General features: G+C 35.3%; 25 protein-coding genes and 1 non-coding gene across 29 annotated transcripts; 5 read left to right on the top strand and 21 right to left on the bottom strand.

Moving 5' to 3' along the window:
* Nucleotides 1-54,501: 54,501 nt before the first annotated feature.
* Nucleotides 54,502-55,653, top strand: LOC124536763. Its single transcript, XM_047113352.1, has 2 exons — nucleotides 54,502-54,895; nucleotides 54,965-55,653. Exons 1-2 carry the CDS (start codon nucleotides 54,554-54,556, stop codon nucleotides 55,364-55,366), a joined length of 744 nt encoding a protein of 247 aa, XP_046969308.1. The 5' UTR covers nucleotides 54,502-54,553; the 3' UTR covers nucleotides 55,367-55,653.
* Nucleotides 55,654-56,178: 525 nt separating this feature from the next.
* On the top strand, nucleotides 56,179-58,812 carry LOC124536825. Its single transcript, XM_047113447.1, has 2 exons — nucleotides 56,179-56,599; nucleotides 57,325-58,812. Exons 1-2 carry the CDS (start codon nucleotides 56,249-56,251, stop codon nucleotides 57,727-57,729), a joined length of 756 nt encoding a protein of 251 aa, XP_046969403.1. The 5' UTR covers nucleotides 56,179-56,248; the 3' UTR covers nucleotides 57,730-58,812.
* Nucleotides 58,813-60,853: 2,041 nt separating this feature from the next.
* On the bottom strand, nucleotides 60,854-78,687 carry LOC124536673 (macoilin-2). The gene is made up of 14 exons (XM_047113231.1): nucleotides 78,431-78,687; nucleotides 77,388-77,529; nucleotides 76,448-76,574; nucleotides 73,918-74,078; nucleotides 73,525-73,638; nucleotides 72,624-72,794; nucleotides 69,974-70,202; nucleotides 69,312-69,431; nucleotides 68,223-68,380; nucleotides 68,015-68,121; nucleotides 67,364-67,465; nucleotides 66,418-66,556; nucleotides 63,832-64,018; nucleotides 60,854-63,712 (listed from the first exon to the last, which is right to left on the bottom strand). The coding sequence occupies exons 1-14, from the start codon at nucleotides 78,505-78,507 to the stop codon at nucleotides 63,531-63,533; spliced, it is 2,016 nt and encodes a 671-aa protein (XP_046969187.1). The 5' UTR covers nucleotides 78,508-78,687; the 3' UTR covers nucleotides 60,854-63,530.
* A 1,281-nt stretch (nucleotides 78,688-79,968) lies between these two features.
* Nucleotides 79,969-86,280, top strand: LOC124537063 (recQ-mediated genome instability protein 1-like). Its single transcript, XM_047113776.1, has 7 exons — nucleotides 79,969-80,167; nucleotides 80,817-81,004; nucleotides 81,157-81,253; nucleotides 81,885-81,997; nucleotides 83,230-83,370; nucleotides 84,080-84,858; nucleotides 85,341-86,280. Exons 1-7 carry the CDS (start codon nucleotides 80,085-80,087, stop codon nucleotides 85,488-85,490), a joined length of 1,551 nt encoding a protein of 516 aa, XP_046969732.1. The 5' UTR covers nucleotides 79,969-80,084; the 3' UTR covers nucleotides 85,491-86,280.
* A 569-nt stretch (nucleotides 86,281-86,849) lies between these two features.
* Nucleotides 86,850-96,879, bottom strand: LOC124536672 (ubiquitin carboxyl-terminal hydrolase 16). Of its 2 annotated transcripts, none has more exons than XM_047113229.1 (7): nucleotides 96,722-96,879; nucleotides 95,673-96,547; nucleotides 93,148-93,271; nucleotides 91,862-92,012; nucleotides 91,040-91,187; nucleotides 90,617-90,712; nucleotides 86,850-90,258 (listed from the first exon to the last, which is right to left on the bottom strand). In XM_047113229.1, the coding sequence occupies exons 2-7, from the start codon at nucleotides 96,517-96,519 to the stop codon at nucleotides 88,736-88,738; spliced, it is 2,889 nt and encodes a 962-aa protein (XP_046969185.1). In that variant the 5' UTR covers nucleotides 96,520-96,547; nucleotides 96,722-96,879; the 3' UTR covers nucleotides 86,850-88,735. The 2 variants fall into 2 exon arrangements, with proteins under 2 accessions (XP_046969185.1, XP_046969186.1); XM_047113230.1 differs by having other exon boundaries at nucleotides 96,753-96,857.
* A 113-nt stretch (nucleotides 96,880-96,992) lies between these two features.
* LOC124536692 (Golgi-specific brefeldin A-resistance guanine nucleotide exchange factor 1) lies at nucleotides 96,993-251,134 on the top strand. Its single transcript, XM_047113253.1, has 30 exons — nucleotides 96,993-97,551; nucleotides 99,202-99,320; nucleotides 99,707-99,815; nucleotides 100,865-101,032; nucleotides 102,595-102,697; nucleotides 103,150-103,391; nucleotides 104,618-104,780; nucleotides 105,378-105,546; nucleotides 106,049-106,663; nucleotides 106,736-106,886; nucleotides 107,272-107,465; nucleotides 108,401-108,609; nucleotides 109,344-109,512; nucleotides 109,877-110,105; nucleotides 110,173-110,321; nucleotides 110,539-110,665; nucleotides 111,005-111,129; nucleotides 111,722-111,849; nucleotides 112,273-112,495; nucleotides 112,905-113,031; nucleotides 227,826-227,932; nucleotides 232,128-232,332; nucleotides 234,034-234,146; nucleotides 235,357-235,438; nucleotides 243,677-243,762; nucleotides 244,904-245,074; nucleotides 245,899-246,066; nucleotides 247,484-247,583; nucleotides 249,693-250,000; nucleotides 250,459-251,134. The coding sequence occupies exons 1-30, from the start codon at nucleotides 97,251-97,253 to the stop codon at nucleotides 250,930-250,932; spliced, it is 5,634 nt and encodes a 1,877-aa protein (XP_046969209.1). The 5' UTR covers nucleotides 96,993-97,250; the 3' UTR covers nucleotides 250,933-251,134.
* Nucleotides 101,489-101,619, top strand: LOC124537133. The gene has a single exon (XR_006966914.1). It is a non-coding gene; the product is annotated as a U11 spliceosomal RNA (small nuclear RNA).
* LOC124536680 (collagenase-like) lies at nucleotides 121,930-129,327 on the bottom strand. 2 transcript variants are annotated; one of them, XM_047113238.1, is made up of 5 exons: nucleotides 129,108-129,327; nucleotides 128,764-129,031; nucleotides 128,592-128,681; nucleotides 128,308-128,504; nucleotides 121,930-122,077 (listed from the first exon to the last, which is right to left on the bottom strand). In XM_047113238.1, exons 1-5 carry the CDS (start codon nucleotides 129,297-129,299, stop codon nucleotides 121,973-121,975), a joined length of 852 nt encoding a protein of 283 aa, XP_046969194.1. In that variant the 5' UTR covers nucleotides 129,300-129,327; the 3' UTR covers nucleotides 121,930-121,972. The 2 variants fall into 2 exon arrangements, with proteins under 2 accessions (XP_046969194.1, XP_046969193.1); XM_047113237.1 differs by lacking the exon at nucleotides 121,930-122,077 and adding an exon at nucleotides 128,019-128,166.
* On the bottom strand, nucleotides 134,229-135,691 carry LOC124536685 (collagenase-like). Its single transcript, XM_047113245.1, has 5 exons — nucleotides 135,479-135,691; nucleotides 135,127-135,394; nucleotides 134,939-135,028; nucleotides 134,656-134,852; nucleotides 134,229-134,388 (listed from the first exon to the last, which is right to left on the bottom strand). The coding sequence occupies exons 1-5, from the start codon at nucleotides 135,668-135,670 to the stop codon at nucleotides 134,284-134,286; spliced, it is 852 nt and encodes a 283-aa protein (XP_046969201.1). The 5' UTR covers nucleotides 135,671-135,691; the 3' UTR covers nucleotides 134,229-134,283.
* Nucleotides 138,292-139,759, bottom strand: LOC124536686 (collagenase-like). Its single transcript, XM_047113246.1, has 5 exons — nucleotides 139,549-139,759; nucleotides 139,189-139,456; nucleotides 139,001-139,090; nucleotides 138,718-138,914; nucleotides 138,292-138,439 (listed from the first exon to the last, which is right to left on the bottom strand). The coding sequence occupies exons 1-5, from the start codon at nucleotides 139,738-139,740 to the stop codon at nucleotides 138,335-138,337; spliced, it is 852 nt and encodes a 283-aa protein (XP_046969202.1). The 5' UTR covers nucleotides 139,741-139,759; the 3' UTR covers nucleotides 138,292-138,334.
* LOC124536688 (collagenase-like) lies at nucleotides 143,027-144,476 on the bottom strand. Its single transcript, XM_047113249.1, has 5 exons — nucleotides 144,261-144,476; nucleotides 143,901-144,168; nucleotides 143,713-143,802; nucleotides 143,430-143,626; nucleotides 143,027-143,177 (listed from the first exon to the last, which is right to left on the bottom strand). Exons 1-5 carry the CDS (start codon nucleotides 144,450-144,452, stop codon nucleotides 143,073-143,075), a joined length of 852 nt encoding a protein of 283 aa, XP_046969205.1. The 5' UTR covers nucleotides 144,453-144,476; the 3' UTR covers nucleotides 143,027-143,072.
* On the bottom strand, nucleotides 149,253-150,545 carry LOC124536689 (collagenase-like). The gene is made up of 5 exons (XM_047113250.1): nucleotides 150,331-150,545; nucleotides 149,982-150,249; nucleotides 149,802-149,891; nucleotides 149,528-149,724; nucleotides 149,253-149,402 (listed from the first exon to the last, which is right to left on the bottom strand). Exons 1-5 carry the CDS (start codon nucleotides 150,520-150,522, stop codon nucleotides 149,298-149,300), a joined length of 852 nt encoding a protein of 283 aa, XP_046969206.1. The 5' UTR covers nucleotides 150,523-150,545; the 3' UTR covers nucleotides 149,253-149,297.
* Nucleotides 155,106-156,363, bottom strand: LOC124536684 (collagenase-like). Its single transcript, XM_047113244.1, has 5 exons — nucleotides 156,139-156,363; nucleotides 155,787-156,054; nucleotides 155,607-155,696; nucleotides 155,333-155,529; nucleotides 155,106-155,211 (listed from the first exon to the last, which is right to left on the bottom strand). Exons 1-5 carry the CDS (start codon nucleotides 156,328-156,330, stop codon nucleotides 155,107-155,109), a joined length of 852 nt encoding a protein of 283 aa, XP_046969200.1. The 5' UTR covers nucleotides 156,331-156,363; the 3' UTR covers nucleotide 155,106.
* On the bottom strand, nucleotides 159,311-160,606 carry LOC124536682 (collagenase-like). The gene is made up of 5 exons (XM_047113242.1): nucleotides 160,392-160,606; nucleotides 160,042-160,309; nucleotides 159,862-159,951; nucleotides 159,588-159,784; nucleotides 159,311-159,464 (listed from the first exon to the last, which is right to left on the bottom strand). The coding sequence occupies exons 1-5, from the start codon at nucleotides 160,581-160,583 to the stop codon at nucleotides 159,360-159,362; spliced, it is 852 nt and encodes a 283-aa protein (XP_046969198.1). The 5' UTR covers nucleotides 160,584-160,606; the 3' UTR covers nucleotides 159,311-159,359.
* LOC124536683 (collagenase-like) lies at nucleotides 164,746-166,040 on the bottom strand. Its single transcript, XM_047113243.1, has 5 exons — nucleotides 165,824-166,040; nucleotides 165,472-165,739; nucleotides 165,292-165,381; nucleotides 165,018-165,214; nucleotides 164,746-164,895 (listed from the first exon to the last, which is right to left on the bottom strand). The coding sequence occupies exons 1-5, from the start codon at nucleotides 166,013-166,015 to the stop codon at nucleotides 164,791-164,793; spliced, it is 852 nt and encodes a 283-aa protein (XP_046969199.1). The 5' UTR covers nucleotides 166,016-166,040; the 3' UTR covers nucleotides 164,746-164,790.
* On the bottom strand, nucleotides 171,322-172,596 carry LOC124536693 (collagenase-like). The gene is made up of 5 exons (XM_047113254.1): nucleotides 172,400-172,596; nucleotides 172,048-172,315; nucleotides 171,868-171,957; nucleotides 171,594-171,790; nucleotides 171,322-171,471 (listed from the first exon to the last, which is right to left on the bottom strand). Exons 1-5 carry the CDS (start codon nucleotides 172,589-172,591, stop codon nucleotides 171,367-171,369), a joined length of 852 nt encoding a protein of 283 aa, XP_046969210.1. The 5' UTR covers nucleotides 172,592-172,596; the 3' UTR covers nucleotides 171,322-171,366.
* Nucleotides 176,225-177,518, bottom strand: LOC124536687 (collagenase-like). The gene is made up of 5 exons (XM_047113248.1): nucleotides 177,303-177,518; nucleotides 176,951-177,218; nucleotides 176,771-176,860; nucleotides 176,497-176,693; nucleotides 176,225-176,374 (listed from the first exon to the last, which is right to left on the bottom strand). Exons 1-5 carry the CDS (start codon nucleotides 177,492-177,494, stop codon nucleotides 176,270-176,272), a joined length of 852 nt encoding a protein of 283 aa, XP_046969204.1. The 5' UTR covers nucleotides 177,495-177,518; the 3' UTR covers nucleotides 176,225-176,269.
* LOC124536679 (collagenase-like) lies at nucleotides 182,575-183,974 on the bottom strand. Its single transcript, XM_047113236.1, has 5 exons — nucleotides 183,758-183,974; nucleotides 183,405-183,672; nucleotides 183,196-183,285; nucleotides 182,914-183,110; nucleotides 182,575-182,786 (listed from the first exon to the last, which is right to left on the bottom strand). The coding sequence occupies exons 1-5, from the start codon at nucleotides 183,947-183,949 to the stop codon at nucleotides 182,682-182,684; spliced, it is 852 nt and encodes a 283-aa protein (XP_046969192.1). The 5' UTR covers nucleotides 183,950-183,974; the 3' UTR covers nucleotides 182,575-182,681.
* LOC124536676 (collagenase-like) lies at nucleotides 188,086-189,559 on the bottom strand. Its single transcript, XM_047113234.1, has 5 exons — nucleotides 189,353-189,559; nucleotides 188,996-189,263; nucleotides 188,710-188,799; nucleotides 188,428-188,624; nucleotides 188,086-188,307 (listed from the first exon to the last, which is right to left on the bottom strand). Exons 1-5 carry the CDS (start codon nucleotides 189,542-189,544, stop codon nucleotides 188,203-188,205), a joined length of 852 nt encoding a protein of 283 aa, XP_046969190.1. The 5' UTR covers nucleotides 189,545-189,559; the 3' UTR covers nucleotides 188,086-188,202.
* LOC124536677 (collagenase-like) lies at nucleotides 200,958-202,310 on the bottom strand. Its single transcript, XM_047113235.1, has 5 exons — nucleotides 202,107-202,310; nucleotides 201,750-202,017; nucleotides 201,584-201,673; nucleotides 201,302-201,498; nucleotides 200,958-201,174 (listed from the first exon to the last, which is right to left on the bottom strand). Exons 1-5 carry the CDS (start codon nucleotides 202,296-202,298, stop codon nucleotides 201,070-201,072), a joined length of 852 nt encoding a protein of 283 aa, XP_046969191.1. The 5' UTR covers nucleotides 202,299-202,310; the 3' UTR covers nucleotides 200,958-201,069.
* LOC124536681 (collagenase-like) lies at nucleotides 201,233-213,215 on the bottom strand. 2 transcript variants are annotated; one of them, XM_047113241.1, is made up of 5 exons: nucleotides 213,009-213,215; nucleotides 212,657-212,924; nucleotides 212,486-212,575; nucleotides 212,159-212,400; nucleotides 201,233-201,256 (listed from the first exon to the last, which is right to left on the bottom strand). In XM_047113241.1, exons 1-4 carry the CDS (start codon nucleotides 213,198-213,200, stop codon nucleotides 212,180-212,182), a joined length of 771 nt encoding a protein of 256 aa, XP_046969197.1. In that variant the 5' UTR covers nucleotides 213,201-213,215; the 3' UTR covers nucleotides 201,233-201,256; nucleotides 212,159-212,179. The 2 variants fall into 2 exon arrangements, with proteins under 2 accessions (XP_046969197.1, XP_046969196.1); XM_047113240.1 differs by lacking the exon at nucleotides 201,233-201,256 and adding an exon at nucleotides 211,954-212,082 and having other exon boundaries at nucleotides 212,204-212,400.
* On the bottom strand, nucleotides 205,692-207,072 carry LOC124536675 (collagenase-like). Its single transcript, XM_047113233.1, has 5 exons — nucleotides 206,856-207,072; nucleotides 206,506-206,773; nucleotides 206,298-206,387; nucleotides 206,016-206,212; nucleotides 205,692-205,888 (listed from the first exon to the last, which is right to left on the bottom strand). Exons 1-5 carry the CDS (start codon nucleotides 207,045-207,047, stop codon nucleotides 205,784-205,786), a joined length of 852 nt encoding a protein of 283 aa, XP_046969189.1. The 5' UTR covers nucleotides 207,048-207,072; the 3' UTR covers nucleotides 205,692-205,783.
* LOC124536691 (collagenase-like) lies at nucleotides 216,712-218,106 on the bottom strand. Its single transcript, XM_047113252.1, has 5 exons — nucleotides 217,909-218,106; nucleotides 217,385-217,652; nucleotides 217,206-217,295; nucleotides 216,936-217,132; nucleotides 216,712-216,846 (listed from the first exon to the last, which is right to left on the bottom strand). Exons 1-5 carry the CDS (start codon nucleotides 218,098-218,100, stop codon nucleotides 216,742-216,744), a joined length of 852 nt encoding a protein of 283 aa, XP_046969208.1. The 5' UTR covers nucleotides 218,101-218,106; the 3' UTR covers nucleotides 216,712-216,741.
* On the bottom strand, nucleotides 220,162-221,984 carry LOC124536690 (collagenase-like). Its single transcript, XM_047113251.1, has 5 exons — nucleotides 221,771-221,984; nucleotides 221,169-221,436; nucleotides 220,781-220,870; nucleotides 220,373-220,566; nucleotides 220,162-220,297 (listed from the first exon to the last, which is right to left on the bottom strand). The coding sequence occupies exons 1-5, from the start codon at nucleotides 221,960-221,962 to the stop codon at nucleotides 220,193-220,195; spliced, it is 849 nt and encodes a 282-aa protein (XP_046969207.1). The 5' UTR covers nucleotides 221,963-221,984; the 3' UTR covers nucleotides 220,162-220,192.
* LOC124536674 (collagenase-like) lies at nucleotides 223,272-224,553 on the bottom strand. Its single transcript, XM_047113232.1, has 5 exons — nucleotides 224,343-224,553; nucleotides 223,996-224,263; nucleotides 223,832-223,921; nucleotides 223,498-223,694; nucleotides 223,272-223,426 (listed from the first exon to the last, which is right to left on the bottom strand). The coding sequence occupies exons 1-5, from the start codon at nucleotides 224,532-224,534 to the stop codon at nucleotides 223,322-223,324; spliced, it is 852 nt and encodes a 283-aa protein (XP_046969188.1). The 5' UTR covers nucleotides 224,535-224,553; the 3' UTR covers nucleotides 223,272-223,321.
* A 5,936-nt stretch (nucleotides 251,135-257,070) lies between the features above and the next one.
* LOC124536974 (frizzled-10-like) lies at nucleotides 257,071-287,406 on the bottom strand. Its single transcript, XM_047113664.1, has 2 exons — nucleotides 287,057-287,406; nucleotides 257,071-258,614 (listed from the first exon to the last, which is right to left on the bottom strand). The coding sequence occupies exons 1-2, from the start codon at nucleotides 287,234-287,236 to the stop codon at nucleotides 257,244-257,246; spliced, it is 1,551 nt and encodes a 516-aa protein (XP_046969620.1). The 5' UTR covers nucleotides 287,237-287,406; the 3' UTR covers nucleotides 257,071-257,243.
* Nucleotides 287,407-288,358: the final 952 nt, after the last annotated feature.

Raw genomic sequence — 288,358 nt, 5'->3', positions numbered from 1 at the left:
TTACTGAGGAGGACTGAAATAAAATGTTTTGAATACGCAATTATTTTTATTACTTTTTAGTGCATATTAATTTGTTTTGAAACAGTGTTTTGCTCGGTTTTTCTTTAGTTAAAATTTTTATATATCCAATATTTTGTCAAGTTGGTCACTTATTCATCCATGATGCGTCCATTATACGTGGACATAGTATATAAAGCGAATCGTATGACTTAACGGCTAACGACATAACGACTTCAGCCTTCATGCCCACCAAAAATCAAAAGAAACTTTAAAGTAGGCTTTGACAAGCACTTTTGAATCGTCATTTATAATTAAGTGAAGCTACCACCGGTCCGAAAGTAGATTCCACCGAGGAGAACCGTCAAGAAACTCAGCAGATACTCTTTTTCAACATTTAAAAAATACAAAGTCATATATGTTAATACAATTATTTAAATTAATATGAATATCATCACCGCTCTGTAAAGGTGGCACGTCTAACAATGGTCACTTTTCTAATCTTTTATCTCTTTCTTACATAGTTTTGAACCCTATAAATGTATCATTATATCATAACCCTATCATTGCATTATTAGAACGAATAAAATAAATTGGTAGTATTTAATTTGACCATCAATAAGAAAGTGTAATGCTTTTACATTAAATAAAGTAATTTGAGTTTGAGTTTGAGATTGCTAAATAAATATATTAATGGAATAACATAGTTCAGTAATAGAACTGTAAATTCAAAATTAGTTATTTCAAATTAATATTTATTTTATCTTAAATTCATCCAAAAAGTTTTGATTAATTATTAATCCTGTCTATCAAAACTTCACCAGTCGTTTCTGTCAGCACACCCTGTATACAAAATAACGTTAAAACACGAAAGCGGGGAAAGCTAATAATAACCGTCAAACGAACAGTTTGAAGTCTAGCTCCGCTTTGAGACTTTACTTGATTTTGGGAATAATTGAGAGATGAGATCCGACGAGTATGAACCCGCACCAAAATATACTGGAAGAGAGAAGCTCATTCCCTAATTATTTGTTTTAACTTGATAAAGTACCGCGCCTGCTTCGCACGGTTGCTGATACTAAATATACAGAATTTGTTTTTAAGACATCACATTATAAACTTCTAAAATTGTCAGTGTTTCTTTTCTATATAGTCTATGTATAACATATAAAAACCGTCCTTGCGAATCACTCTATCTATAAAACCGCATCAAAATCCGCTGTGTATTTAATGTATTTTAAAGATCTATACATAAGAACAGACAGCGATAAGCGACTTTATTTTATACTATGTAATGATGTCAAGCTCATCACATATTCCACCACGAAACAGCAAAACTCATTGTTGATTTCCCGTTTGAAGGGTCACTGAGGCAGGAAGTCCGTTTTCGGACGTAAAGTTATCTGTATCAGAAAAACAAACCAATGACCAATTCCTACGCTTGAACTCATTTCAATCGTATCAGATTTATCCTCCGGTCTGATTTTATAAAAGAAATACTCCAAATACACTAACACGCATCCACCTAGTAGTTAGAACGCGTGGATCTTAAATTATGATTGCGAGTTCAAACCCAGTCGAATACCGCTGAATTTTCATGTGTTTAATTAGTACTTATTTTTCAGCTCGTGCTCAACGGTGAAGAAAAACATTGGGAGGAAACCAGCATGTGACTAATTTTAACGAAATTCGACCACAACAGCCTAGAGGAATAAGCTCCAAACCTTATCCTTAAAGGAAAAGGAGGCTTTAAGCCTGTAGTGGGAAATTGACGGATGTTTCTGTACTGTAACAGCCGTCAATTGCAGGGAATGTAACATAACGTAATTGCCTAGTTGATCTTGAGCATCAGCACTGTACCGGAAATCTGTCAAGACAATACTATCATATTCTACGAAACCATTTCGTATTTGTATGTTATGAGCAAATGTATTCACTAGCTACGAACTAAACGTCTCAGCTCAAATGTTTGCACATGAACGATGCATAGTACGACACAACTTGGATGTAGCATCGGCATAATTCGTAAAACCGATCACATCCTTCTTAAGCACGTTATCCCAAATTATCAATATTCATTTCTTACGTGAATATGACCTTTATACAAACGTAATAAGTTGTAATATCATATGATCTAATATATTCGTCAATTTGACACGTCGATTTACACGCACTTTCTTTCTCGGGTTGTATTGACAATCTATAGCGACGAATAGCGTCGAATGGCGAGATAAGGAGCTATTTCTATTGGTCTTAAATGTCGGCAGTAAACGGTTTTATTGATTTTGCCGAAGCTACATCTAAGTTGTGTCGTACTATACTATACTTGCTTGTCACTTCCTATAGTACTAATATCTTTGGGTGTAATTTCGAGTGTATTAACTGACTCAAGCAGTGCTATTGTGTACGTTGCATTCGGTGAGTCATACTCAGGTATATTCATTCAATGATGATGAATGATGTATGCCGCACTACGTTAAGTTACCGATATTTTTTTGATAAACTGTTTGTGGTCTGTTTGTTGAATGACTCTTGTGCGTACAAGATGTCTTAGTGTGAGTAAAGATAGAAAAAAATGCAATTACTATAAAACTTTTGGTTAAATATATTTTAAGATATCTTTGCTTACATTGTCTATATTTATTCATAATAACGACACACTCTAAAGCTATTTTGAACTAAAACATCATTAAATCAATTTCTGATATGACGTCGGTCGGAGTTCGCCCTACATTATACTTACCGAGTCGCGGTCTCCACTCTACGACTCGTCTGACCATCGGTCCTACGACAGGTATGGCCAGTTCACTGCCACTTCAGCTTGCTGATTCTCCGAGCTATGTCCGTTACTTTGTTACGTTCATTTGTCCACGATATATTAAAAAGTCATTTTGAAAACTTTAATACACTATCCAGTAAGTCCTAATCCTTCGCTCGACCTTTTCCCGCAGAACTTTTCTAATAATAACGCCTCGGGTGCAAGCTTCGCCCGCGATTATTATCATAGTTCAAAACGGTTAATCTTAGCTTTAACGAAACTCGCTACAGTCTGTTTAGTTACAACGGACGCGGGTTAAACGATAAGTCAATTTTTAATAACAATTTTGATTTATGTTAGTTGGTACATATTGTAAGTGTAACTTTGGGTTATGTTTAAAGATTTTACATTTCATGAAGCATTTAAAAAAAAAAAAAACAACTATAAATGAAGCATATTATTCAATACAAGATTATATAGATGATAAAAAAAGCTTAGCGGTATGCTTCTTGACGAAGACTGCCTGAAGCCAGTATTGGCGAAATCGAGAAGGGTCGTTATTTCCCCCAAATTGTTCACTAATGCAATGGAGGATATGTTTAAGACGCTGAACTGGAAAGGACGTGGCATCAACATCAATGGCGAATATACATATCTCACTTGAGATTCGCAGACGACATCGTCATCGTGGCAGAAACGCTGCAGGACCTACAACAAATGCTGAACGAGCTTATTATGCATATAATTTTGTTTAACTAACATTATCTATCTCAAATGTTGGAAAAGAGTAACTACTGATTTCTGCCAACCTCTATACTATAATTATAATAATATTATAAACGTAAAAGTAACTCTATCTGTCTGTCTGTCTGTTTTTCACGACCAAACCGCTGAGCCGAATTTCATGAAATTTGGTATGAAGCAAACTTGAGCTTCGAGAAAGGACATAGGTTACTTATTTTGACGGACACACGACAACCAACACCCTAAAACGTCCGATGCCGCAGGTGACTACTTTTCATATATTTCTGTAAACTGATGCAAAACTGCTTGGGTCTACTTGAATAAAGTATGTTTTGATTTTGACTTGGAATGCCTGTTGAATTTATGAATTGAGTTATGATACGTCATACGGTGACGATATAGAAAAAAATAATAAAAATGACTTTTATATCCAAGATTTTATTTTTAGATAAGCATACATAAAAATACTAAACGATCAGAAAATAATATGGAATGGACATTTGCAATTCGTTTTCAAGTCTTATATTTTCTAAATGGAATTTTAAAATGGAAAATCGATATCAAATTTAAGTTGATTTCAAAAGACATTTTCTACGCTATCCCATTCGATGAAGTGCCATAAAAACTGTTCTAACCGATCGCTTTTATATTGAAAGCCGAGATAGCGGAGTTCATAGCACACGTGGATCTTAAGCAAAGGTCGTATACGCCAAGTCGGATAAGCCCCTCGTCAACTTACATCTTTTTAAGTTTTCCATTTATAATAAGACTAGCTAACCCGGCAGATATGAAGTATTAAAATTGACGTTGATTTAAATAAAAAGCCGCAGATCTAGATCTCCGTTTGATAAAAAACTGTCATATTTTTCTGTCGAAATTTTTGAAATGTCCAATTGAAATGTGCAATTTTAAAAATCCGGGTGGGTACCCGGATTTTTAATTGGATGTGATTCTAGTCGTTTAGGATTTACAGTCCTATCAGATTATAAGCCTGAAGGAATAGAAAGTGTACCTGTCTTTGCGTAATGACTTGTGAACTATAAATTTCCGGAGTAGTAGTGGCTATCCCCCCATGAAATTAGCCAGCGTAGCTAAAATCGGAGACATCATATTATCAACTTATTTTTTAATATTTTATAAAATTGTGAATGTACGTGTGTGTTTAATGTACGATAAATATATAAGTCAAGCTAGATCTTTTTTCTGGCTTTATATGCGCTAAAGAATCCCTTTCTTTTTGCATTCACATATTTCTTAAAGTTATGACAGCATTCATAATGAAATGCATTCGTTTCATCTGACGAATGCTCATCGATTTGGGTTGCAAATTTTGTCTTCTCATGAAAAAAGAATCCAGCTTTAAAGTTCATAATAATAATAAAATATTGATGAAATTTGGAAATAGGATAATAATTTGAGACGATTTTCTCCTACAAATTACAAAATTCAACTATTTATTATCTTCTATAGAATAAGATGATCAATCTCGTTGTTAGTAGTATATATAATAAGAGCATACTTTTGTGATGTACACTGACTTCAAACTCTGTTTTTTTTTTGTATCCTAGAGCTGGATTACGCTTGTATCTTTCTTTCTAACAGTTGGCATTTAAAAGAATTTTAAATTCTAATCCAAGAATTAAGAACAACTAAATCTCCTTAGACAAATTACATAGAGAAAAGCAACCTTGTTCAAAATTAATAAATATTAATCTTGAATTAAAAAAAAAGAAAATTAGATAATATAAATTATAATAAATAAGAAAACTGTGACTTCCTTACAAAATTAAATGTATCAATTATCTATAAATTTTATATTAGAAATTTATGCAGTTAACATTCTTGTTGAATTTTGGATAAATATGGTTTAACCCTGTAACATGACGGTTTCTTTGCACTCAAATAGACCCTGTTCTTGTAATTAAATGCACTATTCGTCAAAGTAAAAGACCGCCAGACTTTATTTATTACATATTTACAGACGAATTTATTAAAAGCTCCGCTAAATAAAGAACGATAAAATACACAGAAACGCAGTACACTTGTTGATTTTAAGAAAACACTTCAAACCTTTTCATTGTTATCACTTTAAACAATTTCCACCAACGGTAACAAGCCGTTTCCCACATTTGTTGAGAGGTTTACATTATATCGTATCGTCACATCACGTCGTCTCGTGTCTCTCTCTCTCTCTCTCTCTCTCTCTTCCTCTATGGATCTCTCTCTATAAATGTCAAACTGATTCTGATATTATTGAACCTCTTTGCCAAAACGCGATAAATGATACAAATAATTGTAGCTGAATTTCATCCAAAAAGTGTAGGGTTTCTATATGATGTTTTCTAATCCAGCTTAAGATTACCAGTCATTACTTTTTATTCACGTAATTTTGTGTATTGATTGTCTCGACTTTATCGTCCTATCAAAATATTAGTGTATGTACTCCAAAACTAACGGATGGGCCTCATAAACTGAACTACTGAACTGAATATATAATTCCAACTATCGGCCTTCATTATCAGAATAAACTTCTGACACCAAAAAGGCTATACAAGATTTCGGAACCATATAAAAACTGCCATACAACTTCTTAGCAGTTAAGGAAAATGTCTGGCAAGACAGACAAAAACCTAATCATTGGATCAGAATCTATGACCATAGGTGGTGAACGTCAAACTGTAGGTCCGTCTCGATGTGAACCAGCTCCTAAGGTGATATTTTCACCATGAAGAAAAAATGAACGAAGTTTTAACGAGTTTCCCTTTGTACTAAGAGCAATTAGTTATTCTTTTCAACGCAATTAATGTTTTACGTTAGACAAAGTTGCACTTGAAGGGGCTCTTGTTTCCCAAGTTTAATTTTTCTCCTTTATAAATAACGCCCTAATAAAACACCAGGCTTTTCGGAAGTATATTTAATAATGTTTCATCGCGTTAATTAGATAATGTTTTTAATTATTTTGTTTTATTTTAAACCCTTCAGTTACGATGGTAAGGGTAGAATTCCAAAGTTGATTGGAAAGCCAATGTTTACCGTTATCATAAGGCGGAAATTCTTTTTTTACTTAAGTATGTGTAAAGCAGCGATGATGGAAATGGTTAATCACTGCTCATAGACATGGCGCCTAATTAAATTTTTAATATCACTTACACCAACAACAACAAAAACAACAGCTTGTAAATTTCCCACTGCTGGGCTAAGGCGTCTTCTCTCTTTGAGGAGAAGGTTTGGAGCATATTCCACCACGCTGTTCCAATGCGAATTGGTGGAATAAACATGGCAGAATTTCTATGAAATTGAGCATGCAGGTTTCTATACGATGTTCTCCTTCACCGCCTAGCACGAAATGAATTATAAAGACCAATTAAGCACATGAATATTCAGTGGGTTTGAACCCCCAATCATCGGTTAAGATGTACTTACACGTTCTAACCACTGAATCATCTTGGCTCTTTATCATGTAACTAATACGAAAACGTAATAAAAAAAAATGATTTTTAAAGATCCAACTTTCATTTGACGAAAGTATTGATTCTATAGGAAACAAATATTTTCCTCTAAACTCAAACACAAACTCAAATTCCTTTATTAAATATGAAGTATTAGGTACACTTATTTATTGATAGTCAAATTAAACACTACCTGCTCTCTAAATCCTAAGAGAGGTTATCGTGATAAAAAAAATATCACGATGTACACAGAAATTAAAACAAAACTTATACTTACAAATTCAAATGCAAACAATTTAAACTGTAGTACCGGGAAAACATATTTAACACCGGAATATTTATATGAAATTGCCAAAAGCATGATAATATCACCAATACGCAAATAATAAAATTTTACACGAAATTTCACAAATCCCTCGAAACTCAAGGAAAAAACGACACGAAATTGTTCGAAAAAAAATATACAAAAGTACGCAAAGCTATATTTATTGCCATTATAACCGGGGCCGTGAGCATTTATTGCGTTCCTCATGTCAACGGTACACCCCTTTATCCTTTTAAATGTCAAATACACACTCGTATTGAAAGGTTTTGGTAATATGTATTTAACAATATAAATTTAATATTTTATCATTAAACAAAATATTTATAATGTCCTATTTTTTATGTTATAGGGGGCAAAAGAGCAGGAGGTTTGCCTGATGGAAAGTGATCACCACCGCCCTTGTGTAGTTCTTACCGATTTCTGTATTTGGGACACAGTAGCCGAATACTTGGTGGTACTGTATGTGATATATAATGTAAATAATATCATATATGTGAATACTATCTGTATTTCTCCAAAAAAATAAAGTTCATAGTTTTGTCTCCAATCTGAAGGACGAATAAGCCAGTATAACAACAGTCAAAGAGGTCATAACATCTCAGTATCAAGATCGGCTTCTTGACAGAGTAAGCGTTGGGTAATATTTATTACAGTTCCAACGACCATAGGCAGCAGTTACAACCTATCTTTAGATGACCCTTTGCCAGTTTGCCTACTTATTGGCAACAAATTAAAAAGCCCGAAAAGGGGCATTTTTATCTCGCTGAAAAAAGGTGTTACGCCCGACATAAAATGGCGTTGTTTGTGTCACTAATGATCGGGCAGGGCATTATGGAATCGCTAATTCTGCATATGTGTGTGTGAGTAAAAAGATTTCACTCTCTTCTATTTTGGTTTAAGCGCAGTCAACTTCAAAAAACTGACTGCTACTGAGAACAACTTAGATGATAACCCCAATAACTTTCACCGGACTCACTTGCAGTTTTGTTTTATAAAATGAAGACTTATGGACGAGTAAATATTATAATCTCTTACGTCACTAATGAGCCACAAACCTTGGGGAGTCTTATCACACTGGCTGCATTCAAACCGGAACACAAAAATACGTAGCATTACTGTTTGGCGAAAGACTGGCCAGTGAATGGTAACTACCCAAACAGGCTTGCATGAAGTCCTCTCCAAGTAAAAGTTTGAACATAGAACCTCAATACATAAGGCTGTGTAAGTAAGTGAAAAATATCTTGGGTTCTGAAAAGACTCTTAATTAAAAAAAAAAAACGCTAAGAAATCAACACGAAAGAATTATTTAATTTCTCAAGAAAGACGACAATTTGAACTTTCTTTAAACAGAAGTTGAATAGATATTTCTTGTAGAATTATTGTGACGTCTTTAATCTTGTGCATTGTTATTAAAACTGTTTCGTATTTCGTTTATAACAAAGGTTTTCTTCGTGGATCGTTTGACCAAAGATATCCTTATTGTAACCGAGAGAAACGTACCAGTTTTTTTTTTTTTTTTATTGTTTTAACTTCACTGATCACAAACCATTGCACGGAAGAAAAGATTTCTTTTTCAAGCAAATTTTCAGGATGACGGCAAGTATTTTAAAATGCGTTTATAAAAACTAATATATAAGCATATATTATTTACTCGTATGTAAATAGGATTAACTATCGAAAAAAAATATTTCATGCAGAATTTGTGAGTGAGCCAGTGTAACTACAGGCACAAGGGACATAACATCATAGTTCCCAAGGTTGGTAGCACATTTAGCAGTAATATGTACTGTATACTTCTATATTAATATTATAAAATTAAAAGTAACTGTCTATCTTTTTGTCTGTCGCCAGCTTTTTTACGGCCAAACTGTCAAACCGTATTTGATGAAATTTGGTATGTAACAAACTCGAACTCTAAGAGAGGACATAGGGCTTTTTTGCTTAACGCAACAACTACAGTCTGTAAATTCCCACTGCTGGGCTAAAGACCTCCTCTCCCTTTGATGAGAGCGTTTGGAACATATTCCATCACGCTGTTCCTATGCGGGTTGGTGGAATACACATGTGATAGAATTTCTATGAATTCCTCACGATGTTCTCCTTCACCGCCGAGCACGAAATGAATTATAAAGACCAATAAAGCACATGAATGTTCAGAGGTGCTTGTCTGGGTTTGAACCCGCAATCATCGGTTAAGATGCACGCGTTCTAACCACTGGGCCATCTCGACTCTTCCAAACACAAGACAACCAACCACTAAATCGCAAACGAAGCCGCGGACGACAACTAATAATACCAGACCAGTGAACTATTTTACCTGATTTTCAACCGACTTTAAAAATGAGGAGGTTATCAATTCGACTGTATTTCTTATTTCTTATATTTGTTACCTCGTAAATTTTTACTGGGTGGACCGATTTGGCAATTTTTTTTGTTTGAAAGCTAGTGCTTCCTGTGTGGTCCTTTTAATAGTGGTAATTTTGATAGATAAATCGTAGGGTTTTCTTGGCTGACACCGGCTCCAAATATAAAAATAATTATAACTACGTTATATAATCGTTCATCGACTTTTAAGAAGTCTAATATTTTTCATTTCATTTTCAACCGACTTCCAAAAGGAGGAGGTTATCAATTCGTCTGTATTTTTTTATTTATTTATTTATTTTTTTTATGTTTGTTACCTCATAACTTTTCACTGGGTGGACCGATTTTGATATTTTTTTTTGTTTGAAAGGTAGTGCTTCCCGTGGGGTCCCATTTTTTTATTTCTTTTTTCCGATGATGGTATCCATGTGAAAACGACATAAGTCTTAAATTTGCGTTATGTATATGCGCGACAAATAGGTGAATAACTGAAAATCACGTTAACCAATTTTGATAATTCTTTTTTTATTATAAAATATATACTTCAAGGGTAATTTGGTGACAGTTTGGTAAGGTTCTGAGCACAGGATCCATGACAAAGTGACGGAACGGAAGGGAACAGAACAATTCTGAGGAGCACGTTAGCGATACTCGGTCGAATCTTTTATTTATAGGTCATTTGGATATTTGAGTCACCTTCCGTAATGTGGTTATGTTTATGTAATTATCATAGTCGAATACTATAATCAACTAGCTACCCACCCCGGCTTCGCACGGGTGCAATACTGATACTAAATATACTACAGAATTTGTTTATATACGACATCACATCGCAAACTTCTAAAATTATCAGTGTTTCTTTACTATATTGTTCATGTATTATATACACAAACCTTCCCCTTGAATCACACTATCTTTTAAAAAAAACCGCATCAAAATCCGTTGCGTAGATTTAAAGATATAGGGACAGAGAAAGCGACTTTGTTTTATATTATGTAGTGATGGAACTCCTATACGGCTCGCAGTTAGGGTGCGATATGGGGCAGAATTTCTTACTATCTTTAATCAAATTTTGTGTATGTGATGTGATGTCATATGATGTACGAAATATAGTTGGTCTTTTTCAAAGTTTTTTTGCTGAGTTCGATTACAGCTCTTTCGAGGGATCCTTGTAGTTTACGCCGCGTGACGTATTAAATCCGCATTTTCGAAAGTCTATTTTTGCTTTATTCGCAAGTTTCCTTTGAAATTGTCCTCGAAGTAGTTTCTGACTGATATAAACGGAACGCTTAATCTATCCATATTAAAAAAAATTAGTTAGTCAACATCAGCTTCACTTAAAATCAAAAATAAATAAAAATTTTAACAAAAAGAAAAACCGACTTCAAACAAAACACTATATTAAAAGAAATGAATATGCACGAAAAAGTAATAAAAATAATTGCGTATTCAACATATTTTTTAGAGTCTTCCTAAGTTAAATGAAATGAAAACTATTAGACTACTTAAAAATCGATTAACGATTATATCATGTAGTTATAATTATTGTTATATTTGGAGTCGGTGTCAGCCAATAAAACCCTACAGTATATCTATCAAAAAACAATACGAGAATACCTTAACAAATATGTTTTTTACAAATTACCTTTAACACAATAATATACTGGATCAATCAAGGGGCTCGTATCGCTTCTTTCTTTTGATTGTTGGGGCAAGGGCACCGTGGCTGACACCGGCTCCAAATATACCAATAACTATAACTACATGATATAATCGTTAATCGACTTTTATGTAGTCTAATATTTTTCATTTCATTTAACTTAGGAAGACTCTAAAAAATATGTTGAATACGCAATTATTTTTATTACTTTTTCGTGCATATTCATTTGTTTTAAAATAGTGTTTTGTTTGAAGTCGGTTTTTCTTTTTGTTAAAATATTATTTATACTTAGAAGGACTCTAAAGAATATGTTGAATACGCAATTATTTTTATTACTTTTTAGTGCATATTCATTTGTTTTAAAATAGTGTTTTGTTTGAAGTCGGTTTTTCTTTTTGTTAAAATTTTTATCAATCAATTCCTCAAGTTTATAGACAACATTTTTTTTATTTTACTATTTTTGTATAACGTTTCAAGTCATAAAACGTTTCATAATAACTAAATCTCAGATTATACTGTTATCAAAGCAATCTGTAATGATATCATGACTCAAGGTCTAATTAATGATGACAGGTATTTTTATATTAAATTTGTAGGATATCATTTCATTATCCCGCTACATTGACGCCATTTTATTTTCTCTTGTGTTGCAAGACGTATTATATAAAAAAAATATTATATTGTTCTAAAATTTACAAGCTTACCATTATTAACACTGTTATTAAAAGCTAAATTTGCTTACTAATATAAATATAAAGTTAAATTTGCTATATAATAATCGTCATCGTCATTTCTGTAAGAAAGTTTATTTTCTTATTATTTTCTCTCAGATTTCTGTGATATGTGTTATATACGTGTTGCTATAGTTAGCGCTCGTATTTATTGCTATTCGGATTGCTATGGAAAACCTTCTTAGCAATAAACTAACAAGCAATTGAACATGTTTTTCTATTATCCACAAACATCTCAATTTCGATCACGTGGGGTAATCTCAAATCTGAGCTACTTTACCGTACTATTTGCTTAATTAATTTACTGCATGTTCTATTATAATATAACAGTCGACCCTCCTGATGTTTATTAAATTTTATTAATTATTATACCTCTATGCCCGAGATTTCGTACTCGTAAGAATTTAGGAAAAAAGTTATTGTTGTAGCCTAAGTTACTCCTTATTACACCATCTATCTGACAGAGAAAGTCACGTCAAAATCGGTCCAGCCATTCTAGAGAATATTCGAAACAAACAGACAGAGGAAACCGATAAAGAAAAATTTAAATTACATAAAAAGCGGTTATTTGTGTATTACACACAGACACTCAAATTTTATTATGCTCGTATGTATTGAAGATTCGATTATTTGATTTTAACACAAGAACGAAAATAAAAGACAGAGCTTACACATCCGCTGGGATCCAATTAAAGTCTACTTAAACCGCAGTGACAGAGAGATCGGATATTTAACTTGACACAGCAAACACGAATATACGCTATATAATTGTAACATATTGTTATACATTTCCTCCCTTTGAAATTGCTTGATATGTTTTAAAAGTCGCATTTTTCAATCGTCAATATTTCAACCTTACCATCGCTTCGAAAACCAGCCTCGCAATAAAAAACACATGAAAACTAAATAAATTTAACCCTGCTGGGCTAAGGTCTTTCGGCAGAAGGTTAGGAACTTATTCCACCACGCTGTTCCAATGAGGGTTAGTGGAATACACATGTGGTAGAATTTCAATGAAATTAGATATATGCAGGTTTCCTCGCGATGTCACATGTACATTTACCATAAATATCAATCAGACTGATATAGAAAATAATGTTAATAATAAATAAATCAATATCAATCCAATTAATGCGTGTAGCTCATCAAAAAATTAGACGTTTCGAAAATAATTAAAGCGTTTTAAACAATTTATTTGCGAATTATTCTAACGCCGCCCGCCGCTCTGACGCTGGACCTTCATCTGCATATAAATTATGGATTTAAATAAAACTTCTACTGAAATAAAGGAGGGATAAAAAGTGGATTAAGGTAATGCGAACACTTTGACAATATTAAGAGATAATCTTATAACGCTCAAATTATAATAAACTCGCATAAAAAATATTTAATTGTAACAATGCTTGGTAAACATATTATGTCGGAGTTGTTTAATAAAAACTTGTATAGAAGTGTACACTTAGAATGACTGGATATTACATAAATAAAATTTTAACAAAAAGAAAAACCGACTTCAAACAAAACACTATTTTAAAACAAATGAATATGCACGAAAAAGTAATAAAAATAATTGCGTATTCAACATATTTTTTAGAGTCTTCCTAAGTTAAATGAAATGAAAAATATTAGACTACTTAAAAGTCGATTAACGATTATATCATGTAGTTATAGTTATTGGTATATTTGGAGCCGGTGTCAGCCACGGTGCCCTTGCCCCAACAATCAAAAGAAAGAAGCGATACGAGCCCCTTGATTGATCCAGTATATTATTGTGTAAAAGGTAATTTGTAAAAAACATATTTGTTAAAGTATTCTCGTATTGTTTTTTGATAGATATACTGTAGGGTTTTATTGGCTGACACCGACTCCAAATATAACAATAATTATAACTACATGATATAATCGTTAATCGACTTTTAAGTAGTCTAATATTTTTCATTTCATTTAACTTAGGAAGACTCTAAAAAATATGTTGAATACGCAATTATTTTTATTACTTTTTCGTGCATATTCATTTGTTTTAAAATAGTGTTTTGTTTGAAGTCGGTTTTTCTTTTTGTTAAAATTTTATTTATTTTTTGATTTTAAGTGAAGCTGATGTTGACTAACTAATTTTTTTTAATATGGATAGATTAAACGTTCCGTTTATATGAGTCAGAAACTACTTCGAGGACAATTTCATAGGAAACTTGCGAATAAAGCAAAAATAGACTTTCGAAAATGCGGATTTAATACGTCACGCGGCGTAAACTACAAGGATCCCTCGAAAGAGCTGTAATCGAACTCAGCAAAAAAAACTTTGAAAAAGACCAAATATATTTCGTACATCATATGACATCACATCACATACACAAAATTTGATTAAAGGTAGTAAGAAATTCTGCCCCATATCGCACCCTAACTGCGAGCCGTATAGGAGTTCCATCACTACACAGTATAAAACAAAGTCGCTTTCTCTGTCCCTATATCTTTAAATCTACGCAAAGGATTTTGATGCGGTTTTTTTTAAAAGATAGTGTGATTCAAGGGGAAGGTTTGTGTATATAAAACATGAACAATATAGTAAAGAAACACTGATAATTTTAGAAGTTTGCGATGTGATGTCGTATATAAACAAATTCTGTAGTATATTTAGTATCAGTATTGCACCCGTGCGAAGCCGGGGTGGGTAGCTAGTTGATTATAATATTCGACTATTATAATTACATAAACATAACCACATTACGGAAGGTGACTCAAATATCCAAATAACCTATAAATAAAAGATTCGACCGAGTATCGCTAACGTGCTCCTCAGAATTGTTCCGTTCCCTTCCGTTCCGTTACTTTGTCATGGATCCTGTGCTGAGAACCTTACCAAACTTTCACCAAATTACCCTTGAAGTATATATTTTATAATAAAAAAAGAATTATCAAAATTGGTTAACGTGATTTTCAGTTATTCACCTATTTGTCGCGCATATACATAATGCAAATTTAAGACTTATGTCGTTTTCACATGGATACCATAATCGGAAAAAAAAATAAAAAAAATGGGACCCCACGGGAAGCACTACCTTTCAAACAAAAAAAAAATTATCAAAATCGGTCCACCCAGTGAAAAGTTATGAGGTAACAAACATAAAAAAAAAAAAAAAAAAAAAAAAAAAAAAAAAAAATACAGACGAATTGATAACCTCCTCCTTTTGGAAGTCGGTTGAAAATGGTTCCGCTTGTCTCATCATTAATACTGAACTAAAATGAATATAAAAGGTACAGATTAAATAAGTATATTCTTTTGCATACTTTTGTAGTAATTTTGATTTTAAGCTTTTTTCTTGTATTTTGTTTATTTTCTGTGTGCAATAAATCTGTTTATTACTATTATTATTCTTTATTTAAATCTATTAACAAATACAATGTCACTAACTGAACACACCCGCCCTCCATTTTGTCTGTATCCTTCTCGGGGATCCAAACTATCTTCATGTCAAATTTTATCTAAATAGGTTCAGCATTTTAAGCATGACAATCTAACAGAGAGAGTTCCTGTCACATTTATGATTGTAGTATAGATTTGTAATGTCTTTGCTGTCTTTCTTATTAGTCTTGTCTTGTCTTGACTAGCGATTCGCCCTCACTTCGCACAGGCAATTTATCAATCAAGAGAACTATCCGATCGTCTATTTCAATCGATATGCATTATATAAATATGACTTATACAGTACACAAGACTAATGTAACTACCAGTGAAAACAAATTTTAAATTGGTTCATCAGTTTCGGAGATAAACTACATGCAAACAAACAAATACCTCTAAACAATACTACTAATTCTATCTCACGCACACTAAGACATTTTGTAAGCACGATCTCTAATAGTATTTCACACTGATACGTGAATTCGTGCGCTTTCGTGATTGAACAGATTTATTTCAACCACAAGAGGACAAAAGTCAAATAGATAACGCTGAAATTGACGCGATATCATTGGTCGAGCTTGAATAATCTATGTATGATATTCTTTATGGATTTGCTAAATGGCGTTTTGAACAACGAACGTGCTGACAAAACTTTGCAAGTGAAATTATAGTGGACGTAAATATTGATGCTAAAAAGTATTTTATTTGGTGTTAGGGCTTTGTGCAAGCCCAAGGTAGGTACCACTCACTAACTAATATTGTAACGAACAACAGTACTTAATATTGTTATGTTCCGGTTTAAAGGGTGCGTGAGACAGTGTAATTACAGACACAAGGGCCATAAAATTTTGGTTCCCAAGGTTGGTCGCGCATTGGTGATGTAAGGAGTTGTTAATATTTCTTATACCATTATTGTCCATGAGGGCTGATCACTTACCATCTGGTGGCCCATAAGCTCGTTCATCAACCTATATCATAAAATATATGTACGTATACATAATTATATAAAGATATATTAATCAAGAATGTCTGTCAGTAATGGACAATTTACATGAGTTGTTTACAAATCACATGGAATGCGTCAATATTAGGTTTATTTATGTTCATTCCTTATTCGATTGGATTAAACTATAGGTATCTATATGTAAAAATAAATATTCGATTCGTCATGTTACAGGTTTCAGCTGAATGCAAAAGTGCCAACGTTTGAAACACCGTTTTCGAATGTAAATTCAGCCGAAAAAAAGCCGACGAAAATTCACTATTTTCTCTTTTTCCTAAATGGAATAAAACGTCAAATATATGCAATATGTTCTGTATGCAAAACCTTAAAAACTAATCAAACCAATTCACCGTCTATTTTAGTATTATAAATGTGAAAGTAGCTCAGTTGGTCGATGTTTCACAACCAAACCGCTGAACCAAATTTTATGAAATTTAGTATCAAGCAAACATGACCTCCATGAAAGGACTTAGGCTACTTTTTTGCCTAACACGAGACAACCAACATCCTAAAACGCAAGTGAAGCCACGGGCGATTTTTATTCTTTATATTACCAATATTATATTATAAATAGTAGTTATTAAGTATATTACAATGGGGTGGGAATTTAAGCAAGGCCGTGGTACCTAGGAACATTGGAGCATCGTACATTGTTACGACAAGCAATAATTCGTATTGTTGTATTCCTGTTCGAAGGATGAGTGAGCCAGTGTAACTACAGGCACAAAAAATATAATCACAGTTTCCAAGGTTAATAGCCTATTGGAGATACAAGGTGTGGTTACAATTTACTAAATGCCAATGGGCAGTGATGACCACTTAGCATCAGCATCACATTTGACGTATCGAAGCGAGTTCGCGGGCTGATGGCCGATGCAGCAAAAAAGTTCTTGAGTGGAAAACACGTACCGACAGGCGTAAGGCGTCCCCCTGCGAGATGGACGGACGATCTGGTCAAGTCTACGTGGTATCACCGGTCAAGGTGAAAGTCATTGGGAGAAGCCTATGTTCAGTAGTGAACGTCTTAAGGTTGATATGATGATGATGATGTTGTAATCATAGATATACGTACCTTACCTTCTATAGCATCCCTTCTACGTACAATGTTTCATTCGAACATTTTCATTACATCTGTAACAAAATTACATTGAAACCTACATTTTAATTAATTATCGTAGTGTGTGCTCTCCTTAAGTGTGGAGCGTCCTTAATCTCTTTAGCGAATTAATTATCTCACACGATTTAGTTTTTAAGTTTTGTGATAAATTTTCTTTAACGACTTTTCAAAGACTGGTATTTTCAATTACTTTTATTTTATATTATCAACTTTGAAATTAATAAGGATATTCAGATCTTTTATCAATTGAATAAAAAATCTCTTACAGTTGGTTTACTAAGTACGTAAAATTTTAATTAGCAATAAACATTAGTTCCCTAGAAATGACAATAAAATTACTTTCTTTGTTGCTTTATTTTGCGTAAAATAAGTCGTATCATATTAAAAACAAAACGAGGTAAAAAAAAAGAGAGAATGACGCAGGTACTTAGCGGACACGGGTGCTTCGGTAAGTACCTGCACGGGATAGCGCGGCGGGAGGAGTCACCCTCCTGCCACGAGTGTGGTGTGCAGTGGACACGGCGTACCACACCCTGTACGAGTGTGCTGCGTGGGGGCCCCAGAGGCACACCCTTACGGCGAGTATGGGCGGAGACCTCTCGCTGTCGAGCGTTATCAACGCCATGCTCGGTAGCGAGATGTGCTGGTCGGAGATGCGCTCTTTCTGCGAAAGTGTCATGTCGCAGAAGGAAGCAGCGGAGCGGGAGCGGGAAAAGAATGCCGCCGCTGACTCGCTCCGCAGAAGACGACCGGGGAGAAGGAAAAGGCGCTACGCGCACCTTCTCCCTCCGCCTCAATAGGCGCCGTAGGGACCAGGGGGGGTCCCAGTACCCTGGGAATCTCCCCTAGCTGTTGGAGGCCCGTATAGACGGGCCGACCGTCAGGGCGTCACGGTAGCATGCGTAAGCGATCCCGTGGCGTCCGCCGTAAGACGGAGAGGGTACAGCTGGTTTTTTAGTGGGTAAACCCGGTGTGCTTGGGCGTACTCGGCGTTCAGGGCTCCGGGGAGTCCCACACACCCTCCCACTTTCCATCACGTGGGGAAGCGCGTAAAGCGTTTTTCCAGCGAGAAAAAAAAAAAAAATTTATACTATGTAATGATAGGCAGTAAATTATTATAACTAATTTACCGTCAGATGGTCATTTATCAATTATTCCTCTAACATTCTCCATTTATCACTATCTAAATCTGCTTGTCCATTCTTTCCCATAAATAAAGCCACTGAAATCCAATTTTATCGCCACAGCTTGTCCCTCCCCCCGCCCTTCTAACGTAACGCTAAAATATTGTCTTATTGCCCTTCGGTCCCGAATTTATTCGGCCAGCGACAACGACAAGCTAGTTTTATTGTTTTTGTAACAGACGGATGCCAATTAAATTGCTCCCAAAAAATTTGTAAAGAAAAAGAAGTTAATTCTTAAGTGTAAAAAAATAATACGATTAAATTATTTGGATATAAAAATAACGTTGGAAAATTAAGATATCAATGCGAGTTAAACAGAATGGTTAATATTTCTTACACTTTAGAGTATGCCTATATGATGGTATACTTACCATCAGGTGGCATTTGCCTGTCCGCCCACTATTATGATATTAACGAAAGAATCAATCATCAAAACAACTGTCTTTTGTCTCACACGAGCCCTAAAGTGAACTATAATTTTGGTATTATCATTTAATTTTACCTGTATTTATTCGTTTAACACAAGCGAGGCTGTTGACGACCATTAGTAATATTATATTTTGTCTCTTTTTGTTAACCTTTCCATGCCCTGAAAATCATGTGAAATTGAATTAGAAATGTCATATGTACGATTCACGCTTATTGTTTAGCTATTGGGCCGAGTATTTGAACGAAAACTTGTTGAAATAGAACCCTGTGATAATTTTAACTGAAGTTGAAGCGATCCCTAGAATAATAGGTCCATTTCTATGTCATCATCTGATGCCATCTTTAAGTATAATAATTGAAATAAAAAATATTTTAGCACTACAACTTCGATAAAAACACTTATGAAGGCATGAAATGTAATTTTAACAAAAGTTTGACCACGTATTGAGTATATGGGTGAATTTTCAAAAAATATTTATAAACATAAATAGCGATTTTAAATTCCTGACATTTTTCAACGAATTTCCATATAACCTCCCATTTATCCCCAATGGGGATGAATTTTGCAAAATTCCTTTCTTAACGCTCACCTGGTTAATAAGGAATTCCTGGACAAAAAATAATTCTTATTAAAGCCCCTGGTTTTGGCTGAGCATTAAATGCCAGTCCGTAATTTTAAATTATTTAATTATTTAGTGATACTTCACAATTCTTCAATTGGCTAAAGTGTTAAATAGATATACTTATATTTTTTTCTAAATCTGTACTAATATCGTTATTATTTCATAATGTAAGTTTTTACTACACCACGATATTGCCGTCTTTCATACACATTATCCTTCTAACCCAAAGGTTGTCTGGTAGAAATGGCTTATAAGCCATAAGACCACCTTTTGCTTGGCCAATTTTGCTTTAAAGAAAATATATTTTGTATCTTTATTTATTACCTATATATTGGTGTACAATAAAGAGTTAAATAAATAAATAATATTTTTTTAAATTCGTATTAACTTTGTCTATATGTCTGTTGCTGATTCACACCACCACTGAACCCACCACTGAACAGAATTTGCATCAGCTTGTACTACAAGGAAAGGCAGGTGCTTTTAAGCAGACGACATCTACGACTAGGATTTTATAAATGAGAGTAAAATATAGTCAATGAATTCAAGCTATAACAAATTTGACGGAAACTTTCGAACAAGTAAACTCACAAATTGGTAATTAAAACTTCGCAAAAGACAATTAGGCTTGTCTTAAAAATGATACGAAAAAACCTAATCTATAACTCGATTTAGTAAATACGGCGTGACGTTGAAAAATCCATGCTAAACATTCACGCAACACCGAGCTATGAAAAGTTTAAACTAACTTTATTTTATAACAAAACAAAACTCGACGACGGTTTAAGTAGTTGTTTTCAAATTTACAACCTTTGAAACCCGCCTGACGTTTCTACTTAGAAGCAAATACGTTTTCCGTAAGCAACTCGAACGTAGAAGTTAATTAGAAAAAAAGCGTAAACAACTTAACATACGTGGCACGATTACACATATCGAGGAACTCAGCTTGCGTAAACGACTCATTTAAAATATTCTTTCATTAAAATTATAGATGCAAATTCAATACGTAACAGCTGATCCATTTTTTTTAACTTTTAAACGGTGGTTGGCTTTTTGTTTCGCTGTGTTATGCCTAACAGCCTATGTCCTTCATTCAAGTTTGCTTTATACCAAATTTCAAAAGTAAAGTAAAGTAAAGTAACATCCTGTACATTTCCCACTGCTGAGATAAGGCCTCCTCTTCCAGTAAGAAAAGGGTTTGGAATATATTGCACCACGCTGTTCCAATGCGGGTTGGTGGAATATACATGTGGCAGAATTTCTATGAAATTTGTCACATGCAGGTTTCCTCACGATGTTTTCCTTCACCGCTGAGCACGAGATGAATTATAAACACAAATTAAGTATATGAATCAGCGGTGCTTGCTGGATTTGAACTCGAAATCATCGGTTAAATGTACGGACTCAGGTAAATGTTAATTATTCTACAAATATTAGTTCAAAAACAATCGCACACTTTCTTGTACCACCATACATATGGTTACTTGTGAACATAACTCAGTACTCGAAATGCAAACGAACGGTTTACAAATATCTAGAACAAAGTTGGTCGTTTCATTAAGAGTTATACCGTCTGTTAACCTTAGTTTAAGTTGGTTGTGATTATTGAATCCGATACAAAAGTTTATAGTATAATTAATTTGTTATTGTGATACAAAATCAAAGGTACTGGCTTGGATTCGTATCTATGATCTTCGGTTGTTGTTTCAATTTAAAATATGCAGACAGACTGTCGAATTTACCACCGATTGACAACTAGTCAACACCGCTTATAGACGTGGTATAATAAACAATACATTTTTTCCAAGCAGTAAAAATCTTCAGTTAGGTACCTTGCGATACGAAATTGATCTATGGGCAATCTAAGCATTAAAAACAAAGTGATAGCTGTTCTTAACACTGATCGGAGAGGCTGTATTACGTATCGACATATCACATCCGCAGTCACTATTATGAGGTATAGTACGACACAACTTAGATGTCGCATCGGCAAAATTCGTAAAACCGATCACATCCGAATTAAGTACGCTATCCCAAATTATCAATATTTATATCTCACGCGAATATGATCTTTGCACAAACGTAATAATAATATATCATATGACCTAATATATTCATCAATTTGACGCGTCGATTTTCATGCATTTGCTTTCTCTGACGCGTGAATCTATAGCGACGAATAGCGTCGAATGGCGCGATAGGGAGCTATTTCTATTAGTTGTGTAAATCGGCAAGTAATCGGTTTTATTTTTATTCCATTGCATTTTCCGATGCTACATGTAATTTGGGTCTTACTATACTCCACTCGTGGCCCGACGGAACTCTCCTCAGAGGAAGAGGGTGACATCGCCTAGTAAACATGGCTTATATCAATACACCACAACACCAAAAACATTTTTTTTTTTTTTATGGTATAGGTTGGGGACGAGCATATGGGCCACCTGATGGTAAGTGGTGACCATCGCCCATAGACATTAACGCTGTAAGAATTATTAACTATTCCTTACATCGTCAATGTGCCACCAACCTTGGGAACTAAGATGTTATGTCCCTTGTGCCTGTAGTTACACTGGCTCATTCACCCTTCAGACCGGAACACAACAATACTGAGTGCTGTTGTTTGGCGGTAGAATAACTGATGAGTGGGTGGTACCTACCCAGACGGGCTTGCACAAAGCCCTACCACCAAGTAAGATTTAGATAAATTTAAAATACAACTTTCCTATTTTTAAAAGTATTATATTAGTTTAATAATACTTAACGAAAACGGTGGAATTGATCTTACTTACAAACTAAAGTTCAAGCGAAACTCTGAATGCTGACGGAAACGCGAAAGCAATTAAGCCCGAATGATAAAATAAGTAAGCCAGGATACGTTGATACACTATTATTATACCTGTTTCCTTTATTTTATTTCATGGATCAGGTAAATGGATGAAAAACTGGTCACCATCATCCATGTATATGGATAAACCATATAAACTTGTATAATATCCATTGTATAATGGCGTTGTAAGAAATATTAACCATTCCTTACATCACCAATGCGCCACTAACCTAGGAAACTAAGATTATATTCACCTATTGTGCCTGCAGTTACACCGGCTCACTCATCTTTCAAAGCAGAACACAACCATACCGTTTATTACAGTATTATTACAGTTATTAATTACGGGATATTTACCATGTTTAAGAACAGGGTTAATATCCCGAAATTAATAACTGATATAATAAAAATAACCATGTTAATTTAAAATCTTAAATACCAAGTATTGCTTGTCGTTAAAATTTACGATGAAAGACGAGACAATGACGATACTTGCATAACTCATTCATACCACATTGTAATATACATCCTAACTTATTTTATTGATTATATACAGGTCTTAAAAGGCTTGCACTTAGTTGTCATGGTTTTGCATTGCAATTAGAAAAAAGAGAAAATACTCTTCGTCGGCTTTTTAACAACAATAAATAATACTAATGTTTGACGGTAGAATATCTGAGTGATAACCTACCCGAGCTTGCAAAGCCCTAGCACCAAGTAAAGTTGGTGTTATAATATATCAATATATCATAACCACTTTCGTACATTTGACGACCATGTCTGCGGTGAGTTTTGAGTTTATTAATACACAACAGCTCTACTGAACTCTGATATAAATAGCTGTTGAGATTATTTTACACGGAAACTGCATTATCCAGACTGGACGAAAGCCTTGGATCATTAAACAGTTATTGTTTTATGAGACACCAAAACAAATATATTTAACAAACAGCTAGTAAACTTGTATGCTTGGATAAGCATTTAAGGATTAAATGATGTTTTTTTATATGTAAAAAAAAATTAAACCTACGATTTTAAAGTCGCGAGATTTATAAAACTTTAGGTATAGTCCACAAATTGTCATACCATTTTAGCCCTTCAAGGTATGAATCAGAAAACAGAAGCCTATATTTCCCGAGACACAAACTACATAACAAAATTCGTCTAAATCGGTTCATCAGTTTAAGCGTGAATATATAGCAGGTATACTACTTTTGTATTTATAATATTTCCGAAAAACTTTAGGTGAGTTTTAAAACTGGCTATCGGTAGTAAATGTTAAAACTCCCTGGGAAATTCGATGAAACGTAACTTTCGCTATATGTAAAATTCTCCAAGATCAATAGACTCAGCAGATTCTACCTATTCCCTGTAGCAAGAAGTTCCAAGAGCATATAACACTTGTGTGAGGGTCTAAGAGTTCTCTTGGGGTTATTTATATGATACAAAATCACTACTATAGATAATATATATTTATTGCGTAGATACTATATGTGTATGTATGTATTTTCTTTTATTGTTTAAATTATTTGGAATTTCATGGGAACTAACCCGCATTTGAACAGCGTGGTGGAATACGTTCCAAACCTTCTCCTCAAAGGAAAAGGAGGCCTTAGCCCAGCAGTGGGAAAGTTACAGGTTGTTGTTGTTTATTGTTTAAATTAAATTTAAATCAATTATATATCCCCTTCATGGTCGTCTGTTTGACCTAAAGGTTGACTGGCAGAGAATGCCTTCAGGCATTAAGTCCGCTTTTTGTCCCCAATAACTATATGGTCGTCAATAAAGTATTTAAATAAATAAATAAAATGTCTATGTGTTAGTGGCACTATAGTAGAACACAACACTATTGAAGCTATACGAATTTTGATTTTCTTTGAGAAGGTGTCGAAATGATACCAGCACACCATACCAGAAGCATTTACTTATCTACTATTAGTGACCGCCCCGGCTTCGCACGGGTGCAATAATATGCAATCACAGTAAAAACTTCTTAATTTGTCGGGTGTTTCTTAACGAAATTGTCCATGTATTATATATAAAAACCTTCTCGAATCATTCTATCTATTAAAAAAACCGCATCACAATCCGTTGTGTAATTTTAAAGTTTTAAGCATACATAGGGATATAGGGAAAGGAAAGGCGACTTTGTTTTGTACTAATGATGATTTAATTATTATTGCGTTGCACTACAAAATAACTACAATAAACGAATTAACTTCATCTCTCTGTGTGTAACAAGCTAAGCTTGACACTTGTCTAACGCCAAACTTTACATGTGTTGGTCACTTACTGTGGACTACAACTCTTTTCCAACGCGTTGTCAATTTTGAAAAATCTAAGCATATAAATAATTTAATATTAGATAAATATTAGATAAACATATAAAATGTTACAATAGTGTAGACCCAGCTTCAGATAAACAGGAACATCAAATAATTAACAATATTTAATATGGTTTACAATATTTATTTTTACAGTTTTCTTTACAATCATCCATTATCTTCCATATTTAAAGGCAGATTAACAATACCCATGTCAAATGTAATAATATTCTATTTCTACTTTTATTTATAAAAATGTCAAACCAAAAAGTATTCATTACATTCATATAATTCTGTGACTGAATATAGCTCAACAGCTAGAAGTTATATAACATTTAACGATTATTTATAAAGATTATATTTAAAATACTTGATAGGCTTACAATAGGTACATATCTACTTAGTTGGAGTAAAATATTAATCATAAATTTTTACTAATTAGTCACATATAAACACTAACTATGATGATTATTGAATACCTCTATATTAAATATTGTTAGTAGTGAACATATAATAATTTCTTAATTAAGTTATATAACTAAAATAATTGTAAAATACATCAAGTAAATTTCATAAAACAAAATAGACCTCGAATGAATAAATGTAACAAAAATCACTCTGAAATATTAAAAAAATTCAAAATAATTCACCGCATCATGTAAAACCTTCATTAAAAAAACCTTCTCCGTTAACTTAAATACAACGCTGTATAACATATAATTTGAATAAATCTAAATGCATGATAAGAACCGACTATAATTCACTTTAAAATGGGTCATAATTTGTAAGAAATAAGCGCTAAAGTAACTTAAATGTGCACGTTATTTAGTGCGTATGACCGCAATATGCATTATGAATATTTGAATAACCCACACAATGCTTCGTGCTGTTTCCCATGCAAATAGCCTCACGCTGTCTGATGGCGTCTGGTCGTACACAAATGGAAATGCAATTTAAATATAAATATAGAATATTGTTCCTTAGGGAAAATATTTTAAGTGTTAGTGTTTAGAAAAAAAAAATGTTACCATAAACATGTGTCAGCAAAACGTGCGAAAATAATAATTATCTGTGTGAACTGTGTTGCCAACATTCACTCTTTTATATTCTTAACTAGAGATTCACTCCGGATTCGCACGGGTGCAATGCTGATACGAAATATACTACATAGTTTTGTTTACTTACGACATCACATCAGAAACTTCTAATATTATCAACGTTTCTTCACTATATTGACCATGTATTATACACAAAAACCTTCCTTCCAAATCACTCTATCTATTCAAAAAACCGCATCAACATCCGTTGCGTAATTTTAAAGATATAAGCATACATATGGACGCAGGTATCAGCGACATTGTTTTATACTGTGTAATGATAATGATTCTAAATAAAGTGAGTAATTATATTTGGGCATGTTATTTCATGTATTTTCCGATATGTTAATTTTAATTTTTCATATACTTTGTAGCATTAAAAAATTATAAATATCGTGACAGTACATTTTACACTCAACACAACACACAGTACACAACCTTACAGACCTCCCAAAAACACACTACCTAACGTCGAACTTTCATATAAACTTTCATTCTCAACTTCACCCTCCTTGATGATGAAGGTGAAGAACAGTTCCCACAAACAGTAGAAGCCTAAAAAATTGTATCCAAGTTTCATTCATGTCAAATAGGACATCCTTAGGTGACAAAATTTTAAAAGTCCCTCCTTTAGTTCCCTAAGGAACTTTAAGAATTTCTACTACAAAATTCGCCTTGAGATATCCACCGGCTTAGATAGTGCGTTGTTAGTTATAATAGTCATCATAATAATTACAATAAAGTAATAAATAATTCAAATATTATTCTATTCAGGTTCTATATAAATTTATCGCTCAATCAATGAAACATTCACTAAATCGCAGTCATAACTTTTGATAGCGTTCAGTCCGTAAACATAAATTTTAATACACTAAAATGACCGCAAATTTTCAATATTCTGTATTTTAATTACTTGATAACAGTTATTAGTTTGAGTTGCGTTGTGTATTTATCTCTATATTTGCTTTTTAAATAGAGTACAAACATATGTAACTACTATGTACGAGATGGCCCAGTGGTTAGAACGAGTACATCTTAACCAATGATTGCAAGTTTAAATCCAGGCAAGCATCACTAATTTTTTCATGATTCAATTTGAGTTTATAATTCATCTCGTGCTCGGAGTAAGGGAAAACATCGTGAGGAAACCTACATGTGTCTAATTTCAACGAAATTCTGCCACATGTAAATTCACCATCCATCATTGGAGCAGCGTAGTGGAATATGCTCCTAACCTCCTCCTCAAGAGACTTCTCTTCTCTTGAGGAAATACGTAAATATAAGATTTGTTTATTATTTTTCCTATATAGGAATGGATATCCATTGGAATAGGCTATATTAGATCTAAGATTAATCTGACGATATTTACAGAAACGTGATACAGTTTCCCAATTAGTCCTCACGTTATAAATCATTATAATCGTCATTAATACCTTCCGTATCAATTACCCCTGTGTCGGATAGGTCGTTAATATGGTATTTCGATAATGATGTGACGTAAGCTGCCCATTGGCGCGTTATGCCAGAGTCTAACCTAGCAAATCCTACGTATACAGGTTCCAATTCGATTGACGAATTCACGCCTGAGTTTTGACAAAATTGAAACCAGTAACATGATAGAGTTTGCCACTTCTCGTTTCCTTGGTGGTAGGGCGTTGTGCAAGCCCGTCTGAGTACCACCCACTTATCAGTTATTCTACCGCCAAACAACAGTACTCAGTAATGTTGTGTTCCGGTTTGAAGGGTGAGTGAGCCAGTGTAACTACAGGCACAAGGGACATAACATCTTAGTTCTCGAGGTTGGTGGCGCATTGACGATGTAAGGAATAGTCAATATTTCTTACAGCGTCATTGTCTATAGGTGATGGTGACCACTTACCATCAGGTGGCCCATATGATCGTCCGCCAACCTATTCCATAAAAAAAAAAACTTCTCTTGTCATGGCGAGGTCGTCTGAGGCCATTCTTGCTGTCACCTATTTCGGGATCGACAAACAAGAAATTACTGTCCTCTACTTCACGCCGACTATCCTTCTCGATTCTAAGGCCTGATTATCGGAACTGTCTAAAGCCAGATGAATAGACCTTCACGACTCACTCTGCCATCGACTTCTGAAACATAGTGATCTCGCAATTCCGGTCAGTTCTATTATTTCATTAATATTAGGCATTAACTCATTTACCAATAGCGTATTGTCACAAACCTGATTGGTCTAAAACAAAGCGATAATTGTAAATAAATGATAATAATGATTGCGACGAAACATTTTTATAGGTTTTAAATATGTTTTAATGAGAAACAAAACGTAACATTAAAAATAAGTAAGTCATTCGTTTCTATAAAGACAAAGGGAATATGCTTAAGATATTGTTTCGGTAAAAAAAATATACAAAAGCCTCAAAGTCTTTTATCCTAAATCAACGCTCAGAGACCCGTAGCTTACTTCTAACAGTGAACTAGAATTTTCCATCTAGCTTAATGGGTGCTTCTATATAAATATTTATAGTCTCCAAGCAACTGTAAAGGTATAATAAAATCGTTCGCACCGCACTAAATTGAACAAGAATTACCGATTCCGGGAAAGGATGACACACACTCTCGTCGAGCACTTGGTAGTACATGACAATACCCAAAAAGTAAACTATATTTCTACTAATCTGAAGCAAAAATAATAACAATTTAAACCACCTAAAACTAATTTATTTAAAAACAATCTTGATGTTTAACAATAATTTAATTTATAATCCAGTTTAGAGCCATCACAAACAGTGGCGCAGCTATCGTAGGTCCAGGTGGTGCAGTGCACCAGGGCTCCAGAGTTCAGGGGGCCCTCTAAACTAAACCTTAAACTTCTGAAGCTAGAAAATCACGACTCTGCGCTCCAGATTTCTTATTTGGTATCTATAATAAATGAAAATTAAATTAAATTAAATAATTTTATGATCACAGTGTCCCCTACGCCAGGTAAGTAATTTTATAAGGTATAAAATTGATTTGAATTGATTAGTAATTCGAGAGTGTAGTACTATCTGTAATATAAAGACGAGCTAATCTTTTGTTAGTTACAAGCGCACCCACTTTTGTGTTGCCCTGTGAGGGTTTAATTACTAAAGCCTTGAATTTACTCTGTGTATAAAAAATAAATAAATAAAAAACATTAAAAGATAAGACCCAAAAATATTAAACTAAAACAATTTTATATTAAAAATACAAATAATATAAAAATAATATCATTATTTTACGAACACCCTATACGCACTCAACAAGAAAAAAATATACACCTACCGACATGGAGTTATTTCAATAAAAATGTTTTGTAATATTACCTGCATGTTACTAATGTTATCATTATATTTTCTCTGTATAATTTAGTTTAGTTTTTATACTTTTTTTTAATCAATTTTTACTTTTGTAATGATTAGAGTCGATGACACAGGGTGCACGGGAAAACTTCTCGAGTTTATGTTTGCACCCTTTAAACGAAAATATTATTGTATATATGTTAACAAATATATAAATAAAAAATAAAAAAAAATTCTATTCTTACTCTGTGAAAAAGTTATAATTCTATTCATATTATCGAGTGACCATTATTAATATTTATTTGTGTTGTTATATTTTAGGCTTTGCATATCGAATTAGTACTATAAGCCTAAAAAGTAGATAACACAATGCTATAAAGAAAAATTTCATAAAAATTGTTCCTTTTATCTTCATACTATTTCAAAACCGGCGGCTTAGTAGGTAATATAATGTAAAATTTAATAATATAGATATTTATTTTATTTTATATGCTTTCTTTTTGTCCTCATTCGTATCATTTAAGCACGAGCTTCATTCATCCATATGAATGCAGGCCAATAATAATGTATATTGAAAAGTCGCGCCTTGGTGGAAGAATAAATCTATATGTTCAAATACAATCGTCTTGTAGAAACGTTATGTCATTGTGTACGTACACAATGACATCCAAAAACGGAGAGTTTAATCCATTCCTGACATCCAATCCAACATATAGCTATATGTATATGTATAAGTATCGTAGTCAATGTCATGAAAGATTACCGAGCAGCAACATGGCAAATAGGTCGAAGATCGTCTACAAGCAGCGATGAGAGGGTTGGTATACGGACAAGCTGTAAGTGCAAGCACAGTAAGCACCGCTTACATAAAACACGTAGAATGATAAGGAAACTTAATTTGGTCGCTCGACCAGTCCGATTTCTTTCATTTATAAGGTAGGTCATCCTTAAGCGGTAAAGCATGTAAGCTAGGTGGCAGGTCTTAACGTAACTTGGTGGTAGGGCTTTGTGCTAGCCCGTCTGGGAAGGTACCACCCACTCATCAGTTATTCTTCCGCCAAATAACAGTACTCAGTATTGCTGTGTTCCGGTTTGAAGGGTGAGTGAGCCAGTGTAACTACAGGCAAAAGGGATATAACATCTTAGTTCCCAAGGTTGGTGGCACATTGACGATGTAAAGAATAGTTAATATTTATCGCAGCGTCATTGTCAATGTGATATGTAGATCACTAAGCATCAGGTGGCCCATATGCTCGTCCGCCAACCTATACCATGAAAAAATCATCCTATGAACTATACCGAAAAAACATACACTAACCTGTTTAACAGTAAGCACGTGCACAAACAGAAAAGCAGCCCATTTACACGTGTGTGCACGTGATCGCTTCCGTTAAATATCGCGTGTGAACGCAGCTTTACAAAAGTCACTGCCAATTTGCACTTTAACACGTCATCAGAACGAAATTGGAATTTTCACTCGTAAAATATTATCAGAGAGTTTATCTATTACAGTTAACAATAGGGGCGTAGCACAGCCGTAAGGTTCTTTCAACACAAATTAAAAGTTCCACCCTTACCCTGTAACGACAAATCATTTACATTCTTTCCCTCTTCGTATTTCTTGGAAATACGGTACTTTCAAAGTATTTTCTTCCGTAATTTCCAATTCATTTCTATATTCAAAATACAATTAATTTATGGACTTTTTATAAGTATAATATTTATAAAAATTTCGTGTCATGATGTATGTTAGCGATGAACCCCGAAACTACTGAACGGATTTTGATAAAATTTTGAACCAAGCACAAGTATGTACGCAAAGTCTGGTAAAGGGGAGAGAGGGGCTTGTTGTAACAGTTTTCATTAAAACTAATATATCTTGAAAACTATTGATTATATTTCTACTAAATAAAGATTAATGGATACTGTAACTCTTCCTCTACCAAATCAAGTAAAAATAATACTATAACTATTGGTCATTAATTTACAATCAATTATTTTCTAGAAGAAGTGCGTTGTTACAACTTACCTCGTGCTTGGGGCAAGTTGTAACGTCCACCGGGGCAAGTAGTAACGGAAAAGAAACGATAATAATACCTCTTATCATTAATTCTTTGTTTATTTTTAACAAAATTGAAATCTTTCTAAAGTAGGTTTGGTATAATTCTTATCAAAAATCAACTCAAATACACTTTTTTAGTAATCAACACTTAATAATTAAGTAATTAACAGTTTTATTTTGTTAAATACTACATATAATTATCACAGTAAGTAATTAAATTATTTATATCTAAGGCATGCTTCGTAAATATCCCTTCCTAATAGCTATCTATCTAACAATAATAATAAAATATTACTTATGTAAGAATCAACATTTGGTGGGTTTAATTATAATTATATTCAGTCTTCATCTGAGCTACAATTAATACATATAAAAGATATAATGTCTCCTGTAACACATCCTACATGTGCCCACATCTTACAATTGATACACTCTATCCAATCTTCTTTATGTGTATCTGTGTAAACTTCACCACAGACCAGACAATACCACTCTTCTGATTCAGATTCTGAATATAAAATCTTTTTTTTCGCTCTGTCCACTCCGGTTTTATTATTTGTCGATTTACCTTTGGCTTTTCCCTTCCCCTTCCCCTTTCCTTTCCCTTTTCTTTTAATTTTGTCATCTTTATTCTGTGTTTTCCTCATATTCCTTTTGTAAAGCTTCCTTTTCAGGAGTGTCCGTCAATACAGTTGTAACATGTTACAACAAGCCCCGGGTTTTGTTACAGCTAACCCTATGGTATGATTTTTAATATTTAACAATTTTAACAATTTAGCAATTATAAAAACTGTTGCACATTATCAGGGATAGATAAATTTGAATGGAAGTAAGATATAGAAGATTTGAAATAATTCGATATTAAAAACGCAAACCGAAATTTTACAATAGTACTATTTTATATTACATGGCCGAAATGAAGTGCGTATACACTTCCGCTCACTGCGCCGGCCGGTGGGACATCGGCTATGGCTATATGATGCAGCGCGGATTATAGGTTAAATCGAGTCAAAGAAATGCGTTAATAGCGTTAAAGATCCTAGTGAAAAAAGCCTATTACTACTTACCCCTGCTACAACAAGCCCCACGCTCCCCTACTCACTATTTCAAACTCTCAAAATCCAATGGAACAGCATATCCGATACAAATAGAGTTCTGATGCAGGGCCAACGACATTATGTGCTTAACGAGGCACAGGAATGAAACGCTTCCATTTCCAGACTTCGGGCCACAGAATTTTTTTTCGATAGAAATGCTTGACCTGCGGTTTCAAATCAGGACTTGACAGGAAGCCATACAAGTTAGCCAACATTCAAATAAGACCTATGGTCATTTAATTAAAGATAAAATATAGTTTTAATCTGCTTCAAGTTTATGTAAAATATTTCAAAAAATGTGACATTTAGCATGAATAACTAAAAATAACTTACAGTGTCTCCCTAAATTCGTTTTAACTAGTTTTTTCTGACGAGAATTTAAATTCGCTTTCTGGCTAAAATGCAATTTGTATGTATATAAGCCTGAAGTAATTCCATCTCCATTGTAAATAAAATGGCTTATGAAATAGAGAAGACCAATCTTAAAACATACTAATTGTTTTGAAGATTTTGTACATTTCTTCTTCTGACTGTTTCCAATTATGTCAGGACTGTTTTTAAATGCTTTTATTTAAATTGCAATGTATGTTTGCTCGAGAGGAATCTTGCTAATCAAATTTATTAAATAAATACACACTTCAATTAAATAATTTTAGGTACATAAACAAATCTCGTGACAAGCTTTTATGATCATATATGTAAATTGTGCAATGAGGTTGTAAGTTGTTAGTTTTTATTTTCTTCCTTTTTAGAGCATTTAAATATATTTTTTTTATGAATCTGGTCTTACGGTACGTTTTTGGCCACTTTATACACGATCGGATAATCTGTACTGTGAATCGCCATTTTTTATGTAATCTAGAATCGGATTTTCCGAGAAGTGTTCGGAACTTGTACTTCACAACTGCACTTTTAACTCCACAGTAGCACAAGTGAGACGACCACCACGAACCACTAGCAACCACGTTACGAATTAATCTTAGTATCAACAAATTAAAAAAAAAAAAACTTTTTTTATATTTGTTAGTCAATATCTTGAGACACGTAATAAAATAACACCATACGAAATCCACTAACACAAAATTCATTTATAACATAGGTAAAATCAAACAGAACTCAAGTATACGGGTCAGACATACTTACGATCATAAAGGGGGTCTTCTACAAATTCATGTTATATAAGACATTTTAACATGGACAACAGTTGAGAATCGAAAAGGGCAATGCGTCTAGCATTCTTGCTACATTTCACGATCATGCCTTGCAAGTACAATGCTTTTGTACAATAAGCGAAAAATATTTCTTCATATTACTTGTCCGGGCACCACTTAGATTTCCTATGCTTAATTTGCCTTTTACTTCTGGCGCAGTGGATATATAATATATGAGAAATCTTGCATGCAAAAATATGCCAATTGTATACATCAGTCTACACTGAAACAGAATTAGGGAATAAAATTCAAATCTTCTCTTTTAACAGCACATTTACAGTCTGTAACTTTACAGCTATATATTGGATGTCTATGTTGATTACTTTGTACATAAAACGAAAAACACTGCAGGGAATTATAACCTTTATTATCACAGCCGTAAAGATGTATAACCAGTCTGTGCATACACACATATTTCCTCATTATTTGTATCCGACGTAGCGTAAATCTAGTTGGAGTGGATTGTTACTGTGCGTTATTTTCCGGGGTTTCAGTGAACGTGTTTGTAAAGGCTGTACGCATTCAGCTTCTTTGTTGAAATCCTTTATATTTATTTTTAAAGTATGAACATTATCCGAACATTAATTTTTAATTCAAAGGAAATTGTATCCCATACGAGGACTAATTAGTATGGGATAATAATTAACTTTGTTGGTTTCTAGGCAGTTTTAATTGTGCTTTATTGATATACTCTGTAATTAAAATGGTGGAAAGAGTAATTACTGTTATATTACTGTTTTTGCCGGTTCTTATAGGTATAATCGACTTTCCGAACATGTGGTAGCTTTACACTGGATGAAAAATTATAACAAGACAATGAAATGCATTAAATAATTATATTAATATCAATTGATTTGAATATTCAATATTGGGTAGACGAATTAAAAATGAACACTGTTTCAGGAATAAATAACAAAATCGAAAATACCATGACTATAGACACCTATTACATACCTAAAGGCAACCATGAGCGTTTAAGTTATTTTAGTTATTTATTTTTATATTGTTTTGGAATTTCGTTTTTGTAATTATAATCCATATTAAGATGATAAATGCGAACTCTGTCTTTCTGTGTCCCTTTCACGCCAACACTTAAAAAACCGGCGAAAGAAACTCAGCGTGATCAATTTTTTTTTTATAATATCAATTTACAATATACAATAATAAACTACATATACGCGAGCAATGTCGCCGGCAACATCTAGTTTTAAATTAGAAAAACACCAAATTCGGTTCGAGCTTGACTATATTAAGCGACGGTATTTATCGTAATAAAAATATTGATATTCAATACAATGTATCAAACTTCATCACAACTTAATATTTACAATCGAAATTCTCAGCGTAAACCAGTCATAACAAACAACTAATTTAATAATGAAATATTTAATAAACTTAATTATAACAATAAGCTAAAATATCTAAACAAAACTTACTGAATTTCGCCGATTAATTCCGTACTGCGCACCATTTCCCAACTTCGATTTCCCAACTAGATTCCAGTTCAATTTAAACAATAAGTGCGGTAAATTTTAAATCTATCGATACTTAATCTGGTATAGACGGAAACTAAAAACATCAAAACAACTGCTGAACAGCAAAGAAAACTTGGAACAAGAAAAGTCGGTGAGGATACCAATTGCAAGTTAGAGATGTTCTCTTGAATTCGTTTATATCTTAAGATAAACAGAATTCGGCTATTTATATAAACGTCCTTATATAATTATTTCACAGAATTGGTGGTAGGGCTTTGTGCAAACCCGTCTGGGTAGGTACCACCCACTCATCAGGTGAAGAAGAAGGGTGAGTGAGCCAGTGTAACTACAGGCACAAGGGACAACATCTTAGTTCCCAAGGTTGGTGGCACATTGACGATGTAAGTAAAGTTAATATTTAGTTATTTAGTTTATATTTCTTACAGCGTCATTGTCTATGGGTGACTACTTAACATCAGGTGGCCCATATGCTCATCCGCCAATCTATACCATAAAAAACAGACTGTTTGAAATTAAGATAAGACTAATACCATTTTTTAAACCTCATAGAATTAGAAGATTGATTTAGGTCTTACTTTGATATATCTTAGATAGCGGAAAAAGTTACTGGCCGGATACAGAGCGGCGCTATAGTTGTATTAAAAGAAATGTCAGTTAAATAAAACAAACCTAACACAGGTTTCGAAATTCATAAAAAAGTTTAGTTTGAAAAATAATAACAAGTTACAAGTCATTAAAGAACTAAAGGGAAGTCTTGAGCTCTTAAGGACAAACTTGCCCTTTATCAATCACTGCTAATCTCCATGGATCGTAACGTTATGTTATATAGTCTGTACCTTTTCGTAATAAATATGCTACATAACTCAAAAACATAAATAAACAAAGAGGCTTATAAATAAATTTCAGAGGTAAGGAGGAATTGTAATCTATCAAAGAAATTACAAAATCTTATCGTTTCTCTGACAACAAATCCGATTTGCCTCAACGACATCTGTCTCTGCGTCCGTTTTAGAAGACTTGTTTATGGCACGTCAATAAATAACAGGGGTTGGGCTTGCATAAAAAGTTTCCGACGTGATCTTAGGGCGGAATGATAAAGTGTTTGTATCTTACAATCCTATTTTTTGTGATTTCATAACTGTTTTTTGAATACTGCTAATTTGGAACTTTGACCGCACAGATTACAATGATGGAGTTACAATTTGACCCTACCCATCAAGTACAAGGTTTGGTATTTTTTGTCTGCTCGCTTTACGTGAAATACCTATTGAGGATAGAATTGCTACGTCACAGTGCCGTGCAAAAGAGATCTCGTAACTCCTGCTGAAGAGATGGAAAGGGTATCGCTGGTTTTTAGAGGATACTCCGGTTTACTAGGGCACACTTCACGTGGAGGAAGCGAGAGGAAAAAAGAAAGAAAATAAAGGACCGTCTTACTAAGGTCCATTGAATAATGACACTAAATACCTTATTTTGATGGAATCTTTGAAACTTGTCGTCTTTTTATACTTACTATATGTACTACACATACTTATGTCTGGTTCAAAGTCATACGGGTAAAATCCATACAAAATTACTTCTTCGATTTCCACCCATTTAAATCATTTCTTAGGGAGCGTTTACGTCACGAAGTAAATCAAAAATTTGTAATTATTATACTGTAACATTTATTTATTGATTGTGAGTGACAATGAGAGACAGAATAAACGACAAAGAAACTCCACGGGACCTTATGATAGGACTTTCGACACAATTTTGAAACGTCTTCAATTTTTTTTTTATTTGATAGGAGACAAACGAGCAGGAGGCTCACCTGATGGAAAGTGACTACCACCGCCCACGGACATCTGGAGCACCAGGGGGCTAGCGGGTGCGTTGCCCGCCTTCGAGGAAGGAGTACGTTCTTTTCTTGAAGGTTCATATCGTATCGGTTCGGAAAAACCGCCGGCGAGAGCTGGTCCTACAAAGTGGTTATGCGAGGCAGAAAATGTCTAAGAAATCGCGCTGATGTGACATCAAGGTGGTGCGAAACTATGCTAAATTTCAAGTTAATCGGACCATTATTTTCAGCCTTATCATCATCACTCAGTGGTAACAAACAAGAATGCATACGTAATTACATACAAAGATATTCTTAATTTAAATATACAATATTTGTATATTGTATAATGTTCAAAACGCACGTACAAAAAAAAATTCCAAGCATATTCCAAACTAAAATTGTTTAATAAAACCAAACAGACAGAAAATATCAAAATAATTAATGCAATGTCATTCATATCCGCTTTAAATGTAAATCACAGTCACCTGATCCGTTAAAGGAAAACAACCAAACAATTTTGTGATCTCCACTTTCATTTCATCTTTTACCACTTGCTTGATAAAATGATCAATCTTAAATATATCAGTTACATTAAAAGCAAATTAAAAGTGTTAATTGATTTTAATATTAAAAATGGACTGTTTGTTTCACTTTATTATTCACAAAAGGTAAACATCATTTAGCTTTAATAATTAAATGTAAAATTATATCTAATTAATAGGTAAATGTTTAATACAATTTTAATGAATCAATAATTTATTATGGATTTGTGTCGAGTTTTGAAATGAAAATGGAGCGATTATTTACGAATATTAGTATATAGTGCAGTGTATAAGTTGCAAAGCGTTCAAGTATATAGTATATAAATATCTTACAATTATATATAACTATTGTTTTTTTTTAATTTGTAACATGAAGGCTGAATAGCAAGGGACCACGAAACTATAAAGACGTAAAAAAGTAAAAATTACAGTCGCATATGCAAGACAGTAATTGGTCGGTATTGTGAATAGAAATAAAACAGAGTCAAGGGAAAAACATTTAATGGTCAGTGTTAAATAAAAGGGATACAAGGAATGTTTATTGATCTTTTTAGTGCCCATCTAGAATATCTGTACCACGAAGATTTGCCATCGTTCCAATTTCAAATAAATCTATTCAAACTTTTTTCGTATAATCTCACATAAATATATATATAATAGTGTGTTCTATTATTAAAAAAATCACAAGCCATAGTCTGTGAAAACGCAGGTTTTTATAATTAATACTGTAACTAGGAATCATAACATCTGTTAAACATGATATTTTGATTAGGTCGATTAAATAAATTGACAACAAATTTTATACCAATAAAAAAAATTTTAACAAAAAGAAAAACTGACTTCAAACAAAACACTATTTTAAAACAAATAAAAATGCACTAAAAATATAGCAATAATTATAACTACATTATATAATCGTAAATCGACTTTTAAGTAGTCTAATATTTTTCATTTCATTTTACCTAGGAGGACTTTATATGAATCAGAAACTACTTTGGGGACAATTTCAAAAAAACCTTTCGAATAAAGCAAAAATATACTTTCGAAAATGCGGCTTTAATGCGTCATGCGGCATAAACTACATACAAGGTACAATTCTCGAAAGAGTTGTAATCGACCTCATTAAACAAACTTTGCAAAAGAACTAATATATGTCGTACATCATATGGCATCACATCATATAATATACAAAATTTTAGTAAAGACAGTAAGAAATTCTGCCCCATATCGCACCCTAACTGTCAGACGTATAGGAGTTCCATCACTACATAGTATAAAACAAAGTCGCTTTCTCTGTCCCTATATCTTTAAATCTACGCAACGGATTTTGATGCGGTTTTTTTAATAGATAGTGTGATTCCAAGGGAAGGTTTGTATAAATAATACATGAACAATATAGTAAAGAAACACTGATCATTTTAGAAGTTTGCAATGTAATGTCGTAAATAAACAAATTCTGTAGTATATTTAGTATCAGTATTGCACCCGTGCGAAGCCAGGGTGGGTAGCTAGTTGATTATAATATTCGACTATGATAATTACATAAATATAACCACATTACGGAAGGTGACTCAAATATCCAAATAACCTATACCTATAAATAAAAGATTCGACCGAGTATCGCTAACGTGCGCCTCAGAATTATTCCGTTCCCTTCCGTTCCGTTACTTTGCCGTGGATCCTATGCTCAGAACCTTACCAAACTATCACCAAACTACCCTTGAAGTATTATAATTAAAAAAGAAGTCGGTTGAAAAGTAACGTAACAACCTGTACATTTTCCACTGCTGTGATAAGGCCTCCTCTTCCATTAAGGAGAGGGTTTGAAACATATTCCACCACGCTCTTCCAATGCGGGTAGGTGGAATGCACATGTGGCATAATTTCGATGTAATTAGACACATGCAGGTTTCCTCACGATGTTTTCCTTAACCGCCGAGCAATCTTCGGTTAAGATGCACGCGTTCTAACCACTGGGGCATCTCGGCCTCCACCAAAGAATCCCTGGATTTATTATTGTGATATTAATCATCCATTGACTATGTAAATAGATGGACATAAAATCTCGTGCTTTACAGGTATTACGTGCTACTGCTGTTGTCTTCAAGGGCAGTAAGTTACCAATGGCTTCCAGATAATAAACAATTCGATTGTGTCGTTGGAATAACCGTTAACGATATCCACACCGGAATTGGAATTTTCATATCAACTAGAACTATAATCACATCAGCAAACCCCCTCAACGACTATCTGAACGACACGGAAGCCATCATAATACACACAGTAGACCACAGTTTTGATGTATCAAGAAAACGGAAAGTGGAAAGTGTATTCGGTAACCAGTCTTTCAGGAAAACCGCCTGGGTTGCCGTTGGGTATGACGACACAACTCACACATCCATCCATGATATCGCCCTCATAAATTTAATCGAAGATGATAAAATTGATTATAATCCAATTAAAAATAATCAATTTAATGGTGGCAATCAGAGAAAACCTTTATTCGTAAATCTTCCTCACTCAGATGACTACTTCTTAACGGAACATCAATGGGTACTCGTTGGGTTTGGATACGTTGACATGGATCATGTTCAACAAAATTATATCCTCGAAGCCACTTATTTCGACTCAGTTCTTGCCAATTGCGATGAATGGTTCCCCCGTGAGTGGGGCCGTTTTATTTGCTTCGTGGATGATCAAGACTTGGCCGGTGTGGCATCAGGCGCTCCGTTGTTTCATACCGGTGACCCGACAATGGTCCTCGGTATTGGTTGTTTCGGACTTAAGAAAGATAATGAAAAAATCTTGGTGTTCACGAATTTAGTGCCTTATGTTAATAAATTGTACGGGTACATAGAGGAAGATGTATAGAGGAAGAATGATCAATCTTGATATTTGTAATCACGAATAGTACGATACAACTTAGATGTAGTCTTAAATTTTCGCGATTATTACACATTGAAATAAAACTAGTTGTAGCGTGGTCACGGGTCAGTCTACCCGTGACCACGAACGCTGTAAAGTACTCGAAACGTCGGGATGATAAAAATAATTAATATACGCGATTCAAATCCGTTATAACTAGTTTTATTTCAACTTAGATGTAGCATCGACAAAATTCGTAAAACCGATCACATCCGAATTAAGTACGCTATCCCAATGTATCAATATTTATTACTTATGTGAATATGATCTTTACAGAAACTTAATAACTTGTAATATCAACATATATCAACATATAACACGTCGATTTACATGCACTTGCTTTCTCGGGTTGAACTGACGCGAGAATCCATAGCGGCACAAGTAGCGTCGAATGGCGCGATACGGAGCTATTTCCATTGGTTGTGTAAATTAACAGTAATCGGTTTTATTGAATTTGCCGATGCTACATCTAAATTGTGTCCTACCATAATATGCAAATAAATTTTAAAACAAATGCATGTATTTAAGTACATACGTTATAAATAATGATTTTTTGAAGTTTAAAATTTGAAATGTGCATATACGTAACTATATATTTGACTCAATTTCGCAACTAACTTCTTGTTATTGTCATTTTTTAACATAACGTAGTATACCGTTACACTGTACAATATTTCATTCTAGACTCGCTAAAAGAATTATACTTTCATAAATTATAGAAAAAATCCATCGAATGCTCGATGGTAAAGATGAAATTCTTTAATTAAAAAATCAATAGTTTTTACTGGCTTTATACGGTGCTATATCCAACAAATCGATTTAAAATTTATAAGCATTACACTTATTGATTATCAAACTACCTACTAACTACTTAACTACCACCGGTTAGGATTAAAACACTATGAGAACAACAGACTAAAGAAACAAAGTTACCGTCGTATAGTTTAAAAATTCACTTAAATAAATTAAATCTAGCATGATTGTCTACTAATTATTCCTAAGACTAGACTAGCTAGTTTATCAACAAAACAAAATTTAAATATAACCGCTTTCAATCCACAGCTCAAAGAGATTCCATTGACGCCACCTCATTTGAAATTCATGAGAACAAATTTTATTTGTATACCCTGAGATAGTACGGTTCGCGCTTGAATAAAGTCAACATTGTGGTTGTGTAAATATATTACACTGTCACCCCTCGACAGAAAACCACCTCGTGTGTTATGACTCGTGTTCTTTACAAAAGAGATATATTTAATTAACATCGCTTAGAAGAATGTAATGAGGTTTCATTAAATTCGCGCTTGCGAATGACATGTCAACTTTTTTTTTTTTTTGGTTTTGAAATTTGCAACAGATTCTCGTCTTTTAGATATAGTCGTTTTAGTTGAATTGTTTTATTAATAATATTGTTCGCGTAATAAAACTTGTTATCTTAATAATTAATTTCAATAAATGTGTTATTAAAGTTGACCAAAATTTGAGTTAATTGTATCTAATAATGTTTTGTCGTCTAGAACAGTCTTTATTATTATTTATTTTTTTTAGATATAAACATAATAATACAAAAATGATTGTGTTTTTGTATTCCTATAACGTACATACAATTGAATTTAAACTTCATACCTAACATCATAAACGTACAACAGACTGCAAATGAATCGTTTGCTTTCGAAAAAAAAAGTTGCAACACATTCGTGTAAATTAGCCAGTATCGAATTTAGATAAAACTATATTTAACCTATGTTCTAATATTGATATTATTTATAGATTTACATGTTTAGTGACACATTGAAAGAATATTTTATATAATTATTGTATTTTAAATTAGAATAAGATAAGTTTCTATTGAGTCGAGATGGCCCAGTGGTTAGAACGCGTGCATCTTAACCGATGATTGCGGGTTCAAACCCAGGCAAGCACCGCTGATTAATGTGCTTAATTTGTCTTTATAATTCATCTCGTGCTCAGCGGTGAAGGAAAACATCGTGAGGAAACCTGCATGTGACAAATTTCATAGAAATTCTGCCACATATGTATTCCACCAACCCGCATGTTCCAAACCTTCTCCTCAAAGGGAGAGGAGGCCTTTAGCCCAGCAGTGGGAATTTACAGGCTGTTGTTGTTGTTGTTCGCGAACAGCTGTAACTTGACGACTCAATGCTTTGCACTCTAAATTTAACAGAAGTTTCACTTTAAAACGTGTTAGCTTTACATTGTGAGCTTAGAAACATTTCATATTTTATAATATACTAGCTTTTGCCCGCGACTTCGTCCGCGTGGAATAGTGACTTCCGGCAAATTTTTTGGTTCTTCCCACATAGTTCCCGTTCCCGCAGAATTTTCAGGATAAAACCTATGGTTTTTTTTCGAGTTTCAAACTATATATCTGTATAATTTTTAAATTAAATATAATTATTTTAAAGAACTTCTGCATATACTACATTTTTTGTTTTATTATCTTGTGGCAGAAGAACATATTGATTTTCGCCACAACCCGATCTTGATAACGCGACATATAACTGGCCGTGCGAAAAACAGTCTTGGCGTAAATCGATCCCCACGTGTTTGAATGTTTGCCCCTGTGATTTATTTATTGTGACTGCGAAAGATAATTTAAGCGGAAATTGTATTCTTTTAAAATTGAAGGGTAAGTCGTTGGGTATCATTGGGATGCGGGGTATGAGGACCGTTTGACCAACTGCTGGACCAGTCAAAACTATTGCAACGATGACGTTATTGCGCAGAAATTTTACTTGAAGTCGGGTCCCGTTGCATAAATTTGGTGGTTTGAGATTTCTTAGTAAAATTATTGGGGCACCTATTTTTAACTTAAGAGAATGTGGGGGAAGGCCGCTTGGGTTCAAGGAATTGAGGAACTCCTGTGGGTAATGAACTACATCTTCTTGATCCATCACGGTATCAATGGATGTGTAGGTTACAATATCTCCCGGGAGTTTACTCAAAATGATATCATTTATTTCGTCAACGCTACTATTTCTTGCCGCCAATATTGCTCTTTGACACATCCATTGATGGTCCTTGTTTTCTATTTGGCTGATGTCAGGGTATACCTTAGTTACTAATTCCTCGATGTTACCCACTTTTACTCCTAAATCGCAATCAATTTCAATTTTATTATTAGAATGAGGTATATTCCCGTCTCCTACAGAAAGTAATTTTGAAGGGAAAGTTATACTACCTCCCCCCAAATGTGCTCTCATATTTGTTGATAATTTTAAAATATTTACAAATTTCCATAATGGAGAACTTTTAAGGCAAGCCTTCACAATGTCTGCTCTAGTTCCTCTTACTATTACCGGTAAAGTTTGGCGAAAGTCCCCAGCAAACATAACAGTAATCCCACCCATGATTTTATCACAGCTTCTAAGATCTCTAAGAGTTCTGTCTAGAGCTTCTACGTGAGCTCTATGTATCATGGTACATTCGTCCCAGATTATTAGACTGACGTCTTGTAAAATTTTCCCCAAGGGGCCATTTTTGCGTATAGAGCACACGCTATCTTTCTCTAAAGACACAGTCAGGGGCAGTTTAAAAGTGGAATGAGCTGTGCGTCCACCTGCTAATAAGGTTGCAGCAATACCTGACGACGCTACTGCCAAGGCTAGCTTTCCCAGAGACCTTACTTTTGCTAATATAAGATTAGTGATAAACGTCTTGCCGGTCCCACCGGGAGCATCCAAAAAGAAAATTCTTCCTTCATTAAAACGTACACTGTTCATGACACAATTATACGTTGTCACCTGGTCATTAATTAATCTTGGTTCATTTTGTGCGATATACTCATTCAATTCATTTATGTTATATGGTTTTCGCAACGCTATTTCTAATGGGTCCAGAAGCGAGTTATTTCTTTTTGCTGCAGGAAGCCCAAAGTCGGATAGGGATTTATCTGAAAACTCATGAATTTGATCTTCAATTATGATTAGTCCATCATTGTATATATCATCATTATATGCTAATGTCATATCCTGATTCTCATTACGCATTCTGTTTAATATATCTTCACATAAAGCATCACGAAATTTATTCCATAACTCTAAGGGATCAGAGGGTTGGCAAAATATAAGGATAGTGGTAAATAATTCTCTTAATTTTGTAGCTGGCTCGGATATGATAGCATCGGACATGGTATTTTGCCAATGTTCATCTCCCTCCAGTAAACCTAATTCCTTGCAAGCGCCTTGGTACGTTTGGAAAATAACACCATTCACGGTTCTTAGATGTTGAAATGACATTGGACCGCGAACATATTGCAATAACATTCTTAAATAAAAACATTCAGTTTGAGTTGGATGAATGTTATAAACACGGCCTAAAGTTGTGTCTTTTTTTACACCGGGATATCCCTCAACATCTTGCCCGCGTCTTCTTCTAGAAAATGAATTTCTTTGCCAAACGTAATACTGGGGAACTTCGTGATATAAAAGGGTTTTTGCGAAATCGTCGCTTTTGCAGAGATCAAAGAACGCTGTAAGTGTCGTTGATGAAGGATTGTTCACACGATCTTGGAGATTTTCATTATTATAAAAATATACTCTTTGTCCATTTTCCAAATGAACGGCTAAATGAACTACTGCCGGTAAACGTTCATGAATAGAGAATTGGAAAATTCTCCAAAACGCCTCAGAGGAACTTATATAGCGACCATTTAGATATTTTTCTACTTCATCGTTATTACTTTGTAACGAAAATGTGGCTTGATCAGAACCTTTATGAATATACTTACAGATGTATTTAATAGCTTTGACCGATTGACAAAACTCTACGTTAATGTGTGCATTGAAAATTCGTGATAGCAGTGGATTATAGGGAACCACCCAACGATTATCCACGCTCATTTCTGTACCTTTTACACGAATTATAGCTGTGTTTCCACCATTATCTGGAGACCTGCGTCTGTAGGTTGGATAACCGTCATCCCCCGTTTGTGTTTCCGAAATAAAATGCCTAGGGAACTTTTTAGAACAAACGTTTTCTTTCATACATGGTGATGAAGGATTATGAAATCCGCAAGGACCATGTATCATATTTTTTATAACAATATTATGAAGAATCGGATCTTGTTGTATGTCAGGTATTTCAGCCGATATTATTGCATCTATAGAATCTGGTTGAACTTTGTTAGCCAGCCACAATAAAATGTGGGCGTGAGGTAAACCTCTTTTTTGCCATTCTACACTGTAAACAAAGGCTTTCGATGGGCCAAAAATATTTTTCTTCGTTAATAGGTCTATCATTTTCTTGAGTTTTAAATGAAATACCCTAGAAATTAAATCATGTCTATCATAAGAATGTTGATTGGGCAATAACTCACTTTTTATTTCTGGCCATTCGGGGTTACATGTAAATGTAATGAAGAGGTCAGGTCTTCCAAATTTCCTGACATATGTCATGGCATCTTGACTTTTTTCATTCATGAATCTGGGGGATCCTGTAAATGACGACGGCAATATAACGTGCTGGCCAATATTAGAAGCGTTTATATGTCCATCATTTACGACGGCATCTCTTAAATGAATGTACTCTTCTGCTCTCAATTTTTTTTGATTTCTTTTGATGAAGTCTAGCCTCTCAGAGATCATTTTTGCCGCCATATCAACACAATATTGGTTGAATAATCCTTTGAAATAATGTATACTGTTAAAGTCATTTAGTCTCACCATGAATCTAAATGCATAAAACTGCATACATGAAACAGTTTTAGATGTAGCCGTAGTATTCTGCTGTGGAATATTAATACAGTATCCGTCGTTTCCAAAGGGAAACAGTAAGGGATATTGAAGCGGGTCATAAGATCTATGAATTTCAGAAACTCGTTGAAGTCGACCATCTCTCGCAGTCAATACAATATCACGAGGACCTTTGTCTTCATCTATCATAAGAACAGCTACTTCATCTACTACTGGCGCATTATACCGACCTCTATGCTCATTATTAGGTTTTACATCAGCATGAATGATAAGTTTTAAATCATTCGGTGGTCTATTTTCTAGATTGTACTTAAAACTTTGAATATACGTATTATGATCATGAAGATATGATTGGAGAACATCGATAAGATCGATTTGCAAGCTTGGGTTTAAATTTGAGCGCAAGGATACCTGATCTGCATGGGAAACAAAATATATTTGCAGGAATTCGGGTTGTGCCCCTACAGCTGGAAGTAAGTCACCGATTAAATGATAAACTTGCCCTTGGACTTTAAAAGTGGGCATAAAGTTTCCCTCACGAATTTCTTTGGCACCAAATGAAGTCATCTGAAATAATGTATTATATTGTCTTGAGTGGTTTAAGAAATGCTTAGATAAAGGATGTGAGCCTGATATCAGTTCCTTTAAAACGGATGTTGGTTCCGGAATTATAGGTATATTTACTTTACCACCACTACAACACAGTCCAGGAGTTTCAGCTGCCCATTTTTTTGCTTGGCATAAGTTGCATATTTTATCCATTCTACCAATATCAATATCATTTAGCTCAGAATAGTCAACGGTACAATCATAAGCAAAAGCAGCATTTAATAAATTATGTTGTCTGCGAGTTCTATTCCTAGTTGATCGGGCATTTTGCTGTGCTAATCGTTGGGATCGTTCAGTGCTTGATTCCCGATCACGGTTAGCCAAAGTTCGGGAATTCTGTGAGGCCAAACGTTGAGAACGTTCAGCACTGGATTCCCGATTGCGGTTAGCCAATGTTCGGGCATTCTGTGTGGCCAAACGTTGAGAACGTTCAGCACTCGATTCCCGATCGCGGTTAGCCATAGTTCGGGCATTCTGTGAGGCCAAACGTTGAGAACGTTCAGCACTCGATTCCCGATCGCGGTTAGCCATAGTTCGGGCATTCTGTGAAGCCAAACGTTGAGAACGATCAGCACTCGATTCCCTTGCACGGTTTTGTTCAGTAATTGCTCGTTGTGTAGCCAACCTGTGCATATTTTCATCCTCAGTTTCATTGCTGCGCAAAACTCGCAGCCGCTTTGCAGTAGCAGTCTGCCGAGAAAGCTGAGTTCTTTTTCTCGGCATAATAGTGATGAAGAAAAAACGTAGAAAATGAAAACTTAACTAAAGCGTATCACGTAATAAAAAAAAGAAACGTAAGATTAAGAAGATTAATAATTAGGAACCTAATTACTTTTATTTTAAACGAATATGTCAAAATAACAACCGTAAAACGAAAATAAGGTAAACTAACTTTATGCTTAAACTTAACCCTAATCTAATGAGAATAAATAGGTAGACCACACCTATTTACAGGTTTTATCTAAAGCAAAAAAAAAAAATTGAAACTAAATACGTTAAACTAAACCCTAATCTAATAAGAATAATTAAGTAGGCGACACCTATTTAGGTACCTACAGGTATTATGTACCACAAAAAAAATTAGAAACTAAATACTATTTTTAAATAATCTACCTACATGAAAACAAAAAAGTGTTATTATTGTGTAACTAAATACTATCCTAAAACAAATAAAGTACCTACTATATAGAAAACAACTACAAAATGAAACTGTGTTTAAAAAGTAATATTAGGATGATAATTATATCGCATAAACAAATTAGCGCTGCATTCAACCGTTCAGTAGGGAGCCGACCGCGCGAGTGAGCCGCGCGGCATGGTATCTCGTTGAGCTACACCCCTCCCGGCTTGCCCGCAAGCACCGCCTCTCTCCCGCCGCGCCGGCAAGCGCAGAGAGCGAGTTGGTTTTGTTTCGGAGTTATTTATGATTGTAATTTTTAAAGTTTTTTGTTAAAATTAAGTTATATCAAAGACAATTTTATTCACAATGAAGTACTCTTAACCAACAACATATTTATTTGAATATAAAGATTAATATTATTATGTTGATACAACTTAAACAAATTATTTCGACCAAATTAGGTACCATAAAAACGGTTTTTGTGAGTTAATCTTAAAAGATAGACATATAATGTCGCGGACTGTTTTTTAGATCATTAAAAGAGCTATTATTCTTTAATACATATTTTTTGTGTATCTTGAACCGTTTTCACGGCGCACGCAACGGAAGGCTTCAAAGATGAAATAATTTCTCCAGTTTTTTACACATTTACCACTATATCTTTGCTCCTATTGGTCGTAGCGTGATGTTATATAGCCTATAGCCTTCCTCGATAACTGGACTATCCAACACAAAAAGAATTATTCAATTCGAACCAGTAGTTTCGGAGATTAGCGCGTTCAAACAAACAAACAAACAAACAAACTCTTCAGCTTTATAATATTAGTATAGATGTTATTTTCTATTTGTACCATCTAGTAGTTTAATTTAAATAAATATGATCTCTAAAGTCACTGATTACTAGCGAGCCGCCCCGCCTTCGCACAGTTGCAATGCTGATACTAATAAATATACCTACTACAGAATTTGTTTATTTACGACATCACATTAGAAACTTCTAAAATTGTTATCGTTTCTTTACTATATTTTCCATGTATTATATTATACAAAAACCGTCCTCTCGAAGCACTCTGTCTATTAAAATAAACCGCATCAAAATATTTTGCGTAATTTTAAAGATCTAAGCATACATAGGGACAGACAGCGGTAAGCGACTTTGATTCATTCTGTGTAAAGATGACGAAATTAGCTATATTTGAAATTGAATTACATTTTTAGTTATTTTAAATTGAATAAGTGATATCCACATCTACCCAAAGCGCTCACGATATAATCAAATAGTGCTCGTAAAATTTTGACTCGTGGATTTAATGGAATCGGCTCAACCGTTATGTTTGCGATAGTTAGCGCACGTGTAAACAGACCGCGTTTGAATCAACAAATACTTAACATGAACCGAACACTCAAGAAGGGTTGTAATATTATGTTTCCCGTTGAAGGATAAGTTATCTTTATTATTAGTGCAAGTTGGTAAATACATATGTGGCTGAATTTCATTCAAATTAACATATATATTTCCTTTAAATGTTTTTCTTCACCACCGAAAAGAAGATAAATAATAGAAATAAATATTGGACACATATAATACTCTGATCCAATTATAAGTAGCTAAAGCACTTACATCCAGTTCCAAAACAACTTAGAGAACAATTTTGATGGAGATGAATTATAAATTCAAAATAAAGTTAACATATACGTTTCCTTACAATGTTTTTCTTCACTGCCGAAAAGAAGATAAATTAATATTAGACACATACAATACTCTGAACCAATTAGATGTAGCTAAAGCACTTCTACCCAGTTCCAAGACAACATAGAAAACTTTTTTGATGGAGATGAATTATAAATATAAATTAAGTACAAATTGATTTGAGCCTGCAATCTTCGGTTAAGATGCATTCGTAATTTTGGGTCATCTTGGATCTCTATCAATAGTCACAAATGTATAAATAGATATTACATTAAGGAAATATTTGTAGTCGTCAGATGATCCCAAAACATTTTCCGAAAGACCTGTACTCAGTAGTGGGGCTTTATGCAAGCCCGTTTGGGTAGGTAGAACATACTCATAAGATATTCTACCATCATAACTTTAATTTCCCAAGGGTGGCGGCGTATTGTCAATATTTATATTGCGCTAAAAACTATTAACAGTCTGATAGCACTATCAGAAAATAAGAAGATATTACATTACTTATTACAAAGGTAGGCTCGATAGGCTTGAATACGTTTTCATTCATATCTCAAAATTCACGTGTTCAAAATTCGAGAAATAGTAAAATAAAAAAATCCGACTATTTTTTTACAATTTTTTCCTTTTATTACACACTATACCATTCTTCGAAGTTGAGGTTTTCGACGAACACGGTAAAACTTCGTCGACCACAGAACTCATCTATACTTTTCCGATATTAAGCCGAAAAAGTACTTCGAAACATATTTTACGAATTATATTTTGTTATGTGATTAAGTAAAGGTGGGGGTGGAGTCGCGATCTACCTTCGTTCTTATATTCCCTTTACTATTGTTAGCTCGTCGACTCAGCCTCCTCCAACTAATGCTGCTGAACACTTACTCATCGAAATAACTCTTTCTCTCACCAAAATTCTTTTCGGCGTATTTTATATTCCCTCTCTACATATTGATTATTTTTCTGCATTCGAAAGTTTATTAATTAATTTGTCTCCCTTATATAGTCATACCATAATTATGGGTGACTTTAATACATGTCTCCTTAAAGGTGACAACCGATGCAGAAAGCTAAACTCTGTAATTGAAGCATGCAACCTACACATTTTGCCTCTCTCGGCCACTCATAACCCCCCTAACTGTGTCCCTTCACTTCTTGATCTTATTATAGTGTCATCTCCAGATTTTGTCCTCACGCACGGCCAATTTGAGGCTGATGCTTTTTCGAATCATGATCTGATTTTTGTTTCATACAAAGTTCGTCCTCCTAAAGCAAAATCGAGAATACTTCTGCGGCGTAGTTTTGGTGGAATGGATAAAGAACGTCTTACTGAGGATGCTCGCAAAATTAATTGGTCAGCTGTAGTCGATGCCAGCTCAGTCGACTTAAAAGTTGACATACTTTGGAAATTCCTCGAATCGTTTGGAATTGGCAAATCATCTCATAATTCTCTTCACCGTAACATTGACATAGAGTCTCTTAATAAGCATTTTTCTTCATCTGACGTTATTGACAACGCAGAAAAAGAGCGGACGTTAAATATTCTTTCTTGTTTGCCAACCTTTGACTATCCACCGTTTAATTTCATTCCTTTCACCGAATGTGATGTTAAGAAGAGCATAGTGTCCATCTCTTCTAATGCCGTGGGCGACGACGGCGTTAGCCGTAATATGATTGTACCTATCCTTGAAACTATTGCTCCTGTTATTACTCATATCCTTAATGAATCCATCACTTCCTCAAAGTTTCCCGATGCCTGGAAAGTAGCCCGTATTATTCCACTCCCCAAAAAGGCTAATTCTATGAACTACACTGATTTTCGTCCTATCTCCATCCTTCCATTCCTTTCCAAAGTTTTAGAAAAACTAGTGCTCCAGCAATTAATAACATTCCTAAATAGGCACAGCCTTCTTAATCCACTCCAATCTGGCTTTCGCTCCGGTCATAGTACGGTCACAGCGCTCGTGAAAATTACCGACGACATTAGATTGGGCATGGATAATAAACAACTTACAGTGCTGACATTGTTAGATTTTAGCAATGCTTTCGGTACTGTCAACTTTGACATCTTATTGAGTTTGCTGCGTTCTCTTAACATATCTCCATCGCTGTTTGGCTGGTTTCAGAGTTATCTTAGAGGCAGAAGGCAACGTGTTCAGGTAGACGAGACATTTTCGTCTTGGTGTGAAGTACGTGCTGGAGTGCCTCAGGGTGGCGTGTTGTCTCCTATTCTCTTTACTATTTTCATTAATTCTATTACTCAAAAGATTTCTTCTCTCTACCACATGTATGCAGATGATCTCCAGCTTTATACCCAGTCAACCTTGGATAACTTGCCCAGCGCTATCGCTGCCATTAATGATGACCTGGTTACAATCAGTGATTGGAGCAAGTGTTATGGTTTAAAGATCAATCCATCAAAATCACAGGCCATTATTATTGGCAGTGCTGCTATGATTTCAAGAGTTGACTGGAGAAACATTCCTACGATTATATTAGACAATTGTACTATACCATATAGTTCTACGGTAAAAAATCTCGGTATACATCTAGATTCTACACTTTCATGGTCACATCAGTTAAATGTAGTCAGCAGGAAAATGTTTTCGGCGATGGGCTCTCTACGACGTCTCCGTTCCTTTCTTCCTATTTCCACCAAGACTATGTTAGCACATTCTCTACTTCTATCTATTCTCGATTATGCAGACGCAAGCTATCTAGATTTAAATGAGGACCAATTAAATAAACTTGAGCGTCTTCAAAATCTAGCTATACGGTTCATATTTGGCTTACGCAAATATGACCATGTCTCTGAATTTCGTACTCAGCTCAAGTGGTTACCTATTCGTTTTCGCCGGAATCTACATATTGTTTGTCTTCTGTACTGTGTGTTATTCAATCCTCACTCACCTATTTATTTGAAAGAAAAATTTAAATTTTTAAATTCTCGCAATGTTATTGACGGACACAACATGAACTTACGTTCATCTGAAAATTTACTTTTAAATCCACCTGTGCAGAAAACAATTTTTTCCAAAAAATCTTTTACGGCTGAGGCTACTCGATTGTGGAATGCCCTCCCGCTTAATATCAAATCTGCAACCTCTTTAACATTATTTAAAACTAAAGTTATTAATTATTACCTCACACTCTCGCACTGAATGGCGACTAGATACCATTTGTTATTTGTATATATCTTTATATTTATATGTTTTTATGTATGACTCTATGTATATATGTATGTATAAATGTATTTATGTACCTAGCTATATGTATGTAGTAGTTTATTTATGTATTATATTATTTGTATCTATGCATGTAGTCTATTTTACACCACCTACCATTTCTCTGTTGGCTACTACTCCATATCACCTCGGTTGTCTGGAAGAAATCGCTTTAAAGCGATAAGACCGCCGGTTGTACCATCTATTTTTTTTTTTATGTGTTCTTACTTATCTGTTTAATTTGTGGTGTACAATAAAGTGTTTAAATAAATAAAATAAATAAATAAATAAGTGAAGAATCGAAGTATTACTCAATAAATAATTTCCTGCTTATAATAATGAATTACACATAATAACTGTATGGTTTCGTAAAATTATAAAATGAATTAATTTGTCTTGGTTCAAATATATTTATTACAAAAAACATGTTTAAACCTAAATCAATACGCTGGGAACTGAACGTTCCAACCTGAAATTTTTTTTTTTTTACTCACTAGAATGATCATTCTATAAAAATGAAAAAATTTACACTTCGTGTCAATAACAAAATATATTATATTTAATTTTAAAATTTTAGGAGTACAATTATGACGTTTACATCAGATATCAAATTAATATATAGGTATATTTGAAAACTTTCTAGCTTCTAACTTTAAAAAGGTATCGAAGATTCAAATGCAAATCTCATCATCATCATTCTCCTGCCCTTATCCTAATTTTATTTGGGATCGGCACAGCATGTCTTCTCCTTCCATACTTCTCTGTCAAACGTCATCTCACAAGTAACATTCCTTCTAGTATCGTATATTCATATCGTTCATATCGTCTTTCACACAATCCATCCATCGTTTCCTTGGTCGTCCTCTACCTCTATATTCATCCACATCCATGCTCAAGGCCTTCCTCACAATGTGTTCCTCGTTCTTCCGCATTACATGCCCATACCATGATAGCCGCCTTCCACATAACTTCTCGGCTATCGGTGTCACTTTCAAACTTCTTCTTATGTACTCATTCCTTATTCTATCCATTCGCGGAACACCACACATTCCTCTCAGCATTCTCATCTCCCCAACATGCAATTGTCTTTCAGTCATCCCTTTTGTAACCCAACACTCTGATCCATACAGAACAGCAGGTCTGATCATGGTCTTATAAATCTTCCCCTTAAGTTTAAGGGGAATACGGGGGTCACAAATTGTTCCCGTAACCTGCCGCCATTTCATCCATCCTGTGTTAATCCTGTGCTTTTTTTAATTCAAATGCAAATCTATTAGATATAAATTGTAAATATTATTAAGGTAATGTATTATGACATATATCTTATGGTCCAAAACTATTTCGATGAATATAACGGACAACATTGCACTAAATTCAATATTGCACATTAAATCCTTACTAACTCATGTAGCAATTATTATGAAGTAAACAATAGATTGTCATTCTCTCACTCCGTTAATGCTAATTAAAAAAAAACTAAAATAATTAAACCATCGTATCTCATATATCACTGCTGATTTATAATATTTTGAGGAACGGTATATAAGTAAATAAGTAGTAATACTCTCTACAAGCGGGCAGCCCTAAACCAAAAGACCTTAGTTGTCAGTTGATACTGTCAGTCTGCTGTCATACGTCACTGTAGGATATTAGTGTTAAACAATAAATAACTTTTTCATTTTTAAATAAATAATTAGTAAACAAACATGCGATGGAGTGAAGCGATTACGCTTGAATTTGTAAAAATGTATTTAAAACATGATTGCTTGTGGAACCCTAGTCATCCGGGATACAAATTAAAATATCAGAGAGATAAAGCATACGCGGATATATGCTCTGAATTTAAAGATTCCACTATGAAATCTCTGACCATCCCTGAAGTTAAGATGAAAATAAAGAACTTGAGAACGACATACGTCCAACAAGTACACAAAATATTGCAGAAATCGAGCCCCGATTCCATTTACGAACCTTCCTTAATCTGGTTTCAAGAAATGGATCGATGTTTGAAACACATCCCAACAAACCGCCATTTAGCCTCATATACAGTCAGTAGCTTCTATATTACTGTAAAATAATCTTAGTGTCAAATCTTACATTAATTTATTTTTTTTCAGACCCAAGATGCCCCTGATGTTGATACTTCCTGCCAAATATGGGTCGGCCAAGAATTACAAAATAATAACAATGATGAAAATCCTGATCCCCTCATCTCAAATTCAGAGGATGATTATGAATCACCGAAGACTGAAGATTCATTAAGTCCAATTAAAAAAGAGAAGCCATTGTCACCGCTTATGAATAAAAAAAATAAAAAGAAGAAGTTAAAACACCGAAACCATATTGATTATAACAAGGATTCTAATTTTGAAACTACAAAAGAAGATGAATTTGACATTTACGGTAAATACATAGCTTCTCAATTGAGGAAAATGGATTTACAAAAAGCTATTAGACTTCAATTGGAAATACAAAGCCTAGTAAGCGAAGCCAGGATATCAGATATAACAAGTGATTAGTCTTCTCATATATTACCTATTTAGTATTAAAAATAACAAAACTTGTCTGTTTATAATAAGTGATTTGTAGTTACCTTACATACATACATATTAATAAGTAAATTAATATTAAAATAAGTTTTTAATCATGTGACACAGAATTAATGCATTTCAATTATTTTGATAAACATTCTACTAGGATTCTAATAATTACAGCATTAAGAAATTCTATTAAATATATTTAGTGTATGGTTTTAATGTATTGAAAGTTTTTCTAATCCTAACACAATATTTGTACATACATATATTATATAAATTTATTAGAAATAATTTAATGTAAAATAAAATATTATTTAACTTAATCTACAGAAATGAATAGTGTTCTTATTTATTTACGTTAATTAATAAAAAGAAAGAACAATTCAATTTACAACAGTAATTTAGGAGGAAAAACTATGAAATCTTAATATCATTTATGTTTTGTCACCATTGCTCACCAGAGTTAGTTTGTTTTAATTAATTAATGAGTCATAAAAATATAAAATCATATTAGAATAACATTCCAATTACATTTCTATTAGAATTATTGGTTTCTAGCGCCAGTACGTAAAATATTTTGAAATAATTTAGTAGTCAATTAAATAATCATTTTCAGTTATACATTTTTTTAATAATATTCCAATATTTATTTCCAATAATTTTAGTTAGAACTTAAAATAACGTACAACTATTACTATAGTAGTATTATTTGAGTCTTTTTAATGAATTACTAAAAAAAACAGAATTTAATAATGTGAGTAAAATTATCCAAACGCTTTGACAGATTTGTCAAAGTAGCTTTATTGTTTTGAAATTTAATACAATAATCGATCGAAAATAATTCGAAAACAAACACATATAATAATGAGGTGGAGTGAAAACGAAACTTATGAATTTGTAAAGCTGTATTTTAGTCACGAATATCTTTGGAACAATGAACACGAACACTACAAACTAAATAAACGTCGTTTAAAAGCTTACAGAAATATTGTATCTGAATTTAATTCGTTAACCGGCATATCATTGACTGTAAGTGAAATAAGAGGGAAAATAAAAAACTTGCGGTCGACTTACACTCAAGAGCTAAATAAAATTAAATTCCGTTCTGGACCTCACTATACATACGAACCGACGATTAAATGGTTTTCTTATTGGCATAAACGTTTTCATCCATTGCGGGTGCCAAAAGCGACAGATTCAAGTTCCACATTTGAGGTAGGTACTAGTAGGCTATGTTAATTTTTTTTACGCTACAGGTTGGCGGACGAGCAAAGGAGAATTGCGCTGTAAGAAATATTCAGAATCAGATTTAAAGGTGTGGAGGCCCCGGGGCCACAAACACCCTAATAATTATATTATTATGAATTAATTAGTTTTTTTTTATTTCAATCAGTAAGCTATGAATTGTTTCGTATTTGTATCGGTAACTTTTAAAATATTAAATAGTAACATTATTATAATTTGACTATATCTCAGTATTTGTTAACTTGCTGAGGCCCCCTCTCATGTGGAGGCCCCAGGGCAGTTGCCCCGGTTGCCCTCCCCTAAATACGACCCTGGAAATATTAACTATTCCTTACATCGCTTAAGCGCCACCAACCTTGCCAACTAAGGTATAAAGTCCCTTGTGCCTGTAGATCCACTGTCTCACTCACCCTTCAAACCAAAACACCACAATACTGAGTACTGTTGTTTGGCAGTATCTGATGAGTGGGTGATAACTACCCAGATGTGCCTACACAAAGCTCTACCAACCAGTATGTAAATTAGATAGTGACTCTCCTTTATAACTACATATTTCATGTATTTCAATATTGTAATGTATCAATCTAAATACATGCAGATTGAAGCTGCAATTAATGTTTAAGGCATCAAAAGTCCAAAGATACAAGAAATTTAATATCTTTGTATCAAGACTAATAAGTATAATTCATTTTCAGGATCCTGGCGACACAGATAATGAAAGTCAGAAGATGTGGATTGCAGATGAAACTGAGAACTTAAGTGTTGATCTACACCCATTTGTTTCAGACAACAATAACGACTTTACTCTATTTTTAAAATCTGAACCCGAAGACAATCATCATAATCAAATCAATATTGATACACATAGGCCGTACAAAGTTAAGAAAAGAAAAAAAAATAAACTGCACAGTCTCTGTGCTGATGTTTCAGATGAATTGAGGTTTAGTTTAGATTCTAATATGGATTCAGGGAAGGAGGATGAGTTTGAAATATATGGTAAATATATAGCATCACAATTAAGGAGCATGGATTTGACAAAAGCCTTAAGACTTCAGCTAGAAATACAAAGTTTAATTGGTAAAGCAAGGTTGTCAGATTAATGTAATTTATAGTTTATTATTATCTGTATCTAAGTACATTTTCACACATAAGATACACATGTAAAAGGTTTTTTTAAAACAGTTCCATTGCTAGTCATTTTTAAATGTAACTGAGTAAGAGATTGATGTATAATTTTTTTTATGTTACTGGTGACAAATGAGCACATAGCTCACTTGATGACAAATGGTAGTCATTTCACCATCCTTGAAAATCGGCAAAACTGAGGAAATTGCAGATGCAATTCTAGCATTTATTGCTGAAACACATAATATAATATATTATTGCATATATAATATGTTGCGTGTAATTTTAAATTGGACTGTATAATGTGAACAAAACTATGATAACATAGTATCCATATTAAATCAATATGTTAAACTAATTACATTCAGAATAATTAATAAAAAGACAATAATTTAAACAAAAAGCTATACAGAAGGACCATTTATATTGTATGTGTCAAAATTACATAGATTTGATCTATTGAGAAAAAAAAAGTTAAATATCTTTGTAATATACCTTTTAACTACAAATGGTCACATATAAAATACAACATAGAAAACTAAAGAACTTTTTCTACATCGACTCGGCCGGGAATCGAACCCGGGACTTCGGAGTGGCGTATCCATGAAAACCGGTGTACACACCACTCGACCACGGATATAGTCGTTAATATTGACGAAAATAATTATATTGACGACCTCTGTTGTTTTCTTGGATGTTTGTCGTACCGCCGTTTCTTTTGATATTGTCTCATATTTTTATATATATTTAATTTCTGATCTTATACCTTTATAGACCGGGAGATGATAATGACAAAATATTTGGTCATTTGTACCAGTATGGCGGTTCTTCAGGGGTCTAATTACGTAAAGGCAAAAAGGAAAATGATGGTCATAGCGCTCGCACCGGCGGCCCAATAGCGTGGGCTTTAATCGAACGCGTCGGAAAAATAACGAGTGCCGAACGATTTATTCCACATAAATGCTTGTATTTTAAGATAGTCGAAAAATAAGAAGTAGCCGGTAGCGTAATGCCATTCTTCTCGAATGTGGCTTACAGCCCGCCATACCGACGCGAATACATTAATTTTAATAAAACAATTGAACCATTTTTACAGGCTAATTTTTGGATAGCTAATTATCGTCGAATAACCATTCACGAAAATCACAATGCCATACTTTTCCGAGAGTTCCCAATGGCCGCCATACCACTGCAAAGGAGTAATTTTTTTTTGGCCAAACGATTTGTACCACCCTGAAACGTAATAAGACCCCTGAAGACCCGTCATACTGGTACAAATGACCAAATATTTTGTCATTATCATCTCCCGGTCTATTAGCAATCCAAACACATTATCTTAACTAAAGTATTTGAATATGCTATATTTAGTTTTATACTAATATTTTATCTTTATGCCTTTAAACATAATAAACTTTTATATAATAATATACAAGACTGTACTATTATAGTGATTCTGATAGCTATAGTTAAGCTTTAAAACTAATTTGACACACCTAAAGTACATCTTACCTTTGTTCGCTGGTTATGTCGCGCTGCATACCTTCGGGTTGCAGTCGAATGGGTCGGCACACGAGGACACCTAAGTTGCCGCGTTTCGATTGACACACCTAAAGTATATCTTACCCTTGTTCACTGGTTATGCCATGCGGCATACCTTCGGGTTACAGTAGAAAGAGTCAGCACGCCCGTCGAACTAAGTTACCCCATTTCTAGCAGTATGGGAGAGGCCCGGAAGCCAAATTAGCCGCCTCGCAACCTCAAGTTTGATAGTTGAGTTTGAACAGGGATGCCCAGACTACCTTCCGAATCCTAGAGGGGACAATTTTCAAGCGGAACAAATATCATACGGTCAACCCCTTCCACTCTCATTGTCGCTTTTCTCTCCTAATCAGTGCTCTCGTCGCCTCAGCAGCCTGGAACCGTTCAGGCTGCGAGAAGACTGCGATGATCTCCCGCGAAATTAATTCCGAAACCGAGCATATCCAACTGGCTACAGATTTCGTGCAGCAGATCACATCCACAGAGATCATATTTCTAGGCGATTTTAATGTCATCCACGCCGAATGGCATCACGCACAATCATGCGGATGTCTTTACTTTTGACTTCGCTTTAGCATACGATTTAGACTTCATTGATCTATTATGTGGAGGATATATATCTTCCCTGTTGGACCTAAAGCTGACTTTTCATCGGACGGTTATCAGGTGACCGTCGATCCTCTAGGATGGTCAAATCCTGAAAAAAATCTTCAAGCTCACCCTCGCAATCAAATTCGGGGGAATTACCTTAACGATTTAATCCGTGTAAATTATACCTATTAACTAACCTTTAGATTTATCTCACATATTATGTACCTAGTATGTGTTAGTCATGAGTTAGAAGCGTTTATACTTTTAAATTAAAATACATGTTACTAACTGCGACATTGCGTACACTCAGTAAGCCTTCAAGATATTTCATAACATCGTTTTTTTATATCTTATTTATTGTTAATATTTAGTTTTTAATAAAAGTAAAAAATAATAAAATTATTAACAATGGTTGTGTTCATTGAGTAAAGCTTTATCCTCTCCCTAACGTAAAATCCGGCAAAACAATCCAAAATTAAGATTTTTAAATAAAATAAATTAACAATTACAGATTTAATTTTTTATATATCCTTAAAACAAGTGAAATTATCTTAAAAGAATAAAATATAATCTAGTCTCAGGCGTTTCTCCAAACTGGAGACTCAAAAAACACCACTCAGTTAATAAATACTGAGTAGACGTAAAGTGATTACCACCGACCATGGCCGGCTGCAACACCGGGGATTTGCAGACAAGACACACTCTTGACACTCTTTCTCGAAATAATTAATTTATTTATAGCTATCGTCATTCCGTACGATGTAAGCGTCATCGATACTTCAATCCAAAACTTTTAACGCATTTAAAAGTTCTGAAGTGGGAAAAACGAAGATGTTATGTCCCTTGTGCCTTACACTCCCTAACACTTTAAGTCGGAATATCTAAAGAGTGGTATTGTCTACCAAGGCGGGCAAAAAATTAGGAAAAATGTATATAAATAAATAAGTTTGGGTATAAAAACAAAACACAGCATGTCTGATTTTTTTATTGCTGTTACAGCATCCGTTTATAATACAAACAAACATCGCTTACGTTTCACTAGTGAAAATTCAGATCCTGCTTGTACCGATTGCTTGCTCCATGTTACCGTATCCAAGTCAAATAGTTCATCAATTTATATACGGTGCCTGTACTGCTCTCACAAACTTTGTGGTCGGGTAAATCACATCAAAATGTAGTTTAAGTACATGAGGTTCAACAGATTCGGCGTTTTGTTATTTAAAAAAAAAAAATACCGAAATTCTGACTCCGAGGGCAGTGCGCATCTATGATAAAAAAAAACTAAACTTAAAAAAAATACTTAGGGTATAAATAACGTTAAAGCCGGTGTACACATTTGTATCACTTATGGCACACAGACACGCCACGGTGTAGGCCGGCTTAATTAAGACTAGAGTAGTGTCACAATCTCGAAAAATACACTTACAGACCGATATATCCAATGTGCGCTGATTCCCTTACTTTAATTGTTCTAAAAACAACAGTTCCGTTAACAAAAGCGTCAGATAACAAGACATAAAAACTGACGAAAATACGTCGACGCCTCAAACGCAAGAATAGATGTTATTCAAAACATTTTACAAACACACTTTTTCTTAAAATTATTCCAATCACATAGCGTTTTACAACAACAAAAAAATATTATTAAAAATTAAACTTATTTTGTTAATAGGCAACACTGAAACGTCGCATCCATTCTTGAATTTTTACGCTTATTAATAAACTTAGGCAGATTAATATTTCGCTTGACAGTTACTGTATTAAAGTAAAAAAAAAACATTGTACTATATAAATGCAATATTTTATAAAATTGGAAGCAAGGGATTACTGAATAAAGGAAGCATTTGTTTTAACGTTAAACTAACCAAGAATTAAAGCTTCAAGTGACGTATCAACATTAAAAAACATATATTATTTTTATAACAAAATAGTTTGGTTAATTTTTAATGATGGCAATTATCATTTGTTATATGTTGATACGAGATTTGACGCAACGGCAAAAAATATTAAATTCTGGCATCAAAACCACTTACAATAATTTCTCATAAGTATTATTTAAAATTTGGGCAGATAGATGAGCTGGTAATAATACTATAAAATACAGGTTTCAACTAAAATGATTACGGATTCTTGTCGTTAATTTTTTTAGAATGAAAATAAAAGTGTCACTGAAAACGAGTTATTCAGCCACAATCTGAGTCAATATGAGCGTGTGTACATTAATGTTAACCTGACTGGTTTGTTGTAAAACTGTTAATTGAAAATCAATGTACTTTTAAAATATCAATAATATAATTAAAACAAATGCAATGCAGATAAATAATGGGATTCAAAATGACGTAGCCTCTATTCACCTCTCTTTCGCACACTGTTTCCATCTTTACTCACACCCGGCGTTGTAGGAGTGTACTGTTACTAGTGACAATTACAAATTTTACAAGAATCCGTAAATTATTCAACTTTCTTGTCCGTTCTCTTATTCTTTTATTAAATACGTGCAACTTTAGTTGAAAATAACCTTATATTTTACCAATCGGTGGTATATTATTTGACAGTTGACGTTTATATGAAATGTTTTGTTTTTTTTTTTTTGCACAGACGAAGCAGACTCAAGTTGCACGCATTCCGTTTAGAACATTGTACTGCCTTTTAGAATTCACTCAAAATCTTAACAAACAATCATGTCATGGTTTTTACAACAGTCAAGTTGCGTGTCCGCCATTTTTTTTTTAATAATTTTATATTCAACAAGAAAAATCAGCGTAGCATCCCTAAATTTTCCTATGTGACTAAGCTCGATTGTTTCATAATTTAAAGAGATAATATAACACAAATACAAAAATAGATTTTATATTATTATAATATTAGACAGATTCATTTCCTCTTAATTCCAAGTTATCCGGTCTTGTGTCACGACACTAATCAAACAAATCTTTACTTTTATTACATAGCAACACTGAATAAAGATAATTTAGGGTTGCAATATAAAGAAGTTATATTTAAAACCGGGATGCTACGCACAACACGACAATTGGACTAAAACGTCAATATACTAAATTTATACAAGGAGAAGACAACCAAATCTCATTTTGTACAATATATCACATAAATTCAAAACAACGCCGTCTGCAGCAACATGCGTGGAAGTACTGCCCTTGATTGATAAAATTATTGCAACATTAATCGAATTACAATCTTAATGAAAAAATTGTGATGAACACTTTGACTAAAAATAAGTCTAATCGTAAACTTAGTTAATACTCAGTATCCTTTTAAAAACGATCTCTTTGTCATTTGATAATAGTAACAAATATCGAAGTCAATGGCGAGCGCTATTATTATGCGTTTATTGTACTCAACGTTGAAACGAATATTATTTGAATAATTTTACCAACCTTAGCCACATCGAGGTACAGAAGATAATCCAAATATTTCAATGATGAAAAAATAAACGCTCTGATTTCACTTAGACGGTTACAAAACTAACACTCGTATCGTATCCGACGGCCATAATGATATTTGTATGGACAGTTTCATTTAAGTAACAAACGAGGATTACTCAACGCCGAGTTCGATTAAAAAACGAAAAAAAAAAAATATATTGAGATCAACAACGGCCATACAAAGATCGGTACGGTCGGAAAGCTCAGGCGTCGGAGCACAGCTGCTTGGGCGTGTACACGGACGCGTTGGGGTCGAGCGGCGAGCCGTCGGACAGCCGCAGCTTTGACACGCTGCCGCTCACCGGCGTCACGAACTCCGTCGGCATCACAGCCAGCATTTGAGCTTTCAGTTCCTCTATCTCCTTCTCCTGTCGAGATATTAGACCTGAAACGAGACGAGTGACGCTCAGGTGGGTCCATCGATAGGTCAAGGAGCCAGGGGGGGGGCACGAGTGACACTCAGGTAGGTCAAGGAGCCAGGGGGGGGGGGGGTTGTGCACGCACCCTCCTGTATGTGCATGTGTCGCTTGGCGTCGCCCAGCGCGGACAGCAGGTCGAGCTTGACGCGCGTCTCGGCGGACAGCGAGCGCTCGAGGTGCGCGGCGCGCTCCTGCAGCGCTGCGCACGCGCCCGCCAGCCGCGCGCCGCCGCCGCTCTCCTCGCGCGACGCGCGCGACTCCAGCGTGCGCACCTGCAACAACACCCCCCCTTAATCAGTGGCGTAGCTATCGTAGGGCCAGGTGGTGCAGTGCACCAGGGCCCCTGAGTTCAGGGGGCCCTCTTAACTAAACCTTAAGCTTCTGAAGCTAGAAGAACACAACCCTGTGCATAAGATTTCTTATTTGGTATCTATAATTTTAAAGGGCAAATTAGTTAAAGAGGGATGGAAAGAGGGGGTGAGGGCCAGATTATTTTTCTATGCACCGGGGCCCTTCCTCACCTAGCTACGCTACTGCCCTTAATCCAGACTCACTCGCTCAGTGTGGTGCTACATAGGTAGTCATAGGTTGTAGATGATAAAAAAGCGTGGAATTAATACCTGTTGACTTCCAGGCAGGATATATTAATTTAATAATTGTATTAACTTAAAAATTAACTAACATGACTGTATTTTTTTAAATGTTGAAAAAGAGTAACTACTGAGTTTCTTGCCGGTTCTTCTCGGTAGAATCTACTTTCCGTACCGGTGGTAGCTTCACTTAATTGTTAAATGACGATTCAAAAGTGCTTGTAAAAGCCCACTTGAATAAAGTGTACTTTGAAAAAAAGTCCTTTACGATGCACCGTCGACTACCGAAGCCGAGATGTCATGTCTCTTTTGCTTGCAATCACACTATCGTAGCGGCACGCTATGATGGCCGTTTTGACATTTGCCCGCTCATGAAATTTCGTATTTAATAAATAATTATATCAAAGGAGCAAATTGTTGTTCTTTATTGTCAATAGTGACGTGTTAGTCATAAAATTTATCGAATGCGATTTTTAAACTATAGTCCATTCCAATGACAAAAGGAGACATTCAAAACATACCGTATTTTTCAATATCACAAGTGTTTTGTTGATAATTCCACTATAAGATTAACTACAAACAGTTCTTGATTAATATATCTTCATTTGTAATACAACAATATTTCACTTAACTACATAGATCCACTTTAATTTCACTTCCAAAGTAACGAAAACAGTTTTGTCGACATTCAAGACGCCATTTCTCGATGACGAACATTAAAAATAGAGGCCTCAACTAGGCATGTTCGCTAAACGAATGTAGACGAATGAATTTATACAGATAAAAAATATATTATTTTAGTTTTAAAATTCATTATAGATATATTTTTTTAAATATATTTATTTAATTGGTTGTAATGTATAATATGAATTATTTATTAGAAACGTAAAAAGTTACCTAACGATAGATAAAAAAGTTATTTTTATACAGTAAGGTTTTTACATAAAAATAATATTTTTGCCAAAAATGTTAAAAGAATTATTTTACTTAAAAATAATCTCTTATCTCGAAATGTAGATCAGTTTTGTGCATAGCAATTTTATAGTTTTGAAAATAATACAATGTTAAGACATTCGTCTCTCATCTTTCGTATCATGTGCACGGATGCATATTCGGAATTCTCTGAAGTTTTTTATTACGACCTGACTTTGTTTAAACGGAAAATTACTTTTAAAATCAAAAAAAATATATCGTTCTTTAGCATTAATTACCCATTCATTCAATTATTTTGACCTCACTAGTCGAACGCAAATGACATATCAATTCAAGGTCAAAGTTGTTTATTTACCTTTTCTCCTCTTCCCAATGGAATAGACTATACAACAGATATTAGGGTACCGCGAAGATAGCTGTTTTTGCGTAAACGTGTACGTCACACTCTTACACTCGACCTCGTAGTCGGTGTTATATTTGTGTTGATAGTAAATATTTTATCTATTTTAATTCCAATTTTTTATTTAAATTGATTTCGTTCGAATATATTACTTAAACTTATATTTTTTTATTAAACCTTTTTAATCAGATACTACTTGCAACAAAAAACTTGAATTAAATTACTTGCAAAAACAAAGATTTTAATATATTATATCGATAATAAATTTACATTTCACATCACTTTTTTAATGTGTCAAAACGGCCATCGTATCTTGCCGCTAGTATAACTAATTCAATATATAATGTATTGTATTAAACAATCTAAAATTATCAATCTTTTTGGTAATTTTAATCTAATTTACTTGGTGGTAGGGCTTTGTGCGAGCCCGTCTGGGTAGGTACCACCCACTCATCAGTTATTCTACCGCCAAATAACAGTACTCAGTATTGTTGTGTTCCGGTTTGAAGGGTGAGTGAGCCAGTGTAACATGTAACATCTTAGTTCCCAAGGTTAGTGGCGCAGTGACGATGTAAGGAATAGTTAATATTTCTCACAGCGTCATTGTCTATGGGTGATGGTGACCACTTACCATCAGGTGGCCCATATGCTCGTCCGCCAACCTATACCATAAAAAAAAAATCGAATGTATTGTACTATGAGTACGATAAGTTAGGTTTGATAGAGAGGTAGGGGTAATGGTGGGCACCTGGTCCGTGGCGCAGGCCAGGTCGCGCTGCAGCTGCGCGGCGCGCTCGCGCGTCTTCTGAAGCTCGCGCCGCAGAGCGCCCGTCTCCGCATCCTGCGCGGCGCGGCGCGAACGGCACCAATCGCTCTCGCACTCCGCGCTGCACACACACACACCGTGGGCACGCGCACACACGTAAGGCATCGGCGTGGATTTCATTTAGTTGCACACACACACACACACCGTGGGGACGCGGACGCACGGAAGGCATCGGCATGAATTTCATTTAGTGAACAAAGACTTTGTCTTATTAGATATCAATTACATGTAATACATAGAGCTGAGATGGCCCCGTGGTTAGAACGCGTGCATCTTAACCGATGATTGCGGGTTCAAACCCAGGCAAGCACCACTATATATGTGCTTAATTGTGTGTATAATTCATCTCGTGCTCGGCGGTAAAGGAAAACATCGTTAGGAAACCTGCACGTGTCTAATTTCATCGAAATTCTGCCACATGTGCATTCCACCAAACCGCATTGGAACAGCGTGGTGGAATACGTTCCAAACCCTCTCCTTAATGGAAGAGGAGGCCTTATCTCAGCAATGGGAAATTTACAGGCTGTTACTTTACTTTACTTTACTACTTTACATGTAATTATAAAATTAAACTGCAAAGGAGACATTACAGTGCGGACAGTGACGTCCCCTACTTTCTAACTGTCACAGCAGCGGAGTAACCAGATAGTATTCTGATACAACACTGGCGGATTTTAAAAAGCGAACGTCACGGCCTCTCCGGGAGGCGCGCGCGACTGCGATGGTTACAAAGGGGGGTTGTCCGCTTGTAGCGGAGTAACCAGATAGTATTCTGATGCAGCACTGGTGGATTTTAAAAAGCGAACGTCACGCCCCCTCTACGGGAGTCGCACGCGACTGCGGTGATAACAAAGGGGGGGTGTCGTACGTGGCGGGGCGCGGCGTGTGTCGCGCGCGCAGCAGCTGATGCTCGGCCGCGGCGCGCGCACGACGCTCCTCGCTCAGGCGCCGCTCCAGCGCCGAGCGCTCGCTGCACACAACACGAGATACAGACGGGCGTACGGGCAGTGGCGTAGCTAGGTGAGGAAGGGCCTCGGTGCATAGACAAAGAATCGGGCCCTCGCCCCCTCCTTTCCCATCCCTCTTTAATTAATAATTATCATTTAAAATTATAGACACCAAATAAGAATTATTGTGCGCAGGGTCGTGATTTTCTAGCTACAGAAACTAAAGGTTTAGTTTAAAGGGCCCCCTGAACTCTGGGGCCCTGGTGCACTGCACCTCCTGGCCCTACGATAGCTACGCCACTGAATAAATTAAATATAAATATATAAATAAACAAAATTTAAATTATAAAAATAAAAATATCAGTTAATAATTAATTAAATGTGAACTTGACTTTGTAATTTGAAAAGATTTGATTGGTCAAAGGGGGCGGAGTCAGGCCGGTAAACAATGACAACTCACTGCATTCTTAACGCGAACAGACTATAGTGACTGATTGATGAGTACAATACCGACAACATGAAAGGGTGCGGCAATAAGGGTCATGAGCAATGTGTAAGATGTCGTGGCGCACCTGTGCTGCAGCAGCGCCCGGCGCCGCAGGTCGGCCTCTGCAGCGCGAGCCGACGCCAGCTCTGCGCGTGCGCGGCGCAACTCATCGGCCAGGTCGCGGCACGAACGCTGCGACAGAAGTGTCAGTCGGTCAGTGACCCCCGGGCACGGCAGGCGACCTACACGTCTGCCTCCCCCCGCCCCGCTTACAGTGGACGAAAGCTACTCACCGATTCCTTCTCCCTCAGTTCGCGCTCCCTGTCCCGCTCCCTCTCTTCTCTCCTCTCTTTCTCTTTCTCTCTCTCTTTATGACTATTACTATCTTTATTACTCTTTACATATTCTTTTGTACTTTCTACTTCTTTTTCTTTAACTAATATTTCTTTTGCTGAAATTATAAAAGTTAAATAAATATTGTTTTTCTTTTATGACTGCTGGAAGGCAGACGAGTAGATGTGTCGCCTGGGGTGGTAATGATAGTGTACCTCTGCGCGAGGACATAACATCAGGGGCTTTAGACATGGAATATAATTATATCGATAGACTATTTGACACTACTAATCCTTCCTAATAAATTATAATTAAGCTACAAATATAAACTAATAAATATTCATAATGATTATGTTTTATTTGTGCGTCAATTTGGTGATAACCAAAGAACGCACCCGTATAAGACTATGACCAAAGCGGAAATGTCTGTTGATAGTGTGCACAGGCCTTAATAATGATGCAATGGCAACCCTTGCATATTGAAAACGAATATGATGTACATCGATATAATTTAATAAATTTTATATTGCAATTAGTCATTCGTCTAAAACGCCAATAAATAGACGCAATATAAAACTCATTTTTATTTATACTTTAAATTACACGGTTGTAAGAATTCTCTTTGAAATCCAACTTTTTAATTTTAATCCTATCGAAGTAGACTATCAATAGCTAATGTAATACTCGGTATAATTAACCATGGCAGAGTGGTTATAATTATATATCAATGTATGACATACAACATAATATAAAAACAATTGACCACTATCCATATACGAAGAGATTGGAATCAGTACAATTTACTTTATGAATATCAAAAATATAACTTGATATTGTTGCAAATCCACTATTTTTATATGAATATTTAGATATATTATTAATATAGCCACAGATTATTTAAGATTTCCAATCGTAATGCGTCAATTTAATTTTAAAGTTAATTATTATATCTTTACTTTTGCTTGGAATAGATTACAGATCACTATGAATTTATTGTGAAGACTAAATTACGATTTACTTCTAATAAATATTTATGAAATTCCACTCACTTTCTGTACTCTTATGACTATCACTGCTATCCTTATCCTTTTCTCTATTCTTATGTCTCTTCTTCTCTTCTCTTACTGTACTAGCCTCTTTCTTTTCTAATTTCGTGGATTTACCACTACCTGGAATTCAATTATAAATATGAAACGACTGCTAGTTATTATATATTATAGTAGTAGTTTGGACAAAAATTCTTAATAGGATTTTTAAAGATGGCATTGAGTATGTGACGTTTAATAATATATATATATTAAAATACAAATTTGCTTTATGGCCTGCATATAATAAAACGGATGAACCGCGACCACGAGCTAAAGACCTTTTTTTATGGTATAGGTTGGCGGACGAGCATATGGGCCACCTGATGATAAGTGGTCGCCGTTACCCATAGACAATGACGCTGTAAGAAATATTAACTATTCCTTACATCGTCAATGTTCCACCAACCTTGGGAACTAAGTTATTATGTCTCTTTTGCCTGTAGTTACACTGGCTCACTCACCCCTTCAGACCGGAACACAACAATACTGAGTACTGTTATTTGGCGGTAGAATAACTGATGAGTGGGTGGTACCTACCCAGACGGGCTTGCACAAAGCCCATCAAGTAAAATCATGCCGACATGATCATGCCGACAAGACAATATGATTTAGAAAACACCGACCTTTGCTCAGGTCGGGCCGCTCGTCATCGTCGGGGGCGCCGGGCCCGCTGGCCGAGCCGTTGCTGAGCAGATGCGTGCTTGTCTGCGTGCTCGTTTGCGCGCTCGTTTGCGCGCTCGTTTGCGCGCTCGTTTGCGCGCTCGCCGGCGTGCTCGCTTGCGTGTTCGCTTGCGCGTTGGCTGTCGCCTTGTCTCGTGTCTGCTGCGCTACATGTTTCTCTAACTTTTCTAACTGCAAGCAAAAATAATACAATAGGCTATTTGATAATGCGAAAAATAAATTGTGAATTATTGTTATCAGTGTATATTATGAGTTTAAAAATGGTTATTTACTAACGAAACTTGAAAACAATACTCAATTTATTCAAAAATCAATAAATAGAAATGCATTTTTTCAAACGTTATGATGATAACGGGCTTATGATGAAGTCACTTTGTTGTAAACCTTGCTTTTCTACTATATGTACCAGAGATTAAAATACAGCAAAGTGACGTCACCGACCCCATTGCAGCGCCTATGAAAAACTAGTACTAACGGTATCACCGGACGTGGCGAACGACTTTTATTTAACATCAGCAGATATTCGCTGGACTTCAAGCTCGCCGTCGTCCTTTCGAGACCATAGGGGATACACTTCGATATCACGAGTTACCTTCCTATCTCAGAAGGCCGTTGGGGCATACCTCCAGGATCAGGTGATCCTTTGGGAGGGGGCGATGGACGACTTGTCCGGCGTCTGAAGTTGGTTTTGACTGGCTCCTGCGGGCACCGACCTTGCCCGGGGGCAAGGTGTGTTGTCCTACGCAGACGACAATGCCCTTCTAATCCACGTTCTCGCTGAGGTCTCCTCGAGGAGCGTCTACCGCCCTCCAAGGGACGGTAGTTAAGATACATGTGAGGGATCAGGGCCTCATCCTGGATGGTAGATGGAGCTTCGGGCAACATTTTGTCCAACTCAGATTGAAGCTCATCAATGCCAACGTAGGAGGACCTTAAACACCTTGCCTGCGTGCGCTCTATGGCATGGTATTTTTTTATTTATTGTAAATCAATAAATCTAATTCAATCCATCAGCCCATTTCCGTCCACTGCTGGACATAGGCCTCTCCAATTGCACGCCACTGAGATCGTTCTTGGGCTACTCGCATCCAGCTCCTGCCAGCCGTCTTGCGTAAGTCACTCCACCGTGCCCGAGGACGTTCTACACTACGTTTGCCGAGACGCGGTCTCCACTCTAGAACACGTTCTCCCCAACGGTCGTCAGTTCTGCGACAAATATGGCCAGCCCACTGCCACTTCGGCTTATTAATCAGGTGGGCTATGTCGATGACTTTGGTTCTCTGGCGGATCGCCTCATTTCTGATGCGATCCCGCACAGAAACGCCGAGCACAGCCCTTTCCATAGCACGCTGAGCGACTTTAAACTGGTGGACCAGCCTTGCCATCAGTGTCCACGTTTCGGCTCCGTATGTCATGACGGGTAGGACGCACTGGTTGAAGACTTTCGTCTTAAGGCACTGTGGGATCGACGATGTAAAGATTCGACGTAATTTTCCAAACGCTACCCAACCTAGCTGAATTCTTCTATTCACCTCGTCCTCAAGATTGTTTCTACCTAATCGCAAAGTCTGCCCAAGGTAGACATATTTTTGAACAACTTCGAGGACGGTACCATGTATCGCAATCGGTTCCGGTAGAACATGTTCATTGAACATGACCTTGGTTTTGCTCAAGTTCATCCGTAGGCCGATACGCATAGAAGAATCAGCCAGCTCGTTCAGCATTTGTTGTAGGTTCTGCAGCGTTTCTGCCACGATGACGATGTCGTCTGCGAATCTCAAGTGAGAGATGTATTCGCCATTGATGTTGAGGCCACGTCCTTTCCAGTTCAGCGTCTTGAACATATCCTCCATTGCAATAGTAAACAATTTGGAGGAAATAACGTCCCCTTGTCTCACTCCTCGATGCAATGGTATGGGATTTGTTTGCTGATTCTGTACTTGGAAGGAAAATAAACACCCTATTTGGTTGGACTCCCTTATTGCTCGTAATAAGGCTCTTATCTTGTGGGACCGTGGGAACAGTGCTGCTGACCCGCTTTGCCGAAGAAGACCAGAAGAAGGGGTCTTCGGATGTCTTCTCCTCCCGCCATAAGTGTCCCGGGGTTAAGGGTTTGTGTACCCTGAGAACTCCCTAGGAAATGGAACCCCGCAGAGGTGAGCCTACCGTCAGGACGTGACGGTAGTATGCACAAACGATCTCGTGAGATCCTCCAAAAAGACGGAGTGGCTTTTTAGCAGGTATACAACCCGCCCCTTACCTCATTTGGAGGAAAAGTGGTATGCGTTTTTGCAGCGAAAAAAAAGGGCGGCATCATAGGTATTGCACGCGGGCGACAAAATAGCTAGCGGCGGGCCTGACCCAAGACAACATAGAAAACTTATGGTAATCTACATCGACTCGGCCGGGAATCGTACCCAGGACCTCGGAGTGGCGTACCCATGAAAAACGGTGTACACACCACTCGACCAGGAAGGTCGTCAAAAATATAAAATGGATTTTAAAAACCAGTCAAATAGCCTATTATAACAATGAATTATCTCGTAATGCTAAATTGAATAGAAACGGTAGGTCAACGGTCGCGAGTGGTACCTTAACGTGTAAGGCGTGGTCGGCCACGCACACGCCGTTGTGGTCGCGTGCGCAGCGGCGCCGCACGGAGCCGTTCATGTGTCGCGCGTCGCTCTGCGTCTGCGCCGGTTGCGCTTGCGTTTGCGTGAATTCACCGCTTTTACACTCCGTCTCTTTACTACTCTGCATATTCTGAAAAGAGAAAAATCAAATACATACCTTCTGGAGACCGCTGAAAATCAGTTTAGAAGCATCATTGATGCTTCTTCTTTTACTGAGCGAATCTCCATTTGGTATTGTTGTACTGCAGCACAATTTTTTTTTTTTCTTCCCTTTTTCTATTATAATATTAATTTTTTTTTTTGTGTAATTTTAATTTATTGTGTTTTTTATACTGTTTTTATATGTGAATAAGATTGTTATTGTGTTGTAGTGCAACTTGACCAATAAATCTTTATTATTATTATTATTATTATAAATATCATTTGGGGTTGTACCATTGATCGAGCATTTGTTGCAACATAAATCAAATAACTTCAGATTTCTGAACATCTGAGTCGGGGCAGAGTCGAGATGGCCCAGTGGTTAGAACGCGTGCATCTTAACCGATGATTACGGGTTCAAACCCAGGCAAGCACCGCTGTTTCATGTGCTTAATTTGTCTTTATAATTCATCTCGTGCTCAGCGGTAAATTAAAACATCGTGAGGAAACCTGCATGTGACAAATTTCATAGAAATTCTGCCACATGTGTATTCCACCAACCCGCATTGGAACAGCGTGGTGGAATATGTTTCAAACCTTCTCCTCAAAGGGAGAGGAGGCCTTTAGCCCAGCAGTGGGAATTTACAGGCTGTTGTTGTTGTTGTTTGTTGTTGAGTCGGGGCTGAACAAACCTGTCACTAAATAAAATAGGTGTATACCTGTTCTATAAGCGCACTCTCGGGCAAGGCGTCCCGCAGGAGCTGGAAGTAAAACTCGTTCTCGGCACGCACTTGCCGCTGTCGCCTTAATCTTAACCGCTGCCCAACATATGCCTGCGGACAGATTGAAGAAGAATTGACTCTTTGGAAAATAATGGGCTTTAATCTGCCCTTATTTAAATCTTGGAAATTAACGCCAGTAATGAGATTTAGTCTTCATGTAACATGACTGCATGGGCGAAAATGTTAGAGGACAAGGCATTTTATACTGACTTTAATATGCTTCAAACTAGTTAAGCCGTATACTTTCTGAGGCCAAAAAGACTTAATCTATCAAAGACATTAATGGACTACTATTTTATTAAAGTAGTTGAGGTAGCAGGGCCGCGGTACCTTGACACCGAAGCCCAGCGACAGCGCGGGGTAGCCGAGGCAGTGCGCGGCCAGCGGGCGCCACAGCTCGAGCGAGCCGGCCCGCGCGCGCACGGCGCCCTCCGCGTACACCACGAGGCAGCACAGCGCCACCGTCGGCAGGCAGATGCCCTTGTCGCCGACTGCCGGCAGCGAGCGCATGAGCCCTTACTTAGTCTTAGTAAAAGCTACCGCGATTCGGGTAAATAATACCCCGAGAAACAGCGGGCAAAAGAAACAAAGCGGGTGAATTTTCTTCCTACGAGTAGTTGGTTGGTAGGTGGGGGAGTATCGATCTATTTTTGTAATTGTTTATTGATAGTACTTTGCGTGATGCCGCACTGAAAGTAACTAAAACAACATTGGTTCATTTATTATTGTTTTGCAATCTGTACGCGACGTAACATACTTTCCGTCTTTAATACATATCCTTTATAAGTATGTTATAAATTATTACATCCACAGACAGGCGTTGGGGGTAGCTCATACTACTTCAGATTTCACTGTGAGCAGCGTCATGGAATTCAGTCAGCGTCAGCGTCTGTCGGTAGCGTCAGCAAAATCACGTCAATAAGGTGCGGTGGTTCTTACTTGTTTGTTTGTGAATTTTTGGTCGCCATTACTACTGCGTTAATTTACAGATTTATAATTCAATTACTTTATAATCCAAATATTATAAGATTATAATAATCAATTAGAAGTCAGGTAAAATATACAAATCTAACTTACAGAATATGTGCTAAAAAGAATTACCCTTTTGACTTTGCACAAATTACGTAATTACTTTCAAATTTATTTACAATCGTTTCTTTGCTTTACAAGATCTGTTTCGGTATTCTTTATCAAAACTCCGTCTAATTCTCATAACAAATGGACTACACTTTATAATACTGACTCATTCGAGCTTTAAATCAGAACTGCAACATATTCTGTTGCTGTAAGTCGACACAAATCTCTTCCGTCGATAGAAAATAATGTAATTAAAGTTTACTAGCATTCCACATCGATATAAAAACCGATTTCAATGTAAATAGCTTTCGATGATGCAGACTCTAATGTAAACAGACTAAACCAAAAATAAATCTATTCAGATATCGGAAATAGTTCCTACATTAGTAACGAATCTTTAATAATAGACAACACATTAAGACCACGATACTGATGAGATGTTACATTGGTTTTACAGTGGTAGGGGTTTGTGAACCTCCTAGGTACCATCTAGTTAGTTATGTACCATCCATCATATTCTACCGCCAAACAGCAGTGATCAGTATTATTGTATTCCGATTTGAAGGATTAATGAGCAAGTGTAACCACAGGAAATCCACAAGGAACATGAAAAAATTGTTCCTAAGGTAAAGCAAGGTAATATTTCTTACAGGGCCATTGTCTATGAACCATGGTGACCATTTACAATCAGGTAGATAGTCCATCTTCCTATATCGTAAAATAATTATCAAAATCCACGTCATTCTAATATAGTCATGTTGTATAGATGTTTAGTTAGCTTGACATTATAATACTCCATACGAAATGATTATCTTTATTTTATTTATTTTAACAACATCCACGGGTTCAAAGTTGTCTGTGCCTTTTTTCATTCTACTTTAATAAATTTTGACATTTTATATTTTTACTGAACATCAGCAGATCTTCGCTGTATGTAAGCTAGTCGTCTTCTTGGAAGACGTGGGCCACACTGAATGTTTTTTTTTTTTTTTTTTTTAATTTAAAATGAATGAACTTTAAGCCATCGGCGTAATGGCGAGCACTGAGACTCAACTCATACGTCAGTCAACAAATTAAACTAACTGCAATTCCACACAGTTAAGGACGTCATAGACAACTGAAGAAATCTCTTGATCACATCACTAAATTTATACATACACATTATAAAATACGGTAACTAATTAATTTAACGTCTTTATTATCTGTGTTCGTTTTTTAATGATTTTTTAATATCCTTTAAACTTATTGATAATAGAAAAAAGTTGTATTGTATCTTTTCATACAATCAAATACTCCCATCTTGACTTATGAGGCAAAATGATAGTGAAAAAAAGTTGTATTGTATCTTTTCATGTAATCAAATACTCTTGTTTTGACTTATGAGGCTAAAAATTGTGTGAGGTTTATCACTAAATGTAATTATTTTAATAGAAATTATACATAAATAAACAATAAAATATATTTATGTATTATTAAGTAGGGTTTTCTATTTAATTAAATAGATATACCAATAACGACTCTTTAAAAACAAATAATGACATTGTACTATTATATATACAAACTGGAGGTAAAGATTATTCATTCGATTGCAAAAAGAACTACTTACTAGAATCAACTTCCTCAACATTTCAAATAATCGAACAATTAAAACAAATTGCAAAATAATTAGAATAATTATTATACAGAATTTTAAATCTACTTTCCTTAATATTTAAGTGAATATTAGCATGCATTATGTGTTTTGTTTGTGTGTGTGTATATGAGCACATTATTGTATACTTACATGTGTACCACACATATTGTACCCACACATAGGTACTGGCGGCGAAGAATATGTACTGTAGTGGTATAAAGAAGAAACATATCAAATCGGACATCAAGGCTATACATATGAAAAACACAGAGAACGCCTGAAACAATAAAACTGATTAAGAATCTTAAACATATTACAAAATTAATATTATAATTCAGTTATCGATTGAATCTACTAGTTTTTTAATAGTTTATATGAAACTAAAATCAATATTTAACATTAACTTAAATAATTAAAATGAAAATAGAAACACAATGCATTTTTTATCTATATAATCTTGCGTTGAGTAATTGTCTAGTCCAGGCTGTGATCTATTAAAAAGATATTTTTAATACATTTTGATTATTACGTTTTAGATATTTTAATCTATATATCAATTATTATGAATAGGTGTCAATATAATTAGATAAACATTCAAATGGAAACTTTTCTTTTTAAATATAAAATCTTCAATATAGAAGCATTATTTAACTTTTATGTATTAGTTGACAATTAAAGTAATGCTTGTTTGAAAAAATAAATAACCCAACCTAAGAACAATTGCCGATGAACTAAGTCTTTATTTTTCTATTTCTCAGATTTTGTAAATTTGTTTGAGACACAAGTATTTTATGGTTAAATTTACACAATATTTTTTATCTGTAACATGTCTGTTCCTCTTATTTACAAGCCTTTAGATAACTTCACCTACTTATGATGAGTCAAATCATTGAACAGATTAAAACCTTTTTGGTGTTAGTTACACTAAAAGTAAATATATTAAAAAAAAAATTATTTGAGGTCACTCTAAACTCCAATACTTATCAAATATGTATGTCTTATAAATAAGTTAATGACAATATAAGATTAAAATTAAATTAGAAAACATAGTATAGTGTTATATTTCATAATATTAAAAAAATTTACTTACAACTCCGTGATATTTAAATGAATCGTAAACAGATTTCAGCATCATCCAGAACGGCCAGAGGAACTCAAATCTGAACTCGAGCATATAATCTGCCATAATTACTGTCGCCCACAGCATCACAAATTTCAGGTACAACAGAGAACTGAAAAATAAAACCATATTTATGATGATTTCTATTACATTACAAGCACTCAGATAATGGAAAGAATAAAATAAAAACTAATGATTGCATGTTATAGCTGTTGACTTAGTATAAAATGAAGAATATGATTTCCATTTCCCTTGAAAAAAATAATTATCTTTTAAATTTTAATATCTTTCTTTACAATAATGGATTATTTTTACTATAGCTTTCTTGTAATACCTGAAATAAAATCTTAGTCTGATCATCTATTTGATTGTAAATTATATATTTTCTAAGTTATTATTATTAGTTATTATCAATAAATAACCTACATTATGGTTTTTTATCAGATACTTCTATAATATGAGAACATGTATTTTTCTTAAATAAATAATTATAAATCTCATTCTATATTTTTATAAAGAAATCTATCAATAAAACTGTTTGTTTATACCTTCAGAAGCATAAGGTGAGACAATATATTGAAAATACATTTTTAACATACAATAAATACTAAATAAATTAACTTTTATTAAAAATAAACGGTTAAATATTGTACAATTACTTTGCATCAACATTTTAATTCAAAATAAATTATTGAAGCATATCATCTAAACCTTTTAAATTATTCAAAATAAGACATTAATAATAAAGTTTAAATTGCGACATAACTTGTACATGATGCATATATGCTACTTATATTATTCCATGAGCGGGAAATATTATTTTTTACTTTTAAATTCAGCCGTCAGTCGAACTACTGAAGTAGACTATCACCAGATGGTGACTTAGCCTGCACGTTCTCGTACCACCGGTATCAAAACTCGATTTTTAACAGAATTTACGACAGTTAAAGATATATTTAATCTTTAGACGTCTTAATAAGATTTTAATAAGATAAAAAAGCGCTTCCACTCACTTTGCATACATTCCTTCGCCGATTTTGTTGCGCTTTATGGGGCGCCGCTTGCCTGATTCGGCATTTCGCCTCTTCATATTTTATCCTCCACCGTGTTAGTCACAAATACAGGCTCTCCGTTCACAACACTTATTTACAACGAAACATCTATGAAAACAATGCTCCGTAGGATAGAGCTTTTTGTTGTCAATCGGCCTACGTCCAGAATTTACGAGGGAGATGGATGAATTATCGGCAAGCTCTTTTTGCGTTCACTCACAAAATAGTGATGTTGCTAGATAACAAAATTTTAAATGAAATATTGCACACATTATTTTGTTACATATAGAGTAGAGAGTATAATGTTAGCATAAATACACCGTAGCAGGTAATCATATATTATATAGAATTTTTTTATATAAAATTTCAATATGATTACTTAATTAAGTTTTTTAATTTCTATAGTTTACAAATGGTGTAATTTGGGTTCTGTATTAATAATACACAATGTTATGATCATCACACTAGTGAATAACAAACTAAAAATTGATACCCAGTTTATTTTGTACAATAGACAGGTACTATACTTTAGTGATTGTATTGTATTTCTTAGTTGGTCGAAGTTCTTACATAAAAATACTTTTATTACTAGTTGGTAATTCAAACTTTAGGCAGTAAATTTTAAATAATTATGTTTTTTCAGATCAATATGAAATTAAATGAAATGTAACACAAATAAAATGTCGAATAAATAGTTAAGAAGTGTTCCTTCAAGTCAATTCGTCACCTCAAACTGTAAAAGACCTATTGGGCCCAAAATGAAATACTGCTCTCATTTTTGCACATAAGCCGACCAGGACGAAGAGCGAAATCGCTGATGATGAAGACCTTTCTAAACTGCCCGATCCTTTATTTTAGTGCAGAGTTGAGAGTTCACTCTGAATCTTCGACGCTTTTTTTTTGAAATATTGAATTATTAATTTGGATAAAAAAAACATGCTGGTGAAATTAAAATAACTAAATATTCATAGTTATAAAACATGTCGACGACATGAATATTTTGCTTGTGTCGATCTGACGATTTTGATAATGCTTCAAACTTTTATTTTTCATCCATGTACTTAATTAACTTTGTATGCTTTTGAAGTATATTTCTAATGTTTGGTAACAAAATTGGTTGGTTATTTAAAGAGTAATTTTTTTTTCCCTCAAGATGGTTTTTTTATTTTTGAGTTTTATTAAATATTTGAATGACGAACCGAACATTTAAAAAAATATTAAACTAAAATTAACGTGGAATAACTGCAAAGCCATTAGTTAGTTAATACATGAAACCCTTAGTAGGACCACATATCACTTACTTACATTTTTATTTATTTGTGGTTTGTACATATGGCAAATCTGTTATCATACCGTCAAATGTCAAATATAGTTTATTATTATTACTTAGTAAGTTGGTATAATTATCATTTATCAGTATAGTTATAGTTAGAGTTATTTTTGTTTTGTGTAATTGTGTATGGTGCAGACCTATATATTATTCTACTTTTCGGTGCAGACTGCAGACTGGATTGTAATAAGTACAATATATGTCTACGTTTTAGGCGCGAAAACCGAAATTAAAGATAATTATTAGTGGTTATTTAAGGATAATAGTTTAAAGTTTGTTATCAGAATGTCATATAACTATATTTTAAACTCTGTACGAAGTTATATGTCCTCGAATCATATGATTGTTGACCAAGAGTGGTTATCAGAGTAAGTTATTATTTTAATTAAAAATAAACTTGAATAATTATCTAACTATAATTATATCCCTATTCGTTATCTTTAAAGTAGGTAATAGGCAATTAAACATACATGTATATGTTAAAAAAAGGAAGTGGTACAGATACTATTTTTGTCTTTTATTTATTGAGTAACTTGGAAATACTCATAATTTTTTTTACAATAATTACACATCATTTAGATTTATTCTCCCTAGTTAATTAAAAATAACATTTTTTTTTTTTTACTAATAAGCACGCTGAATTCTACATGTAACTGAACTACACTATGTAATCTGAATGTGCACATGTAACAGAAATCTTCCTGAAGGGTTGGGCGGATCAATAAGATTTTCCTGTCTGTTGAAGCGGTTCTCTGGTTATTTTATATTAGACCCAGTAGATTAGTTTACAATGGGTACAGAGAGCTAGTAAATTTATATTGGTAATAAATTTGCGAAAATAAAAATATATAGGGTTTTTATGGAGTTATGGCAGTTATGGCACCCCATAATAAATTTACATGGGACACCATCCGTTAACGATAAAAAACATTTAAAAAAATTTGGACCACTTGGGCTGCCTCCACATATTTACCTTTATATTTAAAAAACTTTATATTGCTTTAATTTCTGTTACAGATGTGTCAATCATTTAATAGAAAACAACTTCAATGAAGATGAAATAAAACTGCAAACAAAAGAACAATGGCTACTAAACAATCTAACAGATGTGTGTCCAGGATGCTTACCTCAAAATTTGAAAAGTAGGGTCAAAATAGAATTAAACGGTCAATATGTACTCCAAATAAATGCTCTAGTGGATATTGGTAAGTAGAAAATCTTTAAAATCAATTTTTAATCATTAATCTAATCATGATATTTAGACTTTAATATTTTGGTCCTGTACCAGGCCGTATGCTGTTTTTCTATCTTAAAACTAAATAAATGATACATAATATAACTACAAATAATATTGCAGGATCCTCAGCTTATCAGCAACATTTAAAATTACAAAAAGTAAATACAGAAAACATTGAGGCAACTACAAGGTTTGAAGACAAGATATCAAATCACAGGTAAATAGAAATGGTAATTATTTTTATATTTTTTAATTGCTTCATTAAATGTTGACTGCAATGGCTATCTAAAGAATTATAATTAAGAAGATTTAAACATCATTAAGTAATATATTAATATGTACTAAATAAATTGATAAGTATTGTGCACAAAGGCTGGATGAAATCAAGATTGCTCTATATTGAAATTTAAAAAGTATAAATGTGCCTCTATGTATATAAATAACAGGAATAACTTTACACTTGCAAGTACAGAATGTTTTTGATATTCTGAAAGTATTTTTATGTTGCTCATTTAAATAATAGGAAAAATAAAGATGGTAAAAGACTAAATATCAAAATATTGTTTATTTAAATTAAGACTATATGTTTAAGGCACTTTTATGTACTTTTGAATGGATAAGGATGATCCTTATCTTTCCACAAGTCAACCATTACTTCTGTTTACTCTTTTAAATTTATAAGGGCTTTAATTTAAATTAATAATTTTTGTAATTTAATGTTTGAATAAAAAAATAAAAGCTAGACTAACTTTTGTCTCACTTAAGAAAAATAATTGCTTGAAATTAATATTGCGATAAGTGATTTCCCAAACATAATTATTCTAATGACGCTGTTAATATTATTTCAGAATGATTAAATTGTATATGACAGATGGAGTGCAGGAGGTTACGGGTATAGAGTACAAGCCTATGAGGAATCTCTCTCTCGATGTGATACCAGGAAGCAAGGTGCTTATAAAAGGTGAAATAAATAAATACTCCTCAAAATGAAATAAAGGAAAAACAAAAACTAGCTTTTCTCTAGCTTAGAAATTGGTGTGAAGGTCGGCAACCTCAAATGAGTTCTCTTTTCTTGTTTTGAAACATTCGTAAACTTGGCTTGGTCCACTTGGTCTTACGCCTTTTCACGGTAGTAGGTAGGTGATAACGCGGCGTCCGCCAAAAGACAGAGAGGGTACTGCTGGTTTTTTTGAGTAAACCTGGCTTATTTTAGCGCCCAAGTACTCCAGGAGCACTCCTACTTTCCATCAGAGTGCCGTCACCCCCCCCCCCTCCTACTTTCCATCACGTGGGGGAAGCGTATTGCGTTTTTCCAGCGAGAAAAAAATGGTCTTACGCCGTCAATTGCAATGGTATGTGAGATTAGTGGAGGACAAATCCTGTTCAGTTGAGTATTTACAGGCCTCCTCTAATCAACGCATGACCTCATCGCGAACGATGTTCAAAACAATTCCTTTATAAATTAAAGCAAAACTTCGCGTTTATTCAACAGATTTAAATATAATATATCCAAACCTATGATACATTTTGTGTTGATTTAATTAAATTTTTAATACAAACATTATAAACTGACGACGTTTACTCGCACGTTATACATTAATGTTTTTTTTTATAATTGCATTTCACCGATCTCTACCCGGTCAGTTTCGCTCTCTAATATTAATTCTTTATTTAATCGTACTAATTAGTAAATGTCAATTAATAGAGATGTCTATGGCTGGAGTTCTTAAAAATAAGACCATAACATTATAAGTATGGCTATCGTCTCATAATGACTGGGACAAAAATCTGCTTACGCTATTAATATATACAACAACAACAGCCTGTAAATTCCCTCTGCTGGGCTAAAGGCCTCCTCTCCCTTTGAGGAGAAGGTTTGGAACATATTCCACCACGCTGTTCCAATGCGTGTTGGTGGAATACACATGTGGCAGAATTTCTATGAAATTTGTCACATGCAGGTTTCCTCACGATGTTTTCCTTCACCGCTGAGCACGAGATGAATTTTAAAGACAAATTAAGCACATGAATCAGCGGTGCTTGCCTGGGTTTGAACCCGCAATCATCGATTAAGATGCACGCGTTCAAAGCACTGGTCCGTCTCAGCTATTAATATATATTTTTTTCTAATTGGATAATTTTTTTCCCATAATCCGTAACAACTAATTTTAAAAATTAATGTTTCTTTTCTAGGTCCAGTGGAATGTAGGCGTGGAATGTTTTTGTTAACGGAGAATTGTATAGAACTGCTCGGCGGGGAAGTCGAGGAATTGATAGTCGCGAACTCGCAAGCCGCCATTCTATCTTCCAAATTGAGCTTACCGATTCCACAAGGTAATTATTCATTCAGCGACTTAACTAGTCTCATTGACCTGAAAATTAGGTCCCGAGAGTGAATAATTTGTTTTTGGGTTTATCAAAAAATTATTTTCAAGTCCAGTAGTTAGAAGTGTTCACCTATCCTAGAGAACCGGTTAGGAAGTTGTTTGAAATTGAGCGAATCTATGCAGTTCATAAAGACACGAATGCAAAAACCTATGTCTCTTTCTAAAGAAACTTCACCTGTTGCTATACTGTTTAAACAAAATGTTAAAAATAGTAAACAAAGAAATATATTACACGTGCGGCGAAGGTTACTCAAAGCCTTAATTTAAAACGCTATTTAGATAAAATAATTGATAAAGATCCACGTATTGTTTATATGCCTTTTATAAATCCAAACTCAGTTCGATTAGATATAAATACATTTATTTAACATAATAGGTTCAATCGGCATAATTCCAAGTTGTATAATCAATCACCCTTAATTTTCATGATAACCCCGTTAAAAACCCCGGATTCTGACCACCGACCGCTCTCTTCTGTTTTTTCTTTTTTTATTTCTCCTGTCACCTCAAAATCTGTCCAGTCATCCAATTGGTCAGCCGATCAAAGTCGGCTTAAACAGCCAACGACGACGCAACAGCGTTACCTATATATATATATCTCTAAATCAGAATAACATAATTAAAATCATCACATGCCTCTCGGTAAAGCATTTAATATTTTTTACCAATTCCAGCTCCAACGATAGATCAGACAAGAGATCGCACCATTCCATCACCGGATATCCAAATGATTCCTACAACAAATTCTCATGAACAAATAGAACCAATGACAAATTTTGTTGAAGACGAAATCGACATGGAACAATTGGCCGTAATCGAAGCGCAGTACAGCAGCGCCTTGACGAAGAGGCGTTCAGAGGATGACATGGCGAACCCAGATAAAAGAATCAAAAGGGATCCTGTCTCCAGTTCAAATAACGACGATTATCCCGACGACAACGACATGTTCTTTGAAGACGAAGAGTACCTTAAAGAATTGGAAGCTAAATTTGATGAGAAAGAAAATGAACAGTTTAATACTGACTTCAACAATAGAGGTGATAGGCCTGAGTCTAACGGCATAAACAATCCAATGACTGCATCTTCTAATAATACTGCATCTACTTCTAAAGATAGATCAGAACCAATTAGTCGATCGATCAGGCCATCATCGGAACCGTTTGTATATATAAAACAAATAAACGATTTGAGTGAGTTGGAAAGGACAGGAAAAGTTTTCAAGGTAAAAGCACAAATATTGAAGATATTATCAAAGTTGACAGTGGGTAAGGAAGGGTGGAGCTTAAGCTGTACGATTGTAGATGGTACTGCAACGATAGATGTAGACTTCTCCAGCGATGTACTATCAAAGTTAGTCGGGTTCACGCCTCAAGAAATGATACAGATGAAGAAACAAATGGCGAAGAATGCACAGATTAAGGATGCAGCGGTTTCGGTAAGAATTCTCTTTTTTCCTTAAAAATGTTATATACATAATATAATGAGACAAGTTTTGTGACGTATTTGTTATTTGTGTAGTTGATCAAAGCTAGTAGTAAATATAAATATTGGACACCATCACATACATTACTCTGATCCCAATGTAAGTAGCTAAAGCACTTGTGTCATGGAAAATCAGAAGTAACGACGGTACCACAAACACCCAGACCCAAGACAACAGAGAAAACCAATGAGTTTTCTACATCTACTCGGCCGGGAATCGAACCCGGGAGTGGAGCGGAGTGGCGTTCCTATGAAAACCGGTGTACACACTACTCTACCATGGGGGTTGTCTATGGTAGTACATGTTACCATCATTACTTCTGATTTTCCATAACACAAGTCCTTTAGCTACTTACAATGGGATCAGAGTAATGTAAGTGATGTTGTCCAATATGTATTTGATATCGAATCAATAATTATTTTTTAATGTTTTAGGCTCTACAAAAAGCTAAGGATAATCTTCAAGTACTCTATTGCATTATTGAAATAACTATATTGGAACGTCCCTTGATCACACAACTTATACCATTTGAAACTTGTCACACAGACCTTTTGATGAAGAGACTAAAAGATAGTGGATTATAATAAAATATGTTTTATTAAAATGTGTTTTGTCCATGGTGCCGAAAAGATGAAAGAAGGATGAGAAATGCTAATGCTTTAAATGTCTATGGTATAAAAATAACATTTATAAAAATGTTCATAATGTAGCCATATGTATATTTTGTAGGACTTTGCTAAAAGTTTCTTTAAAAAAAGATTGTTGCCATATCGTTTATTAAAAAGGGTTTTAATGTTTTTTGATTTGCTAACTTATATTAATTAAAGCAATTCATCAATGGAGAGTAAAGAACAATATATTGTTTATAAATGAGATAAATTGTAACTGACTTCATACAAACATTAAGGTTTGACAATGTAATAATACATGAAATTGAGTACATCTTAATAAAGAAAATATATTTACTTTCATGAAAAACTCAGACATGACAAAAATTTCTTATGCCTATATTATTTTTCCATAGCTCCCCAAGTATAAAATAAGAGGGTGATTAAGATAATGCTGTTTCCTTCTATTGAATGTCAAATCAATTAAGATAGAAAGAGAAAAATATATGAAGGTTTATTTGTAGTATTAAGCAAGCTTTTTAATAGCGTTATAACAGATCTCCTGACGCATATATTTTTGTAAATATTAACTATTAAGTAAATTTGTTTATTTTTTTATTAATAATTTATGATAGTTTTATAACTCGTTAGATTTAAGATGAATTTAATTCACACATTTGTTACTAAACATGTGTATAAGTACATATGTAATACTCAGGTTAGAAGTACTTAAATATCTTATTAAAAATATATATTTTTTTAAATCGATTTTTTATTCAATCCTTATTTATACTGAAATTAATTAAAATATATGATTCTATTGAAACCCTCACCAAAAGTGTTTGAAGATTCCAGCGACTAAGTGAAAGTGTTGCCAGTTTATAGATTTGACCTTGACATAATAAGAAGTGCCTCACGGTGCTTTGCTATAATTCTTACTTTTTTCGAATTATTTAAAAATATATTACACACTTTATGAATAATTGAATGACAAATAGTTTTTGAATATGTCAATCTAATTAAAACTTCAGGCATTTTGCTAAAATTTCCACTTGCTTACAGTGCTTGTGACTGGACTATTTGCAGAATTATTTAAATCCGACATTGCTGTTTTAAAATAGCACCACTTTTAAATCAATCATATATCGAATCCTAGTAGTAGATATATCGATCATTATTTTACATATGGAGCTCATTTATTAGAAATGAACCATATTTTACACAGTTAGTTTGTGTTACAAAACGACATAATTTTGTAACTATTACTAACATTAAAACTTTTAGAACAATATACTCTACATATTACAATGTTTGTAGTTAAATAATAAACAATAATGTGTTTTAAAACTATATTTTATTTAATACACCTGTTCATAACACAATATGTGGTTTCAATATACAAAATTATCAAATACAATAACATAATCAACTCGGGTTAACTATCGTCACAAATCAATAGACTTACATACACGACAGAACGTTCTAGGAGCTTACAGTGAAACTATCGTCGGCTTACAATCGAAAATTGAACTAATAATATGTTGCCAGTGTCACAGGCGTGAATCATACATAATCTACTTTTAATTGTAATATTGCTACTTAAAAAACTTTCTCATTTATAGGAAGAAGATTTAATATAGTGTACAACAAAAAAATAACTTATTTTTAAGTTAAAACAATTTAAATTGAAATACTAATTCTTTGATACATATTATTAATTATATTAAGAAATCTTAGATATTTCACCGTAAACTCCTCCAAACGATCAGTATTAGTCAAACACGGAGCTGCATTAACTAAATTGAGCACTCAACTAATTAGTAATTAGTATAAAACAGGAGTGGTATGTCTATATGACAATATTTTAGCTAAAGTTAACGTTGTTTACAGAGTAGCGGTTCTCACATAAAATCATTAAAAACAAAATCAAATTTCAATACAACAGTTCACGATAACAAGGAACGCTACGCATATTATGATATTCTCAAAAAATATCATAATTAATAATCGGATCGAACATAATTGCGCTAAGTGTTAAGTTGTAAGGTAACGGCCACACCATTGCAACTGAGAAATCGTAGGTCTGACTGAGCCTTAAGTGCAATTATTTTCTTGTCACGTGAGACCACATCTAAAGCGTAACGAGACATCACAAAAAATAATAAATAATATTATCAGGGCGTTTAAATATCAATGCTGTTATAGTATACTTATAGCCAAAACTAACTTTACGTTAAAATGTTGACACTTCAATGGAAGACTAGACCATTGAGACGTAGTTCTGATCGGTAAAATACAGTAAAAAAAAACATATTACGTTACCTTCGTGTGATAAATTTAAGCCTTAATAAAAATCATTCTACATATTATTCATAAATACGTTAAAATAAAGGTGCACCAACACTGACTGGTATGTTTTTTATTACGAGTATGTATATTAAGCGGCATGAATCGTGAGCACAGACTTGACCTGCGAAGTAGTACATTTTTATATCTTTCAAGGAATGAAGGAGTCGGGGGTGCCTGGTCACGTGATTGGTCCGCTTGTTTTTTATTGGACTTCTCGCTTGCCAATTGGCCGAAAGTGTACATGGGCCAATTTGTCCCCACTACTGGCCCCTGTGCTCAAAACTTGTGCCGGCAGTTATACTAACTAAAGCAATTGGAAGAGTAAAGCTTAACTACAACTTTTCAAGGATTTCTAGCACTGCGTCACTTTAAAGGAAATTATTGAAATAGTTTTTTTGTTTGTTTGTACTTATGATTTTTAAGGCATTGTTATATTAATGGCAGTTATTTAAGAGAATAATCATTAATTTTATGATTAATTCAATTTTCGTAATTTTATAGTAATTGGCCGAGTTGTAAATGGAAGTAATTCGAAGGTAGTTTTTTTAAAGTATAGTTTGTGGATCGTTTTGTGTGTAGGAGCACCTTTAGACACAAAACCTCAGAAAAACATTATGTAAACTCTGTCACTATGATTATAAATCGACGGAACCACCGATATATGTATAAACGTAAACATAATTACATCGCATTATATATTCAACGATACATGAAAGGACGCACGCACGTTTCCCGTTCACAAAACGCAAGCGTCCACCAAACGAACACAGGAACCGTATGAAACCTACGCGACGAGTCGACTACCGAGGACTCACGACCGCCACGTCCCTCCCACCGACAATAAGTTACAATCCGAGGGGCCCAGCGCGCACTCACAGGATGCGCTCGTAGAACAGTAGGTAGGCCTGCGCGCGAAGCACCTTGTCCTCCGACACCTCGGACACCATGCTGTCCGACACGTAGAACCAGCGGCCGCGCGGCGCCGGCGCTCCCGCCGGGCCCTCGCCCGACTCGTAGCCCGACAGCTCGGACTCGGAGTCGGCGGGCGGCGGCAGGAACGAGCGGCGGGGCGCGCCCGGCCGCACCTTGACGTAGGCCACGTAGTGCCCGCCGTGCATGCCGCCCGAGTGCTCCACCACGCCGTACAGCGAGTACAGCAGGCCGCGCGCGCGCCGCTCGTCCTGCGCGCAGAAGGGCGCCACGTTGAGCACGGTGGGGAAGTCCACGTGCTTGGACATCTTGCGGAACATGCAGCGCGGCCCGAGCTGGAAGCGCTTCAGGTGCAGGATGAGCACGGGCGGCGGGCTCGACACGAGAAAGCGCTTCGTCGCGTTCGTGTACACGGTCTTGCCGTCCTTGCCGTTGATGCGCTCGGTGCAGGTCTCGCAGCCGACCTTGTTGTTGCCGGTGAGCAGCTCGAGCGCCGTGAACTGCGCGAGGCACGACTGGATGCTGCACTCGTCCTCGTCGCACACGTAGCGCGGCGACAGCGGGCTCTGGCGGGAGAACGACAGGAAGTCGCGGTTGCTCCTGTCGGCGTCGGCGCCGGGCTTGGCCCGCGGCGCCATGGGCGGCGGCGCGCTGGCGTCGGGCGCGGGCGACGGCGGCGCGGGCTTGGCCTCGTCCATGTCGAGCTTCAGCTTCTCCAGCTTGCTCGTGACGTCCTGGTTCATGTCACTGTACAGGGAGTCCTCGTTTCTGGCATTGTTGAACTCCCAGCTGTTCTCGAAGAGATCCCTGCAGGCTTGCACGCTGATGCCCCGGGAGACGACCTCGTTGGAGTACTCCGGAGCGAAGGATATTCTCGAGACCGGCCTCTCGAAGTCGCTCTTGACGGGCGACAGTTTGTTGTGCTGCGGACTGGATAGATCCAGGTTGATTTCGCTCGATAACGAACTATGGCTGCCTAGCTCTTTTCCGTTCAAAGGAGAATCTACATTATCGACTGTTTCCGTGGAATTGTGTTTGGTCGCTTCGGGACTGGCGACTCCTGAATCTGGGTTAGAGAAATTTTCTAGGGATACGAGAGGTTTATATTCGAGCGCTATAGCGGTCGTGGACGTGCCGACTTCTGCGAATTCTTTATCTTTGTCGGCCGTTTCCGGGGTGTTGTCCGTCTTCTCCTTGTCCAAATCGACGGGGCTGGTTCGGATGGAGTCGGAGCTGATGACCTTCTCGGAGTTGTATCCCGACTCCATGTGGTAGGCGGCGAAGTTGGCGGCCGTGTGGGCGATGGCCTGCGTGCCCGTGGACACGGAGTGCGTCTCCGTCTGCCGCGGCAGATCTTCCAGATTGTCCTCAACGTCGGCATCGGATTGTTCAGACGACGATTTCCCTTCTTCCTTGGACCCGTTGGCTTCCGTTGGTGAAGTCTTATCTTTGGAAATTGAATTTCCTGGAATAAGAAATTGTAAGATTTTTAAAAGATATTCTTATATACAAAGATACTTATGTCCCATGATAATGGAATGTTACCAAACATTATGATATATGTACTAAACTACAACTATAGTAATTCCGAATATTAACTGCGAACTTTACTATCTACATAAAAATTGCAAAAGCATTTTTTAATCAATATTGAATAAATTTAAAAACAGAATGAAACAAAAAGATGATTCAGAATCATTTTTTTTAAATAGCTGTTATACACTTGATAAATTTATTGTTTTCTTAATAACATATAGGTTGAATAAAACGAAGGAGTTAGTTAATTAAAATGGATATACATTCAAAGTACAACATATACAAACCTTTTTTCCTAGCGGCTTTTCTAGCGACGCGTTCTTTCTTCAGCTGATATTTCGAGGGTTTATTCTCCTCTTGAGCATTGTATAAATTACTTTCGTCTGAAATTTTAGCCCTTATTACGTATGACATAAGGTACTATGGGGTTAGTTTTCATTGGGATCGTTCATTTTAGTAATTTTAGACACAAATTAACATTGCAATTAATATAAATTTAAACTGTTATAGTTTGTAAGAAAAAAGTAATAATGACAAAAAGCCCATACATAACAAATCTTTAAAAAAATAGTTACAGTTGTGATAATATATAAAATAAATTTCAGATATTAAGCCGAGGCATTTTGTACTATTCCTTTTTTAATAGTATAATAATTAATATTGACAGATATTAAACACACTGCTTTGTAAATATTCCACCAAGTACGTACCATTGGGTGTTTTCCTTCTAACCAGAGCAGGTGGCTGAGGACGTGAAGCGGCAACAGGCAGAGAGAGATCAAGGAAGTATTCCGAACGATCTGATTGGTGGAAGCACTCCTGGCACTCTAGGGTCGATACTAGGAAACCTCGGAAGACCTACAAATAGTAGAGAAAAATATTAAACACACATATGTTAGATATGATCATTTTACACAGATATATGATACGGCTTCATTTATTATGGTCAGATAGATTGTAAGTTGGGAGACGTAAATTGTAAAAAGATGGGCATGTATTTTAGTTACACAGCCGACTGATGGAATATAAAGATTCAATAGTGTTTGTGTTTAGTTTGTGTTCCTTTTTTAAGTGAGGCACCTAGTCTCTCTGGAGACATACTGACTGAATTAGTAAAATGAACATTTCGTACAATACTGATCATTTAGTGATCTATGTGAATCTACGACATAAATATAATCTATGTGACATGTAAAGAAGATTGGTAGTTGTTATTATATAAGAAATATCCATTTCTCACATCACCAATATTTAATAGGGTGAGTTATAACTACAGGCACAAGGGACATAGCATCTTAGTTTCCAAGGTTGGTGGCGCATTGACGATGTAAGGAACATTTAATATTTCTTACAGCGCCATTGTCTATGGGTGATGGTGACCGCTTACCATCAGGTGGCCCATATGCTTGTCCGTCAACCTATTCCATAAAAAATATATATATATATATATGGGTATTGTTGACCAAACAACATCAAGCGGCCCATTTGCTGATCCCTCTACCCATTACATGAAAAAAATAGTATATAAATACCTGTTCTGGTCTAAGCATGGTGTCAGAGGCCTGTTGTCCATAGAACTTAACCTTCTGTTTAATTTCTCCGTCAACTTTAGCTGGATCAACCTTAGAACTAACACCCAAACTGCTTAGTATCACAGACTGGTAGCGACGTAGGTCCTCCGACCTGCAATATAATTTATTATTATAAAGACAACTTATCATTAAAAAATAATAACTAATTTTATTTCATGATTTATGTAATTTAATTGTCGCAAAAAAGTAACTACCAATTTTCTTGCCAGTATTCCTATTTTGAATTTACATTTCAAACAGTAGGTAATTTTAAATTAAATTTGACTTTGTCTAAGCAATGATTTGGTTGTGCTTAGATGCTTGAATAAGGCTTGAATGATGTATTTTCCATTTTGAATATCATTGATATAGCTCGCGTCACGTAAAAAGAACGCTGGCTGTCAACCTGCGCACTAGACTATTTATCGGTCTATTTGGTGGTATGAGGTGCGGCGGGTCAAGCGCCGCATGCTTGCCGGTGCGCTATTGGTTCGTCAGTCGCCCTTTGCTATCCACGCCGTGTCCACGTACATTACGAAATAGTTTTACATAGGAAAGAAAGAAATAATATTTATGACGTAAATTTTTTTATGAAGAGAGAGGCTGATATTAATGCAGTTGATAATAATTTATAACAATCTGTAAAATGGTGGTCCGTTTTATAGATTGGCTACAAAATGGTTCGAATCTAAATTTTAAAAGGATCAAAAGATTCGGAATTTCTTACTGTCTTTCTAACTAGCGGCAAAAATAAAAGAACTGTATAAAAAACCAATAACAGACATTGAAATCGAAAAAGGATTATCTACCACACCTTTAATTTTGTAATTAGATTAAATATTCTATCTTTAATCAAACACGTTTTTATTTATATTTAATTATATTCTGTCCAGTAAATTTTTCGGCGTGCCTATCAATATTTAATTTGCAAACCCGCGAGCGAGGCTCCTTCAAAAATAAACAATATACCTAGTACTTTGTTGCTCGATTGTACCCATGCGCAAGCACACCCCCTCCGCTTTCTTCCAGCGTTCTTTTTACACGACGCGGTCTATATCAATGTTTTATAAAAAGTAAAATTATAAAAATCTCTAGATAGAAGATAGTAATTTATATGACCCTCAGATGTCTACATTAGAATTTGTATAAAACTATATTTAAGATTCTTTTTTTGAATTTCTATTCAAAAAATGCCATATTTAGTTATTAATCAATATGATATTATTTTAAACGTAATAATGTCGTACCTAACAGCTTCAAGCAAATGTCTTAACAGTTCGTGGGCATCATGTTGGTCACCACCGCCGAGCTGCGGTAGCTTGTTGACTAGAGCTGACAGCAGCTTCCTAGGATTATATACTCCGCCTTCTCCTGAAAAATGATATTAATATTTTTTTATTAACATATCATTCAATGTAAAACAAGCAAACACAAATACTCTCTTATATAATAAACAACTATAAATCTCTTTCTGATTGAATGTGTTATAGATTATGTTGTGCTATATTGATTATGAATAAATTATGATAAAATTAAAAAAAAGTCACTGTGTGCCATGTCTTTCAAGAAGACAACAAGTTTGAAGTCTAGCGAATATATCTGCTGATGTTTTGTAAAAATTTAAAATATAAAACACCAAAATGTATAAATGTAAAAAAGGTATTGGCAATTATGAGCATGTGGATGTTGTAAATTAAATAACAATCAAAACTACTACAAATAGCTTATGATGTCAAAGTTGTGTTTTGTTCCTCCCCTTTGCCATTGAAATAGACATTACAGACATTATGAAACACATGTAACCTTGAAAGTGTTATGCCAAAAATCTTCACATAAATGTCAACACCAAGTGGGTTTTAATTTATTAAGATAAAAGGCATAGGGAAGTAAACAGAGCAATTTTTTAGACACTAATTTACATGGATAACAATAATAAGTTTAAGATATTAACTTAATTAGTAAAACACACTTAATTTGTATTGATTAAATATTACTATCTTATATTTAATGTTTATAATAAAAAAACAATCACCTTTTTTAGCACACCTTTGTATACCGATATAGAATATCAATTATCAATAAGGTGCAAAATAAGTGTTAAATAGAGACAGCAAGCATGGATTAGTTTAGCATTTCATACTTCATTTCCCAATATAAGTATATTATATAATGAAAAATGGTTTTATTTTATAACCACAAGTGGCATAAGGCTTCACTTGAGTATTATACAAGAAACATGAATATTAATAACACATAATAATACTTCTTTTCTACTTATGCAATACAAGTTAAGTGCAAATGAATGAATGAAAGAGATATTGTTTTAAACTGTGTGAATTTTTTATTTATACAACTGTATCAATTTTTCGAAAAGTTCAAGGATTGCTGTATTTCATAATAATAATACTATTTAGGTGAATAAGCTATTAAAAATACATTATTAGATAATAATAGACCTTGAGAAATAAATAAATAATGGCTTTGAAGCTGTTTCAAATAGAAATATGGTAAATGGCATTGTTAATACTACAATATGTAGAAAGAAAATTCTTGTTGAGTTTTTTTGCGAGATTTTCTCAAATCAAGTTGCTTCTACATTAAAGATAAATAGATTGATTTAGAATTTAACTTTGGAACATTCATGTTACACTATTAAATTAAATGTAAAACTATAAGCAGTTTTGAATATGGATTTTACAGAGCAGAATAAGTAACAAATTCAGCATTAGCTGTTATTGAACAATAGGAATGTCAATTAAATTTATGAATACTACCTCCATGCTTTCTTAATATCTTCTTTTGACCAGATATTATTAATAGGCCAAATTTTATTTCATAAAATAGTACAGAACAATTATAAATATCGCATTCAATTTTACACTTATGAAACATGAGATCAAATAAATTAAGTGACAAATTACGAAACACAATTTCTTAATCTTCTAAAACATTGTTTCATGCAAACACTGAATTAACGTAAGAAATCTAATGAATTGTATTTGTGATTATAAGTAGTAGTCAGTAAAAATTAATTATAATAAGAATGTGAGTGTGAAATTGTGTAAACATCACAAAAAAGTGAAATAGGTCATTCGGCTAATTATATATTTAGGTTACATTGTAAACTAATAGGAAATATATCGGTATATGCTGTAGAAACAAAACAACCACTTCTTACATTACAATACTGTATTCTACGGAAATAATTAAAGTAATTGTTTCATTAATTTATACTACTGAATTATTTTATCAATTTAAATCTTTAAAAATTGATATATATCTCCATTATATTTTGCCAAGGCTAAATTTGTACAACAAAGCATGAATATAATGAATATTATTAGTGAGAAATGATTTCTTGAACTCAATACGAATTACATCATTTAACTAAATTTTATTTTCAATATTCATCAATATGATAATGCTAAAATATTTATATTTATTCAAAAATAACAAATATTTATAAACATGTTTTCTCTTGTAAGTTTAAATTATTATCCAATATGAATTTACTTGTATTTTTATAAACATATTTTCAAATTAGAATTTATAATCTATAATCGAAAATAAAATGGAAAATTAGTATAGAATAACAATGATTGTGTCATTGAAAATGTACTTATATTTATTATCTAAGAACAAAGACTTTAAAGGCGCATAAGTAAAGTTCAAATAAGGTCAAATAATTAAAGATTATTATATTTAGTATTTATGCTTATTTAGGTTTTTATTTTTAATTAGTTTCTTATTAGAAATTTGCATAGTAACATACCTGCTTGCAATTCAGCCAGCGTCTCAGCTAAGGTCTTTGTCAAGACTCCCCACTCAGCTAATTGTCCTGTAATCGGTGGCAGGTCAACTTCTTTGTTCTCCTCGCCACTTTGGTCAGGCTTGATGGACAATTTACCTCCAGGTAAAGTAAACTTTTCCCCAGGATTAGCCATTTCTTGCAAAACATTTAACAAATAAGGTGTCTGAACTAAACATTGAATGACAGAATTGAAAAAGCATGTGTTTCCTAAATTAGTTAGTCCCCTCACTCGGGGCAAGTTCAATGCCATCGCCTTATCTTTACCCTTATCATTCCTTGACATTGTTTCTAATGGCATTGTGAGTTCTAGGGGCTTGGGTCCTTGGTTGTCGAAGGGCAGTTCTATTGGCGGTAGTTTCGGGTTACTCGATGATTGCTTTTTTAAATATTCAACACATTCATGAAGTTTTTTCGCACTTGAAGCTGTTACTTCGTTGTTGCAATTATAGCAATATATCTCCCAAGTTGTGGTGTTAGCTGTTAATGCATGGCAGTCAGAGTGGGGCGTGTTGAAGTGATTTAGAGCATGTTTATTACGTGTACGTCCACATAGTTGGGTTCCACAGCGCAAACACATCCATAGCGAGAGATCTTCCTCAAAATTTGGGTCAACTACTTCGGTACTCGCACTTTTCTTGCATTCTGCGCATTCTTTCTCGAAACCCCCATTTTTCAGTGATTTCTTCAGGCGCGTGAGGTCTACTGCTTTAGCTACATGGTGACATGCGGACTTAACAGTTTCGTCGCACGATTCAGTCGACTCGTCTCCATTTTCGCTAGGATCGCTTTGTCTCTTTTTTTTAACCATTGTCGCGTTAATCTAGGTTAGGAGTCGCCTGCAACGTAATCAGATACACATTTAAGAATAACTGCATGAACACAAAAAGAACAAGTTGACAAGTCTATGTCGATAGCCATTGCACGCGTGACAACGCAAATTCACATACAATATTTAGAGAATTCGTACACGTTTAAAAAATATATCTAATTCTATTTGGTACTGAACTTACAATTACATGCAACGTAAATTTTTTTATGTACCTAAGACGTCACAAATTATAGAAAAATCTAAAATTCTGAAATTTTGTCAGAGTATGAACCCACGATAGTCAGACATCTTTACGATGTTGCTATTTAAAATAACATATTTTTCTTAGGTATAGAACACATTATTGTATTCAATTGTCAAAAAAGTCGATTAAAGTATGGCTAATTCATATCGATGTAGCAAAATACTAGGAATCTATTGCAAAAGCAAAATGCCAGCTGGCGGAGAGTAGGTAATACTAAATAAATGAAACGTCAACATGATATGATCGTGAATTGTGACGGAATTTGATAATCAAGTTGTGAATTCCTATTGATTTTTATTAGGAATTTTATCATATTTTAATAAAAACAACTCAATAAGATAATATCTGACAGTGGCAGTTTGTTATATGTTTTTTAAAATATGTAGTTTGGTGATGATTATACTTCAAAAAATAATTTATTAAACATTGTTGATATCGGTGATATTTACTTGCAAAACTCGCAAATATGTCTTTGCCGGGTAATGGGATTTTTGTGGTGCAAGGCGAGATGGCCATGCTGGTCACCGCCATGCGACGGAGTACCCGCTGGGGTTCGCATTCCTTCCCCAATGAGGAATATGACGTGCTTATGAGAACCTTTCAAGACTTGAAGACTATATTAAATCAAGTGGATGATTTGCGTTTACTAGACCCTTCGACGTACTTAAGTCCATTCCTAGAAGTTATTAGGAGCAAGGAGACCACCGGACCAGTAACAACTTTGGCTTTATCAGCTATACACAAATTTCTTTCTTATGGACTAATTGGTAAGATGTTTTACTGACAATATTCAAACTTTTTATAGTATTCATGAACTCACGAAACTATATCCAATTTAAATTAGCTGTTGTATAGTATAATAAAAAATTATATTTAATATATAAATACCAAAATAATGATAATAATAATTTATTATAAATTAGGTTAAAAGATTAAAAGATTTATAAGTTATCTAATTTGAAATAAATTAATTATGTCAAGTGTCTGTAATCTGAATTATTTTATCAATTAAAAAATTTACACAACTTCAAAAATAATAACAAATAATATTTTCATTACAAAACTAAATAATTTATATATATGGCTACATAATTACTATTTAAACCTGCAGCTTCACCCATGCAATGTTTATAGAACTTTGCCTGTCATTTTACGCTCTAGGGTTATTTAAAAAAGTACTTCCTATACTTTCTCGGTACTCAATACATATATCTCCATACCAAAAGTGCGTGCATCTGTTCTGTAATTTAATCGTGAAAAGTTGCAGCCGATTTAGAACATTTGACATGTTATTATAGATTTAAAAATTTATAGAAATTTGCATTAAATACTTAGAATTATTATATATATGTAACTCAATATTTGTTGCATTAATTGCATTGTATATGTTAGTTGAGTATTTGCCACTTGAAATTGTAATGCGTACCATGAATTAAATTGTTTTATATGATTTAATTGTAACACAATTAAAATATTGAACCTTGTATATAAAGTTAGAGTAATTTTAATAGATTTTCATTGTGTTTTAATTCGATGAAAAATTTTTTTTTATTACTCAACGTCACTATAATAATTTAAAAATGTAACAATTTTAAAATATATTTTTCGAGTTCAATATGAAGTATAGAAATGAGATTATTTGTAGGTAGAACAAGGTATGCACTTTTGTATTTTTTTGGTACATTTTATTGAGCTGACGCAGTTGTTATTGTTATATGTTGTTAATGTATACTATCCAATGTTGAAGTCTCACTCTGCTTATGTCAATTTTACAATATATTTATACTGTAACTCGTCCATTTTTGATCAATCATTCTTGTTAAGTGATCAAACCAGTTTTGTTATTGAAAGTCCAAAAATATTGTACAAAATTATGATTTTAAATTCAAGCCGTTATTTGGTTCAAATTTTTTTTGATGTCACAATCTATTACCAGGCGGTATTGGTCCATGTGACCATTGGACTATTGACAACTCAATAAAAATATTTATAAGGCCGGGGAAGAGTCACGGAATCTCTTGGAAATATCATCTAAGGCTTTTAATTGTGTGCTACACGAAACTTTCATCGGGAAGGGACATCAATATGGGATTAGAGAGACTGCCAATCGAATAAGCAATTGGATTAATAGTTACAGGGTTCCTCAGGGATCAATTCTTTGCCCATTTTCCTTTCTCGTTTATATAAATAACCCTAAGAAATGGTTTTTTTTTTTTAAATTTCTTAGGTAATAAAGACGAAATATAAAATCCGATTCGGTGGTAGATTTTTGACTAATTAATAATCAAATGTAACACTAATCGCCCGCATATGCATGTATATGAAAAAAAAATATAAACAAAATTTCCAATACTATAATTTGTATTTGTTTTCCTACGGATATCGACTAATAGGACGTCAAATTTGCCATATTTCAGACCCGACCCACTCGAGCGTACCGGCAACAGTCGAGGACATCGCTGATGCTGTCACCCATGCCCGTTTTGTTGGAACTGATCATTCGTCGGACGGTGTGGTGCTTTTGAAGATTTTACAAGTAATATATTTTTACATATCATCCTGTTACAAATGAGTTCATTATTTTACTTATTCAAGTGTTGCCAGTAAATTATGCCTGCCTTATTCAACAGTTGCTTGAACAAATTGTGTCAATTCTGACTAGAATTGACTCTTTCTTTTTCCTTTACCTACATTTAAAAAAATACCTATCTATCGCTCGTTGGCTCGGTAATCGAATTCGCATTAATTTTGTTTTATAACAAACAGTCAAGCAACAAAATGTGTCTTCAGACGGTATTGTAACCATTGCCTATAGATACCGAACACGTGGTAGCTTTACATTTAATTCAGTTCTGTAATATGACAATTCAAAAGTGCTTTTGCTAGCCTGTTCGAATAAAGAATATTTTGATTTTGTTTTAGGTTTTACGTACTCTAATGCTGAGCCCAGAAGGTGCCATGTTGACTGACGAAAGTGTTTGTGAGATTATGCTCAGCTGTTTCCGAACGTGTTTTGAGACGAGACTTACAGGTAAAAAAAATACAAATTTTATTAATATCCTAACAATACTCTGCATGTGTTGTAACACCTTTTAAAATCATTATTCGATCCAATTAACAGCTATGGTACCCTAATCCAAAAATAATTATATAGATTCTGCTCCATCTAGTAAAAATACATGAACGTAAGCTTGACGAAGAAATTTTAATATGTGTGTTCTAGTCAACTGCTTAAATTAGCCATTCACTGAAACGGCTAGCCACTAAAGAGCCACAGCGCTGTTAAACCAGTCAGCAACCTAAACACCAGTCGGATGTGCTGCATATTTCTCGAAACCAAAGGCCTCGGAGTTTCGAAATTGTTCATGGACATCTTTATATCCAGAAGCATTGTTTTCTATGAACGGACTATGTATTAGCTGATTGATACCATCTTTTAGTAAAACGGCTAGGCATTTCATTGAATGGCTAAATTAATGTTTTACGTAATGTATGCGCTTATGCATCTTTCGTTTCTTCATGTTTATCATCTTCAGTCGAAACTGAAATGTAATAAAACAAAGCTTTCATTTATTTACTGTTTGGCTATGATGTGTGAATAATACAATGGTTTAAGGTCCGCCTAGCGATTTGTAAAGTTGTAGCGATACTGACCCCTGGGACTATTCTAGACCTTATTCCCAGTACAAGTTTTAACCTTAATTAAATGAAGGTAAATAAGAAAATTAAGGAATTACTCCTTAAAGAGTCCTTACTAATGTTCTTTTTTTTCTCATTTTATTTCTAATTATCAGAAATTCTAAGGGTCCTTTCTACTGATTTATTTAATTATTTTTGCATGTAAAGACATACGTTCCTAAACATTCAATGATTTATATACGAATTGGGTGTGGCTTTTTTACGCCTTTTATGTCCACGTACTTGTAAAAAGAAATTTTGGCGGGTTGTCAAAATTGACATATCTGTCAGTGGTGAACTCAATCTAAGGATGTATCTATATTTTCTCTGATATCGATACGCAACATTTAATGAATGAATGAAATAGAAATAAACTAATTTGAACTTATATATTTTTTGCAGAACTTCTCCGCCGTAACGCAGAGCAGAGTCTCCGCGATATGACTCAGCTGATTTTCATGAGACTGCCGCAATTCCCGCCGGAAGACGCAGCCACGAATTACACGACCGTCGGTCTGTCCCTCAAGCGGAGGGATAAGTCCGCTAAAAAGAAAATGGCGCAAGCTAACAGTAAGAGAGTTATTGTTATTTATAGTTATGCTTTATACATACAGTAAAAGAGATATGTTTGTTTATTAAAATTACCGCTTATTATTAAATGCATATGTACGTATACAGGATTTATATACCAAAATAACATTTTTACAATTTTTGTTTCTGTTTTTTTCCGGCTAAAACGGTTGGATCGATAACAAGGAGTAACTTTGTCTACTTTTGTATTAGAATTATATGTATAATAATAATAAAGTTACACTATAATTTCCAAATACTGTCTAGTATTACGCGCAGTTGTACTAAAATCTGTTAGGTGTCATGCCAAAGTTTGAATTAAGCGGGTAAAATAAAATAAGTCTGGAAAATGAAGTTTCCGAAATCTGCTCACTAGATGGCGCTGAACGTATTTAAATCGCGCTAACGTGTTGCTCTCGTGAAATTATATATACATGGAATGACAGTTCGCGGTTTAAAAAGGGTGTTTACCGCTTTGATGGTACGTACGCCGTTGTCGGTGTGCGGGGTATGGTTATCAAGACATACCCAACACATAATTTTTGTAACCAGGAGGCTGTTGGCTACCCATAAGTACCGGCGCCTCTTCAGAGTACTTCATTATTTCTCAAATTACTTCTGTATATCATAATGTAGAAGTTACTGTCCCTTTGTAATTAGGCTTAGTTCCTTCAGAGAAGATTATGGAACTCATTCCACACTTCTAATGTGTGTTGGTAGATACACATATGACTGATTAATCTTCAGCACATACAGATTTCCTTACGATGTTTTACTTCACTTTAAAGCACGAAATAAGTGGCTTAGAAGATATCATTGTTTACAAATTATGGGTACAAAACAAAATCTGCTTTGGATAGTTTTATCCACTGTCCATAGACAGTTTTTGAAAATAATAATAGGCAATGTATTTATTTAACTATCATAGAGAAAATTTTATATAAAATGTATAACGTTTCCACATACATATTTTCATCTATGTTTCTCAATAAAATAATAATTCACATTAATCCTAAACGTCATACTTATATAAATGAATTAATAATTGAACATTATAAAAGTAAATAAGCCCTTACTAACTCCTTTAAGTAATAATAATTAAAGGAGTTACTAATATTCCAATTGAACCCTCCGTTTAAGCTTAAGTCATGTGTTAGGAGTTAGTATCGATCGAGACATCCCTTAAACTGTTTCCCTTTTTACGCTTATAATAGAAATATCTTCTTATTAAGTGCACTTTTGATTTTATTTATTAATAAATTGCGCCTGATCGAAGCCCGATCGCCTTTTATCGATATTTAAGAAAACAAGTATGTAATAAAAATGTAATGTCTATCATATATCACTCAGGTGTAATATAGCTTTTAAGTGTACTGTTTTTTAATTGGATTATTTATTATATTAAGATTGTGGAGGGGTTTTATAAACCAACCTACAAAATTTTACTTCTTAATAAAATGTTTATTATTCATTAATAATTTGTACTATACTTTTGTGTGTAACTTATAATATACATATTAAGTAAATGTGCTGTATTTGTAACGATAGTGTTTCTTTTCAAGGTACAAATTCCTTGGACAGGAAATCGTCAATAACGGAACAGACTGGCGTCGTTGACTTTGAAGCTGATTTGGACTCAAATAAGCAAATGGTTCAAGGACACAGGTAATTGCATATAGCTTATATAAATATGTAGTTATATAGTTTCACTTCTAATGCTAGTTTTACTTGCTAGTATGACTTTGTGCAAGCCTTTCTGGGTAGGTTAGGTTAGTTTGAAGGGCGATTGAGCCAGTGTAACTGCAGGCACAAGGGACAGAACATATTAGCTACCAATATTGATTTGGCATTGGTGTGATATAAGAAATGGTTAATGTATCTTACTGTGCCAATGTATATGGATAGTGGTGACCGTCAGGTGGCCTTATCTGGTGAAGCCGGGACGTTATTGTACAATTTATTATATAAGCCAGATTAAGTTAAGTTTGTCTAATATTGTTTATATGTACTTTAATATTTTCTTTTACGATAATCTTTAGACTGGTCATTTATGTTCAGTTTAAAATCTTTCTGTTATTATAATGATAACTATTTTCCTCAAATTTTATGGTTTGCAGTCAAGATAAGAATCTAATAAATGAGGCGGAAATAACAATCGAACCGGTCGATCAAGTGAAAAGTCCAACCAAGAAGCACGCGCGTCACTCGTCTATGGACCTCGCTGCGACGGAGAACTCGTCCATAACTCAGCTGCTGGAGAAGTGCGTGAGTAACTCGGAGAGCGGGGACATCGAAGCTGAGGAAGCGAAGAAGTCCGAAGAAGATGACGTCGAAGTCGTCGAAGCTGCGGAAGTTGATGGTATATTACTTCTTCTTGATTTTGAATCATCATTATCATTGTATAGTATTAAATAAAATTCCTTACCGCTGTTTGTCCCTATGTATGCTTAATTGTAAAGACTTTACATATCACTTTATTGTTACTTGGTGGTAGGGCTTTGTGCAAGTCCGTGTGGGTAGGTACCACCCACTCATCAGTTATTCTACCGCCAAACAACAGTACTCAGTATTGTTGTGTTCCGATTTGAAAGGTGAGTGAGCCAGTGTAACTACAGGCACAAGGGACATAACATCTTAGTTCCCAAGGTTGGCGGCACATTGACGATGTAAGGAATAGTTAATATTTCTTACAGCGTCATTGTCTATGGGCGATGGTGACCACTTACCATCAGGTGGCCCATATGCTCGTCCGCCAAGCTATACCATAAAAAAAAAATCAATTTTGCCATCCTCATTTAATTATTTTCAAGTATTGTTAATTGAGTCTGTTAATACATAATATAAAGCTAATAGAACTGGTTCCAACTGGATATCCTACAACACTTCTTGATTTTATCATCATTATCATCATAGTAACCTATTTGACAATGCGAAAAATAAATTGTGAATTATTGTAATCAGTGTATATTATGAGTTTAAAAATGGTTATTTACTAATGAAACTTGAAAATAATACTTAATTTATTCAAAAATCAATAAATAAAAATTCATTTTTTCAAACGTTTGTCACGTGACACAAAACGCTCCTGATTGGCCGGACTTATGATGAAGTCACTTTGTTGTAAGCCTTGCTTTTCTACTATATGTACCACAGATTAAAATACAGCAAAGTGACGTCACCGACCCCATTGCAGCGCCATATTGTGCAAGTATCGTTTTCGCGCGTTATTTAAATATGGAAGTTTTAATATGATATTTTTCAGCAAATATGTACTAGAAATAAAAAAATCTACTTTTACTGGGTTCCTTAACCTCTACTAAATAATATAAAATGGATTTTAAAAACCAGTCAAATAGCCTATTACATAGCCTAAGACAAAGCCTCGTCTTCCGCTGTATGTCCACAAACACAACAGAATACACAAATCTTAAACACACAGCCTTATCACCTTAGTAATCGAAACATAGCTAAATATATTACTATTTCGTGGTAGAATTTAGATTAGTAATTGGTACCCAGACGGGTATCAGTAAGGTTCTACCACAAAGTAAAACTAGGGGGATGAAACTGAATTCCTTATTTCAGATCCCACGCAAGCAGAAGTTCAATCCACCAAAGAAGATGCCCAAAATGACAGCAGCGAGAAGTTGGAGGAGTACGTCAACAATAGAGGCATTCGTTTCACACCGCAAGACGAGTCACTGAATTTGCAGCCGTACGGGTTGGTCTGCGTGCGGGAACTGTTCAGGTTAGTCAACGAGCTACAACAGCAGCCTGTAAATTGCCCACTGCTGGGCTAAGACTTTTCCGTTTTAGAAGGTTTGCAACATCTTCCACAACGCTGTTTCTATGGGAGTTGATGGTTTCAGATGTGGCAAAATTTCTATGAAATTAGACACATGCAGGTTTCCTCACGATGTTTTCCTTCACCGCCGAACACGAGATGAATTATAAACACCAATTGAGCACATGATTAAGTGGTGCTTTTGAATTTTCATTTAACAACTTTTTTTAAGTGAAGTTACCACCGCTTCGAAAAGCAGATTCCACCGAGAAGAACTGGCAAGAAAATCAGTAGTTACTCTTTTTCAACGTTTAAAAATGCATGTTAATTAAATACAATTATATAGGTATGTAACATATCCTGCTTGGAAGTCAACAAGTATTAATTCCATGCTTTTTTATCGTCTGTATTATCTGATCTGATAGCTAATGGACCATGTTCTTTTCTTCTGAAAATATGTTCAAAAGCATATGTTAAATAAGATGCATAAAATCCATACCATTATGGATGGGCACTTGGCGATACTTACATGTAAAATTCAACTTAAATATTTTTTTCCAGATTCCTGATATCACTGTGCAATCCACTGGATACACAGAACACATCCGCCATGGTCCACCTGGGCCTCAGTCTGGTGGCCACCGCGCTGGAAGTTGGTGCGGACCAGATCGCAAAGTACCCCTCACTACTCTACCTGGTGAAGGATCCACTTTGCAAGAACCTGTTAAGTGTGAGTTGCACATGTATTTCATAAGCACAGTCTTTATGGGGTTCAGTGTTAGAAAATCAAGTCAATTTTAACTTTGCCAACAATATTCCACCACGTTATTCCAATGCGAGTTGGATTTAGGCAAATGCAGGTTTCCTCACGACGTTTTCCTCCGAGCATGTCATGAATTATAAAGACAAATGACGCACAAAATAATTCAGTGGTGTTTGCGTGAATTTGAACCCACAATCATTGTTTAAGATTCGCGACTGAGTGAGCGAATCTCTACTGAGTTTCCTACTGGTTATTTTCGGTGAAACCAACATTCCTGATCTGTTTTATCATTCTAGTTATGACAATTTTGTATTTTGTTTTATATTTTCAAAAGTGTTTTTGACTGAAACATGTATTGACTCATTGATCTAATTATTCACACACTTGAGTTTTGATTAAACTTTTTTTTTAAATAATGTTGTTCTCTGTGTTTGTATTATATTAAATATAATTGCATTTTCATTTTCAGTTGTTAGATACGGAGAGAATATCCATATTCGCGTTAGATCTCCAGATCTGGTTTCTCCTTTTCGAAGCGCTCAGGACGCACCTCAAATACCAAATGGAGGCATTTTTCAAGAAGATCATAGACATAGTATCCGCCGATACGACGAAATCAATATACGAATTGAAGGAGATACACCACATAGCGTTGGAGAATCTGGCCCAGATGTTCAGGATACCTGGTCTCTGCACTGAGCTGTACCTCAACTTCGATTGCGACGTTTATTGCATCGACGTCTTCGAGGAACTGGCGAAGCTTTTGTCAAAGAACGTCGTCTCGTCGACCGCTTACAACATCCACACGATGTCGTTAGAAGCGTTGATGACGATCATCGAAGCCATAGAAATGGGCACCATGCAAAAAGTGGAGGAGAATGTTGAAGAGGAGAAGGAGATAGAGTATGACGTACGGGGTGGACACGTGACGCTCGAGCTAGGGGGAATGGACGACGCCTCCGTGGTCAGTGACCACGTGACCCACGACATAAGCCACTTCTTCGGCGGGAGGACGGGCAGACATAAGCCGTCGACTGATTTGCCGTCTGAAGCTGAGTTGGATAATGTTAAGAATATGAAAAAGGTACGTCGTGTTGCTTTCGAAGTGTTGAAGTGTATCAAGTGCTTAGTTATTCTAAATTATTATTTTTTCCAGTGGGTAACTCAAGGTACAGAGATGTTCAACCAGAAACCGGAGAGGGGTATAGAGTTCCTCCAAGAGCACGGTGTGCTACCCACCCCACTGGATCCGCACCAAGTCGCTTTGTTTCTCAGAGAGAACCCAGATTTGGACAAGAAAATGATTGGTGAGTAACTTTAACAACAAAGTGTTTTTTGAACTCACAATCATCCGTTAAGATACACGCGCTCTAACCACTGGACTATCTCGGTTCATGTCTCAATAATAATTCTATTGAAAGATTAGAAGCTATACATCGAAGCCAGTGTAAGTACAGGCACAAGGGAGACAACATCTTAGTTCCCAAGGTTGGTAGCACATTGACGATGCAAGGAATAGTTCATATTTCTCACAGCGTCATTGTCTATGGGTGATGGTGACCACTTACCATCAGGAGGCCCATATGCTCGTCCGCCAACCTATACCATAAAACAAAAACAACAAAAACATTAATAATAGATAACAAAATAAATTTCCATAAAATAACCACAGAGTATATATTTTGGTGTCAGGTGAATATATATGCAAGCGGTCTTCTCGCGAAGAGGAAGGCGGGCCGAGTATCCTGTCGGCGTTCGCGGACAGCTTCGACTACACCGGCCTGCGCATCGACCAGGCGCTGCGGCTCTACCTCGAGACCTTCCGCCTGCCCGGCGAGGCGCCGCTCATCTCGCTCGTCATGGAGAAGTTCGCCGAGCGCTGGCATGTGAGTAGGCTTTGGGGGGGGACGATGATTACTTATAAAAGTAAAAGTAAAGTAACAGCCCGTAAATTTCCCACTGCTGAGAAAGGCCTTCTCTTCCGTTAAGGAGAGGGTTGGGAACATATTCCACCACGCTGTTCCAATGCGGGTTGGTGGAATGCACATGTGGCAGAATTTCGATGAAATTAGACACATGCAGGTTTCCTCACGATGTTTTCCGTCACCGCCGAGCACGAGATGAATTATAAACACAAATTAAGCACATATATATAGTGGTGCTTGCCTGGGTTTGAACTCACGATCATCGGTTAAGATTCACGCGTTCTAACCACTGGGCCATCTCAGCTCTTGATTGCCCAGAAGAGCTGAGATGGCCCAGTGGTAGAGCTGATTACTTATATTTTATTTAATTTTATATTTGTCAATTTTCCTCAAGAATAGTTGGTGAATGTTCTATTGGTTGGTAAAATGCTCCTCTTCTTTTAAAGACAATTTTTGGAGCATATCTATCTTGCCAATTATCTTGGTTAATCTTATGCAGGTTTGCTCAAACTATTGTTTTTTTGTTTTTTTTCATGAGGTTGTAAGGTTGAAATAAGTATGCATATGCAACAACAACAACAACAACAACAGCCTGTAAATTCCCACTACTGGGCTAAAGGCCTCCTCTCCTTTTTGAGAAGGAGGTTTGGAACATATTCCACCACGCTGTTCCAATGCGGGTTGGTGGAATGCACATGTGGCAGAATTTCCATGAAATTTGTCACATGCAGGTTTCCTCACGATGTTTTCCTTCACCGCTGAGCACGAGACGAATTATAAACACAAATTAAGCACATGAATCAGCGGTGCTTGCCTGGGTTTGAACCCGCAATCATCGGTTTAGATGCACGCGTTCTAACCACTGGGCCATCTCGACTCAATCTTGTCTTCCACAGTCAACAAACGGTGAACCGTTCGCGAACACCGACGCGGCTTTCCGCTTGGCCTATGCCGTGATCATGCTCAACGTGGACCAGCATAACAACAATGCGAAGAAGCTGAACGTGCCCATGACAGTGGAAGACTTCGTGCGCAATCTCCGAGGCTGCAACGGGAACGGGGAATTCGATCAGGCGATGCTCGAAGCGATATTTCATTCGATAAAGTGAGTCGACCGGCGTCTCTATCGTCCCACGGCCGTTGTGTCATAGCTTTTGACCCATCCGACCTTGAACCACAGCTTCTATTCTCCGTACCCCTACAAGAACTCAATATGATTTCAATGACTGTGTCTAGACGGTGCGCGATTTTATATTTTACTTCACGATATGCAAGTAGCACTATTGCTGTCAAATTGGTAATCAATTATATTTCATATGTAATATGTTGTTTGTTGAAACAAAAAAACTTAGTTGTTGCTCTGTAAAAAAGTTATTTATTTTTTTAAAGTTTGATACAATGAATATTATATTTGCAAATACTATTTACGACTACTTATATACCTAGTACAAATTAACATTATATTATTTACTAACCTGTAAAAAAGAAACAACATTAAAAGCTATTGCTTCAATTTCAATTTTACAATCATTACATATTCCGTTACAAAAATCTTAATTTGTAACTATAATGTACAATAAACCAGAGAGCATTTTTCTACAGATTAAATTATATAATAAATACAGAGTAAAAAGTGCTGCCACCATAGATAATAATTATAGTAAGTAATGAGCAAGTGTAATTATTTAAATTTTAAATGAAGAGTAAAAGAGCTTCATTTACACATATATGTAAGTTTAAAAGCTTAGCATGCTAACTAAACCGTCCCAGCCGGGAATGAGTTGGAGCATAGCATGCATAGCGTGTAGTCGCACAATAGTGAACTCAAGTTTCGCGCAGGTCGGAGGAGATGGTGATGCCGGCGGAGCGCGTGGGCCCGCTGCGCGACGCGTACCTGTGGCGCGTGCTGCAGCGCCGCGCGCGCCGCCCCCCCGCGCGCTACCTCCGCGCGCCGCCGCGCCCGCACGCCCTACCCGCGCGCCTGCTGCCGCTCGCCTGCCCCCCCGCCGTCAGTGACGCCCGCTGTCGCACGCACATTCTATTACAATACGAGCACACTATCACTTACACACACACACGTTTTTTTTTTTATGGTATAGGTTGGCTAACGAGCATATGGGCCACCTGATGGTAAGTGGTCACCATCACCCATAGACAATGACGCTGTGAGAAATATTAACTATTCCTTACATCGTCACTGCGCCACTAACCTTGGGAACTAAGATGTTACATGTTACACTGGCTCACTCACCCTTCAAACCGGAACACAACAATACTGAGTACTGTTATTTGGCGGTAGAATAACTGATGAGTGGGTGGTACCTACCAAGACGGGCTCGCACGAAGCCCTACCACCAAGTGATCGCCCGCAGGTGACGGCGCTGTCGGCGGCGTTCGAGCGCGCGGCGCCGCCCAGCGCGGAGGAGGTGGCGGGCGGCGCGCGCGACTGCGCAGCGCTTGCGGCGCTGGAAGGGCTGGAGCGCTGCGCGGCGCTGGTGGCGCGCCTGCCCGCCGACGCGCTGTCGCTCGACACGCTGCTGCTCACGCTGTGCAAGTTCACGGGCCTGCTGGCGCCGCAGCATACATCCTACATCGCCATCGGTAGGCAGGCGCGCTGGGGTGGGCGGCGGCGTGGCGGGCGGCTCCGTAATGTGTGCGTGTCCGACAGGCGTGTCGCTGGGGCAGTCGCTGAAGGCGCAGTGCGCGCTGCGGCGCGCGTGCGCTGTGGCGGCGCGCCACGCGGACTGCGTGCGCGACGGGTGGCGCCACCTGTTGGAGATCGTCAACACGCTGTACATCGGCCGCCTGCTGCCGCAGGTACGCACACACACACACTTGTATGCTAATAGAACGCGTGGCCGTTGGTTCATATAATATAATATATGATGACTATACATTTTTAAAAATCTAATTTTATTTAAGTTAATAAAATTGCCGGTTATAATATTCTTGTCGTATCATATGTACATTTCTAGTGCACGTTAGCTTCACAATTTTTGTTTCTTAAATAATGGAATATGATGTAATGTTGTAGTGTCTGGTGGAAGCAGAAGATTACCTAGCACCCGAAGGCAAAGTGTCGTTGATACGGGAAGCGGTGAGAGGCAGCGACAGTGGGTTGCTTTCCAGCATATATTCATACATAGCGCTCGGAGAAAGCGGTTGGTTTAATATTATACATATATTTATCTTAGAGCTCAATAACATCTTTTATGAAAGAAGTAATACTTACATTTGTGTGACTTTAGCCAGTTTCAAATAAAAAAGGAATAAAGGTACACCAATCTTCAATTTGAGTGTTCCATAATATTTTCAAAATTCCAATAACAGCGACGTCAAAATAGAAGCTGGAAGTTGCTTAATTAGATGCGCATGCGCCTGAACTGACCGTTCGCAGGCGCATGCGCATCTAATTTATCTCTTTTAAGCTGAGAAATTTAAGATATATTTGACATATGATATTCTTTGACAAAGAAACCTAAATTACAATATATTTTCAGCTATCAGAGCGCCCACTCCCCACGAGAAAGTGCTGATAGACGCGGCTACCGATTGCGTCGCCAAGTGCAACTTCCCCGGCCTTCTCGTCACGGAGACGAAGTTTCTGCAGCTGGAAAGTTTGCAGGTACCAATAATATGATCATTAAATAAATAAATATGAGACAACATCACATACATTACTCTGATCCCAATTTAAGTAGCTAAAGCATTTGTGTTATGGAAAATCAGAAGTAACGAAGGTACCACAAACACCCAGACCCAAGACAACATAGAAAACTAATGATAATCTATATCGATTCGGATCAAGAATCGAACCCGGGACCTCGGAGTGGCGTACCCTTGAAAACCGTCGTCAAACATCATTACATTGGGTATAAAAAAATTCCACATCAATATGGGTTTTGCTGTTCCAAAATGACTTTACCTGAAATTAGTGATTTGTGCCGTATATGCACATAGCTATCAAAGTAAACAGTTAGTAAAGTTACATATTCTATGACTAAAATATTTCACATCTGTGTATCTCATATTCTTTGGCATATATCATGTATGAAAGTCAGAGTGTCTATCAAGTGCGTCACAGTCCGTATAATTGTACCGTCTCGTTAATAAAGTTGACCTGGAATGAATGAATGAATGAATGATGAATTAGTGACTTTCATTATCCTCGCCATCACCACCAACAACAGATTACTTTATATTTTTTCTGTATCCAGGAACTGATCAGAGCGATGGTGGCCATCGGTACTCCCCCCGACTCCGACAGCATACAACTGAACCCGCAGCTAGAAGACATTACGATTTTCTTTCTGGAGCTGCTCGGACAGACGCTCATACAAAATCGGTAAGTATTAACTACATATAAATATCTATTTTGTCATTTTGTTTCTGAGTGGACATTTTTCCAGTTAATTTAATTTTAAATTTTAATAAAATTATTTACAAATGCTAGAGCTTTAAGTAATGTTCATAAATTTTTCAAAATGTTACCATATGATGAAACTGAAAAATCGTTAAAACTTGACTTTATCTAATAACTGAATTTATTTAAAAGTAGATAATTGCAGTTACACACACGCGCGCGCGCACATGTACAAATGCGCACGCGCACACGCACACACACGCACACGCACACGCACACGCACATAACTTACTCAGTCATACATATTACACATATTCTTACACTTTCAAGAACTAGTACGGAGGGTTATATTACACGAAGTTGAGTTGCTTAGCGTTGCTTTACTTGACGTTGTTTGCGGCGCAGCGACCGCGCGGTGAGCGTGTGGGCGGAGGCGGGCGCGCACACGGCGCGCGCGGTGCGCTGGGCGGGCGCGCGGGGCGCGGGGCCGCTGGCGCGCGCGCTCACGGCGCTGCTGCGCGTGTCGGCGCGCCTCATGCGCTGCGAGGCCGCCGCGCCGCCGCTGCTGGCGCACCTCACGCTGCTCTACCGCCTGCCCTACCGCCTCTTCTACCAGCAGGCCGACGTCGTGAGTGCCCTCCTCCTTACTACTTCTAGGTACCACTGGCCCGACAGACTTTAGCCGCTAGCTATTGTTTTGTGTCATTTCCGAGGCACCTGAGCTCAAACACTGCTAAGTTCCTCACATTGAACCGCAACTGAGTATTTAGTGACTGTAATGATTATATTTTCTTTTGTATGTACCCGTATTTGAAACCGAGACTGTTATATCTACAACCAGCTCTGCCTCGTCTAGCCCCTCCCAGCCACATGATAAAAATCTAATTCGTTGACCACTCATTGTTTACTTGTTTGCACTTTAACAAATTTAAAATACCCCTATTTTTGTACTAGTATGTCGTTCCTAGACATCTTTTAATCGATTGCTGTCTGTACGAATGTCGAGTGTCGAGTGTAGCTTCGGGGCGGCTCCGCAGATCTCGTGCGGGTTATACGAGCTGGTGAAGACGTCGGCGCAGAACGTGCACAGCGCGGCGGAGTGGAGCGTGCTGCTGTCGCTGCTGGCGGCCGCCGGCGCCGGCGCCTGGCCCCGCCACACCGCCGGTGAGTCGCTTTGCTTGATATTCTAGGGGAGCGGGACTGTTTACGTTATTTGCAGAAACACATTTCAGGTGCCTCATATAAAAACGTGATTTTTAATTTTTTGGACGTGTGGAATTATGCGGCTTGAAGAAACAAGACATATTTATTCTATACATGTGACCAAAATTTTTTTCTAATCTTAATCGTAGATCATAGAACGCTTGAGAAAAATAATGGTTAAAAGAAAAATACCAAGTAAGACGGCGCGTCATTTACAGGAATTCGTTTCGTTCTGCGTATCTTATATTTTAAGCGTTTGCTACACTGATGCATTGTAGCGTAACGCTTGCTTTGTGTAAAGGTGCGTCTACACATGACTTGTTTGCTGAAACTGGTGCGCTTGCACTGTCTTATATCTAGGAAATTAATCTTATTCATATAATTGTTATAAGTAACCCCAAAATATATCTCTTTAACAAAAGCTACAACAATAATACGTCAGTGAATTCATTTACGATCTAAACAACTATTTTACATTTATATTTGTTTACTGTTCGTTCTGACTTCGCACGAGTGGAATACAAATGATATTTGAAAAAAATATGTCAAATCTGATGGTTACACCGCCTATTTGAGTCTAATCTAAATCATACAGAAACCCACTCAAATTTCATCGTTTAGGAAGTGCGCACTAACATGAAGACATACATAAAAATTATACATATATGTATGTATACATATATGTATATTTTTTACGTTAATTATATTACTATAAACGTATGTTGAAGCAATAATATGTTATATTCGTATAAATACATCGAAATATGTTTCGAGGTCGACAATAAAAAAAAGCATCTTTAATCAAGCCGTAGCATTTCTACATCGTGAATAAACATATATAGTTATTTCTAAAAGTATCAATATTACCTACATTAAAATTCTATAACCTAACACAATTATAAATTGAGTTTAACATTGTGTCATAAGTTGATTTAAGATATCTGTCTTTTTATGATATATAAATAGTAAAAATAAAAACGGCCCAAAAATTAGTCCTTGAGGGAACTGGAATTTGTCTATGTAGTTTCGACTGCTGACTTTTTAAATAATTTTTAACAATTCGATTACAAGAAAATTTATGCTGAATTTAAGATTATTAGAATGAGTTCATAATAATATTTTTATAGAACGAAGTTCTTTTATGCGGCTGAGGGAAGAGTGAAATGGAAGAAATCGTTACGTATCTAGTAAATACTTTATGACATCTCCAGGCGATCTTACCTCTCTTTTTTCTCCGACACTCTATTATAAATGCATCAATAACCCTCTCTCTGTTATATACGCTTTAATATAACATTATCTATTTTTTATGTTTAATTCATAAAGGATTTTTGATAACAATGTTAATTCTTATCATTTAATTCGTTAGTTCTTTAAATTGTTATTCAATGCATAATCAATAGCGTAGCACCTAGCGACAAGTTACCCCAATCGGGTGTCCTGTGACTTTTTCATTTAAACAATCTTAAACAATTGGTAGACACACATTACACACACAATACTTCTTATACGAAACAAGTTAAAGGAATGGTCGATATCTGTTTTTTGTGACATCAGTTGTGTATCGGATATTTGGTTTAAATGTCGCTGTTGACATCCTATTCCGGATATCGTCCTGTCTTTTTTTAACTTAACATTGTACGATATGTGAGAAAGGTTACTGTAAAGTTAAAGAGAAATTAATTAACTGTCGAAACGCTTGGCCCTTGGAGTAGTGGTGCAAAAAACTTCATCAAAAGTATAACACCTCGCCTCATTGCCTCCACTGGTGACAGGAGGGCTGGTTCGTTTTTTGCCCAGAGGATCGGAATTGCGATTCAACGGGGAAATGCTGCTAGTATTCTTGCCACCATTCCACGCGGTCAAGATTTATATAGTAACTAGTTTTAGTTCATATTTGTATATATTTAAGCATTTAATGTTATTAATTCTTATGAATAAAGAGAAATAGGTCGAATATAATAGTTATTGTACAGTCAAGGTAAGCAAAGGTTTGTCACCTTAAGATTCATTTTCCTGTGTTCAGTATGAGCGATAATCACTGATAGATATATAAGATTTTAAATCAACATGGTTATTTTTATTATTGAAGTTATTAATTTGTCTTGATTACGAATGTCTTGTTCACGAGACTGTCTCGTTCGCAGACAATGTCGAAATATCGAGCTCCACCGAACAAAAATGAAAAACATGGTAAATATCCCGAAACAAAAATAACTTCAACTGATAGACATTTTTGACAATTCAGTAAAAGATATCGTATCTAATTTAAATTTTTAATGACTAATTAGGACATTAAAAAGATTTCACGTTGATATAAAACTAGAAGTAGTCCAAAGATGTTACATTACATTGAACCAAGTTATCATACTATGTAAGTTTAATTTTATATGCAATTGTCTGTTTAGTGCTTTAGTTACAAAAGGTACTAAGGTAATTGATAAAGGAATTAATTTAAAAACTGATGAAGGTTTTCTTGCTCTGACTGTACTTTGGATGCTTTGACGTAGCAGAACGATATTCATAGTTCTTTAGATGTAGTGAAAATGCGATTACTCGTCGACATAAAATCGTTGACATCGATGTTCCGACGACGTCCGATTTTAGATTAGTTTCGACATATCGGACACATGCCTAAGAATTTCCATGCGAGCAATAGCCGCAGGTGATAGTGAGTTAATATATCTATGGCATCTTCATTCATATCTAATACAAAAATATTTATTTTAATCGTCATTGATCCAACTACTGATATTACGTTTAGTCGTTCAGTATCTTTGACTTATAAGAACACAAATATATGATTACGACGATAAAAAAATCGTCGTATGTTTCAGTTGAAAGCTGATTTCAGCTGATCAGTTGCAATTTTTCTCAAAACCGACAGCAATGAGTCTTATATAATTTCGGCGCCTTTAGCAAACAAACTCCTGAACTTTATAAGTTCGTTACAAATAGAAATTATAAATCTGGTGCAGTGTTATGTATTATATAATATTTCCTGACAAAAACTGTCTGACTTAATCTTCTGACTGATGATCTTCAAAGAATACCACACTGATGTACCGCCTGTGGATTATATTACATACATATATAATTGTATTTAACTAACATGATTTTTTTTTAAATGTTGAAAAAGAGTAACTACTGATTTTCTTGCCGGTTCTTCTCGGTAGAATCTACTTTCCGAACCGGCGGTAGCTTCACTTAATTGTAAAATGACGATTCAAAAGTGCTTGTAAAAGCCTACTTGAATAAATTTTATTTTGATTTGATTTGATTTACAATTTCCAAAAACCGAGTGAACGGGCTTTTATTAAATAAAATAAGAAGAAGATTGTAATTTCTATTATATAATTTATTGAATAATCTTTTGATTTATTTCACCTGAAACTGCTTAGCATTTCAGGTCGTAATTTTGACTCAGATTATAAAAGTAAAAGTAATGAATGAGAATACAAAATCAAAAACGAATACAAATTTCAGATAGTGCGGAATCCCCTTTTCCATTTTGTTAATAAGCTAGAAATGCTATCACTTTAATGATTAATATTTTACGTATCATTACGTAGTATAAAGTAAAGTCGCTTACCGCTGTCTGTCCCTATGTATGCTTAGATCTTTAAAATTACGCAAAGGATTTTGATGCGGTTTTTTTTAATAGATAGAGTAATTTGTGAGGAAGATTTTGTATATAACACAGATACTATAGGAAAACACACTAATTTGAGATGTTTCTAATGTGATGTAAATAAGCAAATTCTGTAGTATATTTAGTATTGCACCCGTGCGAAGCCGGGGCGGATCGCTAGGTTAAAATAAATGTATTGCTTTTGATTCTGTATTCGCTTTTGTTTTGTTGTTTGTGTTATTAAGTATGTAGGTATCGAAATTTAAATTTGGGTATTTATTTATATAATAATCAGATAATAAAAGTATTTGTTATCGAACATAGATATATCCTGTCAAGTCTTTATAAGCCGTATTTTATCAAGTTATTAATTGGCATATACAGAAAAAGAATTATATTCTATATATAAAATTGACATAAAAATAAAATTATTATTTATATACAATAAATTTCTGATCGCTACCACTTTTGACAGTAGATCTATTTTATAGAGTGTAGATTAATAGATGCGCTGTATTTCATGATTTTTTTTTATTTTTTTTTATTTGGGAAACAGTACAATAAGTCTTAATATTAACAAATACAAATTAAATCACAAGCCAATCAAGTTTCCACTCATAAATTAATATACAATATTAGAGCAATAAGAAAAAAAAGGGAATATTACACTATTACAATTTTATTTTAATTTAAAGGATAATTTATGTTATTAGTAAAATTAAACTAATCTGAGCTATTATTATAAGCTATTATTATATTATGAATGTCTAAGAAAAGTGTCTTAGATTAAATTTCACCTCGGTGCTCAAATGCGTGCTGACTGATACATATTATCTACATACATACATACATGTATAAATAAATTTCTCTTACAGCATCAATGCATAACTTTGACGACTTTCGTGGTCATATCGATTTTTATGGTACGCCACTCCAGGATTATTTCCCGGCCGAGTCGATGTAGACAAAAGTTAATTAGTTTTGTATGTTGTCTTGGGTCTGTGTGCTTGTGGTACCGTCGTTACTTCTGATTTTCCATAACACAAGTGCTTTAGCTACTGGATTTGGGATCAGAGTAATATATGTGATGTTGTCCAATTTTTATTATTATATAAGTTGCCTTAGGATCTATAGCATCTGCATCCGTAGTTTGATTGCTTCATCCTTTGCATGGAACACAATATAATATCGCTGATGAGCGGTATCTCATGAGAGGTATCTACCTAGGTCCTAGGTGGACACAAATATCTAACGTCAAGCAACATAATACCACAGAGTAAAAAACAATAAAATAATAAAGTAAATAAATTGCGTTATATGTATGTATTTGCGAGCGAAACCGGGACCGTTTTATCAGTAAACTTCTTATCTTGCCGTTATATATATTATATTATTAATTATTATTAAAAGTTATTAAATTCACTTGTCATATAGATTAAATTATCTAAAAAAAGCTTATGATTGAATATTGAGTGCTAATAATCAATTAATGCACGTTTTTGAGGTAGTTTTATTGACTTTTATCTATATGTAACGCTAGGGTATGTTCCCGATTCCATTCCAATCAAACTGACTATTCTAACTAAAATATGTTTTGAGTTAGCTTAAATCTAAATCAAGTCAATATAAACTTTATTCAAGTAGACTTTTACAAGCACTTTTGAATCGTCATTTTACAATTAAGTGAAGCTACCACCGGTTCAGAAAGTAGATTCTACTTAGAAGAACCAGCAAGAAACTCAGTAGTTACTCTTTTTCAACATTTAAAAAATACAAAGTCATGTTAGTTAAATACAATTATTTAAATTAATATATTCTGCTTGGGAAGTCAACAGGTATTAACTCCACGCTTTTTTATCGTCTATAAAATCTTGTATATATATAATATGCATTTTTTACCAATGTATTTTTACAAACGATTTGAATTTACGAAACGGTAAAGTTAAAAATGTCTGCGGAATTAATCGTAAGAGAACTGAAATAATGCGGAGGAATGAGGAACATATTGTGAGGAAGGCCTTGAACATGAATGTGGATGGATATAGAGGTAGAGGACGACCAAGGAAACGATGGATGGATTGTGTGAAAGACGATATGGTTAGAAAGAATGTTACTTGTGAGATGACGTCTGACAGAGAAGTATGGAAGGAGAAAAATTGCTGCGCCGACCCCGAATAAAATTGGGAAAAGGGCAGGAGGATGATGATGTATTCTAAACTCAATTTACAATTTTATCAACTTAACTGATCAATGCGAAAATATCATTGTCGTATCATTATGTTGCAGATTCTTCTCTTCATAAACTACATCCGTTATCTTACGGTAGATTTCCAGTATAGTATAGTACCTATAAAATTATATTATTCATCATTACATTACACTACATAGTGTAAAACCAAGTCACTTACCGCTGTCTTTCCCTGTATATGTATCTTAAAAATAACGCGATAGATTTTGATGTCGTTATTTTTAACCCCCGACGCAAAAACGACGGGGTGTTATAAGTTTGACGTGTCTGTGTGTGTGTGTGTGTGTGTGTCTGTCTGTACCACTCTAGCCGCCGAACGGATGGACCGATTTTGATTTAGTTTTTTTTGTTTGACAGTAGAAAATGTCGAGAGTGTTTTTACGTAAGTTTGATGAAAATTGTTCCAAGATGGCCGCCGCCACAAAATGACAGATTAGATATTTTTTTTAAACTCCATCAATATGGGTATCAAATGAAAGGGCTTGACTAGTAGAATACTATTAGATATGACAAATTTAAAATACAAGATGGCTGCTTCTACAAAATGGTGCTTTACATTTTTTTATTACAACTTGATCAATATGGGTATCAAATGAAAGGGCTTGACTAGTGAAATACTATTAGGTATGAAAAATTTAAAATCCAAGATGGCTGCCTCTACAAAATGGCGCTTTATGCATATATTGATATCATTTGATATCCATATCCATATCCATCCATTTAGACTTATAGCGAAACTATAAGCATAAGAGGGGTGTTATAAGTTTGACGTGTCTGTCTGTCTGTCTGTGTGTCTGTCTGTCTGTGGCATCATAGCTCCCGAACGAATGAACCGATTTCAATTTAGTTTTTTTGTATTATAGGTGTTTTACGGGCGAGTGTTCTTAGACATGTTTGATGAAAATCGGTTTAGCCGTTTAAAAGTTATGGGGGGTTAAAGTGGGGAAGAAAAACCGAATGTCTGCAAATATGCTCAATTGGGGTATCAAATGAAATGTTATGACTTGTACATCACAAAAAACATTAATTAATAATTAAATAAAATTATTAGATAAAAAAAAATAATTAAGAAACAAAAAAAATTAATTAGTAACTAAAATAAAAAAGAACAAGATTGACCTTAAAATGTAATCTTAACTTATATGTTTTAAATCAACAAGAACCAACGTATTTACAACTTAACCAGAGATATTATAGGGATTAAAAAGTATAAAATAAAAAATTAAATTAAAAATTTCAGAAACCCCCGCCACAAAAAACATAAGCTACCTTTAAAAAGTAAAAAATGATAAAAGAAAATTAATCCTAAAGTACCTATATGCATAAGTATGTATTAATATTAAAAAAAAAAAATTCGCGTTGGGGAACCGAGCGCTATTGTACAAAATAATATTAAGTGTTATATAAAAGATGAGATAGGTAAGCATGTGACACTAATTAATTAGGAGCGGTCCCCCAACGCGAAGTTTTTTTTTTTAATATTAATACATACTTATGCATATAGGTACTTTAGGATTAATTTTCTTTTATTATTTTTTACTTTTTAAAGGTAGCTTATATTTTTTGTGGCGGGGGTTTCTGAAATTTTTAATTTAATTTTTTATTAACAGGTGGAGTGATTCAAGAGGAAGGTTTTTGGTTATAATACGTAGACAATAAAGTAAAGAATCACTGATAAATATTTAGTATCAGCATTGCACTCGTGCGAAGCTGGGTCGGTTCGCTAGTATTAGACGAACCACAACACAATTAATGTAAACAAATTGAAACGGCATGAAATACGTACCTAGTTGTAATGTTTGTTTATCTTTTTTCCTACTTCCATTGAAAATTTGAAATAGGCTATAAATAGATTGTTAACTCGGTGAGACTTTGTGCAAGGCTATTACACACACAGATTTATATATTTATTTATATTCATAAATATAAATCTCATATAAAAGGTATATCGATATTCAGGATGTTCGAATACAAATGTCCGCTAGCGTCCTATCCGGTGATTTTATTTCGATTGATTCGAAATAATTTCCTTCTTTTTATACATTTTTAAAAAGCTAAGAAAACGGTCATGTTTTTAAAATAAACTGCAGGCCAAGTTTCTTAATGATTTTTTTAGTTCTTAAGGAATTTTTGAGGAAAAATAAATTCGTTTTCCGTCTTGCAATTTTAAATTTGGACCGATATTTATTGTTTAAATATTGACAAATATCCAGTGTTTAATCGTTTTTATAAAACAGAAGAAAAAAAATAGATTTTAATTGTTACTTTTTTTAGATAAATCTTTGAAGTTTTGAAAAATGCTAAAAAACGTGATTACTCAAAAATGGTTCACTTTTGGATCATGCATATGGGGGTTAAAATTTTTGCAAATAGTCACCCCTATCACCTCCTAACCGATATACGTCGAGTTACCAGTAACCCTGTATAAAGCATGTTCTATGTCATACAAGTATGTTGACAATGAAAGTGAATAGGTTTAGTAGTGTTGATTTCTAGACAGGTATGTATAATTTTAATTGTAAGTGATTGACATCAATCCTAATGAAATGGTGAGAAGGAGGAACGACTTTCATGCTAAATATTCTAGGTGGAATTTCGAGAGTGCTTGAGTCTATTTCTATGAAGAATATTTAGATCTTTATAACTCTTAAATCGTTCGCGATAATATATTTCCTTTAATTGGAAAACTATCAAACTAGTTTATATTCTGTCTCGAATAGTTTGTCAATGTTAATCAAAAAATGGTAATTCATAGCACCTAATTTAGAAGCTTAAACGAAAGTTTTGTTTTATATCGGATAATGTTTAGAATGGGTATTAAATATTTGGAGATAGAAGCTCCAATACAAGATGGATCCAATGTTCTGTGCCAGCAATTTGGCGAGTATTACTGGAGTAAATATAAAAAAAAACATGAGAATTCAAAATAGGTTTCCCAGATTCCCTTATACTATACAAATGAATGTTAGTAAAATACAAATTTAAATAAATTAAATGTTTATTGGACACTAAAATATAGATATTTAAAGACGGGCGTTGATCCAGGAGGCGAATGAGGTCACTCTGGCGAAAGCGGCGGGGAAGCCACGAGTGCATCCGGCGGCTGATCCGAAGGATGTGATACCGATCTGTAAAGCAACAGGATTTTTTAAAACATGACTACCGATGCAACACCGAATATGTTTTTTAACGAATTTGAAAGTAATGAGTTTGTATAAATATATAGCTTGAAGAAAAACATCATAAAATAATAGTATGAATTACTATAACACGTTACAATAATCATAAACATCAATTTAACAAATTGAAGTGATCAAGGAAACGTAAAAGTAATCGTATTAAAAATAGAAAAAAAGCACTGACCAGAGTACGGCTGTTGCCGCTGCCAATAGCCAGAGGACCACCAGAGTCACCACCGCAGGTGCTCTGACCGTTAGGGGTGGCGGTACACAGGGTGGAGGAGATGACGACCAGAGGACCGAAAGTGTTGGCGCACACGGCGTTGGTGATTACTTGCAAGTTAACGTGGCTCTTAGCCTGGTTGGTGCTGATACCGGCATCTGGGGAAAGGACATTTAAGAGTTACTAAATGGTTTTTTTCACAAATATAAAACATTTTGACTGATAATGATCGTTGTAACTTACTGTCAGCAGTTATTCCGAATCCGGCGGCTGTGGCCCAGGTACCGACGTAGTTGTTGTTGCCAGTGGCGATGGCGATAGGTTGGATGACGTCTGTAACATAGGGTAACACAATTAACTACTGTTATGTCTGTTTATGAAATGCGATGAATATATAACATTCCAGCTGATATGGGCTACGAAGTAATAAAGTGATCGCTTACTGGTGTAACTGATGTGGCCGGTGACTATGATGGCAACATCGTTGGCAAGACGCAGCTCGCTGTAACTGCCGTGGACCTGGACGTTGTTGGTGTTGACGCGAAGACCGCCGGAGAAGAGACGATTGGAGCCGAGGACGACGGTGAACTGACGAGCTTGGATTCCACGATGCCTCCAGCAGTGAGCGGCAGTCACCAGCCTGGTGTTGGTGAGAAGGGAAGATCCGCAGACGGACTGTCTGCCGTCAGTCAATGTGATGACCAGACCGCCCTAAAAAAATAATGCTGTCAGATAATTGAAACGGGTACACGGGTATGTTTGAGTAAGCAGCGGAGGACAAGTGGAATTACTTCTAGTAAGCGGAAAATCTGATTTAACGACAAGTAATGTAATATTGGGTACCCTTAAAATTGAATTCATTTTGCAAAAGTGTTTGTAATTTTTATGCCAAAGCCAACAAAATGCCAAATATATAATTCTTCTTGACAAAAACATAATATGTCAAATTGACTTGATCTTTATTGCTTTCTGAGTAGCAAAAATAGAGTTTAATTACGTTCAAGAAGCGATGTCTATTATAGTATGAAAATAAAATCATATGTGATTTTTATAAAACATCATTCGATTAAGACGTCTCATACCAAGTGAGGGTGTGCGCCGACAGCAGATAATTGCCCTCCAGTGATTCTGGAGCCGTCAAAGTCCTGGGCGTCCTCGGCGAGCTTGATGCGTGCAGCTTCTGGGATACCAATCTCCTCATGGTAGCTGGAGAAGATCTTCTCCTCGGCTGCGACAGCCAGGGCCAGGCTAACGACGACAAGCAGGAATTTCATGTTGGAAGCAGTACTGAGTTGTTTGGCGTTGAGAAATGGTTTATGTAGTAATAAATATCTTATCTATCCTCTGAATTCGTTTTATCAATTTGATAATTGCAATACAATTTATCATGATGAAATTATAACAGTAAGATTATTAATCCTTATGATACTTAAGTTTCGGATACCGAAGTAAATATTCAAATTTCCATTACAGGCAAGTAATAATACAACGAATAACTGTTCTTTATCAGTTCAGATTTGTTAATAATAATTTATCAGTCAGTGCGTTATTCAATGCTAGCGGTAGCTTAAGTGTAATGGTGACGCGTTGAATCGAGGCATATTCGATACGCTAAAACTTTTTTGGGTATCGTGAAGATTTTTTATCTATCATTATGCACACAGGACTTCTTAATCAATAATAATAAAAAAGATTTTTGTAATGCTTTCATTAAACTTACACTAGACTAGCGACCCGCCGGATGCGCTCGGGTGCATTCCTGATTCTACATATACTACAGAATTTGTTTATTTACGACATCAAGTTAGAAACTTTTAAAATGATCAGTGTTTCATTAATATATTGTCCATGTATTATACAAAAACCTACCACTAGAATCACTCTATCTATTAGAAAAAACCGGATCAAAATCTGTTGAGTAATTTTTAAGATCTAAGCATACATAGAGACGTACAGCATTAAGCGACTTTGTTATATACTATTTAATGATGTTTATTGAGCTTAAGTTGGCAGAGCATTATTCTCCTGAAGCGGTTCACTTATTGTATTTATTTGAGTAAATTTTCATGTGATTACGTATGAAAAAAATATCTTATTTAAAGGTTCCCGTTCGCTAGATTTTAGGACATTGTAAATAACTTTTATGTATTTTGTTCAATGGGTTAAAAGTCGAAGTGGTTATATTATTTTGGATGTATATTATATTGCTGTTATCATAGAATCATATCATATATCTTATTTCTAGAAAAAAAAATCCAAAATGGTATCGAATTTCAAAGTTATGAACAGACAAAACGGTAGTTTTTACAGTTAATGCATACAAGATTTTAAATTAACAACACAATTAAAGTTATTCTTTAGTTATTATTATATTGTTAAAGTTATTCATTTCGGGGTATTCACAATGTTTTTTCGGTGGACCTCGATATTTCGACATTATCTACGAAAGTCTTGTTCACGAGACTCGTGAATTAAGTTAATACATATGTTAACATTTAACTTTTTTGTTTCTGCAACTCAGGAAGAAAAACATAGAGATTTCATCAGATAACTATTATTTTAAATTTTACTTTCTTAATTTTGGTAAGCATATATGATGCACTCGTTAAGACCTTTGTAACAGAGATAACGCTTTATGTACAAATCCTATACGTAAAACAAATGAATATCCAAAGTACGTACTCCGTTTTTAGGGTTCCGTAGTACTACTCTTATAGTTTCGTAATGTCTGTCCGTCTGTCTGTCCTGGCTCGTTCTCCGCCGTTTCTGCACCGATTGTCATTTTTAGACCCCCCCTCTCATACAGCGAAAATTTAATTAAAAAAAAGCGACTTACCCCATCGTGTGGAGTATCGTTAAAATGTATCTTTAAATTCAACAAAAATTGCTTCGAAACCATGTGGATCAAATCCCCCAGTCTCGAGATATATTAATAAAGTAAAGTAAAGTAACAGCCTGTAAATTTCCCACTGCTGGGATAAGGCCTCCTCTTCCATTAAGGGCTTGGAACATATTCAGCCACGCTGTTCCAATGCGGGTTGGTGGAATACACATGTGGCAGAATTTTGATGTAATTAGACACATGCAGGTTTCCTCACGATGTTTTCCTTCACCGCCGAGCACGAGATGAATTATAAACACAAATTAAGAACATATATATATATATATATATATATATATATATATATATATATATATATATATATATATATATATATATATATATATATATATATATATAGTGGTGCTTGCCTGGGTTTGAACCCGCATTCATCGGCTAAGATGAATGCGGGTTCTAACCACGCGTTCTAACCACTGGGCTATCTCTGCTCAAATATAAAGTTAAAATTAGAGCGTCCCCCCCCCTAAAGTTTTGAAATACTATTACCATAATTTTGAAGAAAATATGCTGTATACCTCCAAGTAAGTACTTTCAACGAAAACTATAGCGGACTCTGTATCATACATAAATATTTTTATACAACTCGACCAAGTTATGACGAGCAGTTGTCCTAACTAAATGGTGATGTATGGAAATAACTACCTACAAACTATGAAAATAAGTAGGAATGTTACATACCTACATACAGAAGTGGGTCAGGGTAGAAATAGAGATTAATAAACCTGCTTCCTTCTTAAGCTTCTTCTTCTTCAACGATTTTTTTTTGTGTCAAATGGTCGGCCCATCTTATGCGGAACCCTTTCATGTGCGCTTCCAAAACGCTCTTGGCCGGTTTTTTGTTATTATTGTTCTTTTTATTTAGGTAGTTTTTTAATTTTAATTTGAATATTGAGTAACAAATCATTAATCTTGGGTTTAATTTAGCAGCTATCTTTATCAATATAATTAATGATTTTATTACGTGATCGATATGGGCGAATCGCGATGCAACCGCTTCGTTGCAATGAAAATCAGTACGGGATAAGACGCTGCGTTAACAGTATCCGACCCTTTTTGACCCAATAGGGTAGGGTAGACACTTTAGGTATTGAAAATAAATTATGAAATTGATAAAAAATAAAAAAATGTACATACATTTTTTTTATTTTGAATCAAATAAAATCAAAATAAACTTTATTCAAGTAGGCTTTTGAATCGTTCGGTTCGGAAAGTAGATTCTACCGAGAAGAACCGGCAAGAAACTCAGTAGTTACTCTTTTTCAACATTTAAAAAATAGAAAATCGTGTTAGTTAATTCAATTATTTAAATTAATATATCCTGCTTGGAAGTCAACAGGTATTAACTAATTAACGAATAATATGCCTAATTAGTCTTTACAAATTTAAATTAGATATGATATTTAGTCTCAAGTTTCTCAAAAAAGAATGATTAGTAACTAGTCATGTAAATATGCCACTATAAAGGAGTACAAAGTTTTCACAAATTAGTTAAAAATTAATTACCTTATTAAATTGTCTTAGTCTATTAAGTTTTGTCATGGTGACTGTTTCGTCACTCTTGTTAAGCCCGTTGCGCGCATGTTACGACGTGACAATTGGGTTACATTTGTGTCCGCCGACCGGTGAACAAGCCCGTGACGAAACTGTCAGCGCCGTTACATTTTTTCATAGCAATGCGCGCACTAGCGACAAATTTGTCACTCTCCTGGTCTTTCGCTATTTGCATTTTGACTGCCGACTTTGGCACGCGCAAAATGGCGTCACCGTCTATTCAAAACGTAAACATTCGTGAAGAGAATATTGATACTGATTTTCTAATAGAAAAAGTGGAAAAGAGACTCTTTATGATAAAAAATTGAAAGAATATTCAGATATTCACGTGAAAATTAAAGCGTGGGAAGAAATTAGTACCCAGTATTCTCTTTCTCACGAGTTCACAGAGAATGACCGTCTCTTCGAAATCCATAGTGGCAAATGACACTTCGATTTCGAAAATGTTTTACTTTCACTGTCTCTATAAATGAGCGCACTCCATTTTGGAAACGTGACGTGACAATTACAAACACTTTAAAGTCACCGTGACAAAAATCACCAGTGCGCGCTAGTTCTTAGTCATGACAACCTATCGGGGAATTAATGAAATAATTAATTAATATTTAAAATATGAAATTTATATTTTGTTTCATTTTTTAATAAAAGTGAATTTAAACTTTTCAAAACTTTGCTATTTAAGGGTTTAATGTGTCAATCGGTCAAAATCGTTTTAGATAGTTATGTTACACTGTTGAATTAATGTAAAGTTTTTACCGGTTTGATAAGTAAATTCTACCGAGAAGAACCGCCAATAAACTCAATAGTTACTCTTTTCCACCATTAAATAAGAGAATGTCATTAAAGTTCATTTATGACATAATTCCACTCATTTTAATCTTAAAAAAATTTACGGTCCTAATGTCGTGTCTATAGTGATTGCTTAAACTGAAAATGTTAGATATTCCTAAAGAAACACGAGCACTGACTGCACTCAATTTTGTGCCCACGTTTCCAGGATGTTCTGTATCTTTCCTTTCCTTCGGTATAAAATAAATGAAGTTTTCGCATATTCTCTTATATACTGACATATTAAAAAGCATTTGCGCAACGGGGAAGTAACGCTACACAGATGACCTTGAATCCTATTGTTTTATTTCGTTTTTTGGTTAGATTACCCATGTGTACATATCTCATGTATAGTATACGTCTAAATGATGTAAGTAAAATACAAATTTAAATAAATCACTCATTTATTGAGAAGAAAAAAGTCGATGTTTAAAGGCGGCTGCTGATCCAGGAGTTGAATGAGGTCACTCTGGCGAAACCGGCGGGGAAGCCTCGTGTGCAGCCGGCGGCTGAGCCGAAGGAGGTGATACCGATCTGCGGAGAAAAAGAATGTGTTAATAACTTAGATTAAATCATAGTGATGAACACACAAAACTTAAAGGAATGGATTTGAGTTAGAAATCGTTTATGAAATGCCAACGACACGAATAAGAAATAATATAATAAAACACTGACCAGAGTACGGCTGTTGCCGCTGCCAATAGCGAGAGGACCACCGGAGTCACCGCCGCAGGTGCTCTGACCGTTAGTGGTGGCGACACACAGGGTGGAGGAGACAATGACACTGGATCCGAAGGTGTTGGCGCACACGGCGTTGGTGATTACTTGCAAGTTAACGTGACGTTTTGCCTGGGCAACGCTGATACCAGCACCTGAGGAATGGACATTTAAGAGTTAGTTATATGAGAGAGTTGTAGTTTTATTCTCTAATGTAATACATTGAGGTAATTACAACTTACTGTCACTGGTTCTACCGAAACCGGCGGCTGTAGCCCAGGTACCGGCGTAGCTGTTACTGCCACTGGCGAGGTTGATGCGTTGAATGTTGTCTGAAGGCAAAGAGTTGCACATTTAGATGACTAAATATGAATATGAAGATTTGGAATGAAGAGGTAACAAAGATTTGCTTACTGGTGAAAGAAACGTGGCCAATCACAATAATGGCAACATCGTTGTTGAGGGTTGCCTGGTTGTAGCTGCCGTGAACTTGGACGTTGTTGGTGTTTATGCGAACACCGCCGGAGAAGAGACGGGTAGAGCCGAGGACGACGGTGAAAATACGAGCTTGGGTTGAACCGTGCCTCCAGCAATGGGCGGCGGTCACTAGCCTGGTGTTGGAGAGGAGAGAAGATCCGCAAACTGACTGTCTATTGTCAGTCAAAGTGATGACCAGACCACCCTAAAATATAGACGTTTATGTTTATATTATATGAAAATAATAATAATAATGAATTGGTAATTGAGATACCACTTACCAAGTGAGGGTGGGCGCCGAGAGATGACGCCTGTCCTCCAGTGATCCTGGAGCCGTCGAAGTCCTGAGCCTCCTCGGCGAGCTTGATGCGTGCAGCTTCAGGGATACCGATCTCCTCATGGTAGTTGGAGAAGATCTTCTCCTCGGCTGCGACAGCCAGGGCCAGGCCAACGACGACAAGCAGGAATTTCATTTTGGAAGTAGTACTGAATTGTTCAGCGAAGACAGATACCTTATATACTAATCAATATCTTATCAATTCTCTGCATTCTTTTTATCAATTCGTTAATTGCAGAACAGTTCATCGTTATTCAATTTTAATAGTGATTATTAATCCTTACGATACTTCGGATGCCGAAATATTGCCCAGATTTGAATATTAAGGAAGTAATAATTAATTTCGCAAAATAACTGTATTGTATATGGTTAGATTTGTTATTAAACATTAGTGAATGTGTTATTTATTTAATAAGGCAAGCGTAATGGTAATATGCGTTAAATCTCTTCCGAGTTTAAACTTTGCCTTTTTCACTTTAGGACAGTGTCAAGAATTTTTACGTTAAATACTTTTAAAAAAGCTTAAGTCTTGAGATACGGTTACTTAAATAAACAGTAAATCTGTACGGTAGCGTAATTCACCTCGCGGTGCATTTACTATATTTATACGATTTAGTTTTCAAGTTATTACTCTTCACTACCAAATATTCGATGAAATTATTCACAGTTCCATCAAATAAAATTTCATAAAAATATTTTAGTGAAATGCTATATTGATTCGATTGTTAAATTTAATTTTCCTCGTGTTGTTCGATGTAAAAAAATATTACGACAGCATATGAATCTCAAAATATGTTTTTAACTGTTTTTACTAAATCTAGAAGAAGCGAATATGCGATGAACGGTTTAATCTACGGACGAATTAAATGAGTGGTTCTGTGACGAATATTTTTTTTTTAAATGTATAATATTTTATCAAAAAGGTTCTATATTTATTTTATTGAGTCTCGTTTAGTTATATTTTTAAAATCATTATTAATACACGTTTCTTTCAAAAATTCTATTTTTGTGAATGTGATACAACTGTTCAGAGGTTCAGAGTCCATTACAATGGAAACACACTGAAAGAAACCACATTTTTGTAATTCAATCATTTTTACGCTTGCCTCGGTATAGATCGAATAGAATTATGTAATAAATAGGCAGACTGGCCAAATGACCTACCTGGTAGTAAGTGATCCGCACCGTCCATAGATATAGGCTCTATAAAAAATATTAACCATTCCATACATAACATCATACGCCAATTAATTTGGAAGCTGAAATTTTATGTTTTTTGTGCATACAGTCAGTAATTATAGGTACTAATTATTACTCTTTGGGGGTGGAATGGTGGCTGATAAGTAAGTAACGACTGGGAGGGGTTGCACAAAGCACCCTTTACTATAAACTATTGGAAATATTCCAAATTTATGCATGAATTTTAGTAAAAAAAATCTTATTTTAATCTAGGTTAGGTTACATTTCGTAAATTCGAATTATTTATGTAACGCAAACTAACTTATAAACGTACTCAATTATAAAATTTTAACAATGAATTAAACATAAAATATCTTATAATCAATATATAAAGAGATAATATAAATTAAAAAGTACGATCAGATACACCGTCAATATATTCAATATGAGAGTCTATAACAACATGCACACAATTGACTATTTTAATTATTAAATTTTAGTGTTATCTATAACTGATAAATACACATAATACACTTTAATTTTTTATTATATGTATAGATAGATGTCTGTCAGTTCCACCACTCTGCCGTCACATCACGTATCTCCTTATAATGACTTTATATCACAAAAGCTGCCTACTACATAATTCATAAGTTGTAGTAAAATCTGCGAATTCAATAAAAACTTTTTGCTCAAATTCAAACACGCACGAAGTGGTGGGCAGAGCTAGATTATATATCAAATACTAGCGATCAGTAGCCCTAGGCTTCGTATGGATGCAATACTGATACTAAATATTCTACAGAATTTGTTTATTTGTAACATCACATCAAAAACTATCAGTGTTTCTTTACCATACTGTTCCTCTCAAATCACTCTATCTATTTAAAAAGCAGCATCAAAATCAATTGCGTAATTTTAAACATTTAAGCATACGTAGGGACAGACAGCAGTAAGGGACTGTTTCATGCTATGCAATGATAATCATTAAAAAGACGATTAACTAAATAAAGACAATCATGATGATATGCCAATATCTTCAAAAGATTAAATAATCAAATCGTTGTCTATTTAATAGTAGAGCTTGATTAATGACAGTCGTATATTACAAATAATATATATGATTTTTAATAAAATATTGTTATGTGCTTTAAATGATAATGTAAAAAAAAAGTTTACCTTATATTTGACAGTTATTGCCGTTAGATGGAAATATACTTTGTTACAATATTTATCAAATGTTGAAATTGCTAATTTCAAAAACATTTACTTGGTCGTAGGGTTTTGTGCAAGCCCTTCTGGGTAGGTACCACATACACATCAGTTATTCTACCGCCAAATAACAGTACTCAGTATTGTTGTGTTCCGGTTTGAAGGGAGAGTGAGCCAGTGTAACTACAGGCACAAGGGACGTAACATCTTAGTTCCCAAGGTTGGTGGCACATTGACGATGTAAGGAATAGTTAATATTTCTTACAGCGTCATTGTCTATGGGTGATGGTGACCACTTACCATCAGGTGGCCCATATGCTCGTCCGCCAATCTATACTCTGGGACCTCCATATACATTCCATCAGGTCAGATGGAAGACAAACGCCTATTCCATTACAAACATATATAATACTCTGTTAAATCTTAATAAGAAACACTCAAAAACAATTTCGCTTACAGTGGATTTTCATTAGTATTCCTGGTGTATAAATTATGCGTAGTCTTTTATAATTAGTTAAACTATTTGATTTAAAATTTATATCGAAAAATATTGTTCTATTATCAACATTATATCATTACACGCACGTAACAATTTAAATTAGCTAATTACGCGATTTAAATCATGCGGATGTCGTTCTTGAATAATGACCGATAAAAACACGCCCTAGTAACAGACTAACTAGTAACAACAACAACTATAACAATAACAACAACAACAACAATAATAATAACAAAAACAACAACAACAACAGCCTGTAATTTGTCTATTGCTGGTTTAAATCCTCCTCTCCTTTTGAGAAGGTTCGGAACATATTTCACCACGCTGTTCCAATGCGGGTTTGTGGAATACACATATGGCAGAATATCTATGAATTTAGACACATGTAAGTTTCCTTACGACGTCTTCCTTCACCGCCGAGCACGAGTTGAATTATAAACAAATTAAGCACATGAATATTCAGTGGTGCTTGCCTGGGCTTAAACCCGCAATCATCGGTTAAGATGCACGCGTTGTAAACACTGGCCAACTCGGCACAAAAAAAATACAATGCTATCTATAAAATACATAAGCATAAAGATTTGGAGTACAGGTTTTTGTTTGTGTGATGCAAGCGACATGTCACAAGAAAACAAATGAACCCATACTCGGCGAGTTTAGTAATAGCTATTGAAGAGTTCCTGTGTAACGTAAAGTAAAGTAACAGCCTGTAAATTTCCCACTGCTGGGCTAATGGCCTCCACTCCTATTAAGGAGAGGGTTTGGAACATATTCCACCACGCTGTTCTAATGCAACCTGCACTGTTCATTAGCAATCCGTATTAAGCACAAATTTATAAAAAATTACTTTCCTTTCAGAGACTTCTTTGTGAGGATAATAGTAAGGATAGAATCCTGCACTATTCATGGTAGAATATGCTGTGTGTGCTGTGTACTCTGTTATAGAGAGTTTCTCGGATTCGCTTATTAATACTTTAATTTAGGCTATATTACAAAATGTCTTTTTTATAACTTAGCTATTGAACTGTTTCTGTTTCTAAATTTTATTTTAAATTTGTATTAAATATTTTTCATTGGTTTTTATATTTAGTTAATTTTGTGAGAATTTTAAAGAGCGACCTTTAGTACGAATTTGTTCATGTTCGACTACGAATTTCCACCAGCGTCCTTTCTGAACATTTTATTTCAATTGATTTTAAATAATTTCCTTCTTTTTATACATTTTTAAAAAATCTAAGAAAACGGTTATGTTTTTAAAATAATCTGCAGGCCAAGTTTCATAAAAAAATTTTAAGTTTTTGAGGCATTTTTGAGGACAAAAAATCAAAAAAATATTGAAATAAATTCGTTTTCCGTCTCGCATTTTTAAATTTGGACCGATAATTATTATTTAAATATTGACAAATATCCAGTGTTTAATCGTTTTTATAAAACTAAAGAAAAAAATTGATTTTAATTGAAACTTTTTTTAAATAAATATTTGATGCTGCATTTTTGACAAATTTTGAAAAAAACTAAAAAACGTGATAATTCAAAAATGGTTCACTTTTGGATTATGCATAATGGGGTTAAAATTATTGCAAATAGTACCCCTATCACCTCCTAACGGATATACGTCGAGTTACCAATAACCCTGTATACACAGTGGTGCTTGCCTGCCTCATGTTCTTGTGTACCGTCATTCGAACTATTGTACTATGATATACATATCATCTTCAGTATTTCAGAATATGTCCTGGGGTGTTATTTGTCTTCGAGGTATACTGGATTCCTTACCCTCTCTGGTATTCGACCAGTGTTCACTATCGGATCATCTCAACTATGGATCTTGATTTTTAGGTTGCCGCCCAGAGTTTCCTAGGTTGTTTGCCATTTGCGTCTTCTTCGCCAGTGTATCCAATGTGTCATATATGTAGTCGGATATTGTCGGATATTGTGCAATTGTAGATTCCTCGTCGAAATTTTGATAAAAATTTCCATTCGCAATTTAGCCTCTATACCTAATCTATTGTAAGGGTGGCGGATGCATCTCCAGTAAATTTAAGGGTCGTTTAAAATTTTTGTTTTTTTTTTTAAACTTCAAAATAGTTGCTGTGGAAATATTAAAGTTGTTGCTGTTGTTTCTGAAGATATTTTAGAAGACATTTGTGTTGTTTCCAAAATAAAACACAAAAATATTTGAAATTTTCATATTTTTAATATTTATTTGACGATATTAGTAGAGTATTGTTTAAAGTCGGGCGCGGATCCAGGCGTTGAATGAGGTCACTCTGGCGAAAGCAGCGGGGAAGCCTCGGGTGCAGCCGGCGGCGGAGCCGAAGGAGGTGATACCGATCTGTAAAGCAATAGAATGTGTTAATAGTTATAATAACCGAATGAACTTATCATGATACTCAAAGGTGTACCTTTGAGTAAAGATTTAATCTGATAATTAGGTATAGCTTTAAAACCAAAACTCCCACTTCAAATTGGTATAACCTTGATGCTATACCCCAACCAGCTTATAAACAAAAAAGTCACTCGTATAAACATTATACGATCGTACATACGTATGGAAATGACGACGATAATACGAATTATAGGCAAACAACAAAACACTGACCAAAGTGCCACTGGTGCCTCTGCCGATAGCGAGAGGACCACCGGAGTCACCGCCGCAGGTGCTCTGACCGTTGCGGGTGGCGGTACACAGGGTGGAGGAGATGACGATGCTGGATCCGAAGGTGTTGGCGCACACGGCGTTGGTGATTACTTGCAAGTTAACGTGACGCAGTGCCTGGCTGCTGCTGATACCGACATCTGAGGAATGAATGTTAAAGAGTCAGACAATCGTTTCATTTTCCAAATGTAAGCTAGTTAGACTGATGATGACCGTGGTAACTTACTGTCAGCAGTTCTACCGAATCCGGCGGCTGTGGCCCAGGTACCGACGTAGTTGTTAGTGCCACTGGCGAGGTTGATGCGTTGAATATTGGCTGAAGGCAAAGAATTATATATTTAAATAAAATGAACACGAACAATTGAATGATGAAACATAAATATGTGCAATAAGGAATAAGACAGATGTGCTTACCGGTGAAAGTAACGTGTGGCATAACAATGACGGCAACGTCGTTGTGGAGGGTTCTCTCGTTGTAGCTTGCATGCATTTGGACGTTGTTGGTGTTGACACGAACACCGCCGGAGAAGAGACGGATAGAGCCGAGGACGACGGTGAATTGACGAGCTTGGGTTCTGCCATGCCTCCAGCAGTGAGCGGCGGTCACCGCCCGGGTGTTGGAGAGGAGGGAAGAACCGCAAACTGACTGTCTGCCGTCAGTCAGAGTGATGACCAGACCACCCTAAAATATTGATGTTTCAGTTCACATTATATGGAAACAAAATATGAGGCATGAATGATATCGCTGGATTGAGATACTACTTACCAAGTGGGGGTGGGATCCGAGAGAAGCCGCTGATCCTCCTGTGATCCTGGAGCCGTCGAAGTCCTGAGCCTCCTCAGCGAACTTTATGCGTGCAGCTTCTTGGATACCAATCTCCTCATGGTAGTCGGAGAAGATCTTCTCCTCGGCTGCGACAGCCAGGGCCAGGCCAACGACGACGAGCAGGAATTTCATGTTGGAAGCAGTACTGAGTTGTGCAGCAAAGAAAGATACCTTATATAGTAATCAATATCTTATCATTCCTCTGCCTTTCATTTATCATCAATCAATCAATTAGTACTAATTTGACATTTCCTGTGGGGTTCGTCACAATTGCATTTGAATGCGGTGCGATTATTAGGTCTGATGATTCTTGTATTGTTTTGGATACTGAAATAAATTTCCGAATACCAATTAATTAGTTGTTCATTTTGCGAAAAATACTGTACCATCTGGTATGTTCAGATTTGGTAATAATGGGTACAAAGCGTAAGGCGAGCCTAATAGTCATAAGCGTTAAATTGAGATCGTACGATACTCCGAGCGAGCGGAGTTTTTGCGGAGGACAGTGTGAAGAATCTTTAAGTATATTTGAAATATATAATTTGAAATAAACATCAGTCAGCACGGTAGCGTTACAGCATTTGGTGGCATTACGGAGCATCTGTTCACCATTGTTTTTAGTTTTCAAAAATGTGTAAAATGAAGGAGCTCAGAGAAAATGATAATAGTTGTTACACGAACGTAACAAAAATCGAATTTATTTTACGGTTTGCTTAAGCACTTACTGTTTAATTGTATTACAGTTAAATATATTTAGATTAGGTTGTTTTTTTTTTTAATATAATGAAGTGTTATTTTCTTGTGTTATGATGATGCTTGAAATAATAAATAAAGGTATTGCACAGCCCGGATCTTCTCACGTATTCATATAGGATTTTAGATCGGTAATATTTGTGGCTACAAATGCTATTTATTATAAAAATAAATTATTCGTCCATTATTTTATGTTATACAATTTAGCAATTAAGGAAGTAATGTGTTATTGGTATGATGAGTCAAATATCACACTTGATACTTCTACTTCGTTTTTGCTTCATGCTCAGAGAAGGTTTTAATCAGAAATAATTGACTATACCCAAACTCATAGGAATACACATGATTCCATTCAGCTCGTCCAAGTTAATAAGTTACTACCTGTTGTTTTTTTATATGAGATTTTTTTTTTATTTATTGTACAACATTACATACATTACTCTGATCCCAATGTAAGTAGCTAAAGCTCTTGTGTTATGGAAAATCAGAAGTAACGAAGGTACCAAAAACACCCAATATAGAAAACTAATGAACTTTTTCGACATCGATTCGGCTGGGAATCAAATTCGGAGTGGCGTACCCATGAAAATCGGCGTACACACTAGATGGTCGTTGATTTATAATAAATTTCCCGGAGTTAAAGTTTTATTAACTCCGAGATATATATGCCACAATGCGTTTCGAGCTGCTTTTATTTTGACCAATGAACGTTTTAGATTCTCCTTTGAGAGTAGTCACTACATATTATGAAATAAAATCTCTACGCTCTGTCCGTCTGTCTTTATGTATGTTTAGATCTTTAAAATTACGCAATGAATTTTGATGTTGTTTTTTTAAAGTAAGATTTGTGTGTTTATAATACATGTAGAATATAGTAGAAAAACACTGATAATTATAGCGGTTTTATCTTTTATTTTTTTACGAGGAATAATGACTCGTGTACGAAGTAATTCTAAGCAATGTAGTATTTATCCTTATCCGAGTACCTTATTTTTTTTATATTTCTTCACGTAAGGCTTTGTATAAAATTATTTTTTTGCTAGACTTAATAAATTCCTTTCCATTTTTCAATACGAATTCTACAATATGAGACGTTGTACGTTTAATTACATTGTTAATATGAGCTATAAAGGTTAAGTTTCGATCTCTAACCAACTCAACATCTCTGAGAGAAGTTTCCTATAAGTTTTATGTACGTAAATTTGTTTATATGAAGTTCCAGATTATTTTCATTACATCACTGTAGCAATCTATGTATATCGTTTAGTAACAGTTTATTATCTTCAGATTTATTTACTGGTCTGATAAATTTTAAATCATCATAATACATTCAAAGGCGTAGAGTTTAAAAAAGAGTTTATACTATCATCTACAAATATATTGAAAAACAAAGGGCCTACGTTTGAGCCCTGAGGAACACCAGATTGAATCGATTTTTGTGAAATTTATAACAAGCACAAAAAGGAGCGGTTTTCTAGATATGACTGGGTCTATCTTAATAGATGTCCTGATATACCATACATAGCTAATTTATAAGATAATATGCTGCGAAAAAGCTAATCAAACGCCTTACTAAAATCAATATACACAGAATGGAATCAATAATTTTTTTGAAGGCATTTTTAATTTTTTCCCTTATAAGATGTTGTCTAAATTTCGGTAATCTGTAGTAGCAAGGTTCGGAGAGTATATTGGGTGTCGCAGACATTTTAAACTAGTGGTTATTTATTGTGCAGTGTATGCTATTGCGTTGTTGTGAAGCAGCAGTGGCGTAGAGCGATTGGCCAATCTCGGTTGCTTAGCAACTAGTTTTTCCTTCATGGTTTGCAGTTGCTGATAATATACATATATCTGCCGTAATCCTTTAGGCATGTTTTAACACCACCGAGAGCGCTGTATAAAACTCTGTGACAATGAACTAAACTTAAAGGTTGATTACTATTTTTGTCACAACAATTGTGTTGAAAATTACTTAATGTAAATAAGTGAAACCAATATATAAATAATTTAAATATTTATTTAACGACAAAAATACAGTAGTGTTTAAAGACGGGCGCGAATCCAGGCGTTGAATGAGGTCACTCTGGCGAAAGCGGCGGGGAAGCCTCGGGTGCAGCCGGCGGCGGAGCCGAAGGAGGTGATACCGATCTGTAAAGCAATAGAATGTGTTAATATTATAATAACCGAATGAACTTTGACTAATGCCCAAATGTACAGGTATAGATTTAAAACCAAAAAACCGACTTTGTCTTGGGATTACCTCGAGCATCACTCCAACCAAAAAATATTCATAAAAACCAGCTTATAAACTAAAAAAGTGTCACTCGTATAAACATCATACATCTGTATGTATATACAGACTGTCGGTTCAGATAATGGAAATGACTACGATAATACGAATTATAGGCAAACAACAGAACACTGACCAGAGTGCCACTGGTGCCTCTGCCGATAGCGAGAGGACCACCGGAGTCACCGCCGCAGGTGCTCTGACCGTTGCGGGTGGCGGTACACAGGGTGGAGGAGATGACGATGCTGGAGCCGAAGGTGTTGGCGCACACGGCGTTGGTGATTACTTGCAAGTTAACGTGACGCAGTGCCTGGCTGCTGCTGATACCGACATCTGAGGAATGAATATTAAAGAGTTAGACAATCGTGTTATTTCCCAAATGTAAGCCAGTTAGACTGATGATGATCGTTGTAACTTACTGTCAGCAGTTCTTCCGAAACCGGCGGCTGTGGCCCAGGTACCGACGTAGTTGTTAGTGCCACTGGCGAGGTTGATGCGTTGAATATTGGCTAAAGGCAAAAAGTTATATGTTTAAATAAAATGAACACGAATAATTGAATGATGAAACATAAATATGTCCAATGCGGAATAAGAAAGATGTGCTTACCGGTGAAAGTAACGTGTGGCATGACAATGACGGCAACGTCGTTGTGGAGGGTTCTCTCATTGTAGCTTGCATGCATTTGGACGTTGTTGGTGTTGACACGAACGCCGCCGGAGAAGAGACGGATAGAGCCGAGGACGACGGTGAATTGACGAGCTTGGGTTCTGCCATGCCTCCAGCAGTGAGCGGCGGTCACCGCCCGGGTGTTAGAGAGGAGGGAAGACCCGCAAACTGACTGTCTGCCGTCAGTCAGAGTGATGACCAGACCACCCTAAAATATTGATGTTTCACTTTATATTATATGAAAACCAAAAACTGTTATATGAGACGTGAAAGATATCGTTGGACTGAGATACTACTTACCAAGTGGGGGTGGGATCCGAGAGATGCCGCTGATCCTCCTGTGATCCTGGAGCCGTCGAAGTCCTGAGCCTCCTCAGCGAACTTTATGCGTGCAGCTTCTGGGATACCGATCTCCTCATGGTAGTCGGAGAAGATCTTCTCCTCGGCTGCGACAGCCAGGGCCAGGCCAACGACGACGAGCAGGAATTTCATGTTGGAAGCAGTACTGAGTTGTGCAGCAAAGAGAGATACCTTATATAGTAATCAATATCTTATCAATCCTCTGCCTTACATTTATCATCAATCAATCAATTAGTGCTAATTTGACATTTCCTTTGGGGATCGTCACAATTGCATTTGAATGCGGTGCGATTATTAGGTTTTAAGATTCTTGTATTGTTTTGGATGCTGAAATAAACTCCCGAATATCAATTATTTCAAACAAGGAATCATTTCTTTGGCGAAAAAATACTGTATCGTATATGGTCAGATTTGGTAATAATCGGTTATTACGTTGGTTCAATGACCAAAATGAATAATATTAGCCTCATGGTCATACCCGTTAAATTGAGACCGTACGAAATGTCAAAACTCGGATCGCATTTTTAGGAAAGTGTGAAGAATTTATACGTTTTTTTTAATGAGCTATAGTCGTGAGAAACGTTGCTTTCTTGATATTAAAGTACATCAGTACAGTAGCGTTATAGCATTTGGTAGCATTACGGAGTATTTGTTCATAATTGTATTCAGTTTAATATAATATTTAATTTTTAAACTGCAACATGACTCATTCAAAATTGCTTTAATTAACCTACAAATTTTGTTTTATGTTAGCCTAAATTTGTTACCAATTTAGTATTATTGATAATGCATCGTTTACACTTTCATAATTGCTTTGTTTTTTGTAAACTTTAAGAAATAAAGAAGTATTGTTAACACACAATACAATATCACAAATACCTCTAAACAAACAAACCTCTCTCAGGTTTGTTTTATATTCAGATCTGATTTTAAATCCTCATCGTAAAAAAAATCTAGCAGACTTACCATAAGGAAATTGCACTGTCGTCTTCGGACATAGTTTAACCTTTTAAATATTACGTCTTCACTCATAGTATTTGTACCCGTGATTTTAGGTCTCTGCTGTCACTCATAAGAGAGATATGGGGGTAACAGCGCCTAATGGTTTTATTGTTTTTCTCAGAAACTAGGACAGATACTTAAATGAATCTAACGCGAAAAAATATGTATCAATAATTTCTATATGTAGTATATTTTTATAGTTTTTGATAATTTTTTAGAAGTAAAAAAAATAATGTTATATTTTGCGAATAAAATAAAATACAATTATTTTACAGTCTACTGCAACATATTATAAAACCGAAAGTTTGTATTTGGTGGAACACAGTAAAAAATTCAAAGCATATGAGCTATTTATTATCATTACATAGTATTAAACAAAGCCGCTTACAGCCGTCTATCCCTATGTATGCTTAGATCTTTAAAATTACACAACCGAGTGTGATGTAGTTTTTTAATACACATATTGATACACAAGGAAGGTTTATGAGTATAATAAAAGCAGAATATAGTAAAGGAACTGATAACGATACAAGACTTTCAGATCAGATATAGAGATATTCTGCAAAATATTTTGTATCAGTATTGCACCAAATAACAGAAATGTACCTAAAATTTATCCTTGTGCAACACCCATACTTAGTACATAGCATTCTAGAAGACTATTCCAATACTGAAAATTTGCTATTATTAAAGTATGAAGCGATGATCTACATAATCAAACGCTTTGGAAAAATCATACAATACGCCAAATAACAAGATTAATACTTATTATGCGGTATATTTCATGCATATGAATCATACATATGTTCATATGAATTGTTCAATACGAAAAATTGTATAAATTTATACTAATATCTAAAAGTTGATTTCAAATGTTTTGATTCGAAATGGAAAATTATAAAAACACCTTTAGCTAGTTACTGCGATTGTCTAAGTAATAAAATAACATAAAATAAACAATCTCAGCTCGCAACTAAAATGCAATAATCCTGTGCTAGGATATTATCTAAAGAAAGTGCATGTTTCTATTTAGCCTAAAAAACTCAATATTTATGTTTTTATTTTTATCTTGACAACGTACTAAATTACGTCGTTCGCAGCTGAAGGAATAAAAAAAAACCGAAAGTACTTTAAAAGTGAATTTATTTTAATTCACAAACTTATTTTACAAATATTAATACTAATTTAATTAGACTACTTCTTGTGTTGAGGTTGTAACACAGAATGCCATCAGAACCAATTATTATAAAATAATATTAATATTTTCTTAATTCTAAGAGACACAGAAATTATAAAGAAAGATCGGTGTGGTCCGTTGTTGGGCGGCGTGATGTTGCGCAAGGGTTGCTGGTACCGGGCCGTCGTCGGTGGTCTCGGCGAACGCGATGTCCTAATGCTCCATAGGGTGGTCGCATACATAACAACTATGTCAATACCTTATTTCCCTATTATTTTTCATGTCTTCTACTTTATATTTACCTATATCTGGGGGCACGGCAGTGCCCCAGCCAAGTCTCGAGCAAAACGGGCACGGTCGTACTATCTTTTCTCGAAGCGATTCGCGGTAGTTTCGCTCCCCTATATCTTCGAAGTGGACAAAGCTAGGAGTTTAGGTTTTCGATGACTAATAGTAGGCATTAGAACAAGCTTAAGTTCGAAATTACATGCCAATTGAATCAATAGTTTAGGATTTACGATCGATCAAAGTTACACCATTTTGTCACTCACTGACTCACTGACTGATCATCAAAAATCTAAGGTACTTCTAGCAGACTTAGAAACTTCAAATTTTGCATCAAGATAAGATCGTTTGCTTTCATAAAGCTATGGCCCGTAAGGTATTCTTAATTATTGCATTGGAGCATGTAGTCGGTAATGACCATCATGATTCACATATAACAAATAATCTGATCAGAGGTCTCGTCAGTAACATTTGCACATAATTCCAGTCAGCAAGGAGCTTTTAATTTGTGCTCATTGCCAAGTCACTATAATTGTTATATAAAGAAAACTATTGGTACAATTACTAAATGTTGATTTATAACTACATAATGATTTGAATAGGACTTGCCTTCTATGAGATCTCAAAACTTTTTACGATGGAAAAACTGCAGCGAGAGGCATTTTTTTACATTTAATGTTTTTGGTGGGATTATACTAACATTTGTAGTTTAGTTAATTCGTGCTGTATTTTGTAAATCGTATCAGATGAGTAGTCGAAGAGAATATTGTAATCTCTGCAAACCAAGCTACCGGACCACGTCCGAGATCGCTGTATTAAACATACTTTGTGACAGCTGAATAAGGGTAAGGGTTTTTTATAGTTATCTTGAGATAGGTAAATGTTTTCACTGATTTTTCTGCTGTTCATAAATGGTGTTGAAAATTTACTTAATGTAACTGAGTGAAACAAATGTTTAAATAATTTAAATATTTATTTAACGACAAAAATAGAGTAGTGTTTAAAGACGGGCGCGGATCCAGGCGTTGAATGAGGTCACTCTGGCGAAAGCGGCGGGGAAGCCTCGGGTGCAACCGGCCGCGGAGCCGAAGGAGGTGATACCGATCTGTGCAGCAATAGAATTTGTTAATATTATGCTAACCTAATGAACTTTGAATAATGCCCAAATGTACAGGTATAGATTTAAAACCAAAAAACCGACTTTGTCTTGGGATTACCTCGAGCATCACTCCAACCAAAAAATATTCATAAAAAGCAGCTTATACATCATACATATGTATGTATATACAGACAGTCGGTTCAGATAATGGAAATGACTACGATAATACAGATTATAGGCAAACAACAAAACACTGACCAAAGTGCCACTGGTGCCTCTGCCGATAGCGAGAGGGCCACCGGAGTCACCGCCGCAGGTGCTCTGACCGTTGCGGGTGGCGGTACACAGGGTGGACGAGATGACGATGCTGGATCCGAAGGTGTTGGCGCACACGGCGTTGGTGATTACTTGCAAGTTAACGTGACGCAGTGCCTGGCTGCTGCTGATACCGACATCTGAGGATAGAATATTTAAGAGTTAGACAATCATGTTATTTCCTAAATGTAAGCTAGTTAGACTGATGATGATCGTGGTAACTTACTGTCAGCAGTTCTACCGAAACCGGCGGCTGTGGCCCAGGTACCGACGTAGTTGTTAGTGCCACTGGCGAGGTTGATGCGTTGAATGTTGGCTAAAGGCAAAGAGTTATATATTTAAATAAAACGAACACGAACAATTGAATGATGAAACATAAATATGTCCAATGAGGAATAAGAAAGATGTGCTTACCGGTGAAAGTAACGTGTGGCATAACTATGACGGCAACGTCGTTGTGGAGGGTTCTCTCGTTGTAGCTTGCATGCATTTGGACGTTGTTGGTGTTGACACGAACACCGCCGGAGAAGAGACGGATAGAGCCGAGGACGACGGTGAATTGACGAGCTTGGGTTCTGCCATGCCTCCAGCAGTGAGCGGCGGTCACCGCCCGGGTGTTGGAGAGGAGGGAAGACCCGCAAACTGACTGTCTGCCGTCAGTCAGAGTGATGACCAGACCACCCTAAAATATTAATGTTTCACTTTATATTATATGAAAACAAAAAACTGTTATATGAGACGTGAAAGATATCACTGGATTGAGATACTACTTACCAAGTGGGGGTGGGATCCGAGAGAAGCCGCTGATCCTCCTGTGATCCTGGAGCCGTCGAAGTCCTGAGCCTCCTCAGCGGACTTTATGCGTGCAGCTTCTTGGATACCAATCTCCTCATGGTAGTCGGAGAAGATCTTCTCCTCGGCTGCGACAGCCAGGGCCAGGCCAACGACGACAAGCAGGAATTTCATGTTGGAAGTAGTACTGAATTGTTCAGCGAAGAGAGATACCTTATATAGTAATCAATATCTTATCAATCCTCTGCCTTACATTTATCATCAATCAATCAATTAGTGCTAATTTGTAATTTCCTGCGGGGTTCGTCACAATTACATTAGAATGCGGTGCGATTATTAGGTCTGATGATTCTTGTATTGTTTTGGATACTGAAATAAATTTTCGGAGATCAATTTTAAATGAGGCTTAATTCATTTGACGAAAAATACAATATTGTATATGGTTAGATTTGGTAATAATCACTTATTGTATTAGTTCAATGAGCAAAAAGTTTAATTTTCATATCCGTTAAATCGAGACCTTTTGGATACCTTAACACTCCGAGCGAGCGGAGTTTGAGGACAGTGTGAAGAACCTTTACGTATTTTTTTTTTCAATAAGTTAAAGTCTTCGGATTTGTCGCAACTTGAAATAAAATAAAGTCAGTTCGTTATCGTTACTCTCCTAAAGCGGATTACTAAATATATTTCTTCAGGATTGTTAAGTTATTTGTGGTTACTTTATGAGTTCCGGTGAAATATACATTGAAAAATACATAATCAAAATTATTTACGACTGACAGAATTATTATTAAAAAAAAAAATTGAATGGAAATGGTAATGGTTGGTTCTTGTAATGGAATCTGAAAATGATTTTCGTGTTTTTTGTCGGTATAATAAATACAAAAACATATCGAACAGTACTCTCCGGAACGATTATATATTATTGCGTATGTCTATGTCAGGCGATGATAATATTTCACCATCTGTGTTGGACGAACTTTTATATTTTTTAGTTTATATGTTTTAGTTTTTATTATCTAAACATATAATAAAATTGGAGTGTCTGTTTATAATATTAATATAGCCCTTTTTATTCAATGCATATGTATTTATATATGATACATATACCAAAATAACATTTTTTATAATTTTTGTCGGTCTGTCTGTTTGTTCCGGCTAATCTCTGGAACGGCTGGACCGATTTTGACGGGACTTTCACTGGAAGATAACTGATATAATAGGGAGTAACTTAGGCTACAATAATATATTTTTTTGTTATATTCGAAGGCGTACAAGGTCGCGGGCACAGCTAGTTTTATTTAAGAATGTGTTAAGATATTCATTGTATTTTATCAAATTCTCGACACTCATACTATTGGTGACGTCTTCACTTTACAGAATCTGTGTTAACAATGTTGACAAGCGCAAGTAGCTCTATCTGTTCTTCATGTTTTAAACGTTAAACTGATTAAGATTAATTTTCGTATGCAGCTTGAGACCCGCGGAAACACATAGGCTATATTATATTTATTTATAAGATTATAAAATTAACATGGTTATTTTTATTATTAAAGTTACTAATTTCGGGATATTTACCTTGTTTTTTTTTTATTTTTGTTCGGTGGAGCTCGATATTTCGACATTTTTTTTTTTTTTTATGGTATATGTTGGCGGACGAGCATATGGGCCACCTGATGGTAAGTGGTCACCATCGCCCATAGACATTAACGCTGTAAGAATTATTAACTATTCCTTACATCGTCAATGTGCCACCAACCTTGGGAACTAAGATGTTATGTCCCTTGTGCCTGTAGTTACACTGGCTCACTCACCCTTCAGACCGGAACACAACAATACTGAGTACTGTTATTTAGCGGTAGAATAACTGATGAGTGGGTGGTACCTACCCAGACGGGCTTGCACAAAGCCCTACCACCAAGAAACATTGTCTACGAATGTCTTATTCACGAGAACTCGGTCTCCTGTCTACAAAAACAAACAAAAATAAAAATAAAACATGGTAAATACCCCGAAATTAATAACTTTAATATAATTATTTACTTACTCCCCATCGGGGTGAGATTGTGGCCTATAGTAAAATTTTGTATATGATTTGCGGGTTCACAGGTTCAGCTAGTATCTAGATAAATGAGAAATAACGTAATCGTACCTGCTTCTATAAAAATGGATTTATTTGCTTTAAAGGATGTAATAATGAGAAGAAAAGTATCGATGTGTCATGATATAATTAATCGAGGATATCATTAATAGAAAACATTGGAAGTCAAATCAAAATATACTTTATTCAAGTAGGCTTTTACAAGCAGTTTTGAATTGTCAATTAACATACTATATTAAGTGAAGCTACCACCGGTTTCGAATGCAGATTCGATCGAGAAGAACAGGGAAGAAACTCAGTAGTTACTCTTTATCTTTATTTAAAAATACAAAGTTATGTTAGTTAAACAATTATAAATGAATATTCGCCGCCGAGCACAAGATGTATGATATATACAAATTAAGCACATTTATATGTACATAGTGGTGCTTGCCTGGGTTTGAACCCGAACTCATCGGTTAAGATGCACGCGTTCTAACCACTGGGCCATATCTGCTCTCACTGTATGATAGAGCTATTATCAAATCGTATGGAATATGTAAATCTTATCTTTTCCTAAACAATTGCTTTTATCATACTGTTAATAAGGTATCGATCTACATATCTTAACATAAGAACGCTGATCACAATAACATGTAAATACACTGCGGCTCTTAAGTCTCATTATCTCAGAGATGATTTAATTAGTATCATAAAACCAACTTCCGAACTTTATCTGCTCAACCAGGATTTCCGTTTTAAAATTAAAAGTAAGACACAACAACAAATAAGAACAGCCTGTAAATTTTCCACTGCTAGGCTAAGGACTCCTCTCCCTATGAGGAGAAGGTTTGGACTACTCAACCACGCTGTTCCAATGCGGGTTGGTGGAATACACATGTGGCTGAATTTTTATGAAATTATACACATGTAGGTTTCCTCACAATGTTTTCCTTCACCGCCGAGAAGAGAGAGATGAATTATAAACAAAAATTAAGCACATGAATATTCAGTGGTGCTTGCCTAGATTCGAAAGCGCAATCATCGGTAAAGATGCACGTGTTGTAACCAATGGCCCATCTCTGCTCTGCTCAAAAGTAAGACACCCGTTCCCTATAGTAAATTTTAATTTGCATTTTTTTCTAAAGACAAAAAAAAAGCTATTTGTAACTGTGATTCTACCTAAAAGTAGAGTAAAATATATAGGTATTTTTACAAAAAAAGCTATTACTATTCTAAAATATAATAATAGTAAATTAAAATCATAAAATTTTAAAAAATATATTATTATAGTATTTATTTTCATATGGAGAAGAAAAAATCCCAATAATAAAGGTAAAGATACAAATAATGTATAATATAATAAGTATATCATCATCATCATCATCATCAACAACAGCCTATTTTTGTCCACTGTTGGACATAGGCCTCTCCCAGTGCACGCCACTGTGGTCTTTCTCCGGCTACTCGCATCCAGCTCCTGCCTGCCGCCTTGCGTATATCGTCACTCCACCGTGCCTGAGGACGTCCTACACTACGTTTGCCGAGACGCGGTCTCCACTCTAGAACACGTTTTCCCCAACGGTTGTCGGTTCTACGACAAATATGACCAGCCCACTGCCACTTCAGCTTACTAATCCGGTGGGCTATGTCGATGACTTTGGTTCTTTGACGGATCACCTCATTTCTGATGTGATCCCTCAAAGAAACGCCGAGCATAGCCCTTTCCATAGCACGCTGAGCGACTTTAAGTTGGTGGACCAGCCTTGTCGTGAGTGTCCACGTTTCGGCTCCGTATGTCATGACGTATATACCAGCCTGAATTCGTTCAGGTTGATATCCCCAACCAATAATTAAATTTAGTTCAAATCCCTAAAATCGATACTCAAAACTTGACTACACAGTGTGACTATCCTTAATATTATATTTGACTATTCATTCTAATTATATGACTAATAACTTTACGTGATTCCCAAATATTTTATCGATCTAAGCTCAGATTAAACAGTATAATATCAGTAGCATAGATAGTTATGCGTACTTTGTACGATTGATTTATAAATAATGTCGTCAAAACAAATGAATGAAAAATGTTTTCTTTAAATTTTATTAATCAGTATAATAATTACGTTTGAGAATAATAATTACCAAGTTATATTCTGGATTTTTGATAAATCCAACTAATGAATGAAATAAAAAAATATTGAATTCATACTATACAATTTTTTAACATATTATTATTCTGCCCTTCTAGGACCAAGTCGTACTACCTTTATTTTTGAAACTTTAAACATAAAAACATGCGTCATAAGGTATTTAGTACTTAAGTCTATTTTATTAATACCATAGAATCCACCGGATTTGGCTATACTGAATATCCTCAGGGCTTTGGAACGGCTTATATGATGATGATGACACAAATCGGAGAATTTTCGCGGCTTCAGATACGTTTACGAATATGAAATTATTTCGGATGGTCTGATTGTTTCAGGTATGGATTCTCAATTATTTAGATATTGTAAAATAAAAATAACAAGATATAAGTTTGAATTTATTTGTAGGTTATTGTCGTCTTAATGCCCTAATTCGGCAAGCCGTCAGATGGGTCTAATAAGTTTTTGCTTGCTCTTGTGAGTAAATCAAATTGTCTATTTACTTAGATGTTTTATTAGATGTTCTAAGTATCTTGTTATTGGCAAATAAATATTATTATTTTATTATTAGAAAGAGGCAAATTTAGAAAATGGCATATTTTATCCGTTTTTATGCTATATCTTTGAAGATGATTTGTGATCAAAATATTCCGGCTACGTATAATTTGATGAGTTTTGTTGATTACAACCATGATTCACTGTATCTGGAATCGAATCAATATGTAAAAATAAAACACAACATATAGTAAATGATTATGTATTGAATCAAACAACAGTCGTTGACGTTTAAAGACGTGCGTTGATCCAGGACGCGAATGAGCTCACTCTGCCGAAACCGGCGGGGAAGCCTCGGGAGCAGCCGGCCATCGAACCGAATGAGACGATACCGATCTGTGAAGGAATATAATGCTTTACTAAATGATATTTCTGAAAATAAAAACTTCCAAAAATGAATACCTATATAATAGTGCATAGAAGAACAGAAAATTAATACCAATTGAATGTTAAATACTGACCAAGGTGCGACTGTTGCCACTGCCAATGGCGAGAGGACCGCCGGAGTCACCTTGGCAGGTGCTCTGACCGACGGAGGTGGCGGTACAAAGGGTGGAGGCGATGACGACCCTGTTTCCGAAAGTATTGGCGCAAACGGCGTTGGTGATCACTTGCAAGTTAATGTGCTTCTTTACCTGGTTGGTGCTGATAGCGATATCTGAAGAATAAAACGGTATCAATAAATAATATTCCATAAAGTAAACCATTTTCACTGACAATAGAATCATGACTCACTTTCACCGATTCTTCCGTAACCGGCAGCTGTGGCCCAGGTTCCGGCGAAGTTGTTACTGCCGGTAGCGATGGCGATGGGCTGGATGTTGTCTAAAATAAAGGGTAATAAGATACAGAAAAAGTACAGGCACTTCCGTGTTTGTGTGATGTATTCGTTTATAAAGTAGCGAATATTCTTACTGTTGAAACTAATGTGGCCGGTGACAATCATGGCGATGTCGTTGTTAAGGGTATCTTCGTTGTAGTTGGCGTGCATCTGGACATTGTTGGTGTTGACACGAACGCCGCCCGAAAAGAGACGGACGGAGCCGAGGACGACAGTGAACATACGAGCTTGACTTGAGCGATGCCTCCAGCAATGAGCAGCAGTCACCAGTTTCGTGTTGGTTAGAAGGGAAGAACCGCAGACTGACTGTCTGTTATCGGTCAAATGGACAACAAGACCGCCCTAAAAGTTCATTATTTTTCATAAAAACAGTCGTGACGTAGACAAAAAGATTTATGCATGTATTATTAATAAATAACAAACCAAGTGGGGATGTGCGCCGAGTGATGATACGGAACCGCCTACGACTCTGGAGCCGTCGAAGTCCTGGGCGTCCTCAGCGAGCTTGATGCGTGCAGCTTCTTGGATTCCGATTTGTTCATGGTAGTCGTAAAATATCGGCTCCTCGGCTACGACGGCTACGGCCAGGCTAACGACGACAAGCAGGAATTTCATGTTGGAAGTAGTAATGTAATGTGTAGCGAATAGACTTAGTTTAAATACTAGCCAATATCTTATCTTCTATTTCCCGTAAGATTATCACGTACCTACTGAGGTGTCAATCACAACAAATCAAAAATATTTCGTCAATCCTCACAATTACGTTTCAATACGCTGCGACATTTGAATTTAAGACTAATCGTAGAAATTTTGATGCAAATCCTATATAAATCGATTTTGCAAAATTATTTATTTATGTTTAGTCCAAACCAAATTCACTATTACTAAGAATATGTAGAAAGTAATATTTCGTTCTATACACGGTTTACGTCGAGAATTATTTGTCGCGATCAAACGTCAGTTAATAGAGCAGTCTGAAGAACCTTTACGTCGATGTTAAGCCCGAATCGTCTTTAATATTGGGTTTTCCAATTTTTGTTAATTAATCACAAATATAAAAGATAGTTCGCTCATCAAGTGATCTGCTACTGATAACGCATTCTTCACGATAAGTCAATGTATCATCGTTAATTAATGAATGATGTTACGTTACGTTTTCATTAAAAAAAAAACTTGCTTCAGTATAGATAAAATATTATAAGTGGGAAGTGAGTTTTTAAGACCTTCGACATTAGAAGTACGTTAGAAATTGTTGTCAGTTAAAATTGTAATTGTTCGCCCAGTGACAGCTATTGAACTAAAATGTTTATTTAAAAAAAATCAAAAAAATCAAAATTATATGAATTTGTAGTTTTCGATTTTTTTTTAACCAAAAAAAGGGCAAAGACGCGATGAACCTTTTGTATTTTTGTCAATTCAATAGATTATTTTTTTTCGTGGTAAACGACGCGTCTATGTACTAAGATATCCTTACTTCGTGATAGAACTTTGTGCAGGCTTGCTCAGATAGATACCACTCACTCATCATGTTCTGCTTTAGCACAAAAAAATAAATTCAGATTTTCTTATTGATGCTTTCATTGAAATACTTACTTTATAAACCCAAATTCAATTATCACATTTAGGTTTGATATAGTTTCGTCACAATGGATAGGGTAGGATAGGATATATCCTGGGGAGGGTGTGCATTAAAGTTTATTTTTGGTATCGGACGGGAAAATTGGCAACTTGACGGTAAGTGGTGCTAGGCATTGCCTGGATCTGTGTCGTAAGAGTTTATATCTACGACACTTAATTAAATTTTTTTTTTGGAAAGAAAACGAAAAATTCCATTTATCTATTCAGTGGGGGATTCAAATGATGAAGATTTTCAGATATTGGTTTTCTTATTCTATTATAGCAATGATTTTACAGTTTTCTCCTTGAAGTTATGGTCGTAAGTTGTTTCTATCGGTTTTAACGGCATTATAGATATACCACAGAAGAATGTAACCTGTAACAATAGTCTGATTGTTAGTGGCCGGAGGTGGCCACTGTGAGAAGTATTATCCACATTTTGTCATATCACTTAATTATTAACCAAGTGACTTAACACTGTAGGTCGTTTGAAATTCGATGGGTTAATGCAGGAGTATTTCTAGTACATGTAACACACATACTTCTCTCTATACATTTAATGCTACATTATTTATATATTATACTATCGACCCGCCCCGGCTTCGCACAGGTACAATGCTGATACTAAATATGGCTTACAACGTTCACAGCTGTTTTGTCGAAAGTGTTTATTTACATCACATAAGATACCTCTAGAATGATCACTATTTCTCTACTATATTGTTAATGTATTATACACACATACATATAAACATACCTCTTGAATCAATATGTGTGTAAAAAAACCCGCATCAAAATCTGTCATTTAATTATGAAGATCAAAGCATACACAAGGACACAGCGATAAGCAGCTTTGTTTTATGCTACGTAATGATGAAGCCTACATATATTTATATTATAAGCTCATGTGTAATAAATTATTAATAGTCGTTTATTTATTTCTTTATGAACATGAGAATTGAACACTTATATACTGATAAAACTATTGTAGTCGACTGGTTGTCACCCGCGGTTTCTCTTGCGTTTTAGTGTTGTTGATAGATAAAGCGTGCCGTTTATATTAGTCACAAAATACTTCGATTTCAATTCCAAATAAACTTGCGAATAAAGCAAAAATAGACTTTCGAAAATGCGGCTTTAAATCGTCACGCGGCATAAACTACAAGGTACCATCCTCGAAAGAGCTATAATCGACCTCAGTAAAAAAACTTTGCAAATAGCTAATATATGTCGTACATAATATGAATCACTTACAAAATAATTGATTAAGGACAGTAAGACATTTCATATCGAACCCTAACCGTGAGCCGTTTAGGAGTTACATCATTACGTAGTATAAAACAAAGTCTCTTTCTCTGTCCCTATATCCCTATATCTTTAAAACTACGCAACGGTTTGATTGAGTGATTCAAGGGAAAGGTTTGTGTATAAATAAAAAAAAATGAACAATATAGTAAAGAAACACTGATAATTTTAGAAGTTTGCAATGTGATGTCAGTATCAGTGTTGCACCCGTGCGAAGCCGGGTCGTATCGCTAGTTGATTATAATATTCGACTATGACAATTACATGAACATTACCACATTACTGAAGGTGACCCATACACCCAAATACCTTACGAATAAAAGCTTCGGCCGAGTATCGCTAACGTTCTCCTCAGAATTTTTCCGTTCCCTTCCGCTCCGTTACTTTGTCATGGACTACTTTTCATGATTAACACCTGACGACCAACACTAAAACGCAAGAGAAACCGCGGGCGACAACCAGTTGCCTATAGTAGTGTTATCAGTATATAAGTAAGTGTTCAATTCTCATGTTCATAAAGAAATTACTGTATAAAAAAATGATAATATGAGAATCAAAAGTGGTTCTCTCAATAGGAAGATTTATACATGTAGATAACAGTGAACCAAAATCGAGAAATTCAACTTTTTAATAGTTTCCTTTAATCTATAAGCTATATGAAGACAATAATTGTACTCGTGTGAAGGCTCGGGGCTTGTTAGTTTTAAGTTATTTCTTAATCTAAGGCGAATAAAGAGCTGGGACGAGTAATGACTTTACAGAAAGCAGAAAGTTTCAAGTTTATATAGCATAAACAAACAAAAACAAACAACAGCCTGTAGATTATATAGCATATTAGTTTCTTATTTTAGCTCATAGCTTATGTCTTGATAATTTAAAATCGGTAAGATATTCATGAAATCATATCAAACAAAAATGTATTTAAATAAATAATAATTTTAACAAGAAATAAAAATTTTAACAAAAAGAAAATCCGACTTCAAACGAAACACTATTTTAAAACAAATAAAAATGCACTAAAAAGTAGTAAAAATAATTGCATATTTAACATATTATCTAGAGTCCTCCTAGGTAAAATGAACTGAAAAATATTAGACTACTTAAAAGTCGATTTACGATTATGTATTGTTGTTATAATTATTGCTATATTTGTAGCCGGTGTCAGCCAAGGAAACCCTATTGTATATCCATTGACTCCAAATATAAACCTCAGTAAAAAAAATTGGCAAAAGAGCTTATATATGTATGTATGTCGTACATCACATGTCATCACATCATATACACAAAATTTGATTAAAGACAGTAACTAAATCTGCCCGAAATCGCACCCTAACTGTAAGCCGTTTAGGAGTTCCATCACTACATAGTCGCTTTCTCAGTCCCTGTATATTTAAAACTACGCAACGTATTTAACTGATAATTTTAGAAGTTTGCAATATGATGTCGTACTGCACCCGTGCGAAACCGGGGCAGGTTACTAGTTGATTATAATATTCGACTATGATAATTACATGAACATAACGACGTTACGGAAGGTGACTCAAATATCCAAATAACCTATAAATAAAAGATTCGACCGAGTATCGCTAACGTGCTCCTCAGAATTGTTCCGTTCCCTTCCGTTCCGTTACTTTGTCATGGATCCTATGCTCAGAACCTTAACAAACTTTCACCAAACTACCCTTGAAGTATATATTTTATAATAAAAAAAGAATCATCAAAATTGCTTGACGTGATTTTCAGTTATTCGCCTATTTGTCGCGCATATACGTAATGCAAATTTAAGACTTATTTCGTTTTCATACGGATACCATCATCGGAAAAAAATAAAATTAAAATGGGAACCCACGGGAAGCACTACCTTTCAAACAAAAAAAAAAAACAATATCGGTCCACCCAGTGAAAAGTTATGATGCGCCTCAACAATCAAAAGAAAGAAGCGATACGAGTCCCTTGATTGACCCAGTATAATATCGTATAAAAGGTAATTTGTAAAAAACATATTTCTTAAAGTGATCTCGTATTGTTTTTTTGATAGATATACTACGGGGTATGAGTTAAAATTCAATTTTGGAAGGTTAAATCTAGGTCTTTGGCTAGTAAATAAACTTAAAACTCCCTTCTATGACTGCGTGAGATAGTATCCCTTGAAAGAAAATTACTTTGACATGTGTATAATAATGATACAATAAATTTGTAGTCGACACAAATGTAAAAAATAAAACACCTGTATACAGTAAATCATTATGTATTGAATCAAACAACAGTCGTAGACATTTAAAGACGAGCGTTGATCCAGGAGGCGAATGAGGTCACTCTGGCGAAACCGGCGGGGAAGCCTCGGGAGCAGCCGGCAATCGAGCCGAACGAGACGATACCGATCTGTGAAGGAATTTAATACGTTAAAAACAATAGTATTGGAATGAAACCATTTAAAATGAATTTACCCATATAAGAACATAAGTCAATGATGTCACTTTAAAATAATATACAAAAAACTGACCAAAGTGCGACTGTTGCCACTGCCAATAGCGAGAGGACCGCCGGAGTCACCTCCACAGGGGCTCTGAGCGCCGGTGGTGGCTGTGCACAGGGTGGAGGCGATGACGACCCTGTTTCCGAAAGTGTTGGTGCACACGGCGTTCGTGATTACTTGCATGTTCACGTGCTTCTTTACTTGGTTGATGCTGATACCGACATCTGAAGAATAAAATGGTATCACTAAATAATATTCCATTACGTAAACGATTTCCACTAATGAAAGAAACACAACTAACTGTCACCGGTAGCGCCGAAACCGGCAGCTGTGGCCCAGGTCCCGGCGTAGTTGTTACTGCCGGTAGCGATGGCGATGGGCTGGATGTTGTCTAAAATAAAGGATAACAAGATACAGTAAAAGTGCACGTACTTCCGTGTTCGTCATATGCATTTGACTTTAAAGTAGCGAATATTCTTACTGTTGAAATTAATGTGGCTGGTGACAATAATGGCGACGTCGTTGTTAAGGGTAGCTTCGTCGTAGTTGGCGTGCATCTGGACATTGTTGGTGTTGACACGAACGCCGCCCGAAAAGAGACGGACGGAGCCGAGGACGACAGTGAATTGACGACCTTGGGTATTACCGTGCTTCCAGCAGTGAGCAGCAGTCACCAGTCTCGTGTTGGTGAGGAGGGAAGAGCCGCAGACTGACTGTCTATTGTCAGTCAAAGTGATAACAAGACCGCCCTAAAAGTTTATATTTTTTTATGAAAACATAGTTATAACGTTTGACAGAAAGATTAATGCATATAGTATTCATAAATAACAAACCAAGTGGGGATGTGCGCCGAGAGATGATACGGATCCTCCTACGATCCTGGAGCCGTCGAAGTCCTGGGCGGCCTCAGCGAGCTTGATGCGTGCAGCTTCGGGGATACCGATCTCCTCATGGTAGTTGGAGAAGATCTTCTCCTCGGCTGCGACAGCCAGGGCCAGGCCAACGACGACAAGCAGGAATTTCATGTTGGAAGTAGTAATGTAATGTGTAGTGAATAGACTTAGTTTAAATACTAGCCAATATCTTATCTTTTATTTCCCCAAAACATTACCACGCCCCTAATGAGGCGTCAATTACAACAAATATCGGAAATAAAGAGGCCATCTTCACAATTACCTTAGAAAACGCAGCGACTGTTGAAGTCGTTTTAACGCAGCGGTCATGTTTCAAATTGTAAACAAGATAATTTCTAGCAACGTTTCGGAAACTCTCTAAAGCGTTTAATGGACTCGTGTGAAGAACATTCGCGTCGTCGTTAAGCTGGCATTGGCTTTAATATTGGTATTTCCGAATGTGTCATAATCACGATTAAACAGATAGTGGGGAAGTTCATCAATTGATCTGCTAACTGATTAACATGTTTTTATGATAATTCAAAGTATCTTCAAAAAATAATAATTAATTTAGAAAAATGTTAGTTACGTACTGTATTAATAATAAAAATCTTAGTTATATTATATATATTCTGTGTGACAAATTAGACCTTAAAAACGTCGCCCAGTGATATATTTTATCATAATATTTTTTAAATATTAGAGGGAAAAATATTACGTGATTTTGCGTTGTTATGTAAACTCGATTCCAACCATAAGCGGACAAAAGCCACATAAACAACATTTGACTTCGTATTTTCCAGATATGATTAGTCGAGAGGATTTTCTTAAAGTTATAGCTTTAAACGTCGACGAAAATGGTACTAATAATTTGAAAGGATAATTTAAGTAGACATAGGGACAGTAGTGGAACAGTATTGTATTATAAATGGGAATATATTAGTCGAGACCATTTAGGAGTGTCTATATAATTGCTATGTCTGTTAGTGATCAGAAGTTTTCCAATAATTGTTATTATAAATTTAAGGAAAACGTATATTTTATGCAATTGGATAGTTTATGGTTTATCGTTAGCGCATAGTCGCAGCTTTCAGTGCCTTGGACATGTCTTTTTGTTAGTTTGCTGTTTATGCTGTTTTGACAATGATTAGTGTCTTGTGATAGAACTTGAGCCTAAACCCAGGCGTTTTTTTTTCTAAAAAGTACTCTTTTAATGATAATAAGATTTGTTTATTAATTTAGTCCTAAAAAACTATTTAAATTTTGTACATGGTGAATTAAAAATATTTCCCGATATCTTATTATATATGCGTATACCATTGCCCAAAAAGTTCTCTTTACCGTAGGTATGCGAACAGAAAGTAGGACTCACAAGTTTATTCTTATTTCTTGTATTAATAGTATATGTATTAACTTTTATGGAATACTTTTGTATAGTTTTCTGTATAAACATTATATTACCGTAAATATTTTATGATGCACCTATTTCTATAAATTTTCATCGCGTAATGTTGTTCTATGGTTAATATTGTAAAAAGTTCGGATAGCTCTTTTCTACAAAATGAATAGTATTTAAATATATACTTCATAACAATATTCCTTATGAAAAAAGAGTGTAAAAATTACTAAAAGAAACTAGTCCAGCAGTACTTATGTACGTCAATTTTCTTATTATCTTTATTGCATAAATAGTACTAATTAGTTTATCTGCTAGGGCATACAAAGAGGTGCCCCACTGAAGTTTATAGTCAAGGGTTACCCCAAAAACACCATTGACTCAACAAACGCAAGCCTTTCATTAAACAAAATGACCGCAAAAGAATTTGACTTGACATTTGGCAGGGAAAACAAAATAAATTTAGTCTTTTTTGCATTAAGTACCAAATTATTTACGTCAAACCATAAGAACCCGCTAAAAAGCACTGTTTACAATGTCATGATTGTTTATTTTTCTGTCGAGTTTATTGATTACACGTATTAAAAACAGGGGAGGTCCTAAAATTGAACACTGTGGTACACTCATTTGCGCCAGAGCATCATTTGATTTTGCACCGTTAACAACAACTTTCAAAATTATTTTATTAAGGCAGGAGGAAATTAATTTTAATGCGGGGCCCTTGATTCTATAATATTTATGTTTTCCTAGGAGTATAACATGCTTAACGCAATCGAAAGCTTTTGATAAGTCACAAAAAAACTTCAATAGCATTTTGTGACTTCTCCCACGCATTATAAATGTCCTCAATAAGTGATATTCGAGTCAAGATGTAATAACAATTGATTGAAAACGATTTTATTCAAAACAAAAAAACTTAATACTGGCAAAGTAGAGTACGGTCTATAGTTGTTTGGGTAATTTTTCACACGACTTAAATCATGGTAAAACTTTTCTTAATTTTAATATATGATGATAGCTAAATAAAGTGCCAAGTCGACAATTAACATGGAACAATTGTAACTGATATATAGACCATAGATTGGTGGTTTTTTTATACATCGTACGGAGTTATATTCTCAAAAGAAAACACTTGAGTAAATCCTAGGCAAGGAATATTAGAAAAATATTCTTCGAATTGGGTGGCCACATTAAAATCATTACCCACCATATCCCTTTTTATATAACGGATATATAATGAAATATCTCAAGCAATTTTCATGTTATTTTTAGTTTTTAAGATTCTCGAACAAGTTGTTTGACAAACTTTTTTAAATAACTTGGAATATTTTTTTACTAATTGAGAAATTTAAAATTACTATTATATTTCTTATGTTCATCTAGCTCATATAATTTATTTCGACTTATATAGATACCGGTTAGTGACCCCGGCTGAGAACTTTATATCATTGTTTTGATAAAAAGATTTAAATTGAAATATTTTATTGAATTTGTTATCAAGTAATTTTAAAAGTGAATTATTTTTAAAAGTTGGAATTATTTGGGCTGAAATTCAATTTTGGAAGGTTACATCTAGGTCTTTGGCTAGTAAATCAACTTAATAACCCTCTACGACTGCGTGAGATAGTATCCTTTGAAGGAAAATTATTTTGACAAAAGTATACTAATGATGCACTTAATCAGAAGTCGATACAAAATGTAAAAATAAAACACATGTATGCATAGCAATTGATTATGTATTGAATCAAACAACAGTTGTAGACATTTATAGACGGGCGTTGATCCAGGACGCGAATGAGGTCACTCTGGCGAAACCGGCGGGGTGGCCTCGGGAGCAGCCGGCAATTGATCCGAACGAGACGATACCGATCTGTGAAGCAATGTCATGTGTTAAAAACTATTGTCATGGAATAAAAACTTCTAAAAATGAATATACGTAAGAACATAAAACTAATGTCAATTATGCCAATTAAAGTGATAACAAAACACTGACCAAAGTACGACTGTTGCCACTGCCAATGGCGAGAGGACCACCGGAGTCACCACCACAGGTGCTCTGACCGACGGAGGTGGCTGTGCACAGGGTGGAAGCGATGACGACCCTGTTTCCGAAAGTGTTGGTGCACACGGCGTTCGTGATGACTTGCAAGTTAACGTGCTTCTTTACTTGGTTGATGCTGATACCGACATCTGAAGATTAAAATGGTATCACTAAATAATATTCTCTTACGTAAACGATAACCACTAATGAAAGAAACACAACTAACTGTCACCGGTAGCGCCGAAACCGGCAGCTGTGGCCCAGGTCCCGGCGTAGTTGTTACTGCCGGTAGCGATGGCGATGCGCTGGATGTTGTCTAAAATAAAGGATAACAAGATACAGTAAAAGTGCACGTACTTCCGTGTTCGTATTATGCATTTGACTTTAAAGTAGCGAATATTCTTACTGTTGAAATTAATGTGGCTGGTGACAATAATGGCGACGTCGTTGTTAAGGGTAGCTTCGTTGTAGTTGGCGTGCATCTGTACATTGTTGGTGTTGACACGAACGCCGCCCGAAAAGAGACGGACGGAGCCGAGGACGACAGTGAATTGACGACCTTGGGCATTACCGTGCTTCCAGCAGTGAGCAGCAGTGACCAGTCTTGTGTTGGTGAGGAGGGAAGAGCCGCAGACTGACTGTCTATTGTCGGTCAAAGTGATAACAAGACCGCCCTAAAAGTTTATAATTGTTAATAAAACATAGTCGTGATGTAGACTGTAAGATAAATGCATATAATATTCATAAATAACAAACCAAGTGGGGATGTGCGCCGAGAGAAGATACGGATCCTCCTACGATCCTGGAGCCGTCGAAGTCCTGGGCGTCCTCAGCGAGCTTGATGCGTGCAGCTTCGGGGATACCGATCTCCTCATGGTAGTTGGAGAAGATCTTCTCCTCGGCTGCGACAGCCAGGGCCAGGCCAACGACGACAAGCAGGAATTTCATGTTTGAAGTAGTAATGTAATGTGTAGCGAATAGACTTAGTTTAAATACTGGCCAATATCTTATCTTTTATTTCCCCAAAACATTACCACGCCCCTAATGAGGCGTCAATTACAACAAATATCGGAAATAAAGAGGCCATCGTCACAATTACATTAGAAAACGCAGCGACTGTTGAAGTCATTTCAACGCAGCGGTCGTGTTTCAAATTGTAAAGAAGATAATTTCTAGCAACGTTTCGGAAACGTCTCTTTATAAAAACTTTTCTTGTTTCAACCAAAGTTATTCGGCATCGCGAAGGATATATAGCGAGTTATATTTCGACCTACAAATACGACACCGAATATTGTTCGTCACGCTGAAACTTTGAGTGCAGCGTTTAATGGAGTCGTGTGAAGAACATGCGCGTCGTCGTTAAGCTGGCATTGGCTTTAATATTGGTATTTCCAATGTATGTATCATAATCACGATTGAGCTCGATAGTGGGGAAGTTCATCAAGTGATCTGCTACCTGATTATAATGTTTTTACGATAATCCGAAGTATTGTCTTAAAATAATAATTAATTTAAACAAATGTTCGTTACGGAATGCATTCATAAAAAATATCTTGCTATATTATTTATATGCTGTGACAAATTGGACCCTAAATACGTTACCTAGAGATTTATATTACCATGTCATTGGTTGAGACTATTTTCTAAAAATTGTAGATTTGAACATTAACGAAAATGGTTAGTTATATGATGAGTGACAATGATATTCTAATAAACAGATATGTTATATCCATACTAAACAACAGAAAAAAAGTGTGCCGCGCCGGGGACCGTTTATTTTTACATTTCGTTAAAAGTAAAGAGGATAGCTTGATAAAAACAATAAGTAAAAGGGATAACTAGATGTTTTAATTACGCAAAACGTATTACTACGTAATTATGATGTATTATAACATATTACTACGTAATACAATTAAAGGCAAACGTCCCAATTAGGACGTTTTCTAGTCTTCACTTTTTGTGCGTTAATAACATATCTGTTTACTACAACATCATTGGTTAGTGATCATAATTTTTCCAGTAATTGTCATTAGAAATTTAAGGAAAACGTGTATTATATGCAAATGGATTCTTTTGTTATATTGCTAGCGCATAGTCGCAGCATAGTTTCCGTGCCTTTGGCTCGTCTTGTTGTTAGTTTGCTTTTATTTACAATGATTAGTGTCTTGTGATGGAACCTGACCCTTCATGCAGGCTTTTTTTTCTTCTAAAAAGTAGTCTTTTAATGCACACATATTTTACAACACTGATAATAAATGTCACGAACTTAGATCTTACACACAGAGGCTCAAATTTTACAGAACAAGATCACTTTACACTAGAAGAAACATGAAAGAAAACTTTATCTACAAGCTAATTCATGGGTTTCTTGACGCTTCCGATATCCTGCAATGCATTCAATTTTCTGTCCCTCGTTCAAACAGTTGCTCGTCCAACTGTGAAACGAATGTTCTTCGCCACTAGCCTTTATACCGTATGTGTTCAACTTACAACAGTATTCGATCTAATAACGATATTTTTACCGACCGTTCTATAGCCCCATTAAAAACTGTTTTAAAAAAATGTTTCAATAGATTAAATAACTAAACTAAAACAATAAATAAATAATTTGTATGCTACTGTCATGAATTAGAAGCAAATTGTTACTAACATTTTATACATGTCGTGTCTGCGTAACCAAAAATGTAATCATAATGTATATTTTTTGATTGTCATTTTATTTTTGTAGACATTTGAACATAAAATAAAAAAAATTAATACTAAGATTTTATTAATTTAGTCTAAATAAACATTTAAAATTTTATAAAAGGTTAATAATAAATAAGGTTTTCTTGGCTGACACCGGCTCCAACTATAACAATAAATATAACTACAATACATATGAACGTAAATCGATTTTTAAGTAGTCTAATATTTTTCATTTCATTTTACTTAGCAGGCCTCTAAAAATATGTTGAATACGCAATTATTTTTATTACTTTATAGTGCATATTTATTTGCTTTAAAATGGTGTTTTGTTTGAAGTCGGTTTTTCTTTTTGTTAAATTTTTTATTTATTTTTTATACTATGTAGTGATAACAAATAGGTACAATATACACAGATGTATCTAGAAGGGTTAAGCCAGCTTTTACAATGTAAATGCAAAATTATTATAAATTTATGACATCACAATAGAAACTTTTAAAATTATCAGTAGTACTTAACTATATTGTCTATGTATTATATACAAAAACCTTCCTCTCGAGTCACTCTATCTATTAAAAAAACGCATCGAAGTCAAATTTTTGTTGAGTGGCTAAAGATGTGTGCGTTGTCATGGTGAAAAACCACACCCCTTCTGTTGATCAATTCTGGCCGCTTACTCTCAATTTCTTGCTTCAATCTCATCAGTTGTTCGCAATACAGTTCTGAATCGATGGTCCTGCCGGGCGGTAACAGCTCATAATGAATGATGCCCTTCCAATCCCACCATACACACAGCATTACCTTGTTGCGAGTTAATCCGGGTTTTGCCACAGTCTGTGAAGCTTGACCGGCCTTTGACCACGATCTTTTTCGCACGTTCTTGTCGTATGTGATCCACTTTTCATCACCAGTTATCAGCTTCTTCAAAAATGGTTCGGTTTCATTACGTCGTAATAAAGAATCACAAATGAGTACACGGTTCATTAGGTTTCTTTCAGTGAGTTCATGAGGCACCCATATATCGAGCTTTTTTGTGTACCCAGCTTTATTCAAATGAGTCAAAACCGTTTTGTGGTCAATTGCCAGTTCTTCAGCTACATCGTAACTACTAATATGCCGATCTTGCTCCACTTTTTCAAAAATGGCATCAATTTTGTCCGTAACAGGACGACCAGAGCGAGATGCATCTTTGATATCAAGATTTCCGGCTTGAAAACGCTTAAACCAAACTTGCACTACTCTCACAGATACTGCATTAGGTCCATAAACATCACAAATTTTTTTCGCGGCTTGAGTTGCATTTTTACCTTTTTTATAGTAAAATTTTAAAATGTATCGAATTTCTTCTTTAGATTCACTCATTTTAACAACAACAAAAACAAATGAAAATCACACAAATTCCTAATTTGAATTTGGAAGTGCCTTCTTTAAAATTAAAACTTTTTAATGATACCAAAACCAGCCAGATACAAATGGTATAGCCAAAGATTTTATTACAAATAAAAATACTATATGCGAAAAGACTTTTACCCCACCCTAATATTAAACAGGGTCAATCAAGGGACTCGGTATCGCTTCTTTCTTTTAATTTTTAAGGCGCGTGCCCGTGGCTGACACCGACTCCAAATAAAGCAATAATTATAACTACATTATATAATCGTAAATTGACTTTTAAATAGTCTAATTATTTTTCATTTAATTTATTTAGGAGGATTCTAAAAAATATATTGAATACGCAATTATTTTTATTACTTTTTAGTGCATATTTATTTGTTTTAAAATAGTGTTTGGTTTGAAGTCGGTTTTTCTTTTTGTTAAAATTTTTATTTATTTTAAATTTCTCGCGTAATGATGCCCTAGACCTAATATTGTAAAGAGTTCGGACAACTCTTTTCTGCAGAATAAATACTATTTAAATATTTGTTGCTTTACCCCGTAGCAACATTCCATATGAAATAAGATTGAAAATTACTTAAATAAACTAGTCTAGCAGTACTTATCGGTTACCTCTAAAAATACCGTCAACTCAACAAACATAAGTCTTTCATTATATGAAATGACCGCAGAAGCATTTGACTTGACATTTGGCAGAGAAAACAAAATGTATTTGGCCTTTTTTGCATTTAGTACCAAATTATTTACGTCAAACCACAAGAACCCGCCACAAAGCACTGCTTACAGCGTCATGGTTGTTTATTATTCTGTCGACTTTAAAAATAAGGGATGTGTCTTTTGTTAACCCAGTACAATGTCCCAAGTCTTCATTCCAGAATAAGGTAAATCTTTTAAATATGTTACGAACAGGGGAGGTTCTAAATTTAAACACTGTGGTTTTCTGTGTTTGATTTTGCACCGTTAATAACAACTTTCTTAACTCTTTCATTAGATTGACATGAGTATATATGTAAAAATAAAACACATGTATAGAGCAATTGATTATGTATTAAATCAAAGAACAGTCGTAGACATTTAAAGACGAGCGTTGATCCAGGACGCGAACGAGGTCACTCTGGCGAAACCGGCGGGGAAGCCAAGGGAGCAGCCGGCAATCGAGCCGAACGAGACGATACCGATCTGTGAAGGAATGTTATGTGTTAAAAACTATTGTAATGGGATAAAAACTTTTAAAAATGAATATATGTAAGAACTAAAACTAATGTCAATTATGCCAATTAAAATGATACCAAAACACTGACCAAAGTGCGACTGTTGCCACTGCCAATGGCGAGAGGACCGCCGGAGTCACCTCCACAGGGGCTCTGACCGACTGAGGTGGCTGTGCACAGGGTGGAAGCGATAACGACGTTGTTTCCGAAAGTGTTGGTGCACACGGCGTTCGTGATGACTTGCAAGTTAACGTGCTTCTTTACTTGGTTGATGCTGATACCGACATCTGAAGAATAAAATGGTATCACTAAATAATATTCTCTTACGTAAACGATAACCACTAATGAAAGAAACACAACTAACTGTCACCGGTAGCGCCGAAACCGGCAGCTGTGGCCCAGGTCCCGGCGTAGTTGTTACTGCCGGTAGCGATGGCGATGGGCTGGATGTTGTCTAAAATAAAGGATAACAAGATACAGTAAAAGTGCACGTACTTCCGTGTTTGTCATATGCATTTGACTTTAAAGTAGCGAATATTCTTACTGTTGAAATTAATGTGGCTGGTGACAATAATGGCGACGTCGTTGTTAAGGGTAGCTTCGTTGTAGTTGGCGTGCATCTGTACATTGTTGGTGTTGACACGAACGCCGCCCGAAAAGAGAAGGACGGAGCCGAGGACGACAGTCAATTGCCAACCTTGGGCATTACCGTGCTTCCAGCAGTGAGCAGCGGTCACCAATCTCGTGTTGGTGAGGAGGGAAGAGCCGCAGACTGACTGTCTATTGTCGGTCAAAGTGATAACAAGACCGCCCTAAAAGTTTAAATTTTTTTATGAAAACATAGTTATAACGTTTGACAGAAAGATTAATGCATATAGTATTCATAAATAACAAACCAAATGGGGATGTGCGCCGAGAGATGATACGGATCCTCCTACGATCCTGGAGCCGTCGAAGTCCTGGGCGGCCTCAGCGAGCTTGATGCGTGCAGCTTCGGGGATACCGATCTCCTCATGGTAGTTGGAGAAGATCTTCTCCTCGGCTGCGACAGCCAGGGCCAGGCCAACGACGACAAGCAGGAATTTCATGTTGGAAGTAGTAATGTAATGTGTAGCGAATAGACTTACTTTAAATACTAGCCAATATCTTATCTTTTATTTCCCAGAAACATTATCACGTCCCTGATGAGGCGTCTATTACAACAAATATCGGAAATAAAGAGGTGATCGTCACAATTATATTAGAAAACGCAGCGACTGTTGAAGTCGAGTTTCAATGCAGCGGTCATGTTTTAAATTGTAAACAAGACAATTTATAGCATCGTTTCGGAAAAGTCTCTTTAATGAAAACTTTTCTTGTTTCAACCAAAGTTATTCGGCATCGCTAAGGATATTTAGCGAGTTATATTTCGACCTACAAATACGACACCGAATATTGTTCGTCACGCCCAAACTTTGAGTGCAGCGTTTAATGGAGTCGTGTGAAAAACATGCGCGTCGTTGTTAAGCTGGTATTGGCTTTAATATTGGTATTTCCGAAAGTGTCATAATCACGATTTAGGTCGATAGTGGGGAAGTTCATCAAGTGATCTGCTACCTGATTATAATGTTTTTACGATAATCCAAAGTATTGTCTTAAAATAATAATTAATTTATAAAAATGTTCGTTCGGAATCCATTCATAAAAAATGTCTTGCTATATTATTTATATGGTGTGACAAATTGGACCCTAAATACGTAACCTAGAGATTTATATTACCATGTCATTGGTTGAGACTATTTTCTAAAAATTGTAGATGTGATTTGTGATCATAATTTTCCCAGTAATTGTCATTAGAAAGTTAAGGAAAACGTGTATTATATGCAAATGGATTCTTTTGTTATATTGCTAGCGCATAGTCGCAGCATAGTTCCCGTGCCTTTGGCGTGTCTTATTGTTAATTTGCTGTCATTTACAATGATTAGTGTCTTGTGATGGAACCTGAGCCTATATACAGGCTTTTTTTCTTCTAAAAAGTAGTCTTTTAATACACACACACACACACATATTTTACAACATTGACAATAAATGTCACGAACTTAGATCTTACACACAAAGGCTCAAATTTTACAGAACAAGATCACTTTACACTAGAAGAAACATGAAAGACGTTAACTTTATGTACAAGCTAATTCATGGGCTTATTGACGCTTCCGATATCCTGCAATGCATACAATTTTCTGTCCCTTGTTCAAACAGTCGCTCGTCCAACTGTGAAACGAATGTTCTTCGCCACTAGCCTTTATACCGTATGTGTTCAACTTACAACAATATTCAATCTAGTAAAGTAAAGTTACAGCCTGTAAATTTCCCACTGCTGGGAAAAGGCCTCCCCTCCCATTAAAGAGAGGGTTTGGAACATATTCCACCACGCTGTTCCAATGCGGGTTGGTGGAAGCAATGCGGGTTGGTGGAATATTAGTATTCGATCGAGTTGGGGGAATAGTAAGTATTCGATCTAATTACGATATTTTTACCGACTGTTCTATAGCCTCATTAAAAACTGTTTTAAAAAAATGTTTCAATAGATTAAATAACTAAACTAAAACAATAAATAAATAATTTGTATGCTACTGTCATGAATTAGAAGCAAATTGTTACTAACATTTTATACATGTCGTGTCTGCGTAACCAAAAATGTAATCATAATGTATATTTTTTGATTGTCTTTTTATTTTTGTAGACATTTGAACATAAAATAAAAAAAAATTAATACTAAGATTTTATTAATTTAGTCTTAATAAACATTTAAAATTTTATAAAAGGTTAATAATGAATAAGGTTTTCTTGGCTGACACCAGCTCCAACTATAACAATAAATATAACTACAATACATATGAACGTAAATCGATTTTTAAGTAAAGTAAAAAGTAATAGCCTGTAAATTCCCACTGCTGGGCTAAAGGCCTCCTCTCCATTTGAGGAGAAGGTTTGGAACATATTCCACCACGCTGTTCCAATGCGGGTTGGTGGAATACACATGTGGCAGAATTTCTATGAAATTTGTCACATGCAGGTTTCCTCACGATGTTTTCCTTCACCGCTGAGCACGAGATGAATTATAAAGACAAATTAAGCACATGAATCAGCGGTGCTCGCCTGGGTTTGAACCCGCAATCATCGGTTAAGATGTGTTACTTTTTAAGTAGTCTAATATTTTTCATTTCATTTTACTTAGGAGGCCTCTAAAAATATGTTGAATACGCAATTATTTTTATTACTTTATAGTGCATATTTATTTGCTTTAAAATGGTGTTTTGTTTGAAGTCGGTTTTTCTTTTTGCTAAATTTTTTATTTATTTTTTATACTATGTAGTGATAACAAATAGGTACAATATACACAGTTTTCACTCATTAGGAAATACAAACCGCTATGTCCCTGCGTTTTAAAACTGTAATATCTTCGGAAATATTAATTTAAATTACATACCGTAAAGCGCCATATTGATCTATATTGAGTGCACAATTTATTTAAGGTATCTAATTGGATAAGGATTAATGCCATATTGCTTAAAGTGGCTTCGAAAATAAGCCATTATTTCTCGTAAAATTAAACGATAAAAATATATTTATTGTGGGTTATCTTTAAGAGATAGACGTAGACCATCACGGGCTTTTTTGTAGACATTTTTGAGGTGTACAATTCTGTAGTAAATTATTTTGATGTATCTAGAAGGGTTAAGCCAGCTTTTACAATGTAAATGCAAAATTATTATAAATTTATGACATCACAATAGAAACTTTCAAAATTATCAGTAGTACTTAACTATATTGTCTATGTATTATATACAAAAACCTTCCTCTCGAGTCACTCTATCTATTAAAAAAACGCATCGAAGTCCTTTGCGTAGTTTCAAAGATTTAAGCGCATAAAGGGACATATTGACAGAAAAAGAGACTTTTTTTTATACTATGTAAAGAAAATATATTGTAAATTGATATTAAAAAAAAAATATCCCGCTGAGTCTCTTTCGCCGGTCCTTCTCAGTTCTGAGGTGTTAAATTCGGAACCGGTGGTAGATTTTTGATTATCAATAAGAAAGTGTCGATTTACGATTGTATAATGTAGTTATAATTATTGCTAAATTTGTAGTCGGTGTCAGTCAATCCTACGGTAAATCTATCAAAAAACAATACCGGAATACTTTAAGAAATATCTTTATTACAAATAACCTTTTATACGATAATAATAGGTTGGGGAAAAAGTTTCTTCGTATTTTATATGAAAATTCAAAAAGTTTTTTTTATAGTTTATTTACATTTGACTAAAGTATGTAGGTGCCATTTTGTTCCATAACTTTTTGCCATCTTGTTGGTAGTAACATGATCCCATTGCTGTAAAAATTTTGGGGCTTCTGATCGAAAAACTGCGACAAGTGGTTTTGGCAGTCCCCTCGTGATGTTAACCTGACACTGCCTAAGGAATTCTGCAGAGACCGAAACAGATGAAAATCTGAAGGTGCAAGGTCAGGACTATACGGCGGATGCATTAATACCTCCCAGCCAAACTCTCGTAATTTTTGTTGAGTGACTAAAGATGTGTGAGGTCTAGCGTTGTCATAGTGAAAAACCACACCCCTTCTGTTGATCAATTCTGGCCGCTTTCTCTCAATTTCTTGCTTCAATCTCATCAGTTGTTCGCAATACAGTTCTGAATCGATGGTCCTGCCGGGCGGTAACAGCTCATAATGAATGATGCCCTTCCAATCCCACCATACACACAGCATTACCTTGTTGCGAGTTAATCCGGGTTTTGCCACAGTCTGTGAAGCTTGACTGGCCTTTGACCACGATCTTTTTCGCACGTTCTTGTCGTATGTGATCCACTTTTCATCACCAGTTATCAGCTTCTTCAAAAATGGTTCGGTTTCATTACGTCGTAATAAAGAATCATAAATGAGTACACGGTTCATTAGGTTTCTTTCAGTGAGTTCATGAGGCACCCATATATCGAGCTTTTTTGTGTACCCAGCTTTATTCAAATGAGTCAAAACCGTTTTGTGGTCAATTGCCAGTTCTTCAGCTACATCGTAACTACTAATATGCCGATCTTGCTCCACTTTTTCAAAAATGGCATCAATTTTGTCCGTAACAGGGCGACCAGAGCGAGATGCACCTTTGATATCAAAATTTCCGGCTTGAAAACGCTTAAACCAAACTTGCGCTACTCTCACAGATACTGCATTAGGTCCATAAACATCACAAATTTTTTTCGCGGCTTGAGTTGCATTTTTACCTTTTTTATAGTAAAATTTTAAAATGTATCGAATTTCTTCTTTAGATTCACTCATTTTAACAACAACAAAAACAAATGAAAATCACACAAATTCCTAATTTGAATTTGGAAGTGCCTTCTTTAAAATTAAAACTTTTTAATGATACCAAAACCAGCCAGATACAAATGGTATAGCCAAAGATTTTATTACAAGTTCATACATACTATATGCGAAAAGACTTTTTCCCCACCCTAATATTAAACAGGGTCAATCAAGGGACTCGGTATCGCTTCTTTCTTTTAATTTTGAAGGCGCGTGCCCGTGGCTGACACCGACTCCAAATAAAGCAACAATTATAACTACATTATATAATCGTAAATTGACTTTTAAATAGTCTAATTATTTTTCATTTAATTTATTTAGGAGGATTCTAAAAAATATATTGAATACGCAATTATTTTTATTACTTTTTAGTGCATATTTATTTGTTTTAAAATAGTGTTTGGTTTGAAGTCGGTTTTTCTTTTTGTTAAAATTTTTATTTATTTTAAATTTCTCGCGTAATGATGCCCTAGACCTAATATTGTAAAGAGTTCGGACAACTCTTTTCTGCAGAATAAATACTATTTAAATATTTGTTGCTTTACCCCGTAGCAACATTCCATATAAAATAAGATTGAAAATTACTTAAATAAACTAGTCTAGCAGTACTTATCGGTTACCTCTAAAAATACCGTCAACTCAACAAACATAAGTCTTTCATTATATGAAATGACCGCAGAAGCATTTGACTTGACATTTGGCAGAGAAAACAAAATGTATTTGGCCTTTTTTGCATTTAGTACCAAATTATTTACGTCTAACCACAAGAACCCGCCACAAAGCACTGCTTACAACGTCATGGTTGTTTATTATTCTGTCGACTTTAAAAATAAGGGATGTGTCTTTTGTTAACCCAGTACAATGTCCCAAGTCTTCATTCCAGAATAAGGTAAATCTTTTAAATTTGTTACGAACAGGGGAGGTTCTAAATTTAAACACTGTGGTTTTCTGTGTTTGATTTTGCACCGTTAATAACAACTTTCTTAACTCTTTCATTAGATTGACATTAGTAGATATGTAAAAATAAAACACATGTATAGAGCAATTGATTATGTATTAAATCAAAGAACAGTCGTAGACATTTAAAGACGAGCGTTGATCCAGGACGCGAACGAGGTCACTCTGGCGAAACCGGCGGGGAAGCCAAGGGAGCAGCCGGCAATCGAACCGAACGAGACAATACCGATCTGTGAAGGAATGTTATGTGTTAAAAACTATTGTAATGGGATAAAAACTTTTAAAAATGAATATATGTAAGAACTAAAACTAATGTCAATTATGCCAATTAAAATGATACCAAAACACTGACCAAAGTGCGACTGTTGCCACTGCCAATGGCGAGAGGACCGCCGGAGTCACCACCACAGGTACTCTGACCGACTGAGGTGGCTGTGCACAGGGTGGACGCGATAACGACGTTGTTTCCGAAAGTGTTGGTGCACACGGCGTTCGTGATCACTTGCAAGTTAACGTGCTTCTTTACTTGGTTGATGCTGATACCGACATCTGAAGAATAAAATGGTATCACTAAATAATATTCTCTTACGTAAACGATTTCCACTAATGAAAGAAACACAACTAACTGTCACCGGTAGCGCCGAAACCGGCAGCTGTGGCCCAGGTCCCGGCGAAGTTGTTACTGCCGGTAGCGATGGCGATGGGCTGGATGTTGTCTAAAATAAAGGATAACAAGATACAGTAAAAGTGCACGTACTTCCGTGTTCGTCATATGCATTCGACTTTAAAGTAGCGAATATTCTTACTGTTGAAATTAATGTGGCTGGTGACAATAATGGCGACGTCGTTGTTAAGGGTAGCTTCGTTGTAGTTGGCGTGCATCTGTACATTGTTGGTGTTGACACGAACGCCGCCCGAAAAGAGAAGGACAGAGCCGAGGACGACAGTCAATTGCCAACCTTGGGCATTACCGTGCTTCCAGCAGTGAGCAGCAGTCACCAGTCTTGTGTTGGTGAGGAGGGAAGAGCCGCAGACTGACTGTCTATTGTCGGTCAAAGTGATAACAAGACCGCCCTAAAAGTTTATAATTTTTTATGAAAACATAGTTATAACGTTTGACAGAAAGATTAATGCATATAGTATTCATAAATAACAAACCAAATGGGGATGTGCGCCGAGAGAAGATACGGATCCTCCTACGATCCTGGAGCCGTCGAAGTCCTGGGCGGCCTCAGCGAGCTTGATGCGTGCAGCTTCGGGGATACCGATCTCCTCATGGTAGTTGGAGAAGATCTTCTCCTCGGCTGCGACAGCCAGGGCCAGGCCAACGACGACAAGCAGGAATTTCATGTTGAAAGTAGTAATGTAATGTGTAGTGAATAGACTTACTTTAAATACTAGCCAATATCTTATCTTTTATTTCCCAGAAACATTATCACGTCCCTGATGAGGCGTCTATTACAACAAATATCGGAAATAAAGAGGTGATCGTCACAATTACATTAGAAAACGCAGCGACTGTTGAAGTCGAGTTTCAACGCAGCGGTCATGTTTTAAATTGTAAACAAGACAATTTCTAGCATCGTTTCGGAAAAGTCTCTTTAATGAAAACTTTTCTTGTTTCAACCAAAGTTATTCGGCATCGCTAAGGATATATAGCGAGTTATATTTCGACCTACAAATACGACACCGAATATTGTTCGTCACGCCCAAACTTTGAGTGCAGCGTTTAATGGAGTCGTGTGAAAAACAGGCGCGTCGTTGTTAAGCTGGCATTGGCTTTAATATTGGTATTTCCGAAAGTGTCATAATCACGATTTAGGTCGATAGTGGGGAAGTTCATCAAGTGATCTGCTACCTGATTATAATGTTTTTACGATAATCCAAAGTATTGTCTTAAAATAATAATTAATTTATAAAAACGTTCGTTCGGAATCCATTCATAAAAAATGTCTTGCTATATTATTTATATGGTGTGACAAATTGGACCCTAAATACGTAACCTAGAGATTTATATTACCATGTCATTGGTTGAGACTATTTTCTAAAAATTGTAGATGTGATTTGTGATCATAATTTTCCCAGTAATTGTCATTAGAAAGTTAAGGAAAACGTGTATTATATGCAAATGGATTCTTTTGTTATATTGCTAGCGCATAGTCGCAGCATAGTTCCCGTGCCTTTGGCGTGTCTTATTGTTAGTTTGCTGTCATTTACAATGATTAGTGTCTTGTGATGGAACCTGAGCCTATATACAGGCTTTTTTTCTTCTAAAAAGTAGTCTTTTAATACACACACACACATATTTTACAACACTGACAATAAATGTCACGAACTTAGATCTTACACACAAAGGCTCAAATTTTACAGAACAAGATCACTTTACACTAGAAGAAACATGAAAGACGTTAACTTTATGTACAAGCTAATTCATGGGCTTATTGACGCTTCCGATATCCTGCAATGCATACAATTTTCTGTCCCTTGTTCAAACAGTCGCTCGTCCAACTGTGAAACGAATGTTCTTCGCCACTAGCCTTTATACCGTATGTGTTCAACTTACAACAATATTCGATCTAGTAAAGTAAAGTTACAGCCTGTAAATTTCCCACTGCTGGGAAAAGGCCTCCTCTCCCATTAAAGAGAGGGTTTGGAACATATTCCACCACGCTGTTCCAATGCGGGTTGGTGGAAGCAATGCGGGTTGGTGGAATATTAGTATTCGATCGAGTTGGGGGAATAGTAAGTATTCGATCTAATTACGATATTTTTACCGACTGTTCTATAGCCTCATTAAAAACTGTTTTAAAAAAATGTTTCAATAGATTAAATAACTAAACTAAAACAATAAATAAATAATTTGTTTGCTACTGTCATGAATTAGAAGCAAATTGTTACTAACATTTTATACATGTCTTGTCTGCGTAATCAAAAATGTAATCATAATATATATTTTTTGATTGTCTTTTTATTTTTGTAGACATTTGAACATAAAATAAAAAAAATTAATACTAAGATTAGTTTATTAATTTAGTCTTAATAAACATTTAAAATTTTATAAAAGGTTAATAATAAATAAGGTTTTCCGTGCTGACACCGGCACCAACTATAACATAAAATAAAAATAATAAATAAAATATAAATATAACTACTATACATATAAACGTAAATCGATTTTTAAGTAGTCTAATATTTTAATATAACAAATGGGTACAATATACACAGTTTTCACTCATTAGGAAATACAAACCGCTATGTCCCTTCGTTTTAAAACTGTAATATCTTCGGAAATATTAATTTAAATTACATGCCGTAAAGGGCCATATTGATCTATATTGAGTGCACCATTTATTTAAGGTATCTAATTGGATAAGGATTAATGCCATATTGCTTAAAGTCGCTTCGAAAATAAGCCATTATTTCTCGTAAAATTAAACGATAAAAATATATTTATTGTGGGTTATCTCTAAGAGATAGACGTAGACAATCACGGGGTTTTCTGTAGACATTTTTGAGGTGTACAATTCTGTAGTAAATTATTTTGATATATCTAGAAGGGTTAAGCCAGCTTTTACAATGTAAACGCAAAAAAATTATAAATTTATGACATCACAATAGAAACTTTTAAAATTATCAGTATTACTTAACTATATTGTCTATGTATATTATATACAAAAACCTTTCTCTCGAGTCACTATCTATTAAAAAACCGCATCGAAGTCCTTTGCGTAGTTTTAAAGATTTAAGCGCATAAAGGGACATATTGACAAAAAAGAGACTTTGTTTTATACTATGTAAAGAAAATATATTGTAAATTGATATTAAAAAAAAAATATCTTACTGAGTCTCTTTCGCCGGTCCTTCTCAGTTCTGAGGTGTTAAATTCGGAACCGGTGGTAGATTTTTGATTATCAATAAGAAAGTGTCGATTTACGATTGTATAATGTAGTTATAATTATTGCTAAATCTGTAGTCGGTGTCAGTCAATCCTACGGTATATCTATCAAAAAACAATACCGGAATACTTTAAGAAATATGTTTTTTACAAATAACCTTTTATACGATAATATTATACAGGATCAATCAAGGGACTCGGTATCGCTTCTTTCTTTTAATTTTTAAGGCGCGTGCCCGTGGCTGACACCGACTCCAAATAAACCAATAATTATAACTACATTATATAATCGTAAATTGACTTTTAAATAGTCTAATTATTTTTCATTTCATTTTACTTAGGAGGATTCTAAAAAATATTTTGAATACGCAATTATTTTTATTACTTTTTAGTGCATATTTATTTGTTTTAAAATAGTGTTTGGTTTGAAGTCGGTTTTTCTTTTTGTGAATTTTTTTATTTATTTTAAATTTATTGCGTAATGATGCCCTAGATCTAATATTGTAAAGAGTTCGGACAACTCTTTTCTGCAGAATAAATACTATTTAAATATTTGTTGCTTTACCCCGTAACAACATTCCATATGAAATAAGATTGAAAATTACTTAAATAAACTAGTCTAGCAGTACTTATCGGTTACCTCTAAAAATACCGTCAACTCAACAAACACAAGCCTTTCATTATATGAAATGACCGCAGAAGCATTTGACTTGACATTTGGCAGAGAAAACAAAATGTATTTGGCCTTTTTTGCATTTAGTACCAAATTATTTACGTCTAACCACAAGAACCCGCCACAAAGCACTGCTTACAACGTCATAGTTGTTTATTATTCTGTCGATTTTAAAAATAAGGGATGTGTCTTTTGCAAACACAGTACAATGTCACAAGTCTTATTTCCAGAATAAGGTAAATCTTTTATATATGTTACGAACAGGGGAGGTTCTAAATTTAAACACTGTGGTTTTCTGTGTTTGATTTTGCACCGTTAACAACAACTTTCTTAACTCTTTCATTAGATTGACATGAGTATAATTATGATACACTAAATCTAATTTGAGACAATATGTAAAAATAAAACACATGTATAGAGCAATTGATTATGTATTAAATCAAAGAACAGTCGTAGACATTTAAAGACGAGCGTTGATCCAGGACGCGAACGAGGTCACTCTGGCGAAACCGGCGGGGAAGCCAAGGGAGCAGCCGGCAATCGAGCCGAACGAGACAATACCGATCTGTGAAGGAATGTTATGTGTTAAAAACTATTGTAATGGGATAAAAACTTTTAAAAATGAATATATGTAAGAACTAAAACTAATGTCAATTATGCCAATTAAAATGATACCAAAACACTGACCAAAGTGCGACTGTTGCCACTGCCAATGGCGAGAGGACCGCCGGAGTCACCTCCACAGGGGCTCTGACCGACTGAGGTGGCTGTGCACAGGGTGGAAGCGATAACGACGTTGTTTCCGAAAGTGTTGGTGCACACGGCGTTCGTGATCACTTGCAAGTTAACGTGCTTCTTTACTTGGTTGATGCTGATACCGACATCTGAAGAATAAAATGGTATCACTAAATAATAATCTCATACGTAAACGATTTCCACTAATGAAAGAAACACAACTAACTGTCACCGGTAGCGCCGAAACCGGCAGCTGTGGCCCAGGTCCCGGCGAAGTTGTTACTGCCGGTAGCGATGGCGATGGGCTGGATGTTGTCTAAAATAAAGGATAACAAGATACAGTAAAAGTGCACGTACTTCCGTGTTTGTCATATGCATTTGACTTTAAAGTAGCGAATATTCTTACTGTTGAAATTAATGTGGCTGGTGACAATAATGGCGACGTCGTTGTTAAGGGTAGCTTCGTTGTAGTTGGCGTGCATCTGGACATTGTTGGTGTTGACACGAACGCCGCCCGAAAAGAGAAGGACGGAGCCGAGGACGACAGTCAATAGCCAACCTTGGGCATTACCGTGCTTCCAGCAGTGAGCAGCAGTTACCAATCTCGTGTTGGTGAGGAGGGAAGAGCCGCAGACTGACTGTCTATTGTCGGTCAAAGTGATAATAAGACCGCCCTAAAAGTTTAAATTTTTTTATGAAAACATAGTTATAACGTTTGACAGAAAGATTAATGCATATAGTATTCATAAATAACAAACCAAGTGGGGATGTGCGCCGAGAGATGATACGGATCCTCCTACGATCCTGGAGCCGTCGAAGTCCTGGGCGGCCTCAGCGAGCTTGATGCGTGCAGCTTCGGGGATACCGATCTCCTCATGGTAGTTGGAGAAGATCTTCTCCTCGGCTGCGACAGCCAGGGCCAGGCCAACGACGACAAGCAGGAATTTCATGTTGGAAGTAGTAATGTAATGTGTAGCGAATAGACTTACTTTAAATACTAGCCAATATCTTATCTTTTATTTCCCAGAAACATTATCACGTCCCTGATGAGGCGTCTATTACAACAAATATCGGAAATAAAGAGGCGATCGTCACAATAACATTATAAAACGCAGCGACTGTTGAAGTCGAGTTTCAACGCAGCGGTCATGTTTTAAATTGTAAACAAGTCAATTTCTAGCATCGTTTCGGAAAAATCTCTTTAATGAAAACTTTTCTTGTTTCAACCAAAGTTATTCGGCATCGCTAAGGATATTTAGCGAGTTATATTTCGACCTACAAATGCGACACCGAATATTATTCGTCACGCTCAAACTTTGAGTGCAGCGTTTAATGGAGTCGTGTGAAGAACATGCGCGTCGTTGTTAAGCTGGCATTGGCTTTAATATTGGTATTTCCGAAAGTGTTATAATCACGATTAAGCACGATAGTGGGGAAGTTCATCAAGTGATCTGCGAACTGATTACAAATTTTCACAATAATTCAAAGTATTATTTGAACCTACAAACATCTTTGAAGTAGTCGTCATATTAAGCAATATTTTATTTACAAAAAAATGCTTTAGTAAATATTTGATATATTAAGTGTAAATGGATTAATGAAAGTGTCCTTAAAAATGTACAAAAGTATCGTTGCCGGATGAGAGGATCTATGTAAATTCAACGTTACATGATTTGATCATGAAATTATTACCGATGTATAATTCAGATCGATGTGAATCGATTTAGTGAGAATAATTAGAGACACATAGCGCTGATAATTTAATTTCAGAACTTAATAGGAGATGACCATATTGTGTCGACCTTTGTCCGATTCTGTGAACAGAGATTAATAATAAATTCTTGGAAAGCTGTTCCTATATATTGAGTAAGCATTTTATGAGACAAAAAACGTCTTTGTGTGCATTATTTAATCGTTGAGTTCTAATTATAACATCTTGTAATCGTGCGAAAAATATTCAGAAAACAGTAAAAGTGGTGCGTCAAATAACACAATTGACAGTTTGAACTTTGATGGATTTACGGTTGTTGGACCATGGAATCTTTCCAGTTCATGTAAGTCTAATAATTCTCTGTCTGTCTTTGTGTGTGCTTAGATCTTCAACAACGCAACGGATTATTAAGCGTGTTTTTTTTTTTAATTGAGGAAGGTAAATTTAGAATACGGGAGTAATATAATAATAGACAAACACTGATAACTTTGAACTTTTTAATGTGATGTCTGACTTTTTATTTGCATATATCGCAAACGCTGGCTGAGCCCTCCTCTATTTCCTACAAGAAACATAGCCAATGTTTCTCGTATTTACGAAGCGTATTATTTTAGGTATAACAGCATTAATCCTTACCCAATTAAGTACCTTAAATACATTGTCCATTTAATTTAGTTTAATTACGGCCCTTTGCAGCAATAAATAAATAAATATTTACGAAGATACTACCGATTTTAAATGCAGGGGCATAGCTTTTTGTATTGCTATATGACACAAATTTGTGAATTTTGTGAATGAAAACATCCTTTAGTGTAGTTATTAGTATCGACATTGCACCAGGGTTTATCGCTAATTGTAATATATCTAATAATATTATGTGAGTTTTTTTCATATTTGATCAAAGATTGGATTATATCAATAATAAATATTCCATTTTTCTTATATGCTTTTGAAACTACACTTGTTTGATGCGTTATATATAAATTATGTGTATGGATTTTGATACCTGCTGGATCATGGAATTACATGATGAAGCTATTTAATATATTTTAAGACAGACAGACAGACCGACAAAAATTGACAAAAATAATCTTTTGGTACAAGCAGGCATTTCAATTTTATTATATGCATAGATTAAGTGTCAGAAATTTAATTCGAAGTTTGAATACGCCGAAGAAGTTTAATTTCTTACATAACCGTTCATAAGAACACTTATTTTTATTTCATTTTGGCTTCTATGAATTGTTAAAAATTAAAACGAATTTTAAATTATCGATAGATAGATTTAATGTATTCATTTAAAAATAGAATATGTACAGCTTAGGGTATAAATCGGTATTGCTATTTGGATTTCTTCTAAATCAAATCAAACCAAATCTATTTTATTCAAGTAAACTTTACAATGAAGCTTTTTTGAATCGTTAATAATTAAATACTACCACCGTTTTGTAAAGCAGCTTCTAGTGAGATAAAACGGCTAAAGTATATTTGATGAGTAATAAATTATTTGCAATTCTGTTAACCAGCTTCTGGTTTTGATTAAAGATTAGAGTCGATTTCTTCAAATATAGTATAACGTGGTTAAAGTAAAAAATTAAAAACACTCGTGTGAAATATTTCAATAGGAACACTTTATTTGTGCTGTAATTTATGATGTTGCTCCGTATTTAGTATTTATTATTAAGAGGTTTTAAGTTCAATCTTGGTGATATTAGACATGATATGATACTTTAAATGAGTTGAATAAATAAGTAGAACCTGGGAAAAATCGCAAAGGTTGCCATTGAGGTATTCTACAATTTATCTAAGGCATTCGATTGTGTAGCTCATGAAATTCTTTTATGTAAGTTCGAATTTACGGTATTAAAGGGACCTACACTAAGGTAAAGGTATTAAACCTCTTGATCTCATTTCTTCATATTTAAGTCAAAGAACTCAACAATTTTTTAATGGATTCTTAGTCTTCTGAGTCTGTGCTATGTATGGTCTCTCCACAGGGGTCAATTTTAGGTCCTTTTCTATTTCTTGTATATACATACTATTGGTTTTCCCGGTTGGTTTTCCGAGAAAAAGTGATATAATCTTTTTTATTGGAAATTTTATGTGGTATAAATTTGATAACTAAATTTTTTTCAGTATTATGAACGTTCACGAAATAATCGCGATAAAATTGTTTGTCGAGACCTTGGATAACTTTTTAAGCGGCTCATGGATCAATGGATACTTTTGGGATTCTGTTTAAGGAAGGTTCATTCAAAAATCCAGCTTTCCCCTAATTTTTCCGAAGTTGTTTGTTTTGTCTTTATTCACTGGACTATTAATTAACTTTTAACACTTGCTTTACCTAGAGCCAAGATCCAGTGGTTAGAACACGCGCATTTTAACCGGTGTTTATAATTTTTCTCGTGCTCGGCGGTGAAATATCGTGTGGAAACTTGCATGCGTCTAATTTCATAGCAATTTTGCCAATTGTCTATTTCACCAACCTGCATTGAAACACTGTGGTGGAATACGTTCCAAACCAAAGCTTCTCCTCAAAGGGAGAGGAGCCCTTCGCCCAGCAGTGGGAAATTTACAGGCTGTTGTTTTTATTGTTGTTGTACTTGCTTTGACTATGCTAATTAGTAAAATGCAATGCCATACTCATTAACTTTGAATTTGTTTGTGTAAACCCAACCACTGTAGGTTGATTCGTTGGACCCAATTTTCAATGACTCGGTCCCACGGCTGCTATTTCGCGTTCAATGTTGGCCTTGAGCTCTTCCATAGTTTTATAGACTTCTATAGGCTTATTAGCGTAGACCAATGACTTGACGTAGCCCCAAAGAAAAAAATATTAAGGCGTTAAATCGCACGAACGAGGCGGCCAGTCGTCTGGTCCATTTCTTGAGATGACACGCTCATCAAACTTGTTCTTCAATAAATCGATTGTAACGTGTGCTGTGTGGCATGTGTGTCTGTGTTTCTGTTGAAACCACACGCTGTCCAAGTCCATATATTCCAATAGAAGTTAACGCTCTTAAAGTAGCGGCCACCGACTCCGAATTTCTATAGTACATTTTTATGATTTTCAGACTTTGGTCGTTTGTTTACTTCACCATTATGAAAATGTACTTAAATAAATAACAGTACTTAGTATCGTTATGTTCCGGTTTGAAGGGCAAGTGATTCAGTGTAACTACAGGCACAAGGGACATAACATCTTAGTTCCCAAGGTTTGTGGCACATTGATGATGTAAGGAATAGGTAATATATCTAATTTCTTAATGACGCTATTGTCTATGGGTGATGGTGACCACTTACTATCAGGTGGCCCATATGCTCTTCCGCCAATCTATACCATAAAAAAAATGTTATCTCTTCTGAATAAACTGACAGTCATAGTTTGATGTTAAGTTAAAAGGTGCGTTTACAATCTAAATTCAAAATTGTCAAGTCCCTATTGGAAAACTCCTTATAATATGTACTGATTACTATCATTTATAAACCTACCGTATTTTCTTACGTATTAGAGATTTATGGATAACCAGTATTCCCGATAGCCTTATTTAACATCTGGGTTAATGTAAACTGTCCCCTATTGGAGCCTCTTACGGGATGAATACTTAAAACCGCTTTAACGTCTGTCCCTAACTTTGAAATAGCCTAAAAGAACATTTTTTTTATTTCTACTAAAGATGTTCCGACTAGGTTGACTTACTAGGCAACGAGTGACGACTAGCTGACTTCTAATTGTTATATGTATACATTTCTTGATGAAATGTATTTATTTATTTGTTGATAAAGTTCCACCATCAATTGGTCACTAAACTTAAATAGCAACTGATTTGGGTGGACATTGATGATGATGAATAGCATTGACCTTCAAAAACTAATCTATATAAAATATAAAAGGATATAGGAGGAATTATATTATTAGGAGGATAAAGATACCATTTATAACGTGTTACATTTGATACATGAATCATTAACCAATTGGTAAAGAAAAACATCTGAAATAAAGTCTTTATTTTTGGCGTGGATAAATCTTATTTGTATAAAGCTATTATTGCTTTATATTTAGTATCTTGAATTTATTCATTTTAATGAAAAATAGAACTTAATTTTTAAAAATAACCGATGTACATATATTATTTTTTATTAAAATCCGTCAATATTCTTTCTATCAGAATCAAGGAGAAATTATTAACATTACCATAACTCGTTATATCGATCAGCGTGTATAGTTCACGGTGTACCGGTGTACTATACTGAAGCACTAGTAGTTACATTATGCCGGAAGGATAGAAAATGAGAAAAGGCTTGAAGAATTTTTTTTTAATATTTTTTATTTGTTATCCAATGGCACTTAAACATAATTTTCATTTCTTAGCATATGGTGGAAATAAATCCAAGTCTGGTATTTTCAATGTAAGCGGTACGCTTATTATAGACGGGCGTTGATCCAGGAGGCGAATGAGGTCACTCTGGCGAAACCAGCGGGGAAGCCTCGGGAGCACCCGGCGGCGGAGCCGAAGGAGGTGATACCGATCTGTGGAGAAAGAGAACGCGATGTGAGATGACGATTTCGGGATACGATTTCAAAAAAGTTTACGTGATTCACTTATGCGCTTGTTCTGACGTCGAGACGCATCTCAAGTAAAGAACAAAACACTGACCAGGGTGCGGCTGTTTCCGCTGCCGATGGCGAGAGGACCGCCGGAGTCACCGCCGCATGTGCTCTGACCGCCGGTGGTGGCGGTACACAGGGTGGAGGAGATGATGACGCTGTTTCCGAAAGTGTTGGCGCACACGGCGTTGGTGATTACTTGCATGTTGACGTGTCTCTTAGACTGGCTGGTACTGATACCGGCGGCTGAGGAATGGACATTTCAGAGTTACTTAATGGTTTCATTCTCAAACGTAAAACATTTGGACTGATAATGGCCGCTGTAACTTACTGTCACTGGTTCTACCGAATCCGGCGGCTGTGGCCCAGGTGCCGACGTAGTTGTTGCTGCCGGTGGCGATGGCGATGCGGTTGATGTTGTCTAGAGTGTGGGGTAACACGATTAGCTACGATACAGTTATGTGTGTTCATGCGATGTGGACATGATGAATATAATATAACAGCTGATATGGACTACGAAGTAATAAAGTGATCGCTTACTGGTGTAGCCGATGTGGCCGGTGACTATGATGGCAACATCGTTGGCAAGAGTCTGCTGGTTGTAGCTGGCGTGCACCTGGACGTTGTTGGTGTTGACGCGAAGACCGCCGGAGAAGAGCAAGACGGAGCCGAGGACGACGGTGAATTGACGAGCTTGGGTTGAGCCGTGCCTCCAGCAGTGAGCAGCGGTCACCAGCCTGGTGTTGGTGAGAAGGGAAGATCCGCAGACGGACTGTCTGTTGTCAGTCAGTGTGATGACCAGACCGCCCTAAAAGATTGCTCTTCATTAAAATACGAAACAAAAAGAGAAAGCCTTGAATATTTGCGATTCACCATATTAAGAAATTACAAACCAAGTGAGGGTGTGCGCCGAGTGAGGATTGTTGTCCACCCACGATCCTGGAGCCGTCGAAGTCCTGAGCCGCCTCAGCGAGCTTGATGCGTGCAGCTTCTGGGATACCGATCTCCTCATGGTAGTCGGAGAAGATCTTCTCCTCGGCTGCGACAGCCAGGGCCAGGCCAACGACGACAAGCAGGAATTTCATGTTGGAAGTAGTACTGAGTTGTTCAGTGAAAGAGCATAGTTTAAATACCAAACAATTTAATCTTATCTCACTAATATTGTTATCGCTCTAACAGTGATCAATTAAAGCAATTCAAATTTGAGAGGTGAGCGTCACACTGTCGCTAAAACGTTGCGATCCGTACCCGCCTACCGTGAGCGGAATGATGCCTTTTGTTGCAGGTTAGCAAGTGACCCTATATAACTTGGATTATTGTATATGAACAAAACGTTAGTTTTCGTTAGGAAAATATGTAGCTTTTATTGAGTAGGTTTGCCTTCGCGCGAAACGAGATTACAGCACCGCAGCAGAGAGCGCAGCGAAAACGTTGGACGCGTGTGAAGCACTTTTACGGCAGTGCACGAGAACGCGCCTCCGCTGTTCCGAATATTGGGATTTCCCAAAGTTATTATTGGAATATGTTTCCGCGATAATATGTCAGTGCGCTAGCAGCACCCTTCTAAGGATTTATGTCTATTAATTATTTTATGACAAAATGTAGTTTATTTAGAAATATTCGAAAAGTTGATATTACTAGTCCGAATGTTATTGATTATCTAGCTTTTTTAATAATTCTTTGTGTGGGTGAAAATTTAGTGATTGACAATTTAGTGGATTCTGTATCTTCGTCTTATAAACGTATCAACAAGCTGAAATATCAGCTGAAAAAAAAATCTGTTTTGAAGTCAAATATTCTCTGTCGACTTTATCAGAGCGCTATACTACAATTTTATTATATTATATGCTATACGTAACTAAATAAGATTAAAATCTAAGTGACCAGAAAGTTTCTATAAATGGAATGAAAATGCAATGTTAGAATTGGTGTTCCACAAGGCACGATTTTGACTTTTTATTCTTAATGTATCGTAACGATCTCCCGTAATTATTGTGAAATTTTTTATTGTATGTTGATGATACATCATAGATATTCAGGGTTTACAGAAAAGGTTTTTAGCTTAAAGTAAAAAAAAAACTTTAGGGAATAATATAAGTATTTAATTGCTTATATTACAAAATGTAACTTTTGTAATACCAAATTTAAAAATAATAGACTACATTTGAAAAAAATTTAATTCTTTTCTTGAAGTTGTTAACTCCAAAAAATTCTTGGAAGGTATTTTGGACACAAAGTTCCAGGGGTGTCTCCATTTTTCATCTCTTGTAGGTAGTTTTAGCTAAGCGTCTTAATTTTTAAGAAAATTGAACGAGAGTTCGACGTTAACACTGTCACAATCGTTTTTATCAGTTATTTTCATAGTTTTACTTAACTGCATCTTTCTTTGACGTACAACTATTATATTGATACTTTTTCTATCTTAAAATCTTTCCGTATAAATATCTAAATCTGTAGTCTTTGTGACTTAAAATATTTTCTTTTGATTTTATTTCATATATTCATAAAATTATTTGTCGCACGCACCTTCGCTCGTGTCTTAAGAGTTGGGTGATTCCAGTAAGAGTAATGTATAAAAGTAACCAAGGTCAGATCGTGGACTTCAAGATTGCTGAATACTGAATTTCATCGAATAAGGTTCATTTGTATGACCGTGGAAGATCAACAGACGGATAGACAGGCAGCTTGTATAAATAGATAATAAAGTATATTCCGTCACTTGAGCCGACACCCATAAGCTTAAACTTCCTGCGCCCGTTTTCCACATATACTTACAACAACAATAACACAACAGCATGTAAATTTCCCATTCCCGGGCTAAGGCCTCCTCTCATTTTGAGGAGAAGTTTTGCAACATATTTCAGAGCGCTGTTCCAATGCGGGTTGGTGGAGTGCACATGTGGTAGAATTTCTGTGAAACTAGGCACATGCAGGTTTCCTCACGATGTTTTCTTTCAGCGTCACTTGATGAATTTCATAAACACAAATTAAGCACATGAATACTCAGTGGTGCTTGCATGGTTTGAATGCGCTAAAATCGATTAAGATGCACGCGTTCTAACCACTGGGCCATTTCGGCTCCATATACTTAAACTAGGGCAAATCTCACACGATACGCTTAAAAATTGTACAAAGGTTTTCTCTTCAAGAATTATTATATAGATAAGAAAACTCAATTTGACTATAGAGTAGGTAATCATGTGGAAATGGTCCATTTGATGGTGACTGGTTCATCATTACTAGACCGCCAAAGTGCCACTAACCTTGAGAACTAAGTTGTAATGTCCCTTTTGTCAATAACTGTGTAGTTACTCTATACTTGGTGGTAGGGCTTTGTGCAAGCCCGTCTGGGTAGGTACCACCCACTCATCAGTTATTCTACCGTCAAATAACAGTACTCAGTATTGTTGTGTTCCGGTCTGAAGGGTGAGTGAGACAGTTTAACTACAGGCACAAGGGACATAAAATCTTAGTTCCCAAGGTTGGTGGCACATTGACGATGTAAGGAATGGTTATTATTTCTTACAGCGTCATTGTCTATGGGCGATGGTGACCACTTACCATCAGGTGGCCCATATGCTCGTCCGCCAACCTATACCATAAAAAAAAATCTTATGACGATCAGAATGATGTGACGTCTTGAATATTGATGATGGTGTTTGATCAAAGGCTTATATAACAACGACACACATTCAACAAGTCTTAAAAATCAAAACTAAAGTAACAACACAATTACATTATCTATCCGACATGGTCAGAAATGGGGCGCAGCTGCCTCTTGTAGCATTTAATCATCTTTATACGGTATAAAACAGACTCGCTTACCGCTGTCTGTCCCTATGTATGCTTGTATCTTTAAAATTACAGAACGGATTTTGATGCGGTTTTTTCCAAACGGATAGATTGATTTCTTTGGAAGGTATACACGTACAATATGGTACACTTTAATCATTTTAAACATTTCGAAATTGATCAGAAATAAACACATGCTTACGCCTACATAGCACACATTGGCTGATCCCTACGAGATAGATCAAAGTAATGTAGTACGGTATTGTACTCCTTACAAATGTCTTCAATAAAATCCACGATTGTCTACTGCCGGTGGTAGCTTCACTTAATTGTTAAATGACGATTCAAAAGTGCTTGAAAAAGCCTACTTGAATAAAGTTTATTTTGATTTTTGTTTTTGATTTATGTAGACATTCTGCAGTATATATAATACCAGTGCACGCGAGGCCGGGGCGGGTTGCTAGTTCATCATGAAAGTAAATTAAGTAACAGTCACTACTGAGTCAATCTCTCCATTTAGGTCGAAATTATTTTACAAAAAGCTGCGTGCTTGATTATACCCGATAATACCCTATAGGGTACCCTATAGGGTATATCGGGTATAAAATTTAATATTTTTATTTTGAACACGAGAATACACCAAGTTAGTGTCATCGCCAAAGTCCTTTTATCCCCAATTGGTTTTCACTTCTAGTAAAAATTATCAAATACGTTTCCCGATTTAAAAAATGCAAACTCATGATAAACAATTGATACGCTCTATTAATCAATAACAAGTAATATTAATCGATTAAGGATTACGTACATGATAAAAACAAGTGGAGTTAATATTCGTCGTTTTCCAATGAGGGATTTATTTAATTATTATAAATTATTCAATTATTATAAGCAATTTATTCAATTATTTCATTTAATAATCTATGTAACTGATCATTGGAATAGAGTTACAACTGAGTTTTTTGCAGGCTATTACCAGTAGAATCTACATTCCAAACGGGTGGTAGCTTTAAATTTAATTCAATTCTGTAATATAACGGATAAATTATTCAAAGGTGCTTAAGAGCCTAGTTGAATGAAGTATATTTTGATTGACTCTACCTTCGGAACCGTCGTACACAAACGCAACGAAATTTCATAACCATTAGAATAAAAAAGAAGCTGCTACTTCTTTGAATCATATGAAGGGTCCAAAACATGAATCACCATAAATGATGAGTTTCCGGACAAGTTAAAGACTTCAATGCTTCACCCTCGTATAGGAAAGATTCAATATATTCCTTTAACTCATCAACTATTATGCGTAAAGACTGATCTATTCGTTGTTTCTATCCCTAGAAATGATTAAATGAGTGAATTATTGCATATGTGAGGCGGCGCATGCCCCGTACTAAAGGTATATCACCCGTCACCCGTGAGTAAAATAAATTCCTTTTATTTTCAATATTTTTTATTTATTATCCAATGGCACTTAAACATAATTTTCATTTCTTAGCATATGGTGGAAATAAATCCAAGTCTGGTATTTTCAATACAAGCGGTACGCTTATTATAGACGGGCGTTGATCCAGGAGGCGAATGAGGTCACTCTGGCGAAACCGGCGGGGAAGCCTCGGGAGCAGCCGGCGGCGGAGCCGAAGGAGGTGATACCGATCTGTGGAGAAAGAGAACGCGATGTGGGATGACGATCTCGGGATACAATTTCAAAAAAGTTTACGTGATTCACTTATGCGCTTGTTCTGACGTGACTTCAAGTAAAGAACAAAACACTGACCAGGGTGCGGCTGTTTCCGCTGCCGATGGCGAGAGGACCGCCGGAGTCACCGCCGCATGTGCTCTGACCACCGGTGGTGGCGGTACACAGGGTGGAGGAGATGATGACGCTGTTTCCGAAAGTGTTGGCGCACACGGCGTTGGTGATTACTTGCATGTTGACGTGTCTCTTAGACTGGCTGGTACTGATACCGGCGGCTGAGGAATGGACATTTCAGAGTTACTTAATGGTTTCATTCTCAAAAGTAAAACATTTGGACTGATAATGGCCGTTGTAACTTACTGTCACTGGTTCTACCGAATCCGGCGGCTGTGGCCCAGGTGCCGACGTAGTTGTTGCTGCCGGTGGCGATGGCGATGCGGTTGATGTTGTCTAGAGTGTGGGGTAACACGATTAGCTACGGTACAGTTATATGTGCTCATGCGATGTGATGAATATAGTATAACAGCTGATATGGACTACGAAGTAATGCTGTAATAGCGTTAAGTCCGCCCTTTGTACATGATTGATCTGTGCAATAAAGAATAAAAAATAAAAAAAGAATAAAAGTAATAAAGTGATCGCTTACTGGTGTAGCCGATGTGGCCGGTGACTATGATGGCAACATCGTTGGCAAGAGTCTGCTGGTTGTAGCTGGCGTGCACCTGGACGTTGTTGGTGTTGACGCGAAGACCGCCGGAGAAGAGCAAGACGGAGCCGAGGACGACGGTGAATTGACGAGCTTGGGTTGAGCCGTGCCTCCAGCAGTGAGCAGCGGTCACCAGCCTGGTGTTGGTGAGAAGGGAAGATCCGCAGACGGACTGTCTGTTGTCAGTCAGTGTGATGACCAGACCGCCCTAAAAGATTACTCTTTATTAAAATACGAAACAAAAAGAGAATGAATGTCTTGAATAATTGCGATTCACTATATTAAGAAATTACAAACCAAGTGAGGGTGTGCGCCGAGAGAGGACTGTTGTCCACCCACGATCCTGGAGCCGTCGAAGTCCTGAGCCGCCTCAGCGAGCTTGATGCGTGCAGCTTCGGGGATACCGATCTCCTCATGGTAGTCGGAGAAGATCTTCTCCTCGGCTGCGACAGCCAGGGCCAAGCCAACGACGACAAGCAGGAATTTCATGTTGGAAGTAGTACTGAGTTGTTCAGTGAAAGAGCATAGTTTAAATACCAAACAATTTAATCTTATCTCACTAATATTGTTATCGCTCTAACAGTGATCAATTAAAGCAATTCAAATTTGAGAGGCGAACGTCACACTGTCGCTAAAACGTTGCGATCCGTACCCGCCTACCGTGAGCGGAATGATGCCTTTTGTTGCAGGTTAGCAAGGGTCCGTATATAACGTGGATTATTGTATATGAACAAAACGCTCGTTTCCATTAGGAAAATGTGTAGCTTTTATTGAGTAGGTTTGCCTTCGCGCGAAACGAGATTACAACACCGTAGCAGAGAGCGCAGCGAAAATGTTGGGCGCGTGTGAAGCACTTTTACGGCAGTGCACGAGAACGCGCCGCCGCTGTTCCGAATATTGGGATTTCCCAAAGTTATTATTGGAATACATTTCCGCGATAATAAGTCAGTACGCTAGCAGCACCCTTCTGAAGATTTATGTCTATTACTTATTTTATGTCTAGCTGCAGTTTATTTCGAAATATTCGAAAAGTGGATATTACTAGTACGAATGTTATTGTTTATCTAGCTGTCTTAATAATTCTTTGCGTGGGTGACAATGGAGTGATTGACAATTCAGTGGATTATGTATCGTGTATGATTTATAAAAAATGTTGCCTTTACAATGCCAAATGTAAAAATAACGGCTACATTTGAAAATAGATAATAATGATCTTAAAGCTTTTATTTCCAACAAATTCTTGGATTCAATTTTGGATACAAAGTTCCTGGTTCCATTTTTCATATCTTGTTGGTAGTCTTAGAGATTTATTTTTTTTGGAAAGTTGAACGATGGGCTGTTATTGAAACTCTCACAAACTTTTTAAGGGGTCTTTTCAATGTTTCACCTCATTGTATCTTTTTTTCGGGTACAACAGGTAAATTGAAATAATTTTCTATCTTCTTAAAAATAAAGTCGTCAAAAAAATGTTCACAGTTTTTCAGTCATTAGACAATACAAACCATAATGTCCCCGCATTTTAAATCCATAATTTTTTGGGAAATATTCATTTAAATTATATTCTCTAGAAGATCATATTGATCTGTATTGAGTGTATGTCGTATTTAGGGTATTCAATTGGACAAGGTTTAATGCTGTATTGTTTAAAATCGCTTCGAAAAGAAGCCATTATATCTCGTTAAAAGAAAAGGAATAAACATAGTTAATAATGGGTTATACCTAAGAGATAGACATATACCACAATACTGTTGTACATTATTTTGATTTGTCTCGTAGGGTTCAGCCAGCCCAATATAAACGCAAAAACTATGTATATAGACCGGGAGATGATAACACAAAATATTAGGTCATTTGTACCAGTATGGCTATACTCTTTTGCTGTGGTATGACGGCCATTGGGAACTATCGGAAAAGTATGCCAAGGTGATTTTCGTTGAACAAATGGTTGAATTGTTTTATTTAAATAAAAGAACTCGCGTTGGTATGATGTAAGTCACACCCGAGAAATATGGCATTACTCTACCGCCTACTTCCTTTTTTTTAGACTATCTGAAAATACAAGCAACAAATCGTTCGACACTCGTTATTTATCCGACGCATTAGATTAACGCCCACGCGATCGGGCCGCCTTTGCGAGCGCTATGACCATCATTTTCCTTTTTGCCTTTACGTAATTAAACCCCTGAAGAACCGCCATACTGGTAAAAATTACAATATTTTAATTACATGTACAATTTTGTGTCATCATATTCCGGTCTAATATTAACGACGTTACTTTAAAATCTCTCAAATTAACACAGTTTATCTTCTATATTGTGCATGTATTATACATAAACCTTCCACTTTAATCTATCTAGATAGTTTATCTATTAAAAACCGCATCAAATTTTGTAGTGAAATCTCTACATCTCAAATGCACCATCAACCTTGGGAACTAATTTGTTATGTCCCTTGTGTTTGTAAATCTGTAGTTACACTAGCGTACTTATGTCACCATATGAAATAGGAAAGAGGTTGAATTAAAGATATCTGATGATAATCAGAGTGATGTGCTCTCATTGAATATTAATGATAAATGATATATTAATCATATAAAACAACGAGACACTTTAAAAAAAAATCTAAAAACACACATAAAAAGTAACAACACAACTATATTTTTCAAAGAACATGTTCAAAAACTGGGTGGAGCTGCCTCTTGTAGCGTATAATCCCACCAAAAACATTAAATGTAAAAAATGCCAACTCTCTCGGTGCAGATTTTCCATCGTAAAAAGTTTTGAAACCTCATAGAAGCCAAGTCCTAAATAAAATATTTTAACAAAAAGAAAAACCGACTTCAAACAAAACACTATTTTAAAACAAATGAATATGCACTAAAAAGTAATAAAAATAATTGCGTATTCAACATATTTTTAGAGTCCTCCTAAATAAAATGAAATGAAAAATATTAGACTATTTAAAAGTCGATTTACGATTATATAATGTAGTTATAATTATTGGTGTATTTGGAGTCGGTGTGTTTATAATTATAGTGACACTCTTTTGCTTCTTCTCTGAGGCTTCGTTACTTTTAAGGTAGACAAGTCTGGGCGATACATATTTCGGAGTCGATTATATTCAGCTATTGCTGTCTCCTGAGCTTTAAACTAAAGACTAAAATTCACATTTATTAAATGGAATCCATCTAAACTAGTCACTCTTGAAAGGGTCACGTACATATGCTTGACCACAGGTAAAAACTGAAGAACCTATACCCATCATTGCATTGTTTAGGCTTAGCTCCTGACTCATGTATGATTTGTTTTTGGTGGGATTATTCTTTTCTATTCCATGTATGTATTCATCCAATTGAATACTTAAACAACGAACAAAGTTAACAGTGCAATCAAAATCCATACACCATGTTCTTGCCTAACCGCAAACATAAAATTGTTTGTTTTTTTTTTCCTTTATATGTGGCTAATGACCTATCTTGTTGCAAAATTTGAAGTTTCTAAGTCTTCTGGAAGTACCTTAGATTTTTGATGATCGGTCAGTGAGTCAATGAGTGACAAAATGGTGTAACTTTGATCGACTGTAACTCCTAAACTATTATTTCAATTGGCATGTAATTTCGAACTTAAGCTTGTTCTAATGCCTACTATTATTCACCGAAACTCCTAGTTTGTTCTCGTCGATGAAAAAGGGGGGGGGGGTTTCTGGGCGAAACAGCCGCGAATCGATTCGAGAAGACATAGTACGGCCGTGCCCGTTTTGCTTGAGACTTTGCTGGGGCACTGGCGTGCCCCCAGATCATTCAGTTTACTTGGTGGTAGGGCTTTGTGCAAGCCCGCCTGGGTAGGCAGGTACCACCCACTCATCAGATATTCTACCGCTAAATAACAGTACGCAGTATTGTTGTGTTCCGGTTTGAAGGGTGAGTGAGCCAGTGTAACTACAGGCACAAGGGACATAGCATCTTAGTTCCCAAGGTTGGTGGCGCATTGACGATGTAAGGAATAGTTCATATTTCTTACAGCGTCAGTGTCTATGGGTGATGGTGACCAGTGACCATCAGGGCGCCCATATGCTCGTCCGCCAATCTATTCCATAAAAAAATTGAACGTACGATCAATATTCGTTGGTCGATACACACGTGACAGACTTCCATAGAAATGAGACACGAGTTTAAAATAATATCCTGCACTGTTGAACACGAAATAGATTACAAACACAAATGTAAATTCTGTATTGCCAGTCTGGGTTGGACCCCCCAATCATCGTTTAAGATTTCATTCAACATACTGTTACCTTTCTGGTGGTGTGGGTATAAAGAAACAATATTAGGTTATAAGATTTTTAATGCCCAGTAACATAGTATTATAAACAACCAATTACTTAATTTACTACTTATTTATGTTACTTCTTATAATAACTATTATATAAAATTATGCCAGCTAGACTCAGCGTGGGTCACTTGGGATAAAAGGCAAGCTTGAAAATTCAATATTACTAATCTAAAATTTAAGGTTGAAAATTAGGCGCCACTGACGAATAAATTAGTTGATGTGGTTTGAAAGAATACACCGTTCGCCAGACCGGTGTAAACGAAATTTATAATATAATTGAAAGGGGGTACATCACCAAAGTTTCCAGCTACACGTGGATACCGACAACAGCTTAGGGAACAGGCCTGCCGTCCTTGGAGTTGCACCAGCCGCTATCTGGGCACACTCAACCAGGAACCTGGGTCTGTTCACTCATAATATTTCCATTCAAGAAGTCCACGTGGTGGGTAAATCCGATTAAAAAAAAAAAACCTCCTTCTGGAGGTTCAAAGTCCTGCTTACACAAATTGACGATCTCAACTCCGGAGAACCATTTCAAAGGGTCAAATTTCTTACGAGTCGGTAAACATGATATAAAGTTCTGTCAAACTTCAAAACTTCATTGTTAATATAAATTCGATATATTCAGTATATCGAATTAAAAGTTTGGATTCGGTGTGAAGCCGATAGTTCCAAAATTCCAAAAAGAACGAAATCGAAAGTTCACGTACCTTTGAAAGGTTAACGAGTGTGACCAGTATCACTACCAAAATACCCTTAATGAAAAAGGAATTATATCCATAATTAATTCAGGGAAATAATTTTGGAATAATTATTAAAATTAAGAAAAGTCAAAAATGAGGCAAAGTAAATTTATCATAACTAGACTCCGACACCTACATCGAAGAACTGACCTTTAAACTGGAAGACAGCTATTAAATTAATCTGAAACGATGTGAAATGACCTCTAATCAAATTCAGCAAACGAATTAGATGATTAAAATCTTATTTTAATAATTGTTTTAATGCACCTTTAAAATAAATGTAATTTATTTTATTAATTAAAATTTTAGAAAATGCCAAGTTGAAGCGTTATACTAGCAACACTGACATAAATTAAGTGGGAAATGGGTCAATGGCACGGAATTTAGCGAATTGACACTTTTTTGACGTTTTATATAATTATAAAAAAAAGTTAAAATTATGAAAATAATTTTTAATGTAACAATACACCCGTTCAATCAGGAGCAGCGATAGAAGCAGTTTTTAAAAACATGTTTTTTGTTTTATAAAAATGCTAGCGACCCGCCCCGGCTTCGCACGGGTGCTATTCTGATACTAAATATACTACAGAATTTGTTTATTATCGACATCATATTGTAAACTTCTAAAATTATCAGTGTTTATTTACTATATTGTTCATGTATTATATATACAAACCTTCCCCTTGAATCACACTATCTAAAAAAAACCGCATCAAAATCCGTTAAGTAATTTTAAAGATATAGGGATATAGGAAGCGACTTTGTTTTATACTATGTAGTGATATGGGACAGAATTTCTTACTGTCTTTAATCAAATTTTGTGAATGTGATGTGATGTCATATGATGTATACATATATTATCAGTATAACAAAGTTTTTTTAGTGAGGTCGATTACAGCTTTTTCGATGGTGGTAAATAAATATCGTAAACACTGATTTGTTCGTTGTTTATATCCCTAGAAATGATTAAATGAGTGAACTATTGTATATGTGAGGCGGCCCATTCCCCGTACTAAAGGTATATCACCCGTCACCCTTGAGTAAAATAAATTCCTTTTATTTTTAATATTTTTTATTTATTATCCAATGGCACTTAAACATAATTTTCATTTCTTAGCATATGGTGGAAATAAATCCAAGTCTGGTATTTTCAATACAAGCGGTACGCTTATTATAGACGGGCGTTGATCCAGGAGGCGAATGAGGTCACTCTGGCGAAACCGGCGGGGAAGCCTCGGGAGCAGCCGGCGGCGGAGCCGAAGGAGGTGATACCGATCTGTGGAGAAAAGAACGCGATGTGAGATGACGACCTCGGGATACAATTCCAAAAAAGTTCACGTGATTCACTTATGCGCTTGTTCTGACGTCGAGACGCATTTCAAGTAAAGAACAAAACACTGACCAGGGTGCGGCTGTTTCCGCTGCCGATGGCGAGAGGACCGCCGGAGTCACCGCCGCAGGTGCTCTGACCACCGGTGGTGGCGGTACACAGGGTGGAGGAGATGATGACGCTGTTTCCGAAAGTGTTGGCGCACACGGCGTTGGTGATTACTTGCATGTTGACGTGTCTCTTAGACTGGCTGGTACTGATACCGGCGGCTGAGGAATGGACATTTCAGAGTTACTTAATGGTTTCATTCTCAAATGTAAAGCATTTGGACTGATAATGGCCGTTGTAACTTACTGTCACTGGTTCTACCGAATCCGGCGGCTGTGGCCCAGGTGCCGACGTAGTTGTTGCTGCCGGTGGCGATGGCGATGCGGTTGATGTTGTCTAGAGTGTGGGGTTACACGATTAGCTACGATACAGTTATATGTGCTCATGCGATGTGATGAATATAGTATAACAGCTGATATGGACTACGAAGTAATAAAGTGATCGCTTACTGGTGTAGCCGATGTGGCCGGTGACTATGATGGCAACATCGTTGGCAAGAGTCTGCTGGTTGTAGCTGGCGTGCACCTGGACGTTGTTGGTGTTGACGCGAAGACCGCCGGAGAAGAGCAAGACGGAGCCGAGGACGACGGTGAATTGACGAGCTTGGGTTGAGCCGTGCCTCCAGCAGTGAGCAGCAGTCACCAGCCTGGTGTTGGTGAGAAGGGAAGATCCGCAGACGGACTGTCTGTTGTCAGTCAGTGTGATGACCAGACCGCCCTAAAAGATTGCTCTTCATTAAAATACGAAACAAAAAGAGACTGAATGTCTTGAATATTTGCGTTTCACCATATTAAGAAATTACAAACCAAGTGAGGGTGTGCGCCGAGAGAGGATTGTTGTCCACCCACGATCCTGGAGCCGTCGAAGTCCTGAGCCGCCTCAGCGAGCTTGATGCGTGCAGCTTCGGGGATACCGATCTCCTCATGGTAGTCGGAGAAGATCTTCTCCTCGGCTGCGACAGCCAGGGCCAGGCCAACGACGACAAGCAGGAATTTCATGTTGGAAGCAGTACTGAGTTGTTCAGTGAAAGAGCATAGTTTAAATACCAAAGAATTTAATCTTATCTCACTAATATTGTTATCGCTCTAACAGTGATCAATTAAAGCAATTCAAATTTGAGAGGCTAACGTCACACTGTCGCGAAAACGTTGCGAACCATACGTGCCTACCGTGAGCGGAATGATGCCTTTTGTTGCAGGTTAGCAAGGGTCCGTATATAACGTGGATTATTGTATATGAACAAAACGCTCGTTTTCATTAGGAAAATGTGTAGCTTTTATTCAGCAATATTGCCTTCGCGCGAAACGAGATTGCAGCACCGTAGCAGAGAGCGCAGCGAAAACATTGGGCGCGTGTGAAGCACTTTTACGGCAGTGCACGAGAACGCGCCGCCGCTGTTCCGAATATTGGGATTTCCCAAAGTTATTATTGGAATACATTTCCGCGATAATAAGTCAGTACGCTAGCAGCACCCTTCTGAAGATTTATGTCTATTACTTATTTTATGTCTAGCTGCAGTTTATTTCGAAATATTCGAAAAGGCTATTACTAGTACGAATGTTATTGTTTATCTAGCTGTCTTAATAATTCTTTGTGTGGGTGACAATGGAGTGATTGACAATTCAGTGGATTATGTATCGTGTATGATTTATAAAAAATGTTGCCTTTACAATGCCAAATGTAAAAATAACGGCTACATTTGAAAATAGATAATAATGATCTTAAAGCTTTTATTTCCAACAAATTCTTGGATTCAATTTTGGATACAAGGTTCCTGGGGAGCCCTCATTTTCCATATCTTGTTGGTAGTCTTAGAGATTTTTTTTTTGGAAAGTTGAACGATGGACTGTTGTCGAAACTCTCACAAACTTTTTATGGGCTCTTTTCATTGTTTCACCTCATTGCATTTTTTTCGGGTAGAACAGCTCAATTGAAATAATTTTCTATCTTCTTAAAAATAAAGTCGTCAAAAAAATGTTCACAGTTTTTCAGTCATTAGACAATACAAACCACAATGTCCCCGCATTTTAAATCCATAATTTTTGGGAAATATTCATTTAAATTATATTCTCTAGAAGATCATATTGATCTGTATTGAGTGTATGTCGTATTTAGGGTATTCAATTGGACAAGGATTAATGCTGTATTGTTTAAAATCGCTTCGAAAATAAGCCATTATATCTCGTTAAAAGAAAAGGAATAAACATAGTTAATCATGGGTTATATCTAAGAGATAGACATATACCACAATACTGTTGTACATTATTTTGATTTGTCTCGTAGGGTTCAGCCAGCCCAATGCCCAAACGCAAAAACTATGTATATAGACCGGGAGATGATAACACAAAATATTAGGTCATTTGTACCAGTATGGCTATACTCTTTTGCTGTGGTATGACGGCCATTGGGAACTATCGGAAAAGTATGCCAAGGTGATTTTGAACAAATGGTTGAATATTTTTATTTAAATAAAAGAACTCGCGTTGGTATGATGTAAGTCACACCCGAGAATTATGGCATTACTCTACCGCCTACTTCCTTTTTTTTAGACTATCTGAAAATACAAGCAACAAATCGTTCGACACTCGTTATTTATCCGACGCATTAGATTAACGCCCACGCGATCGGGCCGCCTTTGCGAGCGCTATGACCATCATTTTCCTTTTTGCCTTTACGTAATTAAACCCCTGAAGAACCGCCATACTGGTAAAAATTACAATATTTTAATTACATGTACAATTTTGTGTCATCATATTCCGGTCTAATATTAACGACGTTACTTTAAAATCTCTCAAATTAACACAGTTTATCTTCTATATTGTGCATGTATTATACATAAACCTTCCACTTGAATCTATCTAGATAATTTGTCTATTAAAAACCGCATCAAATGTAGTGAAATCTCTACATTTCAAATGCACCACCAACTTGCAACTTGCGTCCCTTGTGTTTGCAAATCTATAGTTACACTGGCGCACTTGTATCACGTCATTGTTTCAGCCGAAAGAATAGGAAATAGGAAAGAGGTAGAATTAAAGATATCTGATGATGACCAGAGTGATGTGCCATCATTGAATATTAATGATAAATGTCATATATAACAACGACACACATTCAAAAAAATCTAAAAGTACACATAAAAAAGTATCAACACAAGTACATTATTCAAAGAACATGTTCAAAAACTGGCTGGAGCTGCCAATTGTAGCGTATAATCCCACTAAAGACATTAAATGTAAAAAAATGCCAAGTCTAACTATGCAGACTTTCCATCGCCAAAGTTTTGAAATCTCATAGAAGCCAAGTCCTATTCAAATTATTTTGTAGTTATAAATCAACATTTAGTAATTATATCAATAGTTTTCTTTATATTATAATTATAGTGACTCTCTTTTGTTTCTTCTCTAAGGCTTCGTTACTTCTAAGGTAGACAAGTCTGGGCGATATATACTTCGGAGTCGATTATATTCAGCTATTGCTGTCTCCTTAGCTTTAATACTACGAAAATTCACATTTATTAAATGTAATCAATCTAAACTAGTCACTCTTGAAAGAGTCACGTACATACTCGTGCTTGACCACAGGTAAAAACTGAAGAACCTATATCCATCACTGCATTGTTCAGGCTCAGCCCCTGACTCTTATGTATGGTTTGTTTTGGGTAGGATTATTCTTTTCTATTCTATGTATGTATTCATCCAATTGAATACTTGAACAACGAACAAAGTTAACAGTGCAGTCAAAATCCATACACAATGTTCTTGCCTAACCGCAAACATAAAATTCTTTTCTACTGTATATAATTTTTTAATGTTTTTATATTGTTTCCAAAATGCAAGGTGCAAAATTTGTAGTTTCTAAGTGTACCTTAGATTTTTGATGATCGGTCAGTGAGTCAGTGAGAGACAAATTGGTGTAACTTTGATCGACTGTTACTCCTAAACTATTAATTCAATTGGCATGTAATTTCGAATTTTAGCTTGTTCTAATGCCTGCTATTATTCACACTCCTAGCTTTGTTCTCGTCGCAGATATAGGGGTGCGAAACAGCCGCGAATCGATTCGAGAAGAGATGGTACGGCCGTGCCCGTTTTGCTTGAGACTTGGCTGGGGCACTGCCGTGCCCCCAGGTCGTTCATTTTACTTGGTGATAGGGCTTTGTGCAAACCCTCTTGGGCAGGCAGGTATCACCCACTCATCAGATATTCTACCGTTAAACAACAGTACGCAGTATTGTTGTGTTCCGGTTTGAAGGGTGAGTGAGCCAGTGTAACTAAAAAATCAAAATCAAAATTAAAGTATACTTTATTCAAGTGGGCTTTTACAAGCACTTTTGAATCGTCATTTAACAATTAAGTGAAGCTACCACCGGTTCGGAAAGTAGATTCTACCGAGAAGAACCAGCAAGAAACTCAGGCACAAGGGCCATAGCATCTTAGTTCCCAAGGTTGGTGGCGCATTGATGATGTAAGGAATAGTTAATATGTCTTACAGCGTCATTGTCTATGGGTGATGGTGACCAGTTACCATCAGGTGGCCCATATGCTCGTCCGCCAACCTATTCCATAAAAAAATGGAGCGTACGATCAATGTACGTTGGTCGATACACACGTGGCAGACTTCCATAGAAATAAGACACGTGTTTAAAAGAATATCCTGCACTGTTGAGCACGAAATAGATTACAAACACCAATGTAAATTCTGTACGGTTAGTCTGGGTTGGACCCCCCAATCATCGTTTAAGATTTCATTCAAAATACACCCGTTCAATCAGGAGCAGCGGTAGAATCAGTTCTTAAAAGTATTAATTGTACATGTTGTTTGTTTTATGAAAATGCTAGCGACCCGCCCCGGCTTCGCACGGGTGCTATACTGATACTAAATATACTACAGAATTTGCTTGGCCCTTGGAGTAGTGGTGCAAAAAGCTTCATCAAAAGTATAACACCTCGCCTCATTGCCTCCACTGGTGACAGGAGGGCTGGTTCGTTTTTTGCCCAGAGGATCGGAATTGCGATTCAACGGGGAAATGCTGCTAGCATTCTTGCCACCATTCCACGCGGTCAAGATTTATACAGTAACTAGTTTTAGTTCATATTTGTATATGTAGTGATATGGTACAGAACTTCTTACTGACTTTAATGAAATTTTGTGAATGTGATGTGATGTCATATGATGTATACATATATTATCAGTATAACAAAGTTTTTTTAGTGAGGTCGATTACAGCTTTTTCGATGGTGGTAAATAAATATCGTAAACACTGATTTGTTCGTTGTTTATATCCCTAGAAATGATTAAATGAGTGAACTATTGTATATGTGAGGCGGCCCATTCCCCGTACTAAAGCTATATCACCCGTCACTCTTGAGTAAAATAAATTCCTTTTATTTTTAATATTTTTTATTTATTATCCAATGGCACTTAAACATAATTTTCATTTCTTAGCATATGGTGGAAATAAATCCAAGTCTGGTATTTTCAATACAAGCGGTACGCTTATTATAGACGGGCGTTGATCCAGGAGGCGAATGAGGTCACTCTGGCGAAACCGGCGGGGAAGCCTCGGGAGCAGCCGGCGGCGGAGCCGAAGGAGGTGATACCGATCTGTGGAGAAAGAGAACGCGATGTGAGATGACGATCTCAGGATACAACTTCAAAAAAGTTCACGTGATTCACTTATGCGCTTGTTCTGACGTCGAGACGCATTTCAAGTAAAGAACAAAACACTGACCAGGGTGCGGCTGTTTCCGCTGCCGATGGCGAGAGGACCGCCGGAGTCACCGCCGCATGTGCTCTGACCGCCGGTGGTGGCGGTACACAGGGTGGAGGAGATGATGACGCTGTTTCCGAAAGTGTTGGCGCACACGGCGTTGGTGATTACTTGCATGTTGACGTGTCTCTTAGACTGGCTGGTACTGATACCGGCGGCTGAGGAATGGACATTTCAGAGTTACTTAATGGTTTCATTCTCAAATGTAAAGCATTTGGACTGATAATGGCCGTTGTAACTTACTGTCACTGGTTCTACCGAATCCGGCGGCTGTGGCCCAGGTGCCGACGTAGTTGTTGCTGCCGGTGGCGATGGCGATGCGGTTGATGTTGTCTAGAGTGTGGGGTTACACGATTAGCTACGATACAGTTATACGTGCTCATGCGATGTCATGAATATAATCGCTTACTGGTGTAGCCGATGTGGCCGGTGACTATGATGGCAACATCGTTGGCAAGAGTCTGCTGGTTGTAGCTGGCGTGCACCTGGACGTTGTTGGTGTTGACGCGAAGACCGCCGGAGAAGAGCAAGACGGAGCCGAGGACGACGGTGAATTGACGAGCTTGGGTTGAGCCGTGCCTCCAGCAGTGAGCAGCAGTCACCAGCCTGGTGTTGGTGAGAAGGGAAGATCCGCAGACGGACTGTCTGTTGTCAGTCAGTGTGATGACCAGACCGCCCTAAAAGATTGCTCTTCATTAAAATACGAAACAAAAAGAGACTGAATGTCTTGAATATTTGCGATTCACCATATTAAGAAATTACAAACCAAGTGAGGGTGTGCGCCGAGGGAGGATTGTTGTCCACCCACGATCCTGGAGCCGTCGAAGTCCTGAGCCGCCTCAGCGAGCTTGATGCGTGCAGCTTCGGGGATACCGATCTCCTCATGGTAGTCGGAGAAGATCTTCTCCTCGGCTGCGACAGCCAGGGCCAGGCCAACGACGACAAGCAGGAATTTCATGTTGGAAGCAGTACTGAGTTGTTCAGTGAAAGAGCATAGTTTAAATACCAAAGAATTTAATCTTATCTCACTAATATTGTTATCGCTCTAACAGTGATCAATTAAAGCAATTCAAATTTGAGAGGCTAACGTCACACTGTCGCGAAAACGTTGCGAACCATACGTGCCTACCGTGAGCGGAATGATGCCTTTTGTTGCAGGTTAGCAAGGGTCCGTATATAACGTGGATTATTGTATATGAACAAAACGCTCGTTTTCATTAGGAAAATGTGTAGCTTTTATTCAGCAATATTGCCTTCGCGCGAAACGAGATTGCAGCACCGTAGCAGAGAGCGCAGCGAAAACATTGGGCGCGTGTGAAGCACGTTTATGGCAGTGCACGAGAACGCGCCTACGCTGTTCCGAATATTGGGATTTCCCAAAGTTATTACAGTACGCTAGCAGCACCCTTCTGAAGATTTATGTCTGTGATGATAACACAAAATATTAGGTCATTTGTACCAGTATGGCTATACTCTTTTGCTGTGGTATGACGGCCATTGGGAACTATCGGAAAAGTATGCCAAGGTGATTTTGAACAAATGGTTGAATTTTTTTATTTAAATAAAAGAACTCGCGTTGGTATGATGTAAGTCACACCCGAGAATTATGGCATTACTCTACCGCCTACTTCCTTTTTTTTAGACTATCTGAAAATACAAGCAACAAATCGTTCGACACTCGTTATTTATCCGACGCGTTCGATTAAGGCCCACGCGATTGGGCCGCCTTTGCGAGTGCTATGACCATCATTTTCCTTTCTGCCTTTACGTAATTAAACAACTGAAGAACCGCCATACTGGTAAAAATTACAATATTTTAATTACATGTACAATTTTGTGTCATCATATTCCGGTCTAATATTAACGACGTTACTTTAAAATCTCTCAAATTAACACAGTTTATCTTCTATATTGTGCATGTATTATACATAAACCTTCCACTTGAATCTATCTAGATAATTTGTCTATTAAAAACCGCATCAAATGTAGTGAAATCTCTACATTTCAAATGCACCACCAACTTGCAACTTGCGTCCCTTGTGTTTGCAAATCTATAGTTACACTGGCGCACTTGTATCACGTCATTGTTTCAGCCGAAAGAATAGGAAATAGGAAAGAGGTAGAATTAAAGATATCTGATGATGACCAGAGTGATGTGCCATCATTGAATATTAATGATAAATGTCATATATAACAACGACACACATTCAAAAAAATCTAAAAGTACACATAAAAAAGTATCAACAAGTACATTATTCAAAGAACATGTTCAAAAACTGGCTGGAGCTGCCAATTGTAGCGTATAATCCCACTAAAGACATTAAATGTAAAAAAATGCCAAGTCTAACTATGCAGTCTTTCCATCGCCAAAGTTTTGAAATCTCATAGAAGCCAAGTCCTATTCAAATTATTTTGTAGTTATAAATCAACATTTAGTAATTATATCAATAGTTTTCTTTATACTATAATTATAGTGACTCTCTTTTGTTTCTTCTCTAAGGCTTCGTTACTTCTAAGGTAGACAAGTCTGGGCGATATATACTTCGGAGTCGATTATATTCAGCTATTGCTGTCTCCTTAGCTTTAATACTACGAAAATTCACATTTATTAAATGTAATCAATCTAAACTAGTCACTCTTGAAAGAGTCACGTACATACTCGTGCTTGACCACAGGTAAAAACTGAAGAACCTATATCCATCACTGCATTGTTCAGGCTCAGCCCCTAACTCATGTATGGTTTGTTTTTGGTGAGATTATTCTTTTCTATTCCATGTATGTATTCATCCAATTGAACTTAAACAACGAACAAAGTTAACAGTGCAGTCAAAATCCATACACAATGTTCTTGCCTAACCGCAAACATAAAATTGTTTTCTACCGTCTCTTAATGTTTTTATATTTTTTCCTTTATATGTTAATGACCTGTCTTGGTGCAAAATTTGAAGTTTCTTAGTCTTCTAGAAGTATCTTAGATTTTTGATGATCGGTCAGTGAATCAGTGAGTGACAAAATGGTGTAACTTTGATCGTCTGTAACTCCTAAACTATTAATTCAATTGGTATGTAATTTCAAACTTAAGCTTGTTCTAATGCCTACTATTATTCACCAAAACTCCTAGCTTTCTTCTCGTCGAAGATATAAGGGGGGGGGGGGGGGGGGGAAACAGTCGCGAATCGATTCGAGAAGAAATGGTACGGCCGTGCCCGTTTTGCTTGAGACTTGGCTGGGGCACTGCAGTGCCTCCAGATCATTCAGTTTACTCGGTGGTAGGGCTTTGTGCGAGCCCGCCTGGGTAGACAGGTACCACCCACTCATCAGATATTCTACCCCTAAACAACAGTATGCAGTATTGTTGTGTTCCGGTTTGAAGGGTGAGTGAGCCAGTGTAAAGAACTACAGGCACGAGAGACATAGCATATTAGTTCCCAAGGTTGGTGGCGCATTGACGATGTAAGGAATAGTTAATATTTCTTACGGCGTCGTTGTCTATGGGTGATGGTGACCAGTTACCATCAGGAGGCCCATATGCTCGTCCGCCAACCTATTCCATAAAAAAATGGAACGTACGATCAATGTACGTTGGTCGATACACACGTGGCAGACTTCCATAGAAATAAGACACGTGTTTAAAAGAATATCCTGCACTGTTGAGCACGAAATAGATTACAAACACCAATGTAAATTCTGTACGGTTAGTCTGGGTTGGACCCCCCAATCATCGTTTAAGATTTCATTCAAAATACACCCGTTCAATCAGGAGCAGCGGTAGAATCAGTTCTTAAAAGTATTAATTGTACATGTTGTTTGTTTTATGAAAATGCTAGCGACCCGCCCCGGCTTCGCACGGGTGCTATACTGATACTAAATATACTACAGAATTTGTTTATTATCGACAGTACACTGTAAACTTCTAAAATTAACAGTGTTTATTTACTATATTGTGCATGTATTATATACATAAACCTTCCCCTTGAATCACACTGTCTAAAAAAACCGCATCAAAATCCGTTATGTAATTTTAAAGATATAGGGATATAGAAAGCGACTTTGTTTTCGACAGAATTTCTTACTGTATTTAATGAAATTTTGTAAATTTGATGTGATGTCATATGATGTACTACATATATTATCACTATAACAAAGGTTTTTTAGTGAGGTCGATTACAGCTTTTTCGATGGTGGTAAATAAATATCGTAAAAACTGATTTGTTCGTTGTTTACATCCCTAGAAATGATTAAATGAGTGAACTATTGTATATGTGAGGCGGCCCATGCCCCGTACTAAAGGTATATCACCCGTCACCCTTGAGTAAAATAAATTCCTTTTATTTTTAATATATTTTATTTATTATCCAATGGCACTTAAACATAATTTTCATTTCTTAGCATATGGTGGAAATAAATCCAAGTCTGGTATTTTCAATACAAGCGGTACGCTTATTATAGACGGGCGTTGATCCAGGAGGCGAATGAGGTCACTCTGGCGAAACCGGCGGGGAAGCCTCGGGAGCAGCCGGCGGCGGAGCCGAAGGAGGTGATACCGATCTGTGGAGAAAGAGAACGCGATGTGAGATGACGATCTCGGGATACGATTCCAAAAAAGTTTACGTGATACACTTATGCGCTTGTTCTGACGTCGAGACGCATTTCAAGTAAAGAACAAAACACTGACCAGGGTGCGGCTGTTTCCGCTGCCGATGGCGAGAGGACCGCCGGAGTCACCGCCGCATGTGCTCTGACCGCCGGTGGTGGCGGTACACAGGGTGGAGGAGATGATGACGCTGTTTCCGAAAGTGTTGGCGCACACGGCGTTGGTGATTACTTGCATGTTGACGTGTCTCTTAGACTGGCTGGTACTGATACCGGCGGCTGAGGAATGGACATTTCAGAGTTACTTAATGGTTTCATTCTGAAACGTAAAACATTTGGACTGATAATGGCCGTTGTAACTTACTGTCACTGGTTCTACCGAATCCGGCGGCTGTGGCCCAGGTGCCGACGTAGTTGTTGCTGCCGGTGGCGATGGCGATACGGTTGATGTTGTCTAGAGTGTGGGGTACACGATTAGCTACGGTACAGTTATGTGTGTTCATGCGATGTGGACATGATGAATATAATATTACAGCTGATATGGACTACGAAGTAATAAAGTGATCGCTTACTGGTGTAGCCGATGTGGCCGGTGACTATGATGGCAACATCGTTGGCAAGAGTCTGCTGGTTGTAGCTGGCGTGCACCTGGACATTGTTGGTGTTGACGCGAAGACCGCCGGAGAAGAGCAAGACGGAGCCGAGGACGACGGTGAATTGACGAGCTTGGGTTGAGCCGTGCCTCCAGCAGTGAGCAGCAGTCACCAGCCTGGTGTTGGTGAGAAGGGAAGATCCGCAGACGGACTGTCTGTTGTCAGTCAGTGTGATGACCAGACCGCCCTAAAAGATTACTCTTCATTAAAATACGAAACAAAAAGAGAAAGCCTTGAATTGCTATTCACCATATTAAGAAATTTCAAACCAAGTGAGGGTGTGCGCCGAGAGAGGACTGTTGTCCACCCACGATCCTGGAGCCGTCGAAGTCCTGAGCCGCCTCAGCGAGCTTGATGCGTGCAGCTTCTGGGATACCGATCTCCTCATGGTAGTCGGAGAAGATCTTCTCCTCGGCTGCGACAGCCAGGGCCAGGCCAACGACGACAAGCAGGAATTTCATGTTGGAAGTAGTACTGAGTTGTTCAGTGAAAGAGCATAGTTTAAATACCAAACAATTTAATCTTATCTCACTAATATTGTTATCGCTCTAACAGTGATCAATTAAAGCAATTCAAATTTGAGAGACGAACGTCACACTGTCGCTAAAACGTTGCGATCCGTACCCGCCTACCGTGACCAGAATGATGCCTTTTGTTGCAGGTTAGCAAGGGTCCCTATATAACGTGGATTATTGTATATGAATATATATACGCTCGTTTTCGTTAGGAAAATGTGTAGTTTTTATTGAGTAGTATTGCCTTCGCGCGAAACGAGATTACAGCACCGTAGCAGAGAGCGCAGCGAAAACATTGGGCGCGTGTGAAGCACGTTTATGGCAGTGCACGAGAACGCGCCTACGCTGTTCCGAATATTGGGATTTCCCAAAGTTATGATTGGAATATATTTCAGCGATAATAAGTCAGTGCGCTAGCAGCACCCTTCTGAGGATTTATGTCTATTAAGTATTTTATGTCTAGCTGTAGTTTATTTCGAAATATTCGAAAAGTGGATATTATATATAGTACGAATGTTATTGTTTATCTAGCTGTCTTAATATTTCTTTGTGTGGGTGACAATTGAGTGATTGACAATTTAGTGGATTATGTATCGTGTATGAATAATAAAAAATGTGGCCTTTACAATGCCAAATGTTAAAATAATGGCTACATTTGAAAATAGACAATAATGATCTTAAAGCGTTTATTTCCAACAAATTCTTGGATTTAATTTTGGATACAAAGTTCCTGGGGAGCCCCCATTTTTCATATCTTATTGGTAGTCTTAGAGATTTTTCTTTTTGGAAAGTTGAACGATGGACTGTTATCGAAAATTTTTCAAAATTTGTCAAAAATGCAACTTCAAAAATTTATTTAGAAAAAAATATTAATAAAAATCTATTGTTATCTCCTGATTTATAAAAACGAATAAACACTGGATATTTGTCAATATTTAAACAATAATTATCAGCCCAAATTTAAAAATGGAAAACGGAAAAAGATATTATTACAAAATTTTTTTCGAAAGGAGGGTTATTTTTTGAAAATTCGTATTGTAATAATTGTGTTATCTTGGATCTGGAAGGGATCTCTTCGTGAGGACAATGATAGTAGGGATAGAATCCTGCATGATGCACTGTAGAAAATGCAGTGTATACTGTGCTCTGTTGTAGAGTTTTAGTTTTTTAGAGAGGACTCGCTTATTAAAAATAATGAAAAACGCCTAAAAAACGTGATAACTCCAAAATGGTTCACTTTTGGGCTAAACATATGGGGATTAAAATTATTGCAAATAGTCACCCCTATCACCTCCTAACGGATGTACGTCGAATTACCAATAACCCTGTATAGACCTTCCACTTGAATCAAACTATCTTTTAAAAACCGCATCAAATTTCTTAGTTTTATTTTAAAGATATAATCTCTACATCTCAAATGCACCACCGACCTTGGGAACTAAGTTGTCATGTCCCTTGTGTTTGTAAATTTGTAGTGACACTGGCATACTTATATCACGTCATTGTTTGTGCCGAAAGAATAGGAAATAGGAAAGAGGTAGAATAAAAATATCTGATGATGATCAGAATCATGTGACGTTGAATATTGATGATAAATGGCATATATAACGAGACACATTCAAAAAATCTAAAAACACACATAAAAAGTAACAACACGACTGGAAGAACACTCAAAGAACATGTTCAAAAACTGGGGTGGAGCTGCCTCTTGTAGCGTATAATGATTGAGTATACAAGTAAATAAACTAACAGCCTCTACATGAACTGCTGCTGGGTCAATCTCTTCCTTTAGGGTGAAGTTTTGGCCCTAATTCCGCAAAGCTACTTCAATGTACGTAGGTCGATCCACACGTGGCAAATTTCAATAGAAATGAAAAACGTGTTTAAAAGAATATTCTGCACTGTTGAGCACGAAATAGATTATATTAACACAAATGTAAATTCTGTATTGTTAGTCTGGGCTGGAAATCATGTTTAAGATTTCCCGTACAGGGACATTGAGAGTAATTTAGTTTTTTGTTTTATAAAAATATTAATTAATGATGAAATTAGTTATTTTTCCTTTCATAATATAAGGACGCATATGTATATTATATTGATGATTAAGATTTTTACATTATGTATGCAAGAAAGGATTGATAAAATGTCGGTACACTCTAGTACACTTTATTGGAATTGGAAACGTTCAATCACCTCCAAAAAAAGTCGACGAAATTATTTTACAACTAGCTATTTTGTAATTAATTACTGACCAACAATGTACAAATAATAATGAAACAAATAAAAATAAAAAGAACATGCGAGATCTATCTTCTTAAAAAAAAAAAATAATATTCGTCATCTATTTCATCTTCTTCAATTATGTTCTCGATAGGCCAGACCAGATTGGTCATAACACCCATAAACTTATACGATGTCATATAGGTACGATGAAATTTTTAATTAAATTTCTATAGTCTGTAAAAGTTTGCATCAAACCAACATGTCTTCTTTTACTCGGTTCTTCGAATACAGATGTTACATTTACAACCTTGTCAATACTTGCGAAAGTACGTCAAAGCATTCTGAGCATATTCGTGCATATGTCTTGGACTTCCACTGTACGAAGATCTTTGTCTAATATCAGTAGCTACTTGATCATTCGATATTTTATCTCGTAAATAAATGTACTCTTCGGCTCAGAGTTTTGATTGGTTGTATCGAATATAGTTTAATCGTTCGTTCTCGACCATAGCGTGAACAATGAATTGTTAAAACAGTTCACGACACTTCAGAATATGGTTAGATTGATTATCTCGAATCATTATACGGTACGCAAAAAATCCATACAACTAACTCTTCGATGTCATAGTGCCTGTCGTGAGAATATTTTGTTACAGTCCGAGATGATATCCATTTTCTGCTCGCATAAACATCATTGGATAATGGTAATAATTGTCATACGATTGATGTGTTTCAGCGACATCTTGATTGTTTTTGTATCACTTAGTCATAACAATACCCCGTTTTGTAATTTCTGTACCGACAACTACAGCTGTGACTTCAGGAGCTACGGCAACATTAAAACGCCTTTCATGCTCTGCATTCAATGGCGTTCTATCTGCATTGATAATGACTTTAAATAATTTGTTGTTTTTCCATCTAAGGCAGTTTTAAAATCTTTAACTAAACATTTATTTTCATAAAGCATAATCCTAAATTTAGCGATATTTTCTCGATTAGTTGTGGTACTGACCATGCATCGAAGATCAATCTTTTTCTACTTTGTCCATGGAATAAGTATCCAGAAACTGGAGATTTTATTTAGTATGATCGAGAGTGTTATAAACGCAGGAATAGACAAATATAATCAGAAAGCTACGAACTACTAAGCTATTGGGAGTGTCACGTCGTATTGTAAGTCAACCATAAAAGATAGATAAAGACTGTCATGGGATATTTTTATATAATTTTAAGCAGAACATTTCCGTAATACACCATTTCTATGTAACTATAAACGTTAAGGTTATACACGCGACGGAAGCTTAAAATATGGAGTAACTTCTCCCGTTTTCCCGACATTTCCCTTCACTGCTCTGCTCCTATTGACTATAGCGTGATGAAAAATATAGTATAACCAGCTCAGGAGTATGAAAAATAATTGTACCAAGTTTCGTTAAAATCCGTCGAGTAGATTTTATTTCTATAACGGTTATACGGACAGACAGACGGACAAAAATTTTTACTGATTGCATTTTTGCCATCAGTATCGACCTGTTTTCAACCTCTGATAGTTATTTTGGAAAAATATTTCATGGACAGAATTGACCTCCCTACAGATTTATTATAATTATAGACAAGCTGCGTGCTCGATTGTACACGATATACTCTACAGCAGTGTTTCCCAAAATTTGTTCTACCATGGCCCGGTAATTTTCCCACAGCCCTTTCGTGACCCACTGAATACTTTTAAACCCAAGCTGGTTCCGTTAAGATTAAATAAGACACATTTATTAATAGTAAAAATATTTTATTGATACTAGGAACATAATATTTTGGTATAGTCTATTTAATCACAAAAAAATTTAGTGCGAAGAGTGTAACTGTTGCTTATTTTTGACCAAAGAATCCAAGTTCGCGGAAAATGATGACAGTTTTATTCTAAAGTCTGGTTCCGCTTCAAGTCGGTTTCTGTATTTATTTTTAAGGTAAACTAGTGTTGAAAACTCAGCTTCACATTTGTAAGTTGTGACAAAAGGCATTAAAAAAGTTATTGCTTGATGAGCTAATTTGTGTATTCTTGACGACAAGATAGTAGGTATTATTTTTTAAACAAGGAATGTTGCGACCCGGTATTTTATTTTGATGGCCCGGTACCGGGTCGCGACCCGGCAAATGGGAAACGCTGCTCTACAGTACTAATTATTATCGGTGGTAGCTTCAAAATTCAATTCTCTTATGTAAAATGGCGATTAAAAGTGCTCTCAAGAATGAATGAAGTATATTTTGATTGACTGGTTTGGATTGAGATTGAGATTTGTTGGATTCGGAACCATTATATAGAAACTCAACAATTTTTTTATAAGCATTAGAATAACAAAAATACTGCTACAACTGTCTATAAACGTTTTCATCTCCCATTTCAGAACATTCGAGAATTATTTTTATTATTTTATTTGTTATTATTCACCTCACTTATATAAGTAATTTCTGGGCAACATTTCATATTATGCCGCGTACTAAAATGGTCGCCTTTTCCCGAGGATAAAATAAATTGCTTTTAATTTTAATATTTTTTATTTGTTGCCCAATGGCACTTAAACATAACTTTCATTACTAAGCATATGCTGGAAATAAATCCAACAGTCTTGTATTTTCAATACAAGCGGTACGCTTATTATAGACGGGCGTTGATCCAGGAGGCGAATGAGGTCACTCTGGCGAAACCGGCGGGGAAGCCTCGGGAGCAGCCGGCGGCGGAGCCGAAGGAGGTGATACCGATCTGTGGAGAAAAAGAACGCGATATAAGATGACGGTCTCAGGATACAACTTCAAAAAAGTTTACGTGATTCACTTATGTTCTGACGTCGAGACGCATTTCAAGTAAAGAACAAAACACTGACCAGGGTGCGGCTGTTTCCGCTGCCGATGGCGAGAGGACCGCCGGAGTCACCGCCGCAGGTGCTCTGACCACCGGTGGTGGCGGTACACAGGGTGGAGGAGACAATGACACTGGATCCGAAAGTGTTGGCGCACACGGCGTTGGTGATTACTTGCAAGTTAACGTGGCTCTTAGCCTGGTTGGTGCTGATACCGGCGGCTGAGGAATGGACATTTCAGAATTACTAAATTGTTTTATTCTCAAATGTAAAGCATTTGGACTGAGAATGGCCGCTGTAACTTACTGTCACTGGTTCTACCGAATCCGGCGGCTGTGGCCCAGGTGCCGACGTAGTTGTTGCTGCCGGTGGCGATAGCAATAGGTTGGATGGCGTCTAAAACATAGGGTAACATAATTAACTACGGTACAGTTATATGTATTTATGCGACTACGAGGTAATAAAGTGTTTGCTTACTGGTGTAACCGATGTGGCCGGTGACTATGATGGCAATATCGTTGGAAAGAGTCTGCTGGTTGTAGCTGGCGTGCACCTGGACGTTGTTAGTGTTAACGCGAAGACCGCCGGAGAAGAGACGGATGGAGCCGAGGACGACGGTGAATTGACGAGCTTGGGTTGAGCCGTGCCTCCAGCAGTGAGCAGCAGTCACCAATCTGGTGTTGGAGAGAAGGGAAGATCCGCAGACGGACTGTCTGCCGTCAGTCAGTGTGATGACCAGACCGCCCTAAAAGATTGCTCTCCGTTAAAATACGAAACTAAAAGAGAATCCCTTGAATAATTACATTCACCATATTAAAAAATTACAAACCAAGTGAGGGTGTGCGCCGAGAGCTGATAGTTGTCCTCCAACAATCCTGGAGCCGTCGAAGTCCTGAGCGTCCTCAGCGAACTTGATACGTGCAGCTTCTTTGATACCAATCTCCTCATGGTAGTCTGAGAAGATCTTCTCCTCGGCTGCGACAGCCAGGGCCAGGCCAACGACGACAAGTAGGAATTTCATGTTGGAAGCAGTACTGAGTTGTTCAATGAAAAAACTTAGTTTAAATACCAAACCATTTTATCTTATCTTTCTAATTTTGTTATCTTTCTAATGTTGTTATCTTTCTAATATTGATCAATTAAAGCAATTCAAATTTGAGTGGTGAACGTTACACTGCTAACTAAAAAATCGCGATCGGTCTGCCTACAGTAAGCGGAATGATGACCTTTGTTGCTGGTTAACTGTTTTCTGTACATAAAATGGAACAGAGCCCACGTTTTCATCTGGGAAATACGTTTCTTTGTAAAATTATTATGTGGGATTGCGTTTGCGAAATTACAGCACCGTAGCAGAAAATATGGCGAAAGCAATTGGGTGCGTGTGAAGCACGTTTATGGTAGTGTATGAGTACGCACCGGCGCTGTTTCGCATGTAGAGATTTCCAAAAGTAACTATTGAAAGATATTTCAGCGACAATAACTCAGTGCGTTAGATATTACAAAGAGTTAAGACTATTAATTTGGGGCTACTTAGAATTTAGTCGAAAGAAAAATATTAAATTTCAATTTGCTTGTGTGTTTTAATAGCGTAAGATTAATGTTTTCCGTCTTAGATTGATATGTAGTGATTCAAACAGCTATGTTTTCTCTAACTATGGGGTCAAAACACTACCGAAAATCATAGTTAATCCACTAATCGTGTTTCTCAAACGACAATTGTTGGAATTTACTTGCGCACTAGGAAACCGGCTAAATTAAGAACTAATTAATGAACTTCCACTGCTCAAAAATATTGACCATACATACAAATTTATATTCTCCCTGCATGTTAATCTGACCTATGAAGGTGAAAGACCTTTCTAGAACTTCAAAAGTAAAGAGCAATGTCCACAAAAAAAATCCCCATTTTACGTTTGATACAAAATGTCAGACCATTTTAGTGTTGAACTACAGTTTTTGTGCGGCTTGAAGCTCATTTGATGGACAAAAGTTAGAATGTAATATTTTATATATTTTTAGCTGTATTTAATTTTCGTTTTCGTAACGTTTTTTTAAACAAAAAGCCAATTTTTTTTTTACGTACAGACTGTATGCGTCCCACTGCTCTTCCCTTTCCTTTAGAGAAGAGGTTTGGGAAGGTACTCCACCACGTTTCTCAAATGCGGGTTGGTTACGCAAGTGGCAGGAATTAAAATTTGACACAAGCAGGTTTACTCTCGATGTTCCCCTTCAATTATAAACTCTATAAAGCATATGAAAATTCAGTGATAAATGCCTAGGTTTGAACCTGCAATCATCAGTTCAGTTACACGTTTTCTTACCACTGGGTAATTTCGGCATGTTTTTGTAAATATTTATAATCAACTGATAAATAGCTTCAAGTTTATCATTGTAACTAACTCGAGTGTTTTCCTTAATCAAATTATGTAGTTCATACACATAATATATTTTTATATCTTATACATGAAATCATCAATTAGTATTTTATCTACAACATATCTGTTACCTTACTGTATACTGTTGCCTGATAAGCGATTGTGCGTCATCCCTAATACAGACTCGAGACTTAGTGGATACAAATCACGGATCTGCAGTCGTCAAAAATTGCTTCTTAAAAGCCGAATAACTAGCCGGGTACTAAGTTATTCCGTACATAATATATGTTGATTATTCAGTCGTGATTTGTTTATATTGATATTGTTTTGAAAGCATTGTAAGGAAAGAAGTGTATGAAATTCTGTCTCCTTACTAAGGTAACTCAAAACGAGATTTTTTCTAGGAGTGAATTTTTTGACTAAGCTTATTTGATCTTTGATAAAAACTCTGAATTCTTCTTTGCAATGTTTTGTAGATATTTAAACGTAACGTAAGAGACTTTTTCAAAGCTACCCGTGGCCGAGATAGACGAAGTTACTAATGTCGAAATTAAATAATTTATATAGAAGAAGACTAATAACTATCTTGATACGTATCAAGATCAAGATGGTTATTAGTCTTCTTCTTCTTCTGCCTGGCATTTATTAATCCCGGCTATATCCAGAGTTTGCCTTCCGACTAAGTATACTCCACTTTGCATTGTCTTTACTATCGTTCTGTGTGAGTCAAATATAGAGATGGTTATTAGTGTTCAATATAAAAACCTCTTTATAGAACATTTTTAAGTGTCAATATCACAATGATTTAAGGGCCGCCTAACGCTGTAAGAAGGTGTAGGATCGATCCTGATCTCATGGCCTATTGTTGCTCTCATTCCTAACATAAACTTGAAGGCTAAATGGAGCGATAAATAGCGATATTAGTAATTTCTTATTAATATTGAGGCATCGCTACTTTTCGTTAAAAAAAAAAACAACGTCACAGAAAAGTGAGAGATATGTTTGTTTATTGATTTATATACATGACACTGTTTCTCCGATCACCATGAGCCTTGGCACACATATGTATTACTTTTATGAAGAAGGTTTTACACAAACTTGTCGTAACTAACACTTAGATGTTACATAATACATCAACTTCAAAACCGTGTAACTGTTCTTCGTAGCTATTTGAACATATGTAGAGGACAATGTCGATCTGGTTCTATTAGTTATAACATACTAGTAGTCGCTCGCGGCTTCTCTCGCTTTTACGGTGTTGTTTGTTATGTGTTAGGAAAAATGTAGCCTATGTCCCTTTCTTGGCGTTTATATTTGCTTCATACCAAATTTCATCAAATTCGTTTCAGCGGTTTGGTCATGAAAGATCGTCAGACAGATAGAGTTACTTCCACATTTATAATATTAATATAGATTAACATAAAGGGTACAGACAGACGACGAACGGAAACGACCTTCTAAGGACGGCCTTAACGACCATCCACTAAGGAAAGACCTCTAAAGAAAAATATTGAATAATTTACAATTATAATAGTATTCACCTTTTCAAATATCAATAACCAGTATCACGTTAATTAATAAAATTATCATTTGGTCTGGCTTGTTTAGATAATAAAACGTAAATACAAGTGAATCAAGTGTATCTTTTTGATTATTGATTATGTGTAACTGTGTTATTGAGCTTAGTGACTACTATATAGTGACTACTATATTCTAAGTCGCGCAACTGTTTCCTTTATTATTATTACTTACATATATATGTGTATATCTATATGAGCATTTATTGTTTTAAACAGGTGGGAATCTTATATTTTGTATGGTAGGTTCTGTGGTCGTTTTTTTGGATTTAAATAATTATTTGATGCTATTGATATGTTAGTTGTATATAACTATGTTGTACAGTTCTAAAATAAATTCAAAAATTGTATAGGTTTATATGTCATATTTTCTGATATAGAAAAAGTAAATTGTTAGTAATTTGATTGACGATTGATGCGGTTTTAAATTAAACTATTCCATATGGGATACTTACCATTATGTATTGTGAAATTGATTTCTTACCTTAAAAAGTAACGAACATTAATGTCAAAGATAGTGTTAAGCAAGTTAGTAACGTATTCACAAATTATAATTCAAGGAAAAAATAAAACAAAAACATATAAAAAATTGTATATTTAAGAATTATAATTATAATCGAGAATTGATCCAAGAGGCAAAAGAGGTAACTCTTGCAAAACCGGCGGGTAGTCCACGAGAGCATCCTGAGCTGGACCCGAATGAGGTTATACCAATCTGTGGTCAAAAAACAACACATGTAACCTTAAAATAAGACACGAAATTAACATTCAAATATGCACAAAAATAATCAAAGTGATACTGACTAATTGACGGCTGGCACCGCTACCAACAGCTAGAGGACCACCGGAGTCACCACCACAGGTGCTCTGACCACCGCTGGTAGCAGTACATAAGGTGGAGGCGATAATGATACTTGAACCGAACGTGTTAGAGCATACAGCGTTGGTAATAACTTGCATACTAACATGCCTTAGTGCCTGACTATTCGAGATACCAGCGGCTGAAATAATAACGAAATAGTTTAAGAAAATAAATAATTCAAAATTAAGAATAATAAAATGAAATGTACTTACAATCACTCGTTCTACCAAAACCGGCAGCGGTGGCCCAAGATCCAGCGTAATTGTTACTACCAGTGGCCAGGGCAATGCGCTGTATTGAATCTGAAAATTATAATTATTGCAATAAATAATCATCTTTTTAATTACCTGCATTACCAAAATCCAGCTGCCATAAACAAATTGTCACTTACTCGTGTATCCCACGTGACTTATAGCAATGACAGCTACGTCATTTCTCAGAGTTTGGCTATTGTAACTGCCGTGCACTTGGACATTTCGAGTTTCAATACGAACACCGCCCGAGAATAGGCGAATGGAGCCGAGGACGACAGTGAACTGACGAGCTTGGGAGTTCGAGTCTCTCCAGCAGTGAGCGGCGGTCACCAGCCTGGTATTAGTGAGAAGAGAAGACCCACAGACCGATTGGCTACCGCTGGTCAAAGCGATAACAAGTCCCCCCTAAAAAAAATTAATAGAGTTATTTTAATATGTTACATCTAACATTTTGATTTCATGCATATATGTAATTAACTAACATGACTTTATTTTTAAATGTTGAAAAAGAGTAACTACAGAGTTCCTTGCCGGTGCCTCTCGGTAGAATCGGTGGAAGCTTCACTTAATATAGTTGTTAATTGACGATTCAAAAGTGCTCGTAAACGTCTACTTGAATAAAGTTGATTTTGATTTTGATTAGTCATACAATGTATCATACCAAATGGGGATGTGCACCAAGAGAAGACGCCTGACCTCCTACAATTTTAGAGCCGTCGAAGTCCTGGGATTTCTCGGCGATACGTATTCTTTCGGCTTCGGGAATTCCAATCAATTCATGGTAGTTATTCGTGATCAGTTCCTCAGCCGCGACGCCGAGTGCCAGAGCAACTGTGACCAGTAGGATTTTCATTGTTATTACGATATGTGCAATATCAAATAATAAACTAGTTTTTATAGTTTATTATATCTAATCGTTAAAATACAGCTTATCTATTTGACCATGCAATTCTAGTAAAGAATACAAAGATTACTGATTTGAAAAAATATAGTTTATATGTAACTAGCTACCCGCCCTGGCTTCAACGGGTGCAATACTGATACTAAATATATTATTACATAATTACTAAAATCCTCAATTTTTCTTTGCTATATTGTCTATGTATTATATACAAAAACCTTCCTCTCGAATCACTCGATGTATTAAAAAATCCTTATCAAAATTCGTTCCATAATTTTAAAGATCAAAGTATACGTAAGGACAGACAGCAGTAAACGATATTGTTTTATACTGTGTAATGATAATAATGATAAAATCAAGTGTTGTAGGATATCCGGTTGGAACCAAGTTCCTTGCTGTATGTTATGTATTAAACAGATACAATTGACTAAATGAACAATATTTGAAAATAATTTAATGACGGTGACGAAATTGTTATGAAAAATCCCGTGTAATAAAAAACACAACAAGTATTTTTTATATAAAGAGAAAGAGAGGAACATGTCGCCAGTACGCCATAAGGTTTTTTCCTTACTGTGAGGTAAGTAAGGGTAACTACGGGTCAAAAATAAAGTTCCAAGTCGCCTCACGCATCAATAAATGAGATAATCGTTTTGATTGAGTTAATTTAACCACAAAATCACCTCGAGAAATTATGGAAAAAATATAATGTTGGAATAAGCAACCAACATCTGCGTCAAATCTCACAACTTCCCTTAAAAGATACGTGGCTGACACATTGAGATCGCAAATATAATTATTACGGTGTAATGTGATTATTGATGGTTATTTGTGTTGTAGACTAAATGTTTTTCTTTTGTGGTAGATTGAATGTTATTGTAAATTTAAGATAATTGTTTTAGAGTTAAGCCTACTTCCTACTTCTGGTTCAAAAAATATATATCTTAAATAACAATAAATGTAAACGTAAATGTAGTCAAAAATATCTGCTACCAAGACATTTTTAGAGTCAAAATCAAAATATATTCCAACTCCAAGTGAACTTTTTAATCGTCCTTTTACAAATTTATTTGAAATTTATATTATTTCCTACAGAAACTGAAAAATATTTAAAATTTTATTTTCAATATTTTTCAATATTAAATGTTCAATGTTGGGCATAGTTTGGTTAGTTTAAGTCAGTAGTTGGTCTTTAATCTATGTTTACATATAATAATAGATAAGAGAATATCGTGATCTACAGAAGCTTAAAACGATTAATACCAAAATAATCTTCTTTCAATATCTAGTTATGTTCAAATTCCATAAAAGAATATTCATAAACCAATACAGCATTTAATAAAATGATATTTGCTAATAATCTCCTAACTGAATGTTGGTTGTGGCAAATCGGAAACTGTACAAGTGATAAATTGTGCAAAAGTATGTTCAATGGAAACTGATATAATATAGTGCATATTAATGCTATCAGTTCCTGGTGTCACAACTTTTTTACGGTTCCTCCGAGGAACAACGTGGAAACACGTTTTTGCGTGCTTTGATATGCAATAATGATACAAAAGATTTCCTAAATCCAGCTTGTTAGTGAAATTTTGGGTTCAATTATTTTCTGACCTTACGTGGAATTTAAACTCAAAACTCGTTATCTCCTGCTAGTTTATAAACTACGGATGCAGTTGTATTAGTGTTCAATCTCGTAGCATTTGTTAAATATAGTATTTTTTAGTTATGTAAATAATTTGTAGTATAACATACACTAAATTCAAATTTTAATATTTATTCCGTTTCAATAAGCCCAAACGGTTACTGCTTTATGTTCGTAATAAGATAATACATCATAATCTCCGACTTTTAACTGCACATTGATTTAATTTTGTTAGGATCTTTGAAAATGAGTCCTTATTTTAGGACATTTGTAAGATTCCTTTCTCTTTTTAAATTTAATTTACTCATAAGATAGGATAAAGATAGGTAGATAAGAAGATAAACAAAATCAAATATTTGTCTCACTTTATTATTGAAAGTTTCACAAGTGTTTTTTTTTTTATATGCGTGCTCTTATCCAAGATACGAATGAAGAGACTCTTGCATAACCGCCGGGGTGACCACGTTGACAACCAGACCGAGAACCAAAGGACACGACACCGATCTGAAAATATTGACCAATTAAGTCGAGTATGGGATTTATAGAGGAGATAGTTGTAATAAAATGTCTTTAACTGACCAGTTGGGTGTTTCCACTGCTACCAATAGTCAGAGGACCACCAGAGTCACCGCTGCAAATGTTTTGGCGACCACCGGCTGTGCATAGGGTGGAGCTGATGACGACGTTGCTACCATAAATGGTTGTGCAGAATGCGTTGGTCACCACTTGCACGTTGATGTGTCTCAGTCGTTGGCTCTGGGTGACACTCGCAGCTAAATGTGGAATGAAAATTCATAGATTTAATAATAAGCTGATCAAACAGAAGTTTAAATTAATTACATACAAAATTATGCACTAAGGATCTATAAAATTAGCATAGGCTTAAATATTTTTACATGTAATGATCAGCTACATAGCCCATAAATCTGATTTCAATTGCAAAAACTTTCTTAGTAAATAAATGAATAATAAATGGAGAAGACCTACCATCACCGGTTCTACCAAAACCGGCAGCGGTGGCTATTGTGCCGACGAAATCACTGTTATCGCTGACCAGAGCTACGCGATTGATAATATCTGAAATATGAATGGAAGGCAACGAGTTTTATTAGTTAGATTGTTTATATTAAAGAGCCTTATTAACATATAATTAAGCGTCAGTTGATAGCGTATCAAAAGACAACGAGAGGATATACATTTATATATCTTTTATATGAAAATTTCTAAATACACTAGAATAGACGCATTCGCTGTATCGCGATATTTTTGGTGCAAGTGCAAGATGTAAATCGACCTAAAACTTTTCGAAATTCAAATATCTTAATTTAGAAAATATCCAAATCAATTGGTTATATCAACGAAAATGAACACTTACTGGTGAAAGCAATGTGAGGAATGGTAATGATGGCAAGGTCGTTGTTCAGATTGGTAGGGTTGTAGCTGCCATGCACCTCGACGTTGTTGGTGTCAATGCGGACGCCACCAGAGAATAATCTTATAGAACCAAGAACGACGGTGAACAGACGGGCTTGATTGCGAAGGTCTCTCCAGCAGTGAGCAGCGGTTACCAGTTTTGTGTTCGAGAGGAGAGAAGACCCACACACTGACTGTCTACCGTCAGTTAAGGCAATCACCAAACCGGCCTGAAATTATCATCATAAACACTGAAATGTAAACTGACATCATCAACTATCATCCCAAAATACAACGCAACAAGAACCGCCTGTAAATTTCTCATTTCTGGGTTTTGGAACATATTCCACCTCGCTGCTCCAATGCAGGTTGGAGAAATACACATGTGGCAGAATTTCTATGAAATTAGACACACTACGTTTCCCTTCACTGCCGAGCACGAGATGAATTATAAACACAAATTAAACAAACGCGATCATCGGTTAAGATGCACGCAATTATCACTCATGCACCACTGGATCATCACGGCTTTGAAATACAACTAGATTCAATAAATATACTTACTAGGTGTGGAAATTGACCAAGACTGGAAATTGAACCACCTACAACCCTAGACCCATCAAAGTCTAAGGCGTTCTCGGCTAACTTGATGCGTCTCGCCTCGGCTATACCAACATCTTCGTGGTAGTTTATCGTGATCGGTTCCTCGGCAGCGGCGGCTAGCACGAGACCGATGATGATGAATAGGATCTTCATTTTAATATAACACCCAATCTTTAAACGATATCGTGCTATTTATATTGAATGAAATATCTTATCATTGTATCTGTACCGGATTCTCGTTTTGGATTTGCGAATATAAGGGTGACCTTTACAATTGCATTATTTTTGTTTATAATTAAAAAAATATTTATTGCAAATAACACCAAAACCCGAAGTCAGGAATAGTATTTTTCAAAAGTTGGACTATTTGTCTGTTATCGAAGTAATTTTGATTGATCGCTGACTGATTTATTATCTCTCCTAATTATAACATTTAAATACCAAATGTAGGCAGTTATATTAAAAAAAAAAATTACTCGGTAAGGCTTCGTGCAAGCCTGGAAACGATTCCTAGTGACTCTCTGTCGCCCATCTACCATCATAGTTTACCGCCAAACAACAACGCTTAACACTGTTGTGTATCAAAGTTTGTTAATAAAAATAATACGTTGGTGGATCAATACTTAGTATAGATATTGAAGATAAATGATGAATGATGAGTGTAATTTTATGAATTTGGTTCCCAAGGATGGCGCATATAAGAGCTGGTTAAAATATAGTATCTATAAGAGGTGATACGCAATTACCATCGTGTAACACAGATACCGCATGCCAACGTGTCTACAATTTTAAAAATGTGTAATAAAGTTTGGACAGGTGCAATACGATATGAAGTCAAAATTATATTCAAGTTGTTCTCGAGAAAGATGCCTTAATAAAAAATATAATTAGCGCTGATTTGGTGATATGTATCTGTCTTGTTTGATAAATATAAAAACAATGAAATATGATTATACAGCAGTTTTAAAAAAATGATTTGGAATACTCATTTATAATCAACCAGCTGAACCTATGCTATTCACTTGCACAAGGATGAATTTAAAAAAAGTAATCCATATACTTCTCCGGAACTAACTCCCACGCCAATTTTCATCTAAATCGGGTCAGTGGTTTAAACGTAATGGTAACAGAGTTACTTTCACATTTATGAGAGTATTACAGAGAAGCGAATTATAAAAATATTAGTAGTGTGTCACAATATGTATCAACTATTAAATCAAACATAAAAGTTTATATACTACTAAAAGAATATATATGAGACCTTAGCGTAACAAACAGTATTATGATCGTTTATTTTAAACGCTTATTTTTTATTCGTGTAAATTTTGGTACACCATTGTAGTCATGTTGTCACACTTGTGTCTAGAATAACCCAATGGTAGTATAAAATTAAATTAGTCGTAAAACTTCTAGTACTTTCTTTTAGGGTTGTATAAAAAATGTTGAATTAAAGTATAAGTAATATGTTTAATAGTTTATTGGAAGTCAAATAACTTGATGAATGATCAAAGCTTATAATCGTGCACGAATCCAGGAGGCGAAGGAGGTAACTCTGGCGTAACCGGCGGGCAGACCACGTTGGCAACCAGCTCTAGCGACGAACGATGTTACACCAATCTGAAAATTACAAACAGTATTAAATATATGCATACATATAACAATTATTGAATCAAAAAAAAATTACTGACCAGTTGACGGTTGTTGCCACTGCCAATGGCAAGTGGACCACCAGAGTCACCAGTACACGTGCCAATGTTGCCAGCACCACTTGTACAAATGGTGGAGCCGATGATGACACTGCTACCATAAGTCGAAGCGCAAACGTTGTTCGTGATAACTTGAAGGTTTACATGCCTCAGAGCTTGACTTTGCGAAATACCGGCGGCTAAAAATTTACACGTTTATTAGTATTTATTTCATAAATTAAATAATATTTTGTCTCTAACCGTATCAGAAATTTGTCCCTTGAGAACCAACTTTGTCAAGAGACAGATTTCTGAGATGATTGGTATGATTACTTACAATCACTGGTTCTTCCAAAACCAATAGCAGTAGCCCAAGTACCAGCGTAGCTGCTGCTGCCGGAGGGAATGTTAATGCGGTTTATATTATCTGAAATAAAATTTTGGAAGGTTACGATCTACAATTCATTTAAATTTTACATTTAATAAAGAAATAATACCCACTCGTGAAACTAACTCTGCTGATGGTGATGATAGCGATATCGTTGTTGAGGTTATTGGTGTTGTAGCTTCCGTGCATTTGGATATTGTTAGTGTTGATACGAACACCCCCAGAGAAGATGCGGATAGATCCGAGGACGACAGTTATCTGACGGCCCTGGTTCCTTCCATCCCACCAGCAGTGGGCAGCCGTCACGAGCTTGTTGTTGCTGAGCAGGGATGAACCGCAGATGGATTGTGCACCGGTCGTCAATGTTGTGATCAAACCACCCTGTCGTAGACAAAATTACTCAATTAATAACTTAGAAATTATTCAAGCTTTTATATATTAAGCATTGAATATAAATTACCAAGAAAGGGTGAGCTCCAAGGGAGGACGCCTGTCCACCTATAATCCTGCTTCCGTCGAAGTCCTGGGCTTCTTCAGCGCGCTTGATACGTGCGGCTTCTGGGATACCGATCGTCTCATGGTAGAAGAGACTGATTGGTTCCTCGGCTGCGACAGCCAAAGCAAGCCCGACGACAACGAGTAGAAATTTCATCCTGTCAAAATTGAATGGACCCCAAAACGCTGTCATAACAACTTATACCTTTGTCATATCTTATCTTCTGATGGGATTTAGCAAAAACACACTGTCTGCTTAATAAAGACAGCGATTTTTAAAGATAATATCGCAAATAGATAATCATACTACCTAGTCACCCTACTTTGTATGGAATGCAATTATTTGGCGAACCCCAGAGTTTAAATTAAAGAAACTGGACTTTTAGAGTATATCTTTGTTCCGTAAAAATACATTTTTGGTATATAAACGTGTCCCGTTCTCTGAGCCAATTTCTTTACCGTTAAATCATGTAAATCAACTATGTTAAAATTTATTTTGTTTACGATACTCTAATTTAAACTATCATTTTACATATTCAGATTAGTAGTTTTAAGTAATTACGATAGATTCATAGCTCCCATTAGTGATGAATATCATAACTACTTATGCGTATGCCCTGAGTTATTTATGAGTCCAATTTATACATAATTTTACAAGGATACCACGAAATTTACAAACATATCTTTTTCCTAACTTATATGTGAATATTATTTCATTAATATTTGGATTATCCAAAGAGAATGTTTTCATACAATTATTAATTAAATGACGGTTTAATCTTAATCCTCATGACAATTTGATTGATTTTTTTATTCGAACACTTCGATTCATCATTCATACAGGAAATGTATTAGGAAAGTAAAGTAAACCCACCATCGGTGATAAATGTAAACAGCAGTACTCAGTACTGTAATAATATAATGCTCACTCATCCATCAAACCAGAAGGTTGAAGACGAGGATGATGGACGAGTGAGTGGTAACTACAGGCATAAAGGACATACTCAACTCAAACTCAAATAAGTATATTCAATATAGAAGCCTTACACTTTCTTATTGATGGTCAATTGAAACACTACCACCGGTTCGGAAAAGAAAATACCCTGACCTGAGAAGAACCGGCGAAAGAAATCAACGGTTTTTTTTTTGTTATTTGTCTCATATATTATATAAACAATTTAATATGAGAAGAAATAGCCAGGATTCGATCGTTTCATTCCCAATCTGTGCTATCAAACATAAATTCTCTAATTGTATAGTAACCTTTTGCACACAAGCGTTCCTTAACATTTTTTTTTAAATTTGGCAACAGTAGCATTTTGAACGCTTTCTGGGATCCTGTTGTAGAAGCGTATACATTGCCCCACAAAAGAGTTACTGACTCTATGCAGTCGAGTAACAGGAGTAACAAGTTTGTGTTTGTTCCTTGTACCAATGTTATGAGTATCAAATTTTCTCATGAAATCATTAATATTTTTTCGTACATACATAACATTGCAGAATATATATTGAGAAGCAACAGTCAATATCTTGATTTCTTTAAATTTATTCCTTAACGATTCTTTAGCTCCTAGGTTATAGATTGCGCGAATATAACATAACACCTTAGTTCCCAAGGTTGCCGGCGCATTGAAGTTGTAAGGGATGGTTAATATTTCTTACAGCGCCTTTGGCTGTGGCCAGCAGTGAATACTTACCATCAGGTCCATTTAATGTTTAATAAAAATTGTTTTTCTACGAAGAATGCCCCTTTTAAATACGTTTAGGTACAAGAAATTAACCAAATTCAATTAATTTTTGAAGTAATAACTTCTTATGGGAGTGGTAACCGCTTTGTAAAGTAGGCGTACGGCGCCAGTTTGTCTGGCTTCCCATTTACGCATTCGACAGCAATAGGCAAGCAATAATGATACGTACTGTACAAATGTAAAATTCCAATGCACATATTCAAAAATTAAAACTAATAATATAATATATTTTGTAATTATTAGATTTTTTTATTAATAAGTAGTTTTCCTTATATTAGTAGTTTTAAGTAAACACTTCTGTCCAGTATTCCGAAACGCATATTTGACTTTTATTGTTGTATTTTTTAATTGAGAACTAGTTAACTAATACTAAAATAATGCAACAGAGTCTTATTAATTTTTTGTTATCAGTTTGAACAATGGTGTGAGTTTTCATCTTTCGATCGCGTTGTCGTATCTCAACAACTTATTTGACAATATTGATTACTGATAAGCTAAGAATAACGTAGGTCTAGCTCGCTTAAAATTTAATGATTTAATTTGATTCACCAATTACTGTACATCTAAAGAAATATATCTATCGAAATAATAATATAATCTATTTAATCTGTGGTTACGTAATTAACTATCAAAAAAGGTTTTGTTGATCATTCAAAAATTCATCATCTCCTTACACCTTAAGCGAACAATCTATTAAAAAAAAATTACCATTTCAATAATTATATAGGTTGTTAGAAGTTTATATTAGTTCTACATCTACAAAAAGAACTTATACAAACGAGCTTACTCGTACTTTATCGTCATTGTGTGCGTGCCTTATTACTACAAACGTCATAACACTTCACTGGTTGCGTGTGCAAAGTACCTACTACTTTTACTCGGCTTTGAATTTCTAGACATTCAAATAAACTATAGGTACATATAATAAAATTGGAGTGTCTGTTTGTAATATTAAAATATCCCTTTTCTACTCAATGCATATGTATTTATACACGGTATATATACCAAAATAACAATGTTTGTCGGTTTATCTGTCTGACTGTTTGTTCTGGCTAATCTCTGGAACGGCTAGACCGATTTCGACGGGACTTTTACTGGCAGATAACTGATATAATAGGGAGTAACTTAGGCTACAATGATATATTTTTTAATGTTAAATTCAAACGCGTACAAGGTCGCGGGCGCAGCTAGGCAAATATAAGAAGCTGTTAATATGAATATTCAAATAATAAAATAACAATAATCATAAATTATTTATTCGTGAAACACCAAAAGTCATTTCATGATGCATTTAGAATACATGTTTATGTAACTAATGGTAGAAATTAGGCCAGGAGGTATTATCATACCGCTTTACCTTTTTTATGGTAGTACATACATTAATGGAACATCAACGAGGTACCTATGAACTAGGAGATCTAGTATTTTGATTTTGATGTGACTGTATATTTTAAAATGGTGAACAACTATTGTGCTATTGTAACTATTGTGCTTCTTGCCGGTTCTTCTCGGTAGAATCTACTTTCCGAACCGGTGGTAGCTTCACATAATATAGTTTTTAAGTGACGATTCAAAAACCTTGAATAAAGTATATTTTGATTTGATTAGACATGGGGCCAGTGACTTATCAACTTACCCGATTAGTGCTTACATTTAGACTTTTGAAAATATTAATAATATATTATTTTGGTTTGTTTCAGGCTCGAATCGGTCTGACGGTTCGGAAGATGAGAGCGAGAGGCAGGCTACCAGCATATCGTCGGAGAGCGAGCTTTCAAATTCACCGCAAACACAGGGTTGGATATTGGTGAGTCTTATAACAGCTATCAAGTTGAACGATAAGGAATATGATAACATTTACACGATTCTAAACGAACTAATCAGTACATAACGCTACTTAACATAGGACTTTGTGCCCGTCTAGATTGGTACAAGTAGGTAATGGTTAATATTTCTTACAAACTTTATTGTCTAAGGTAACGACCTACCATCAGGTAGCACATTTGATAGTCCGCCTGCCTATATATAAAATAACTTCGTTATTTGTCACAGGTTGTCTAATCAACCATAAATTGATAATGGCTAAATATAATGTTATCAGTTAAATAGATGTGATATATGTCTTGATTGTGAAACTGGAAAGAATAGCCTATAAGACTTAGTTCTTGAGAACAGCATAATCTACTTTTGAGTTCTGGTACTTGTTCCTGCACGCTACTTTGTACGGATCTGTGGCAAACGACCACTCACGTCGATTTATCTGACATGCAGGTTTCCTCACGATGCGTTCAAGTTAGCGTGTTTTGAATACAAGACTAAATATAAAGACGGTAATCACATGTTTTTCTACTAAGGTTAACGACGCATTGATATAAATAAATCTTCAAAAAAAAATTTCAGGTCCGATTAAGTGGCTATCCGCCTGTCTAATTTTAAAAATATAAAAAGGAATATAAAATTTTAGCACTTAAGCACATGTAAAATTAAATGGCTCTTACGTTAGTTTGAATACGCAATCATCGAGTAAGTTGTACGCGTTTTAACAACTGACCCAACTACGCTCTATTGAACGATAACCTTAAACTGGAGAGAAGGCTGCGTTCAAATCCTTACAGGTCGTTACAGACGTATTAGCTGTATGGAAATATTCTCAGTAGCAAAACGGAGTGTTAAAAATAAGTGATTATTTTCGAGGGAAACTATTTTAAATCGGTGGTCATACGCCTGAACTCATTCCGGTCGTATATTATGAGTCAGGGAGTGAGTTTAGACTACAGTCTCAGTAAGTAGTAAAGAAACAGCCTGTAAACTTCCCACTACTGAGATAAGGCCCCCTCTTCAATTAAGGAGAGGGTTTGGAACATATTCCACCACGCTGTTCCAATGCGGGTTGGTGGAATTCACATGTGGCAGAATTTCGATGAAATTAGACACATGCAGGTATCCTCACGATGTTTTCCTTCACCGCCGAGCTCGAGATTAATTATAAATACAAATTAAACACATATATATATATATATAGTGGTGCTTGCTTGAGTTTGAACCCGCAATCATCGGTTAAGATGCACGCGTTCTTCTACTGGGCCATCTCAGCTCATGAATCATTATATAATTCGCTAATTAAAAATATATAAACTCTAATTTATAGAAACTTATATAACTGGTAAATATTATAAAACAGATGTTATCAGACGTAACGCTGTCATAAATAAGTAATTAGAATCCGATCAATATTACGAGTTATTTATAATGTAATTGATAAAATGACAATCGTAATGATTTTTATCATAAAATAATATTATAATGTCAAACTAGGTTACAGAGCCGACTTCACACACGGCGATTTCTTTATTAAATACTGGACCAGTTAGAACTGTGTGCAAATAGCATGGAAGGTTATAAATTGCTGCTAGGAAATTCTCGATGGAAAAACCTGATAGCTTTGTTTTATTGTATAGGTTGGCGGACGAGCATATGGGCCACCTGATGGTAAGTGGTCACCATTACCTTTAGACAATGACGCTGTAAGAAATATTAACTATTCCTTAAATCGTCAATGCTCACTAATTGGGAACTAGGTTGTTATGTCTCTTGCGCCAGTAGCATTGGCAAACTCATCCTTCTAACCAAAACACAATAATACTGAGTATTTGGCAGTAGATTATTTTGAAGAGTAGGTGGTGTCTAACGGCACATATGATTTTGTTTTTGAAGATGGATACAATCAGTATAGTCCCATATAATTAAACCATTAAAATAGAAAAAAATATTACCTCGCCTAAGAGTGAATACGACTTTTTATTATTTTAGTCGGTTTTTATGTAATGAATTTTTATATTAGTACATTACTTCTGATAGCTGAGATCCGAGGCTTAACAGGCATTATGGGGTTATTTAAACATAACAATATTTAGAACTGTTGTTTGGTGGTACTATAACTAATGAGTGAGTACCAAGCAACGAATAGTTGCAATATTTTATTAAAATCAAGTGCAGGTTCCATATAAATGCAACTTATAATATATGACTTGTATTGTTGTTGAACACCTACGAACCTAACATATGCACAAAGCTGACTTAAGTATGATTATTACACAAATTAGATATAATATAATAAGGTTGTATATATATATATAGGTAAATACATATATTGTAATCTTCGTTTTACTTTTAATAAATAGTACAATATAAGTATTAAAAATCAATAAAGTAACACAAAGTAATCAAGTTCTCAAGAGAAGAGGAATAGTTAGAAACAGAAATTAAACAATTAATTACAAAATCAAATACCAACTTAAAATGCATAGTAAATAAAAAATAAACAAACATATAACATTTTTTGTTTATATTGTATGCGTTATGACAGATAACGTTGATGTATTATAGCTATCTGCATTTAATATGATAAAGTGTTTGAAAATATAAATTTTAATGTAACTACATAGATTTATTTTTTTAATCTTTATAGTTACAAAATCAGACACACATACAATGTTTCTAGCGTTACGCAAAGTAAATATGCCGTATGATATAATACTATGGAAGTAACCAAAATAAAGAAGTAAAATTGTACGTACCACTTGGTGGTAGACCTTTGTGCAAGCCCGTCTGGGTAGGTACCTCCCACTCATCAGTTATTCTACCGCCAAACAACAGTACTCAGAATTGTTGTGTTCCGGTTTGAAGGGTGAGTGAGTCAGTGTAACTACAGGCACAAGGGACATAACATCTTAGTTCTCAAGGTTGGTGGCACATTGACGATGTAAGGAATAGTTAATATTTCTTACAGCGTCATTGTCTATGGTTGATGGTGACCACTAACCATCAAGTGGCCATCTGCTCGTCCGCCAACCTATACCATAAAAAAATATTAAGATAGAGTTTTCAGCTTATTGCTGTAAGTTGATCCATGACGAATATTTGGAACGTAGATAAGACTTTCATTAGAAAAAAGCAAGAGTTCTTCAATGGTTTATTTCCGTAACTAAACATGGTATAAATATAAATTTAAAACTTAGCAACTTTTGTTTTTCAATTAAAAATGACGTCGTGACCTATTGATAAATTTCTCATAATTTCACATATTTCGTACTAGATTTAAGCTTTGATCATAGAATTGATTTTTTCTTAGGTGTTTTTAATTGTATTATTTTGTGTTCTGTATTGCTTTTATACTTTTATTAAAAATATTTTTTTATTTTTATTGAGCTCTATTGATGATTAATTAACATCTACGATAAATTCCCAAATACGATCAATCGATATTTTGTCTCGTCATTACTCACGTCAATTACGGTCAATCAATAAGATGGCCGATAAAAAAATGACAAATTGTTTTTTTTTTTAATTTATATGTATTTGAGGTCATTTTTCATACTAGTATCGATCACACAAAAAGTAATTACTAAAATTATAATTGCTGTACCTGCGGCCTCATCCGCGAGAAATTCCAACCCCCTTTTACCATCTGAGGCGTAGACTTTCATTAAATATGTTGTTAATGGATGTCGACGCCCTATAACGATCCTACCAGCCAAATATCATTTTTCGTAGGTGTTACAGTTTCTTAGATTTTGTGATTAATCATTGTGGTAATCATTGTTCAAAATATGTTTTTTTATTGTAAAGCACTTACGCCGTTTGTTTATTAGATACTTAAGTAAGACATAATAACTCAAGAGAGCTTAATGAAGCTTAATAAATAAATTTAAATAAATAAGTATGAGACAACATCACATACATTACTCTGATCCCAATATCGTAACAATGTAAAATGTCGTTATAAACGTTACAATTACTAATATGTAATTTTCTATATATTTAAAAATATCATCTAATATATTCTACGTCCAATTAAGTTGACGTGATGTTATAGTAATACAAATACTTCTAATCTTAGAAAATATAACTTATATTTACATATAGAAGATACTTTGTGTATAAGCACAATTCCTTTTTTATGAGAATAAAACCATTATTTTTTTTTTTTCTTATAAATACAGGTAAAGAACGAATCAGCTCCGATAATAGATACAGTCGAGCTTGAAGTCGACCAGGTGACCCTCCAGCCGCACCGAAGCTCGGCGCTGGCGAGGTGCGTCGAGGCGCTGGCGTTGGTGATCAGGGACGTGGCTCACGTCACGCCGCACAACTGCCGCGCTGCGGTGCGATGCGTCAGGCTCCTAGCAAGGGCTACTCTGCAATCTAGTAAGAAGATATTTCAATTCATTCGATTTACAAATTTAGAACGTCGGTTGGTTGGAATTTGCAGGCAGTCCTCATACGTACGACGTATTAGCTTCTCGAAATATACGACGAAAATCAAAACTACGCGATCTATAGTACGACACAATTTACATGTAGCATCGACAAAATTCGTAAAACCGATCACATCCGAATTAAGTACGCTATCCCAAATTAACAATATTTATTTCTTATGAGAATGTGATCTTTACACACAAGTAATATAATATGACCTAATATATCTGGGGGCACAGCAGTGCCCCCACCAAGTCGAGCAAAAAAGCGGCACGGCGGCCATTGCATGAAAACACGTGTTAGTTAAATTATTTAGTGCGATGGCCGAGTCAATATATGGACCACGATCGTGGTCGTAGTGAGTGGACGTATTAAGACAGGAAGTCGCTTAAGTATTACATGGATAAGACTTACTTACATGGATCTCACAACTTTTTACCGTAGAACCACTGAGTTGCGAGACTTGGCTTTTTGACAAGTATTGTTTTTGATGGGATTATATTTAACAATTTGACACGTCACTGTCGCGTAAATCTATAGCGACGAATAGCGTCGAATGGCACGATAGGGAGCTATTTCCATTGGTTGTATAAGTAGACAGTAATCGGTTTTATTGAATTTGCCAATGCTACATCTAAGTTGTGTCGTACTATACTTACAGCATGTTCGGTTCTCGTAATGCGCGACGCAAGTCGAAACGACTTAAGTCGAGATGTATTATGAATTCTCCTATACCGGAAATCGAAATAATTGACGTATGTTTGAGGAATAATGTCCAAACATTGTTGGACGTAACTTGAAATGATGTAAATCGAATCGACATCGAGGATTGCCTGTATCGAATGGAAAACTAATTTTCAGTTGGACTGGTTAACTTAGCTCAATTTTTCATTGATATAACGGTTTCAGATGTCCAAACTCCAAATTATTATCGATTTTTTTAATATCAAAATATTGTTAAACAATCGTCATTTTTATCAAAATATTCCATTAATCACGTTCGCGTAATTAATATTGTTGAGAGATTATGTAATATAATTAGTGTAGTCAAGACTCTTGGTGACATTACGAATATTTTTTGCATGTTAAAACTCAAAAATGACTCGACAGATTTGAATGTAAATCTCATGTGTTTTCATTGAATGTATGCTACATGTTATGCAACAGGGGTTAAGGGGAGGTTAATGAAAGACACTAATGATTAACACTAATATATATTTCTAAGTTTATTTCATTATGTTAGAAGTGATGAACAATTTAATATAAAATATGTACATATTTGACCCTAAACACTTCACTTATTTTCTTTCCACTTATTAACAGAAACAGGGCGTAAAATGTGATTATTAATAATTCTTTAACAACATTTCTTTTTTTTTTTTAATGATCCCAATGTAAGTAGCTGAAGCACTTGTGTTATGGATATCAGAAGTAACGTCGGTACCACAAACACCCAGACCCAAGACAACATAGAAAAGTAATGGTAATCTACATCGACTCGGCCAGGAATCGAACCCAGGACCTCAGAGTGGCGTACACATGAAAACCGGTGTACACACCACTCGACCATGGAGGTCGTCATTGAACATTGAATTGATGAAATATTTTTTTAAACTACCTAGTTATGTAATCGTAAGTTATAATTAACAGGTAAGTCGAAATGGTCAACGGAAGAGGGGTCACGTGGTCGTCGGCGCGCGCGCAGCGACTCCAGCGACGAGGAGCTCGACACGCTCGACCATTACCACATGGTCAGCATTCAGGTATATCGCTTAGCATTGTAAATAATGTGCTTCCATCACACGCCATCCACGCTATCTAGAAGATTCTTGAAGTTTCTAGAAGTTTCCGTCTGTTTGAGATCGAGATCCTTAAACTTTTTTTGGTTAGTTTGCTATTTGGTCAGAGAATAATTATATATATATGTCATGGGTGTTTGGATATGCTATGTGTGAGCGAGAACCACTACTAGTGTGTGATCTGAGTGAGTGAGAAAGCTATAGGAATAAGTGAAAAGATTTAAGATAGGAAACATTTTCCCGACAACTATTACAGACGTACTTCTACTACTTCATTTGAAATTTATACATATATACATTCCACTCCATTTCAGTCATACACATTGGTACTTTAAGAAATCCAAGCTAAATCTTCAACCATTGACTTGCCACTAGCTATTTAATTGTTTCCTATCCTTATTAGAAGAAGGATGTAAGTTACATATGTAGGTATTCTCACGATGTCTTCCTATCGAGCACGAACAGGCTCTCATTAGGCACGAACCTGTAGTCTTCTATAAAGATGCTCTCCACTTGACAATTCTAGCTTATAATCATTTCTATTTACCTAAAACCATTGACTTACACTCAATACCTCTATGTTATACAATATACAGGGTTGTTGGTAATTCGACGTATATCCGTTAGGAGGTGATAGGGGTGACTATTTGCAATAATTTTAACGCCCATATGCATAGTGCAAAAATTAACCGTTTTTGAGTTATCGCGTTTTTTAGCTTTTTTCAAAATTTGTAAAAAATGCAACTTCAGAAACCTGTTTTAAAAAATATATCAATTGAAATCAATTGTTTTCTTCTGTTTTATAAAAATGATGAAATACTTGATATTTGTCAATGTTTAAATAATAATTATCTGTCCAAATTAAAAAATGCGAGACTAAAAACGAAATTATTTCAATATTTTTTTGATTTTTTTCCTTAAAACTGCCTTAAGAACAAAAAAAATCACTATCGAAATTGGTAGGCTTTCCAAAAATGTATAAAAAGTAGGAATATATTTCTTGTGTAAACCCTGTATATACGCTGTGCTTTTGACCACATATCACAAACAACGCCAAAAGGTTTTACCATAACCGCTGGACTAATTACGCGGCTTAGCATTAACCGTAATTAATATTGATTGATCAAATAATAGACAATATAGAGGTGATTGTTTTTTTTTTAAAATATTGCAGCTGCTGGACCTAATGCACACCCTACACAGTCGGACTGCACAGATATTTAAATGGTGGCGCGACGAATCAGACCATGGACAAGGTAAATATTATTTATCTATGTATTTTGTTCTAGTTGTTCAAAGTAAAAATTCTAGTAACATATTATATTATATGTATACAAGTAGGTGCTGCGATTCCGTTTTAAGGTGATGGTTGTCATATGTTAAGCAATATCTCTAATAGGCAATTACTTGGTGGTAGGGCTTCGTGCAAGCCCGCCTGGGTAGGTACCACCCACTCATCAGATATTCTACCGCTAAACACCAGTACGCAGTATTGTTGTGTTCGGTTTGAAGGGTGAGTGAGCCAGTGTAACTACAGGCACAAGGGACGTAGCATCTTAGTTACCAAGGTTGGTGGCGCATTGAAGATTTAAGGAATAGTTAATATTTCTTATAGCGTCATTGTCTATGGGCGATGGTGACCACTTACCAGCAGGTGGCCCATATGCTCGTCCGTATAAAAAAATAAAAAAAACTAAAGCGACTTGAATTAAAATGCCTAAAAATAAGTTTTATCGTTTACTATCAAGCCGTGTTGACATAGCATATTAAGCCATTGAATTTATAACATACTAAATGAGTGATTGTATATCTAACAAGGTAAACGATAGCTTCGTACAAAAATATATTCATAATTAAAGAAAAATTGTTTTTGTAAAGAAATCCACGTAATCCCAATGGGTTTTTCCAGTTTCACAAAGTTGCAGGTGACGAATAAACATATATCCGAGTATCGAAATTATAAGCTTATATTTAATACAGGCAAAGGCGAAATCTTGTAATCCCATTATGATTAGCTTTACCTGACTTATATTATCAGTCTTAAGCTGGAGTATTTTTTGAATTTAAATATTTCAAGCGAATAGATAATCCGATAAATCTGCCAACTTAATGTCAGGAAGTGGTCTTCACGTAGATGTTGGGGCATCGTCGTGCCTTATCCCCTTGGGATATGTATAATATGAGCCACTGTAGGTACGGATACAAGTCTCATAATCTCTTGTATCTCGTACTAACACTCATCCTATTAAAAATCTATGCTAATCCTAGTTGTATCCCGCTGCTTATGTCGCGTTTTAGGTTGGGTTGTCAAGAAAAAAATAGCTATGTCCGTTGGAGTCCAAGTTTATTTCACACAAAATTGCATCAAATTCGGTTTATTGTTTTGGTTGGGAAAGAGCGACAGTTACACAGACAGATAGAGTTAGTTTCACATTTGTAATATTAGTAAAGATTATAAATGAGAAAGCAACTCTCGTCTGTTGGTCTTTTTCAGTTAAACTGCGATATTCGTGAATTATAGTATTAAGTAAGCTTGAATCCCAAGATAGAGAAACAACTAGTAATTAATATTAATATTTGGCAGTGGGTTTGTGATAAATGCCTAGTACCAGAAACTTATATAAATACCGATAATAATGATTATAGACCGGGGTACAACGATAAAATATTCGAAGTGATTAGCTACAACTGTCATATCTGGTCACGTGCTGTTAATTGTGTAGTAATCAAACTTACATGAAATATGTTATTTGTGCTAATGCACTTCAATGGCTCCAAAGCAATATTATGACTTATCGTAAAAATAAGGCAAAGCATTTAAAAACAATGACGACGCATTATTTAATTATAAATGATTTTCTATCACTTGCCTACAGTTTTGATAATCAATTGTAATTTGTTTCTACAGACTACCAAGTTACATAGACTCTAGCCATGAATTCAAGGGCATGTAAACGTGACCTATATTTTGAATATACTTATCTGGACATGAATTAAATTATAATCCTTATAATCATCAAGGTTAGAACCTAATATTAATAATAATGACGTCAGTCTTGTCAGCTAACGATCTTTATTAGTTCGCAGCCCATTAACCATTGTAATTAAAAAAAACTATTATAGGTATTATAATGTTATCGACGAAAAGATCAGAATACACTATCTTGACCGACAAAGTCGATTATCCGAAACTCATTTTACGTGAGGCAGCCCTTATCGATTAATTATATCAGTTCAAAGGTTATTTATAATTTTTGTAAACAATTATGTTTACTAATTTACGATATACACAGAGAATAGAATATGTAAATGTTAATTTAAGTAATTGGAACACCTGCATCTTAACCATTGCTAGTAGGTTTAATCCCGCACAAGCAACATTAAATGATCAAGTGCTTAATTCTTGTTTATAATTCATCTCGTTCTCGGCGGTGAAGAAAAATATTGTAAGGAAACCTTCACGTGTCTAATTTCAATGAAATTTCGGCGTTTTTGTCTCCACTAACTCACATTACAGCAGTGTGTAGGAACAAGCTAGAAAAGCTTCATCTCAAAAGGAAGGAGGTATTAGCACAGCAGTAGGATATGTACAAGATGTTACTTTAATATCAAATTATTGTTGTCATTCAAAACTGTGTGTGTCAATGTTTCAATTTGTACTGTGCGGTAAATAGAAATATCCCATACATTACTACGTACATATATTCAGAAATCCAAGTAGTTTATATTTCACGAATAATCATACACGTATAAAACTCTATTTCGTCTAATAAGACGTAGAGACTTGATTAGGTTTTTGCTTGTAGATGGATTATTTGTGCGAGACATAAATATTTTTATTTATTATATATTTCATTTATATGTAATCGAGTATCTTGAGATGTTATGATCCTTACTAACAGTTCAGACTGTGTGTATAAGATTACCGTTACAGAAAGGACTAAGATTACCGGTGTACGCACGACAAGCAGGTGCTATTGTATAAACATTAGTATTATCTACAGATATATCGTGACTAGATTCTAAAAATAAATAATAAATGGCCCGTGCAATTAATACGTTACAAAAAGAATCGATTATTTTATTTAATTGATAAAGATTAATACGGCTTATCTAAACATAACATTTTGACGCGTTAGCTGATTTTAATAAAAATAATTATTATTAGTTATTATTGCAATTTTCTTGATAATTTAAAAGCCCATGTAAAAGTAATCAAGGTTTGAAAAGTAATAACGTTGTAATAAATATTCGATGGCATTATATAATCCGTAGGGCACTTTTACCTTTGGCTCTTGGACTATTACATACTACCCATATTGTTTCATTGGGATATTGTTATTTTAAGAACAATCGTGACGTATGATAGATTCCAGTAAATATGTAATTGTAGATTAGTGGTATTTAATAATTTTTTAACAATTCTATTAGTATCGAATTGACTGCTAAACTACAGAATTTGTATAGAAACTTCTATAATTTGATATTGATGATACTGACAATGATGTGTTTCTTTACTAACTTGTCCAAGTATTATGTACGAAAACTATCCTCTCAAATCACTCTATCTATTAAAAAAACGGACAGACAGCTGTAAGCGACTTTGTTCTATACTAAGTTATGATAATGAAGCGCTTGCATCAATTACATAAACTTCTCGCGCATGCGCTAGAACATGTATCTTACGAAGAAAAGCATTCCTAACACCAAACCTGCGTATCCGTATTATATATTTCTAGAACAGAACCTTTGCCCATTGACGAGGTTTTGACGAGGAAAATAATCGAATATCGCTCCACTATCCGTAATTATTTATGACGATATTTTCGCTAATATCTTTTTCGAAATTCCCACAATGATTTAACAAAAGCATTGATAGTGTCAAGCAGCTTAAAGATTAAAGACATTAATCTGTTTTCACGGTTTTACCCAGTTTGGTGATTTATTTTTAAATATCATTCGTGCCTCGCGTGCTATCTATAATTCCTAGGTATTTATATTTACATATTATAAAACAAATTCGCTTACCGCTGTCTGTCCTTATGTATGCTTAGATGTTTCGAATGACGCAACGGATTTTGATGTGGTTTTTTTTTTGTTAGATAGAGTGATTCGAGAGGAAGGCTTTTGTATATAATTTTTTTTTTATTTTATGTTCATAGGTCTACAAAACAAAATGACAATAAAAAATTGAATTGATTACATTTCTCTTGATGTAGACACGACATGCGTTTTTGATTAAGTGTAAACAAAAAAGTCTAGTCTATGACAGCAACAAATATCTAAACTTACAAGTTTTTCAATTGCAAAACAATTTAAAATATCGAGACATTTTTTTTAAGCTTTTTTTCAATGAGGCTATAGAACTATCGGTAAAAATATCATAATTAAAACGAATAATACATGGACAATATAGTAAAGATATAATCTGTAGTATATTTAGTAACAGCATCACACTCTTGCGAAACCGTGGCGTGGTCGCTTAAAAATATTATACGTACCATAATCATTGAACTCGCGAACTTGACAGTCGCTATAATCAACCTGTCACTGAGACTGAGGTATATACAGATCTTGGTGATCGGTTTAACGGTAGAGATGTGGATGTTTTCACTTGGTGGTAGGATTGTAATCGCCAAGGAGCAGTACATAGTACTGTTGTGTTCCGGTTTGAGTAACCAGATTAAACCGGTTTGGTTTAATAAACACTTTACTTTTTACTTGGTGGTAGGGCTTTGTGCAAGCCAATCTGGGTCGGTACCACCCACTCATCAGTTATTCTACCGGCAAATAACGATACGCAATATTTATGTGTTCCGGTTTGAAGGGTGAGTGAGCCAGTTTAACTACAGGCACAAGGGACATAACATCTTAGTTCCCAAGGTTGGTGGCACATTGACGATGTAAGGAATAGTTAATATTTCTTATAGCTTCATTGTCTATGGGTGATGGTGATCACTTACCATCAGGTGGCCTATATGCTCGTTCGCCAACCTATACTGAAAAAAAACACACACGTGGTTGATTACAGACACATGGATTATAAGATCTTAGTTTGCTGCTTGGTAATGTCTATAGACAATAGTAACTCACTATTGAAATTAAGGTTAAAGTTAAAAATATTTATCCAATATAGGAACGTTACGTTTGATTATTGATAGCATATCCAACAGTCTGATTACGTATTTTAAAATATGCTTCAGAGCCATCTAGCGGCGAGTTACAATAAATAAAATATATCAAGTAAACGTTTTCTATACAAAAATATTTATTATATACTACCTACTTCCACCTTACATGGTAATGGTTTTAACTATATAAAAAAAGTATTATTATTTAATAATATTTTATGATTAGAGGTTACAAACGCATAAAAGTTATTCAAGCTTATTTAGGGTTATTTTTTAAATATTTGATAGATGATTTGTGTTTTATTCATAAATGAACATTGGCCTTTTTAGTACAAAGCCCAATGCATATATGCGTACGATATATAATGAAATTTACCTTTATAATAAGGTTGATTACTACGCTATATTTGTTATCCCAAAGCGGTTCCAAGTATAAGCGTGTTGGCAAATGGGCTACCTGATAGTATACCTGATAGATAGCAGTATATGGTCACCACTATCAGAAATATTAATCATTCCTTACATCATCATTTAGTTTGTAAACAATCAACCATCAAACACCTATAAACATATTGCTACCACGACGGGTTCACACAAAGCCCTATTACCAAGTATAGTATGACACAAATTAGATTTAGCATCGGAAAATGCAATGAAATGAAAAGAAAATCCGATTATTGCCGATTTACACGACCAATAGAAATAGCTCCCTATCGCGCCATTCGACGCTATTTATCGCTGTAGATTCTCGCGTCACTTCAACCCGAGAAAGCAAGCTCACGTAAATCGACGTGTCAAATTGACGAATATAATAGGTCATATGATATTACAAGTTATTACGTTTGTGTAAAGATCATATAAGAAATAAATATTGATAATTTGAAATAGCGTCCTTAATTCGGATGTGTTCTTTTTTACGAATTTTGCCGATACCTATAAATGTTTATTTAAACAGCCGCTTTTCAAAGTTTCATCGCAAAATTCAAATCGGTTGTTTATACCTAAAATTTAGTAGACATATTTGTCATTAAATCAATAATTAAACATCGCGACGATGATAAAAAAGATAAATACTGTAATTAAGATTATCTACTTACGTAGGGATTCAAATTCGGCCTCGTTTTTATATATTCTTTCGTCTGTTTTATGAATAAAATATTATTCAAGGTTATTATTTTATTATTATTGTACACGACCAACACTACTTTTGTTTCAGTTAAAATTATTTACATTAACAATTTTGGACGACCTCAGTGGTCGAGTAGTTTGTACACCGATTTTCATGGGTACGATTAACTAACAATAAATCTACTCGCGAACGTAAATTATGAAAAATGATAGAATAGTATTAAATGATAATAGAGCCTGTAAATTTCCCACTGCAGGGCTAGGGTCTCTCCTTTTGAGGAAAAGGTTAGGAGCATATTCCACCATGCTACTCCAATTGTATTAGTGGAATCACATGTGACAGAATTTCGTCGAAATTAGAAACATGTAGGTTTCCTCACGATTTTTCCCTTCACCGCCAGCTTCACGCAAGTTCAGCTCGATATGAATTACAAACATAAGCACCAGAAAATTCAGTGGTTCTTGCCTGGGTTCGAACCCGCAATCATTGATTAAGATACACGCGCAAGTACAAAACACGTAATGTGGAAATAACATGTTTGTGAAGATTATATTTAAATCGGAAACAAAATAGACATTTGTCATATAAAGTATTGGATTTGCAAATATCCAATAAATTATAATATAAAATTAAAACAAAATAAAATCGACTTAATATTCGATTATCATGTATTCAATTGTTATATCTTCATATCTGTTATCTAAATTCGAGCCCGTGAAATGTTATTTATCGTATAAATTAAGAAAAACACTTAGTGTCTGTGTAATTCACTTGCTTACTCGTAGTCCGATAAGATAGATTAATTAGATTTATTCCCGATTCCGTAATGATAAATATTAATTAGGCCTTGAAGATATATCTATACTAGCGACCCGACCCGGCCTCGCACGGGTGCTATGCTGGTACTAAATATGGTACAGAATATCTTACACCGTTCAAAGCTTTTCTGTCATTAGACAATACAAACTGCTATGTCAACTACAACAACAATAACAACAGCCTGTATATTTCCCACTGCTGGGCTAAGCCTCCTCTACCTTTGTGGAGAAGTTTTGGAACATATTCCACCTTACTGTTCTAATGCAACCCGCATTGGAATACACATGTGGCTGAATTTCTTTGACATTTGACACATACGGGTTTCCTTACGATGTATTCCTTCACCGCCGAGAACGAAATGAATTATATTCACATAATAAGCACTTGAATATTCAGTGATGTTTGAAACCGCAATCATCGGTTAAGATGCAAGCGTTCTAACCACTGGGCCATCTCGTCTCTACTTACTATACTCATCCGCTATGACAGTGCGTTTTAATCTATAGTATCTAGGAAAATATTCATTCAAATTACAAGCTGTAGAAGGCTATATTGATGTACATGTATAATGCAAAATGTATTTAAATTTCTTAATTAGATAAGGGTTCAAGCTGTATTGCTTAAAATCGCTTCGGAGTCATTATTACTCGTAAAAAGTAAAGGGTAGAAAGTGGGTATTGTGGGATTATCCCGTAGAGATAGACATATACCATCGAGGATATTTTTTGGGTATTTTTAAGTTGTACAGTACTTTATTATACTATTATTTGTATCTATCTCGTAGGGTTAGCCAGTATTTGCAATAAAAGCTCGAAAAATGTGTCTACAACTTTACATTATTTGAATTTTCTCCCATAAGAAGGGCTTTCTGTAAGCCCTACTGGTTAGGTATCCTCTTATGTTTAAAATAGAGTATCTTTGGTTATAGGGCTTAGTGAAAGCTTCTTTGTTAAGATTGTTTTTAAGTAGTAAGTAAATGTAGAAATGTATGAAACAAAGAAATAAATAATAGTAATTATTATATTACATTAAAAACAATTCAGTCAGTGTATCTTTTAAGAAGGACGACGAGATCCAACTCAATTAACAGCCACACCCAACTTAAATTAAAAGGTACGGAAAAAAATTAAAAGGTACGGAACACATTGAGTCTATCGGCGTAATTTTATAAAAAAAAACTATATTCAAAAGAATGAAAATGTTTTCACTCTTTTGAAATTGGTATCCTACAGTTTGCGGTGAAGTAAGGAATAGTGAATATTTCTTACGACGTCATTGCCTATGCATTGTGGTAACCATTTACCACCAGGTGGTATATTTGATCGTACACCTGATTATCTAAGAAAAGGAAAATAAATAGGCGGTCCTAGTTTATTTATTGTTAAAGCTTGATATATTTTTTCTTTCATCTGCAGGCGCTGAGGAATACGATCTATGGGAGGTTGCGTGGAAACCGCTCTTGCAAGGGATAGCAGAGTTTTGCACAGACAGACGGAAACAGGTATGTAATGTATTATTTAACTCGTGAAAACGTAAAGCCATTTCTCTAACAACAACAAGAGCCTGTAAGTTTCCCATTGTTGGACTAAGGCCTCCTCTCCCTTTGAGGAGACGGTTTGGAACATATTCCAGCACGCTGTTCCAATGCGGGTTGGTGGAATAAACATGTGGCAGAATTTATATGAAATTAGCCACACGCAGGTGGGCTAGCGATGTTTTCCTTCACCGCTGGGCAAGAGATGAATTATAAACATAAATTAGGCATATGAGTATTCAATGATATTCAATTGAACCCGCAATCGTCGGTTAAGATGCACGATTTCAGCTCATTACTCTGAGATTTGAAATAATGTTTTGCTTGCAGATTTATCTTACTGTTAGGCTACTGTGACGTAATAGACGAAGTTTCAAAATATAAATATTTCGCATGGATAATCTATCACCTACCTTCAAGATAAATTTCGTGTGATTTTATTTATTTATTTATACTTTATTGCATCAACTTAATGTTATATTAAATCTAATGATTAACATTGAAAGTTGCATTATTACAAGAGGCGGTGTTATCGCTTAAACAGCGATCTCTTCCATGCAACCTTTGGGTAGAGGACTGGTTGTAAAATAAATTTGGGTAGGGGTACCACAATAGGCTATTTGACTGGTTTTTAAAATCCATTTCATATTATTTAGTAGAGGTTAAGGAACCCAGTAAAAGTTGTGTTATTTATTTCTAGTACATATTTGCTGAAAAATATCATATTAAAAATTCCATATTTAGATAACGCGCTAAAACTCTACTTGGACAATATGTCGCTGCAATGGGGTCGGTGACGTCACTTTGCTGTATTTTAATCTGTGGTACATATGGTAGAAAAGCAAGGTTTACAAGAAAGTGACTTCATCATAAGCCCGGTCAATCAGGAGCGTTTTGTGTCACGTGACAATCGTTTGAAAAAATGCATTTTTATTTATTCATTTTTGAATAAATTAAGTATTATTTTCAAGTTTCGTTAGTAAATAACCATTTTTAAACTCATAATTATACACTGATTACAATAATTCACAATTTATTTATCGCATTGTCAAATAGCCTATTTTATAAGCATATAAAATTGTTCAATGTATCCCGGTTCGGTTTTCAGGTGGCGAATAGTGCAATAGCGTATCTCCAGCGCGCGCTGCTGGCTCCAGCGCTGTCGGCGCTGGGCGCGGCCGGCTGGGAGGCTTGCTTCGAGCACGTGCTGCTGCCGCTGCTCAACAACCCGCCCAAGCGCCCCGACGCCGCCGCCCGCGCCGACACCGTCATGTGCAAGGTTTGACACTTGAAAATATATATTAGATGTGTGTATTACAAAAATTGGCAAAATTTAACCCTTAATCGGATACTGGGAATTAACTTCCCAACCACCCAATCTGGTTAAATTCCCATATATTTAAAACGGTTACCTTTAGGTTGTATTTTTTACACAAAAATAATCCATATTAGGGGTTGTCCATTAATCACGTGAGGCTTGAAAGGGGGGGAGGGGTTTGATAAAAATCACGAAAATAACACAAGGGTCCTCCCCCTTGTGTTATTTTCGTGATTTTTATCGGGGGGTGTAGTAAGATATCTCGTGTATTTATTTTTTCGTCTAATGCGCGATTTTTAAACAAATATGGTCCTTAATTTCAGAATAAAATAAGATTATAGTTTATACCTGTATTTAAATTAAGATAATATTCAGAAAATTTTTAAGATTCGTTGTAGGTACTAAAAATACACGTGATGTTGAGAAGGGGGAGGGGGTGTGGTCTTAAACCTCACTACGTATCACCAATGGGGGAGGGGGGGTTAAAAAATGCTAAAAAAAGATCACGTGATTAATGGACAACCCCTTATTGGTATAAATTTGAAAGTAACTCTGTCTCTGTGTATGTTTGTCTGTCGCTCTTTCACGGCCAAACCACTGAAACGAATTTGATGAAATTTGGTAAGAAGCAAACTTGAACTTCAAGGGAGGGACATAGGCTCCTTCTTTGGCTACTTGTTTGCCTTACACGTGACAAGCACCACTGGTGACTCACTCTATGCCTCATGATTGGAGTCATGAGGCATGAGTGAGTATCGTGAGGCAGCCGAGTGGTGCGTCTGCAGGTGTTCCTGCAGCACCTGCCGGCGCTGGGCGCGCGCGCGTCGTTCGGCGCGCTGTGGGCGCGCGTGGTGCGCGTGCAGCGCGGCCTGCTGCGCGCGCCCGCCGAGCCGCTGCGCGAGGCCGCGCTCGAGTCGCTCAAGAACATGCTGCTCGTCATGCACTCCGTCAAGGTGCGTGCGTAACAGTAGGGGGGGGGGGTGCTATGATTGCAATAATGTTGTCTTAAATTTTCGCGATTATTACACATTTAAATAAAACTAATTATAACGGATGAATCGCGTATATTAATTATTTTTAAACATCCCGACGTTTCGAGCACTTTGCAGTGTTCGTGGTCACGGGTAGACCTCCTAGACCTAGAGTCTAGTCGTCGGGATGTTTAAAAATAATTAATATACGCGATTCATCCGTTATAATTAGTTTTATTTAAATGATTGCAATAAATTAAAATATTAATCGATTACTTGTCTTATATCACGACGAGTGAAACAACTTGTTGCTTTTATGTATTTTCAGGCGCTTATCTAAACAAACAATAAAACATCTAAGTGAAATAAATTGAATGCTACGAAATTAATCTAAGAAATTCAGTAGAACGACATGAGCTAGCGAGAACACAAATAATTACATAATATAGTTATTAAATACATTTTCATACAATAATTTTTGATTATTACTTAGTGGTAGGCTTTGTTCAAGCCTTCCTGGGTAGGTCATCAGATATTCTACCGCTAAACAAAAGTTTTAAAGGGTGAGTGAACCAGTGTAAATACAGGCACAAGGGATATAGCATCTTAGTTCCCAAGGTTGGTGGCGCATTGGCGATGTAAGGAATAGTTAATATTTCTTATATCGTCATTGTCTATGGGTGATGGTGACCACTTACCAACAGGTGGCCCATATGCTAGTCCGCCAACCTATTCCATAAAAAAATTACACCTCTAAATAGAGCACAATATAATTGAGCTGTAAGCAAATCGCATAAATTAGATAAATCTAAGGTTTATTTTTATCTTTATTATCTATATTATAAATGTGAAAGTAACTCACTCTGTCTGTCAAATCAATAAACCTAATTTGATGAAATTTGGTGTGAAAAATACTTGAACTCCAAGGAAGGACGTAGGCTGCTTATTTTGCCTAACAACCGTCCCCCTAAAACGCAAAGAAAACCGCGGGTTACAAGTAGTCTTATATATATTCAAATGGGCTCTACCTTTAGGTGCCTAATTTTCTACACTCTAAAACTTCAATACATCGATGATGAACGGGCTAGTTAGCACACGTTCACTTAATTCGTCAGATGTCAGATGTCAGCTAGATCGGAGAGCAATCGGGGTTGTTGTCAAGCAAAGAAAACAATATGTTTGTCAAGCCAACCGATACTACGAAGCCTCTTTATTACACTAAAAGTACATATAAAAAATAACATAATTATCGTAACTGGGCCATACGAATTGTGTGACGTCAAGTGTCAAAGAACTTACAGGCACGTGTACAGCGCGAGCTTGTACAGATGAGAAGATACCTTAACTAAGACTTTCCCACTGCTGGGATAGTTAATATATAAATAATGACCTGTTTCAGATATTCAGTAACGGCGAGGGCTACAACGACCTCTGGTACATAACCTGGGACATCATCAGGGAGTTCCTACCCGATCTGAAGGATGAACTGTTCCCCGAAGGTAGCACTCAATTACTTTATACCCACTGATATATAACATGTTATTGTGAAATATAGAATATAGTTATGTTTTAAGAAATAACCTGTTTTCTTTTCTTATTTTAGTCCTGTATTTAAATGTTACTGTTAATTGTTTTGATTTTCGACGTCCCAGTTTTCATGGGTACGACACTTCGAGGTCCAGGGTTCGATTCCCGGCCGAGTTATAAAAAAAATCATTAGTTTTGTATATTGTCTGTTTCCATAACACGAGTGCTTTAGCTACTTACATTGGGATCAGAGTAATGTATGTGATGTTGTCTGATATTTATTTATTTTATTTTCTCTGGAAGTGATTTAAATGTATATCTTTTGAAGAAAATAAATGTCTCTAACTATAAAATGGTAACATCTAATGGTTAGTGGTCGCACCCATAGACATTAGCGCTGTAACAAAGATCTAACTTTGTCAATGCAACTAATCTTGGAAACTAAAATAGTCTTTCCTTGAGCCTATAAATACGATACCAATAAATACTTTTTTTTTACTAATGTTATGTTCACCATCGCTCGTTGTCATGGTAACGAGACTGTATACATCACTGACAGATTGCATGAGTTTTCTTCATTTAACTCCATCAGAGTTTCACTAATTTTCCTATAAATTTGTATTAATGCTATATTAACACCATTGCACGAACCTTTATTTCTATAATATAATGTTTACTTATGTTGAAAAGTAAAGATATTTTAAGAAATACTTATTTTGGTTTGGGTGAGTGGTAGTGGTAAGTGTAGAGCAGGCATTGTAGACATAACATCTTAGTTCTCTTTTATATATTTTGACATTTGGATATCATTGTCTATGGTTAGTGGGGACCCTTTCCAATCATAAGTCAAAATGATTAATTTATTTTTTTATTTGACTGGTTTAAATAATTATATCTTAATAATAATATTATAAACGTCTATCTTCGACATAATGCCTCCTCTTGTGCAGTCAGAGTAAGAAAACCTTCGTCAATATTCAAATTGACGAAGACTTAGTACCTTTTGAAACTAAATCACTAAACCGACAACTGCATATAAAATTAAACTTACATAGTATGACAACTTCGTTCAAAATAGTGTAATATCTTTGGACTACGTCTAGTTTTATATCAACTTGAAATATTTTTAATGGCGTAATTAGTCGTTACAAATGTAAATTAGATATGGTATCTTCTATTGAATTGTCAAAATATGTCTGTCAGTGTCATATATTCGCTATCGGTAAAGCAGATTATCGCTCACACTGAGCACACGAAAATAGATCTTAAGGTGACGAACCTTTTCTTACCCCGACTGTACAATCATTTTGTATTATATTTGTAACTTCTTTGATGACTACAGACTATTTAAATAGTAAATATTAAGTAAGTCTGTTTAATTGTTGCCTCGATATGGTTCCGAAATGATAATTACTCTGATACGAATATCTTTACATAAATTTTAGAAAACTAATTACAAATGTATTTAAACTGAGCAGAAGTAAGGCAACCATTGATTTAAATAATTATTATATCCTCATTAATTAACATAAGCAGATATACGTAATGCAAGATTTAGAGTAAGCTCTGAAACCTCCTCGAAAGGAAAAGGAGGCTTCTACCCACATGTGGAAAACGTCCCACTTATTAACGTAAAAGCTTATATATTTAAAACATTTCCTAATACCGAAATTACTTATAAATAATGCACTACACATGTCCGCTATTAAACTGACGAACTTTAAGGCTTTTTATTTTTGTTCTGGAATTAGATCTAGTGTAATACGCAATATTTTTTTCCAGTGTTTGGCGGTATAGTTTGATGGAAAACTTACCTCACAAATAAAAAGTTACAGTTACATTGTTTTTAAGTTATTAAATCAACGCTTACTATTAAAATAAAACCCACATGAAAATATTATCAGATCATATTAAGAAACTTTTTATTGCTCTTTTCAGATAATAGAACATTTTCACTAAAAGACAAAAATATAGAGATTCGATTCGACATCATAGATTATTATGTAAAATTATGAATATTATGTAAACCTAAGTATAATAGATATAACAATATATATAATTTGTTAAACTTATAATTTCAGCGAACGATAACACGAAACCGGCGCAGAGCGTCCCGAGTCACATGCAGCCAACACTGCCACTCATCCCCACCATCATGCCCGTCGCACCCAGCTCGCCCCCCCTCCCCGAAGCCGCCCGGCCTCCCCCCTCTGTCCCGGTGGCGGCGCAGAGGTCAGCAGCGCAGTCGCCGAATATACTGGTGGGCTCCGGGCAGTCGCCGCAGGCCGCCTTCAGCTCGCAGCCCGTCAGCGGGATGGTGCCCATAAGGAACCCGCTTTATGACCAGACAGGCTTGACGTCCTCCGTCCTCTTGCACCCATTGAACGAGGTATGCTTACCAAATCCCTTCTCAACATATCAGAAAGTATGTAGAATAACTTACTACCAGTTCTTTTCAAATAGTTTTATATTTAGCATCGACCTTTAATACCAGTCTGAGTTCATCATTATTATAATTAAACTTTCCAGAATCCTGATACTGGATTGAATTCTTAATAATGGATTTTGTAAATGAAACGAAGTGATTTCTAACGAGCGAAAACAGAACATATAATTTACTTTCAAAGAACGATGAACGAACGAATGACATACAGATTAAAAATAGAATAAATCGAACAGATATCGTTCAATAATAAAAAAGGTTTGCTTTGAGTCACACTAGATGGCGTTGCTTTGTTATTATCATTTTATTTTAATATAATTATTATAATTAAATCATCTAATTATCAAAGTAATTGTAGTCTATTTTTTAAATTAGATTAATTGATAATATATTTTCAACTTCAGATGATTTCGACGCCGATCGGAATATCGATACAGTCTCAGCCACCGATCCTCTGCCCGAGACCGGCCGATAACCCGCCGAGCGAGATCAGCCCTCGCACCGAAACCCTCGACTCCAATCCTGAACCAAAGGATACACAGCAAAGCGAGCTTTACGCTGAGTACCTAACGAACCCATACACAGAGGTCAAAGAGCTCTCCGCCAAAGAGGCGACGATATACGACCCGGAAGAAAATCGCCACTTACTTATACGAAACGATCAAATCGTACCGAGCTCAGAACGTATGTTATCCCAGAAATCGTTCAGTGCGAATGTGACCCCAATGCACGCTAAGAATAAGACTCAATTCGGCTCGACGGACAACGTGAGGCAGGAGTCGAGTATATTCAACTTTTCAAATTACTTCGGTTCGGTCAACGAGAAAGTCAGCGGCTCTGAAGTATTCGATACCCTAATGTCGACGCAAGAGGGATAGCTGGATTTTGAAATCTACAGGGGGACGTGGTTGTAGACAAATGGACCTAAAATAGTTTGATTTGGTTTGATTGGATTTCTCAACTGTAAAAAAAAATCAACAATTTTGTATAAGGATTTTATCGACTTCGTTTTGGGATATTCGATTTCAAATTTATACACGCTGTATAATTAAAACATACGAAATAAAATAATTTCCAGTATTCGTTATTTTTTTATATATTCATATTTGTAAGGTTGATTTAAATGAAATATAAATGTTTTATAACTAATGTTATACTACGAGTAACTATTTTGTTGAAGGGAATGACATAGAGTTGTTACACAGAAATTACCGACTATTTTTATACTTTATAACAAGTATGGTGGGTAATAAATATAATCAAAATACTCACAAAAGCAACACTCCCTTTTTCAAAGACCTATTTCTTATATCAACGTAATACTTAATATTATACTCGGCGATAAATGAAAAACCAGCAAGAGAGATGTGTAATGTATAAATACTAAGTCTTCTTAAGGAGGAGTATTGTCCACTTGTGCCATTTAAAGTTTTATTTGATTATGGATTAATAAAAATATTGATTTGGGGGTTGTAACAACTCTATGTATGTCTCGGCAGCTTTAGACAAAACAATATTACCTATTTTAATAATTGATAATTAGTGTTTACATTTTCAAGTTAAAGTTGCGAAATCCAATTTAAAACCGCGATTAGATAAATTTTAAATGTGTATAAATTTAATGCTTTTTTTTACGTGTATTTTACTGTCAGACAAATATTTATTGATTTTTTTAAATTAATTTTAATTCGTCAATTATTAATTGTATTCAGACCAGGATTACACAATGATACGAGTCTTTGTTAGGTAGAAAATATGATTGATGTGTTTTAAACTTTTGTCTAATTACTATCAATTTAAGATGAGTCCAAAGTTGGATTGATTTTTAGACACTAGTATTGTCATGTATCCAAATTGCATAGGCCTGACATTCTTTGTAACATGTTACTGCTTGTTAACCCTCTCCTGAAATACTACGTTATTATAATGCCGTGATAATGATGTCGTTTATGGCATATTAATAGGAAAAAGATTCTCTATATATACGCGGTTTTTTGATATACATACATAGACATACATACATACATAGATTTACATTTTTCCGCGTTTTTGCTCATAACTCATAATTGAATTTAGGTAGATAACGACATTATAGGTATATAACTGCAGTGTATGGGGGGAGGGGGTCAGTTTTTTAGCTTAGTCTAATAATAGCTATCTCCATTTAATATTTCATGCAAATCTGTTCATTAGTTTTTTACAGTATTACTAAGATTTTTGTCTCCTATTCTGGGCAGTTTATTTTTCCTTTTCTTATGAATCAAAATGGAGTCGTCTTAGTTCCCCTATAAATACTTAATCTTTCTTAATACTTTTGAAACCTTTGGTAATTATATTATTGAATAACAGCATTTTTGTTTTTTGTTAATCATTCAAATTTTGTGACAAGCTAACTAGTTTATTTTCATAGCTAAGAAGTGCGACATATATCACATTCATAGATATATAAATGTAATCACTGAATATGTATGTCAAACAGAAGGCTATATATGGTATTACTGCAATGGATTGTGGTTTGATGATGGTGTTAGATCAAAGTCTTAATAACGACTTGTTTTCCTAAAATTCAATGGAATAATTTAAAAACAAAGCAATTTTCATGTTACAAAGAATGTCAGATTTGTTGGAGAAGTCAGATAAAATTGATGTCTAAAACATTTGAGATCAGCGGCGAATCACAAACATGTATTCGAGTCCGCTCGTTTATCGTCGCAAACGATCATTACATGAACATCTAGATAACAGAGATGGCCTACGTCGATAGCGGTATTGACACTAACACTTCGCTGAATTACAGATCTCGGAACAGATTAACACGTTCTTATGTATCAGCGCTTCTAGTGCTGACTGGTTTGACCTTTAATGGAGCAACAGCGCCTCCAGCGGACGTTTTGTGTACTAACAACAAATTAAGATTAAATCTCTTACTAGAAGGCCGAATATGTAAGTCAGTTATTTTAGACATGTGACGAACTGTGCTTTAAATTATAGCAAATTCTACCATATATTGTACCCTTTGAAAGCAAAAGTATTGTTTAGGATTGATATAACTGAACAAATATAACTACAGGCGGTTTTCAAAATTATCAAATGGCGCATTGGCGATGTTGGGAATGGTTATAATTTCTTAGTGTGCCAATGTCTAAAGCAGTGGTAACCACTTACCATCAGATGGTACATTACCCAGTCAGACTCATTTACATTAAAGCGTTGTAGTGCAAATCACAACGTATCATTTTTTTTTAAATTATAAAATACAAATATATCATGCATATCAGCGCTTCTAGCGCTTGATCAAAATTATATGAAACAACTTCAAGCGCCAATAGCGTATAGCTTATGAAATAGAATTTTTCATAGTTAATTTCGCCGCCGCAATTTAATTTACCATCTCACACTTCAATCATTAATCTTAAAACAGACCACCGTTTTCTTCAATACCGTTATATATATCAGCGGATCTAGAGCTAGTTTTAAAACTGTATGAAGGAATGTACAGCGCTTCTAGCGGATTTATGATTTATAAACTCACACTAAAATGACAGATCTTGCGTCAGATTACTTCCTACGATGTCTCACTTGTCTTGACAAAAACAGATCCGAGATAAACTACTTGATTTTACTTGTAAAATATTTTAGCGTTATCTCATTTTCTAAAAAAATCATAGCTTTGTGTTTATATATATAAATAAATATGTATAAACTGAACTTATAATATTTACGATTGTTTACATCCCTAAATACTATTTTCAACTCATGGCACTATTTAATTAGACTTTTGAAAAATATATATTTTTTTAATATATTTTATATACAAATACTTGAAAATGTATATCTATATATAATTGTGTCTTACTTTTTTCATCGTTGATTCGAAATAACAAACATTGATTAACTAATCATCTCAAACCATTTCCAACTAGAGCTGCATCTTAATAAAAAATCATCTGTTAGAAGTTAACAGAACCAAGTCAAGTACGAGTATGACTAAAGCACGATGGGTTCCGTACTCTTTAAAACAGCGCTACAAAGCTACGTCTTAATATAACGACATTATCCAAAATGACTTTGATACTAACATACGGACAGCCAAATATTCTATAAAAGTAATATTTAAAATATTTCAAAAATGGAACGCAATTGCGAAAACTTTTCTTAATCTTGAGCTACAGCTATAAATAAGAATTAAGCTGAATATAGAAACACCTCTGCCTATAATAAAATGGAACGAATAAAATAAAAAAAATATATTTGGATGTTTATTTTTGAAACTTTATACAATTAATTTTAATCGATTGTAAGTAAGAATGCTCTATAAATGCAATTTTTTTAATAGTTTTTTTTTATATATATATAAATAATTGTCTGGCATTATATTATGTATTATTATAAACTTTACTATGAATGTACTTTTAAATTAATTGATTCAAGCGACAAGTATCAATATTGAAGTTTTATACTGTAGTGTTTGTGTTTTGTTTTTTTTTTATTTAATTACGTATCTCTATTAGTGAATTATACACGTAGCGACTTTATGGCATATTTGGCATTGGACATTGTAAAAAAAAAAAAAATTTGTAATTATTTGCTGAATGTATAACATAATAATAATATGCCAAGTGTATAATAAATGTCAACTTGTAACAACATTTTTAACTAAGTTTATGTTTTTGTGAGTGTGTCCAATTTTTAATTTAATTTTTAATTTGGAAATGAAACGGTAAAATGACTTGCTCAATGGTTATAATAATTATGGATACTAGTAAATACCATGGTCGTGAAACCGATTTATATGTTAGCCAAATCACACTAGTGTTGCGTTTTATAGAAGAGTTTAAATTTATTTGTATTGACCAATTGATCCGGCTCGAAGGACCAATAGTTGTCACCTACACAAAATACAAAATTGCATATATCTAATATAAGTTACATATTTAATGATATATTATTCGCGTTATCAGTGTTAATACTTATCCATGATTTTTTTTTACATATGTGAAGTAGTTCTGTTGGCCCTACTGGTCTTTACAGCGTCACCGGTCGGGGCGAGTACAACACTCATTCTTGAATTTATGCCCTTTCGAACTCGAAAATGACGTTCGTCCTAAGGGTGTTCCCTATGAGACCGCACCTCGGCCCAGAACGTAGTAAGGTGAGAACGCTTCTAATCAGAACTACTTTTTCATTAATATTTACATGCCTTTATATATTCTTTAATTGAACGCAACGTTAGCGCGATCTAGGAATTACATGACTTGTTGTATTGCTTTTATCAAAATAAATCATTAATAGAGATATTTAGTATACATTCCATTTAGTTTAATTTTCTTTTCTTTTTTAGTTAATTTTCATTTTTTTCTTTTATAGTATTATTTTCTTGATTTATTTTCATATTTATTAATATAACGTTTTCTTCAGGGTTCAAAGAAATTGGGTCTAGTGTAGTGTAAATTGTGTAATTATAATATTTCGTTTTTGTATAGAGAGTTATATATTGTCAATGTAATGTTTAGAAGTTTATTAATAAAACGTGTTTAACATATTGTGGTTTTCTTGAACTTATTTCCTTAAAAAATGTATTGTTGAACGAAAATGAAGTGACGTCACCGGACAGACGACGAAGCGTTAGAACTAGCGCGCACTGGTAACTTTTGTCACGGTGACTTTAAAGTGTTTGTCACTATCACGTCACGTTTCCAAAGTGGAGTGCGCTCATTAATAGAAACAGTTACAAAACATTTTCGAAATCGAAGTGTCATTTGCCACTATGGATTTCGAAGAGACGGTGGTTCTCTGTGAACTCGTGAGACTCGGCAGAAAAAGACTTTAATTTTCATGTGAATATCTGAATAATCTTTAAATTTTTTGTCATAAAGAGCTGGTCTCTTTTCCACTTCTATTAGAACATCATTATCAGTATCGTCTTCACGAACGTTTACGTTTTGAATAGATGGTGACGCCATTTGCGCGCGCCGAAGTTGGCAGTCAAAGTGCAGATAGCGCAAAACTGACGACGAGAGTGACAAATTTGTCGCTAGCGGACACAAATGTCACCCAATTGTCACGTCGTACATATTCATGGACTCGACAGTTCTTAGAGAAGATATCTGACAGGAGGCGGGCGACGGCCATATTACTTGAGACAAAGGATAAAAAGATTGATTTCAAGAAAAGTAAAAAGTATTGATTTTTGTTTTTGTTATTTTTATTTAATGCAATTGTGTTTGTTTGTGAATATTACTTTGGTGAATAGTAGATTATAGTATACAAACTCAACCCTTAGATGCGTTCATTGACATTTGTCTAAGTTCTTAGAACGCACTCAAAATATGCCTAGCTTGAGTTTTTATTTCTTTTTTATTTTATTTGACAAAGACTGCAAGAGATATATAACCGATTTATATAGACGCATCCTAATCCTTCATTAGATTTAATGTAATCTAGTATAGAATATCTGTGTTATTTTATTTGATTTTTTATCGTTTTCTTGAACATTAAATTTATTAAAGCGTGTTAAATCGTTTATATAAATGACAAGAAAATGGTGACATCTAATTTGATTTTTTTTTTATAAGTTTTTGAAGTTACATATTTGACTTATTTTGAAAAAAGCTAGAATCGTGATAACTCGAAAATATTTTACGTATGCATTCATACGCAGGGTATTTAAATTGTCGAAAATAATCACCTCTATCCCCACTCAACGGGAATACGGTTAATTACCTTGTATAAATATTCGATGTTTCATAAAATCCCTTTAATAAGTCAATTTCTTTTGAAATTATAATTGTTATTATAAGAAACATATTATTTTTCTTAATTTAAGAAAGAAACTTGTTTATTTAAGCAGATTATTACAAGACAAAAATTATTTAACTATCATTGTGACTAATATTTGCGATAGATGGCGTTAGAAAGATAAATCATCTATACATTAACTGTAACTGCTTAATTATTGGACTCAAAAATAACTATATTTTTGTATTATTATTATTATGAAATAAAATAACTTTTTATAGAAATTCAACAGTATAATATAAAGTCATATTTACACTATTTACACATTTGTACAAATATCGAGAGCGCCTTCACAGAAGGCATATACTTAGGCACTTAGCTTAAACTATAATTGAGTCTTTGAGACACACATAACACTTCAGATACACAGTTTATAATATTCACTTATTCATCATACTCTAGACACGTGAAGAGGTCTTTTATAATAAGGGTGCTGAGGTCTGAGCAGTGGAGGGGCGCAGCACGGTGCCTTGCGCGGGGGGCAAAGGGCCTTTTTCCATACGACAGCAGTCTTCCTCGACCATGCCCACGCACCCGCCGCGATGCCACACGACAACCACAAGCAAATGGACACGCCACTCGAGCCGACTGTGTTTTCAACATTTCCGGCCTCCAGAGCGGCTAACAATGCAAGGTTAGTCTGAGCTTCCCGCTTCCGGGCTTCGATGACTCTCGTTCCGGTCGCAAACGCAGCCAGTAGCAAGTAGAGCAGTCCACCGGCCGCGGCCCGAGCCGCCAACCTTCCAACTCGCCTGGCGCCTCTCGAGTCAAGTGCGCGGCGCACTCTCATTATCCCCGGACAAGCACCGATCGCAAGCGCTATCGAGGTCATCAGTAATGCGCCTCGCGGGACCCCTATGAGCGCGGCAGCAGCCGTATCAGATACACCACACGTGCCCGTCAGCTCCTCGGCTGTCACCCTTCGAAGTGCTAAGGCTGCCGCAGTCCACGCGCCCGCCCATCCCCAAGCCACGGCGTGCAGATACGCCGCCGCGCGCTCCAGCGCCTCGGTGGACCATTCACTGGCGGCCGTCAAGTACCACGCCACACATGCGTTTGCGAACCACGCATCTGCGGCCAGTGTGAAGTAGTAAGTGAGGGAGAAGAAAGCCACGCAGGTCGGAGACGCTAATCCGTCGACGGCCAGTGTGACGCCACTGCAGGAGACTGTCTTCGCTCCGAGCCAGCCTCGCGTGACGTGCGCCAACGCGACAATGGCGTGACACGTCGCCATCCAGACCACCGGTCTCTCGGGGTACCGGTACCGCGATGGCTCGGCGCAGAAAGTTAGCAGCGCGAATGAAGTCGATAATAAAGAGAACCATGCGAGTGTGATCATCCATATTTCGGCAGTTCGCTTTTCGGGCTGGGTGTAGCGAGCGTGTTGACCGCACGCAGGCCAACATTCGCCGGTCGGTGCTCTCGTGTAAGCTGGAGGGCATCCGTGCTCCCGAAGCTCTTGATCGTGGAACGGCCAGCGTGGGAGCGGGGGCGGTTCTGATTCCAGCTCGCTAGCATTGGGGGGCCGCATGCACAGCCGTCTGTCGGGGCGGAGTGGAAAAGCGGAACAGTCAAGCTTGATACTGGGTGGTAATAATTTGATCTGCTCCTTGCAATCTTCCACGACCTTCTCGCAGAGAGCTCGGCAGGCGCTCACGGACCCGGAGACTTGCTCAGAGCACAGGGGTGCAAACGCAGAGCAGAGCAGGAAACGTGCATGGACGGAACACTCGCTGGCCAGGATACCCGTAAATGCTGTCATCTGAAAAAGAAAAAAAAATAACCATTAATATTATGAAAAAATCAAAATGCGATTATTTTTAAACTATAAATATAACGAACACGCACACATGCACACGCACACGCGTGTAAATTATTTCCTAAATGATCGCTACGTACATTCAAGTATAAATCATCAATGCCACTCAAGGCTCAAATATCAAATGTTTAAGTTTATTCGAGTAAATAAATAATACAGCTAAGTACCTACGAAGAATCGGCGACTCAATGGATTACCTAAAGTAAACAAACTCGGCTATGGCTTATAAGTGCTTTGAAATTAAGGTTATTGCATTTGCAACCCTGTTTCTTAAGTATAAGGTATATTTTTGTATTAAAGCTAGCGACGGTATTTGTATCAATAGAAACCCTTGTATGTGATCCAAAGACATCTAAAACGAAGTGCGCGTGAGCAAATGTTTGTTAAGGCGAAGCTCACAAGTACTATAACATAGAATAAGCAGAGAAGAGAAGAAGAAGAGGAATCAGAAATCCAAATACTACAAAAATTATAATTTTCTATGTTTATTCTTTTGTTCAATTTTCAAATTTCGAACATCGAACCTCAGATCATTTTTATTAAATTCTTTATGTATTTTTTTTCAATTTTCTTTTGATTATTCTTTTTTTTAAACTATATTAAAGCTATGAGAATAATTTAAATAAAACTAGTTAGTAAAACTGAATAGGCATGTCGCTTTAACGAAAATATTTTAAGTGGTGCCGACACACTAAACCTTTTTGGAAAGCAAACAGCCGTGTTTGCTCACAATTGTTGGCTTAAAACGAAACGTTTTCGTGAAAAAAAAATGAACGATGCCTCAGTTTGTGACCAGCCTACCGTTCTGTAATAGGATTGTATGGGAAGAATCGGAAGGATTGTTCGGCATTTTAATCTGGATCTGAGTACCTTTTTTATTTTAAGTCGGGTGTACATTTCAAATTTAGAAAAAAAAAAACAATAGTCGTTTTTTCTTTTCTAGCAAGTTACTTAATAATACGTTCTAAAATTTAAATTTTACGTGTAACTTTGTTAAAATAATTTATATTCTTTCAAATGTAAAGATAAATGATACATTTTTAATTGTTATTGTACACACGGACTCAGAAATGACGCCAAATAAAAAAAAATATCATGTTTTTTCTACTGTAACTTTATTTAGTATCACATAAATAATCATTAACTTTTAATGTTATTATTTGGTCTGTATAAGGCTATTAAATGCGTTTTATTTCTTTAAAGACATGTTTTACATAATTGCTATTTTGTTTCTTTTTCCCTTGCATATGTGTAAACAAAATTAAAAAATAAAAGTGTCATAGGTACATGCAACGCCCTTACGTCAAGTTTTAGATTTATACTTATTTAATTTTAGTTAGTTATATATGTTTTTTTTTTTATCCTGTGTAGTTTTAAAAAAAAATAAGTTTTTTTTAAAATGCGGATTATCGTTTACATAACAGTCTAGGCTCCATAAATCGTTATTCTATTTTAGTTTAATATGTGTTTTTGAATGGCGAGAACGGGCTTCGTCCACAATATATAATTGCCTAAAGGCGGATCATTCCGTGAAAAGTTTTAGTTATTTTTTGCGACGTCGAATGACGAATTCTCATTGAAAAATATCGCTTGACTGACAAAGAATCCGTTGTGGATTTCTTTTGTATTTTACAAACGTATATTTTTTTTTTAAGTTAAAAATACAAAGATTCAAAATTTGTTAAAGTAATGATTGACAACTTTTTGCTATTATTATCCTACAGACAGTAGTTAGGTTACTTATGATTTAATTGTATTATTTTTTTAATAAAACCTTTTTTGAATCTTATAAATAAGCTTACAAACTGTATACATTCTAAATCGATACTTTCAGGTCTAATTATAACTCAAAAAATTACATGCCACTTTTGACCTTTGTAGTGAACACAGAGAGTTCTAAAATATGCCTTAAAATAAACAAAAAATAATACACGCCACTAATATACGAAGAAAGTATTCCATTACAAATTTAACAAAAATAATTCGTAAATAACATTTGATTCCCTTCTCGAAATTGCGTAAGAAATATTCTCGTTATGGCGATCTTGATCACATAGACCGATTACATCTAATCATTGTACGATCTCAAAAGGAACAACCGTTCAATTAGGTAAAAACTTGAAACGCACGTTGTGGTCGGTCTTTTCGTTTGGAGGCCAGTTTTAAAAAAAACCCCAATGTCCTTGCTTTTGTCTTGCACAGGGTTCCCACAATTAACAAAATGTCGCTTGTCGACAACTAATAATTGAATTCTTAAATACAAAGATAATGCTTGTTTTTGTTCGTGTTCTATTCACATCGTTCGAATTTTAATTTAAAAATGTTGAAGTTGTACAAGAAACGCAAGACGAGTCGGATAATCGTTTAAAAAAAATACATTCCGAAGTATGTTTATTAGCCAGTAATTAATAAAACAAGAAAAAATATCATACTATTAGTATAAATACGTTGAATTACGTTTCATTTTTTTTCAGGCCCAGATTATTTATAAATCTGGTAAGAGTGTTGCAATATAATAAAATAAAACAGAAGCTTCAAATTCACTATCTTGGTGTGCGTGACAACTGACAGCTACGTTTGACAAGTGCGAATTGTCAACTATTTTACCAGTGTGCGTGACCTTACAAAAGTCATATGCTAAGATTGCTATCCAATCTGGTACATCTGAGCATTTTGCCAACACATCTCAGGATTTGCTTTCTCTTGCCAAAGCTGAAATGATTAAATCCTGGAATTCTTTTTGGGTTTCATCAAAATTGGTCAAGGGTAAATATTATTCGGCGTTACAACCTGAAATTCCGAGGCGACCTTGGTTTTCATCTCACAGGCACGCTGACCGTTGGGTCACCTCCACCATCTGTCGGTTACGCCTCGGCCATTCATGCACACCTACTCATCTAGCAAAAATCAGAGTTCGTGATCACTCGCTGTGTGAATGTGGCCTAGACGAAGGCTCTGCAACCCATATCCTGTTCCTTTGCCCTAAACTTCTTCGTCCCATTTATGACATCCTCCCTCCTAAAGTCCCTCGCCCTATAAATGTTGAATGTTTGTTGACGTTTGTGTTTAGTCCATTTTGTTCAATCTTATGTAAATATATCAAATTAAATAAAATTAAGTTGTGAATAGTCCAATTTTTCATATTTTATTACATATATTGTTTAGAATACTAACAACTATTTTTTTTTAATTCTCTTATTATTAACTCTTAATGTTTGTGTTGTTCTAGGTTAAGGATTAACAAGGAAATTAATACTACTATTCTTGACTTTAAAATTCAATTGAGTTTAGTGTCTCAACCGTACCGATCAATCTCATTCGTGTTTTCTCCATCCTACGTCACATTGGCGAAATAATCTGTGCCCTCGGCACAACTAAAAGCCATTAAACTAAGAATTGAATTGACCTTACAAAAGTTTCCGTTTTCGAAGCGTTACAATAACGTTTGATAGATAACCATAGTCTACACAAGCGGAGCCAGGACCCATTCCTGACTCCGCTCGTGTAGACTATGGACATGTCACTAATCCTAATAATATTGGACTGTATAATCTCATTTATTAATACTTTTATGACGTAAGTTTTACTTGGAGGTAGGGCTTTGTGCTAGCCCATCTGGGTATGTACCACCCACTCATCAGTTTTTCTTCCGCCCAATAACAGTACTCAGTATTGTTGTGTTCCAGTTTGAAGGGTGAGTGAGCCAGTGTAACAACAGGCACAAGGCACATTGACGTCGTAAAGAATAGTTAATATTTCTTACAGCGTCATTGTCTATGGGTGATGGTGACCACTTACCATCAGGTGGCCCATAGGCTCGTCCGCCTAATTGTAGTGATATTAATAACAAATTAATATATAAATATCTTCCAAACCTTCTCGAAGGGAGACGCCTTAAGTGGAAAATTTACAGGCTGCTGTTGTAATAAATAAACTAATTACTAAATTTGACTGTAGTAGTGATAGCCCTATACGTCAGCAGTCAGTCATTCGCGCCGAGTTTTTACAAGCGACGATGCCGGGAACCGCTTTGATTCCATCTAAATAACATAATGACGAAACTAACCCTTCGAATCGTATGAGCAATGGTTTTACTTATTTGGAACAATGGCAAGCGTGACCTTAAAGGTCAGGTAACGAAAAGATTCATTTATTATGAGAAATAAATATTATTAATTAGAAATATATCCTAGTCTGCTTGGACACCTGACATATTCTACTATACTATGGTTCTGTTGTGCTTAAAGTAAAAGTAACAGCCTGTAAATTTCCCACTGCTGGGCTAATGGCCTCCTCTGCCATTAAGGAGAAGGCTTGGAACATATTCCACCACGCTGTTCCAATGCGGGTTAGTGGAATGTACATGTGGCAGAATTTCAATGAAAGTAAACATGCCGGTTTCCTCACGATGTTTTCCTTCACCGCCGAGCACGAGATGAATTATAAACACAAATTAAGCGTATATATAGTAGTACTTGCCTGAGTTTGAACCCGAAATCATCGGTTAATATACACGTCTAACCACTGGGCCATCTCAGTTTGTGTTTAGATTTAAGGAATAAGTGAGCCTGTGTAATAGGACATAACATCTTACATAGGTCCCAGGGATGGCACAGTGTATGTGTGCGACGTTTACCTTACATTTAGTAAAATACATTGAAAACTTAGTTTCTAGGTTATGTTGACATTGACACGTGACATTGGCGATATAATCTGTGACATCTTTGCTCAAATAAAAGCCAAAAAAAGTATAGACACATAGTACAAAATTTCGAACCTTTTTCACGATACTACCTTAGATATTAGTTACACATATACATATTATGTTTGGCTTTCAAACATATTTCAAAGGAACCAAAATGTATTGAAATTTATTAAATATAAATTAACTAATTTATTAATCAACATTGTCGTTAAAAAAATCGTTACTTTTTTAAATAAGAATCAAAAAGGCATGAATTATACGACTTTATTACGAAAAAAAGGTTGAATAGATAAAATGATCTTCGAAAAGCAACAAAACAAAATGTACCCTTTCAATGTGAAGTTTATATTTGTTAATTTAAAAACCACTCAAAGACGGTGCGTGCTCACAAAGGCGGGAGACGACAAAAAAAATTAATTACCGACACAATCCGAAAATAGCCGAATGGAACCGAGCGGCTTTGATGTTTCAAAACATACTGAAAATAATCTCGAGCAACGATGTAATGAGCCGTAGCAAGTAATTAACGAACGAACTTTTTGTTCGAATATTTCATCGAAACGTGAAAATATTATAAATATACAATATTATAACGACAATATTCCAAATGTCATAACACACTGGGAATCTATAGTTACATATAATATTATAAATGTGAAAGTAACTCTGACTGTATGTCTGACGCTCTTTCACGACCAAACCGCTGAACCGAATTTGATGAAATTTGGTATGAAACAAACTTGAACTTCAAGAAGGGACATAGGCTACGTTTCTTGCCTAACATGACAACCAACCCCCTAAAGGCCGAGAGAAGCCGTGAGTGACAACTAGTTAGTTATAAAGGTTGGTCCACACATACCAAGGGGAAAGAGGTTAAATTAGATAGAAGCACTACCACTTATAGAATATACTACGAGCTAGTGTCCGTTACGTTGCCAGTTACATTAATTAATTATTCCGCTAAAACAGTGCCTTATGCTTGCAAGTCCATTTTCCATTCAAACCAAACATGGACAATCCAAGCATTGATTTATTTTTTCAGGGCAAGTGACATATAGAACTATTCAGCAGGATTATATTGAATCTCAATGCAATACACAGTCTGGAAGTTCCAAAAAATATAGGCCCGCGGGTTAGGAAGAGGGGGTGTCTGATTTTAGGTCTTAAAAAGTAGCCTATTTCCTAAAGTGGGATTGAAGCTTACTTCCTATCAAATTTCATCAAATTAGGTTCAGTGGTTTGGCCGTCAAACCGGAACAGACAAACACACAGTTACGTTTATAATTTTAGTACAAATTACCACGCTTCATTTTTATACTCTATCCTACTTTAAAAAACAAAGATATTTTCAAGATTAAAATCCTCAAAATGGTATAGCTGTCATAAAGAACACATACATACCACAGATGATAACCATAAAACTAAATGACCATTTATAGCACAGATAATTTAATCAAAATGTTTACGTTTCACAATTTATAAACGCGTACTTTCAGGAGCCCTCGATATAATATTTACTGCACATGTCAATTATTTACAGAGCACTCGGCGGCTGCCTTTGATCGGCTATCAACCTTTGAAGTTACGCCGCTTTACGTCCTGTGTACGTCTGAGAAATAACCGAGTACGAACGAACTATAAAGATAAATATATATTTTATAGATAGATACATTTTGTTAAAGACTACATATCTATCTATATGTGATTTTACTTGATAAGTTTTCTTATCAAACTACAAAACTGACGATGAATATTATGTATGCGTACAGCCTTAGTTTCGAAATAGTTTTTGATGTAAACATGTATTATTTATTGTACATTTAAGTTAATTGAACGGTAACAATAATTTTAATATTTGTCTTAATATCCAGCAATATTAAACGGAGTTCTTGGTTTTATTTTATATGGTAAAAATAAATTTAATCAGATTACATTTACAGAGGTAAACAAGTTCTGTTTCTGTATTTGTTGTTAAGTATGAACTTTAGTATCTATGTCTTAATTTGAGCTTTAAGCAACAAAGTAAACATCACTTACAGCTTATACAATTTAAAGCCTAAGTACTAACAAGGAAACAGAATGGAAAATACTAAGGCTTTTTCATTGTATTTCCCATGAAGCACTTTTCAAAGAAATTTAATTCATATTTTGACAAAAAACCGGTTTAAGCTAGTTTCAACCAGATTTATAACAATTGTATCCGTTCCCGTAATCAGTCGAAATATATCATTACAAAATAAATATCACTAAAAATTATTATTTCGGCGTGTTTGTGGAGTTTTATATTAATCGCAATATCCATTTATGGTCTTTGAAGGTTGTAAAAAGATAAAAGAAGCACCGACGTCGCTAAGCGGAAGTGACCACTCACGACCAGCTGGCCAATTTACTCGCGAACGCGAAATTAAAAAATTAAAAAAAAAAACGATGCCACTTCTGATATCTCATCGCTCTATGTACAAGTCGTCATTTCTTACGGTCAGCGTAATTCTTACAAAGATGGCCGTCTGCTGAAATGTTTATCTCAGCGGTTCTTTGATGTTCTCGCAATTAGGGTTGGCGATTAAACAATTATTAAAAGATCCATCGATCGTTGACCCCGAGTTTGACGTCTGCTGTCTTCATTAACTGATTTCGAAAATATCGTTCCATATTTAAAATTTATAGTAGTTAAAATAGCTAATTAATCTGTGGCGCATAAACTATTACGATTTATTTTATGGACAACTTTTGTTTAGTATATTTGTAATATAGGAGGATGGACTGACAGATGAAATATCTTTACTTAAACTGGCTCACTCACTCTTCAAACCAGAGGACAAGAATAATAAGTATTACTGTGTAAACATAAAATGTCATGAGTGGCTAGTCAGGCTACCTACCACATAGGTCTAGGACTAAACTGAGCTAATTTTTCCCATGCCACATCACAGATAATTGTAATTATGTTTCAATATGGTTCCATTCTTGCTACCATTCCAAAGAGGCCATGATTTGTTTTGCTGTAATTTTTAATTTTGATGTGTATATTTTATTCACTAGATTAAACATAACCATATAATACCATACGTTTATGGTATATAACGAGTACTTTGATAAATCAAAACAGTTTTTTTATTTGTGTTAAATAAAATACTTTTTACGAGAAAACTTCAGTTAAATTTCGTTTAAAATTGGAATAACGCCAAGCTTGAAACCCGATTATGGTAGAACCAGCTGGAACCATTCAACCCGATCTATTCCGATCAGTCGGCACTAAACTTTGCCGCGTCCTACGGGACTGAACCCATTGACTACTTTTATAACATTTATATGTCGATTCTGAGGGAAATTCTGTTAATATCCACATTGTCACTATGAGTTAGTTATTCGCCCAGCAGTGGTATTGTCATGATCATTAAATCCTAGGTAAGATGTTATGTATTTTGTGCCTGTACATTATATATATTTTGAAGTGTTATGAACTGATACAGAATATCGCTATTTAATGGAAGTTTACTGATTGTTTGATCCAAACAGTCTCATTATATTTAAAAGCGTATTCAGACATTTTTTTCAATAGTGGGTATATTTCTTTTAGTATTGGAAAACATTACATACATTACTCAGATCCCAATGTAAGTAGCTGAAGCTTGTGTTATGGAATATCAGAAGTAACGACGGCACCACGAACACTCATAATCAAGACAGAAAACTAATGCACTTTTTTTACTTCGACTCGGCCGGGAGTCAAACCCGGGACCTCGAAGTGGCGTATCAATGACAACCAGTGTACACATTACTCAACCTCCGAGGTCAAATGTTACTTGAAAACGAGAAATCTTACTAAAAATATTCTCTTAACACAATAATCTAAGATAATATCTGAACCATATAACTTCTTTTGAAGGTCCCGCCACATAACATTATGTCAGGTGTTATTCCCAGAAGCTAGTCAGATCAAACGTAACTTAGATTGATATAAAAACAAGATTCCATCGGATGTGAGAAGTACTTCTGTTAATTAGAGCGGTCTGAGCTCGGAACATAAACTACGTTTTATAGTTCGGTAACTAACGTTTCGGAACTTTCGTAGTTAATTAGACTGTCATTAGATTCCTTTATAGAAATTAAACTGAAACTAATCCGTATTCTATTTGAAAGCACTCATTTTGAATAACATTTTTAGTTAAAAGAATTCTCTAGAGAAATAGTTGCAAGACAAAATATATTTCACGATTTTAATGACCGTAATAATTTGGCGTACTACTCCGAGGTCCCAAATTCGATTCCCGGTCGAGTCAATTTAGAAAAAGTTCATTAGTTCTCTATGCTATCTCAAGTCTGGGTGTTTGTGGTGTCGACATTATTTCTTATTTTCCATAATACAAGTGCTGTACTACTTACATTTAGATCAGATTGATGTATGTGATGTTGTCCAATATTTGATTTATATATTATTTACTATGTTGAAATACTACGTGATTTCTCTAGTATATATACTAATTGAAGTTCAAAGTTGAATGCGTTGACAACATTATCTTAGAAGAAAGATTCCCATAAAATTCTCTCGAATATTCTCGTTTGTACAAGGCGAATGAAAATACAGAAATTAAATATTATATTATAATATGTTACAAGTTGTCGCTCGCAATTTCGCTTGTTTTAAGGTTTGGAGGAGTTAGATGTAAATTCGACACCAATGCTAACGGCTTCACAGTAAGAAAAAAAGAGTTTGGTGTTAAACACAATATAACTTCTATACATGTAATAAAATCGGAAAGTCTGTTTGTAATATTAATGTAACCGCTTTTTACTAAACGCATATGTATGTATACACGGTACGTATATAAAAAAAAAAATTGTTGGCAATTTTTGTCCGTCTGTCTATTTGTTTTTTCCGGCTTAACTCTGGAACGGTTGAACCGATTTTAACGGGTCACTGGCAGATATCTGATGTTATAAGGAGTAACTTAGGCTATTTTTATTTTAGAATTACATACAAAATTTTCGTTTAATTCAAACGCAGAGAAGTCGCCGACACAGTTATTTTTTTATAAATGTAATTTAATTTCAAAATTATAGGTACGTACGATTAAAAATAAGTATTATCCGGCTTCAGGGAAAGTTTATGACCGGCCAATGTAATCTCTTCAAATCTTCAAGATTCTGATCATTAACATTTTTATTTCATAGTCTGTTATTAGGAATTAAAACGCATTATAGCAGCGGCTGCAATCCTTTCTGAAAGATACGTTTGGGAAATACTGTGCAAAACTAAACTCTATCTCATTGGTATAAGGTTTCATTTAAGAAAACAATCATAATTGCATACAATCCAGTATCAACGTAAGATAATTTGAACTCTATTGCGATAGTAATAAGGCTGATAAGTATGTTAAGATGTATTCAACGGAGATGGTCACAAGGTTCGTCTGATTATGAATTAGTTACGCTCAGCTGAACGCCGTATCGATCCTTTGTTGAGTCCGAGTTGCATGAATATCAAGTTTTTAGGATCGATTTTGTCTTCAAAAACAAGACTCGTGGAGTCATCATGTGATATCACATTTGAGATATATTTGCTGTGTCTATACACTTGTGCGCGAATTCGTAAAGTTGGTATAAACATTTACTCGTGATGCTGAAATTCGTCGGATGAATTGAACGACAAATATTCGTTTAATTTACTAGCTTGTGATAATTTTCAAGCCCAAATCCTTTTGTCTTTGGTACCCACTCATTAGATATTCTACCGCAAATAGTAATACTTAATGTGGTCATTTTTTCGGTTTGAAATTTGTGTAAGTTAATGTTACTCTTTCAGCGAGGACAAACTTTGGAGTACATGCAGGTTTCCTCATGATGTTTTCATCATCGCTGAGCACGAGATGAATTAATCTTTTTGTCTTTGTAGGTGCCACCCACTTGTCCGATATTGTACCACAAACAGCAATATTTAATATGGTCGTTGTCCGGTTTGAAGTTTGAGTGAGTCAGTGTACCAGTGAGGACAAATTTTGGAGCAGATGCAGGTTTCCTTACGATGTTATCAACATCGCTGAGCACGAGATATAAATACAAATTAAGCACATGAAATATCTATAGTGCTTTGGGTTTGATCTGCAATCTTTGGTTAAAAGACACGATTTCTAACCACTGTGCTACTTCGATATTTGCCTTGTAGTTAAAACTATTTGGGATATAATAATAGCTATCCAAAGGTGTTTTAACGTTTCGTGTATATCAACAGCACGTATGTCTGTCCGTGTGCTGACCTCGAGCCCAAACAAACCGAGTTAATATTGCTTTAATGTGTTCATAAAATTTTTAAAAGAGAATTGTTTACGCAATGTGCAATAAATTTCAAGTATTTAACTTAGCACATCGTAAACGTCGCGTTAATTGTGTGCGTTTGTATGTCAATTTTGCATTGGCCTTAGAGATTTTTTTTATTTTTATTATAGTATGTATTTCAAGGCAATTTAATTAATCTGCTTTAAATTGTTTTTTATTATTATTATGCACAGCAAAAAGTTGTGCTGAAAAGATTGAACAGTTGACGAGAAAGAAATTCACGAGAAGTTAGTCATGACTAATTTGTGTTTCTTGTAGTTTCTCTGTATGAATTTTAGTAAGTTGAACTCTTCATCAATATTACGTAAAAATTGGAGTATTTTTTTTATTAGTAAGAATTGAGTAGAGTAGAGTAGAATTGAAATTCAATGATGCGGTTACAAAATCGAGAATCTACCGAGAAGAACCGGCAAGAATCCCAGCATAAGTAATTTTAAATACAATTAAACAAAATATATTAATAATCTTACAGCGCTTTGTATGCCCTAATATTCCTTCATTATTGTCGTAAATTATAGTCAAATTTTGATCTCATTAAATCATAAAAGAGTTTTACGGCAGGAAGTAGCGGAGGCTGCGAGGCGGGATACGGCGCCAGTCATTATCAAGTGATAACGAATTGAGAACAACAAATAAGGATGCGCGTTAGGAATTCCTATTTCTTAATAACGGAGAGAAGTACTTCGTTATGACCTCAATATGTTAACAAAATTCTTTTAAAAGAAGAAAATCACTTGAATTATGATGGTGGATGACCAAATAGGCCATGTAAAGGTTGGCACTATTGGACATAGGTAATGGCGCTGTTAGAAATAAACTTTATTTTCATTGCCAATGTATAACAACTTTGTAAACTAAGGTGTCACTACAGGTACTTGCTAACTCACTTAAAATAAATGCCAAATTCATACATGATTACGGAATATTTTAGATTATAAAAAGACTTTCGGAAGTAACGGGATTCATAAGCTACGGAAAACACGTGGTAACTATCCGGTCACATTGCTTTGAAATGCAAGTCATCTTGGATGAGATCGCCAAAAATGCTCTTAAATTATTATTTTTTGGGGGGCAGAAATGGAAGGGATCGTCAAAACTTTCTAGTTGTCTAGACTCGCTTGAAAAATGGCCCAAGTAATGTAATTTGGTTCCATATTTCAGGCATAAGTAGGTTTTTTTAAACATAATATTCCAATTGGCCGAGAGATCTTCGTGACTTCGAGCACGTATAAATTAGCATCGCACTACACATTTCACATCAGATTGTTTAGGAGTTACGAGCGAGTCGCTTTTCGTTTACCCAGTAATTATCATGATGCTGGAAATTGTCGAGAGTAACACTTCTGTAGGAGAGTACATTTGACAAGTTTAACGGCTTTAAAATTGTTTGAAGAACGAATTTTTGATGTTACACATTTAGTGATCATGAAGTAGGTGTCGCTGGGAGATTTGCTTGCGTTTTGGGTATTCGTCACTTTCAGTACAAAATGCCTTATACCAAATTTCATCAATTGCGGTTATATTGTTAAAGACTCGTCAAGCCGAGATGGCTCAGTAGTTAAAACGCGTGCATCTTAACCGATGATGCTTAATTTGTGTTTGTAGTTCATCTCGTGCTCGCCGGTGGAGGAAAACATCGCGAGGAAACCCATATTTGTAATTTCATAGAAAGTCTGCCAAATGTATATTCCAGCAACCCTCATTGGATCAGTGTGATGGAATGTTACGTATGTTACGAAAGTTCTCCTCAAAGGCAGGGCCTTAGCCTAGCATTAAAGACAGACAGAGATTATTATCACGTTAATAATAATAGAATAGATAATGATGATAATAGTAATTGTCTACGTTACGTTTGCAAATAAGACAAAACATTTATAAGACATGGAACAGTTCCACTGGTGAATGTTTCGTTAATTTATCGTCTGGAATTGCGATTCAACGGTGAAATGCTGTTAGCATTCCTGCCACAATTCCACGCGGTCAAGATGTATTTATAGTTTGATTGGTTCATACCATTCGGTCCGCGATGTAAATATATTTCATTAAACTAAAAATATTTTTTGTGTACTAAAATTTCTCTCATAATTTTATATTGCATAAAAAAAAACTTTATAAACGTCAAAGCAAGTAAGTAATAAGTAGCTATAGCACTCGTGTTATTGGAAATCAGGAAATCGTTACCACAAACACCTAGACCCAAATCAACATAGAAAACTAATGATAATCTACATCGACTCGACCGGGAATCGAACCCGGGACATCGGAGTGTACCCATGAAAACCGGTGTACACCACTCGACCACGGAGATATGCTTTGAACAATCTCCTCAAAAGATAAGGAATTACATATACAGTAGGCTACTGGTGTTATTTGTTATAAAAATTTAGACGCTCGCCGCTCTACATCATGTTAGATATTTTCGTCGCATTTGCAAAATTAGTGCGTCCAAATACCGCAACTCACTCACACAAACATACACAATATACAGACAGACAACTTGTTACAGTTTCATTATGTATAAAAGATATAAAAAACAAAGTAATTACTGATTCGAAATCATTCGATGCAATGCCATTCCGACGCGGAAGTCATCTTTGAAATGTAATAAAAAAGAAAGTACGATTCCGATCTAAAAATAAAACACGATTTCTCTCTCTTTCTGTCATTAGTGATTCGTCATAGGAAAGAGGGAAACAAAGCATCGTGTAACAATAACCGCTATTCATTCAAGGGGGATGTAGTGCAGATAACATCTCGTCCCAACGTCACGTGATGTATTGAGACTGGCTTTCAAATCTTCATTAACTGATATCAATGATAAGGAAATGAAAGTCACAAATACCACGCACACGATGAAAGTACTTAGTGACTAGTATCAAAACTAATCAATACTAATTATAATTGCGAAAGTAACTATCTATTGCTCAAGGCAAAATTATTTAATCGATTTTGATGAAAATTTGATCGAAGCTAGTTTGAACTCCAAGGAAGGATTCCATGTATCATTGAGTCTTGCCGGTTCTCGGCAGAATCTACTTTCCGATCCGGTACCGTCACTTAATATAGTAAATAAATGACGATTCAAAAGTGCTTATAAAATCCTACTTGAAAGTATATTTTGATTTTGGTTTCAGTCCAGAAGAGATAAATTCGCTTTTATAATATTAGTAAAGACAATTAAATTTTTTTAATAGTAGAAAACGTTCAAAAAATTTAGTCAAATCATTACTAAAGAGAATTTTTCCAACGTACGAGTCAAACCTTACTTCTTTTACGAAATAACCACGAGGAAAATATTTATGTATTTATTTCCCGACCCCTCTTTGCATGTGTGCAATTTTCATACAAAGATAATCATATAATGTCAATATAATTAATATCCTATAACCTTAGCAAGAATAGCTAAATACCAATGAAAAAATAATTTAAAATTGGATCATTCGTTATAGTTAGTTAGTTATAGTTTACTCCTCCACACAAACAAAATTAAATGTAAACCTACCATCGCTTAAAAAGTAAACTCTACCGAGAAAAACCAGCAAGACTCAGACCTCTTTTCATCATTTTTAAATATATTAACAATAAATCTTAAATTAAAAGAAAAACTTATAAATAAGGCTATCATTATGCAATAGAAGAGTATATGTGTTAAAAAAGGTTGATTAACATACAGAGGGTATAAATTTAATTTTATTTATAGTTCAAATGTGTATATCAAGAAGAAAAAGAATAACTATTCGTTGTATGGGTTCTTCTCAGTAGAATTTACATTCAATTTTATCCCGTAAACAAGACCGAAGCGTCAATAAGAGCCTATTTGAATAAAGAGTATCACTACATATAATAAAACAAAGTCTCCGACCACATGTGTCTGTATGTATGTTCGCAATAAACTCTGAAACTACTGAACGGATTTTCATGAGGTTTTCACTTGTAGACAGAGGAATACATAAGGAAGGTTTGGGTATATAATTTATTAAGGTTTTTGTATAGATAAGTTGGTATAAAACGAATTGTTAAACATGTCGAACATAAAAAAGGTATAAATAAAAGGTAAAAATATTGAAAAAAGCTTATATGCACCCGTGTGAAGCCGGGACGTTGCGCTAGTTTAAAATATGAAGCATCTATCAAAAAGCAACATAGACATTAAATAAGCGAATTTAAAAAAAATACAAAATAGTGTTCATGATAAAACGTCTCGAAGAAAAAAGTATCTTTGCGTAAAACCGAAACGCATTAATTTCCTTCCAATACCGCACTCACCACCATTTACGGGCTTATTAAATACACATAAAAATTTAAATTCGCTACTCGATCGAACGTAAATTATAATGAAATTTAAATTTACTTCAATTTAAAAGTAAAAATTGAACATCAAGTTGCATCAAGTCACAGTTGGATAAGGACGAAATATAAAAAGTTAATTTATTAACAGACGGATCGACAAAGAGGCCGGCCATTCATGCCTGACCGCTGCGAGCATGTTGACAGCAAAGATATACTTCTTTATAATGTATATTGTTATAACATACATATAATATGTAGGTATGCATTTATATATATAATAAATACATGATGACGTGTATTACATTACTGTAAGTTTTTATTTAGGTTTGTTTTTTGTTTTATAAATAGACTAGCACGACCCGGCTTCGCACGGGTACAATTCGACACTAAATACACTAAGAATCTTTTAGCATTATCAGTATTTAACTACTATATTATCCACGTATTATATACAAAAACCTCCCTCCCGAATCACTATTAAAAAACCGCATCTAAATGCGTTGCGTAATTTGAAAGATCTAAGCATACATAGGGACAAACAGCAATAAGCAACTTTTGTACTATGTAATGATTTTAATGCAGACTTCTCGAGCTATTTTTAGGATAGCACAGTTTGTAACTTTAACCTGTGAACTGTTCCATTTTGAGGCACAAGCACACAAGCCAGGCTGTAATTGCCCAGCACTGGGAAATTTACAAGCCTTTATTATAATTACAATTATTAATTTAACAAACATTACAGTCCTCCGTGGTCGAGTGGGCTGTACACCGGTTTCATGGGTACGCCACTCCAAGGTCCCGGATTCGATTCCCGGCCGAGTCGATGTAGATTACCATTAGTTTTCTATGTTGTCTTGAGTCTGGATATTTTTGGTACCGTCGTTACTTCTGATATTCCATAACACAAGTGCATTAGCTACTTACATTGGGATCAGAGTAATGTATGTGATGTTGTCTCATATTTTACAGTCAAGTATTTTATTTATTTTACTTTTCTTATCTAGAAATTTCTAGATATAAAATTATTTAGTTAAGCCCTGGCCACTTTCCATTCATCTATTTGAACCTGACGTAAATCATGATAGTAATATTAACCAATGAGATTAAATTTATTCCTTTCTCAGAAGCGCATGTAACACGCTTTTGTTACGAAAGAGGTTTTATGGACAGTGGTCTGTAGTCTGGACCACAATGTATCGCATTATCCACGCTGAGCCCACAGCGAGCGTGTCGGATCCGGGAATCGAACTCGGGATAATGTATAATTGGTCAGCATTCCACGAACCGAAAGCCCAAATGTACGTAAGACAGATTCTTAAGGCGAAGCGAAGTTTTTGAATTATCAATTTTTTTAAAAAAACAGCCAGCCTTTTTGTACCGTTAAAAAATTAATAGTTGTTAATTATATTACAATATAACATGTTAAATTATACCAATTCTCTATTCGTCAATTTTAAATAGTATTATAAAAGTATGTGGTCATAAAAATTATAATTTATATATGTTAAAGCACCAAAAAGTTTAATTAGGATTTATTTTTATTTTTAATCATTTAAAATTTTTCAGTGAGAATCGAAAGAGAACTATTACGAACGTCAAAGATTAGACTAATATTTTTGATAACTAACTAACTCCTTTAAATATCATGTCTGATAACGAGATGCCCAACTCCTCGTTATATATTTAATTATTAAGACAGAGAAATAAGTACAAACTTAGTTTTATTTACTTTGGTATATAAACCTTTTTAACGGACGACGAACAAACGTTATACAATACCCTAGCATCTCGTATATTGATCGGTTTTAATATGCGAGTCACGTGACCTCAACGCAACCTATATAACGGAGTCTTGTCATTTGCGAGCGTACTTTTATAATTACTAATAATTATTGACATTTCAGCAATAAACAAACACTTAAATGTTAATTCATAGCGCATTTTCTAGTTATTATTTTTTGTTGTTTTTATAAGTATCACAGAGGGAATAAGTTGAAACAATTATTATTTTTTTCTAGTATTTAATGCCCATTGAATGTAGGAGTAATTATTTAACTAATATTTACAACTTAAACAATTAAGGTATTATTTTTTTAATCACCATTCAGCCAATAAATGACATATGATTATTTCATTGCCATTACAAAAAAAAACTATTAAAAAAATATTTTTTTAATCATTTAACATTTAATTGTAGGAAATTTGAATAAATTACATTAAAAAGTAAATTAACGATTTACAAAACACTTATTACATTATAAAAACCAATTATCATAGTTAGATATTCCGTAAAAAAAAGCATAATATTAAATTTAATTGACTGTGTAGCCTCACCTTAATGGCGGAGTCATTTTTGGTCGATTAGTGAGGGCATTACGTTGGTAGCAATTAGTCAAGATTTTGAGGTTTCATTTAGAATTTATTGCTTTAACGACCGATAGAAAATAGTGGATTACATGTCGTTAACGCTTTCAAAACATTCTGTGATTACGCATGTGTTTTCGTAAAACGTTTTAAATATGAATTTTAACTTAAAAATTTTCGAATGCACAAAATGTCTTACAAAACGTTTAGAGATTGATTGTTTAAAGAAAGGCTACTTTCGTATCTAATTAATAATTGTTTAATTAATTTTTTTGTAAGGTAATAACGATTTTTAGTTTGGAATATGTTCCAAACCTCCTCCTCAAAGAAAGAGGCCTTAACCCATAAGTAAGAAATTTACAGGCTGTAGTTGTTGATTTTTAGTTCGTATTTGTTATTTGAATTTGGAACATTTCTTTTATGTTAACAAACATTTAATCGTGAAAAACTTTCAAAGTTACACGCATCCATATAATATAATCTACAAGTCGATAAAGACTAGATATAAGATATACTTAATAAAATACTTGATTCTCAACAATGCAAAAACGTAATCGCCATACTACATCGCCGGGTCGTTGGACCGCAGATAAAATAAAAACTGCGCGCGCGCATCGGGCGGTATCGCTTTGATCGCGCCGACGCCCCCCCTCCCTCCTACCGAGACTTTATAACATATCATTGCAATTACCGTATAAAGTATTTATACATGTATTCATTAAACGTACATGTTATAAATGGTTTAATCGGTTTGATGTTTATTTTTAAATGACAGGCGACTTTCGATAGCAATAACATTAATAATGTATGCCTTCTCAGAAGAACTATTACGCTTACAAACGAATTTAGCCGAAGTGGCCTAGTGGTCAAAACATACTGTCAATTTTAGGTGATCATTGTGGTTGCAAGAACTGAATTTTGTAAACATTGCCAGGACACCTGCATGTCCAACCCACTTTGGAACAGCGTGGGTATAAGCACCTAGTCCTTAAAAGGAAAGGAGGCTTTCGCACAGTTTATGAGACATTTGCGGCCAGTAACATTACGATACAATTATTAATTAAACACTGAAATATTTCGGAAAATCAACTATTAATAATTTAGTCACGTTCTTTGTAAAAAGTACTTTAATGAATTTATCGTCCGTTACATAACTCGGTTACCTACGTACATAGAAAGGCGATAATAACATCATACAAAAACTTACAGCTGGATGTGCAATTACTGTACAAAAACGGTACACGACACCCCGATATGGCATCAGCTCACACCTATAAATTCATCTGAAAATAGCTTAATATAAATTTGAACACCTTTAATTCATGGCGGAGAACACGCCGGTGTATTTTATGGTTACTGGAACCAGTTTTTAAATAACTTAGCACTTTTTTTAGTAAAAAACCATCGGCTTTGTCCGTCCGCCTACCTGCTGTAATTAGAGGGGCAATTTGTAGCTCTTCTGGGTCCTTTTTGCCGTTTCGTCTGCGCAGGCGCCGCGGGCTAGGCCCGAAATCGTCAGAAATGGATTTGAAATTACACTTTTACGTGCGCGAGAGCAGGAAGCGAGGTTATTGATGATTGTTGCGAGTTACTTTCGTTATAAAATATAAAATAATTTCATTTGTTAATTCAAAATTAATTTTTAATATTTCAGACCGATGGTAGTCTTACTTTTACTTTCTTTTTAGTTTTTTGCTTTTCATTTGTGCAGTAATTGCTTTTATTTTTTTTATTTTACATAGCATATTTATAAAGTTATGTAAATAAGGATTATAATCTTCATAGTATAAATATAAATAATAATACTAAGATTTATATCTGCCCATAGACCACGGCACATATCTAAAAACACTCCCTAAAATGATATTAAAAAAAAATAAATAATATCATACGTTTTTAAAGTATCTATAGCACTTTTTATACATCCTTACAGTATTCGGGTGTTAAAAACATGCCCCCACAAAGGCCCCTTTGTTCCTTATTATCTCATACCTGTCTTAATGATAGGTTCCCAAGACGAAATAACACCTCTAAAAACGTAACAAAGACACCGCCTGCGAGAAATGGGTTATGGAGTTGTGTTTTCGAGTTACATTGTTTTATTGTTGCATATGAAATCTATTGTTCATAACAAATATTATTAATAATAGGAAACGGTGTTGCGTAAACGGCGGACTATTGTTTTGAAGTTTAAAGTAAAAGGATTGAACGTTTATTGCTTCGTGTATAACGGCATTGAAACGAAAAGGGTATTTAGTGAAAATTCATGGATTTTAACGATCGAAAATCTTTACAACAATAACAGCCTGTAAATTCCCACTGCTGTGCTACAGGCCTCCTCTCCCTTTGAGGAGGTTTGGAACATAGTTCACCGCGCTGCTCCAATGCGGGTTGGTGGAATACACATATAGCAGAATTTCTATGAAATTTGTCACATGCAGGTTTCCTTCACTGCTGAGCACGTGATGAATTATAAAGACATATTAAGCACAGGAATCAGCGGTGCTTGCCTAGGTTTGAACCCGCAATCATCGGTTATGATGCACGCGTTCTAACCACTGGGCCATCTCAACTCTCTAACTCTAAAACAAGAACTATAATTTACAATTCGATATTACGTTTTATTATAAAAATGTTTTACGACACAAAAATCCAAAGAGTTATAAGTCCGAGCCTCCCGTTTATCAGATCAATAATGATTAACAATTATCTCATCTAGATTGAATAAAAGCCGAATTCGATGCTTTATCAGATTCCAACGTTATCTATATCACTTTTACCGTTATCATAGTTTCAATTAATAGCGTCGATAACTGATACAGATCATATCACTGTCATTGAAGCACGTAAATTAATCATTTAACGTACGTTACTCTATATTTTTTATCTGTATAAAAAACAAGAATAAGCAAACTCAATTTTTTTTTCATGTTATAGATTGACTAGTATGTCATTCCAGAGACATAACTTCTGAAATACGAGAGTTTATGATGCGTTGTCTATGGTTATTTTTTTTTAATATAGATAAAGTGAGCAATGATGGCGTACCACCAAATTGGTTCGCTTGACACCTGTTTCAAATGTCCAAAATGATGTATATTACGGTAATTATATTTAATATCATTTTATTGTATATTTTTATATGCCTTATTAATCAAACAAACGATAATGTCTAAAATGACAAGCGATTCGATAATCTGTTTATATTATATAGTTTTTACCTTGAACTAAATTTATTTAGTCTTTTATAAGTAAGTTACAGATTTGACGTTTATATAAATGGTAACAAATTTAAATCAAATTACTAAAATTCATACAATGTTTATTCAGATTTACTTTGAACATTAAATTCTTATAAAAAATATATTAATGCAATATACAAGTGTTATAATAATAAGTAATTGTGTCATGTGGAAATAATAACATAAAGGCACATTATACTCAATTAAATAATCGTTACACCAAAACCTATGAAAATGACGTCACGCCTGTAAATATTTGAGTGTAAAGAAAAAGTCATTCGTTCAGTTTCAATCAGCTGTCTGTTATCTTTATTATGACAGATAAAATTAAACAAGAATTGAATGCAACACTCATAAGTACGATGTGATTTGTCAGCGTAAACTTTATACAAATTATTTCCTTAAAAAACGAACTTATTTATATAGGATTGCCAACATGAAAAATTGTAATGAATAGAAATTACCAGCACACAAATGAGCCTGAGTGACTAAGAATTAAAAAATGATTTGTGAATAAATTATTAATTAGTGGTATCTGTAGTCTAATATTACTAATTTAATATAACAAATGGTAATCAACCTCAAAATTGTATTAAATAAAAATGACAATTTTTATTTCGTAATTATATTTTGAATCTGTTAACATTCAATTTTTATTAAAAAAAAATTGCAAAAAATTTATTTAACTTTTTAAAAAAGAAATAAGTGTTATAATTTTTAAATGATTTACAATTTTCACTATGATAAAGATTTAGAGTCAAAAGACGATCGTTTCATTCGCATGGATCACGCTTTCTATGAGCTCACTAATTGAATTAACAGCTAATATATTTTAGCAACGGTTCTTAAGTTCTCTTATTGTATTTATAATCTGTAAAAAAAATCTAGGAGATATATATTTTTACTTCAAGTTCAATGACCTCTCATCATAAGATTATTACTCGTGAATGGACCGGCCCACTACTAGCGTATGATCGGAGATAAAGGTCGATTTTGTACCGACTACGAAGATTTCACGATTTTTTCCTAGCCAGGCTTACAAGCGATATTAAGCCGTAATTACATGAACATAAAAACGCTTATGATGCATATACGTGTATCCTATACGTTAGGGTTGGCACTACAAAAATTATGAAAATAAAAAAATATTTTATATGTTAAAAATATTCACTATTTTTATGTATTAATTGTTAATTGACGGATATTTGTTTTATGAATAAGTTATGACTTATAAAAATAAAATAGATCAATATAATGACTCTGCTATTTTTCAATTAAGTAAACATCTTTTAATACTATTGTTTTAAAATAAATAATATTGTTACTCATCATCCCGTAATTTAGATGAAATCTCTACAATCATGATTATATTTTCGGTTTTCATGAGCGATGACCCTACATGAAGTCGTGTTTAAAAAAATATTGTTACGGCAACAAAACGTGTTGTTCCAGATCTCAACAACGGTAACAAATTGAAACTTCTGCGCAAAAATGAAATTAACTGTTCTTCAAAATTTCAGTAATAAAGAACAAATAAAAGCAGTCCACATTCTGTTCTATCCAATGATGTTGTAGTAAACAGATAGGTATGTTATTAACGCGCAAAAAGTGAAGACTAGAAAACGTCCTAATTAGGACGTTTGCCTTTAGTTGTTTTACGTAGTAATACGTTATAATACATCATAATTACGTAGTAATTTTGCGTAATTATAACATCTAGTTATCCCTTTTACTTATTGTTTTTATCAAGCTATCCTTGATAGACACTTTTTTCTGTTGTTTAGTATGGATATAACATATCTGTTTATTAGAATATCATTGGTTCTATCTCACAAGTGATAAGGACTGTAGAAAACTTTAAGCTTCAATCGCAATCCATACTAATATTATAAATGCCAAAGTAACTCAGTATATCTGTCTGTCTGTCTCGCTTTCACGCCAAAACTACTGGATTGATTGAAATAAAATAATCTAGAGCCTGGAAAAGGACACAGGCTTCTTAGTAATTTCAAAGTAACTACTGAGTTTCTTGCCGGTTCTTCTCGGTAGAATCTACTTTCCCAACCGGTGGTAGCTTCACTTAATTAATGGACGATTCAAATGTGTTTGTAAAAGCCCACTTGAATAAAGTTTATTTTAATATTGATTTTTTTGGAAACAAAGAGGTAAGAGGTTGTATAACAATCGTAAGCACATTTTAAGTTAATTTGTAAATATATTCATACTTCACGCTAGTATTCTAATATATATTAGTTGACCCAAATACGTAAGTGCCATCTACGAAGAATCAAAATTAACACGACTTGCGTTCAAAATACTGTCATATAAAATGTATGGCAATATTTAAATAATATATGTCGACAACAATAAAATAATAGATAAATTTTATAACTTAATGAAACGTATTGAGTGCGTTCTTATCGCTTCAGTTAACGTTATCTATATTTAAACAAACTTATATAGGTCTATAATTTTTTATTCATTCAATTCAGATTACTTATATAAGGTACTAGATGCGTGAGTCCTACCCGGTATAAACATTAACCTTTAAGATAACTAATTAAAATTAGTCTGATACCTCAAACTAAGTCATATTATTTTATTATATACTGAATCTGCTGATAAAACGTATGAAAATAATTTGCATCAAAAATCTTTCAATACTTAAATTCGAGGCAGATTTGTAGTCCTACTAATCCTATCCTACTAATATTATAAATACGAAAGTTTTTGAGGATAGATGTATTTATATTTGTTACTATTTCACAAAATAACTGCTAGACAGATTCGGATTAAATTTTACAGTGATATAGGTTACACATCAGAATAACAAATAGGCTACAGTTTATAAAGATTTTATGTAATCTCGTCATAATTTAACGATAAATATAAAGTACCTGAGCGAAGACGGGGCAGGTCGCTAGTCAAATATAATTTGATAGAAACGATTCGTTGCTGAGTTTACATTTTTAATAGAAATTACGATTAAACATACTATTTTAGTGTCAGTTATTCAGAACATTTCTGTGAACGGTTTCGAATTAATTCATAAGAAAGGGTCGAGTCTTAAGGCTAATTTGATACCCGCCTCGGTTGTAAAATGAGGTTGAAAACAGTCTTTAGGTAATATTTCTTTCTGCTATACCCTGTACCTAAGTATTGTAGTTGTTATAATCAATGTTGCAAATTACTGACTGACATTTTACGATCGAATTTTTAAATATAGTTTCATCGATTTTCTTGTTCATTTTTACAACATAATAAAGACTCTTTGTGAGTTTTTTTTAAATATTTTATCGATACATTTCTTTATAAATACGAAAGTAACTCTATCTGTTATCTAATTCACACCCATGGTACCGAATTTAATGAATTTTTTTATGAACTATAGCTATTTTGTAAACATAATAATTAAAAACATTTCGCGATGACTCACTATTAGGTATTTGCTTTTCGTATATTTGCATATATGTATTATTGAATTAATTAATACGAAACCGGCTTTTGACATAAAATATTTACAAGGTATTGGGTAATTAACGAATATATGAAATATTGTTTTTAATTTGCTCGAATTCGCACGCGTGTGTAAAGTTTTTATAATTATCATTATCATTAACAGATTTAGGAATTTAATTACTAACTAGCATGTTACTTAAGCTGTATAATACCGGCGATATTACTTTGTGCAGACCACCTGTCTCAAACACTCATCAATAATACCGCCAAATAACATTTTAAATTGCTTCTGGTTTGTAGGATGAGCGAGCCAGTGTAATGACAAGAGGCAAATACAGCTAGAATAGTTATGGTGTTTTTCTTTGATATGAATGATACGTAAAATATATTTTTGGAGTTTCATTGTCTATGCTGCTATATTTGTGTGAAAGATAATTTTTAGAAATAATGTTACTTGCGAGATGACGTCTGACAGAGAAGTATGGAAGAGGATGAGAGCGATTTTGAACTCAGATAACTATTAATATTGACGACCTTCATGGTCGAGTAGAGTATACACCCGTTTTCATGGGTACGCCACTCCGAGGTCCCGGATTCCTGGCCAAGTCGATGTAGAAAATTCATTAGTTTTCTATGTTCTGGTTGTTTGTGGTGCCGTCGTCACTTCTGATTTTCCATAACACAAGTGCTTTAGCTAACAAGTGCAATGGGATCAGAGTAATTTATGTGATGTTGTCCAATATTTATTTATTTAACTATTGCACTAGAATCTCTACATTAGAATGTTTGCCTCGTATATCAAATAAATATATAAATAATAAAAAAAATCGATGATTATTTTTTTTTTTGTTTCAAATAAACATTATAACTACGATTATTGAAATAACCGGCCAGTGTTAACTGATGTGGCTTAGCGAAATTGAACAAACCTTAGTATATTATCTTTTATATGCGCATATCAATCGGCGCCTGTGATGCCCGCGTTATCTGGCATTAGCGATACACATCGACACTTAAGTATGATAACGAATATAAATAAAAATAAATGTTTGCCCGCGTACGAGATACCGCCGTCGATATAGTGTATGAAATAACGCTAGTTTATACCGAACACTTGAAATTAGAACGTTAACTATTTCCATCGATCTCTTATTGTTTTTAATCGACAACGAAAGAGGTTTTACTTTGTTTTTTTTTTAATAATTTTATAAGTTTGGCAAATGAGCAACCTGATGGTCATCGCACTTATATATTTACGTTGTATGAAATATTTACCATATATTAAATCGCTAATGCTCCACCATCTTTGGGGGCCTAATTATACTGCCTCACAACAATATTATGTATTAAGTGATGGAATCTATAACCCACCCACCTAGTACCCACCTAAACGGACTGACACAAAACCCTACCACCAAGTAAACACATATCATCTTATAAAAAGTTGAGTGTTACCTTATTGTTTATAGAGTTCAATAAAGCTACAAAGTGCACAAATTAACTTCAGTACTGAACTAGATATATTGGAAGCATGTAGGCATTTTTTTGAAGTCGTATAAGAATGGACATTCATTGCTAACGATCGAGGCTTCAAATCCTCCAAGCACCAGTTTTGACTTAATTTTGCGTAGTTCATCTTAAGCGGATGTGTTTCGTCTTTAAATATTTTTTACGTTTCAGAAATAATCCGAACATAAGCTTGCAAGCTTGAGTTTTAACATGATAATTAAGAAAAAAAAACAAGTCTCAGATATTAATTCTAAAATTCTAAGCCGCGATTTCATTTCAATACCAATTAAAACCCAATAAAACATTTTAAGAATCACCTCCGATCGTAAATTTGAATTTTTAATTGCAAACATCAAATCAGATGAAATACAATTTTAATTCAGCGTTGAAATTAAATCGATACAAAAATTACTATTAAAGAACGTTATTGATTCGACTTTAAAAGCCCTTAATAATGGATCCGTGATCGCCGGCAACCTGTTCGAGGCTGCGATGCGGCGTCTTTGAACTCTGCTATCCAGACTCAATCAAAACGATCGGACGGACGACTAAGTCCGAATAACCCTTTAGGCGAGTGCACATCATCTTATCGATTTAAATTAAGAACAAATTCTTTATTTCTATTTTTAAAAATACTATGAGATCCGTTTATATAATATATGTTACTAGATCACACATACTTTAAATAGTTTTGATTTAATTTATAGTCATAGTTAAATGCTACAAAAATTTGATTGTATATTTTAATCCTAGTGGTTACAGATTAGTTAAATTGTGTGTGTGCACGTATGTGTATGTGTATGTATGATTCTTTGTAGAAATACACATTGTTTTCAAATCCAAATAATTTGTTATTTTTATTTATTTTTTCCAATTTTTAATTTGTTTTTTATTTTTAATTTGACAGTGACGTTGACAAATTAAATAGCATAATGAAATAAATAGTAAAACAAGTTATTTTACGATTTATTTCACACATTTTAAACGTAAATTAGCAAATATCAAATATTTTTATAACCGACAAAACGCTTTAATTTCTAAATTTAAAAAGCATATTTATATATAGCAACACAGAACATCAATATCACCCAAAGGTTGTTTTAGTTGTAACAATACATAATACCCAGAATTACGTCGGTACGTATTCTTGAATTATGTTTATATGACACCATTAGCATGCCAAATTCTCATGGTGTAAACTGACGTCTTGAATTGCTAATATATCGCTAACAAAAAGGAATCTTTGATGTTTCGCTAAATCGCCATACTAGATGTTTACACGAGTAACATGATTACATGAAAAATGTTTATCAACGCTAAAATGCACAGACATTTAATATTTAGTTGGAAGTAAAATGTCAGTCAGCGCGGCCGGCGCTTTGAAGCGGCTTCAATTAAATTTATAATTTATTCAAAATAATAAAACAGTCGTCGCAAAAAAATAACAACATTTAATAACCTAAATTACTTTTAATGAAACCGAGAGAGAAGGAATGTTAATTGGCGTTAATTTTTTAATTAAAATATACAAAAAGTCAAATATGAAGCAAAGATGCAACGCAATCAGCTTAATATTTCCGCTTTTAAATATCGTATCAATTAATTACAAACATTAACATAAAATTCTCGTGTGAATAGACGAGAGCTTATCTCGAAATACCCTGTTGAACATACACAGTAGCGAAATCAAATAGTAACCCCTCAAACCCTGCATTGTAACAGATAATATTAACAAGTCGTTAAATCTATTCATCTGTCACTCGTAACCCTTACCAAGCAATAAGTTGCCTCCCCTACCATGAAACGCGACCCGATTCTTGCATTGAAACTTTTTGGTGGGAGATAAAAATATTTGCACAATTTATTGCGCTTGCGTTGGTATAGATATAATTAAATATTTTTGTTAACTAGTGAGGTTAATTATTATTAGTGCAAGTGAGTGCAACTTTTTATGAAGTAATTCTTCATATTTTAATCTTATAAGAATCTAAAATATACCAAGTGTCAAACAAAACAGATTTATATTTTGAAAACCTAATTCAGCGCCGTCATTTTACTGAGAAAAATGTAAAATAGTTCGATAGAATGGAATTTCAATTAAGACGTCAATTCATCAAACGAATTATACGTCGGTAAAATTTTTCTCTGATAACGTTTATCGATGAGTGAAATATAAACGATTTGTTTGTAATTAACTAAATTTTAGTTACGTATAACATCTAGGCATTTACGTATACATAACTATGTTTCATAACAAGCAAGGAGGTTAGCGTTAAATAATAGAGAACCTCTTAGTTTTATTAAAATGTATTCTAACTATATTACAGAACACTTCAAATTGCAAATTGAATACCTTGCTATATGTACCTTTATGATTATTTTTATTAGAAATAATAGTATAAATATAGTCATTAAAAAAATCATTTAAGAAAATCGTAATGTCTAACATTCTTTAATTATAAAATCTTGGTACAACTTACCGCTTCTTCAGCTTCCTTCTGGTCTCCGTGTCCCATTAGATTAGGCATAGCTGTCCAGTTGTAACCAAGGTCCTGGCACTGAGATAGCTTAATCCTCTCGCATTTTCCACCTTCGACCTCCTCCTGGTCAGCGGCAACCATCCAAACCAGGAGAAAAAAACACAAAAACCGACCCATCATTGTTTCACAGTTAATAAATACAATATAATGTATATATTTTCATTCATATTAAAACTATTCAGTCATAAAAACACAAACACTATCGTATAAAGTTTACGGAACGTCTTTTAAATGAGCGCACGTCCTTCCTTGAACGGAGTTCGTAGCGGACTGATTCAAATTTCGAACGCGGCGCGGCTCAAAGGCAGAGGCATGGAACCGGTCGGCCGCGGCCGGTGCGTTCTAAACGCGCATATGTTTCGATAAAACTTTGAACGCATGAACATGGCATTACGAAGTAAAAAAAGGAAAGGTGCCTAATTCGTGCAACTCAACGCAATCAGTGGGAGTCATTTTGTAGCTCCACTATAACAGAGAGAGCGAGACAATGATGCACAGATTAAATTAAGTGTATATGCCCGTGGGGAAGGATTATTTTTTTTTTAAATTACTACGATAAAAGTGTTGGGCGATTGGATGTCCGGGATTTTAGTACGGATCGAAAGGAATTGGAGCAGCTCGATTAATTTATACAATTGTAATTAGCTTTTACTCTGACTAACTCTCTTTAAGGTTGTTGAACTTTCACTTAGCTTACTTTGTTATGTTACTCATATCAAGTTAATTATAAAAGGTATATTAGAGAAGTATACTGGTTATTGACCGCAACCCCTAGATCACAATACCGGAAGACCTGCAAAAGAGCCTACCTATGGCTTTTATCGCATATTCGTTTATCTCCCATGCATCCCAAGTAGAATACACAATTAGGCCCCTTCATTACATCACTCCAATAACACCTTTAATATATAAACAGTACAATGCAAAAGCAACTCTATTTCCACCCATCAAGATAAAAAACCGCAAAATAATCTTCGCATCTCGGTCCGTTGTCTTGACCATTATAGGTGGACCTGTAAATCGTAGGGACATCGTTTCATGTTGAAAGACAAGGAAGGTTGTTTTTATAGTGGTTGTTTGTATGAATAGTTGCATTGTGTGAGCGGGACGCCTGATCGAGAGTCAAAGGCGCCGCCGGGCAGCGCGTACGCAGCCCGGACGAGAACGGAATGCCTAATTAAGGACGCATGCGTGGACTGGTGGGTGATGATTGTGGTCCGAGTTTAGAAAAAAAACACGATT

Source organism: Vanessa cardui, chromosome 17 (assembly GCF_905220365.1).
Source record: "Vanessa cardui chromosome 17, ilVanCard2.1, whole genome shotgun sequence".
NCBI lineage: Eukaryota > Metazoa > Arthropoda > Insecta > Lepidoptera > Nymphalidae > Vanessa > Vanessa cardui.
Note: the sequence above shows the minus strand (reverse complement) of the source record. Positions and strands in the feature narration are given on the sequence as shown.

What these genes read in the sequence shown, in the direction of transcription:
- LOC124536763 (XM_047113352.1), top strand. Translation starts at nt 54,554, where the DNA reads ATGCGATGGAGTGAAGCGATTACGCTTGAATTTGTAAAAATGTATTTA. An exon ending in GCCATTTAGCCTCATATACA is followed by an intron (nt 54,896 to 54,964) that starts GTCAGTAGCTTC and finishes ATTTTTTTTCAG; the next exon opens with ACCCAAGATGCCCCTGATGT.
- LOC124536825 (XM_047113447.1), top strand. Translation starts at nt 56,249, where the DNA reads ATGAGGTGGAGTGAAAACGAAACTTATGAATTTGTAAAGCTGTATTTT. An exon ending in ATTCAAGTTCCACATTTGAG is followed by an intron (nt 56,600 to 57,324) that starts GTAGGTACTAGT and finishes ATTCATTTTCAG; the next exon opens with GATCCTGGCGACACAGATAA.
- LOC124536673 (XM_047113231.1), bottom strand. Translation starts at nt 78,507, where the DNA reads ATGAAGAGGCGAAATGCCGAATCAGGCAAGCGGCGCCCCATAAAGCGC. An exon ending in CATTTAAATATCACGGAGTT is followed by an intron (nt 76,575 to 77,387) that starts GTAAGTAAATTT and finishes TTATTGTTTCAG; the next exon opens with GCGTTCTCTGTGTTTTTCAT. An exon ending in TGGCCTGCGCCACGGACCAG is followed by an intron (nt 64,019 to 66,417) that starts GTGCCCACCATT and finishes GTGTTGTTGCAG; the next exon opens with GTGCGCACGCTGGAGTCGCG.
- LOC124537063 (XM_047113776.1), top strand. Translation starts at nt 80,085, where the DNA reads ATGTCATATAACTATATTTTAAACTCTGTACGAAGTTATATGTCCTCG. An exon ending in AAGCAAGGTGCTTATAAAAG is followed by an intron (nt 81,998 to 83,229) that starts GTGAAATAAATA and finishes TTTCTTTTCTAG; the next exon opens with GTCCAGTGGAATGTAGGCGT. An exon ending in TTAAGGATGCAGCGGTTTCG is followed by an intron (nt 84,859 to 85,340) that starts GTAAGAATTCTC and finishes TTAATGTTTTAG; the next exon opens with GCTCTACAAAAAGCTAAGGA.
- LOC124536672 (XM_047113229.1), bottom strand. Translation starts at nt 96,519, where the DNA reads ATGGTTAAAAAAAAGAGACAAAGCGATCCTAGCGAAAATGGAGACGAG. An exon ending in CCATGCTTAGACCAGAACAG is followed by an intron (nt 91,188 to 91,861) that starts GTATTTATATAC and finishes TACTATTTGTAG; the next exon opens with GTCTTCCGAGGTTTCCTAGT. An exon ending in AAAAGCCGCTAGGAAAAAAG is followed by an intron (nt 90,259 to 90,616) that starts GTTTGTATATGT and finishes TTCTTATTCCAG; the next exon opens with GAAATTCAATTTCCAAAGAT.
- LOC124536692 (XM_047113253.1), top strand. Translation starts at nt 97,251, where the DNA reads ATGTCTTTGCCGGGTAATGGGATTTTTGTGGTGCAAGGCGAGATGGCC. An exon ending in GCGATATTTCATTCGATAAA is followed by an intron (nt 108,610 to 109,343) that starts GTGAGTCGACCG and finishes AGTTTCGCGCAG; the next exon opens with GTCGGAGGAGATGGTGATGC. An exon ending in TCTTGCACCCATTGAACGAG is followed by an intron (nt 250,001 to 250,458) that starts GTATGCTTACCA and finishes TTTCAACTTCAG; the next exon opens with ATGATTTCGACGCCGATCGG.
- LOC124536680 (XM_047113238.1), bottom strand. Translation starts at nt 129,299, where the DNA reads ATGAAATTCCTGCTTGTCGTCGTTGGCCTGGCCCTGGCTGTCGCAGCC. An exon ending in TGGCCACGTTTCTTTCACCA is followed by an intron (nt 128,682 to 128,763) that starts GTAAGCAAATCT and finishes CTTTGCCTTCAG; the next exon opens with ACAACATTCAACGCATCAAC. An exon ending in TTTCGGTAGAACCAGTGACA is followed by an intron (nt 128,505 to 128,591) that starts GTAAGTTGTAAT and finishes TCCATTCCTCAG; the next exon opens with GTGCTGGTATCAGCGTTGCC.
- LOC124536685 (XM_047113245.1), bottom strand. Translation starts at nt 135,670, where the DNA reads ATGAAATTCCTGCTCGTCGTCGTTGGCCTGGCCCTGGCTGTCGCAGCC. An exon ending in GCCACACGTTACTTTCACCG is followed by an intron (nt 135,029 to 135,126) that starts GTAAGCACATCT and finishes CTTTGCCTTCAG; the next exon opens with CCAATATTCAACGCATCAAC. An exon ending in GAGGCACCAGTGGCACTTTG is followed by an intron (nt 134,389 to 134,655) that starts GTCAGTGTTTTG and finishes ATTGCTTTACAG; the next exon opens with ATCGGTATCACCTCCTTCGG.
- LOC124536686 (XM_047113246.1), bottom strand. Translation starts at nt 139,740, where the DNA reads ATGAAATTCCTGCTCGTCGTCGTTGGCCTGGCCCTGGCTGTCGCAGCC. An exon ending in TCGGATCCCACCCCCACTTG is followed by an intron (nt 139,457 to 139,548) that starts GTAAGTAGTATC and finishes TCAATATTTTAG; the next exon opens with GGTGGTCTGGTCATCACTCT. An exon ending in TTTCGGAAGAACTGCTGACA is followed by an intron (nt 138,915 to 139,000) that starts GTAAGTTACAAC and finishes TTCATTCCTCAG; the next exon opens with ATGTCGGTATCAGCAGCAGC.
- LOC124536688 (XM_047113249.1), bottom strand. Translation starts at nt 144,452, where the DNA reads ATGAAATTCCTGCTTGTCGTCGTTGGCCTGGCCCTGGCTGTCGCAGCC. An exon ending in TCGGATCCCACCCCCACTTG is followed by an intron (nt 144,169 to 144,260) that starts GTAAGTAGTATC and finishes TTAATATTTTAG; the next exon opens with GGTGGTCTGGTCATCACTCT. An exon ending in TTTCGGTAGAACTGCTGACA is followed by an intron (nt 143,627 to 143,712) that starts GTAAGTTACCAC and finishes TTCTATCCTCAG; the next exon opens with ATGTCGGTATCAGCAGCAGC.
- LOC124536689 (XM_047113250.1), bottom strand. Translation starts at nt 150,522, where the DNA reads ATGAAATTCCTGCTTGTCGTCGTTAGCCTGGCCGTAGCCGTCGTAGCC. An exon ending in TCGGCGCACATCCCCACTTG is followed by an intron (nt 150,250 to 150,330) that starts GTTTGTTATTTA and finishes ATGAACTTTTAG; the next exon opens with GGCGGTCTTGTTGTCCATTT. An exon ending in CGGCCACATTAGTTTCAACA is followed by an intron (nt 149,892 to 149,981) that starts GTAAGAATATTC and finishes CCTTTATTTTAG; the next exon opens with ACAACATCCAGCCCATCGCC.
- LOC124536684 (XM_047113244.1), bottom strand. Translation starts at nt 156,330, where the DNA reads ATGAAATTCCTGCTTGTCGTCGTTGGCCTGGCCCTGGCTGTCGCAGCC. An exon ending in TCGGCGCACATCCCCACTTG is followed by an intron (nt 156,055 to 156,138) that starts GTTTGTTATTTA and finishes ATAAACTTTTAG; the next exon opens with GGCGGTCTTGTTATCACTTT. An exon ending in TTTCGGCGCTACCGGTGACA is followed by an intron (nt 155,530 to 155,606) that starts GTTAGTTGTGTT and finishes TTTATTCTTCAG; the next exon opens with ATGTCGGTATCAGCATCAAC.
- LOC124536682 (XM_047113242.1), bottom strand. Translation starts at nt 160,583, where the DNA reads ATGAAATTCCTGCTTGTCGTCGTTGGCCTGGCCCTGGCTGTCGCAGCC. An exon ending in TCGGCGCACATCCCCACTTG is followed by an intron (nt 160,310 to 160,391) that starts GTTTGTTATTTA and finishes ATAAACTTTTAG; the next exon opens with GGCGGTCTTGTTATCACTTT. An exon ending in GTGGCAACAGTCGTACTTTG is followed by an intron (nt 159,465 to 159,587) that starts GTCAGTGTTTTG and finishes ATTGCTTCACAG; the next exon opens with ATCGGTATCGTCTCGTTCGG.
- LOC124536683 (XM_047113243.1), bottom strand. Translation starts at nt 166,015, where the DNA reads ATGAAATTCCTGCTTGTCGTCGTTGGCCTGGCCCTGGCTGTCGCAGCC. An exon ending in TCGGCGCACATCCCCATTTG is followed by an intron (nt 165,740 to 165,823) that starts GTTTGTTATTTA and finishes TTAAACTTTTAG; the next exon opens with GGCGGTCTTGTTATCACTTT. An exon ending in TTTCGGCGCTACCGGTGACA is followed by an intron (nt 165,215 to 165,291) that starts GTTAGTTGTGTT and finishes TTTATTCTTCAG; the next exon opens with ATGTCGGTATCAGCATCAAC.
- LOC124536693 (XM_047113254.1), bottom strand. Translation starts at nt 172,591, where the DNA reads ATGAAATTCCTGCTTGTCGTCGTTGGCCTGGCCCTGGCTGTCGCAGCC. An exon ending in TCGGCGCACATCCCCATTTG is followed by an intron (nt 172,316 to 172,399) that starts GTTTGTTATTTA and finishes ATAAACTTTTAG; the next exon opens with GGCGGTCTTGTTATCACTTT. An exon ending in GTGGCAACAGTCGCACTTTG is followed by an intron (nt 171,472 to 171,593) that starts GTCAGTGTTTTG and finishes ATTCCTTCACAG; the next exon opens with ATCGGTATTGTCTCGTTCGG.
- LOC124536687 (XM_047113248.1), bottom strand. Translation starts at nt 177,494, where the DNA reads ATGAAATTCCTGCTTGTCGTCGTTGGCCTGGCCCTGGCTGTCGCAGCC. An exon ending in TTTCGGCGCTACCGGTGACA is followed by an intron (nt 176,694 to 176,770) that starts GTTAGTTGTGTT and finishes TTTATTCTTCAG; the next exon opens with ATGTCGGTATCAGCATCAAC. An exon ending in GTGGCAACAGTCGCACTTTG is followed by an intron (nt 176,375 to 176,496) that starts GTCAGTGTTTTG and finishes ATTCCTTCACAG; the next exon opens with ATCGGTATTGTCTCGTTCGG.
- LOC124536679 (XM_047113236.1), bottom strand. Translation starts at nt 183,949, where the DNA reads ATGAAATTCCTGCTTGTCGTCGTTGGCCTGGCCCTGGCTGTCGCAGCC. An exon ending in ATTCGGTAGAACCAGTGACA is followed by an intron (nt 183,111 to 183,195) that starts GTAAGTTACAGC and finishes TCCATTCCTCAG; the next exon opens with CCGCCGGTATCAGTACCAGC. An exon ending in GCGGAAACAGCCGCACCCTG is followed by an intron (nt 182,787 to 182,913) that starts GTCAGTGTTTTG and finishes CTTTCTCCACAG; the next exon opens with ATCGGTATCACCTCCTTCGG.
- LOC124536676 (XM_047113234.1), bottom strand. Translation starts at nt 189,544, where the DNA reads ATGAAATTCCTGCTTGTCGTCGTTGGCTTGGCCCTGGCTGTCGCAGCC. An exon ending in CGGCCACATCGGCTACACCA is followed by an intron (nt 188,800 to 188,995) that starts GTAAGCGATCAC and finishes CCCACACTCTAG; the next exon opens with ACAACATCAACCGCATCGCC. An exon ending in ATTCGGTAGAACCAGTGACA is followed by an intron (nt 188,625 to 188,709) that starts GTAAGTTACAAC and finishes TCCATTCCTCAG; the next exon opens with CCGCCGGTATCAGTACCAGC.
- LOC124536677 (XM_047113235.1), bottom strand. Translation starts at nt 202,298, where the DNA reads ATGAAATTCCTGCTTGTCGTCGTTGGCCTGGCCCTGGCTGTCGCAGCC. An exon ending in TCGGCGCACACCCTCACTTG is followed by an intron (nt 202,018 to 202,106) that starts GTTTGTAATTTC and finishes GCAATCTTTTAG; the next exon opens with GGCGGTCTGGTCATCACACT. An exon ending in ATTCGGTAGAACCAGTGACA is followed by an intron (nt 201,499 to 201,583) that starts GTAAGTTACAAC and finishes TCCATTCCTCAG; the next exon opens with CCGCCGGTATCAGTACCAGC.
- LOC124536675 (XM_047113233.1), bottom strand. Translation starts at nt 207,047, where the DNA reads ATGAAATTCCTGCTTGTCGTCGTTGGCCTGGCCCTGGCTGTCGCAGCC. An exon ending in TCGGCGCACACCCTCACTTG is followed by an intron (nt 206,774 to 206,855) that starts GTTTGAAATTTC and finishes GTAATCTTTTAG; the next exon opens with GGCGGTCTGGTCATCACACT. An exon ending in CGGCCACATCGGCTACACCA is followed by an intron (nt 206,388 to 206,505) that starts GTAAGCGATCAC and finishes CCCACACTCTAG; the next exon opens with ACAACATCAACCGTATCGCC.
- LOC124536681 (XM_047113240.1), bottom strand. Translation starts at nt 213,200, where the DNA reads ATGAAATTCCTACTTGTCGTCGTTGGCCTGGCCCTGGCTGTCGCAGCC. An exon ending in ATTCGGTAGAACCAGTGACA is followed by an intron (nt 212,401 to 212,485) that starts GTAAGTTACAGC and finishes TCCATTCCTCAG; the next exon opens with CCGCCGGTATCAGCACCAAC. An exon ending in GCGGAAACAGCCGCACCCTG is followed by an intron (nt 212,083 to 212,203) that starts GTCAGTGTTTTG and finishes TTTTCTCCACAG; the next exon opens with ATCGGTATCACCTCCTTCGG.
- LOC124536691 (XM_047113252.1), bottom strand. Translation starts at nt 218,100, where the DNA reads ATGAAAATCCTACTGGTCACAGTTGCTCTGGCACTCGGCGTCGCGGCT. An exon ending in TTGGTGCACATCCCCATTTG is followed by an intron (nt 217,653 to 217,908) that starts GTATGATACATT and finishes AATTTTTTTTAG; the next exon opens with GGGGGACTTGTTATCGCTTT. An exon ending in AAGTCACGTGGGATACACGA is followed by an intron (nt 217,296 to 217,384) that starts GTAAGTGACAAT and finishes TATAATTTTCAG; the next exon opens with ATTCAATACAGCGCATTGCC.
- LOC124536690 (XM_047113251.1), bottom strand. Translation starts at nt 221,962, where the DNA reads ATGAAGATCCTATTCATCATCATCGGTCTCGTGCTAGCCGCCGCTGCC. An exon ending in TCCTCACATTGCTTTCACCA is followed by an intron (nt 220,871 to 221,168) that starts GTAAGTGTTCAT and finishes TTCATATTTCAG; the next exon opens with ATATTATCAATCGCGTAGCT. An exon ending in TTTTGGTAGAACCGGTGATG is followed by an intron (nt 220,567 to 220,780) that starts GTAGGTCTTCTC and finishes TTCCACATTTAG; the next exon opens with CTGCGAGTGTCACCCAGAGC.
- LOC124536674 (XM_047113232.1), bottom strand. Translation starts at nt 224,534, where the DNA reads ATGAAATTTCTACTCGTTGTCGTCGGGCTTGCTTTGGCTGTCGCAGCC. An exon ending in CAGCAGAGTTAGTTTCACGA is followed by an intron (nt 223,922 to 223,995) that starts GTGGGTATTATT and finishes ATTTTATTTCAG; the next exon opens with ATAATATAAACCGCATTAAC. An exon ending in TTTTGGAAGAACCAGTGATT is followed by an intron (nt 223,695 to 223,831) that starts GTAAGTAATCAT and finishes GTAAATTTTTAG; the next exon opens with CCGCCGGTATTTCGCAAAGT.
- LOC124536974 (XM_047113664.1), bottom strand. Translation starts at nt 287,236, where the DNA reads ATGATGGGTCGGTTTTTGTGTTTTTTTCTCCTGGTTTGGATGGTTGCC. An exon ending in AGAAGGAAGCTGAAGAAGCG is followed by an intron (nt 258,615 to 287,056) that starts GTAAGTTGTACC and finishes TTTCTTTTTCAG; the next exon opens with ATGACAGCATTTACGGGTAT.